The following is a 256,168-nucleotide window of genomic DNA, read 5'->3' on the forward strand; positions in this document are numbered from 1 at the left end:
TTTGGGGCACAAGTTTTATGTTTTTCCTGAACAAAACACTGGATCAAAATTATACATACAGGGTCAAAAATATACATACATCGATTTGGATTTTTAATTCAGTGGGGCTGAAAGTACCAAAATGTCTTTTAACTTGCCAATGCCATTAACCTCCTGTTAAGGATCATGATTGACTACAGCTGGTAGCTTCTCTGTGCCACTGCCAACATAAAAAGGGTTTGTTTGACAGCAATCATTGGACTGACAAACATATAGTACAATCTCTTGGAGCCATTACAATACAACTGCAGAGTCCAAGTTCATTAGTTCAAACAATTGTATGCAAGTACAAGTTATTGGCAGTTGTAGCCACTTTGCTGGAAGAAGACCCAAACTGTCACCCTTAACTGAAAGGAAATTGGTTCAGATGGTCAGGAACAACCTAGGAACCACCAAGGCACAGGCATGCTGTGAACCAGAAGCTGCCGGAACACCGTCTACAGTCAAGAGTTTTACATCGCCATGGACTGAGAGACTACCATCCAAAAAGAAAACCCCTGCTCCAAAAGCAATACCTTTAATTGTGACTAAAGTTTACGGCCTATCACATGGACAAAGAAAAAGCCTTCTGGAAGGAAGTTTTATGATCAGATGAGACAAAGATTGAGTTATTTGGCCACAATTACCAGAGTTACAGAAGAACACTGTACCAACTGTTAAGCATAGTGATGGTAGCATCATGCTCCGAGGTTGGTTTGCTGCCAGTGGAACTGGTACATTGAACGAAGTGGATGGAATAATGGAGGAGGACTGCCTCAGAATTCTTCAGCATAACCTCAAATCATCAGAAATGTTTCACAATTGGGTGTTCAAACAGGACAATGACCCCAAATACACATTAATTTGAAGGTCAGAATGAAAATGTAAGGAGTAAAAAATATGTTTTTTTGGAAAATTACTTGAGTAAAAGTACAAGTACTTATTTTCAATAATATTTGAGTAAAGTACAAATGTTTCAAACTACCAGTTCGAAAATATAATTACAGTGTCTTGCAAAAGTATTCATTCCCCTTGGTGTTTGTCCTGTTTTGTTGCATTACAAGATGGAATTAAAATTGATTTTTGGGGGGTTAGCATGATTTGATTGACACAACATGCCTACCACTTTAAAATTCTCATCTCATTATCTCTAGCTGCTTTAACCTGTTCTACAGGGTCGCAGGCAAGCTGGAGCCTATCCCAGCTGGCTACGGGCGAAAGGCGGGGTACACCCTGGACAAGTGGCCAGGTCATCACAGGGCTGACACATAGACACAGACAACCATTCACACTCACATTCACACCTACGGTCAATTTAGAGTCACCAGTTAACCTAACCTGCATGTCTTTGGACTGTGGGGGAAACCGGAGCACCCGGAGGAAACCCACGCGGACACGGGGAGAACATGCAAACTCCACACAGAAAGGCCCTCGCCGGCCACGGGGCTCGAACCCGGACCTTCTTGCTGTGAGGCGACAGCGCTAACCACTACACCACCGTGCCGCCCCACGTAGCAAGATAGAGGACAGAAATGCAGGGTCAGGTTACCAGGGCAGAAGAGTAGGGCTCCAGGCAGAGCTGCTCACACCAGGCAGATGGAGAAGCAGGCGAGCAGCAGGGCTGGGCGAGCTGGAGATCAGGCGAAGGTACAGGAGAGGCAGGCAAGAGGCAGAGTCGACAGGACAGAAGACAGATCAGGTTACCGGGGCTGGAGAGCAGACAGAGTCAGATGGAACAGAATATCTTCAGGAGTCAGAGTAATAGGAACACAGAGCAGGTTATGACGCTGAGAGTTGCAGACGATCTGACACAGAAGCTTGGGAGGACTGCAGTATAAATACACACAGGGGGAAAGCAGGTGATCGGCAACAGCCAATGACAGTCACTGAAAGTGAATAAGAGGAAGTGAGTGCGGGCGTGGCTGGTAATGCTGAGTGGAGATGTTACCTGAGGAGAGAAGCCCACAGGTAGGACCATGACAGAACCCCCCCCTCAAGGGACGGCTCCAGAAGTCCCTAGCCACAGATCCACAAAGACGGGCGGGAGGAGGGGGAATACCGGTGGAGGGTCAGAACTCCTCTGACCGGTCAGTGTCCAAGGCCTCAGGATCTGGTTCAGAATCAGACTCGGGGACAGTAGCGGTTGGCGCATCGTCCTTCCGATAAGGACCCTTTGGTCGACCCCTCCGGTTGGCCAGCTGGTCCGGATGCAGGCAATGAAAGGTGCTGATGAGGGTACGGTCTATGATTCTTCCAGCAGGGACCCACATCCTCTCCTCAGGACCATAGCCCTCCCAATCCACCAGGTATTGGAGGCCCCTGCGCCGTGACTTCAGCAGTCGCCAGATGGAGTAGACCGGGCCACCATCGATGAGATGAGGAGGAGGAAGAGAAGGTGCAGCTGGGACCAGCGGGCTCTCGTGCACTGGCTTAATCTTAGAGACGTGGAAGGTGGGGTGCACTCTCATTGACTTGGGCAGTCGGAGCCAGACAGCAGACTGGCTGATTATCCTCTGGATCGGGAATGGTCCGACGAACCGAGGTGCCAGCTTACGAGACTCCACCTGGAGGGGCAGGTCCTTGGCTGATAACCACACCTTCTGGCCCACCCGGTAGGTGGGCGCAGGCGTCCTCCGCCGGTTGGCTCCAGTAGAGTAGCTGGTGACTGACTCGAGGAGTGCAGCGCGGGCTTGAGACCAGGTGCGGCGGCATCAGCGTGCATAGGTGAGGGCAGCCGGGCAGGTGACCTCTCCCTCCTGGCTGGGGAACAGGGGTGGTTGGTAGCCATACACGCAGTGAAATGGGGACAGCCCAGTGGCTGAGCTGGTGAGGGAGTTGTGAGAGTATTCCACCCACAGCAGGTGCTCACACCAGGCCCTAGGGTTGCGTGATGCCATGCACTGAAGTGCCTTCTCCAACTCCTGGTTAGTCCGCTCTGACTGGCCGTTGGACTGGGGTCGGAATCCGGAGGTGAGGCTGGCGGTGGCCCCGAGTAGGTGACAGAACTCCTTCCAGAAAGAGGAGGCGAATTGCGGCCCCCGGTCCGAAACGATGTCCTTGAGCAGCCCATGAATGCGGAAGACATGCTGCAGGACGATCTGGGCGGTCTCTTTGGCCGATGGTAGTTTTGGGAGGGGAACAAAGTGTGCCATCTTGCTAAAGCGGTCCACAATGGTGAGTATGACCGTCATCCCGTTAGAAGGGGCAGCCCCGTAACAAAATCCAGGGAAATGTGGGACCAGGGTCGCATTGGCATGGGCAGAGGCTGGAGCAAACCGGCAGGGGGCCGGCTGGAGGACTTATTTTGATTACAGGTAGGGCAGGCTCGGACGAAGTCTCACACATCCCTGCTCATAGTAGGCCACCAGAACCATTGGGCGAGCAGGTGGTAGGTGCGAGTGGAACCAGGGTGGCAGGCTAGACGGGAGTCGTGTCCCCATTGTATAACCTGGGATCGCAGGTCTTCAGGAACAAAGAGGCGACTAGCGGGGCATGCGCTGGGGCTGGGTTGGTCACGGAGGGCTTCCCGCACTCGTTCTTCGATGTCCCAGGTCAAAGCAGCAACGATACAGGGGTCAGGTAGGATGGGAGCCAGATCCTTGGAGGGGGCATCATCCTTCTGGAACTGGCGGGAGTGCACGTCAGACTTGGTGTTGCAAGATTCGGGCCAGTACGAAAGGGTGAAATTGAATCGGATGAAAAAGAGACCCCAGCGGGCCTGTCTGGGGTTGAGTCGTTTGGCGGTGCGGATGTATTCCAGATTCTTATGGTCTGTCCAGACCAGGAATGGGACTACGCACCCCTCCAGCCAGTGACGCCATTCCTCCAGGGCGAGCTTGACCGCCAGCAGTTCCCGGTTGCCTATGTCGTAATTGCGTTCGGCCGGCAATAGCCGGCGGGAGAAGAACGCACAGGGGTGGAGTTATGTTGTCATCTGCTGACCTCTGTGAGAGCACTGCCCCGACTCCCACATCCGAGGCGTCCACCTCTACAATGAATTGCCGCTCCGCATCTGGCATCCGGAGGACGGGAGCCATGGTGAACCGAGCCTTGAGGGTGGCAAAGGCTTCATTGGCAGCCGGAGTCCAGGCGAAGGGCTGTTTGGTGCTGGTCAAGGCGGTGAGGGGTGACGCAATGGTGCTGTAATTACGAATGAATTTCCTGTAGAAATTTGCGAAGCCCAGGAACTGCTGAAGCTTCTTCCTGCTCTCTGGTACTGGCCATGAAGTCACTGCTGAGACTTTGGCAGGGTCCATCTGGATGCTCCCCTCTGCCACGATGTACCCCAGGAACTCCACAGACTTGGCATGAAACTCACACTTCTCAGCCTTGACGAAGAGAGAGTTTTCAAGGAGACGACGGAGCACTTGCTGGACATGCTGGATGTGTTCGGACAGGGTTTGGGAGAAGATCAGGATGTCATCGAGGAAAACGAACACGAACTTGTTCAACATATCTCGCAGGACATCATTCACCAGAGCCTGGAATACCGCTGGCGCGTTGGTAAGGCCAAACGGCATCACCTGGTATTCATAATGACCGGTGGGGGTGTTGAACGCGGTCTTCCACTCGTCTCCCTCCCTTATCCGAACCAGGTGGTAGGCATTCCGGAGATCGAGTTTGGTGAAGACCGTGGCTCCCTGGAGCAGCTCGAAGGCGGAGGTGAGCAGTGGGAGAGGGTATCGGTTCTTGACGGTGATGTCGTTGAGACCCCTGTAATCGATGCAGGGGTGCAGGGATCCATCCTTCTTTCCCACGAAGAAGAACCCAGCGCCGGCGGGAGAGGAGGATGGACGGATGAGGCCGGCAACCAGAGAGTCACCGACGTAGTCCTCCATCGCCTTCCTTTCCGGGGCGGACAGAGAGTAGAGACGGCCCTTGGGTGGTGCAGTGCCTGGGAGGAGATCAATGGCGCAGTCGTAGGGCCGGTGAGGAGGCAAGGAAGTGGCCTTGGCTTTGCTGAATACCTCCCGAAGGCTGTGATAACACACTGGGACATTAGTGAGGTCGGGGGCAGAGCTGGCAGGTGGAGTACGGGGGTGTAGAGTGGCGGCTCGTAAGCAGGTCCAGTGGCAGTCCTTGCCCCATTCTCTTATCGCTCCAGTGGCCCAGTCGAGATGAGGACTGTGCTGGCAGAGCCATGGATAGCCCAGGATGAAAGGTTGGCCGGGGGAATGGAGCAGGTGAAACTGGATGGTTTCGTGGTGGTTGCCTGACAGAGTCATCGGAACAGGGGCAGTGAGGTGGGTGACGGTGCCAAGGAGATGGCCATCCAGCGCCCTGGCTGGAACGGGAGAGGATAAGTGATAGCTTTGCAGACCCAACTGGCGCGCAAGCTCGGTGTCCATGATGTTAGCCTCGGCACCAGAGTCAACCAGGGCGGCCAGGGTGTGGGTGGAATCCAACAGACGAAGACAAACTTGGAGCATAGGTTTCTGTCTGGTGGAGGAATGGATGGTCATTGAGCTCAGCCGGACCCCTCCTATGTCTGGTGAGCTCGGGCTTTTACTGGGCAAGAGGCAGCACGGTGACCGTCACCCCCACAGTACAGGCACAGATTGGAGGTGATCCGACGCTGGCGCTCTGTCGGGCTGAGGGAAGCACAGCCGATCTCCATGAGCTCTGACTGGTCCAGAAGGCTCGGCAGAAAAACAGCAGGAGACGTAGAAGGTTCTGGGCTGCAGGTCGAACAGCAACCGGCAGCTGGTCAGGAAAGCATGGACTTGGGAGGGATCACTGTCAAAACGCTCCGGACTGCCGACCTTGGGTTCCGGGGCATCGAGTGCAGCAGGAGCACCTCCCGGAGCTGGTACGTCAGCGGCGGGTATGACAGGGGCTGAGGTGGTTGACTCGGAGGAGCAGGAGGTGCTAGGGCATTGAGCAGCTGGAGTGCTTGGTCCAGTCGTTGTTGCTGGAGCTGTTGCTGCTGACCAAGCTGGATCAGGGCTGCAATGTCGGCAGACATCTGACTGACATCTCCTTCGGTGCGCTGCAGCCGGTCTAGGGCGCTGACTCCATGTTGTTCAGATCGTTCTGTCAAGGACCAAACAGGAGAGGAGATCAAATGCACTCAAACCACAGTTTATTAATAACAGGGGAAAAGGGAGTTGGGAGAATGTGTGTGTGAAGTTCAGTGGCAGGAGGACTGAGAGGCAGGGATGGCTGGTGGGAGCGTGGTGGTGATGTCTGAGGTCTCCCATCCAAGTACTGACCAGGCCCGACCCTGCTTAGCAGCTGAGATCAGACGTAGTCAGAGAGGTGTGGCTGTAGGCTGATAGCTCTTGGGTTTCAGGCAGTCCCTCAGCAGGCAGGAGATAGAGAGCAGGCTGGAACACAAAGTCACAAATCAGGTAGCAAGATAGAGGACAGAAATGCAGGGTCAGGTTACCAGGGCAGAAGAGTAGGGCTCCAGGCAGGGCTGCTCACACCAGGCAGATGGAGAGGCAGGCGAGCAGCAGGGCTGGGCGAGCTGGAGATCAGGCGAAGGTACAGGAGAGGCAGGCAAGAGGCAGAGTCGACAGGACAGAAGGCAGATCAGGTTACCGGGGCTGGAGAGCAGATGGAGTCAGACGGAACAGAATATCTTCAGGAGTCAGAGTAATAGGAACACAGAGCAGGTTATGACGCTGAGAGTTGCAGACGATCTGACACAGAAGCTTGGGAGGACTGCAGTATAAATACACAGGGGGAAAGCAGGTGATCGGCAACAGCCAATGACAGTCACTGAAAGTGAATAAGAGGAAGTGAGTGCAGGTGTGGCTGGTAATGCTGAGTGGAGATGTTACCTGAAGAGAGAAGCCCACAGGTAGGACCATGACACAATTCACTTCATAAGTCACATAAATAGTTGATTAAGATCCACCTGTGTGCAATCAAAGTGTCACATGATCTGTCACATGATGTCTGTATAAATCAACCTGTTCTGGAAGGACCCTGACTCTGCAACACTACTAAGCAAGCAACATGAAAACCAAGGAGCCTCCAAACAGGCCAAAGTTATGGAGAAGTATAGATCAGGGATGGGTTATAAAAAATATCCCAAACTTTGAATATCCCACAGAGCACCATTAAATCCATTATAGCAAAATGGAAAGAATATGGCACCACTATAAACCTGACAAGAGAAGGCCGCCCACCAAAACTCACAGACCAGGCAAGGAGGGCATTCATCAGAGATGCAACAAAGACACCAAAGATAGCACTGAAGGATCTGCAAACCTCCACAGCGGAGATGGGAGTATCTGTCCATAGGACAACTTTAAGCTGTACACTCCACAGAACGAGGCTTTATGAAGAGTCGTCTTGCTGAAGGAAACACATTTGGAGTTTGCCCAACAGTATGTGGCAGACTCCCCAAATACATGGAAGAAGATTCTCTGGTCAACTGAGACTAAAATTGAACTTTTTGGCCATCATGGGAAACACCATGTGTGGCACAAACGCAACACCCTGAGAACATCATTCCTACAGTGAAGCATGGTGGTGGCAACATCATGCTGTGGGGATATTTTTCATCTGCAGGAACAGGAAAGCTGCTCAGGACTGAAGGAAAGATGGATGGCACTAAATACAGGGCAATTCTGGAGGAAAACTTGTTTGAGTCAGCCAGAGGTTTGAGACTGGGTCATGGTCTAGCAGGACAATGACCCCAAACATACTGCTAAAGCGACACTGGAGTGGTTTAAAGATAAACATTTAAATGTCTTGAAATGGCCTAATCAAAGCCCAAACCTCAATCCAATTGAGAATCTGTGGCATAACTTGAAGATTGCTGTACACCAAAGCAACCCATCTAACTTCAAGGAGTTGGAGCAGTTTTGCCTTAAGAAATGGGCAAAAATCCCAGTGGCTAGGTGTGCTAAGCTAATAGAGACATACCCCAAGAGACTTGCAGCTGTAATTGCAGCAAAAGGTGGCTCTACAAAGTATTGACTTTGGGGGAGTAAATACCTATGCACATTCCAGATTTCTGTTTTTTCATCTTTATTGTTTGCAAGACACTGTACTCAAGTATTTTCCACCCCTAGAAATCAACCCTACACCTATAGTCATTACCTCTAAAATCTACCTGAATTTCCTGTAGTCTCTGCACTTTTAATGTGTTTCTAATGAGTTAGGTATTCAGAATGAAGGTCCAACAGGATTTTGCCTCGGAAAATATGATTTGCTTTTACTGTATGGTGTCTTATTTGTCAACTTTTCAGCCATCCTGGCTTACATTCATCATACTGTCTGCTTGTTGTTGATCATCGGTCTTGCTTTGGGCCCTGCCTTCATAAGAAATTGGACTGGTTTAGAAATGTAAAAATGTGTTTGTTGCTTACTACATTCCCAATGTGTTCTAATTAGATGCCACTTCAGGCCCTGTATAACGAGTGCGTGAGGAGTTGCTGTTGGTGTTTTATTGTTTCGAAGTAATTCACTGAAAATTGCCTTGTGTCTAAGTTTTAAATATGAAACATTTACTTGGGGGCGGCACGGTGGTGTAGTGGTTAGCGCTGTCGCCTCACAGCAAGAAGGTTCTGGGTTCGAGCCCCGGGGCCGGCGAGGGCCTTTCTGTGCGGAGTTTGCATGTTCTCCCCGTGTCCGCGTGGGTTTCCTCCGGGTGCTCCGGTTTCCCCCACAGTCCAAAGACATGCAGGTTAGGTTAACTGGTGACTCTAAATTGACCGTAGGTGTGAATGTGAGTGTGAATGTTGTCTGTGTCTATGTGTCAGCCCTGTGATGACCTGGCGACTTGTCCAGGGTGTACCCCGCCTTTCGCCCGTAGTCAGCTGGGATAGGCTCCAGCTTGCCTGCGACCCTGTAGAAGGATAAAGCGGCTAGAGATAATGAGATGAGATGAGACTTTCAGCAGGTTGAAGATTCTCCACAAGGGGGAGCGCTTACTCAAGTAGCTTATTTGTGCATTATTACTGAATATGAGAAAAGTGGACAGAACTCACATCAGCAGGATCCAATGAATAATGTTTTCACTCAGACTATGCATGTAAATGAGGGAAAATTATAAAAACATCCTTTATTAGTGCAGGCTGAATGTAATTCTAGTGCCCTTGATTTTTTAAATTAATATTGGAAACAATTACTCAGCCACCTAGCTACTTATAGAAGAGTATTTTGGGCCTAAGTACAGAAAGAAAGAAAGAAAGAAAGAAAGAAAGAAATTATTCTTAAGTGAACATATGGATAATGTGAGGCACATTTTCATGAGAAAATGAAGTTTTTATTTAAAATTGTTAGATGATGATTTTCATTTCAAAGCAACTATGCCATTTTGCCTCAAAACATCATTCTCTCTGTAGGTTTGCTGGTTATATGCATGACTAACACTACATAGTTTTCTTATTAATTAAACAGAAGTAAAATATCCTGTAAATAAGCAATATTTACTATCAATTTCGCTTGGCTGCCTAGCTAGTTTTTGTTAGCTACTTTGCTAGTCTAACCTGGCATTAGCAAAGAAAACAGTAGAACTTAGTTAAATATAGACAGCTGGTATTAGCAAATTAACAAAACTTACCTCAACATCCATCCATCCATCCAGAACAACCACCATTCACACACGGGGAATTTAAAGTATCCAGTTGACCTAATCTGATGTCTTTGGACAGTGGGAGGAAACTGGAGCACCTGGAGGAAACTCATGTTGCAATTGGGAGAACATGCAAACTCCATACAGAAAGGCCCCAAATCAGCCATGCAGTTCAAACCCAGAACCGTCTTGCTGTGAGGCAACAGTACTAAGCACTGCACCACTGTTCCTACCCACATACTTCAACATGCTTTTGCAAATTAGATGGAGTTCATGCCTTCTAGGAAGGCAAAGGAGATGGCCCGTTTTATGAGTCTTTCCTTACACTATATATGTATATTGTATGTATGTATATTGAAACATTTTATGGAATTAGGATCAGGGGGGTGGCACGGTGGTGCAGTATTGCCTCACAGCAAGAAGGTTCTAGAGTCAAGCCCAGTGGCCAACAGGGGTCTTTCTGTGTGGAGTTTGCATGTTCTCCCTGTGTCTGCATGGGAGTCCCCCTCACAGTCCAAGAGTCCACAGTGCTCTGGTTTCCCCCACAGTCCAAAGACATGCGGTTTGGTTAACTGGCTACTCTAAATTTCCCATAGGTGTGAATTTGTGTGTGAATGGTTGAGAGGAGAAAACCTCTATAATAATCCAGTAGAAGGCAACAGGAAACCACGACTGTAATTGTCCTTAGAAACTCTGATGGAAGTCAGACTGTAATGACATGCCAAATAGAGAGAGGATCAGTGGTGCTCATGCTCAATTCCCATGCTGCAGCTTATCCATGTTCAGATGTACACAAATAGCTGTAGCATTATTTACACTGTGTAGCATGACAAGGCTACATTCAGATGAAATGGCCTTGGATGAACTTGAGTGGATGCTGAACTGAGTTGATTTTGATTGTACAGTTTACAGGCTGGATGAGAGAAGAGACCTTTCTTATTTGTAATGAGTACTTTGATGGTCTGAATAACTATATAAGGAGTAATTTCATAACCTACTGTATAAGTATTAGTATAAGTATTAAATATGTTGACTATTCAATTTCATTAATATGCAAAAAAAAAAGTATAAATACGGCAAAATCTTTGAAAGGAATCGAGACTTTGCAGGGGGACCCTATCCTCCTATACTGTGAATCATGAATCATTCTTTTATCAGTCAGCCTAAGAATTTCAGAGTAGTTTTGAGAGTATGTTCAACAGTAGTTAATCAAAGGAGTGGTAATAGGGGCTTGTGGTCCCCAGGAGAACAACATCGAAGGTCTACAGATGGCAAAAAGTACAATTGGGAAGAATAGGATCTATTTAGAAAAATGGTGATGTCTTTAAGCCTTTAATGGACACCAGGGATTCTCCATCCAGTTCAGGAGGCCAGCACTCGGTTCACATTTTCTCCTCATTCCAGTCCCTAATGTACTTGAAATGGATAAACATCTCTGATTACCTGCTGCACGTACCGTATGATGGAAGCTGGAGCAGAGCAAAAACAGCAAATGTTGATGTAACTGGAGGGAGAATCTCTGTTGCTTCTCATATTCAAAGACAATATAATGGAATACAGAAAGGCATAACAGACACTTATGATTAATGTGGTTTAAAATATATTTAGTGGATACCAACAATAGAGCAAGGGATTTTTCCTACTGGAAGGTGTAAGAAATCAAGGCCAGCACCCAAAAAAAAGCAGCCTTTCATCATGGACTTTGGCTTCAAGACTGCATGCGTGCCCGTAGTGATTTGGGCCACAGTCTCCAAAACACAAAATCTGAAGTGCAATCATCATAACCACCACAGTTATTTCAGAGAAGCCAGAACCTCCCGTCACCTTTCATCAACTCCAGCAGCACTGTTCCCATTAAAAAACCCAATGTTTACTTCCTCTCATAGTTCCACTGTGTTCAGCACTGGACAAGAACAAGTTCTGAATCCAGAAATTCACCCCGAAATACACGGGCTGCAGTTTCAGGCTGTATGCCAACTGATTGAAGCCATTCACGGACTGCATGCTTCCTTAGAGAAAATCTTTTCCTGCTAAGGCACACCCTCGGCCAAAAGCCGAGGAACACATTGAGTTAGGCAACCCTGATTGTCAGTATTTACAAAAAGAAAATACTTTATTGATTTGTGAGGATTCAAACTGCGAGAGTAAAACCAAGCACAAAATGGTAATGAAGAATTATTAGGTGTTTATTTCAAGCTGCTGACTGAGTGCCCTCAGGTCTTTGCTGCTTCTTCCTCTTCATCTTCTCGCTGCATTTGCTCGATGAGCTTCTGTCGCTCTGCTGCCTGCCTCATGCGCATTAACACCAGGCTCTCATAATCCCGTTCACTGCTCAGAGAGGTCTGCAAAAAAAAAAATGCACAAACACAATGTAAGTGCCTGTAATGACTAGCAAAAGTTGTTATATACAGCACCTGATATCTGAGGCTTTCAGCATATAACTTTCTAGCCACTTTATATTTGAAATGCACGGAATCAAAAGTTGCATACAGTACAACTGCAGTTACAATTATGAGACGAGCTACTAATCTCAATTATTTGAGAACATGGGGATATTAATTGGTTTTCAGACAAAAGCAGCTGTACTCGAAAGGAGTCAGTTGAGGTGGTTTGGGCACCTTGTTAGGATGACCCCTGGCCGCCTCCCAAGGGAGGTTCTTTGGGCATGCCCCACCGGGAGGAGACCCCAGGGCAGACCCAGGACATGCTGGAGAGATTACATCTCTCAGCTGGCCTGGGAATGCCTCGGTATTCCCCCGGAAGAGCTGGTGGAGGTGGCCGGGGAGAGGGAAGTATGGGCTGCTCTGCTTAGGCTGCTACCCCCGCAACCCGGATCTAGATAAGCGGTAGAAAATGGATGGATGGATGTTTTTCCTGGTGGCGGCGGCGGGGGGTGGGGGGGTTAATCCCCCATTTTCTCCCCAATTTGTTCACCTGCTGATTCCAACCCACCAGCCAGCTCTCCCCTATCATATAACAGCTACCAACCAGTAAAGGTGAAAACTAACGTTTTTCCTCGGAGACATGAAGCCAGCCAACTGCATCATTTCAAACTTCTGTGCCACAGAACAGCGTTACACACTCAGAGGACTCTAATGCTATCGACCCTTTTCTGCATACATGAGTTCACAGATGCCCATAATCGGCTAGTGTCACTGTGATTGACAGGAGACGCTGAGTATACCGTTCCTTCCCTTGGCTTGTAGCCATGAATGGGAACAACATTCGTTTAATCAATTATAACACCATAATTTATCATAATTCAATTATAACTCCATAATTTAAATATTAATTCTCAATATCTGTGAAGACCCCAAAGCCTCAAACAGACAACGCTATTCATATTACTACAAAGAAGAAAATATGAATTCTCATGTTTCCACTTTCAATTTAAACTTATTCAATCCAGTAAATCTGCCAAATCGCATCGTCTCCAAAATCTCTTCATGCAGTGCCCTCTAGAATCATTAGCACCCTTCATGAACACAATCATCTATAAAAAAAATAATAAAATACGTGCAAAAACAGTAATTATTATACATACAGGACACTTTTTCGATGGAATAAAAACATGTATTCTATTCCCTTCTAGCAAGTTTCATTCATTTGGTTTGATAGAATGCAATATTGTTCGCATATCGCTAATCCTACATGTATTACGTCACTCTACCCAGTGAAGAATGAGCATTGGATGGGGCTTACAATATTGCATGGTTGTCAAGACAACATGACATCACACGTTGGAGCTAATGCAAATATTCAATGAGAAAAGTTTTCTGCTGCGCATGCGCAGAAGCATTTCTTTGTTCACCAGCGGCGCCCGCAGTAAACTGTCGCAATGAACTGAAAACGCCATAAGATACGTATTGCACGTAAAACTTCAGCGCTAGCGAGCGTCTGTGACAATTTGTAAACAAACATGGCTGCCAGGTTTGCTTCGTTAAATACGGAAGATTTTGAAAGAATTTTGAAAGAGAAAGACGCGTTGAACACCCGAAAGGAATGTATTATAATAATAATAATAATAATAATAATAATAATAGACTGGCTTTTTTTTCTTGGTATATGAGATATATTCCATTCAGCTAGCATGATATTGAACTTGTCTTCGACTTGTTCACTATCATGCTAGCTGAATGGAATATATCTGACAGACTGCTCAACGCTAGCCAATATTATTTAATTATTTGTGCTTATGCATTTGGCGATGCTGTGTAGTTTTATTTAAACGCAACAATTTTTCAAACCACAAATTATTTTCCCAAGTAATAATCGCTCACTAAAATTATTGGCACCCTTACACTTTGGCAAAACCTCTCTTAGAAAGAAAAACACCACGGAGTCTCTTGGAAACTATTTTTATATTTAAAAAAAAAAAGGGGGAGCAAGGGGAAGGGGAGTGGGGGCTTTGAACTCCCCTTAATGCAGAACATTTCAAGCTCCTTCATGTTGATAGATTTGTGCATATGGAACACCCTTTTCAATTCAGACCATTATTAACGTATAAATCCGGGCAGTGAGAAACACTGTATTTATGATATAGCAACCATTTCTGTGTTGATTTGAATGGATGTTTAGGGTGATTATCTTCATTATCATCATTTATGGCCCAGTCTTGACCTCGTGACAGACTGAAGCAGATTTTGAGCTGAAATACTATAGTACTTATCCAAATTTATGATGCTATCAGTCTTCACACAAGCTCCTGGATCACCAGCTACAAAACTCAAAGCATCAGTGATCTACAGTATATGTTACAGTGGTGTAAAAACATACAGCTTTTGAATGCAGTACTCAAATATCCTGATGTCAAATATGCTCAGCCAAAATGTCTGATTTTGTTCTCGTTAGACCAAAACACATAACTGCAATGACACTTGAAGCTAAACACTGTGTATTTTTTGGATCTAATCACAGACTTGTGAAAATCAGCAGCCATCTCCTTTATGTTAAACATTCCCTGCGCAGGATAAAGTGTATAATGTTTATTTTGAAATACACATTTTTGCCCTTTTTAATGAAAGCCACCAGTAACTCAGAAGGGCGCTGTATCATATCATATCATATGATCGGGAGAGACGAAAAGAGAGAAAGCACGGAAGGATTTCAAAATGTGTTTTAAAAGTTATTGATGGAGAAAGACCAAAGACATGTCCAGTTAACAACACAAGGAGGTTGTAGTGCATGGATTTAGCTTTGTTCATGTGTCTGTATGCATGTCTGTGTTTGTGTGTGTGTTTGGAAAAAAAGCATGACAGTAAGTGATGTGTTGTAAGGTAAGCCATCTGTAAGATGTGGTTGTGGTCACCAGTATTTACCCAAGTGATGTGCAATTGGAGGGGGGAAATAATGCTGTGAGTGCAGGCAGGAGAGAACAGCTATTAGCATTCCTCTAGTGTGAGCTCAAGCCTCATGTCCACCTCCTAACCACCAAACATCACGCAAGCTCAATTAAGTACATAAACAAATGCTGCATCTTCAATTAAACCAAACAAAAACAACCATGCCAGGTTAGATTTCGAATCTCCAGTTCTTCAAACCAAGGCTCCACTGCACCCTCTTATGGAGAAAGAAGCAGCTGGACACAGCTGCAGCTTCTTAATACAGTGTACATACCGTACTGCAGGTGTGTATGTGTGATTGGGGTTACACCAAGGGCTTGAGATACCTTCCTGTGTGTTGACCAAGCTTGAACGGACCAAGATGAAGAACACGAGAATGTGAACCCCAGCAGCGGCATCATGAAAATATAAACACAGCAGCCCAATAAGTGAAACACAAGACAGTCACATACGCTTCCTATCCGCTGGATGAGAAACACCTGGACACCTGCACATTCATGCAATTTTCCAATCAGCCAATAATGCGGCAGCAGTGCAATGCATAAAATGATGCGGTTACAGGACTCTGAGGCTAGAGTGGGCACAAGCTCACTGAAACTGGATAACTAAAAACAGGAAAAAGACGGTGTGATATTTTTCCAATCTTCAGATGTCCAGTTTCGGTGAGTCTGCGCCTACTGCAGACTCGGATTCCAGTTCTTGGCTGACAGGAGTCGAACCTGATGTGGTCTTCTGCTGGTTCAAACCATCGCCTCAAGGTTCCTGTCAAGTTGAAACAGTCTGGGCATTCTCCTCTGACCTCACTCATCAACAAGGCAGGTCCCCCACAGAGGGTCTCCTGGCGTTTCCACCCACAGCACTGTCGCTCACTCAATGTTTATTGTTTTTCGCACCATTCTGTATAAACTCAGAGACTGTTGGGAATGAAAATCGGAGGAGATCAGCAGCTTCTGAAATACTTCAACCAGTCCCATGCCACGTACATTGAGATTATTTTTTCCCTGTTCTGATGTTTGACATGAACATTAACGGAGGCTCTTGACCTGCATCTGCATGATTTTACACACTGTGCCACTGCCATATGATTGGTTGATTGGATAATTGCATGAACGACCAGGTGTACATGTGTTCCTAATAAAGCGTCCAGTGTACACTAAGGTGCTGTAAGAAATCTTCAGGAACAATACGAGTTAACACTTGTGAATGGCATGGCTGATCTCATCGGTTCATGTGATTCAGCAACCCCCCCCCCAGGCTTTGGCCTGTGATATACCAGATGGCTGGCTGAATTCGAGATGAGCTGGAAGACTGCTCTTACTCATAATACGAGACCGAGCGCTGTCACAGGTGTGAGGAGTGCGTTTGGCTCCGGGGTGTCTGTGCGTGTATACGTCCTAATAGTACATAAACTGAGCAGTCTTGAGTTGCTGCATATGGAGAAGGTTGTGTCATAGGTTTTACGTCAGAGAAAACACCCACTAAGCGTGCTTCATTGAGTGTCCTGTCTCACAGGCTGAGTCACAGGTTGTTTAGATTAATGGCAAAGCACGGTATGACGTCTTCTCACACTAAAATATACATAAACACATACTATTATCTCCGATTCTTATTTCCAGACAGCAGCACAAGTCATACTTGGATTAGGCGTTGTCCTCTATAGAGAATGGACTGGAACCAATCAGTCCAGTGCTCTTCTGCCTTAAATTTGTGTATTGTGTGGGCATGTTTTAATATCTTGGAGACAAAATATCCCAGACGGACAGGAACATGTGACAGATTTGACACTGTAGGGACATTTGGCTGGTCTCCAATAGGAAAACTCCTTTAGAAGAAGTTACTTAAATAAGCAAAAGTAGAACGTTAAAAGCCCCAGAAACCATGATTTCCGGTGACCAGATCACTCTCAACCCTTTCAACATAGTTTATCATTTTTGCATCAATGGAGTGAGAAAAGGCCAAACGCTCCATAGTGAAGTGGCGTATTTTGCTTCTCATCTCATCTCATTATCTCTAGCCGCTTTATCCTGTTCTACAGGGTCGCAGGCAAGCTGGAGCCTATCCCAGCTGACTACGGGCGAAAGGCGGGGTACACCCTGGACAAGTGGCCAGGTCATCACAGGGCTGACACATAGACACAGACAACCATTCACACTCACATTCACACCTACGGTCAATTTAGAGTCACCAGTTAACCTAACCTGCATGTCTTTGGACTGTGGGGGAAACCAGAGCACCCGGAGGAAACCCACGCGGACACGGGGAGAACATGCAAACTCCGCACAGAAAGGCCCTCGCCGGCCACAGGGCTCAAACCCAGGACCTTCTTGCTGTGAAGCAACAGCGCTAACCACTACACCACCGTGCCGCCTCATATTTTGCTTCTCTCAAATAACTACAGTATATAGTAGCAGACATCTTTCCAGATATTGTGCTCTTGAAATAATGTCACGTAACATCATGGGTCTTTTGAAAGATGAAATTATAGCCATTTATATTTTGGACACCACTTGTATAAAAATGGCTAAGATGACCAGAAGCACTTTTGATATCATAATGTACTCCAAGAAAGTACAGATGTACACCAGTGGGGAAGCACAGCATAATACATACAGAGCACAGTGGTCACAGTACTTCCTGTATACACAGTACTGTCTTCTGACAAAGACTGGTGCTCCATGAACAACTTGGCACTCAACATCTCCAAAACCAAGGAGATGATCATTGATTTCAGGAGACCACGTGAAGGCCCTGCTCCCCTATACTGTACATTAGGGGTGATGCAGTTGAGGGAGTGTCCTCATTTGGGGCCTTTCTAGGCATACACATCACACAAGACCTCACATGGACTACAAATATCACTGCCCTGGTGAAGAAAGCACAACAGCGACTGTATTTCCTTCGGACATTGAAAAGACTGGACATATCGCATCAGCTGCTTCTTTATGCACTTTATTTACTGTTCTTGTGATTGTCCCCTATTTATGGCTTTACCTCACTTTTTACTGTCTTATGGTGTTTTATTATTATCCTTTTATGTTTTTATGTCTTTGTTTTTTATGACCTATTTATGTTTTTATGTCTTTTTATATTACCCACTAGAGGAATAGAATTTTGTTGTATATTGTGCAATGACAGTAAAAGGAAATTGAATTGAACTGAAAGATTAATAAAACCCAAAAAATAAACTCCTTTATACTGACAAATAATATCCATACAAGACATTCCCAAGTGCTCACTTATTCATATTTGGACCTGTATATTGTGCACAGATTTTATTTTTAAAAAAGAAAAAAAAAACCCCACAATGTCTCTGGGCGCTGACATCTTACTCTCCCCGAGGTTCTAATATCGCACTCGGAGTACAAATTATACGAGAAAATCCGAGATTGTGGCGTCACTTATATGCCACATGACTTTCCGAGGCTGAGGTCTAGTGGAGAGAAATAGGAAGAGGCAGAAAGGCGTGTGGACCTTAGCCAGTGTAGACAGAGGCGTTTGAATTTGTGTAGGTCTTGAATAGTAGAATGTCAATGACAAAAACGTCACACCCCTGTCTTGCTGTTCCGGCTGTCCCTTTTACACAGCCATCGATTCCGACTCTTACTACCAATTGTTCCGGCTCAGAGGTAGAACACCACAGATTCCCATTCCACATTTGGACCTTTGATACAGAACGCGAGGCAGAATAAATAAAAGCATAAGCTTCCCGCCTTGAACAGGCCGTGTAAAAGGGGTCAGTGAAAATATGACAAAAGAAAAAGGTATACATCATGGAATGCTGCCATGCCTGAAGTCTAGCAAATGGCAAAAATATGTACTGTGTAAAAGTCTTAGGCATCCAATTTTTTAGTACAAACTCTGTTTTTAGTTTTATCACTTTTTTGAGTTCATATGACTTTATTTATGACTTCTACAATATCAAGTCAATACAAAAACATTTTAGATTTCCAAATATTAGTTTTCCAGCACAAAATTAAATGTTACAGAAAAATTTTCGGATGTCAGCAGAGATGTCCACAAGCACCAGCGACTGGCGGTTTTCTCCGCCTACACAGGCAGTCTACGCTGGCTACTCCATCCCAGAAAAAAATTAAAACTTGCCTTTCGATGTTTAAGCGATTTATATCCTCTCCACTATCCCATTCCACCACGAAATTGTCTTCGAGTCGCGTCATGACTGGAAGCGACGCCATATTTGTTGATCGATTCTCACGCTTTGACTGGCTGAGCCGAACCACATGACCACGCTGTAGCGTATGTAGTTATGTTACAGAGCCAGGCAGCGTACTACAGAGGGTAACTGAGAAAGCCAAGCACACATACATCTGGAGGGAAATTTCATACATATTTTGCAAGTGTTTTACAGGGAAATTATTATAAATAATTTATTACCTGAGAATGCACCAGAAGGCATGTACATTTCAAAATTTTCCAGGGTGCCATGCCCCCAGACCCCACCAGCATTAGCATGCCTTTGGAGCGCTGTGGTGGCATTGCCTCTGCAAATTCCAGAACCACCTACTAAGAGACTAGTTTTCAGACCAAAAAAAAAAAAGAAAACATAATGAAGGCTGCTGGGTTTTGTTGCAAAATTAAGGAGCAAGTGTGACAATCAAAGTGTGCAGAAGAACTGTGGCTGGTTCTGCAAGACGCTCAGTAAAACCTACAGCTCACTTCCTTATAAAACTGCACTCATTGTACTTGAGACTGCTTTTTTTTTTTAAAGCAAAGGGTCGTCTCACACCAAATAGTGGCTTTGTTTCATTTATGATTGTTTATTGCTCTTTATAGCATTTTTGTAAACATGGAAATAATTTCAGTATTTTAGGAGCCATCTTTGCTCTAAAGAATTTCTTTACATGTGTCAAAGACTTTTTTTTCTGCATGACTTAAAATAGAAAACATTCATTTTTCATAAGAATATTTTACTAAAACAACCTGGACATGATTTTATTTATTTTATAATCTTGCCAAAGTTTTATGCAAAGATCGTGCTGGTTACGGAATTCATTTCATCTAACGCAGCAGTAAAAACAGTTTTTTTTATTTTAGTTCTTCCCATTCTTTTCGTGTTGGTGGGATATGTCTGACTTGAGTCATGACAGCTAAAGAACTTGATCACTAAAGGAGATTGATAATGTATACAAGAAATATGTGCCAAGCCTCTTCAATAAGTCAAACAAACACCAGATCCAAGCTGCCATGTGCCTGTGAACAGAACATTCCCTGCAGAAATGAAGACTTTATAAAAGGAGAAAGGGCAAGAGTACAGAGCAGGGGTCGAACAACTTATATGTAGTGGTGCTCATCACTGGTGCAAAAATGCAGCTTCCTAATATTGTTTGCTTTCTGTCCATTTGCAGAACAACTACTTCCTTCACTTTGTTGAAGAACAAAGCCAGAGACCAAAGCAGCGAGGCAGCGATAACCACCAGCATGTGAACCATCTGTTGATTCCGATAAAAAGCCCAGGCTGAGAAAGGACTTCGAATGCTGTATGTATACAATATACACTGTGATCATTAATGCTGAAGCTAGAATGTCTAATAGCTGAGCAGCCGTGTCCCATCTTATCTGTAAAGGGTCAGTGTGGCTTTATTCCAACCTACCAAGCTGAATAAACATGTCGAGACAGGTGTGATTTCCTGAATAAAAAAAAAAACCTGCAGCCACATCAACCTTTTACCAATAAGATTGGACACCCTGCATTAGGAAGATACTTTTTCCACATCTTAAATGTAATGAAGAAATGTTGCTCCTTTAGTTTTTCCTTCGAGGTACACGGATAACAGTGAACACTCCTCCTTTCCTTCAACAATAATCCTATGTATTTAAGTAAATGTATCTGAAGTGCCTATCAACCCACAAATTTTGAAATAAGACAACAGTCAGTTTCTTTTGTGCTGCCTATTTCAGAAAACATGTGCTTCAACAAACCGTTCAGATTTGGCTCCTCTTTCTATGTCACAAGTGGAGCTCATTAGAATTATCCCGCCCCCTCATCTGAGTATCTCCATTCATAGCTTGAGAACTGCCTTTGCAAATGAATATTCACGAGGAAAGTGCTACCTGATTGGCTGGCGGAAGAGGGAGGTGTTGTGAGCAGCGGCTCTATCATTTAAAGGAACGGGTGCTCAAATCGGTCGTGTTGAACAGGGCTGTTTAAACAGCGTGAGAAGGGAGCGGTGGTGTTTTATCCTTGTGTTTTGACCAGAGCATGTCTCAGACATTTCATTAAAACCTCAGGGAACTGGGTCAACTTCTGGAAAAGGAGTATAATATGTTACCTTTAAAGCATCTTGCAAACCGCATAGCAAAATCACACTTACTGATACCTCAAATAATATGATTTGCAAAGTGATTTTTTTTTAATGCTAGCCTAATAAATGAGAGATTAGTGAATAGTGAAAGAATGTAATGGTGCTCTGCAAATTCCTGAACAAATATTTTAAAGCCAAGGAGCACAAGACTAATCGATTCAGCATGATTACTGAATCAGCAGGGAAACCACTTTCACGCTGAGCTGGAAAGTCTGTAATGAAATATGGACCAATAACACTTTTTAGATTTTCAATACAATACCTATATCAAAATATATACTGTCAAAATCCTCTTTGGGATTAAGGCCCAAATGTGTGAACTGACTATTCCTTGAAGTGCAACTATGCCTGCACTTGAATCCAAAGTGTTTGCCCGGACCATATCCATAATCTCGAGTAGCTGCACGGTCCAAACTGTTGGAGTGGTTGCTTTATTAGCAGTACAGTGCTCATCGTATTATAGCACTCCCAAGTGAAGGTGTAATAAAAACGCCATTAAATGCGAACGTACAGACTATAGAATAACGTCATCCTCAGTACCTATTATTAAAAAAAAAAGTCCTAGCAACTTCATAACAACACAAAAAATCACAATGGACATGCACAGGTTAAAGATATAACATCAGTGTTTTGAAAAGCACATCTTTTTCCTGCTGATACAAAAACTGTGAAAACGGTTTTGAGTTTTTAAAATGTATCCACCTTGGAGGGCTTTTTTAAAGCCTTCCTATTTAGTGACCCAACATTTCGTCATTTTATGAGGGAAAAATAAAACGTTTTCTAAAACTATCCGAATACTTGTGGACTGCCCGAGACAATCTGTGCACTTCTGTTGGCGTATTGGATTAGTACATCCCTACTTAATAATAATAATAATAATTATTATTATTATTATTATTATTAAATAATTATTATTATTATTATTATTCACAGTCAGAGCTGCTTGGGTAAGATCTGACAAGAGAAAAAGAAAACCTTAAAACTCTAAAGTGACAAAGTCAAAGTCAAGAAGCACTGTCTTATAACAGGTGAAGGAATAGTTGATAGATGTGGGTTGTTCCTTGCTCAACAGTTAAAGTAATTTATTACTTCTCTAATCACGTACAGTACCAGTCAAAAGATTGGACACACCATTTAATTAAATGTTTTTCTTTATTTTTATGAATTAAAAGATGCATCATGTCTTAAAGTAAAGTAATGATAGACTGTTGTTTCTCTTTACTTCAATGAGCGGTTCTTGACATAAGGATTACTATAGTTGTGCAATAGGGCTATTTACTGTATTATTATTATTGTTATTATTATTATTAGATCTGAAACGCATTAAGGCGGCATGAAATTGCACTAATTACCTTTTGACGAGGCACACCTGTTAATTGAAAAGCATTCCAGGTTACTCCCTCATGAAGCTGGTTAAGATAATGCCAATAGTTTCAATGACAAAGCATCATTAAGGTAAACACTGGCTACACTGAAGAATCTGAAATATGAAACATATTTTGTTTTTATTTATTTATTTTTAAAGATTTTTGGGGGGCTTTTTTCACCTTTATTGGATAGGACAGTGTAGAGACAGGAAATGAGCAGGAGAGAGACGGGGAGGGATCGGGAAATGACCTCGGGTCGGAATTGAACCCAGATCCCCGGATTTATGGTATGGCGCCTTATCCACCTGAGCCACAACGCCCCCCATATTTTGTTTTTTAACACTTTTCATAGTTTTGATGTCTTCAGTATTGTTCTACAACATAGAAAATAGTCAAAATACAGAAAAACCTATGAAGGAGTAAGGGTGTCCAAACTTTTGACTGGTACTGTAGCTTGATAGTGAGTGATATTAACTCACTCACTAACTAACTTACCTTTGTGAAATTTGTAGCTATGATCACCCACTTTCTTGTTTTAGCATGCTAGCTGCAGAGCTATTTTGTTAACATTGTGCTTTTCTCTATAATTTTTATACTTCAAACTGAAGTCATTTACTCACGAGTGAGATAAACAAAATTACTTCAGCTTTGGTGTGTGTATTTCATATATGTATTTTTCCATGTCTTTAATCATCTACTCTGTGTTTTACCTAGCAAGCTAACGAAAACCAACTAGCTCACTAACCATATGTACAAATTCAGATTATTATATGCTTCTCCGTGCTTCTTTATAACACGCTGTTGGTACAGTGCCTTCCCATATGGCTAACCACGCTGCCAGTTACTGAGTTACTAATCTCTAAAATTATTCACACAGAACCAGATACCCACATTTCACATCCATGTGCGCAGTCAATCTTTAGAACACTTGTGTAATACTGAGGAGACTGCTCTTGAATAGAGGAATACAAAACAAATCTATTTCCAGCACTGGGTCTAACAATACCATGGTGAGGCAATCCCAGACCAAACCAAAAGAATGTAGCTGAAAATTTCTGTTCAAACAATGAACGTGGTGTTTGCCATCAAGGTAGGAGGCATTTAGTGCTCAGCATTATTGCTGGCATATAGAGAAATACATTGTCCAAATCTGTCACAAAAAGTGCAAACAGTCTCTTAGCTCATCAGTGTGATGAACAAATCCTGCTTGGAATGCAGATTCGCAAGCAATGTTTACTTCGGTCTCCCAAAGCTCCAAGCACGCTCAAAATTAGAAATGCCATCTGATAACGAGAAACAATTCTTTGCCAAGAGCCACAAGTAAGTAAATATTTTCACTCAGGCAGATTTTGTAGCATGAACTTGCTCCTCAAAAAGAGTAATAAGCATTCGCAAACTTTTATGGATTTTACTTTTGACTGTCAAGTAAAAATCCAGGTTGAGCTGCCTACTCTCAGGATATATAAGTTTATAAAGGCTATAAATTTTGCTTTACATCATACCGACATGTCTGGCAATGACATGTATATTTGAACTGTGATAAATACGGTACTCTTCAGTCTTTGTGGAGCCAGGTGTTATTTCTCAATTTTACTTCCCAACTCCAGAATGTGCAAAGGTTCGTATATTTAACATTCAACTGGGACCAATACGCCATTAAATTTGACAATAATCCATGATATTACAGATGGCAAAAGAAATCCAAGATCCATTCAAGCAAAATCATGAACAAATCGAAGGGAATGCAGAGAAGGCATATGTACACAGACAAAGCAGTAATTGTTTTGCTCATGTTTATGGACTAAACTATTAGAAACAAATCCACAAAAAGCACACAAATGAATACACACACACACACACACACACACACACACACACACACACACACGCAAAAAAAAAAGAAAAAAAGCCAGTTTAAAACTCAAAGCCGGATCTGGAAATACTTTTCTCAAGCAACGAAGATTACGCATCCCAGGGTTTGAGAAAAAGCCGTACCAAACACTACAGAAACCAATGATGACCTGAACTTGGCTAAAATTTCACTCAGCAATCCATCCTCCTCATAAGTAAAAGCCAGAATAATCAAGTCTGACTCCGAGAGACATACCAAGCAGAACATAAAAACAGTTCTAATTTGACTTCTCATGAAACACAAAGCTTGTATTACCGAGACTTCAGACAGCACAAAACTTCATCAGCGTCTTGATTATTTTTTGCGTGAATCTCAAAAGGAAGGGAATGAAAGTGCGAGTGCTACTAAAACGTGCAGTTGCACTTGTGGCTCAATGTTGTAGCGAGAGCTGAAATTGTTTTGGTTGTATGAGTGATTGCATCTGTGGAGAAAGACTTGATTCGTTTGATGGAGACAAGGCAAGCATAAATGTTTACTGCACAAGCATGAAAGCACTTGTAGAACGAAAGAGAAAGGCATTTCAGCTTTCGCACTCCAGAAGGCACCAGTCAAGAAAACTTGGACTATGTTCTGGAACAGCATGTATTCAATGGAAGGACTACTTCCTGTCAAGTTCAAGTCTTGATATGAACCACTTTGGTCTTCTTCACAATGCAGTATCTGTCCCAGGCACAGGTCAACCCAGAGTCATTAAACTGAGCAGAAGCATAAGCAGTGTTTGACAAGGAACCAATATGTCTGGCTCAGTATTAATGACGGAACATGTTCCCCTAATAATAAGAACCATTGCTTATTTTCACTGGTCCTTATTGAATTTTTACAGGAATTTCATATTTCATAGTCAGTACTCTCAACCAGAAAGTCCTCTAATCTATCACATTAAAATATCTGCAACCATTTCCTTAATTACATTGAAATAAATCAGAGTACACCTACAAATAACCTCCAGATATTATCCGGTATGGTAGATTTCCAAGGTTGTTCTGCAGTGCAAAGTTATTAGAAAATATGTCCTTTCAATTTGTGTCTGAATGAACCGTGCAAGGAAGATTATAGGAAAAACCTAGAACTAGGCTGAAGTACTCTCCCTAGAGCGGAGAAATCAATGAAGACGGTTCCAGATCAAGTTACTACATGTTCCTACACTATGTTCTAAGTGTTCTACAAGTTACTACACTGGGCCACATAAAAATGGTACCAACTGCCATCTGGTGAGGCATGTCACAATGCAGATGTGAGCAGGGAGTCAAACTGTTGTGGTTACCAGAGGACCAGTCCCCCACTGTAACCGTAGCTATGTAATAGGCGAGAGGCCGAGGGCTACTGAAACGGAAATCGGCGCCACCCAATGTACCTTAAGGGCCTGGTTAGTACATGGATGGGAGGCTGACTGCCTGGGAAGACTAGGTGCTGGCACAGCAAGGACTTTGACTTATATACTGTATATAATGGACATGAGTGTTTTGCTGGGAAATACACCACTCATTTTTCATACGAGCTACATCCGGGACATTGAGAACTACAACTGTGACACATTTTTCAATATTCCCACCTCATGAGGAAATCAATTTTTGTTTGGATAAATTTGGTACTTTTTGTTTGTGAATGTGTCTATATAATAAGAACATCACACGTTAGTTTGAAGATATGAAGTATCTTCTTGTGTTGAAAAAGTTGTATTTTCATACGAAATGCATCACGGATCTGAGTGAGATTTAAATAATATTGGCTGGCCATGAGTGGTCCATCAGATATATTCCATTCAGCTAGCATGATACTGAACTCGTCTTCGACTCGCTCACTATCATGCTAGCTGAATGGAATATACAGTTGTGGTCAGAAGTTTACATACAGTGACATGAATGTCATCTTGGATATGAATGTCATGGCAATATTTGGGCTTTCAGTAATTTCTTCGAACTGTTCTTTTTCTGTGGCAGAATGATTGTACAGCATACATCTTTAATTAAAAAAAACATTAGAATTTGGTGCACAAGTTTTAATTTTCTTTGGGTTTTCTGAAATCAACACAGGGTCAAAATTATGCATACAGGGTCAAAAAATATACATATTTACATATGCTCACTTAGATTATTAATTCAGAGGTGCTGAAACTTCCAAAATGTCTCTTATCTTGCCAAGGTCAAGGTCTCTTAACTTCCTGTTAGCGATCATGATTGACTACAGCTGGTAGCTTCTCTGTGCCTTCATAAAAAGGGTTTGTTTACAGCACTCACTGCATTGACCAATACACAGTAAAATGGGAAAGTCCAAGGAGCTCAGTGCAGATCTGAGAAAGAGGATTGCAGATCTGAGAAAGAGGATTGCAGATATACACAACTCCGGAATGTCTCTTGGAGCCATTTCTAAACAACTGCAAATTCCAAGATCAATTCAAACAATTGTATCCAAGTTATTGTGAGGTGCAGTCACTTTGCCAATCCACTTTGCTTCAAGAAAACCCAAACTGTCACCCTCAGCTGAAAGGAAATTGGTTTGGACGGTCAGGAACAACCTGGGAACCACCACGGCACAGCCCTGCCATGAACTGGAAGCTGATGGATCACTGTCTACAGTTCAGATCACCATGGACTAAGAGGCTGCTATCCAAGAAATAAGCCCCTGCTCCAAAATTGACAGCTTCAAGCTTAACTAAAGTTTGAAGCTGACCACACAGACAAAGAAAAAGCCTTCTGGAGGATAGCTGTATAGTCAGATGAAACAAAGATTGAGTTGTTTGGCCACAATGACCACCATGTACAGAGGGACACTGTACCAGCTGGTGGTGGTAGGATCATCATGCTCTGGGGCTGTTTTGCTGCCAGTGGAACTGGTTCAAATGTCGTGAGAAGATGTTTGGTCAAGGTAAATCTTACGAAGAGACATTTTACCCAAATATTAAGTGTGCTGTATGTATATTTTTGACCCTGTATGTATAATTTTGACCCTGTGCTGATTTCAGAAAACCCAAAGAAAATTAGAACTTGTGCACCAAATTCTAGTGTTTTTTAAAGATGTATGCTGTACATTCTGCCACAGAAAAAGAACAGTTCAAAGAAATTACTGAAAGTGGATGGAATAATAAAGGAGGACTACCTCAGAATTATTCAACATAAACCATCAGAAACTTGAAGACGACTTGGGACTTGGGAATTACAACAGGACAATGAACCCAAACACGCATCAGAGCTGGTTGTGGACGATAAAGCAGGCTAATATTAAGCTTAAAACAAGTCCTGACTTCAACCCTATTGAAAATATATGGACCATGCTTATAAGTCGAGTCCATGCCAAAAAAAAAAGTAATTTAACTCTACCAATTCTACCATAAAGAGTCATGAAATATCCAACCAGAATTCCGCCAGAAGCTTGTTCGTGGTAAATAAAAATGTTTGGTCAAGGTAAATCTTACGAAGAGACATTTTACCCAAATATTAAGTGTGCTGTATGTATATTTTTGACCCTGTATGTATAATTTTGACCCTGTGCTGATTTCAGAAAACCCAAAGAAAATTAGAACTTGTGCACCAAATTCTAGTGTTTTTTAAAGATGTATGCTGTACATTCTGCCACAGAAAAAGAACAGTTCAAAGAAATTACTGAAAGCCCAAATATTGCCATGACATTCATATCCAAGATGACATTCATGTCACTGTATGTAAACTTCTGACCACAACTGTATCTGATAGACCATGAAAAAAGCCATTATTATTATTATTATTATTATTATTCATACACACACACTTCATATCAGCATTCTCGAAGGCCAACGCTAGCTTGCCCACGACTCGGTGCTGTTAGCATGGCAGTCCAGTTACCTTCCAGCCAGTGTAGCATCGAGCAGTAATGTTAATGAAGGCCAATGCTAGCTTACCCGCAACTTGGTGCTGTTAGCACGGCAGTCCAGTTACTTTCCAGCCGGTGTAGTGTTAGCAAAGTAGTGTTATAGTGTTAGCAAAGGCCAACGCTAGCGCAGTCAAGCCAATTATTATTATTTTCCCTGTGTAATTTACTTAGTAACTTTTAAAATCAACATCGACAGCTACACACAACGGAGCAACCTGGCAGCCAAAATTCTCTCAAAATCTTCCGTTTTTAATGAAGCAAACCTGTCGGCCATATTTGTTTACAAACTGTCACTATTGCTCACTAGCGCGGAACTTTTACGTCTCCAACGTGTGGTGATATGTTGTCTTGACAATGTGCAATATTGTAACAATATTCCACTCTCATTCTCCATTGGGTAGAGTGGCATAATACACGTAGGATAAGCAATATGCTAATAATATTGCATGCTATCAAACCAAATGAATGACACCTGCTAGACGGGAAGAGAATGTGTGTTTTTATTCCATGGGAAAAAGTGGCCTGTATGTATAATAATCACAGATATTTCACTCCGATGACGTCACTCCCAGTGTTTTCCCACTGAGTAGACATGCACTGTTAAAATGGCAAACCAGTTCAAAACTAAAGTTATTTTGTTTAACTTAATAATAATAATAATAATAATAATAATAACTTTAATACTTATTAAGCGCAAAATTCATACAAATATGATCTAACTTGCATGTTTTTTTGTGGATGTGTCTCTATAATATAAAGAACATCACACACACATACATTTTATATATGAGAGAAAGGACGTTTCTACACTGGGTTATACATTTTGAGATTCGGACTCAAATCACACTGACCCCTGATGAGTTTCCGAATCATTTTTAGGCTCTGGTGTGATGTGCTCCAACTGATAATGTCCAAGAAAACTTGGAAAACTTGGAAAAGCAAGGACCAAAGCGCGAGTTTCCATTACTGCTATAATACGAGTCAGTTATGCATTGCGGTAAAGTACAGACAGAAGATGTGAATATAAAGTGAATGTGGGTGTGGGAGCTGAAACAGGTTCTTCTTTGCAAAAGCTTCTTGTGAAACTGCAGCCAGCCTAAACATGTCCGGGACCTACAGTATGAAGGCCTTTATTCCAAACTTGTGTTCACACCTTTTCAATCATCCAGAAACTATTGAAGCTTGGGATGAAGAGAGCTTTAGGAAAGCAACCACAATTACAGGAAATCAGCAGAGATGCATGGCACAGACATTACTAATCATTTCATTCTTATTGCTTCTTAACTCAGCCAAATGGAGTGAGTCAAATATCCCAAGTTTTACAAAGTGTATGAACGGGAAGAGGACAAATTAGCAAAAAGGGAAGGGGGTAATGGAGCACTAAGTTAACTATGAGAAGGGTACAATTTATAGGCTTTACAGGCTTGTACTTCAAAGTGATAACAACAGAGATGAAAAATATTCTGACATGGTACGTCCGGGAAAAAAAAAAAAAATCACTCAGACACGCCTTCTATTCAAACCTCACCTGCGTAACTGTAATACAATGCTATCACCCGTCACACCTGAAGCTGGACCTTAGCACTCGCAAGCTAGAAAGGACTATGAACTGTAGAGGTTCTCTATTGGTCTGAATTTTCAGCCAAAGATATAAACCTGCTCTATTGAAAAGATTTAGAACAAGGTAAGGAAACATGTTTTTACTCTTAATGCACTCTGGGGCTGCTATTTTACTTGCATTGGTGAGCTTGAACTAAATGATCTACTTAAAAAAGCAGAGTTGTGTTAATGTTTTTTTGATGGGTTAATGTGTATATCTGGAAAAAATGACACTTGGATTCAATGGGTAGAAAAGGCATTTGTTAAAGTCAGTTCATCGACAATAGACTATATTTATAATAAATCAGAATTCATAATTCTTTTCAAAATACATTTTAAAGCACTGATATTGGCTCGTCATAATAATAACAGGATTTGTTCTCTGTTTCCCAGAACTTTAGAGTTGAACAAGCCATCATGTAACCCAAAACGCCTCTAGTATGTGCTTCATCCTGGTAAACTGACAATCACATGTGAGTAGGTGTTGAGGAAAGGACCTAGCTTATGAAAACCTTTCAAAGTGAAGGTCAGCTTGAGTTATCTGCTATAAACAGTGACTAGGGCTGACTGATGCTCATGTGGTTAATTTAAAAAAAAAAAACCATCCTGGAGCACTGAACGTACAGTATAATATAAACCAGTATTTCTCAAAACTGATTAATGAGAAGCTACAGGAAAGAAGTGGAAGAGCGGGAACAGGAGGTGTATTTTCATATGGGTTGCGAGGTGTCTTGGCAAAGTTTTGTTGGTTCAGGCCCACATTAATTTTGACTTGGCAGATGAACTCTCTAAAGCTTCCTTAAAATGGGCCACTCCTCTCCCTCCCTTATTCTTACATGGTTAAAAAGGAATGCTGTTATGTCCATGTTCCCTCATCTCCTGCTGCTAATAAAGTGACAATAAAACCTTTATTGGCCAAGAAAACATGTTCTCTCTCGTACTATACACATTAATGCAGTGAGTGTTTTAAGTCACGAGAACGGATCTAAAGTGTGTGAATCTGCAGGGGGTCTTTAACGCACAAAATCTCAAGTCCATAAGACTGTCGACTGGCCAATCAATGCAAAATATTTGCCTGTGTGCCTGTGACTTAATTGACAAGAGTCTTCCTTTTTGTAGCTTCCTGAACACCCCCCCCCCCCAAAAAAAAACTACTAGCTTTCAGAACATTTAACAGAAATGTCTGTAGAAGGGAATTGATTCATATTGTGAAGTATTTGATCTGAAAGCCAGACAAGTAGCATCTATTACTGATGTGAAATTGAGCTAAACACACACACACACACACACACACACACACACGACATTAAAATGCTTAGAAAATCTTAGAATGATGATTAAGAGTAAAGAGTGCAGATTTTCACAAATGACTTCTTTATATTTGCTGATCCTAGTACTGTATAAATGCGTGTTTACATGTTTAGAACAATGCCTGTTGTCCTATCAAATCTTATGGCCTTGTTAAAGGCAAAGCCCTATGTAAGATTTCCACGAAAAGCAAATATACATTTCTGAGAATAATTGGCTTTCATCAGTTAAATGTACCAATGTTCATTGACATGACTATGCTGAATTTGTTTTTGCTTTACACATTTTTTCTTTTAGAACCCAGTACTCCATGATGCACCATCCATAAAAATCCCTACATCAAATTATACCAACCTTCAAAAAAAGGAGCCAATATTTTTTTGCATTTGACCAAATTCAGTGGGATGCCCTTAAGGGCAACATTACAAGCCAAGCCTCCTTCAGGGAGGTGGCCAAGGAGATCTTCAAAGCGGAAGTCTCTGTCCATCAATATGATCAGTCTTCCACTGGCCGATTTCCGACACCTCGCCCACGTCGACTCGGACATAAACGGGGACAGCTTTGGAGACCTCTCATTCCTGAAGCAGGGTCACAGGTTGTTGCTGCAAAGCTCTCAGAGTGAGCAGAACCTGCTCCATGCCGGTTTGTTCCCTCCAAAGCCTCCTCGCCTCAACCTGAATGAAACAGAGCTGGGCCAGGACAGTGAGGACTGGGAGTTCCAAGACCAGCGTTCAACTGAAAGACGCAAAAAATGTAGTTCTCTGCCACTTCTGGACACTGAAGACACGGAGAAAGAAGCTTATGAACTACATCAAAAAGAGACCTCTATCAGTAAAAGCACTGGCTGGGGGAGCCTCAGCTCAGGTAGGGATTCAACACAGACTGGTCCTGAGGAACTCCAGCCAGATGAAATTGACACAACTTTCACTTTTAATCTAGACTTGGGGCCATCTATATTGGATGACGTACTGCAGGTTATGGACAAACTCCATCAGTAAAAGAAAAACTGTCATGTGATACATCATATATTAATGGAAAACCGATGTATGGACTTCCTGACCTCACTGGAAGAATACTAGTTAATGAGTGATGAGGACGTCTCTAATTTGGACAATAATAAACAAAGGTTGTTAATGACTTTGTGGTTCAAACGTTCAACCATTGTTAGGATAATGCAGATTATTAACAAACATACAGTACAAGTCAAAAGTCTGGACACCCCTACTCATTCATAGGTTTTTCTGTATTTGGACTATTTTCTACATTCTAGAACAATACTGAAAACATCAAAAATATGAAATAACATATGGAACATATATGGAATTATGTGGTAAAAAAAAAAAAGTGTTAGTTTTTAATTCTTCACTGTAGCCAGCATTTACCTTGATGACGCTTTGCACACTATTGGTATTATCTTAACCAGCTTCATGAGGTAGTCACCTGGAATGCTTTTCAATTAACAGGCATGCCTCGTCAAAGGTTAATTAGTGCAAATTCTTGCCGCCTTAATGTGTTTATCAAACAGTAAATAGTAAATAATAAAAGTACAGTAAATAACCCTACTCCACGGCTGTAATAATCCTTATTATGTCGAGAAACACTCAACTAAGTAAAGAGAAACAACATCCATCATTACTTTAAAACATGAAGTGTCTTTTAACTCATAAAAATAAAGAATAACCACTAAATTAGAAGGTGTGTCCTAACTTTTGACTGGTACTATATGTTTAATATATTAAACAGAGGACTGATACAATTATTTTTAAGATTTAATATTAATATTCTGGGTCCTCTTTCATACACACTTATAAATCTTGTGAAAGTACACTGATATTTAATGGTTTTAAAACTTTCAAACTTTTATTTCAGAAGGCTATCATGATATTTCAAATGTTCAGGAATATGGTACTCATCAAGCAACTTAGCACTTATATCTTTTATTATGTTCTATAATTATTATATTACATTTCAATTCTATAAGACATAAAACATGAGACTTTCTGATTTTGTATTTCCATAATAAGACTGTGAATCGGTTTTAGGCATATTTTTTATGTTTTTCCTCAGAGTTCATGCATGATATGGTCCTGATTTGATTATCTAAGGTAAAAGACTATCTTTAGTAAAACTAAATCAATAAATACATTATTCAATTCATAATTGTAAGAATGCTGAACCTGTTTGTTTTTAATAATTAGGAGGTTTATTGATGCGTTCTGAAAAAAATAACAAAATGATCAAGTTTAATGGGTTTCAGTGTTTTAGAGAAGCATTCTCAAGAATCCTACCAAAATCAGTAGTGCATAAAATCACTTGTCAATGGGAAATGGCATCCATCTGATCCAGAATTAAAGCTCTATCACCTAAACACAACAGACATCTAAGTGTTGTTTTCCAAAACTAGTTACGTCGTTACCTCCTTTTGTAGCGAACACATTTAACAATTAGGCCTGGCTAAAGTACAAAAACACAGCTATTAAGCATTTACACCATTCATTACCTACCAAGTTTAAAAAAAACCAAGCAAGCTGACTTTTCAAGCCCTTTAAAATCTCAGGTCTGCCATCACTGCAAAGCCACTCTTTCTCGGTCTCGTTTCTTACTGGATGCTCCCTTCTGCTCTTCACTTTCTTAATCTGATTAATCATGAGGGCACCAGTAGCTAAACTATTGGTCCAGTGTATTTTCCATTGCATCCATAAAATACATCAATAATTCTACCATAATGCTCGACATCATGCTTTATTGTTGGAAGTTCACAGCACCTGTACAGATTGAGATAAACCACATTTAATTGCTATAAGTGTTTTTATTTCTGAAGAACACTCTGATCTTTACATCCTGATACCACTCACTAAACTTTTATATTTATTAATTTACAGCACTGTATAAATAAATGTCTGTGAATCTCCTGGAGTCTACAATCAACAACTAAATTTCAGTACATATTCTACAGCGAACAGGAGTCACAGGGACATTTATTAATATATGGTTTTAAATGAGTAAAATATAAAACTTTATTGAGCGCTCTCAGGACGGAAAGATCAGAGCCTTTTTAAGAAGGAAAAAAAGCCCTTACAGCAATTTTAAGTGGTTTATCTCAAGCCAATATATCCGCATGATTTCACTATTTGAGAACAATAATCTGCTCAAACTCCATTTGTTCAACAAAAGACTCAAAAATTCATTCAATGATTGTCCAGCTGCCTCATTCAATGGCACTCCTTACTTACAATAGCTGATAAAGCGCAGTCAGGTACTAATTAACAATTATCTGCCTCAGGCTCAGTGAATATCGGTGAGTAACAACCGAGCCATTATTATTAAGTCGAGTTTATTATTCATTGATATTCACTGAGCCTGAGGTAGATAATTGTTTTAGTATAAATATGCAGGGGATTATTTTTTAAAAATCGTATTTAAAAAAATTTATTTCAAACTTCAAAAGCAGCATGTAAATGTAATAACGGCATGGCACATACTTGTGCCACTTATCTATGCCGAGTCACATAAAATAATTTGGAAATAGATTAAATAAATCCCAATTCCACCTTACCTTTGAATAGTTTTAGACCTAATTTCAAGGCATCTTTAGTGCTTTTACTGTAGGAACAGCATTTTCTTGCATAATTTCTAATTCTTCCTCACTTATGGTGACGAAGCGATTGGCCGCCATTTTGCTGAGTCACTTGAGGCGATTATCGAGAAATAGTCTGAATCTCTCGACCAATCAGCAAGCACAATTTTCTATAATCACCTCCGTATTTATACAAATATCTGTTGTTCGGCAAAAAATTTTCACCTCTATTCTCTCAAAAGCAGTGTGCTGGAATGCTGTGGTGGCTAAAAGGGCTGTCCATTAGCAGCAGTCCTCCTAACAAGGACGTGTATTTTTCACTGAATCTCCATTGGTTTGTCCTGCACGTAGGGGAATGAGAAAAGAAAAGTACTGAAGCTCCTTACAAAGTAGTAAAGAAGAAAACAGTATGGGTGAAATGCAACATCATTATCTGTATCTGTTTAGTGCTTCAAATATTTGTACCTGTAGCCAGATTAACACAAAGTGGGCAGTTGTCTTTATAAATCTCCATCAGTTATCTGGGATACTTTTGTCTCTGCAGACCCCAGATAACTTGAAGTTTGGTGCTTGGACCAGTAGTTTATTATTTAATCTGCCGGTTTCTTTAACATTAATCTCTTTGGAAAATTTGTTCTTCTAGAAGGTAAAAATAGAACTTTAGAAAGATCAATCTGAAAAGTAAATTTCCTTAAGATCTCTTACATTGAGCTTCATCATTATCTTTTAGTAAAAGTTGTGCGTAAATCTTTATATAAACCAATTAAAACTTGGCGGCACGGTGGTGTAGTGGTTAGCGCTGTCGCCTCACAGCAAGAAGGTTTGGGTTCGAGCCCCGTGGCCGGCGAGGGCCTTTCTGTGCGGAGTTTGCATGTTCTCCCCGTGTCCGCGTGGGTTTCCTCCGGGTGCTCCGGTTTCCCCAACAGTCCAAAGACATGCAGGTTAGGTTAACTGGTGACTCTAAATTGACCGTAGGTGTGAATGTGAGTGTGAATGGTTGTCTGTGTCTATGTATCAGCCCTGTGATGACCTGGCGACTTGTCCAGGGTGTACCCCGCCTTTTGCCCGTAGTCAGTTGGGATAGGCTCCAGCTTGCCTGCGACCCTGTAGAACAGGATAAAGCGGCTAGAGATAATGAGATGAGATGAGAAATTAAAACTTCCAACGGGTTTACAGTTTTGGAAACGCGGATTTTGATGGCATATGAATGAATGCCAATCATCAGTAAATTACCAAGCATGTGCATGGGATAGTTCATTTGCATGCAGTGATGCCCACTAAACTCCATAAAGGTTCAAGAAAGCTTTGAGCACAAAACAATCAATCAATCAAGGTAAAGCCTGAAAAACAGAAGTGGAATTTTTTGACTCATTACACTGCCAGTAAAACTTAATAATATACACTCACCGGCCACTTTATTAGGAACACCCATCCACCTGCTGTTTTATGCCGTTATCTAATCAGCCAATCGCTTGACAGCAGCGCGATGCACAAAATCATGCAGATACAAATCAAAAGCTTCAGTTCACGTTCACTGCAAACATCAGAATGGGAAAAAATTGTGATCTCTGTGACTTTCACTGTGTGTGGTATGGGTGTTGGTGCCAGATAGACTGGTTTGAGTATTTCACAAACTGCTGATCTCCTGGGGTTTTCACACACAGCAGTCTCTAAAGTTTACACAGAATGGTGCGTAAAACAAAAAACACTGAGTGAGCGACAGTTCTGTGGGTGGAAATGCCTTGTTGATAAGAGAGGTCAGAGGAAAATGGCCAGATTGGTTCGAGCTGCCAGCAAGGACATAGCAACTCTTTACAACCGTGATGAGCAGAAAAGCATCTCAGCATGCAACAGCAGAAAAGCACATTGGGTTCCACTCTTGCCAGCCAAGAACAGGAATCTTAGAATCAAGAACAAGTTCCTATTAAAGTGGCCAGTGAGCGTATATTGTTAACAATAAGAAGTGAGCACTACATTTTCTGTCAGCTGAGGCATTTGCTTACAGCATATAGCTATGCACAGGCAGACCGGACCGTCCTCCGTTTATACGGCGCCATTTCTTTTGCCATAGTTTTATTCGTCTTCATTAAATGGGTATGCGCTGGCTCATTTAATTTATTCATATTCTTTAACAAAACGCCAATAAAATAAAATGACTCATTTTCACACAATGTTCTTGATGGTACTCTTAATGCCTGACCGAGGGAACTGGCATGAGGATGTGTTTTTAATAGAGACTCCAAAGCATTTCTTTAAGTCGCTCTGGATATGTGTGTCTGCTAAATGCTTTAAACGTAATAAAAATAAACAAGTTAAACTGGACAGTATATTCCATATATAAAAGTGCAGTAATCCATGCTAATTATATGATTTGAAGTCGCATGAGTCAAGGTTTATATTAAATAGTCTTCTTATGCATAAATTTACACACAGTCCGTAGCATGAGTAGGATATGAACTTTTTTAAATTTACAAGTACTTCATGAACACCAAATTTACAGTGTAAGGGCCCGGTCCCACAACACCAATAACTATAACTATACCTATAACTACAACTATGACTATACCTCTGCCTGAATTTAGCTCTAGTCTGGAGCAGTCACACCACAACTATAATCCCAACTATAATATTGCTCTGTCCTGACACTCAGGGAAATAAATGCAAGCAACTTAGGAACAGTCATGAAAGCTTTTCCCAAGTAGTGGCACATTATTCCGGGTCATACTGTACAGCTTGGACTTCAAAACAACCCATGCACATACTCCAGTGGTTGATATAATACGGTTAGGTCATGGACTACAGAAATATAATAAAAAGGGATACAAAATACGGAGTGGTTACGGATTTTAATCTGGATGCATCATGTACACGAATTTACGGATTGGTCACGGACATTTCAGTATATTACAGACTGGTTACGGATTTCATACAGATGATCCATCACAGATTTAAAAAAAAAAAAAAAAGAAGTCTAAAACAATTAAAATGCTCGGACTGCCGAAGTTCATAATTAAAATATCTTACCTGCATTTGTATGTTTATTAATTTACTATTGATATTTCACAGAAAATCACATATCCGTGAATAAACGATCTGTGCTTTGTATTATAGTTTTCATTTTCTGTGAATCCACCTTCCATGACTTCATGATGCAACAAGGATATACAAAGCTGCCCGAGAAAAATAGCATGTGCTCAGACAACATCACATGTAAACAATTACCTGATTGGTCAGATGTTTTATGGGATCAGGTTCAGGTCCGGGAAGAAGCAAAAGCATCACTGCTTAAACCCAGTCCTGGGCTACAGGTATCGTTATTGGTCTGGTGTGACCACCAACCACATAAACTGCAGGGGACCGATTTATAGTTATCGTCAGGGCAGGAATTTCAGGAGGGCCATGGCCCTCGTGCCCTCTCATTTTGGCCTTGTGCCCTTGGAAAAAAATATCTGCTGTAAGGCCACAGTGGCCTTGATGCCCTGCGGTTTTGCGGTTTTGTAGTCTGCCTCATGACTGCCAATAGGCTTTAACATCACCTGCGTCTATTGAGGAAAAAAAATACATCTTTTGATGACATTCTGGATTCTTATTGGGCAACTCATCAGTGGTGGATCGGACTCTAGCCTGGCATGAACCGCTCTGACGTGCTATAATGACACCAATCTATCACCAGCCAACCAGGAGACTTAATCAAACGCATCCCCCGCCCACTTGTGTCCGCGTCTGAAACGTTGAATTTTCACAGAAGGGGGGAAGAAGTTGACTGAGGTAAGATTGTGTGATAAATTAACGAACGAATAAGATAGGAATTTCAACATATAGGGCTTAAGTTTGTTACCATTAAATAAGCATTGTTTATACAGTAATGTTATGTCGTTACAACGTTGACCCACTTTTAACGTGCCGAGTACCGACTGTAGCCGGTAACAAATGCTAATTAGCTTGCTGTCAAAAGTGCAAAGACCTTAAATTGCTCTGTGTAAATTAGAAAATGGCGCAACTTCCTCTGTAGCTGTCAGCGGACAAGCACAGACTTGTCTTGAGTTTTGAGCCAATCACAGCAGGGCAGCACTGTGGCCTGAGGTAAAACATGATAGTTTAAGTTTGTTAAAATTACAAAAATGAGTACACCCAATGACCGTCTCATATACTCTTCATATACTCATACTGTTTAAGTAACGCAATAAAACTAATCTTTAAAAGCGGTATTTACTCAAACTGTTTGCATAGAATGAACTTTGGGGTTAACAGTGTAATAGTGTTGCAGTGCTCTGCAAATTTGCAATTTAATATTTCAGATCTTGAGACATGAAAGTGCTATTTTAAAAAATAAAAGGTCAGAAATTTTTTCTTTGTCGTCTATTTAGTTCATTTTATTTCCTCAATAATTTTCCTTGATTGAGAAATCGGTCTGGGCTCTTATGGGTTAATCAGTAGCCTGCATGCTAGCATATGTTCCATTCACAGTCGAACATTTTGATGAACTCCAGGCTCAATTTTGATTAATCAAAAATCTGCGTAGTAGTACAGTCTGAAGATGCTCTTGCACATTCGGTGTAAATTGAACAAAAATTATGGGAGGATATAGGTTTAATAAGTTTTACAATTTTTGAAGTGAGTGATGGATTGATAAGTTTAGATGTGTTCAATATTTTCTTATCTTCAGACATAATAGTGTAGGAGATGTTTCTTTACCTGCTTGATAGTTTTGACTGAGACTCCAATCTTCCTCAGAAGAGTCATTAGTCCTTAAATTAAATTCATTATAGGCGTGAACTTAAAATCATTGTTTTATTTTATGGCCTTGGTGCCCTGGCTTTTGGCCTTCGTGCCCTCAAAAAATTGACAGCACAAAAGGCCAAGTGGCCTTGCCCCTAAAATGACGAAATTCCAGGCCTGGTTATCGTTATAGTTGTAGTTATAGTTATCAGTATTGTGGGACCGGGCCTTAACTGCTCACACTAACGATTTATACATGCATCTGTTCCTTTCCAGCTTCATAACTGAGGCCTATTGTTAGCATTTATTACATTGTAGTAATAAAATGAAAGAAAGAAATGCGTACAAAAGTGAATTTAATCAGTATTTTGAGTTAACCGTCCAATCATACAATGTGACTAGTAACTTCTGGTATGAATTTATTAAAAATCCATCACCCTGTTGAACATTTATGACAGAAGTGATGCTCTTCTAACAAAACCATTGTCCAACCAAATCCAAACTGTCTAGATTAATACAGTACTGAATGTTGTGTGAAACACTATAAAGTCAGCAAATTACTGTTGGAAAAGCTTTTTTTATTGGAAGGAAGGCTAACAACCTTATTCTGAAGTGTTCTTGTAAATCATTGTTACAACCACACAACAGAAGAGAAAGGAGAGAAAGTACTACATGCACAGTGGTGCTTGAAAGTTTGTAGACCCTTTAGAATTTTCTATATTTCTGCATAAATATGACCTAAAACATCAGATTTTCACACAAGTCCTAAAAGTAGATAAAGAGAACCCAGTTAAACAAATGAGACAAAAATAGTATACTTGGTCATTTATTTATTGAGGAAAATGATCCAATATTACATATCTTTGAGTGGCAAAAGTATGTGAACCTTTGCTTTCAGTATCTGGTGTGACCCCCTTGTGCAGCAATAACTGCAACTAAACATTTCCGGTAACTGTTGATCAGTCCTGCACACCGGCTTGGAGGAATTTTAGCCCATTCCTCCGTACAGAACAGCTTCAACTCTGGGATGTTGGTGGGTTTCCTCACATGAACTGCTCGCTTCAGGTACTTCCACAACATTTCGACTGGATTAAGGTCAGGACTTTGACTTGGCCATTCCAAAACATTAACTTTATTCTTCTTTAACCATTCTTTGGTAGAACGACTTGTGTGCTTAGGGTCGTTGTCTTGCTGCATGACCCACCTTCTCTTGAGATTCAGTTCATGGACAGATGTCCTGACATTTTCCTTTAGAATTCGCTGGTATAATTCATTGTTCCATCAATGATGGCAAGCCGTCCTGGCCCAGATGCAGCAAAACAGGCCCAAACCATGATACTACCACCACCATATTTCACAGATGGCATAAGGTTTCTTATGCTGGAATGCAGTGTTTTCCTTTCTCATAACAACACTTCCCATTTAAACCAAAAAGTTCTATTTTGGTCTCATCCGTCCACAAAACATTTTTCCAATAGCCTTCTGGCTTGTCCACGTGATCTTTAGCAAACTGCAGACGAGGAGCAATGTTCTTTTTGGAGAGCAGTGGCTTTCTCCTTGCAACCCTGCCATGCACACCATTGTTGTTCAGTGTTCTCCTGATGGTGGACTCATGAACATTAACATTAGCCAATGTGAGAGAGGACTTCAGTTGTTTAGAAGTTACACTGGGGTCCTTCGTGACCTCACCGACTATCACACGCCTTGCTCTTGGAATGATCTTTGTTGGTCGACCAGTCCTGTGGAGGGTAACAATGGTCTTGAATCTCCTCCATTTGTACACAATAGGGTGGTCCCAAAGTTTTTTTTTAGGATTTTGTTACGACCACCTTACCTTTTTTTTTTACATTGCCTAAAAGAAGTTATTGTGCGAAATTTGGTTAGGATTGAACAATGTTTAGAGGTGCCACAAAGCCATTAAAGTTTCCACTCAAGACACAATATAAAATAATGTGGCTTATTAACTGTTTCATATTAATACAAACAATACAGTAATATAACTTCCTGTGTTCAAAGTAACAATAGCTATTACTTGTCTGTGATTTTCTAAACCCTTCGGTATTATGATATCTTGGAGATAAAAGAACACACTAAGGACTTCCCTAGCAGAAGGAAGCTTTCTCCCAGACAGTTCCTTGGAAGTGGGACCAATTAAACAAACATAATTGTCCTTTCTGGTTTTGTGCTTTGCACCACCGGTACTACTTGTATTACTGTTGCTAGCCATCTGAAAAACATAGAAAGAAAAACATTCACAACTTCATCAGCATATTACGATCAGTGCTCATTGTTTAAGAACCACTTAGTGCATGAAAGTTAACCTTCTATCAGTCTATAAACTCTTCCTGCCTCTTCTTTTTCATAGAAGTGGCATATTCCCTCTAGAACTGTGACCTTTTGGGGGTTTGAGATCTTCTCTGCAACAGTCTACGCACCAACTAATGTTAATGGCTTAACCCGATTTGCAACCTCGTGTGGCATCTCTAAATATTAACCAATTTTTCTGAAATTTTGCTTGTTGCCTTCTTTTAGCCTATATAAAAAAATGGTAGGGTGGTCGGAATGTTTTGGTAAAAAAAAAAAAAATTTCCCATACATTTCGGGACCACCCTAGTACACAATCTGTCTGACTATGGATTGGTGGAGTCCAAACTCTTTAGAGATGGTTTTGTAACCTTTTCCAGCCTGATGAGCATCAACAACGCTTTTTCTGAGGTCCTCAGTAATCTCATTTGTTCGTGCCATGATACACTTCCACAAACATGTGTTGTGAAAATCAGACTTTGATAGATCCCTGTTCTTTAAATAAAACAGGGTGCCCACTTACACCTGATTGTCATCCCATTGATTGAAAACACCTGACTCTAATTTCACCTTCAAATTAACTGCTAATCCTAGAGGTTCACATACAACCCCAATTCCAAAAAAGTTGGGAAAAAGTACAAATTGTAAAAAAAACCCGGAATGCAATAATTTACAAAATCTCAAAAACTGATATTGTATTCACAATAGAACATAGACAACATATCAAATGTCGAAAATGAGACATTTTGAAATTTCATGCCAAATATTGGCTCATTTGAAATTTCATGACAGCAACACATCTCAAAAAAGTTGGGACAGGGGCAATAAGAGGCTGGAAAAGTTAAAGGTACAAAAAAGGAACAGCTGGAGGACCAAATTGCAACTCATTAGGTCAATTGGCAATAGGTCATTAACATGACTGGGTATAAAAAGAGCATCTTGGAGTGGCAGCAGCTCTCAGAAGTAAAGATGGGAAGAGGATCACCAATCCCCCTAATTCTGTGCCGACAAATAGTGGAGCAATATCAGAAAGGAGTTCGACAGTGTAAAATTGCAAAGAGTTTGAACATATCATCATCTACAGTGCATAATATCATCAAATGATTCAGAGAATCTGGAAGAATCTCTGTGCGTAAGGGTCAAGGGCGGAAAACCATACTGGGTGCCCGTGATCTTCGGGCCCTTAGACGGCACTGCATCACATACAGGCATGCTTCTGTATTGGAAATCACTAAATGGGCTCAGGAATATTTCCAGAGAACATTATCTGTGAACACAATTCACCGTGCCATCCGTCGTTGCCAGCTAAAACTCTATAGTTCAAAGAAGAAGCCGTATCTAAACATGATCCAGAAGCGCAGATGTCTTCTCTGGGCCAAGGCTCATTTAAAATGGACCGTGGCAAAGTGGAAAACTGTTCTGTGGTCAGATGAATCAAAATTTGAAGTTCTTTATGGAAATCAGGGACGCCGTGTCATTCGGACTAAAGAGGAGAAGGACGACCCAAGTTGTTATCAGCGCTCAGTTCAGAAGCCTGCATCTCTGATGGTATGGGGTTGCATTAGTGCGTGTGGCATGGGCAGCTTACACATCTGGAAAGACACCATCAATGCTGAAAGGTATATCCAGGTTCTAGAGCAACATATGCTCCCATCCAGACGACGTCTCTTTCAGGGAAGACCTTGCATTTTCCAACATGACAATGACAAACCACATACTGCATCAATTACAGCATCATGGCTGCGTAGAAGAAGGGTCCAGGTACTGAACTGGCCAGTCTGCAGTCCAGATCTTTCACCCATAGAAAACATTTGGCGCATCATAAAACGGAAGATACGACAAAAAAGACCTAAGACAGTTGAGCAACTAGAATCCTACATTAGACAAGAATGGGTTTACATTCCTATCCCTAAACTTGAGCAACTTGTCTCCTCAGTCCCCAGACGTTTACAGACTGTTGTAAAAAGAAAAGGGGATGTCTCACAGTGGTAAACATGGCCTTGTCCCAACTCTTTTGAGATGTGTTGTTGTCATGAAATTTAAAATCGCCTAATTTGTCTCTTTAAATGATACATTTTCTCAGTTTAAACATTTGATATGTCATCTATGTTCTATTCTGAATAAAATATGGAATTTTGAAATTTCCACATCATTGCATTCCGTTTTTATTTACAATTTGTACTTTGTCCCAACTTTTTTGGAATCGGGGTTGTACTTTTCCCACTCACAGATATGCAATATTGGATCATTTTCCTCAATAAATACATTTATTTATTGAGGAAAATGATCCAATATTGCAGTATAATACTTTTGTCTCATTTGTTTAAATGGGTTCTCTTTATCTACTTTAAAGACTTGTGTAAAAATCTGATGATGTTTTAGGTCATATTTATGCAGAAATATAGAAAATTCTAAAGGGTTCACAAACTTTCAAGCACCACTGTAAGAGAGTGTGTTCCTCTCATTAACATTTAAAAAAAAAAAAAGAGTTTAAGGTAGATGCGCTATGCTTAGGATGATGTCTTGGCTCATAGAAAAGGACTCAAAATCCATCAATGTGCAAAAAGTGGAAGAGAACAGCTGAAAAACAGACCTCATTATACACTGATGTACTGAATGCCAAAAAAGCTTAGAACCTTGATATGAGAATTACCTCCACAGAAGTCAGATATCATCACACCTATACCGTATTTTCTAGACTATAGAGCGCACCTGTATATAAGCCGCATCCGCTCTATTTTTAAAAAAAAAATTTAAAAAAAGATATACAAGCCGCACCGGGCTATAAGCCGCAGATAGCCATGTTGAAAAATTAGATATTTACTGCATGTACAGAACGATTTTGTACTGTAAATGTACATGTATGTACCTGAACAGATTCTTTCCAAACAGTGCCTTTTAACACGGCAGCAAGTTTGCTGATTAAAACGGAACAGAACCAAGAGAAAATAACCGGTATTTATTTACCTTCATTTCTCCTGTGTTTGAAACCACAAGTCACTTTAATCATCTTCGCTGGATTTGAAAATAATTACCAGTTAGTAATTTGTCGTGCGTGTTCTATCTGCTAAAGATCTGCTAATTCTTCTTTGCATTGATTTTTCGTCTATCTTATTTTTGATTCTACTTCCGGTTAGAGCGCCCCTAGCGGTGGAAGAAAAATCCACAGAATAGCCGCACCTTTGTATAAGCCGCATGGTTCAAAACCTAGGAAAAAAGTAGCGGCTTATAGTCCAGAAAATACGGTAATATGTAACAGCATATCATATACCATGCAATATATATTTTTTTAAATCTGATTGTGAACTCGCATGAAGCTTAAGTGCCCAAATCTCACACGGCTGATTTAAGAAGAAAGGGGAAATAATTACCCCTCCTAGAACTGCCACCTTATTGTGGTGGAGGGGTTTGTGTGCTTGAATGATCCTAGGAGCTATGTTGTCGAGGGCATTACGCCCCTGTTAGGGTCTCCCAAGGCAGACAGGTCCTAGGTGACAGGCCAGACCAAGAGCAGTTCACCAAAACCCTTATGGAGAATCGATCAAGGACTGTGACGTCGCCCGGTATGGTGCAGCCGGGGCCCCAACCTGGAGCCAGGCCTGGGGTTGGGGCTCGTATGCGAGCGCTTGGTGGCCGGGCCTTTGCCCATGGGACCCGGCCAGGCTCAGCCCGAAGCGGTGATGTGGGCCCGACCTCCTGTGGGTTCACCACCCACAGAGGTAGCTGTAGGGGGCCGGTGCAGTGTGGATTGGGCGGCAGTCGAAGGCAGGGGCCTCGACGACCTGATCCCCGAACACAGTGGCTAGCTGTTGGGACATGGAATGTCATCTCGTTGGGGGGGAAAGAGCCTGAGCTTGTGTGGGAGGTTGAGAGGTACTGGCTAGAGATAGTCGGGCTCACCTCCATGCACAGCTTGGGCTCTGGAACCCAGCTCCTCGAGAGGGGCTGGACTCTCCACTTCTCTGGAGTCGCCCATGGTGAGCAGCGACGGGATGGTGTGGGCTTGCTTATAGCTCCCCAGCTCAGCCGCCATGTGTTGGAGTTTACCCCAGTGAACGAGAGGGTCGCCTCTCTGTGCCTTCGGATTGGGGAGAGGGCTCTTGCTGTTGTTTGTGCCTACGGGCCGAATAGCAGTATAGAGTATCCAGCCTTCTTGGAGTCCCTGGGAGAGGTACTGAGAGGTGCTCAGACTGGGGACCCCATTGTTCTACTGGGGGACTTCAATGCTCATGTGGGCGACAACAGTGACACCTGGAGGGGCGTGGTTGGGAGGAACGGCCTCCCCAATCTGAACCCGAGTGGTGTTTTGTTATTGGACTTCTGTGCTAGTCACAGTTTGTCCATAACAAAAACACCATGTTCGAGCATAGGGGTGTCCATAAGTGCACGTGGCACCAGGACACCTTAGGTCAGAAGTCGACGATCGACTTTGTTGTCATTTCATCTGATCTCCGGCCCTGTGTCTTGGACACTCGGGTGAAGAGAGGGGCTGAGCTGTCAACTGATCACCACCTGGTGGTGAGTTGGATCTGCTGGCGGAGGAGGAAGCCGGACAGACCTGGCAGGCCCAAATGTATGGTGAGGGTCTGCTGGGAACGTCTGGCCGAGCACTCTGTCGGGGAGGTCTTTAACTCCCACCTCTAGGAGAGCTTCTCCCAGCTTCCGAGGGAGGCGGGGGACATTGAGTCTGAGTGGACCATGTTCTCTACCTCCATTGTAGACGCAGCTGTTCGGGGCTGTGGCCGCAAGGTCTCCGGTGCCTGTCGTGGCGGCAATCCCCGAACCCGGTGGTGGACACCGGAAGTAAGGGATGCCGTCAAGCTGAAGAAGGAGTCCTATCAGGCCATGTTGACCTCCAGGACTCCTGAGGCAGCTGACGGGTATCGGCAGGCCAGGCGTGCCGCCGCTCGGGCAGTTGCGGAGGCAAAAACTCAGAACTGGGAGGAGTTCGGGGAGGCCATGGAGAAGGACTATCGGTCGGCCTCAAAAAAATTCTGGCAAACCGTCCGGCGCCTCAGGAGGGGGAAGCAGTACTCTGCCAACACTGTTTACAGTGCGGGTGGGGAGCTGTTGACCTCGACTGGGGATATTGTCAGGCGGTGGAAGGAATACTTTGAGGATCTCCTCAATCCCACCGTCATGTTTTCCATAGAGGAGACGGAGGCTGATGACTCAGAGGTGGACTCGTCCATTACCCAAGCCGAAGTCACTGAGGTGGTTTGCAAGCTCCTCGGTGGCAAGGCACCGGGGGTGGATGAGATCCGCCCTGAGTATCTCAAGTCTCTGGATGTTGTGGGGCTGTCTTGGCTGACACGCCTCTGCAACATCGCGTGGCGGTCGGGGACAGTACCTCTGGAGTGCCAGACTGGGGTGGTGGTCCCTCTTTTTAAGAAAGGGGACCGGATGAAGCGGCTGGGATGAGAATCAGCACCTCCAAGTCCGAGGCCATGGTTCTCGACCGGAAAAGGGTGGCTTGCCCTCTCCAGGTTGGTGAAGTCCTGCCTCAAGTGGAGGAGTTTAAGTATCTCGGGATCTTGTTCATGAGTGAGGGAAGGATAGAGCGTGAGGTCGACAGACAGATCGGTGCAGCCTCCGCAGTGATGTGGTTGCTTTACCGGTCCGTTGTGGTGAAGAAGGAGCTGAGCCAAAAGGCAAAGCTCTCGATTTACCGGTCGATCTACGTTCCGACTCTCACCTATGGTCATGAGCTTTGGGTAATGACCAAAAGAACAAGATCGCGGATACAAGCAGCCAAAATGAGTTTCCTTCGCAGGGTGGCTGGGCGCTCCCTTAGAGATAGGGTGAGAAGCACAGTCACTTGGGAGGAGCTCGGGGTAGAGCCGCTGCTCCTCCACATTGAGAGGAATCAGCTGAGGTGGCTCGGGCGTCTCTTTCGGATGCCTCCTGGACGCCTCCTTGGGGAGGTGTTCCAGGCATGTCCCCCCGGGAGGAGGCCCTGGGGAAGACCCAGGACACGCTGGAGGGACTATGTCTCTCGGCTGGCCTGGGAACGCCTCGGTGTTCTTCCCGAGGAGCTGGCCGAGGTGTCTGGGGAAAGGGAAGTTTGGGCTTCCATGCTCAGACTGCTGCCTCTGCGACCCGGCCCCAGATAAGCGGAAGAAGACGAGACGGGGAAATAATTGGAAGACAAATTATCTTGGGGCTGCAGAACAAGCCAGACATCTGCAAGATACCCCAACATCATCTGGTACCACTTTCCTGTCCAAATTTCAGTTTGCTATCACCAGGAATACCAGAAACCTGCCATCTCGCAGCATAATGAAAAAAATATACATTTCTTTCCTTGAATTTGCACAAAACCTTGCCCAAAGTACTGTCTGGATAATGGAGACATTCCTTTCCTTGTTGTAACTGCAGCTGGCAGTGTCAAATAATGCTCCTGAAAGCATGCAACATCATTTCACTAAGTTGCTTTGGGGCTTTTTTTCCCTGTGTAAATAATCCATTCTGAACCTGATACCATTTAGAAAGAGGTAAGCTATAACAAAGAGCAGTACAATTCTGATGCACTAACTACCTCACTGTAATCTATTTAATCCTGATAACGAAGACAAAACTCATTTCAATATTACGACCGAAATGATCACTACAGCCCAGGCAAACTGCAGCCATAAATTACATCATTAACTCATGATCATATCAATGTCCAAGTTACTACACAAGATGTTTCTCAGAAACCTGATTCCGTTTAGATGACTTTCTAGGAATACTGGGCCTAACTACTGCTGCCAACACAAGCCCCAAAGCGGACAAATTTAACAACAGAATAATGTACTTCTTTCAGTCATGGCTTATAGATACAGCTGGAAAATAAGGAAAAGTCCGTATAGTAGACACATCTGGTTAATGTTGGATCTGGTGGGAACTATAATACCTCTGGACAGGAAAAAAAAAAAGTTCCAAAATGTTCCAGGCTAAAACTTATAGCAGTGATGGATGCAATACTGAGAGGATTTAGCTGAATGAATTATTTCAGTGGGAATCTTCCTTTTTAATCAGCAGATTTTGTTGAAAACTTAAAGATTTCAGAAAAAGCTTAGTTCCTACATGATGATGATGATGATGGACTGAGCCGCTATCACAGACGGATCTCCTTTCTCTCTGAGCTCAAGTTTACTAGCAATGATTGACATGTTCTTCAGTGGCTTATCAGTTCAATTCTTGATTGACATCCATGTTGACAGTCCAGGCAAACAAAGTCATCGCCAGGATGTCTTGGATCTTGCATGACATGCTGCTTGGCGCTGCTGAAGCTGGTGGATGCGGTGCCGTTCAAAGCTTGTAACACCATCAAAGCTGACTGAGTGCCACTTGGAGCAGTTGAGTGCGAGCATCTCCTAGGCATTAGTGGGGTTATTGCATGCTTTGAGGTTGGATTTCAGATCATCCTAATACCTCTTATACTGCCCACTTTGTCTTTAATGGCTTTGTACTAACTCTCCATAGAATAGAGCCTTGGGTATACAGTACGGGTGTCGGGTTCCTACAACCCCGATTCCAAAAAAGTTGGGACAAAGTACAAATTGTAAATAAAAACGGAATGCAATGATGTGGAAGTTTCAAAATTCCATATTTTATTCAGAATAGAACATAGATGACATATCAAATGTTTAAACTGAGAAAATCTATCATTTAAAGAGGAAAATTAGGTGATTTTAAATTTCATGACAACAAATCTCAAAAAAGTTGGGACAAGGCCATGTTTACCACTGTGAGACATCCCCTTTTCTCTTTACAACAGTCTGTAAACATCTGGGGACTGAGGAGACAAAGTTGCTCAAGTTTAGGGATAGGAATGTTAACCCATTCTTGTCTAATGTAGGATTGTAGTTGCTCAATTGTCTTAGGTCTTTTTTGTCGTATCTTCCGTTTTATGATGCGCCAAATGTTTTCTATGGGTGAAAGATCTGGACTGCAGGCTGGCCAGTTCAGTACCCGGACCCTTCTTCTATGCAGCCATGATGCTGTAATTGATGCAGTATGTGGTTTGGCATTGTCATGTTGGAAAATGCAAGGTCTTCCCTGAAAGAGATGTCGTCTGGATGGGAGCATATGTTGCTCTAGAACCTGGATATACCTTTCAGCATTGATGGTGTCTTTCCAGATGTGCAAGCTGCCCATGCCACACGCACTAATGCAACCCCATACCATCAGAGATGCAGGCTTCTGAACTGAGCGCCGATAACAACTTGGGTCGTCCTTCTCCTCTTTAGTCCGAATGACACGGCGTCCCTGATTTCCATAAAGAACTTCAAATTTTGATTCGTCTGACCACAGAACAGTTTTCCACTTTACCACAGTCCATTTTAAATGAGCCTTGGCCCAGAGAAGACGTCTGCGCTTCTGGATCATGTTTAGATGCGGCTTCTTCTTTGAACTATAGAGTTTTAGCTGGCAACGGCGGATGGCACGGTGAATTGTGTTCACAGATAATGTTCTCTGGAAATATTCCTGAGCCCATTTTGTGATTTCCAATACAGAAGCATGCCTGTATGTGATGCAGTGCCGTCTAAGGGCCCGGAGATCACGGACACCCAGTATGGTTTTCTGGCCTTGACCCTTACGCACAGAGATTCTTCCAGATTCTCTGAATCTTTTGATGATATTATGCACTGTAGATGATGATCTGTTCAAACTCTTTGCAATTTTACACTGTCAAACTCCTTTCTGATATTGCTCCACTATTTGTCGGCGCAGAATTAGGGGGATTGGTGATCCTCTTCCCATCTTTACTTCTGAGAGCTGCTGCCACTCCAAGATGCTCTTTTTATACCCAGTCATGTTAATGACCTATTGCCAATTGACCTAATGAGTTGCAATTTGGTCCTCCAGCTGTTCCTTTTTTGTACCTTTAACTTTTCCAGCCTCTTATTGCCCCGTCCCAACTTTTTTGAGATGTGTTGCTATCATGAAATTTCAAAATGTCTTACTTTCGATTGTGAATACAATATCAGTTTTTGAGATTTGTAAATTATTGCATTCCGTTTTTATTTACAATTTGTACTTTGTCCCAACTTTTTTGGAATCGGGGTTGTACATACCATATCACTCATCTCACACTGTGGTTACTCAGTCCAAAAGTATCACTGCAGATGTCTGGAATTTGACACTAGGAGGCTACTTGAAATTAATCGCTGGCTGTTGGAGAGAGGAAAATGATGCATGCCAGACCGACTATAAACCTAACCCTTCATTAATACCAGCAATTTTTCTTCTTCTCTTTGTACAAAAACATGCCATTATATCTACAACCTTATGAGTGAAAGCGTAACTCTTAAAAATAAATTATTCAGCACATATTTCACAGGCTGTCTAATACCAGCACATTCACTTCTAATGAAACAGTCGTGGCATTTTCCAGAAAAACAATAATGAAAGAAACAACCTACGCAAGAATTACATGACTAGCTGTGGAGAGCAGGCCTCGTATTGAATCGTTGCTTTTGCAACACTGATAACTCAAAAAAAAAAGAAAGAAAGAAAAATCCCACCATAAGTGTACTGTGAAATGTAGATCATCAATTTTATTGGAACGAAAAAACCTGGAGGTGGGCTACCTCATGGAGCTCTAGCATAACTGAGAAACAGTAAATTAGTATTAAGTGTACAGATTAGTACATATCCATATCACAGGTCAGTGTTACCCTTTGTGCTCAACTACACTGCACCAGTCTACAACAGTGCTAAAACTTTTAATAATGAAAAATAATAAATAGCAACTTACAGTCCACAAGAGAGTACAAACCTTGGTACCAAAACCAGAAAATAGCAGCAAAAGAGCTTTTTAAAAAATGCCAAGGTCTCTATGCATTAATGGGAAAATTATGAGTTTAAAAAAAAAAAACACCTCCAAAACCTCTCCTCTACAATTACAGATGGCGTGAGGAGGCGAGGGAACACAGGCATTGTGGGATACTCAGCAGCTCCGGCAAACCTCCAAGACTGTCAAGGATAACCTTGATCCAGATGCTTGACAGCATTAGTAATGTTCACCTCCACAATTGCAGGCTAGCATGAAAATTGCTGCATTATAATGATGTTTTCCTTTACTAGCATCTGGGAACCCTGCAACAATGAAGTAACTGGTTTTTAATACTATCATCATAATAGCAATAGTGAATATTATTCCAGAAAATCCAATGAAAAACAATTCTACAAATAAATTTCTGAGGCTCATGAGAATTAATAGGAAGATGTGACATCTTCCAAAAAGTTAAAAAAAAAAAAGTGAGAATTGTATGAATGATGTGTTACAGGATACAATTTCATCACTGCTTTAGCAACATACCAGAGGTGGACAGTAACAAAGTACATTTACTTGAGTACTGTACTTAAGTACACTTTGAATATCTGTACTTTACTTGAGTATTTTTTTTTGGGGGAAACTTATGACTTGGGCGGCACAGTAGTATAGTGGTTAGCACTGTTGCCTCACAGCAAGAAGGTCCGGGTTTGAGCCCTGTGGCCAGCGAGGGCCTTTCTGTGCGGAGTTTGCATGTTCTCCCTGTGTCCGCGTGGGTTTCCTCCGGGTGCTCCGGTTTCCCCCACAGTCCAAAGACATGCAGGTTAGGTTAACTGGTGACTCTAAATTGACCGTAGGTGTGAATGTGAGTGTGAATGGTTGTCTGTGTCTACGGTATGTGTCAGCCCTGTGATGACCTGGCGACTTGTCCAGGGTGTACCCCGCCTTTCGCCCGTAGTCAGCTGGGATAGGCTCCCGCTTGCCTGCGACCCTGTAGAACAGGATAAAGCGGCTACAGATAATGAGATGAGATGAAACTCATGACTTTAACTTCACTACATTTGAAAGACAGTTTGTCAGGAATGGTGAGCTGAGGTGAAGTGAAGACTCAAGAGCAGACTCAGAAAACAGGCAGCGTAAAGAGAAAACTTCTTTAATGAAGTAGATGGAAGAAAGACAAAGGTACAGTAGGGCTCAGGCAAAAATCGGTAGTCAAAAAACAGGCCAGGAGGTCAAAAACACAGAGGAGCAGGTAGACACGATCAGGGACAAAAAACAGGACAGAACAATCTTCAAGAAAAGTGATGCACACAGGGACAAGGGAAATCCAAGCAGAGGTAGCAAGGGACACAATTCAAAAGAACAGGTGGGCAAAAACAGGGACAAAAAACTGGACAGAAAAACTTGACAAAAAACAAGGAAAAATTCAGGCAGGGAGAATCAAGAAGACACAATACCAATGAGCTGTAGCGAGGCGAGGAAAGTCTACAAGAGACAGTCCGGCAAATGGAGTAGCGCCAAACAGTTCTTAAAAAGCCCTGGCTGATGGGAGAGGAGTGGTAGCAGGTGTGGGAGTGCCACTTTAGGAAATGGCCTACAGCAAGGCAGGACTCAATTCCTGTCCTGGATCCGTCATGGAAGTCCCACAATCTAAGGCATGGATGGACCGGACCGGACTGTGACACAAATATCGTACTTTTCACTCCACTACATTTCTGTCAAGGTCCTTGTTACTCATTACTATGAAGCAGTTTTGAAAGTGAATGTTTTTTGTTTTCTTTTCTAAAACATGATTGGTTTTTTCACAGGTGACACTGAGACAGCCGATCAGTAATCACTAGGGTCACGTCACGTCCATAGACTGTATAAAATCAAGTTCAATGATTTCTCAGCAGTGTTATTTGAACACGATCAGTCAATGGCAGAATAGAAGTAGGAATGAACACACCCGTGACCCATGAACACATGTTTCAGTTTTCTGAATGGATTAAAGATGAGTTTCGTTTTAAATGTTTGTCGAAAATGAACCACATCACAGCCTACAAAAACTTGCCGTCTAACCTGCAGAAGCATATTGAGGGATGTAAACGTTTTATTCCAAGAGAAAGCTTGCAGTGAAGTTGTCTGTGCTTTTAGAGCTAGCGATAACATTGCAATAGCTATGCAGTCTGGTTAGTCAAATGACTTTCTATGGATTTGCCCACCAAGTTGCCATCGCCTTGTCCATGACTAACGTTAACACATAGCTAGTTAACTTGGACACTGTTAGTTAGCATGTAAAAACAGAGTTACGCCAACATGAATAATGTTAACTTATCTGAAGTCCTTTCAGAAAATGTTTTAGCATAATCTTGCCAAATAAACAGAATGTAGAAATCTTTCTTTTCTAGTAACATTAGCTACCCAATATGATTTTGAGTTTGAAAAGTGTTTGCTAGCATGTCAGGTGGAGCTTCAGTGACTAGCTAGCTTAATGTTAAACCACCATGATGCACAGCATGTGTTCATTTTGTGAATTCACATTTCTGTCTTTGGTAACAGCATTAGGTTTTGTAAACATTGTGGCAATAATGCAATAATGTGTTGACGGAAAATGCACTTTTAATACTTAAGTATTTTTAAAAGTAAGTACTTCAGTACTTTAACTTAAGTAAAAAAATTGACTGGAGAACTTTCACTTGTATCAGACTAACATTTGACCAGTGGGATCTGTACTTTGACTTAAGTAATGAAGTTGGGTATTTTGTCCACCTCTGCAACATACATAGATAAGTCAAGAGGGGAAGATGATGTATAGTAGGAAGAATGGACAGTGAAAAATGGACAACACCAAATCAGAAAAAGTTGGGAGATAGTATGAACCCAAAATCTCTAGTCATGAGGTGAAACAATTAAATGATGTAATTTGAAAGAGGTGATGTCAACAGGTGATGGTCATGATTATTTGGTATAAAATCAGTACCCAGGAAAGGCCTAGTCCTTGAGGGGCAAAGATGAGCAGTTTGTCAACAGATGCATGAGAACATTTCTGAAATGTTTTAAATCAATGTTCCTCAAAGAAAGATAAGAAGGGATTTGGATATTTCACCCTCTATGGTGCATAATATCATAAAATGATTCAAGGAATCTGGAGGAATTTTAGTGTATAAAGGGCACAAGCCTAAGCTGAACACCCGTGATCTCAGATCCCTCAGACGGCACTGCATCAAGAACCGTTATTCATCTATAGCCGATATAACCACATGGGCTCAGGATTACTTTAGCAAACCTTTGCCAAGCTCTAATATCAGGGATGAGAGTGGCTTGTGATGAAAAAATCAGAAAAATTAGCCGGGGGTCTGAAAAAATAGTGGGGTCCAGGGGGCGAAGCCCCTGGGAGCTCATGGATTTTAGAAATTTTTTTACCCTAAAAACCATTTATTTTATCATCAAAATTTTACAAATGTTGTTGAAATGCCATACCCTGTTTGCTTACAAAATTGACACTTATACAAAAGTAGAACTCTCTTTCAAGTACATACATTACTTAAACTTTCATTTGATAAAGATCAACTACACCTATGTAAAGGAAACATTGACATAGGCCTTTTGTGATAAATTTTGCATATACATTCCAGGTGAGCACCAACATGATACTTCAAATTTGCTGCTCTAAATCCAAACTAAGGTAACACATTCACTGCTATATTAAATAATGGTTTATCACTAGTATTTATATAAAATGTGCAAATTTGATAGAAGCTATAGATTCTTACCTCATACATGTACAAGTCCCAAACTGTTTATATGATTTATGAATGCATTTTTCCTTTGGTTCTATAAAGTGTTTGTCTATTTACAATATATACAACTATTTACAGTTTCATGGTGCAGAAAAGTTATTTCTTCTTTATTTTGAGCTTTTTAGCAAGAGCTAAAAGCTTGTTGGTCCTCTCCCTCTTTTTAGCCAACTCCTCTTGATTTTTCACATGCTCCAGCCTTGCTTTCTTTTGCTCCCTGTCTAACTCCTCCTTGGCCTTTCTCTTACTCTGCATGCTTCCATCGAAACTTGTTTTTCAGATCCGCATCTATCTCACGCACTTTAGCTTCGTCGCGAGTCTCGATAACATTCGGCATTTTGATTGATACAAAACTGCATACACGAGTACTCCACACATGTACTGCTGCAGTACTCCACACGTGCAAAGAACCAATCATGTAGCGCGGGAAGGTGGTTTAAGAAGGTGAATACGGATTGGTTGTCATTCAGCAAATGCTGATACAGGGGCCAATCACAACACGAGACATTGGTTATACACCAAATACAAACTAACGGCAAACTAACATCTTACGAGAAAGTACGATATTCAAAATGGATGCCTACATTTCTGTGAATTGTAAACATTACGCGAGTCCTGATATATGAGTCAGCTGACAGCGAGTCAGTCCAGCCGCCCAGAAATAGTACCAGACCCTACCCTACCCCCCTAAAATTCTCTCAACGGATTTGCAACAATATAAAAAAAGGTCCATTTTGACTGAAAAAAAGCGGAATTCCGACAAAAAGCGGAAAACTCTCATCCCTGCAATATGGAATTGCATCCACAAATGCCAGTTAAAACTTTACTGTGCAAAAAGGAAGCCTTATATTAACTGGATCATCATTCACCGGGCTCTGAGACATCTGGGATGGACCATCAGATCTTTTTTTGGAAGAAATGGACGCCATGTGCTCCAGACCAATGATGAAAAGAACCATCCAGACTGTTATCAGAAGCAAGTCCAAAACCCAGGGTCTGTCATGGTATGGGGTTGTGTCCATGCCTTTGGCAAAGGAAACTTACACTTCTGTGATGGCAGCATTAATGCAGAAAAGTACATTGGAATTTTGGAGAAACAAATTCTGCCTTCAAGATGACATCTTTTCCAGTGAAATTTCAACAAGACAATACAAAACCACATTCTGCACACATTACAAAGGCATGGCTGTGGAAGAAGAGGGTGCCTGTCCCCTCTGTCCCCAACAGAGAATGTGTGGTGAATTCTGAAATGAAAAATATGGCAATAACGACCCCGTACTGTTGCACACCTTAAGGCCCGTTTGCAGGAAGAATGGGACAAAATAACGCCCGAAACGCTTCATCGCTTGATGTCTTTAGTCTTTAAACATCTTTTAAGTGTGAGAAGGAATAGCAACATTACAAATTGGTAACTGTTTTACTGTGCCAACCTTTTTTGAAATGTGCTGCAAGAAATAAAAAAAGAAGTTTATCTTGAAAAAAAAACAATAAAGTTCATGAGGTAAAACATCAAATAATGTGCTGTTGTATTGTTTTGAGTGCAATACAGGTCAAAGATTATTTACACATCATTATTTTCAGTTTTAATTTCAACATTCCGTCCCAACTTTTTCTGCTTTGGAGTTGTAGATGATGGATAGAGGTGGTTTCAAAACAGGAACAAAGGAGGAATGTTTAGGGTTAAGTCTCTCCTTGAAGGGGGTAGGAGTAAAGCAGCCTCTCGTGCCAGTCGTCCATTACATCTACAGCGAGCTAGTTCTGGACTTCTCACGTTCCGCCTGCTGGGTCAGGCCTTAATGAGCGACAGCCCAGGGGGCTGCCAAAGCTGCTAGACATGCACAAAGATTGCCTTCCAAAGGAAACAAACCCAAACCCCCTTTCTCTAAACACATTGTCTGGGAGCCCCACGATGAGCACGCGAAACATATTTGCCCACTGATGCGTACATAAAATGTCAACTGTTTACATATTTCTCTTCAAGAAGTAGGAACAGCGTTTAGAACATGTTATTTGGATGGGAGGCTGAACCTGAAATACAGGGTGTCCATAAAGTCTCTTTACAATTTAAAAAAATTATTACAAAGGCAGTTGTTGAGATATTGTAACTAGATTTATTTTATTTTAATCAGTGTTTATTAAATTTTTTCAACTGCAGTTAATAGACTTCTATATGGGCACCATTAGTTGCACGAAGCACATCAAGACGGTACTCAAACCAGGATACACATTGTGCCTTTTCTTGAGGAATAGCCATTTTATAGGGGTTCGGTTTCCATCAACACAGTACCTGAAACACAAAATTGTAATCTGAATCAGACCCGGCGCCAGACACGGACTGACGGACGGGCCTTGAATTGCTTGGGGGGGGGGGGGGGGGGGGGGCACACATTTTATACGCCAAGCCAGGGCAACACAACTGTTTCTAGCAACCCAGGAGAACAGCACAGACGTGACGAGTTAAATATTCTAAGAAACCTATAAAGCAACCAAAACAACTTTCCAAAATGTATCAAACATTGCTCAGCATATTAAAAGGGGTTTTTTTTGCTCCGCTGGCCTCACAACGCACAAAGCTGATTTCGGGTATCTACCAGAAGATGTCGTGATATGATCCCGTCCAGCAATAAAATGTGATTGGCTGAGACAGCTGCTGATTTACCCAGATACCATTTGAAGAAAAAATGCGACTGGTCGGTTGGTTCATTCCATTACATTAACACATTGGTTCCCAAGAAATATTAGTCCACGTTCTAGTGTTTCTGTACTCACGGATAATAATGAATGAACCGATCAGCTGATTTCGAATAGTTTCAATACATTTTAAATTGAGCACATTTTTCTTTATTATTGTTATACTGAAAAACTTTGACTTGTAGTTTATGGGGTTTTTTTTGAGGGGGAAAAAAACAAAGAAGAAGAAGCTGTGACGGGCTCCTATCAGGCCAAGTGCGGTCACTCGCCGGCCACTTTCAGGTATCTTTTTCGGATTAGTGAGACTAGACCCTCTGAACATGAATGGGAAGATATCAATACTGGACTCTGTGAAAACTAACGGTCGCGAAGAGCATATGATTGAAATCACCATGAAAAGTTGATTATACTTGAGTGTTAGGTTGGTTCTCATGACTCAGAAAAAGCTTTAAAATCCACTTTTCTTGTGGATTATTTTGACACTGCGCAGGCGCAGTACTTCTATAACGGCAGGAGCGGGACAGCGGAGCACGAAGCTGCAAGATGATTGGAAAGCTGTTGGTTCAGATCGACATATGATTGGTTGTTGGCAGCGGAACAGGCGGGATATTTGCAGACCCGTACTGCCGTCAGAGACGGTTGATTAGAATGTTTGCTGCCGTTACGAACTGTCCCCATTCATTTCTATGGACGATTTCTTCAGTGACCTGTCTCCTATGAAAAAAAGTCTCTGCTCTGGGTTCCAGCAGGGTGGGCCCACATGAGTCTCAGGGTGGGCACGGCCCCCTAAGGCCCGCCCATGGCGCCGGGCATGATCTGAATAACAACTTGAATCAACACTGATTAAAATAAAATAAATCTAGTTACAACTCAACAACTGCCTTTGTAATAATTTTTTTAAATTGTAAAGAGACTTTATGGACACTCTGTATGTCCATTTTGAGTTTTTAGGAATGGTAAGCATCTATGGAGCAGATAGAAGCAGACTCAATTATTCAGGAAAAAGCAGAGAAAAATGCAAGAAACTGATTATAGTCAGTATACCTGTGAAGAAGTAAATGTTCCAGCTGTAGATTTATTGGGTGCCATTGGAGCAGTGCTCTCAGGTTGTCCCTCCAGCCATACAATTTTTAAAGGGGTTGTTGTCAAACCGCTCTCATTTTTGAAAGCCAGTTCCTGAATGGGAGGACAAAAAAAAAAAAAAGAGCACAAAAATGTTAAGACTCTCATTATAAATGAGTCTTAAATGATAAGATATAACTGGGAAGGGGAGAAATAATAACTACGCAGGGCAGTGAGTCCCAGGACTGGACAGGAGTACTCTTACATTTTATAATGAACACATGTTCATCTTTAAAACACTGCAAAATGTTGTCTCTTTTTCCTCTTTAAAATCCCCTACGCCCTTCCGAGCACCAATTGCGGTAATCTCAGAGCAGTTAAAGGGGAAAAAAAAAAAAAATCAATGCCTTGGATTTAAATTATTATAATTAAGGTTATGGTGTCCAAGATTTCTTTGTAATGAAATTCCGAGTTGACTTGGGTTTTTTTATTTATTTATTTATTTATTTTTATTTCTTTCATTAACATGGTGGCCTGTTTTCACTTTGGCGAACAGTTCCCTACATTACTCACAATACTCCTTGGTCCTTTCGTGTGTCCAGCCCTCTCACCTCCTCATCTGTACACTCTGCTCAAACAGATAGACTTCTAAAGCCTCAAAAGCCACGCTAACACTGCCTTCAAAGACATCGTGCTCATCATTTCATAAATCACTAAGTAGCCGAGTCGAGTCTCTGCCATGACTCATTCGAACTGTGATATAAAACACCAAAATCACAAAGCACATCAGAAATATTTAATCATAATCATATTATTGTGTAGTAAACCGAAGCTTTCCTTTAAACCTTAAACAAACATTCAAGAAAACACAAAATAATTACTTTCATCACTGTTAAAGTAAGCATAAGCTAAAGAAAAAGCCTACTGTAATTTGTATTGTCATCACTGTCAAAGATACAGCACAGTAATTTACTCTCTATGTGCACGCTACAGAAAGTGTGTGGTGTGTTGAACTTGAGCTAGCCCCAGGCCTCCAGTCTGCCCTGGGACCATTAAACGCCACACACAAAGAGCCTGTTCTTAAAGTGTGGCGGCCATGTTCTCTGGGGAAGCAACCACACAAGCAGGCAGAGCCCACAACAGTCCAAGTTGCAGCATGCAGCCAGACAGATCATGACAGTAAGTAAAACTCTGGTTTCCATTAAACATGCTAGACTTCTCCTTCACAACCGCAGTCACACAATCTATACACACAAACTATAAATCCATAAAGCTGTAAATGCCACCTTCAGGCACACAAATGTGCGTAGGAAACTTTGGTACAATGATGATAGAAGAGGGTAGCCAACAATAAATCTTTCTAATAATGTTTTGCCGTTAAACAACAATTTAGTTGCGAGGGAACACGAATTGGAACATGTTGAAAAAGATTTGAATTTTCTTTCTTGTTTGTTTCACTCAGATGATGCCCAAGTGTGTTACAAATCCAACCATGTGACACACAGGTTTTCGCTATTTTAACCAATTGACAATTCATATATATATGTAGCTCATTCTATAAGTGCACGTACATTCCAAGTGTTGAAAGAAAACAAAAAATTAGTCATCGTCAACTCCGTTAACTTCAAACTGGGCAGACTTGACGATAACAGAGTTGACATTTTGTGTCTCAACTCCACATGCTAACCTCAAACTAGCTACCACATGGCATGTATAAAAACAGAATTTTAGGGATTTTAATCTTTTTTTTTTAAACGAATGACAGATTCATTCCAATATCACAATAACAGATTTGACGAATCTACTGTTGGTGTAGCCTCAAAATTCTGTTCAAATTAACGAGAGAAGAAACATAATATACCTCACTGCCTTTCTGAAGTTTCCCACCAGAGGAAGTGACATCTCTCAGTGCAGGCGTAATGCATATTATTAAAAGTCTTTGTGGATTTTATGTGGTTTTATAACAGAGTTGACAAGAATATTGGAACGGATATTTTTTTTTTTAATTACTGAAATTTCACATCTCATCTCATTATCTCTAGCCGCTTTATCCTGTTCTACAGGGTCGCAGGCAAGCTGGAGCCTATCCCAGCTGACTACGAGCGAAAGGTGGGGTACACCCTGGACAAGTCGCCAGGTCATCACAGGGCCGACACATAGACACAGACAACCATTCACACTCACATTCACACCTACGGTCAATTTAGAGTCACCAGTTAACCTAACCTGCATGTCTTTGGACTGTGGGGGAAACCGGAGCACCCGGAGGAAACCCACGCTGACACAGGGAGAACATGCAAACTCCACACAGAAAGGCCCTCGCCAGCCACTGGGCTCGAACCCAGAACCTTCTTGCTGTGAGGCGACAGTACTAACCACTACGCCACCATTTAGTTAATGTTTTATGGATAAATTGGGTCTAAAATGTACATCAAACATTGCTATTGGTGAAAGTTTGTCATAATTTGCATTACTGTTTAAAACTGATTCAATAAAGATTTATTTTGTGGAAAATAACGAAAGGTTTATCTCAGAGACGCGAAATGGACCCTGAATTCTAGAATGACCCATGTGTGCAATGCAAAAGTAAACGAAACGGACCTAATAGGTTGCACACTAACAGTATAATGTTATCAACAATAAGCAAAGAGAAATTATAAAGAACAATTATAAATCATGTCACTAGTCAAACTGGTCTTATCCATATGAAAATCGTTCTGGAACTACGAGTCAGTCTGAAAGTACTCACCGCTGCTCTTACAGTCGCAAACTCGACCACAGCACTGCCTTTCTTCTTACTCGATACTATAATGTTCAAGACGTCACCATACTGCAAACAGAAATTGAGAAATTGCATTTTTTTAAAAATGCCTCAATCAAACTAACTGTGAATTATTAAAGATTATAGGTTGTGATAGCTTGGTTTTATGCCAACAGTAAAAATAATGGACACAGTGGATGCAAGTTGAGATGGGATGTATTTATTAATTTCACATCCTGGCTCAGTAACCCTTATTAGAGCTTAGATATTTCATCAGGACAACATTAAATCACAATATAATTTTCTATTTATGTTCTGTCCATGAAGAATGGTGAAATGGTAAAAGGTCCATCTTCTGAGAAACCATTTATATTTTGCCCTTTTGTAACCTTTCTGCTTTTTTGGGGAGTTTTTTTTTTTTGGTGCGGGGGTTGAAATGATCATGGCTCAGCTCCCAAGGCCTGCCAGTAAGATTTAGACTGGAGAGTAATAGGTTTGGCTTGGTTCACTCAGTAACCTCTGACCTTTAGAAAGGATTGAAGGATTGGTTTGGATGGAGTATTAGCTTTGTGTGAAGTCCATGTTCACTTGCAGTCATTAAAAAGGCTCCACTAATCGTAGCTGAAGGAAAGAACAAGCACTTAAACAGCGCTGCATCAACAGGTCACCTGTCATGGACAAGAGCTTATTGAGTTATTACCAGAGACTTTATGTTGAGCAAGGAGAAATGGTTTCTGAGAATGTAAGACTGCTGGGAATCGATGTTCTTTCGCTGGGAAAAGAGAAGTCAGGAACGCAATTGGACACTAAGGACCAGAATCATGCCAACAGTGACAAAGAAGAAGGCTCCCAAAGGATTCATATTTCATATATGTAACTTTTCCAAAGTTGTTTTTGGGGGTGAGGTAGAGCTGGTGTGATTGCAGTGAGAACATCCAGTTCCAAAACATACACAGACCCTTGCCAAATGAAGACTAGAGTCCATCAGGTTTTTGCCAGTAATACCTGGCTGGTATCCTATCAAAACTCATTACTTAATTCCTTTTGCTTTCAGAGTTCTTATAATCCTTCAAGTCAGCTTCAGAATGTGACTTCTATTAAAGATATAAAAGGAAAGTAATCATCTGTAATCTGGGATCTGTCTGACTTTTTCAGTTAACGTTGCTCCATTGATACAGGACGACACTTTTGAGGGTCAGTGAATTGAAGGGGTTCAGACTAACATTAAGTAATCAGTATGAGCTCTTTTCCTGACTGTAATCCGGAATGCTAACAAACCTGTACCTCTGCCAGAAGGTCTCAAAGTCAGTTGCGTGCTTCACCATGGTGGTACGTGTGCTGCTGTGTTGCATGAGAAGAGCACATTTCCCAGCAACTCCCCTGATAGCTCTAAACACACCAGCAAAGACGGCTAGCGAGAGTGGCGTGCAGCTCTTTAAGAGGGCACTTGCAGTGCCCTAGGCACTTTTCACTGCTACAAAAATTTAATGGCGCTTGCATAAGGGGGATACGTAAAAGTATTTAAACAGTTGATGTCATGCAGGCCTGAAAACCTGGGGAGCTGGACACCAGGCCTCGCTCATTAGGAAGAGAAACAGCTTGTTCGTGTGTGAGGACATTTTCTCACACTTGTTAAAATATGCTGTAGAGCTTGAACCAGACTGCAGTGTTTGTTTAAGTCAAACGGGTCAAGACAGAAAAGTGAAATGGGTATATAGATGACGGCAAGGTCATTTTCTCACGCAAGCGTGTTGCATTTGGAGATAAATCAGTGTGTCACCTTCTGAAGGAGGCCTTGAAGAACTTCCTGAGAATATCCACCGTTCGTGTCGTCATCTTTTTTACACTTCCACTTTAGCTGAGAGAGAGAGAGAGAGAGGTGCAAAATCATGTCCAAAAATGTTCTTCAAATCTAATTTAGTATACAATTACAGAGTGAGTTACAAATGATATTCATTTCAAATTTTCAGAAACACAAAACAAAAACCCTGAAGAACAGCTATCGTATTTACTGTATTTGTAATGGCTCCGGGTAAGGAGGTTAACGTGGCTGTGCTTAAAAATCTGCGGGAAGTTAAATTAGGTGTCTCGTTCTGATGCCCCACAGAGCTAAAATGTGGAACAAGAAAATGAAGGTCAAGGAGCAGGTTTTTTTTTTTTTAAAAGAAATCAGACTTTTTTTTTTTATTAGACAGACGCTCAACAGGCCCAAGCATTCATGATAAACCGTTATTCTCATTTTCTAATGAAGAGAAAGGAAGGGAATTGATTAAACTAACATGGAAGCCTGGGGTATTCACAGCAGTGACTCACCTGCTAACCACTAGATATTTTAACGAAGCGCTAACAGTCACCAGACTCCTTTGCAGATCTGAGTGGTGCCAGTGAGATTTTTTTTTTTGAAAGGAAGTGTGGATAGCAGCTGGAGAAATCCTTTATAGAGTGTCATGCTAGTAACTGTGGTGAAGTATATGAATGTGAAAGGGTCACTCAGTGTGTTTGTGGTAACTCTGTGTTTTATGTCCTAACATTAACTTCAAGCTCGGCATTTTCACAGTTCTAATTAATACACACATACAGCTCATCGTTCATTAACACACTGAACTCAGGGACCGCACATCTCACTTTACCTCACTCATTTGCACTATTCCGCACTACCTCATCTTAACAGCAGCTAGTTTGTTTATACTGCTTATTTCATGTTTACCTGCTATACCTCAAGTGCCCTTGACTGTTTGGTTATTTGAACCAATTTTTTTTTGTGTGTGTGTGTGGGTATATATATATATATATATATATATATATATATATATATATATATATATATATATATATAATATATGAGTGTTTAGTCTACGTCTAGTTCATATCTAGAGTGTTTATACTGTTTATATTGTCTGAGTGTTTAGTCTGTGTAGTTCTTATCTAGTGTTTACACTGTTTATATTGTCTGAGTATTTAGTCTATGTCTTGTTCTTATCTAGTGTTTATACTGTTTATTTATACTGTTTATATTGTTTGAGTGTTTAGTCTATGTCTAGTTCCTATCTAGAGTGTTTATACTGGTTATATTGTTGTTTGGTTTTTTTTCAATTATTCTATTTTTATTTATTGCACTGCCTGTTTGCACCGTGGGTCAGAGAGGACTGAAATTTCATCTGTGCTGTATGTCGAGCATGTATAGCATATTTGACAAAGCTGACTTGACTAATCAGCCTTCAGAGATAGCCTGAAATGTGTCCTACTATTTACATGTATACATGTGTAGTACAGAATTTACATGCTTTCACAAGCTGTAATTTCTCCTAATGATTAACTAGAGCATTCAAAACTGCTTTCATTTCATTTCATTTCCTTTCGAAACTGCTTCTGGGAATCACACATTTATGTTTTTGATGATCAGAGTTTTAAAAGGCAGCAGACTTTAAATGATGCTCCAATTTTGAAAGGAGGACATTTTCCAGGTTAAACAACACTCAAAGCATTTTTCAGTCACATGCTGGGATTCTCTGGCAACTTCTTCGGTACATTTCAGACAACCCAACCATATAGCTACAAATAAAAGCAATATTTTTTTTCCCCCTTCCAGAACAAAAGCAAACTCCCTCACATGAAAAATAACACTGCCTCACGTGAGATGGCTGGGATCTGGGGGTTTTTAGCTCCTTTTTCTTAGTCTTGGCGAATGATGGTTTTCATCAGAATTGCCCACAACCCACCAGAAAGACACTAATCGGTGAAGCTCCCAAGCAAACCGAGTAAAACGCATAAGGATTCCTGGCTTCATATAAAAGATACGTACAGTGGATATAAATAATCTCCACATTCTTGTTAAAATTGCAGGTTTATGTGATTAAAAAAATTAAACCAAGAAAATTCACATCAATCCTTTAAATGTGACATAACAACCAAAAAAATTCAAGTGAAAAATGAATAGAAATGCTTTAGGGAAACAAAAACACTAATACAGCACTCGGTCCTTTTGGGTAAATGCCTACCAACTTAGCACATCATCTCATCTCATTATCTCTAGCTGCTTTATCCTTCTACAGGGTCGCAGGCAAGCTGGAGCCTATCCCAGCTGACTGTGGGCGAAAGGCGGGGTACACCCTGGACAAGTCGCCAGGTCATCACAGGGACTTAGCACATCTTGATTTATCAATTTTATTCCACTCTTCCTTGCAAAAATGCTCCACATCTATCAAGTTGCAAGAGGATTTCCTGTACACAGCCCTCTTCAAATCGTTCCACGGGTTTTCAGGAGGATTTAGATCTGGATTTTGGTGTTGATCCGCTTCTTTTTAAGCCATTCCTTTGTTGACTTGGATTTGCATTTTGGGTCGTTATTGTGCTGGTAGTTGAATTTTTTCTTCATTTTCAGCTGTCTAATAACAGCCTCGACTATAGCCAGTCCCAGCTGAAGAAAAACAGCTCCATAACATGATGCTCCCACCACCATGCTTCACCATGTATATAGTTTTTGCACCAAACATATCTTTTAGAATTACACTACAATTCAAAGGTTTGGGTCACCCAGACAATTTTGTGTTTTCCATGAAAAGTCACACTTTTATTTACCACCATAAGTTGTAAAATGAATAGGAAAATATAGTCAAGACATCTTTCTGGCCATTTTGAGCATTTAATTGACCCCACAAATGTGATGCTCCAGAAACTCAATCTGCTCAAAGGAAGGTCAGTTTTATAGCTTCTCTAAAGAGCTCAACTGTTTTCAGCTGTGCTAACATGATTGTACAAGGGTTTTCTAATCATCCATTAGCCTTCTGAGGCAATGAGCAAACACATTGTACCATTAGAACACTGGAGTGAGAGTTGCTGGAAATGGGCCTCTATACACCTATGGAGATATTGCACCAAAAACCACACATTTGCAGCTAGAATAGTCATTTACCACATTAGCAATGTATAGAGTGGATTTTTGATTAGTTTAAAGTGATCTTCATTGAAAAGAACAGGGCTTTTCTTTCAAAAATAAGGACATTTCAAAGTGACCCCAAACTTTTGAACGGTAGTGTATGCCCAAAAAGTTCCACCTTGGCCTCAACAAACCATAACACATTTTGCAACATGGTTTTTGAGCATTTAAGCACATTTGAATATATTTTTTGTGAGAAAGGACTTTCGTCAACCCCCCACACCCCAGACACGTGAAGAATATAAGAGATTGTTGTGACATGTACGTAAAAAGTGACTAGCACTTGCCAGATATTCCTGCAGCTCCTTTAACATTGGTGTAGGTCTCTTATCAGCCTCCTTAATAAGTTTTCATCTTGACTATTAGTTTATTTCAGCAGGACATCCTGTTCTTGGTAATGGGCAATTCCATGTAAATGTCAACCTCACCATGCAAAAATAAAGCAGCATGTAATACATCAAAATCACTCCCAGAGATATCACCTAGGCCTGTATTTTACAGATGTGAATAATTTGAACCAATTTGTAACCAACCTAATATGTCACTGTCAGTCTTTCTTTCTTATAATGTAAAACCCAAGCTAAAATCAACTTTGATCATGTACAATTCTGTATTATTGCCACAAGCCACAGAAATGTATGCTAAAATCCACAAAACAGCAAAACAATAGCCATCCTAAATATTATTTAAGAACTTTGATAGTTTTAGCTGATATTTAGAGAGTTTTTCAAAGGGTTATGGTGGTTAAATTGCTGATTTTCTAAACATATGCCATGTCTATTTCAGACGCATCACATCCATAACGGAATTTCGTCGCATCCATAACGCTGACTTTTCCTTCCGAAACTCTGCATGAAATACAAAATATTTTAAACAAAGATTTTTTAATATTCACCTTGGACCCCTCTATCAAATGGATATCTCCATTTCGACATTAGGTTTACAATTTCACAGAGTTTGATAAAAATGTACAGTCACCCAAGAAAAGTGATACTTTTTCTGTCACATCCATAACGCATCTTTTATTGGCATTTTCTGGCATGCCCTAGATGTACTATGGGAATTGTTCTTGTTCTATCACTTCTCCAGTATGGTACAGCCTTAAAATATGCAACACCTGTTTAAATACTGGGAGACGATAAAACATGCACTGGGTCATTTGTTGCCATTTTGAGTTCAAGTGTCACGTCCATAACGCTGGAATTGCTCTAATGTCACTGTTCTGCCCCATTTTCTCCACTTGTTGATGCTGGCCTTCACAGTGTTCCATGGTACAGCTAAAGTTTTGGAAATTCGTTTGCATCCATTTCCTGATTAATACCTCTCAACAGCGAGATCCTGTACATGCTTTGTTTTTGAGGACCATGGATTCAGCAGTCAGATGAAACCAAGAAGATAAAAATCCTCTAGAAATAGCGTCTTTATTTGGGGTTAATCAGAATCACTTTATTGATCACAGCTGTATGATAATTACTTTTAAACAGGAGTTTGAATGTGACCGGTTCATTCTGGGCACGCTCACATCCCCCATTATGAAAGGATATGCACACTTGTACAACCAGGATACTGCAAGTTTTTTTTTCCCTTTTTCTTGTTTTTTTCCCCCTAAAACTTAATTTTGTTGAATACTATATCACAGTAAAGATTTTAAAAGATCTGACATGATTTATCTTGGTTTCTGCAACTTTAACAGGCGTGTGCAGACTTTTTATATCCAGAGTAAGTGTTTGTATTCAAGGCACTTCCTTTGAATAAACTTTAAATAACAGCGATGATGTGCTATGAAAGAACATCCGAGCAGTTCCTTAAAGGAAAACGAGTCTAACTTCTTCTACAAAAAATAATTATACAGAAATACTTCAATGGCTATAAGAGGTAAAGACTTCCCTTAAAGATAACTAGGAATTATATCTAGCAGATCACTTACTCAGTTTATTAGAGGATAGAGTTGGGACCAGTAAGAAGTGAACTGATGTGATAAATAACACTAAGCCATTAGCTAATACTGAACTGCGTCCACTAATAAGACAAGCTTAAGCCTTTCCAAAGGCAACAGAATAGCGCTCACATTACGTAGCTATAATTCCTCTGACAAGTATTGGATGCAGGGTGAAGCTTTGTGTGAAGGGAATTTGGGAGAAATAGAAAAAAGGGTTATAGGGTCATATACAGCCTGACTAGGAAAGTTTGGTTTCCATAATAAACACATGACCTATTTCAAACGTTCTGACTTATTTGGTTTCACTGCAGGACCCCATGTTTAATCCCATCCACTGAATCAGCATTCATCTTGTGTAAAACAACCTGAAAGAGCCCTTTGCCTGGTTCGAGCATGAGTTAAATTAATAAGAGTCTTTTAATCGATTTAACAAGATCAACTGTGAGCTACTGCTCATTTACGTATCCCCCCCGCTCTCACTTATATCAGAATGCAAGCAATCGAAGGAATAGGACACTTATTATGAATGTTGACTTCAACAAATAATTAACCTTGAAACGAGTAAGTAAAGAACAGTGTTCTGCCCAGGGATTTCAAACAGCATCCTGGTAAACTGGCATTCTGAAATAGCATCTTGCTTCTTGAAATAGTGTCAAAATCCACCCTATATGTTTTGTAAATACATTCAGTCGGTAAACAGGAAGTCGATGTGCAACAGACCTGAAAACGGTATACATGGTATAGAACCCCAAGCTGAAGTTTGGTACCAAGTGGCTATGATTTGTGGTTGCTGAGAAAAAGGGTGTTTCGGACAGATGGCTGCACGGAGATACGGACAGACGGACGGACAGAGGTAAACCAGTACACCCCCCCTCCTTCGAAGCAGGGGTATTATAATAATCTCATCTCATCTCATTATCTGTAGCCGCTTTATCCTGTTCTACAGGGTTGCAGGCAAGCTGGAGCCTATCCCAGCTGACCACGGGCGAGAGGCGGGGTACACCCTGGACAAGTCGCCAGGTCATCACAGGGCTGACACATAGACACAGACAACCATTCACACTCACATTCACACCTACGGTCAATTTAGAGTCACCAGTTAACCTAACCTGCATGTCTTTGGACTGTGGGGGAAACCGGAGCACCCGGAGGAAACCCATGCAGACACGGGGAGAACATGCAAACTCCGCACAGAAAGGCCCTCGCCGGCCACGGGGCTCGAACCCGGACCTTCTTGCTGTGAGGCGACAGCGCTAACCACTACACCACCGTGCCGCCCTATTATAATAATAATAATAATAATAAAGACATGAGCATGCCAACTCTTTGCAAAAAGACATCAAATATCCAATAATGGCAAAAGTACCTTTAATTTAGGGGTGACCTTTCTGTTATCTTGCTGCACTGAAGAAAAATCTGTCAAGGGAGAAAACAGGTTGGGAGGATGGCGGTAGAGAGACAGAGTTAAGCCAGTGTCATTGTTCAAAACTGAACAATTCTATATCACCATTTGAACATGGATTTAAGTTAAGAACAAAGTGGGATCATGTATCACACTGCAAGTGGCTCATTTCTGTAAAGTGCTGCTGTGTTTTATCCTCAGTCTTCATCATACTTCATCTACCTAACCCCTTCTGTATTTTCATTCTATTCGCTACGTTTAGGCCTTTGCATTGTCCTAATTCTATCATCATGTTCGTGTTTGTTTTTAATATTCTCAGTTGAATAGAACAATCTTTTCGTAGCAAATAACACTTTATGATGCCACAAATGTATAATAGGCTCTGTATCAAGATTAAAAAAACAAACAAAAAAACAACAATGCAGTGCAATTTTTTTTTTAGAAAGGGTAAATTGGTTTGGTTTATTGATAGCATGTGTACAAAATGTCTTGCATGTGAGTTGGATATCGCATAAGCTCCAAATAATAATAACACCTAAGTACCTGCATGTGTGGACTGAGCATTGAGCCTCCACTCCCTCTCTTTCTGGATCTGCTCTCGAATCAGTCTCTGCTCTTCTTGCAGCTGTCTGGAGCCTTCTTCTCTCAAGCGGGCAATCTACACACACACACACACACACACACACACACACACACACACACACACACACAAAAGACAGAACCCAGTCAACAGACTTAGCTTACTGCAAAGACATATACCATGTTAGCATGCACCAGCACACAAATTATGCTTACATAACACATCAACACATACTCAGTGCTATAGGAATTTCTTAAATCTGACCAAAACCACAGTTCACTACGTACTATGACCTGCAGTAACCCTAAACCTAGTCTCTAATAATATGGAACACTGCCACCTACTGTCTGTCATCAAATTAGACCTCCAAATATCTAAATTCAAACCATGCTCATGCCACAGAAGAACCCATGTCACTCTGCAGGCATGTGAAGAATTTCATTCATTATTCCCTTTATGAGTATAAGGCGAAGTATTCTGCACTTTAACCACAGTTAGTGTTCATGAAAGATGAGCAAGTGAAGAGCGGATACCCATGTGGCACCCATGATTTTCATTTAGCCATTAAGAGAAATAAAAAAAAAAAAAGATTTGAGCCAACAGACAGAGACTGAATGAGTCAAAAGGTAGAGAACTGAATTTTCTTTAGCCGATGGTGGGACGATTTCGAGGGAATTAGATACACCGATCTGCAGCAGTGACTTACTCCTTTTGCCTGAAACCAGATTTGTTATTAGGAAAACCATGAGGCATTAGTCTCATTCCATTCTAATGATTTTAACCAGTATCAGAGCAAATGAAAGAAAGAATTCATTCATTATTTGAACAATGACACTACTATGTAGGCAACTGGGTATGAGTACACTTTCATCCATCAATTAAATAGATACATTTATGTGAAGAGGTGCCATATATCATATCATCCATCCATCATCTGTATCCACTTTATCCTGTCCTACAGGGTCGCAGGCAAGCTGGAGCCTATCCCAGCTGACTACGGGCGAAAGGCGGGGTACACCCTGGACAAGTCGCCAGGTCATCACAGGGCTGACACATAGACACAGACAACCATTCACACTCACATTCACACCTACGGTCAATTTAGAGTCACCAGTTAGCCTAACCTGCATGTCTTTGGACTGTGGGGGAAACCGGAGCACCCGGAGGAAACCCACGCAGACACGGGGAGAACATGCAAACTCCACACAGAAAGGCCCTCGCCAGCCACAGGGCTCGAACCCAGGACCTTCTTGCTGTGAGGCGACAGTGCTAACCACTAGACCACCATGCCGCCCCATATCATATCATATCCCAATATAATTATATAATATACAATATGCATCATGATACATAGGTTTGCTATGCCAGCAAAAACAATATGTTTAAAACAGTAGGTTTTCGCATTTTTAAAAATTCTTAGTTTGATACTTTAATGATCAGAATAAAAGCGGTGTATAAGTATTATTACCCTAACTTTATGATTATTTAGTACTAATAAAGAGAAAAAATAAAAAGAAATGCTGAAAAAATTTGAACAAATTTTACAACTGTAAAGATAGTAAAAACTGTAACATTAAATCAGATACTGATTGATTAAAAATAGTCATAAAATTATAAAATGATAAGTGATATAGCAGAAAAGTGCATGGTGACATCTACTGAATGTGTGATACACACACACACACACACACACACACACACACACACACGCAGGCCACTTTACTAGTAACACCCATACACCTGCTGTTTTATGCCATTATCTAATCAGCCGATCCCTTGACAGCAGCACAATGCATAAAATCATGCAGATACAAATCAAGAGCTTCAGTTAATGTTCACTTCAAACATCAGAACGAGAAAAATTGTGTGTGGCATGGGAGTTGGTGCCAGATGGACTGGTTTGAGTATTTCAGAAACTGTTTTCACACACAACAGTCTCTAGAGTTTATACAGAATGGTGTGAAAAACAAAAAACATTGAGTGAGTGACAGTTCTGTTGGTGGAAACGTCTTCTTGATAAGAGAGGTCAGAGGGAAATGACCAGATTGGTTCGAGCTGCCAGGAAGGACAGAGTAACTCATATAACTGCTCTTTACAACCGTGGTGAGCAGAAAAGCATCTCAGCATGCAACAGCAGAAGACCACACTAGGTTCCACTGCTGCAGCCAAGAACAGGAATCTTAGAATCAAGAACAAGTTCCTATTAAAGTGGCCAGTGAGTGTATGTTTATTATATGGACACGAGCGTTTTACTGAAAAATATGCCACTCATATTTTTCATATGAACTGCATCTGGGACATGGAGTAAAATAATTTTCCAATATCTTCACTCATGAGGAAATCGATGAATTGTTTTTGATAAATTTGGGCACTTTTTGTTTGTGAATGTGTCTCTATAATAATTTTTTTTTTAAATGAAAAAAAAATTAAAAATAATTTAAAAAAAAAATTCACACGTTGGCTTGAAGACATGAAGTTTATCTTCTCATGTTGAAAAACTCGCATTTTTCATATGAAATACATTGCGGATCTGAGTGACATATTTCCCAACATATCACTCCGATAACGTCACTCCCAGTGTTTTCCTGCTGACGAGAAGTGTGTGGTTAAAATGGCAAACCGGTTCAAAATTAAAATTCTTTTGATTAATTTGCAAATTTTTTGTAGATGTGTCTATAATAATAATAATAATAATAATAATAATAATAATAATAAGTTAAATTTATATTGCGCCTTTCAAGAAACCCAAGGACACTTTACAATAATAGACAAAGAAAGAAAAAAAAAAAAAAAAATATATATATATATATATATATATATATATATATATATATGATTGATTCCACACTTATGGGTACTGAAATGGGGACATGAACTTATTCACCTAAAACCATTTCTTTTTTTACCATCAGGTCACAAAACATGTAATCTTTAATGAATGATATGTTAAAAGATAACTTTAATTTTATGAGATGTAATAAAAACATTTATATGCCAAAGTCAAGCCTATGAGTTCCAAAATGATGTCTGTTACATTACTTCTGTTACGATTGTCCATCTCGCGTCTGTTACAAATTAATTACAATCTAGCTCTATACCATGTTAATCTTATTGAAAGAATGTGTATGTTTATTCTACTACACATGTTTATTAATTATATTTGCTAAAACATCACCTTCCTATGTTTCAAAAAGTAATTCTACATTGTTAAAATTGAGAATATATATGTCCACAACACTTCTGTTACGTTCTGACTTTGGCATATAAATATGTTTTTATTACATCTCAGAAAATTAAAGTTATCTTTTAACATATCATTCATTAAAGATTACATGTTTTGTGACCTGATGGTAAAAAAAAGAAATGGTTTTAGGTGAATTTTTAAAAATAAGTTCATGTCCCCATTTCAGTGCCCATAAGCGTGGAATCACTCATATATATAATAAAAAATAAATAAATAAAAAATAAAAAGTCCACCAAGTAGGGGTCAGGATGTAATTCCCATGGTGTAGCAGCCACAGTCCCACCAAAAGGCGCACAAAAACAGGTCCCACATCTCCAGCACCGCCGCCAGCAACATCGCTCAAACACCACGCCATGAATCCACAAAGCGAGCAGAGAAGCTCCGCCACGCAGAGCGCTGGTGTGTCCCAAACCGCCTGCACAGCCGCCGCGACACCACCGAGCAACATCGCTCGGAACATCACACCAAGCGTTAAAGCACAGAGCGCTGGACAACCACGATGTAAAATGAGCAGCGAGCTCACTGCAGTCCACAGCTGGGAGCACAGGCATCACCCACAGCGAACCAAGGCCTGGAGGGAACTGACGCCCAAAACTGGGTCCGGAGCTACACCACCACCAGCGGACAAAACACTCAAACATCAAACCACACAAACACACAGAAAAAAAAATAGAAAAAGAAATAAAATAAAACAAAAAAGCTCCGGTGAGAAGCGGCAGCCAGGCGCACGACATACTCTCAACCGGAAACGGAAACGATCTATATAATATAAAGAACATTACATGGTGGTGCGAAGATATGAAGTTACACACACACACACACACACACACACACACACACACACACACACACACACACACACACAGTACCAGTCAAAACTTAAAATTCACTGTTTTTTCTTTAATTTTATTCATTAAAAGACACTTCATGTCTTAAAGTAATGATGGATGTTGTTTCTCTTTACTTAGTCGAGCGGTTCTTGACATAATATGGATTACTACAGTTGTGGAATAGGGCAATTTACTGCATTATTATTATTATTTACTATTTGATCTGAAACACATTAAGAAGGCAAGAAATTGCACTAATTAACTTTTGACGAGGCACCTGTTAATTGAAAAGCATTCCAGGTGACGGCCTCATGAAGCTGGTTAAGATAATGCCAATAGTGTACAAAGTGTCATCAAGGTAAACACTGGCTACTCTGAAGAATCTAAAATATCAAACTTTTTTTTTTTTTTACACTTTTTTTGTTTACCACATAATTCCATTTTTTTTTTTTTTGTGGTCCAATTTCCATCAAATCACGCGCTCTGATTGGCTCACGAGCAGTCCAGAATCCTACGATCTGGACCCCGGTTACGGACCTTTGGTGACTCGTTCGTTCATAACAACAACAAACATATTAGCAATTTTTTGTTAACATTTTTGTTGCCTAGGTCAGGGAAGTGATCTAGATCAAGGTGTTTTTTTTTGGAAAATTCTGAGGTGACATAGCTTGTCAAACAGGTTTTTGACAAGCTTGTAACAGGTTTGTTCTAAATATGGTTTTCCCTTTTGGGCGCTCTCATTTTCTGTTAGAATTTGGTAAATATATATATATATATATATATATATATATATATATATATATATATATATATATATATATATAAATATAAATATATATATATATATATATATAAAATTTACCAGCTTAAGGTCGGTCCGTATCGTGAAATACCGTGACCTCAGCCTTGAAAATAATGACCTCGGCCCAGAGGCCTCGGTCAGTATTTTCAAGACCTCGGTCATGGTATTTCACGATACGGACCGACCTTAAGCTGGTAAATTTTATATATGTTCCATCTGTTCCTCCATAGTTTTGATGTCTTCAGTATTGTTCTACAATGTAGAAAATACAAAAAACAGAAAAACCTATGAATGAGTATGGGTGTTCAAATTTTTGATTGGTACTGTAAATGTAGAGTATATATACAATTTTTCAATGACTGTAACATAAGAAACACCAATTTTTTTTGTTCCAAGTCCCAGTTCTTACTTCTTCTTGTAATGTTCTGGTGATTTTGAAGTCTGCCTCTGCCTCTGCCTCTGCTTGTTGCTCACGAGCCTCTAAGTCTGCAGGCCAATGTACCCAAAAAATAAATAAATAAATAAATTTAAAAAGACAATTAAACATAACCTGAAAGCATCCAAACAGCAGAGCACAAAATGACTGAACTCTGTAAGGCACTCTTGGCAAATTGTATTTGATAACGGAATCAGACAAGATCAGAAAAAAGGGTGAAGAATGCCAACACGCGGAAGAGAGAAAGATGTGTTACCTAATTTGATCTTTTTTCGCCTCTCATCTAGTCTCCTGTTTCGCTCCTCGGCTTTTTGCTTGGCAGCACGGACCTTGTCGTAGGCAGCCTGGATATAATACATTCATGATGGAGAAACTACATCAAAGATGGGTTTAAAATAAACCCTGAAAACTCTCTGCTTTATGTTCAGGCAATTTTAAGGCATTTTGAAGCAAGCACTCATAACAGAACTGTTTTCAATTATTGGTGTATGATCCTCTTAAAAACAACCTCGTGACTATTAATGCTGCAGTTCCTGCATGTTTAAGAAGAAAAGCGCATGGTAGAATGCTGCCTTGTACAAGTTTCAGTGTGAGTGCTGGATGAGTAGTAGTTCATTTTGTGTTGTTTAGACAATTTTCTTACCCTTGCCGCAGCATCAGTCAGCACCTCGAGGGCCTGGGAGAGCTGGTGGAAGAGCTCAGCTGTGTACGACAGACAACAATGAACAATCAAGTACAATTAAACACAGGCCCAGTTTATGGTTAAGTTTAAGGACAGTTGTGCCTGTGTGTCTTCTTCGCACGAAAGACAAAACCATGAAATCACCATTCAAAACATATGTTTGACTGACGGTTACCGCGCAAAAGGCTGGGGGGAGAGAAATGCTTAAAAAGGAAAAAAAAAATAAATGGAAACATTCTGTGTGGTGAGAATATGGTAACTTGACCACGGTTCGCACGTGCATGTTCACAGCTAAACGAGGGATCTTAAATAATTATAATGATCGGGTAGGCAATTTGCGAGTGGTTCATGTTAACCCACATTTGCAGAATTAAAAGAGGGCGCTCAGTCTCACGAAAGCTGTTTCCTCTAATGATGCCCTGCCGCTTTTCTCACGTAAACCTGGAGGCCCCCTGCCGCAATTCCTATTAAGCCCTGTGGAGGGGCTGACAAGAAAGGGGTCCCCCCCAATCCCAGAGCCCACTCTCCTGCAGCACTTTAATGACTCTCTTCTGGCATAACTGCCTTTCTGTTTCTCACTAACAAATGATGGAGATGGAGCACGCACATAAGCCTGGAGACTGCCCTGAGCATTAAACTGACTGTTCATTTTAAACAATCATTAAATCGCTCAATCATACACATCATAACACCAAAAAAAAAAAGAATTCAATGTGCTACCTCCAATTGGATTGAGGCAAAAAGAAAATGGGAAAAAAAGATCTTGGCTAAAGAACTTGCTACCGTTGATCAAGTACTTTTGTTAATCTTGATACTGTATTTACATTGAAAAGTCTCCTCTGTGTGGGACAAAGTGTTCTGTCCTCGGAGTCAAATTATACTGTGTAAATTCAGATTAGAATCGTTGCAACGTTCTCTTGATTATGTATCGTTTTATTCCTTCGTCACTGGAGAATGACCGTGAAACACATCATTACATTACGATGATGGCATTTAGCAGTTCTCTTATCCAGAGCGATGTACAACACACCCAGAGCAACCTGGGGAGAAGCTGAGGGTTAGGGGTCTTGCTCAAGGACACTTCCGCCATTCCTGCTGGTCCAGGGAATCGAACCAGCAACCTTATGGTTCCAAAGCTGCTTCTCTAACTATTAAGCTGTGACTTCCCCAATCAGCAAGAAACAGTCATTCCCTCACCAGCCTCTTTTTTTAATTCTCTCTAGTAGCTAAAGAAGCCAAAGAATGCATCTTGTTACAGCAAAAATCATATTCCTCTACGCTGAATAATTCCTCATGTCAGAAAACTTGAAGTATCGACCTTACCGCTAACTGCTACAAAGCGCTGACACAGAAAACTTCTTCCAAAAACCCTAAATAAATGTCTTCGCATAGAGAACTTCACCATGCCAAAGTTTACTTTTTTTTTTTAATCTTAAAATCTACTTATTCTTTAAAGTTACGTGGCTTGTCCTACAAGAAGTCCTTGTGTAAGTTCTTAGGATACAAATATTCATGTAGTCGAACGAGCGCATGAATATAAATCTGTGATTTCCTTTACAGCTGGATATACTTTCAGAGCGGCTCTTACAGAAGATGAATCAAAGCCTTCTGAATTATCAGAAGTAAACAGTGCTGTAGTATTAAAAAAAAAAAGTAAGGCTCGAAATTCATATTTTTTTTTCACCAGCCAGCCGGACTAGTTACCTTCCAAAGTAACTAGCCAAACAGAAAATCAACTAGCCAAAATTTGTTCATGTATGAATTTTACTTCTGTCAAAAATAACACAAAAGAGAGTAGTTACCGGGGCGGCACGGTGGTGTAATGGTTAGCACTGTCGCCTCACAGCAAGAAGGTCCGGGTTCGAGCCCAGTGGCCGGCGAGGGCCTTTCTGTGCGGAGTTTGCATGTTCTCCCCGTGTCCGCGTGGGTTTCCTCCGGGTGCTCCGGTTTCCCCCACAGTCCAAAGACATGCAGGTTAGGTTAACTGGTGACTCTAAATTGAGCGTAGGTGTGAATGTGAGTGTGAATGGTTGTCTGTGTCTATGTGTCAGCCCTGTGATGACCTGGCGACTTGTCCAGGGTGTACCCCGCCTTTCGCCCGTAGTCAGCTGGGATAGGCTCCAGCTTGCCTGCGACCCTGTAGAAGGATAAAGTGGCTAGAGATAATGAGATGAGATGAGAGTAGTTACCATTGTTCATGACTAATGTGCGTTTATTTCAAGACCCGAGTATTTTGTTACTGTTGTTAAATACATAAATGAGAACAACACAGAGCACCATAATATAATATCAACAAATAATAATATATTGGAAAACTTGGCAACTTGGTGTATGAGTATTGAAAACAAATATACTTACTATCATGACTATAGCACCCAAAATATGTCCAACATGCTTTCTGTATTTAACCATTTATGAGAAAGCGTTAGGAGCTTCATATTGACTAGGAATCAACTTGAAAAAAATTAAAACATAATTTTTCTCTTTGCACACTTTTGAACTGAATGTTTTCTGGCTCTGCCTCTCAGATGTGTATAATTCCGGTATTGCCTTCTCTGTAAAATGTCTGCGACCAGGCAACTCATATTTGGGATCGAGTGTGTTTAGTAATTTTTGGAAGCCTGGTTTTTCCACTATACTAATCGGGATCATGTCTTCGGCAATGAAGTTAGTGATTGCATCCGTTATAGCTCTCCATCTCTGACTCGTTTTCTCATATGGGGTGGCTTTGGAGAACGAGGCTGCTATGGTCATTTGTTTAGCTTGTGTGTGTGTGTGTGTGTGGGGGGGGGGGGGGGGGGGTCTAGCTCGTGGGCAAGTAGTTCGGAGTTTAAGAGACTCTTCGTACTGTACCGGGTGAGTTTTCAGGTGATGGAACATATTTGTTGTGCTGCTACCTTTCATGATGACAAGTTTTTTTTTTGCACACTTTACAAATTGGCATTTGCTGTTCCACGTCCTCCTCGCGATATCCAAAAAAAAATGCCAGATGACTGACCCCTTACTAGTTCTTTTAGGAACCAATTCGTCCGCTTCCATTTTTAATTTGTCGCTGAAATTGACAGAGCTTACACGGTAGCCTATGCAACACCAGCGATTGCACGAACTGAGTCAGCGCTGTAAATCAAAACTAGAAAATCTTCCCGCAAGTTCCTTTCAGATGTCACCCAGGATTGGTTGGCGAGTGTGTGACGTTATTGTTTTTTTTACCTCTCACGTTACTGCCTGAGGGACAGGGAGAAAACCACCGGAAAAGGTTTTAAACAAACGCTACAAACACGAAACAAACGCAAGTCGGCAGATGACCATAAAATACTCGATAGTTACGATATAATAATTTTATGTATCTCACACAGAATTTTCGGAGATATATCGTGTATATTCGATATATTGCACAGCCCTAGTCTGAATTTTCGCTTCATATATATTTTTTATTTTCAACTAGCCAGCCGGGCTGGCTAGTGACAGGAATTACCCGCCAAATGACAAATTAAGTTGCCTCGGGCGACCAGACCACCACGAATGAAATGCAATAGTCTTTAAAAATAAATAAAATAATTATGCAAGCATACATACACCGATCAGCCATAACATGACCAATCAGACCAGGCCACCTTCTTCCATTGCTCCATGGTCCAGTTCTGATGCCCATTGTAGGTGCTTTCAGCAGTGGACAGGGGTCAGCATGAGCACTCTGACCAGTCTGTAGTTACGCAGCCCAGTACCCAGCAAGCTGCAAAGCATTGTGTGTTCTGACACCTTTCTATCATAGCCAGCATTAACTTTTTCAGTCATATGTGCTACAGTAGCTCTTCTGTGGGATCAGACAAGACAGGCTAGCCTTCACGCCACATATGCATCAGTGAGCCTTGGGTGTTCGTGACCTTGTCGCTGGTTCACCAGTTGTCCTTCCTTGGACCATATTTGGGAGGTACTAACCACTGCATGCCGGGAACACCCCACAAGACCTGCCATGTTGGAGATGCTCTGACTCTGTCATCGAGCCATCACAATTTGGCCCTTGTCAGATCCTCTGCTCAGATCCTCACGCTTGCCCATTTTTCCTGCTTCCAATTAGGGTTGCAAAGGGGTGGAAAACTCCCGGAAAATTTCCGGAAAGTTTCCGTGGAAACTTTGGTACGGGAATTTTGGGAATTTTCAAAAAAAAAAAAAAGCACTGGAATTACGGTAATTTAGGGGAATTATTTAATTATTTTATTAATTATTTATATTTTACACATGCGTGGCATTTTTCTGTGAAATAAGATGACAAAACATTTACACAGTTAACATTTTAGCACATCTGATGTCCCATTAAACTAGCACTAACACATTCTGCTGTAGCTAGCTAGCATGAGAATTTATTCAATGAAATGTTCTAATTATCTTACATTTACATTTATTTTTACCAGTAAGCTAGCATTAAATTTAGTTTTCTTACATGAAATGTTCATAGGAAGCTTTCATTTAGCTTATCTGGTTTCCCATTAAGCTAGCACAATTTGCTGTAACTAGCATCACAAGCTAACTACTTCAATGAAATGGCACAATTCTAATTTGCAAGTAAATTAGCACTAGATTTATTCTACTATACCTTTTCATTTTTACTTAAATACCATAATCGATAAAAAAATCATCCTCAAAACTTACTTGATGGCATGTAGTCCTTTGTCTGTAATGTGTGATCTCGGCAGTTTGTATTTAAAACAGTTCTAGCTCTTCAGAATTCTAGAAGTTATTGTGCATGTGATAGAGGGATGCAAAATGCATGTAAGGGGTGTGGCTTCAATGGCTCCTGAGAAAATAACATGTTTTGTCCATGTGAGTGAGTAACAGCGTGCTATGCACAACTTTATTCCCATAAATCTGCCTCTTTTAACCAAGATTATGCTACAATATTTTTTTACACTTACTTAATTGATGTCCACTTTCAAAATTCCCAGTCTTTTCCCAAAAATTCCCGTTAATTCCCGAAAATTCCCATGGAAAGTTTCCACCTTTGAAAATTCCCGGAATTTTGCAACTCTACTTCCAATACATCAACTTCAAGAACTGACTGTTCATTTGCTGCCTAATAGATCCCACCCCTTGACAGGTGCCTTTCTACCAAGATAAATGTTGTTCTTTTCACCTGCCAATGATTTTAATGTTATGGCTGATCGCCTGGTATATAGCTCCCTAACAGCCCCCCAATTCACTAACAAAATTTGTCCGAAGTTGTTCGGAAATATTATCTGGTCAGTGATGCTTGGAAACATCTAGAGGATTTGTCAGACTTTGTTAAAATTCGGAAAACATTCACCTGTGTATACTTTCAGCTAGACATATTTCTCATCATTTGGTGTGACTACTCATCATGTGGTATAACAAATAATAATTGTGGCGTAACCAATATGATCCGTGGCTGAAATATTATTCATTAATACATTATGCTCAAGGGGATATTGATCTTGCTTTCTTTCTCAGGTTTATGGATTGAAAGCAGACTGAAAACAAAGTCTGGAATGTGTATGAACAGGGAGAGAGTGCAGTTATGGGACATAAATATCAGTTCATGACTTACAGAAATGCATAAATAATGCATGTTTTCTGCACTGTGGGACCGCTGTATACGCTCATTCAGTAACAGCGGGTTCACTTATCTGCGCTTTACCCTGGGAACTGAAAATATTTAGCAAAAACGTCAGAATCTCAATCGTGAGAGAGAGCAAGAGAGAGAGAGCGCACACAAGAGACTACATTTACATAACTTTTATTACAACCCCAATTCCAAAAAAGTTGGGAGAAAGTACAAATTGTAAATAAAAACGGAATGCAATGATGTGGAAGTTTCAAAATTCCATATTTTATTCAGAATAGAACATAGATGACATATCAAATGTTTAAACTGAGAAAATGTATCATTTAAAGAGAAAAATTAGGTGATTTTAAATTTCATGACAACATCACATCTCAAAAAAGTTGGGACAAGGCCATGTTTACCACTGTGAGACATCCCCTTTTCTCTTTACAACAGTCTGTAAACGTCTGGGGACTGAGGAGACAAGTTGCTCAAGTTTAGGGATAGGAATGTTAACCCATTCTTGTCTAATGTAGGATTCTAGTTGCTCAACTGTCTTAGGTCTTTTTTGTCATATCTTCCGTTTTATGATGCGCCAAATGTTTTCTATGGGTGAAAGATCTGGACTGCAGGCTGGCCAGTTCAGTACCCGGACCCTTCTTCTACGCAGCCATGATGCTGTAATTGATGCAGTATGTGGTTTGGCATTGTCATGTTGGAAAATGCAAGGTCTTCCCTGAAAGAGACGTCGTCTAGATGGGAGCATATGTTGCTCTAGAACCTGGATATACCTTTCAGCATTGATGGTGTCTTTCCAGATGTGTAAGCTGCCCATGCCACACGCACTAATGCAACCCTATACCATCAGAGATGCAGGCTTCTGAACTGAGCGCCGATAACAACTTGGGTCGTCCTTCTCCTCTTTAGTCCGAATGGCACGGCGTCCCTGATTTCCATAAAGAACTTCAAATTTTGATTCGTCTGACCACAGAACAGTTTTCCACTTTGCCACAGTCCATTTTAAATGAGCCTTGGCCCAGAGAAGACGTCTGCGCTTCTGGATCATGTTTAGATATGGCTTCTTCTTTGAACTATAGAGTTTTAGCTGGCAACGGCGGATGGCACAGTGAATTGTGTTCACAGATAATGTTCTCTGGAAATATTCCTGAGCCCATTTTGTGATTTCCAATACAGAAGCATGCCTGTATGTGATGCAGTGCCGTCTAAGGGCCCAAAGATCACGGGCACCCAGTATGGTTTTCTGGCCTTGACCCTCACGCACAGAGATTCTTCCAGATTCTCTGAATCGTTTGATGATATTATGTACTGTAGATGATGATATGTTCAAACTCTTTGCAATTTTACACTGTCGAACTCCTTTCTGATATTGCTCCACTATTTGTCGGCGCAGAATTAGGGGGATTGGTGATCCTCTTCCCATCTTTACTTCTGAGAGCCGCTGCCACTCCAAGATGCTCTTTTTATACCCAGTCATGTTAATGACCTATTGCCAATTGACCTAATGAGTTGCAGTTTGGTCCTCCAGCTGTTCCTTTTTTGTACCTTTAACTTTTCCAGCCTCTTATTGCCCCTGTCCCTACTTTTTTGAGATGTGTTGCTGTCATGAAATTTCAAATGAGCCAATATTTGGCATGAAATTTCTAAATGTCTCACTTTCGACATTTGATATGTTGTCTATGTTCTATTGTGAATACAATATCAGTTTTTGAGGTTTGTAAATTATTGCATTCCGTTTTTACTTACAATTTGTACTTTGTCCCAACTTTTTTGGAATCGGGGTTGTAAAATATACTATTATAATTGTTTTATTATTAGTTACTGTTGTTGACATCATATTGTGTATAATTTAAATAGTTGAACTTTATCATCGGGCTGTATGTACACATGCTTTATATATGCTTCATTACTACTGACAGTTTCGGCTTTCCCTGTTAGATTTTGGAACGCGTCCCCCACGGATATGGCAGTCAAGTCAAGTCTATTTGTATAGCGGTTTTAACAAGAAACATTGTCACAAAGCAGCTTTACAGAATTTGAACGACTTAAAACATGAGCTAATTTTATCCCTAATCTATCCCCAATGAGCAAGCCTGTGGCGACGGTGGCAAGGAAAAACTCCCTCAGATGACATGAGGAAGAAACCTCGAGAGGAGCCAGACTCAAAAGGGAACCCATCCACCCATTTAAATTTTTGGCAAAGTATTACAAGTCCCACTGTACTTGTAATACTTTGCCAAAAATTTAAAGGTAGACTGCCTTTCAGATTTTTCAAGTGTAGGTGATAAAAATAATTTTCCCTGACACCCAATTATTTTTGTTCAGTGGACCGAAAGCTACTGAATTCAAATCACAGACTTCCGATTTTATTGTTTGGTTGTTGTTTTTTTTTTTTTAAATAGAACAATTAATGAATAAATTATCCGCTATTTTTTCCTGCTTCACCGTGACCCAATTCAAGATATTACGTCATGCATGACGTGATGGACTTTCCCCGTTCGCGCAAGGCATTGTGGGATACAAATTTGAAACAGGAGAGGAAAATGGAGAACGCGAATGAAACATGAAAGACCGACTACAGCAACAGAAAGCAAGAAGAAAAGACGTTATGTTGCGAAGGAAAGGCAGCGTAAGACCAACCAAACTAATAAATATCGGTGGTCAGCGAGCACCTCGGTGTGATCAGCTGTTCGTTTAGTGACAGAATGATGGAACTGTCAGTGCCCGGTCAAGATAAACCTGTAGATGGCAGTAATGCAACACTGTGGATGCCAATTGCTGTAAAACCCAAAAGAAGACGGAAAAGAAGAAGAAAAAGGCAAACCTGCACACGTGCATACGGACTTCCTCTGTCTGCTTGACTGCAGGAAGTGAGTGATTTCATGCACATTATTTGCTCAGGAATCCCCTCAAATTAAATAACTTCCCAGCCACAGAATGGCCTGGGGTTTTTTTTTGCTTGTTTTTTAGGTATTGCAGAAATAAACATACATCACAATGACCAAATTTCAGAGTGAACTAAATTTCACCGGTTTTATGAAATCGAAAGGCCGTCTAGCTTTAAGCATATCAAGCAAATGTTTGGAGAGTCAATCACCATCACATTACATGATTGTCTTGAAGACCATGTCCAATTAATGTTGATGAAAACTGCATATTAAATGTGAAAATTTAACAAAATTAAATGTTACTGAAAAATGTTTGTCAGTAAAAAAAAAAAAAAAAAGCAATATATTACCTAATAGACCACTCAGACCAAAAAATAAATAAATAAATAAATAAATAAATAAAAGGAATAATGAAGTCTGCTAGGTTTTGTTGCACAAAAACAAGCAAATGCGCCGGTCGAAGTGTCCAGAAGACCTGTGGCTGGTTCTGCAAGATACTCAGGAAAACTTACAGCTTATTTCCTTATAAAACCTTGAATAGTATTTCCTTATGTAGAAAAGTTTAGCTTCATTATTTTTGAAGACATCTTTGCTTTACAGCATTTCCTTGCATCTGCCTAAGACTTTTGCCAATTTCTATGTCATTTTAAATTTGCCCTTTTAAAATTCTTAGGTCATCAATGACCCGTTTCATAGTTTAATCACGTCTGAGTTTGGACAGTTCAACCTGTGACAGTCATGAACTAGAGGCAGGTCTTATTTGTTTTGACAAGCTGTCAAAATGCATTTTTGTTCTCATCTATCTGATACTAACCCAGTCTCTAACAATAAGAGAACTGTAAAAACAGCATTCTCGGTATCTCGGTAACAGCATTCTCGGTGATTCCTTTGGATATTGCATTAGCAGGTTTTGGCCAATGATCAATTCAATCTACCACACAGTTCATTGTGTTTGCGTGTGTAATAACTGACTGTAGCCAGTCCGTAACTCGGAATGAGTAGAAAGGGACCACCATAGGACCAACGTCGACCAGATACCAACCTGGAGGGTGGTGAATTGTTCTTAGCACAGCAATGGTAGGAAGGGTGTGTATGTTGTGTGTACGAGTGTATAAGGAGCAGCTATGCTGCAGGGATTTTAACATTTGGTGTCAACTTTTTTTTTTCATACACCTACATTATGGGTGTACGTTTAGAGACTACACTTGGAACTGTTACACACACCGGCACCATGTCATTGTCACGGTTGTGTTAAGAATAATCCACCACGCTAATATCTGGTCTGCAGCAGCAGTGGTCCTGTGGTGATTTCTTTCCACTGATGGAGGACACAGATGGAGCTGACAAATTGTGCAGAGCAAGTAATGCGCTATATTTGGTAAAAATGCACTAATATGGTCTTCAAGGTCTGCTTGCACTAGCAAAGTAAAATATAATATTAATAAAAATTGCCTCGGTGAATTTTGAGAATCCACAAGACATTGGGTATCCACAAGAGAACCTCGTCTCTCCCCCTTTTTCTGCCCCTTTCATGTCTTCCCCTTGTCGTGTGAGAACGTAAATGACATGCATCTGAGGCTGCATTCTCTGCAGCCTTCTCGGTTTTCGTTTCTGGGAAAACCAGACCCATCTCGTTGGCTCTGAACCTCCATTACCCCCTCGTTTGCTGGCTTAATCAGGATTCAGCCACGGCGTCCAGAGACCGCATGAGCCTCAATTGAAACCATGCCGTGCAACTTCCTTGTCCAAGGTGCAGATTCACGTTTTCGAACATTGAATTACAATTCCAAGCCTGTTGAGTTATGTCCTCTGGACTGTCCCAAGGGACCCGTGGTGTGGAGATATAAGAAAAAACTGCCTGGATCTGTCTGAACCACTAACCACATTAGCCACAGGCCTTTGTGAGAATGATGCCTGGGTTAAAGGCAAGATTAACTCAACCTAAATATGCTGGAATGGCTCCATATGCTTTAAAATAGTACAATACTGAAAGCACAAGGCTTTTAAAAAAAGAGACACACGTCTTCCATTGTAAGTGATCAAACATAGTTTCTAGTTTGGGGTGCCAACAAGCTTCATTGCTCTCCAGCTTGGAAGGCAGTGGCGGCTTAGCAGTTAGAGCTCTGAACTACTGGGGTTATGAGTTTGAATCCCAGTACTACCAAACTGTCAGTGTTGCTCAGCCCTGAACTCTAACCTGTGCAGTTTGACTGCAAGTCAAGTCTTCCAAATGAAAAAATGGAAATGGAAAAAGGATGCACAATATATTGTTCACTCACCATCCTGGGGGACCAGAACACCACACAGTCTAGTGTGGATCAGATGCATCAGCTAATGACAACCCTTAAACCATTCCTCCATTTTATGTACATTTTATCATCCCATCCATATACAATTTTACAGTGGCGATTACGGTGTGACAATGTCAGACAAGCATGAATGCAAGACAGGGGAAGCCACTGTCTGGTTGGCCTACTGGTTAGAAAAGCTGCTTTGGGACCAAAATGTTGCTGGTTCAATTCCCTGGACCACCAGGAATGGCTGAAGTGCCCTTGAGCAAGGCACCTAACCCCTAACTGCTCCCCAGGCTGCTCTGGGTATGTTGTGCGTCGCTCTGGTAGATGAGCGTCTGCTAAATGCCGTTAATGTAATGTAATAAGTATAGATAAGTACACAGCAAGCAATAGCTACACTGAAAATGTGCAGCATCAGAATAATAACAGCATCAGTCACATGACAAATTCCGTTCTGCTTTATACTGACAGGGGAAAAAGAATAATCCACTTTAATGACAATAATGAAACTGTACATCAATGTTAATGTATAAATAATGACACTTTATACTGACAGGGAAAGAAGAAAGTCTTTGTGCTCTCAATGACCTGGAGCAATTGAGGCATTTTAGCAAGTGGAACTACTTTGAATATTGTCAAATTTAACTATTTCCTATTATAAGAGTACAATAAACCAAATTAAAGACGATTAAAAATGAAATTAGTTCTTACTAATTTCAAGGCTGTTCCATCGGCAGGCAATTTTGTGCTTTTTTTTTTAAATCAAGAAAGAAACAAAATTATCTGTCAATAGAATAAGAATTTAAATCTTGAAACGTGTAAAAATATTTAGAAATAGGTTGAATACTACTATATTTGATTTACTGGAATCTTAAAATAGGAAGTACTTCGGCATGTAAGGATATATGGTGCAACTATAAATTCTGATACAAATTTATGATGATTCAAATTGATCAAATAAAAAAATTAATCATGATTATTACTTAATCAATCAGGCTGCGTAATCTCTTAGTTCTTCGTAGCTGTAATTGCGATGTTTGGACAGAAGAGGGTTGTATAATTACAACACAGCTCTAATGCCATGAAAAAAAAAAAAACCAGATCTAAAATGGGAAAGAGCTGTTGCGTGATTGATTGGACAACTAGAATTAACAAGAAATCTGAGCTCTCTTTTTATAAATTGCTGAAAGATAAAGAAAGGGAAGAAAAATGGAGATAGTAAATGTTCATAAAAGTTTATTAAGAAAAGGCCTATTTATTATTAACTTTTTTCATTTTTAATAAAACAAACATTTTAGTTCATAAGCTATTATATCTTACTCTAACCTTTACAAATGTGGGTAAATTGTTGGTTATTAAGAAAATTAAACAAAGTAATTTTTTATTAAACAAAAGGAATAATTTTTTAAATAAAGAATAGGAAAATAAACGTTGCTTTTTTTGGTAATAAAATTTTCATTTAATATTTTTTCAAAAATATTGTACAAAAATCTAATTGTGAACCCATTTTCGTGAATTGAATCAAATCATGAATTGGGTGAATCATTACATGCCTAGAAATACTAAATGAATCTGACTATATTCAGGAAATTTTCACTTGCTACTATGTTTTTGGTTTGTTTTTTTTTTCTTTTTGGTACTGACTGATCTCCCCTCTGTACTTGTAAAATAGTGCTTTAACCACTAAAGCTAATCAGAGACATGAGAGCTACTCAATGAGGTGATAATGTAAGAGAAATAAAGTATTTAGGTTCCAGTCTAATTGGTGGCATTAGTTTGTTTCCACTATCGGACACCAAAACATGATAAATCGTTCAGTCTGTCTAATAATCTGACAAGTAGTTGCCACACTAAGATTACTCTTAAAACCATGCTCATACATAATAATAATAATAATAGTAATAATAATAATAATAATAATAATAATGGCTTCGTGTGAAATAACTTATTAAAACCCCAAGCCCACTGTTCACGCTTTATGCAGGGTTCCAATAAATAAACAAGCTGTGCAACTTCTGCACTGCCCTAGGAACATCTGGCCTAAGCTTGTTCCTTCTACCTTGTGTCTGTAGAATGCATCCAAAACTTTTCTCCCATGAACATGGCAAATGCATCACAGCAAATGAGATCATGATAAGGTATTAAGTTGTTGTTAGTCATGCTGTTACTGGCAAGAAAATCACAAAATTAAAATGGCACAGCTGAGTTTTTCTATAAACAGTACAATACAACAGAGACTTCCTGTTAAAAAGGCATTTCTGTTTAAAATGTATATAAACTATGTAGTGGTTCTGATCCCATGAGCACCACAGAGCCACTGTTGGGCTACAGAGGAAAATGATTAACCCTTAAAGTGCACAGTTTCGTGCAACAATTAGATTCTTCCGCATTGCTAAATTGTTTTGGGTAAAAGAATGCCACATGAGTAAAAGTTTAAAAAAATATATACAATCACTGGTCACTTTAATAGGCTCACCGGTATCCCTGGTCATTCATGCAATTATCTAGTCAAGTCAAGTTTATGGGCGGCACGGTGGTGTAGTGGTTAGCGCTGTCGCCTCACAGCAAGAAGGTCCTGGGTTCGAGCCCCGGGGCCGGCGAGGGCCTTTCTGTGTGGAGTTTGCATGTTCTCCCCGTGTCCGCGTGGGTTTCCTCCGGGTGCTCCGGTTTCCCCCACAGTCCAAAGACATGCAGGTTAGGTTAACTGGTGACTCTAAATTGACCGTAGGTGTGAATGTGAGTGTGAATGGTTGTCTGTGTCTATGTGTCAGCCCTGTGATGACCTGGCGACTTGTCCAGGGTGTACCCCGCCTTTCGCCCGTAGTCAGCTGGGATAGGCTCCAGCTTGCCTGCGACCCTGTAGAACAGGATAAAGCGGCTACAGATAATGAGATGAGATGAGAAGTCAAGTTTATTTGTATAGCGCTTTAAACAATAAACATTGTCGCAAAGGAGCTTTACAGAATTTGAACGACTTAAAACACGAGCTAAGTTTGTGTTTTAGATGCTTTTCTGTTCGCTATGGTTGTAAAGAGTGGTTCAGCTCGAGATAGCATGACCATCTTCCTCTGACCTCTTTCATCATCTTTTTTTCTGGTTGTTTTCCACACCATTCTATTTAAATGCTAGTGTGACTGTGGAGCGAGCAAATCCCAGGAGATCAGCAGTTTCTGAAACACTCAAACCAGGCCATCTGGCACCAACAACCACGCCACAGTCAAATTCACAAAGAGCACTTTTTTCCCCCATTCTGACGTTTGATGTGAATATGAACGGAAGCTCTTAACCTGTATCTGCATGATTTTTGGCTCTGCACTGCTGCCACGTGATTGGCTGATTTGGAGAATTGCACAAAAGCGCAGGTGTATCGCTGTGCCTATTAAAGTGGCCAGTGGTGAGTGTATATGTATAAATACAAAACCAACTCACCAGCCTTAGGATTGTCTGGGTTCTTGTCTGGATGGCAGGTTAAAGCTTTCTGTCTGTATGCTTTCTTGATCTAAATAAGAAAAACATGATGAAATAAAAATCATTTTTCAGGTCCTAATTGTGGTCACAAAAATACACTATACTCGGTGTGATTCAAACAGAACACCAAATACAAATTTCACCCCACATCTTTGGACTCTGAATAGTATGTTCATGCGTTGCTGCGTTTCTGAAAACTAAGGGACTGCTTTTTTTGAGACCTGTCCAAGCCACTGTATGCTTCTTGGCAAACAAGATCATGATAAAATTTTAGACTCTATTGTTATTCGTGCCGTTACTGGCAAGAACAGCACACAACTAAAACGTGCAAGGAGGAGGAATCACGGAAAGGGGCGACAGTCACAGGAAAACACAATATGAAATGTTCTAGAAATTAAGAGAGAGAAATAAAAGGTGGTAATAACGGTTCACCACAAGTTTATAATGGCATGAGCCTGCTGAATGTTACTACTGAGTGTTTTATGCACTTCATATTTAATCTCAAATGGGTTTGACAAAACATTATTATACTCACACACGCACGTTTCTCTTACTGTCTGTGTGGACTTTCCATTATCCTAATCATCAATGCAGCTAATTAACTGCTATGCCTACACCTAAATCTAACCCTAACCTTAACCCTAGTCGCCAAAAGGAAAGCTTTTTAAATAAAAGCTTCATTCTGCACAATTTTTTTCCTCATGGGAACCAGCCAGATGTCCCCACAAAGTCAAAACTGTCAGATATTTCTTTCCTTGTGGGAACATTTGGCCCCTAACAAGATATAAACACAAGTATAAACCATTCTTATTAATAATTTACTGTAGGCTCTTTGCCAAGATTTTAAATAAACCAGACTGAGTATTGAGAACATGCACATGAGAAGAACATTTTTCCACACGTTATGAACGTGAAGCTGCAATCAACCTTTCAAAGTCAAAAAGCCGTTACACTAAATAGCAGGTCAAACTCTGCAATAATTTTAAACAATTTAGGTGGGGTTTACATTAGACCGTATCAGCGGATCATCAGATTAACGTTTTTAAAAACGATTAGCGTGCACACAGCAACACCAATACATGATTCGCGTGCACACAGCAACGCCAATACACGGATACGCTAATCACATGACTAATTCGGCACGCAAGTTGAAATGTGTCAGTGCGGCTCATCGCTTCCTCCTCAGCGGCTGCGCTCCAAATCACTCCGCCCTGAACAGCAAGTGCCCTCTGGAGGGTGCGCACTCCGGCCCTGCGCAGCTCACAGAGCGTGCGAGTGAAGCGCACGAGCAGTGATTCGGGACTGAGCCGCTGTGCGCAAGTCACTTACCACTTGCAAGTGGAAGGATGGCAAGCCTAAAGACAATCATAACTACACAATGGGCAGTATTTGCATCAGTATTTGCAGTATTTTCATACTCTTATACTCTTTAATGAAAGGTGATACGAGGCGGAAGTCCGCGCCGTTTTTCAGCAGTCGCGTCACATGACCAACGCCAGCGAATCAGGAAGGTGGATGTCACAGTGATATTGTCCAATGACAACGCCAGCTAGAGCTCAGCACAGCGTATCCGCGTATTCTCAATGTTTACACAGCACCGGACCAGACACGATCTGGATTGAATACGTGGACCCTGGCGGATTCCCGTTTCCCGGCGTTTTAAGGTAAACGGACAGTGCATCCGCGAAGAAAACGAGACAGATACGGTCTAATGTAAACTTGGCCTTAGACTGCACATATTACCCAAATGTTTGAGACATTAATGACAATATGCTTTTGATTAATCAATTTTACTGCTAGGGAGAAGAGGGCAAAGCCAGCGAAGAGCTAAAATAAGAGATTCAGAGTGACACAAAAATTCAGAAAGGCTCTTCAATTAGCTATGACTGAACGGCACGATGACCGAAAGATGCATGGCGTCTTTCGGTCATATTTAATCTCAAATGGGTTTGACAAAACATTATTATACTCACACACGCACATTTCTCTTACTGTCCTTATGCCATTATAAGAGAAATGTGCGTGTGTGAGTATAATAATGTTTTGTCAAACCCATTTGGGATTAAATATGAAGTGCATAAAACACTCAGTAGTAACATTCAGCAGGCTCATGCCATTATAAACATGTGGGTAAATCAAACAAAATCCGAACATGCTACCTAATGTTATCCTAAGACCAAAAAAAAAAAATCTGACAACACAGGACCATCACTTCCTGTAATCACTCTGAAAAACAGCTCCACTGCTGTTTCCTTAAATGCTGTTGGATTTGGTTTGTTTTTTGGTTTGGGGTTTTTTGGTGATAATATTCTATGTTTGGATGCGTGTTATTCATCTCCGTAAACAAGGGAGACGTAATGGTAGCATGTGATATGGATCGGTGTTCAGTGGTACACTGATTTAAAGGTAGACTGACTTTCAGATTTTTCAAGTCTAGATCATAAAAAGAATTTTCCCTGACACCCAGTTTTTGTTTAGTGGACCGAAAGCTACTGAATTTGAATCACAGACTTCCAATTTTATTAGTTTTTTTTTTAAAAATAGAACAATTAATGAAGTTAGGGCCATGTGGCCCTAAATTCTCTATTTTTTCCTGCTTCACTGTGACCCAATTCAAGATACTACATCATGTATCACATGGTGGGCTTTGCCCATTTGCGCAAGGCATTGTGGGATACAAATTTGAAACAGGAGAGAAAAACGGAGAATGCGAATGAAATGTGAAAGACCGACTACAGTAACGGAAAGCGAGAAGAAAAGACATTATGTTGCGAAAGAAAGGAAACACAGGACCAAACTAATAAATATCGGCGGTCAGCGAGCACCTCGGTGTGATCAGCTGTTCATTTAGTGACAGAATGATGGAACTGTCAGTGCACGGTCAAAGGTAAATCTGTAGATGGCAGTAATGCAACACTGGATGCCAGCTGCTGTAAAACCCAAAAGAAGAAGGAAAAGAAGAAGGTAAACCTGTGCATGCATAGATTTACATAGAAGACTAGATGCCTCGTCCCCGTTGCCCGTCAACGAAGTCGAACGTCCGCACATGGCGGCCATCTTACCTCAGACAGCTGGCTTACCCATTACATTGTGTTGGTAGCGATATGTACTTTTCAGATGACCGTAACTTCCTCAAATTTCAATCGATATTCAAACAGTTTGGTTTTTTATATAAAAAAACAAACAGAAGTATGTATTTATGATATTAATGATGAATAATCATTTTAAAAAAATACGCATAGCTTGGCGAAAATATTTCAGTATACTACAGACTGTAAGACAGGATGCATGCTGAAATTCCTATGCTGTGAGAAGCCTAACACTGCATACTTATGGATAACTGCGGCCTTAGGACAAATAACCATACAATTTATTTACAATTTTTAGTGAAAATATTTTTACATGTGATAGGGCCGTAGGGGAAGCTAAAGTTAAATAAACAGCTTACTCACTTCTGAAACTTCAGAAATACTTCATCCACCTCAAAAACCTAATGCACTCACAGCATAGCATAATAACAAATGCACTGCCCGAGTAAGTAATAGTATAAAACAGTGACAGCGACTCACGGTAGTTTGTGAGAAAAAAAGCATTTAATTAATCGCATGTGGTTATACTTCCAAGGATAAAAATATTTACAAAAATTTACAAAAAGAACATTCAAAGCTGATTATCATGTCAAAGTCAATATATGTTAGCACTAGGGCTGTAACGATACACCCAACTCACGATTCGAATCGCGATTTTTGACCCACGATTCGATACGCCCACGATTTTTTTTTAAATGTTTTTTTAAAGTAGTAAATTTGACTTATTAACATTTACTTACTTACATTAACTATTTAATAACAAATAATTCAGACCACTGCAGAGAATGAGTAATATGTATGCAAAAATGAACAAATGTATATCCAAAGATTGTTTTATTTCTCAAAATAATACTGTTGAGCCGGAAGCTCTGGTTTTTTCGGTTCTGAAAAAGTCATTTTTCCAAATCGTGTAAATCCGTTAAGATTTTTTTTTTTTTTTTTTGGGGGGGGGGGGGTGGTGGCTCTCTCACTGTCTCACTCTCATAGGGCCAATGATTTTCTGTGATCGCGGAAAACAGATGGAAATTACGGAATTTTTATGGTGAAACATTGCTCGCGTGTCAAAATGTAACTGCCGCAGAAGGCTTCCGCCCAAGCAGACATGCCTTCAGTGTTGCCAGATATTGCTAACGTTTTCCACCCCAAAATATGTTCAAAACCAGCCAAAAAGCACCTAAACCTGCCCAATCTGGCAACACTGCATGCCTTTCCGGTCAAGTGATTGTGATTGGCTTGTGGCACACCTAGCCAGCCAATGAGCTGCTTGTTTACAGATTCGCTCCCCGCGTCGCAACCAGAATGGCGACCGCTTAAAAGAAATGAATGCTCTGCCAGTGGCGAGTGTGGACGTTGCGTGACTCGCAGAAGATTGTCGCAGGTCGGCGAAAAAACGACTTACTAATAGATATAAAAAATAAAAGTAATTTAAGTAAGTTTAAAATGTAATTTAAATAAAAAGTAAAGTATTCATAAATTGAAGTTTGGAAGCGCCTCTGTTTTTGGGCTGAGGAGAAGTTTGAAAGGGTGTACCGTAGGGCTTTGACTTCGAACTTCGATATTCGAATACAATTCGAATGTTGTGAAAAAAAGAGATGTTCGAACGAATATTAGGCAGCTCTAAATATTCGAACCTGTATATGGTATCATTAGGCATAATTCTTTTATTTTTGTGAATGTGGTTGTAAACGTTTTCAGTTCAGGTCGCAGGTTTTTTTTTTTAAACGTCTGTGGAATTTATGTGAATCGCGAAGGTCATTGTCTTTTGTCTTATCTGGGCACCTGTAGACGTTAGCGTCAAGCTGACTATGCGACACTGCGCAGTAATGCTTTCATGCGCTGTTATTTTTGTCAACTTGGGATAGTTGCTAAAAAAAAAAAAAAAACTATTAGCTTACTTGCGCAAGTAGCCTATAGGCCTAAATTAATTTAGCCTACACATGGTGGAATTTACATACCATGAAGTTCATAAGTTAACGAAGTGAGCACGTAAAACTAATCTGTGATCTTATAACATATCGTGTCCGTGTTGGTTTGAATTGTGAATCAGAGACGCGAGCAGGAAACAGTGACATGACAGCGGACACCGGTCTCATTCAAAACAAACATTCTCAAAAGCCAACACGAATGGGCTCGGAACGGCAGTGTTATAAACTCACAGATTAGGTGTAGGCCTAGCAGTACCTGCTCATTTTGTAAACGTTCCCCTTTGATTGTCAGTGAGGCTACAGTTTAGAGGCTTTCATCAGTACAAGCAACCAGGAAACCGAAGGAACAGCGTTTCACACAAAAAAGGCAACGGACAAACGACGAAGTTTGTGGATTATGTAACGTTAAAAGTGTCAGCCGGTATAATGCCAATCACTACGACACTGCACGTTTCATTAGTAGTGGTTGTAAAAACACGCCTGAATATTTCGTATTTCCTGCACGTAATCTTATTGACATTGACTGAACACTGCCCCCTGGTGGACTGAATATCATATTTAATTTTGATGCCGAGGTGTTAGTGAGGCATTTAAGAATAATATAATTAATAAAAGTTCGAATACTATTCGAATGTCTAGATTAATTTCCAAACGAACTTCGAATATGATTTTTGGGCCAAGGTCAAAGCCCTAGTGTACCGCGATTCTGCCTTCTTGTATCGCGATACGGATCGTGGCTCTGCGTATCGCGATTTCGATTCGCATATCGTTACAGCCCTAGTTAGCACAGAAGATTGAAATTTCATTTGACTAGGCTCCAATGTACAGTTAAAATAAAACTAAACATACTGATATAAACATCTACAATTAAAACACACACAGACACACACATCATCTTGTCATCAAAGTCAGTACTTTGATTTCCTGTAAATCATAATGCGAGTGCTGGGCTTGTGTAAGTCTTCATACCCCTTGTCTGTGGTAAGATGGCCGCCCTGTGCGGACGTTCTGGAATACGCGGTGAGGAATCCAGTCTTCTATGTAAATCTATGTGTGCATGTGCACATGGACTTCCTGTCTGCTTGACTGCACGAAACAAGCAATTTCATGCACATTATTTGCTAGGGAATCCCTTCAAATTAAATAACTTCCCAGCCACGGAATGGCCTGTTTTTGGTTTGGTTTTGTTTTTTTGAGATATTACAGAAATAAACATATATCACAGTAACCAAATTTCAGAGGGAACTAAATTTCACTGATTTTATGAAATCGAAAGGCCGTCTAGCTTTAAACAGTAAGGAATGAGCTAAATGTGTTTAAAAAGTGTTTTGTATACAGCAGTCATCCGCTTGTTTTTTATTAGCGCACACATGCCTCCAGCAATGAAGTGTTACGAAGAGTTGTGAAATAGCGAATGTATTAAAAACATTTTGCAGTTGGAATAATAGAGAGAGATGCACCAATCTGATACTGAGAATCTTTACTGAACTTACATTTCAATCAGTATCATATTGAACATATTACTGTACATCATGTAACTGATTATCAGCACAGACCTGGGGTGGCACGGCAGTGTAAGTGGTTAGCACTGTCACCGCACAGCAAGAAGGTTCTGGGTTTGAGCCCAGTGGCCAACGGGGGCCTTTCTGTGTGGAGTTTGCATGTTTTGTGTCTGTGTGGGTTTCCTCTGGGTGCGCCGGTTTCCCCCGCAGTTCGGTTAAGTGGCTACTCCAAATTGTCCATAGGTGTGAACGTGTGTGTGAATGGTTGAGAGGAGAAAACCTCTAATAATAATCCAGGAGAAGGCAATGGGAAACCACTACTGTAATTCTTCCTGAGAAACTTTGATGTCAGAAGCTGTCAGAGCGGACCTGCCATCAGGCAGAACACTAAAGAAGAAGCAGCACAGACCCACAGGCTTTATGCTGTGGGTTTCCTTTCTGTGTAGCACTGAAACACCCCACACCCACTCACCCACACCACCCCACCTTACCTCACTCCTGGAGTCTGGCAAGAGCAAACACACATGTGCCTTTATCCTAATAATCCAACAAGTCATGGTTCAGTTTGTTGGCTTTCCAAAAATAAACATCATTATCGTTTGTTGGCCTTGACCTGGGAATTTAGACGCTTCCAGCAGAGGCAAGTCGAGACACACTTCCCTTTCTTCTCTGCTTACACTCTTCACCTTTTCTCTAATCCACCACTTTGTTGCGCTCTCCTGGGTAAAAAAAAAAATAGCCAAGGAAAAAAGAGCTTTTCCCATGAGGTATGATTCATATCGGAGTTTAAGATCTCTCACTTTTTAGATAAGGTTCAAAAAGAGCACAGCTGATAAGTTTACCCTGGGTTCAAATTAAAACCCCTAAGACGGGAAGGCTAATTTAATTTCCTGTCAGCTCGAGCCTCCAACATTGAGTTTCTGAGTACTTGCTGAGGGATCGACACACTGCTCGAGTTGGAGAAAAAGGTGCAATAAGGGCAAATGTCTTCAAGATTGTTGCCAAGATACAAGATATGCACCAGCTGTTCTTGGATAGAGATGAGAATCTTCCAGGAGAACAGGTTTACAGTTTGCCCCAACTGCAAACCTGTTAACATGCCCATACAAATTTGTAAGGTGTGTTTTAGCACAGCATAATAAGGGTTAGGGTTAGTTCTTGTACTGATGAACAAACCGACAGAGCAAGTGCTAGCTAGTAACATTACCCCAGAGGCACACTCATCTTGCACCATATTCCTCAGTACTATCTAAATATAACGTAACAGTATTTTGAGATATCCATAAAAGTTACTGATCGATATTCAATATGAACACAGTGCAATACAGACTAAGTGCACTTATACTATGGCACTGTTCTTGATTCTGATTGGTCAGATGGTTTTGATTCATTTTCTAGAATGGCACAGCTCTGAGAAATGCTGGTTGCAATGCACTTGTTTTAATGCATTTGCATTCTCGAACATTTAATTCACAGGGACTTGTTTGGCAAATATCCTGCATTGTTTGAAGTAGCCGAGAAACACGTACGTTTTTGAAAGAAATATGATGAGACTTTATTTTCAGAAGGTTAATAACCAGTTTTGCTCATGCTAATCTTACACTGGGCCTTCTATCTATCTGGGCTTGGGACCGGCACTAAGGCTACATCCACACGACAACGGCAACGAGATTTTTTTTTTTTAAATATCGCGTCCACATGGGCAACGGATCAGTAAAATATCAGGTTCATATGGCAACGCAACGCTTGCTGAAAACGATGCAATACACATGCCACACCTCTACGTGCGCTGTAAGACGGTCCCATCGAAGACACTGAAACTACTACTACTATGGGGGCCGCCATTGTTGTTGTTATGAATGACGTGCGCGAGAGTGCTGCTTGTTCTAGTCATGTGGTTGTGACGTCATCGTAAACAAATCCGTTCTACTGCTCGTTTTTTGAATGGAGACGCGGAAAGAGGAATGAATGGGGGTAGATGGAAGCCGGTACGCCAACATTCTGATATCCTCCAGAATTCTTTAATGGTCCGGAATAAATTGAATGCTACACGTTGATGGATTACTTTGTTCTTCTACGCCCTTTTTGAGGAATGTATTGTCGGACTTAAACCAACATCTGAAGAGGTGAGACCGCTCCTTTTTTTTCCTTTTTATTTGTTGACAACTCGCATCGAGTTCGTTACACTTCTACCCGGCGTGAAGCACTCACAGTCATGTGGTTGTGACGTCATCGTAAACAAATCCGTTCTACTCATCCAGACGACTTCGCAATGGCGCCGTTGCCAGATTTTTCCACTCTGGAACCCGTTCTCAAAAGATTTCGTTTTGGGGCACCCAAAACGCCGGTGCCGTGTGGACGCCAGGCCGAAACGATAAACAATTTTATCAGATTCACCTGAATCCGTTGCCGTGTGGACAGGGCCTAAGTATGCACTGTCATGTACAACCCTAGTGGCTGGGTATTTTACCTAATCCGCATGTCTTTGAACTGTGGTGGAAACTGGAGCACCCAGAGGAAACCCACGCAGACACAAGGAGAATATGCAAACTCCACACAGAAAGGTTCCCGTCAGCTGTAGGGTTCAAACCTGGAACCTCCTCGCTGTGAGGCGACAGTGCTAACCACTACACCATCGTGCCGCCCTAATATGTTGTTGTGTAATATAATGCATAGGCTTAATGGTTAACAAGCTGCTGTGGTCAAGATTCTTGTAGAACTAGAGACATCATGGGCAATTCTTGCATTGGAAGACAAGGCCTAGGAACATCACATAAGATATCTCCAGCAGTGGTCCATGATATCTCCAACAGTGGTCCATGTTCACTTCTAAGGAAAAGAGAACGCTGATCCAGGATGAAGTCCGACATCTAGAGGAGGAAGGGAGAAAAGCTAAAGCCATGGAGCTTGGTAGGAACTGCCTAAAAGGACAAACCACACGGGCTGAAATGTGGCGGATGGAGCCATTTTGCATTTCCTTTCTGCTCAAAGCAGTATATGACACCCTTGCAACCCCGGTAAACTTACACAGGTGGGGATTGAGGGAAGCCCCCTTGTGTGGTCTGTGTGGTACGAGAGGAACCATGACACACATTCTATCAGGGTGTAAAACTGCTCTGACCCAGGGGAGATACAGGTGGCATCACAAAGTGCTGGCAATGCTCACTGACACCTTGGAGCAGGAAAGGAGAAAGAAAACACCCTGCCTTAAAACTGCTTCAAAGTACCATCAACTTGGTAAAGGAGAGCCAGAAGCCCACCATCCCAAGCAGAGCAAAACAAAACCTTTTGCAGTCCACCCAGGGATGGAAAATGAAGGCAGACCTTGGGAGGAAACTTTAATTCCCAGAGGAGATGATATCCACAACTCAGACCAGATATTGTCATGTGGTTGCAGGAGGAGAGGAAAGTTATCCTGGTGGAACTAACAATCCCATGGGAGGAGGACTGTGAGGAAGCACCAGAAAGAAAAAGCCCAAGTGCCAACAGCTGGTCCAGGACTGTCAGGACAAAGGATGGAAGACGTGGCTGATGGCTGCCGAGGATTCCCAGTTCATTCAGTCTGGAATCTGCTATCAAAAGCCGGAGTAAGAAGGCAGAAAAGGAAAACTGCTGTGTGAAGGTTGGGAGAAGTGGCAGAGAGAGCCTACTGCTGGCTCTGGCATAAGAGGGAAGACACTGGCTGGAAGCCTGGAGGAGAGGGACAGTGACCTGGCCACCACTGCCGACCCACCAACTGGAGAGTGTTGTAGTCAAGGGTTGAAACACTCAATGAAGGTTGTGTACCACCTGATGAACTCTCTTCCAGGCCAAGGCTAAATCCATTGGAAATGGATGCAATAAGGCATCTTTGATGTAATATACAATTTAGAAAAATATTTGTTTCATATTTACTCACTTTTTCCTTTGAGTTTTTGAGAGAGAAAATGAAAAAAAAGAATGAGGATAACTGTTTAAATTTGCTGTATTGTTCAGACGCGTGAATCTAAACACCAACATGAAGTGTCTTCGCGAGGTGTTGGGCTATCGCCGGCCACGGGAAGAGCTTCATTGCACCTTGACATTAGCCTGGGAAATCCCATGCTGCTTTGCACAATCGTTCCGATCTGAAAAGACAGCATGGAAACTATGGTCTAAAGGCTCGCCTGAGTTAGGGAGCCAATCAGAGAGTGGGGAGGGGTGGAAAGACGGTGACGCATACTACTCGACAAACGGAAGCTTGTAGTTTATTTGGGACTGTTTACGGATCACATTTAACATGGCGGCGAGCGATATGAACCAAACTAACTAAACCAACTTCTCTCATATTTGTCTTGCACAAACGGCAGTAATCGTTCAGTGCCATTGTTTTCCTATTTTTGTTTTGCCTTCTCTTTCTCTTTCCTTCTCTTCTTTGCCCCTTTAACTACGTCACCAGGTACAACTGCCATGATTGGCCATGGACTACGTATACGCCAAATGATAGACATTCGCAACGTCCAATAAACGGCCGTTGACAATCGTAAACCACACCTCCCCTACGAGAAATTCAATAGGCGGACTCCAGACCATTGTTCACTTGTGATATGGTCTGGTGTTAACCAGACTACCTTGACATAGATGCCACAAGAAATTGCTTGGATTAATGTTCTGGTAATGGTGATAGAGAGAGCTCCAAAAAATCTCCATAGGTGCTGAATTGTTTCAATTGGCAACATATTCATGCGCATCAAACCATTCAGCGAGACCTTGTGTACTGTGGATGGGGAGATGGACATCCTGAGAGAGACCATCATAATCAGGGTAGAAATCAACATGGGGTAAAGGTACAGATGTCCAGAAAGGCCATGGCCGTGTTCGCAACAGAAGGTTCCGACCTTGTTTCCGTAATAGCCAGGTGTCTTATAATGCAAGACTTTCGACTGAAGGCATCTTCTAAGGATGTTTGTTTCAAACTACCTTCTAGGATCGCATTTATAGTAGCATGTGAGGTCAGCACGTCGTGTAACTAAACCAAAGAGTTAGCTAGTTGGCTAACAGATGCCTCACAAATCATATCAAACAAATTTAGTTAAAAAGAGTTATATCATAATGTTTGTTTCTTGGTAACTTCTCAAAAATCTAAGGGGGAAAAAAAAGCCCAAAAATGTATATTTGTATACAAAATCACTTTTCTGTGAATTTCAGTCTGCCATCTTTTTTTTTCCCCTTTGCTTGAGGGAGCTGGTGCACAGATTTATGGGTACTCAGCAGCATCAAGGATACACTGATGTCGCCTTCAACTGGGTGCAGTTTGAAGGCATCTTAAAAGGTGCTGACTGTAAAGTTGAATTCTGGGCAACATGTTCTATGTCTATAGCTGTTGGAGTTTCGAGATGTTCTGCTGCTGCACACACCGCGTATCCTCTGTGTAAATGTTTTGCCGAGATAAAATGCATCCCACATTTTATGATTCCCCAAGCAAGTGAGCAACAGTATCATGTGACCACCGTGGGGCGCGTTTGGCCTACTTTTAACCAAAACAAGTTGATGTGCACAAACATGACAGACTCGGCTCTCCCGCCAGCTATAAGCCAGCGGAAAAGAAAAGGAAAACCTGCCTAGCGAATGCAACTGCAAGACAGAGCAAGGTTCGATGACGTCATTTTTCTGGACAGATAACTAAGTCATTCTAGCGAGTGCTCAGCTATCTTACCTTTAGAACTTATGGGCTCGACTCCATGGTAGCGAGTATGGAGTTATACACCTCATGTTTTGATCTTACAGAGAAAGACACGATAACACAAATGCAGTAACAGAAAACAGATATATTTGTCTTTTGTTTCACGGATCTATTCACGAACGTCAACCACAAATTACATCTCTGCGACTCAAAATTCTCTGAAGTCGATGCAGAGTCACGATGTTTTCTACGCGTCGCCATCTTGGTGTGACGCAGTTCCACAGTTATACTAATTAGTTAAAGCTCCTCGTGTTTGGCTGTTTCCGTAGGGCCATACGGTTTACCTCAAGAGGGAGGAAAACGGCCCCAAAACAGAGGAAAGTGACCCTCAGCACATCAAAATGATCACATCTCGTCCGCATGATATTGTTCTTGCGAGACATAGGAAAATACCATTCACAATAAAAAATTTAAAAAAAATTCAGATGATATAATAGTCAGCACCCTTAAAAGACATGAAATGAGAGCTTGAGCAGTTTCAAACATTTCCTTTTTTCTCACAATTTCAAGCAAACAAAGATTGTTTTCTTGAGATCATGACTTACTTTTCTCATATGTAAAAATGCATTAGTATACCTAATAAGTTCCATTCTAATGCCCAGTTTTTGTTTTGTCATACGCTGCTATAAGACTGAATGGATCATTCAAATACTGTCAAAATTAAGTTTTAAATTATTTCACTTTCATCATGTTGCCATTACACCCCTACTTTTTATTTACTGTACAGACCAGGGTTTTTTCTAGAAAAATTTAGTATGAGGGTGCTCACCATGGCGAGGGAGCGAAGCGACGGGGGGGATGGTGCCGGTTGTCCGTCCCCCCCTCTGCCTTGCGAAGCCTTTGAAAAATTGAGGCTACAATGGGACATTCTGAGGCTATCTGAGAGGGAAATTGTAACAAATTGTCTGTCAACATTGAAAAAGAAAGAAGTAATCTTCTTCTGCCCCGGACAGTCTTTGGCTTTCTTCCGTTTCGTGCCGCTGGATGACATCTTTAAATGCCCAAGTGTCAACAAAAACAACTCGCGAACTACTTCTGTCAAAAACTCCCGTGCCGGTGGGTGAAAGGTCATTCAGTCTCGAGAAATCTCGCTCTACAAGTCAGCTGACCTTGTATGTAACCCATGTCAAATCTCGCGAGAACAGCCGCGACAAGTAAACAACTAAACAACATGGCGCCTCAGTCTGGAAAACGCCAATTCGGATTGTTTTCGCACCGTCTGGCGGTGTATCTACTATGATTGGAATATTTTGGGAGTAATTATAACGTATTTGATGATCAGACACATTGTCACGTGGTGTTGCTGGGATGTTTTCACAGAGAAAAGATCATTTTGAGAAAGCTTGCATGTTGTGTAGTAGCATATAAGTGCATAGCCTAAGTGTGATTTGGGGTTCAATCGGCATTTCGGTAAGGGGGCGCACGCCGAGAGTAAGAGGGCGCAGCACCCCTGTGCCCCGGTTTAGACGAAAGCCTGCAGACCATTACATAACAAATGATCAGAGTTGGATTGGGCATTCTGAAATTATGTTCTATATCCTTACCATGTAAAGCTATTTAACTCAAGCTCGTCGTACAAGGCTTATAACCAACTCAGTGCTACATGCCTCGTCGGCTATAAACCATGTATGATGAGATTGACTGGAGTAACTGTTTTATTCTATCCACATTCACTGGATTTTGAGAAACAGAACATTTTTATTTTTTGCAAATTCGATAAATAAAAACTTTAAACAAAACGTCCGACAAAATAATTTCCGCTTAGAATGTAAACAAACCAGCGAAATGACAGTAGCAATTTGTGAAAAAAATGCTATAATAATAATAATAATAATAATAATAATAATTCTTGAAAAAAAAATGTTCTTACCATCAAATACTTTTATTCCATATTTTGTTGCTTTTTTTTTGTATTTTTTGGGGTTTTGTTTTCGAGTAGAGTTTTTATTTCCTCCTTGGTTGGTTCAGCAACACGCTCCGCCATTTTGTTTTTCTCTACTCACGGTATACGAGCTGATAGCCTAGTAGTAGAGTAGCCAATCAGAGCTCATATCCAGTGAATGTGGATAGAATAAATGATAATAGCACACATGACATTGGCATTAGACAGTCTACATCAGTGTTTCTCAAATGGAGGTACATGGCGGTAGCACAAAAGGGACTTAACAGAAGAGGAACACTGGCACTTCTAGCGATATGTTTCTGAGCACCAGAACCAGCTGTATTTGGCAGAAATGGGTAGTAACCATAGACATTAGAAAGGGGGGGCAGCCCCCCTCCCAAGACAGCCCCCATAACCGAGAGCTTCCCTTTACTGCACCAACCTTTTTCAAAATAAAGTGCTGAACTAGTGTTTAAATTTGTCTGACTTTCATTTCTGTCTTTCATGTTTAATTTCAACATAAAGAATACATGCTTTCAGAGCCTAGTGGTGTAACTGTCAAAAATGATAAGCCTCACGCAGAATCGGCCTACGGCGCAGTCAGTGAGGAAAATCCCACTTTTTATGCGATGCATGATCAAAATGCATGAAAACCAGAAATGTCCCCCCTTTTTATTACAAAGATGAAAACATCAGAGGTTTTAATGATATTTTCACCACCGAGCCAAAAATGTCTCCCGTTCTCTTCTCAGAAATCTGGTCACCTCATCCCACGCTTATATAAAGTCATTAAAATTTGCTCAACTTTTAACATGTACAGCGGTAAAATGCAACATGCGCATTACTGCAGCAGTAATATTCATTCACAAACATCATATAGAAGCAAAACACTCACAGGGAACATTTTACTGCACAATGACTACTTTTACTTTTGATACTTGAAGTAAATTTAGTTAAGTAAGGTTTTAAATGTACTTTTACTCGTAACGGAGTATATTCATGGTGTGGTACTTCTGAATACTTCTTCCACCACAAGTGGACTGAGAGTCTCTTCTTGAAAAAGAAAGGCTTTATACTTCTCAAATCATCAAGGATTTTTATTGTCATTGTGATTCACAACGAAATTCAGTTTGGCACTCTCCTAGCAGCAATTAAAAGGGAAATAAATAAATAAATAAATAAATAAATAAAGGGAAATCAATATGGCACACACACACACAAAAATAAAACCCACCCACACACAAGTGATAAGACAAGGACCGGTGATAAAAATAGTTACAATTATAAATAATAAGAAAAGGTAAATACATATAGGCAGGATCATGTAAAGTGCATGTAGTTCTAAGTGGAGGCCTAACGGCCTCTGCATGCTCTTGCGACAAGGCTTTCGCAGATAGCTTTTCGCAGACAGTTGTAATTTATCGTTGAGCGGGGAGTAATAGGCGTGCGCGATGTTATTCACCGCCACAACGCAAGGGGGCGCAAAGTCGCGAAATCGCTAGGAGTAGTTGGTGGGTGTGGTTAGTGGAGTGTTTATCCTCCGGTTACTTATAATGACTAGAACTGGAGTCGTATAGATGTACGTACTTCCTCACTTCCTCGATCAACCGCTCTTCGTGCTGCTCCATCTTCGCTCGTGTTTTTAAAAATGGCGGTTGTGAAAACAAACCAAACCGGGAAAGTAGGGAAGCGGAAGTGCGTGTACAGCGGATGTAGAGTGGACCAATCAGAGCCCTCTTGTCTGCGACGCTGTCTGCGAGGCTTCTGCGGTGGTCACAATTTTTGGGAGGTGCGCGCAGAGTGTCTGCGAAGGGGGGGGGGCTACGCAGACGCTGTCTGCGACGCCATCTGCGAGGACTGGGTTGTCAGCATAAATTGGCCTTAAGTAGAGGCCGCAGCAGTAGGCTGTAAAATGCACTGGTGCTAATAAAGTGCAATAATGAAAGCAACACATCTCGCTCTCATTCACCCACGCACACTGACACACAAACACATACCACTACCACCTATACATGAGTCCATATCAAGTCCATGCTGTCGTGTGTGTGGGAGGGACAGTGGTTCGGGGCAGGGGTTGTGGGTAATGGAGGCTGCAGCTCTAAAGCTGCTCCCTAGTTCTATATGGGTGGAAGGGTGGGAGGGAGGAAGGGGGGGGAAGTGATGAGAGCTACAGCTCTTGTTCTAAGTGGAGGCCTAAAATCATTTGATATTTAAAATTAGTATAAATATGGAGGTGATTATAGGAAATCGTGACTGTTGATTGGTCGAGAAATTTGGACTATTTCTCAATAATCACCTCAAGCGACTCGGCAAAAATGGCGGCTGGTCACTTCGTCACCGTAAGTGAGGAAGAATTACAAATTATGAAAGAAAATGCTGTTCCTAAAAGCACTAAAAATGCTATGAAGTTTGGTCTAAAACTATTCAAAGGTAAGGGGGAATTGTGATTTATTTTATCGATTTCAAAACAAAGTATTTTACGCGACTTGGTATAGATAAGTGACAAGTCTACCCCACATTTTTATTACACTTGCATGCTGCTTTTGAAGGTTAAGTGATTTTTTTTTTTAAATAATGACTTGTGCATTTATACTAAAACAATTATCCTCCTCAGACTCGGTGAATATTGGTGAATAATAACCTCGACTTCGTCTTGATTATTATTCACCGATGTTCACTGCTGTGTTGGGCGGCATGACAAAAGTGATAACGGTGCGATGGGTGAAGTAGTCCATGCCCCATCTACAGCACCCCTTCCTACAAAAAAAAGTTCCAAAGTCCCTGGTGTTATGTTTATTCCACTGCATGTACTTAAACTGTACTTATAGGTGTAGTTTTAATGCATAATGCTTTTCATTCTTACTCGAGTACATTTACTATTCAAAATATGTACTTGGGCGGCATGGTGGTGTAGTGGTTAGCGCTGTCGCCTCACAGCAAGAAGGTCCTGGGTTCAAGCCCCGGGGCCGGCGAGGGCCTTTCTGTGTGGAGTTTGCATGTTCTCCCCGTGTCCGCGTGGGTTTCCTCCGGGTGCTCCGGTTTCCCCCACAGTCCAAAGACATGCAGGTTAGGTTAACTGGTGACTCTAAATTGACCGTAGGTGTGAATGTGAGTGTGAATGGTTGTCTGTGTCTATGTGTCAGCCCTGTGATGACCTGGCGACTTGTCCAGGGTGTACCCCGCCTTTCGCCCGTAGTCAGCTGGGATAGGCTCCAGCTTGCCTGCGACCCTGTAGAAGGATAAAACGGCTAGAGATAATGAGATATGTACTTATGCTCTTACATTAGACGACACACTTCTCACTACTTTATTACATGTATTAAATTATTTTTATTCACACATGTACAGCTTCGATGAAGTCGATGGCTTTGATGCACACAGAGTTTGGGCACACAAATGGTCAAACATAAATAAAGACCAGGACTGGGTGAAGTTGTAAGAGATGAAACAGTGTTGTGACTTTGGTACTGGTTTCAAAAAATGTGCACTTTATTTTAATTCACTTTTGCTTTTCAGTGATTTTAGTTTATTCAGCATACGTGTGCACGTGCACGGCTCTGTGCTGCTCAGTGCTCTCTCTCTCTCTCTCTCCTCTTTATTCTGGGAGATCTATAAAACTAACCTGTGGCAGAATTGCCTTAATTTATGTTATCTGATGTTGTTTTAATTAGGAATAGTACTTGAATTAGCAGATATTATGTTGTGTTTATTAAACAAGCACTTTTTTGGGGCATACGTGATATTCTGATACATTTGAATGCAATACATTTTAGATGGAACAAATAGAGGATATTACACAGTTGCATGAAGATCTGAAGTTTATCTTTGAGTGATGAACATATTCACAAGTGATCAAAGTGAACGAGTTAAATATTTTTCAACACGAGAAGATAAACTTCATATCTTTGCACCACCACGTAATATTCTTTATTTTATATTGACACATCCAGATGAGTTGCAGGATCCAGGGGGTACAAAGGTGTAACATGGGTAATTCTGCCCCAAATCACCAGATTTAGAAAAATGTTCACCACTGACCATCTCAGATTTGCTTCATACGTTCTGGAAAAATTGTCAGTGTGCCCAATAAATAGTGTACAAAATTTTAGGCAATTTCACTGTTGAAACGCGTGCTACAGAAAACGGACCTAGCTTTCATAAGTCATTACTTTTAAACTATTCATGCAAGATACATGAAATTTTCAAGGATTGTTCTTCAATGCCAGATACCTTTAAATACTAAAATAGAAAGTTCACAGTTCAATATTTGCCAAGTTATGGCTTGCTGAAAATCATAAAAAAATGTCTTCTATCGTGCTTTGGAGCAACTTTGACCCCCCCCCCCCCCCCCCCATATCTCCATATTAAAGCACACCAGATCTTTCAAATTTTCTTATTTATTACTCATGTTATAGTACTCTTTAGGCAACTAGGTATGTGTTCAAAAGAAATCAAACTTTATTAGGCTTAAAAAAAAAACCATTTTGCACCTATAATTCAAATGCATATTACAAATGTATGACAAGGTCTACCATAAAAACAATTATACCACTTGAAAGAGCTTGTTTTAATTAGTAAATGCACAAAATATGAAGTTGGTACCCTAAACCAAACTATAAATATTAAGGTATCAAGTACGGCATGTTTTACGATAGACGAAAATGCTGTTTTATTGAAACACTAACTGAAAAAGCAGACAAACTAGCAGAACATCATTTCATTGCCAAACACCAGAGTGGATATTTGAAGAATTTGAAGGAAAATCTGTCCGAGGATGAATGTATTATGCTTTTGGATTTTGCCGAAAACTATTCATTCTGCGTACAGGATTCTGCCCAGGGATACCACTGGGACAACAGCCAATGCACTCTTCATCCATTTGCAGTGTACATTAGAGCAAAGAATGAAGATGGTACAAAAGTAACAAAATGCATCTCTATCTGCATAATAAGCGACTGCCTTAAGCATGATACAGTGGCCATGCATGCATTCTTAAAAAAGGTTTTACCATATGTATGCCATTTACATCCCAAGCTGAAAAAGGTCATATATGGCCCTTTTCCACTACCCTTTTTCAGCTCACTTCAGCCCGACACGGCTCGCGTTTCGACTACCTCAGAGCGGCGTGACTCAGCTCGCTTCAGCCCTGCTTAGCACCCAAAACTCGCACGGTTTTGGAGTGGGGCTGAAGCGAGCCAAACCGAGCCGAGTGGGGCTAGGGGCGTGAGCAGACACTCCCCTGTGCACTGATTGGTGAGGAGGAGTGTCCTCACATGCCCACACACGCCCCGCGAGCACGCTGGGATCTGTAAACACCGTAAACTCAGAAGAAGAATAATTATGAATTACGAGAATTTCTGAAGCCTTATGCGCCTCGCCTCATCTATACGCTCTTGCCAGTATCTGTTGGCGTTGTCGGTGACAACAAGCCATAGCACCAAGACCAGCAACACTAACGACTCCATGTCCTCCATGTTTATTGTTTACTATCCGGGTCATGAGACTACCGCTTAAAAGGTCACTGATGTCACTGTTTGCGCCGCCTAACAACATCACATGACGTCCACCCACTTTCGCTAACTCCACCCAATGTGTCCACCCACTTCCAGCCAGCACGGTTCAGCGCAGTTGTAGTCGAAATGCAACTCCAACAGCCCCACTCAGGTCGACTCAGTCCAACTCAGCACGGCACGGCTCAGCCCAACTCAGCTGCGTTTGTAGTGGAAAAGCGGCATTACTTCAGTGATGGATCAGCAGCCCAATACAAAAACTATAAAAATTTCACAAATCTAATAAAGCATGCAGACGATTTTGGACTTTTGGCTGAATGGCATTTCTTTGCCACTTCTCATGGTAAATCACCCTGTGATGGCACTGGAGGCACTGTAAAGCGGTCAGCAGCTCGAGCTAGCGTACAGGCAGTCACGAGTGATCACATACTAACCCCATCTGATCTGTTTTTGTGGACATAACATATCAAGAACATCCATTTCATATGGGTTGGTACCGGGGAAGTTATGGAGAGTGGAAAAGCATTGGAGACAAGATTTTCAAGGTCAGCTCCTATTCCTGGAACAGGAGACAACCACTCATTCGTTCCAATCATGTCCAACCAGCTGCAGGTCAGCAGGGTGTCAGGTGGTCCTCGCTTCATTGTGGATATGAGTGGGAATCGGCCACAAGTAATGCATAAAACCCCTGTTAAATCAGCAGTCTCTCTGGCAGATACAATTCCTGGTAAATATGTTGTATGTTTGTATGGCAGACAGTGGTGGATAGACAACATTCGTGCATTATCAGAGGAGGAACAAGATGTACAAGTAACATTTACGCATCCTCATGATCCCTCTCAGACTTACAGCTGGCCCAGGAGAGAGGATAACTGTTGGGTCCCTCTGGTGTATGTCATGAAAATCATTGATGCCCCACTTACATCAACTGGCAGGCAGTATAAACTTCCATCTGATGTGGAAAAGCAAATCAATACTCTGTTTAAGCTCTTCAAATAAAAGTATTTTTAAGGTTATTTTTCCTACACTGTAGGTTTGTAATTGTATTGTAATATGCCTTAAAACAGCATTTCCGTCTATCGTAAAACATGCCGTACTTGATACCTTAATATTTATAGGTTGGTTTAGGGTACTGTGGCGGTGGGGGCGTGGTCAAGCGTCGGTCTGTGACCGGAGGGCGGAGTCAGGGAAGGTAAGTGGCAGAATCACTACACCTGATGTGAATTAACCTGTTTGTGTGTCTTCCCAGCAACCACGCCCTATATAAGGAGCGAGAGAGCAGAGGAAGGGAGCGAGAGAGCAGAGGAAGGGAGCTCTCTCCTGCACTAGAAGACTTGTGTGTGTGTGTGTGTGCGTGCGACTGGGAGAGTGTGTGAAGTTAAAGCTGAAAAGCAAAAATAAAAGAGTTTTGGAACTCAGTTCTGGCCTGCCGTACTTCTGTGCTCCACCCACCCACTCTGACATCTACAGTGATGCTGAAACCCGGGACTGAGCACAGAAGAGAACAGTCCCATGGAGTCCTCCCCCTTCGCAGACCTGATACACGCCGGCTGGTCTACGCGGACCTGCGCCGGGCCGTCCTCCAGCGTGTGGGGCGCACCCCCGAACAACATCGTCAGCGCTTCCGCGCTCTGTGCCTAGAGGAGGTCGGCCGCCCGTTCGCGTTTGGCCAGCAACTCCGGGACGCCTGCAGGCGGTGGCTGAGGGCTGACAACCATGATGCCGAGGGAGTCGTCGACCTGGTGGCACTGGAGCAGTTCATCGCACAACTTCCCAAAGGGAACAGCGGAGTGGGTCCAGTGCCATCGCCCGGCGTCGCTGGATCAGGCCATCGAGTTGGCGGAGGATCATTTGGCAGCTGTTCCCGCAGCAGGATCACAGATCCCCTCTTTGCTTCTCTCCTCTCTCTCCCCTTCCCCTTCTGTGTCTCGTCCTCGCCCCATTCCCCCACCGCGGAGGCCAGCTCCCTCACAGCCGGTCCGCCGCACCCGCGGTGTCCTCCCGTTTCCCACTTCCGTGTCTGTCTCTCCCCCCCCTCAGGTGAGTGAGCCCCAGAGTACCGGTGCAGAGAGAAAGCCCGGGCCGGTTTGCTGGTGCTGCGGGGAGCCGGGCCACCTCCAACAGCAGTGCTCGGTGATGGAAGTGGCGCGGTGGTTCGGATCCCTGACGCGCCAGGAGCCGCCCTCGATCGGGCCGGAGCGTATCGCATACCGGTGAGTATCCAAGGGGATACATATCAGGCTTTGGTGGACTCTGGCTGCAATCAGACCTAAATTCACCAAAGCCTGGTGCAAGACGAGGCATTGGGGGGAGCACAGGGGGTGAAGGTGTTGTGTGTGCATGGGGATGTTCACAGCTACCCTTTAGTGTCAGTCCACATTTTTTTCAGAAAAATTTAGAGTAAAGGCGGCGGTTAATCCTCGCCTCACTCACTCGATAATTTTGGGGACTGATTGGCCGGGATTCGGGGCATTAATGAGTCATTTAGTAAAGAGTGGGTCCTGCCGTAGTTCAGCAAGGGGAGGTCCCGGTGTCGCTTTAGCAGGAGCAGCTGTCACAGAGCAGTCTACGTCATCTCTGCGTCAGAGTGAGGAGCTGCCGGCTCCTCCTCCCTCTCTCGGGGAATCCCTCGCGGATTTCCCATTAGAGCAGTCGCGAGACGAGACTCTGTGGTATGCGTTTGACCAAGTGAGAGTAATCGATGGTCAAACGCTCCAGCCAAACGCCACCCTGTCCTTCCCTTATTTTTCTATTATGAAGGATAGATTATACCGAGTGACGCAGGACACTCAGACTAAAGAACAAATCACGCAGCTCTTGATTCCAAAAAGCCGTCGGGAATTGGTATTCCAGGCGGCTCACTTTAATCCCATGGCTGGACACTTAGGGCAGGATAAGACACTAGCCCGAATAATGGCCCGGTTCTATTGACCAGGGATTCGCGGCGATGTCCATAGGTGGTGTATGGTGTGCCGCGAATGCCAGTTAGTAAATCCAGCGGCCATTCCAAAAGCGCCTTTGCGCCCTCTACCATTAATCGAGACCCCGTTCGAAAGAATTGGGATGGATCTCGTCGGGCCATTAGATCGGTCGACACGAGGGTACCGCTTTATATTAGTTCTGGTGGACTATGCAACGCGATACCCGGAAGCAGTGCCTCTTCGCAATATCTCAGCACGCAGTATTGCGGAAGCGCTCTTCCGCGTCATCTCCCAAGTTGGAATCCCGAAAGAGATTCTGACTGATCAAGGCACCTCATTTATGTCACGAACACTGAACGAACTGTATGGGTTATTAGGTATTAAGCCGACCCGCACCAGCGTTTATCACCCACAAACGGACGGTTTAGTTGAACGATTCAATCGCACCCTCAAAAATATAATTAAGAAATTCGTAAGCGAGGACGCACGTAATTGGGATAAATGGCTCAAACCCTTGTTGTTTGCAGTGCGAGAGGTCCCACAAGCCTCCATGGGGTTCTCCCCGTTCGAATTATTATATGGGCGTAAGCCGTGTGGCATTTTAGACGTGCTGCGAGAAAATTGGGAGGAGGGACCTTCACCAAGTAAAAATGAAATTCAATACGTTATTGACCTGTGCGCAAAACTCCACAGACTCACGCACCTAACCCAGGAGAATTTGCGGCAGACCCAAGAACGGCAAACCCGCCTGTATGACAAGGGTACGCGCCTTAGGGAGTTCGCACCGGGAGATAAAGTACTCGTACTGTTGCCCACATCGAGCTCCAAATTAATCGCCAAGTGGCAAGGACCCTTTGAGGTCACACAGTGAGTCAGGGACATTGACTACGAGGTGAGGCGAATGGACAGGGGTGGGGCGCTACAGATTTACCACCTCAATCTACTCAAACTCTGGAACGAGGAGGTCCCCGTGGCGTTGGTGTCGGTGGTTCCGGAGAAGGCAGAGCTGGGGCCGGAGGTTCAAAAGGGAGTATTGGCATCGTGTACCTCTCCGGTCCCCTGTGGAGACCACCTCTCCCCAACACAGCTCGCGGAGGTTGCCCAGTTGCAGACCGAATTTTCGGACGTGTTCTCGCCCCTGCAAAATGGTTTTTTTTTTTTAAAGCCTAATAAAGTTTGATTTCTTTTGAACACATACCTAGTTGCCTAAAGAGTACTATAACATGAGTAATAAATAAGAAAATTTGAAAGATCTGGTGTGCTTTAATATGGAGATATGGGGGGGGGTCAAAGTTGCTCCAAAGCACGATAGAAGACATTTTTTTTATTTTCAGCAAGCCATAACTTGGCAAATATTGAACTGTGAACTTTCTATTATAGTATTTAAAGGCGTCTGGCATTGAAGAACAGTCCTTGACAATTTCATGCATCTTGCATGGATAGTTCTGTAGCACGCGTTTTAACAGTGAAATTGGGGCCACGCCCCTTTTTTAAGCCCCTATATCTCAGAAACTAATGAAGGTACAAGTCTAAAATTTTGTACACTATTTATTGGGCACACTGACAATATTTCCAGAAAGTATGAAGCAAATCTGAGATGGTCAGTGGCGAGGCCTCTGGTGATTTCACATGGATTGACCCACATGAGAAAAATTAACAAAGTCACTTATCTGTCATCAGAATATTGATTATTTATTAGATTTGACCATAAGAAATATTTTAGTCATTTTGAGAGATTATCTATTATATTATTCATTTTAACTAATACCCAGAATGCATTGTGGGTGTGGTCTTTTTTGATATATTCACATTAGGGCTGTAACAATATGCGTATCGAAATACGCAGAGCCACGATCCGTGTCGCGATACAAGAAGGTAGAATCGCGGTACACCCTTTCAAACTTCTCCTCAGCCCAAAAACAGAGGCGCTTCCAAACTTCAATTTATGAATACTTTACTTTTTATTTAAATTACATTTTAAACTTACTTAAATTACTTTTATTTTTTATATCTATTAGCAAGTCGTTTTTTCGCCGACCTGCGACAATCTTCTGCGAGTCACGCAACGTCCACACTCGCCACTGGCAGAGCATTCATTTCTTTTAAGCGGTCGCCATTCTGGTTGTGACGCGGGGAGCGAATCTGTAAACAAGCAGCTCATTGGCTGGCTAGGTGTGCCACAAGCCAATCACAATCACTTGACCGGAAAGGCATGCAGTGTTGCCAGATTGGGCGGGTTTAGGTGCTTTTTGACTGGTTTTGAACATATTTTGGGGTGGAAAACGTTAGCAATATCTGGCAACACTGAAGGCATGTCTGCTTGGGCGGAAGCCTTCTGTGGCAGTTACATTTTGACACGCGAGCAATGTTTCACCATAAAAATTCCATAATTTCCATCTGTTTTCCGCGATCACAGAAAATCATTGGCCCTATGAGAGTGAGACAGTGAGAGAGCCACCCCCCCCAAAAAAAAATCTTAACGGATTTACACGATTTGGAAAAATGACTTTTTCAGAACCGAAAAAAACCAGAGCTTCCGGCTCAACAGTATTATTTTGAGAAATAAAACAATCTTTGGATATACATTTGTTCATTTTTGCATACATATTACTCATTCTCTGCAGTGGTCTGAATTATTTGTTATTAAATAGTTAATGTAAGTAAGTAAATGTTAATAAGTCAAATTTACTACTTTAAAAATACATTTAAAAAAATTGTGGGTGTATCAAATCATGGGTCAAAAATCGCGATACGAATCGAATCGTGAGTTGGGTGTATTGTTACAGCCCTAATTCACATGTACTGTCTAAGATTTGCATTCTTCCCCTTGCTTTTTCAGCCAGCACCTCCCGTTTTTTCTCGTAATACTCTTTTCTTCGAGTTCTTTTTTCCTTAGTTTTTTTTCTCCAAATTGTTATTGAATTCGTAGAATCTTCCATTGTGATATTGTTGTTTCGCAAGTGAAGTGTAAAAAGTCACGCTATCTTCACTAGTCACACAACGTTTAGCAAGGCTGTTCGTCATATCTATTATTAGGGGTACTATTATATTAGCCCCCCTCTAACAGTTCATCGAAGACCTTCACGCGAAGAAGAAATGGCCGTGAAGTGAGCAGAGAAGTAGTAAGTTCGAACCTTTTTGTTTACCACGCTTGCTTGCTTTGTAAACTGATACTGCCAAAGCAATTCTTAGACATCGTTGATCAAAATATGTGTTCGGGGTTTCAGAAAATGTGTAATTTTGGGAGCTGTTTACGATGGAATCAAGAAGATTTGGTACCAAAAGAACATTTGGGATATGAGAATGACAGTTCAAGCCTTGCTGTTGTTAAGACGCATTGTACACGATCCCAAGAAAGCATTTTTCAAAGCAAAATGGTTGAGTTTTCCTGCAATTTATATCTGCATAAATGTGTTCGGGGTTGAGAATTCAGTGTAATTTTGGAATCGTTATGAGAAGTAGAAAGCTGAAAATTCGCAAACAGTAAGTAAATTGTATGAGAACTCTTCTGTATTTTTTGGAAGAGAACTTTAGCTTGTATGAAGTTAAAACTTAGTGATTTATTTTACATATGAGTGTAATTAAAAACAGCGTTACATAATGCATATTTTGTTATTTTGCTTGAAATCTTTCATTCTCAAGTTCCATATTCTCCAGTTTGGGTCTATATTGTTAGCGTAATAGTCAGAGTGTAAAATTCATTCAAAAATTGAAGAAAATTTATGCATTTTTTAAAAAAATAGCAAGTAAACGTTCTGTTAGTGAGCGGCTTTCACGTTACATCGGAATTTAGCTCAAATTTCCAAATACTAAAATCGCTAAAAAAAAAAATACGCATTGGTTGTATTCTATGACTTTTGGTGTGGAAGTAGTTTTCCCTTCTAGTAACCTGTTTGAGCAATACCGATTTTATTGCCCTCTTTGTTGTTGCATATTTTAACAATATATACACGGGATACATCTTGTACCCCTGGATCCTGCAACTGATATCCACAAAAAAAACAAGTTAAGCAAAAGAATTTTAATTTCGAACTGGTTTGCTATTTTGAAAACACATGTCAAGTCAGTGGGAAAACACTGGGGGTGACGTCACCTGCGTGAAATATCAGGAATTATATATATATATATATATATATATATATATATATATATATATATATATATATATATATGGGCCACTTTTTCCCTGGAATAAAAACATGTATTCTCTTCCCTTCTAGTGGGTTTATTGATGGCATGCAATATTATATCGCTTATCCTCCATGTATTACGTCACTGTCCCCAGTGAAGAATGAGCGTGCAATATTGTTATAATATTGCACGTTGTCAAGACAACACATCACACTTCGGAGCTCACGTGAAGATCCAGTGACAAAACTTTTGTTGCGCATTCGCACAATCATTTCTTTGTCGGCCAGAAGAGAGAGAAGACGGGGTTAATTCAGTGCTCGGTTTAAGCACTAAATAAATAAACTGAAACTAAAGACGCTCTGAACACCCGAAAGGCTACCAAAACTTCATTATATATTTTTCATGCATATTTACAAGAGAAAAACATACCAACAGACATCGAAAAACTGGAAAAGGCACGTCAGAAGTGTAAAACTTCTGCGCTAGTGAGTGACCGTGACAGTTTGTACACAAACATGGCCACAAGGTTTGCTTCTTTAAAAGCAGAAGATTTAGAGAGAATTTTGAAAGAGAAAGACGCGCTGAACACCCGAAAGGCTACCAAAACTTCACTGGATATTCTTCACGCATACTTACAAGAGAAAAAAACATACCAACAGACATTGAAAAACTGGAAAAGGGAGCAATAGCGGAAATATAGTTCTACTTGGAGATGAGGAAAAGTGATGGAGACTTTTACAAGAGGACTTCATTCAGCAAAGCCCTTTTGTTTTGAAAAACTGCAATGTAACGATTAACTACGACCAAAAGTAACTGTGAACTTGAACTGTTAACCTGTATATAGCTTGTATACAAGTTGGGTTGTTGTTCAGGCTTTTTGGACTTGTACCATTTTTATTGTTAGAACTTTGACTTTGTACATTGGATTGACAGAACATTGAATTACATTCGATCAAAATCAGCGTTCAATATTGGTAAATTACCCCCCTGTTCTTAACTTTTTGTAAAATCTATAATTGTTCCATTGAATGTGTACGTATTATAATAATACTGGCTGGCTTTTTTTGTGGTACTGTATATCAGATATATTCCATTCAGCAAGCATGATATTGAACTCGTCTTCGACTCGTTCAATATCATGCTAGCTGAATGGAATATATCTGATATACCACTCAAAGCCAGCCAATATTATTTAAATACGTCACTCAGATCCGAGATGTATTTCGTATGAAAAATGCAAGTCAACTTAAGATAAACTTCATATCTTCAAGCTAACGTGATTTTCTTTTTATTATATCGACACATGCACAAACAAAAAGTAGCCAAATTTATCAAAACAATTCATCGATTTCCTCACAAGTGACATACAGAGATTTATGTCATGGTTTTGGTTCTCCATCTCCCGGATGTAGCTCGTATGAAAAATACAAGTGACGTATTTCCCAGTAAAACACTTGTGTCCATATATCATCATATAAAGTTACTCACGACTCAAGTAGCCATTTTATGAGCTTCTTTTTTACTCATCCCCAAGTCGTTATTTTTTTTCAACTTCGATTTGAGTCATTATTATTATTAAAATGTAACAATACTTGAGTACAGTTTTCACTTACTCCACCCACCTCTGGTACTTTGTTGTCATAGGGTTGAACCTAATCATGAAACAGACTTAAAAAGTTTTTCAAAATGGAAATACAACCCCAATTCCAAAAAAGTTGGGACAAAGTACAAATTGTAAATAAAAATGGAATGCAATGATGTGGAAGTTTCAAAATTCCATATTTTATTCAGAATAGAACATAGATGACATATCAAATGTTTAAACTGAGAAAATGGATCATTTAAAGAGAAAAATTAGGTGATTTTAAATTCCATGACAACAACACATCTCAAAAAAGTTGGGACAAGGCCATGTTTACCACTGTGAGACATCCCCTTTTCTCTTTACAACAGTCTGTAAACGTCTGGGGACCGAGGAGACAAGTTGCTCAAGTTTAGGGATAGGAATGTTAACCCATTCTTGTCTAATGTAGGATTCTAGTTGCTCAACTGCCTTAGGTCTTTTTTGTCATATCTTCCATTTTATGATGCGCCAAATGTTTTCTATGGGTGAAAGATCTGGACTGCAGGCTGGCCAGTTCAGTACCCGGACCCTTCTTCTACGCAGCCATGATGCTGTAATTGATGCAGTATGTGGTTTGGCATTGGCATGTTGGAAAATGCAAGGTCTTCCCTGAAAGAGACGTCGTCTGGATGGGAGCATATGTTGCTCTAGAACCTGGATATACCTTTCAGCATTGATGGTGTCTTTCCAGATGTGTAAGCTGCCCATGCCACACGCACTAATGCAACTCCATACCATCAGAGATGCAGGCTTCTGACCTGAGCGCTGATAACAACTTGGGTCGTCCTTCTCCTCTTTAGTCCGAATGACATGGCGTCTCTGATTTCCATAAAGAACTTCAAATTTTGATTCATCTGACCACAGAACAGTTTTCCACTTTGCCACAGTCCATTTTAAATGAGCCTTGGCCCAGAGAAGACGTCTGTGCTTCTGGATCATGTTTAGATACGGCTTCTTCTTTGAACTATAGAGTTTTAGCTGGCAACGGCGGATGGCACGGTGAATTGTGTTCACAGATAATGTTCTCTGGAAATATTCCTGAGCCCATTTTGTGATTTCCAATACAGAAGCATGCCTGTATGTGATGCAGTGCCGTCTAAGGGCCCGAAGATCACGGGCACCCAGTATGGTTTTCCGGCCTTGACCCTTACGCACAGAGATTCTTCCAGATTCTCTGAATCTTTTGATGATATTATGCACTGTAGATGATGATATGTTCAAACTTTTTGCAATTTTACACTGTCGAACTCCTTTCTGATATTGCTCCGCTATTTGTCGGCGCAGAATTAGGGGCTCTGCATGCTCTTGCGACAAGGCTTTCGCAGATAGCTTTTCACAGACAGTTGTAATTTATCGGTGAGCGGGGAGTAATAGGCGTGCGCGATGTTATTCACTCCCACAACACAAGGGGGCGCGAAGTCGCGAAATCGCTAGGAGTAGTTGGTGGGTGTGGTTAGTGGAGTGTTTATCCTCCGGTTACTTATAATGACTAGAACTGGAGTCGTATAGATGTACGTACTTCCTCACTTCCTCGATCAACCGCTCTTCGTGCTGCTCCATCTTCGCTCGTGTTTTTAAAAATGGCGGTCGTGAAAACAAACCAAACCGGGAAAGTAGGGAAGCGGAAGTGCGTGTACAGCGGATGTAGAGTGGACCAATCAGAGCCCTCTTGTCTGCGACGCTGTCTGCGGTGGTCACAATTTTTGGGAGGTGCGCGCAGAGCGTCTGCGAAGGGGGGCGGGCTTCGCAGACGCCATCCGCGACGCTATCTGCGAGGACTGGGTTGTCAGCATAAATTGGCCTTTAGGGGGATTGGTGATCCTCTTCCCATCTTTACTTCTGAGAGCCGCTGCCACTCCAAGATGCTCTTTTTATACCCAGTCATGTTAATGACCTATTGCCAATTGACCTAATGAGTTGCAATTTGGTCCTCCAGCTGTTCCTTTTTTGTACCTTTAACTTTTCCAGCCTCTTATTGCCCCTGTCCCAACTTTTTTGAGATGTGTTGCTGTCATGAAATTTCAAATGAGCCAATATTTAGCATGAAATTTCAAAATGTCTCACTTTTGACATTTGATATGTTGTCTATGTTCTATTGTGAATACAGTATCAGTTTTTGAGATTTGTAAATTATTGCATTCAGTTTTTATTTACAATTTGTACTTTGTCCCAACTTTTTTAGAATCGGGGTTGTATATGAAATGGGATTTGCACCAAACTGTCTCACTATCTATAATGAAATCGTTCATTTCTATCCATTGTGATGTGCAATAAATGGTTAGTTGCTGAAAAGAATGCCCTTTTTATAGTGTCAAGGATATTTCCAGTAAAGTGTTACAGTACTTGGCTTATATGATCACTGAAAGGGGTACTGGAGCCAAAAACCGTTTGAGAACCACTGCTCTACATCATTCTGAACATGCGCCGAGCACGCAAGCACCGCAAATGTGGACTTTCCATAGTCAAAGTTATACAAGAGCGCCACCTAGGGACCGAGCAGTAAACAAGCACTGATCTGACCACCTGGTGGATTTTGGGCAGTAAACATGGCTGAGCCTGACTGATAGAACAGTTCTTGCTTTGAACATACTGTAAAACAAACACTCTTAAAGCCACCTCCGTCCCACCTTTGATGGTTCATCTAACAAGCTCTCGGCTGATTTAGCTACTAGGAGGATCTCAGGACCACATCGGTATCAGGTTCGGGTCTTGAAAAAGGGAAACGTGTGATTGGTATATACTGATTTATCATCCATGATTTTAACAAGGCCTTAAGTTGAATTTAAAGCTTACTTTAATTAGTAAGCATCTTTTTTTTCTTTAAACACATTTTAATAGGCATTTGCCCCAAGAGCACAAAGTGCTCATCTAGAAGGCTCACGCCAAGATATTTACATCAATTATGGAGTGCAAGTGACTGAGTGCAAGGTGTTGGTGCTTTTCAAATGACAGATTGGACCCTTTGATCAGTTAAAAACCTACCAGGATTCTTCATAAAGTATTGGGTTGCTTGAAATAAAATACAGATTTGTTCATGTGTCAGAATTAGAACTGAAAAGAATCATAACATAGTCAGCCTCTTCTTTATTATGTCTACTTGCTACTCATATACAGTATTATGCCTACTTGCTATTTATGCGTAGGCCAATTTACCTAAATACGTACATCTCTGGAAGGAAAGAAAAAAACTAGATAGAGACTGTGACTAAAGTCACAGTAATTTGCACTGGCTGTTATAAACCAGGACGTCTGGTCACCGTACCTTATAGATCCGGAACAGTAAAAGATAGAGAATGACACTTAGTGAGGAGAAGTTGCATCCTGCCGCCCTGAACAAAATAAAACGAGTGCTCTGAGAGCACAATATCCCCCGCTACAGTATATTACAAATGAAATTGCAATATGCGTATTACTGTCCTATAACAAAGCCTTTTGCCAAGTTTCATGAAATTCCTCTAAAAATTATAAGAGGAGTTGATTTTCAGAAGGCGAGAACCCTTTCTGGGACGGACGGACAGACGGACTTCACCAAGACATAATCCCCCTTTGGGTCTTTCAGCCAGCGAGGGATAAAAAACTGATTGAAAAAAATCATGAAAATTGACTGCCAGTGGCACTGGGTCACTAGTATTTATTGATGATGTGACACAGGACAGAAGCAGCCGGATGAATTCTGAGGTATTCAGAGACGTACTGTGTGCTCAAATCCAGCCAAACTGATTGGTCGGCGTTTCATAATACAGATGGACAATGACCCAAAACATAAAGCCAAAGCAACCCAGGAGTTTATTAAAGCAAAGAAGTGGAATATTCTTGAATGACCAAGTCAGTCACCTGATCTCAACCCAATTGAGCATGCATTTCACTTGATAAAGACTAAACTTCAGACAGAAAGGCCCACAAACAAACAGCAACTGAAAACCGCTGCAGTAAAGGCCTGGCAGAGCATTAAAAAGGAGGAAACACAGCGTCTGGTGATGTCCATGAGTTCAAGACTTCAGGCAGCCATTGCCAACAAAGGGTTTTCAACCAAGTATTAGAAATGAACATTTTATTTACAATTATTTAATTTGTCCAATTACTTTTGAGCCCCTGAAATGAAGGGATTATGTTTTAAAAAATGCTTTAGTTCCTCACATTTTTATGGAATCATTTTGTTCAACCCACTGAATTAAAGCTGAAAGTCTGAACTTCAACTGCATCTGAATTGTTTTGTTCAAAATTCATTGTGGGAATGTACAGAACCAAAATTAGAAAAATGTTGCCTCTGTCCAAATATTTATGGACCTAACTGTATCGATCTGTTAATCAACTTCAAATATGGCACCTGTTGTTTGAGCCCAACAACTTTCGAGCGATCAAAAATATTGGAACAGCTGACTCTTGTTTACTTAGTCTTGTTTAATAGTTTCCCAGGTTTACTTTTATGAGCCGATGACTCTGATATTAGCAGAAAAATGGATTGATGTTGGCAATGACCGCCACAGAAAAGACCATTTTGAAAGGATGGTTTCAACCAAATATTTACTTGTCATCTGTCTGGCATTTCTACATCTTACATATTTTAATTTTGGACAGCTACAGCCAGATTTCATAAGCGAACATCTCGAACAATCAACAATTGGTTAGCTGCGAAAACTTTTTTAAAAATGTAATAATCTAATGACCTAAGCACAGTGGTGCTCTGTCACTTCACAGCAAGAAGGTTCTGGGTTCAAACTTCGCAGCCAACTGGCACCTTTCTGCGTGGAAACCCAGTGCCTTCATGGGTTTCCTCCTACAGTCCAAAGACCTGCAACTATTCTCTATTTGGCATATCACTCCAGTGACGTGGCCGCTCTGACAGCTTTTCCTCCAGAGAAGAATCCCGTTGCCTTCTACTGGATTATTATGGAAGTTTTCACACCTATGGGCAATTTCGTAGTTAACATAACTGCATGTCTTTGAACTGTGGAAGAAACTGGAGTACCCAGAGGAAACCCACGCACACACTGGAGAGAACATGCAAACTCCACACAGAAAGGCTCCCATCAGCCATGAGGTTTGAACCAGAAACCTTCTTGCTGTGAGGCGACAGTGCTAACCACTCCACCACTGTACCACCCTTAGGTCGACTGGCTACTCGAAATTACCCAGAGGTGTGAATGAGTGTGAATGGTTGTTCTCCCCGTGATAGATTGTTGACCTGCCCAGACTGGACCCTGCCTGAAGGCAGTTAGGATTGGCTCCAGCTTCCCTCACAACCTTGACTGATAAGCAGTGTAGATAATGGATGGATGGATGGATGGATGGATGGATGGATGGATCTAAGGCTACGTTTACACTAGACCGTATCTGTCTCGTTTTCTTCGCGGATGCACTGTCCGTTTACATTAACCCCCCTGAAAAAGCGGGGAAACGGGAATCCGCCAGCGTCCACGTATTCAATCTAGATCGTATCAGCTCCGGTGCTGTGTAAACATTGAGAATACGCGAATACGCTGTGCTGAGCTCTAGCTGGCGTCTCATTGGACAACGTCACTGTAAGGTATTAGGCAGAGACCCGTCCACCCGTAAATTTGACGGGTGATTGCCGATTTCAACGGGCAAGTATACACACAGACGGATACTGAAACGGACGATAATGCCGAAAATTTTCGCACATGAATACTCCCACATGTCGTCCGATAAATCCAGTTATGTTCCGCCCACACACGGACTGGCCATCGGGAGTAGCGGGAGTTTTCCCGGTGGGCTGGTGGTTCAGCGTGGGCCGGCGGAGAAAAAAAAAAAAAAAACAGTTGCGCGCTGGCCTTTAATATGATAAGCAATGTTAACAGTTTCTTTAACAAACTGTTAACATTGCTTATTACAGTTGCGCGCTGGCCTTTAATATGATAAGCAATGTTAACAGTTTGTTAAAGAAACTGTTAACATTGCTTATCATATTAAAGGCCAGCGCGCAACTGTTTTTTTTTTTTTTTTTCTCCGCTGGCCCACACTGAACCACCGGCCCACCGGGAAAACTCCCGCTACTCCCGATGGCCAGTCCGTGTGTGGTTCCGCCATCATTTACAAATCGTAAGAAACACAGTTTAATACGAAAAATACTGAAAACTTGAAATGAAAAATCAGAATATTTCATCGTTTCCGCCATTTTGGCCCGCACTGAATCTTGTAACATGCGGACTGAATAAATCGCGAATTCTGATTGGTCGAAAATTGCCAAACACCCTGCGTTGTAGTTTCCTCTTTCTTGGCGGGAGAACCGCATTTTTTTTTGCTGACTCACTCTTCTGGATCAAGATGAATCCCAACAAACGCCCCAAATTGAATGTGACAAAAACTGATTCGTTTTTCCACAAAAAGACAGAAAAGGTATGTGTGATACATTGATTAACAAGGGGGTTTCATTGGGGTATGGTAAAATAGAATACTGTTGGTTTTTTTTTTTTATTAAATACTGTAACTAGATCAAAAGATTATATACAATTCATTGTTGTTTATTTTCTTTTCACTTTTGTTACCAAATCAAACACCATACATACATCTGATACATTCAGGAGTGAAACTGAAAAAAATACAAAGTAAAAATATGCAATATTTCTGATCAAAAATTACACGCCATTTCACCCTGAAAATGTCCTAGAATGCAGGAAATGAAGTCTAAATTTCAAAAATTTTCTGGGGGGGCATGCCCCCAGACCCCCCTAGAGGGACTTCGCGCCTGCAGCGCTCGTCTTCGCACCTGCGGCGCTTATCAGGATTATATAAAATATTATTTTTGACTGGTAAATTTCTTTTTCTGCCTAATACCCTACGTCACTGTGACATCCACCTTCCTGATTCGCTGGCGTTGGTCATGTGATGCGACTGCTGAAAAACGGTGCAGACTTCCGCCTTGTATCACCTTTCATTAAAGAGTATAAAAGTATGAAAATACTGCAAATACTGATGCAAATACTGCCCATTGTGTAGTTATGATTGTCTTTAGGCTTGCCATCCTTCCACTTGCAAGTAATAAGTGATATGCGCTGGGATCTCACACACAGCGGCTCAGTCCCGAATCGTGGCTTGTTCACTTCACTCGCGCGCTCTGTGAGCTGCGCAGGGCCGGAGTGCGCACCCTCCAGAGGGCACTCGCTGTTCAGGGCGGAGTGATTTGGAGCGCAGGATGCCTGCGGAGCCGAGCGTATCCGCGTATTGGTGTTGCTGTGTGCACGGCTAACGGTTTTAGTGTAAACGCGAATCGTTTTAAGAACGTTAATCTGATGATCCGCTGATTCGACGTAATGTAAACGTAGCCTAAGTCATGCGCAATGTGTAAAACTGATGACTTGCTATGTGTTAGGTGCTTCTTTTTACTTCATTCCCAAAGCATTGCTGTTGTTTGTCTGTCTTGTTCAAAACTGAATCAATAAAAAGTAATGAAGAAAAAAAAGACTGCAATTACTTCCATTGACTATTATTTCTATCTACTTAATTTTACCAGCAATTTTGTTTCACGATTTAAAAGTATTAACAATATACGACATTAAAAAATTACAGATTAGTCTTTTTGTTCACAAAATCATCTATGGAAGTTCATGTTTACCAGCACATTACAGAGATATCCACAAACACAACACAAGACAGTGCAATAACTTAAGACCGATTCTAACCAAACTGAATCAGCGATAGTTTACTTTAATGTATAGAGGATCCTTTATATGGAAAAGTCTAAAAAAATAATTACAAAACAGTACGTCTCTGCCCCTTTTCAAGAAGCAACCGATAAAGGAAATCTTGAATAATCTGACTACTAAATTACACTGATCTATCTTTCCAAATCCTTGTGATCAAAAATTGTTCATAATTGACCATGTTTTCATGTTTAATATTAGACTTGCTCAGTAAGTCGATCTTCAGCTTAGCCCTATCATCCATCCATCATCTGTAGACGCTTATCCTGTTCTACAGGGTTGAGGGCAAGCTGGAGCCTACCCCAGCTGACTACGGGCGAAAGGCGGGGTACACCCTGGACAAGTCGCCAGGTCATCGCAGGGCTGACACATAGACACAGACAACCATTCACACTCTCACATTCACACCTACGCTCAATTTAGAGTCACCAATTAGCCTAACCTGCATGTCTTTGGACTGTGGTGGAAACCCACGCAGACACGGGGAGAACATGCAAACTCCACACAGAAAGGCCCTCGCCGGCCGCTGGGCTCGAACCCAGGACCTTCTTGGTGTGAGGCGACAGCGCTAACCACTACACGACTGTGCCTTATTATTTTTATTCAGCAAATCGATGTCATTATTGTTATTTTACTATGTGTTCTCTCTCTTTACTATGTAGCTCTCAATTTACTAGTCCATCTACGTGCCCACTCTCTCCTATGGTCACGAGCTATGGGTAGTGACCGAAAGAATGAGATCGCGGATACAAGCGGTAGAAATGAGTTTCCTCCGCAGGGTGGCTGGGCTCTCCCTTAGAGACAGGGTGAGAAGCTTGGTCATTCGGGAGAGACTCGGAGTAGAACCACTGCTCCTCCACATCGAAAGGAGTCAGTTGAGGTGGCTTTCAGCATATAACTTTCTGGCCACTTTATATTTGAAATGCACTGAATCAAAAGTTGCATACAGTACAACTGCAGTTACAATTATGAGACGAGCTACTAATCTCAATTATTTGAGAACATGGGGATATTAATTGGTTTTCATACAAAAGCAGTTGTACTCGAAAGGAGTCAGTTGAGGTGGTTTGGGCACCTTGTTAGGATGACCCCTGGATGCCTCCCAAGGGAGGTTCTTTGGGCATGCCCCACCGGGAGGAGACCCCAGGGCAGACCCAGGACACGCTGGAGAGATTACATCTCTCGGCTGGCCTGGGAACGCCTCGGTATTCCACCGGAAGAGCTGGTGGAGGTGGCCAGGGAGAAGGGGGTCTGGGCTGCTCTGCTTAGGCTGCTACTCCCACAACCTGGATCCAGATAAGCGGTAGAAGATGGATGGATGGATGGATGGATGGATACTATATATTCATATATTTGCTTGTAGCAAATTGTATGTTTGTTTTTCCTGGCTATCTAGTTGATCATTTACTTTAATTATTAAAGGTTTTTTTGTTTTTTAACTTTATGCTGGGCGGCACGGTGGTGTAGTGGTTAGCGCTGTCGCCTCACAGCAAGAAGGTCCGGGTTCGAGCCCCGTGGCCGGCGAGGGCCTTTCTGTGTGGAGTTTGCATGTTCTCCCCGTGTCCGCGTGGGTTTCCTCCAGGTACTCCGGTTTCCCCCACAGTCCAAAGACATGCAGGTTAGGTTAACTGGTGACTCTAAATTGACCGTAGGTGTGAATGTGAGTGTGAATGGTTGTCTGTGTCTATGTGTCAGCCCTGTGATGACCTGGCGACTTGTCCAGGGTGTACCCCGCCTTTCGCCCATAGTCAGCTGGGATAGGCTCCAGCTTGCCTGCGACCCTGTAGAACAGGATAAAGCGGCTACAGATAGTGAGATGAGATGAACTTTATGCTTTATATACAACCCCAATTCCAAAAAAGTTGGGACGCTGTGTAAACTGTACATAAAAACACAATGTGAAGATTTGTAAATCATGGAAACCCTATATTTCATTGAAAATAGTACAAGAACAACATATCAAATGTTGAAACTGAGAAATTTTATTGGTTTTGAAAAATATATGCTCATTTTGAATTTGATGTCAGCAACATGTTTCAGAAAAGCTGGGACAGGGGCAACAGATGACTGAAAAAGTTGTGTAATGCAAAAAAAACCTAATTTGGTTAATTGGCAACAGGTCAGTAACATGATTGGGTATAAACAGAGCATCCCAGAGAGGCGGAGTCTCTCAGAAGTAAAGATGGGGAGGGGTTCACCGCTCTGTGAAAGACTGCGTGGGCAAACAGTGCAACAATTTAAGAATAGCGTTCCTCAATGTAAAATTGCAAAGAATTTGGGGATCACATCATCTATGGTCCATAATATCATTAAAGGATTCAGAGAATCTGGAGAAATCTCTGTATGCAAGAGACAAGGCTGAAAACTGACATTGGATGCCTGTGATCTTCAGGCCCTCAGGCGACACTGCATTAAAAGCAGACAGGTGTCTGTAGTGGAAATCATTGTATGGGCTCAGGAACACTACAGAAAACCATTGTCTGTGAAAACAGTTTATTACTGCGTCCAGTTAAAACCAGATATAAACAATATTCAGAAACACTGGCGCCTTCTCTGGGCCCGAGCTCTTTTACGATGGACTGAGGCGAAGTGGAAAATTGTCCCGAGGTCTGACGAATCAAAAGTAGAAATTCTTTTTAGAAATCATGGACACCACGTCTTCCAGGCTAAAGAGGAGAGGGACCATCCGGCTTGTTTCATTGCACAGTTCAAAATCCAGCATCTGCGATGGTATGAGGGTGCATCAAATTCAAAATGAGCATATATATTTCAAAAAACAATGAAATTTCTCAGTTTCAACATGTGAAAAGTTGTCTTTGTACTACGTTCAATGAAAAATAGGGTTTCCATGTTTTGCAAATTATCACATTCTGACTTTATCTACAGTTTACACAGCGTCCCAACTTTTTTGGAATTGGGGTTGTAAGTTGACCCTAATATTGTCATTTTTATTTTAACAAAGGGAGACCCTCGAAAAACCATCAGGTTTCAGGCCTCCCCTGCATGTCTTGTATTTGTTATGTTTTGTTATTTTGTTCTTGTATGTGCAATAAATGATAAAACAAAAGACATAAACATAAATACATGCAAGATGAAGAATCTATCAGCCCCCATAACTCAAGAGCAGTGATCCAGTGTGTCACAGCCCTGAGCTCCTCACCGAACACAACTCTCTAATATTCATGTATTAATTCACTGTAACATAACGTGACCAGACGTCCCGATTTGACCGGTGTTCTGATAAACTGTCCTACACGTCAATGCATCCTACAAAGCCCCACTGCGCATGCGCAGAGCACAAAATGTCATTTCTTGGCATTTGAACAGATCTTTGTCCTACATCAGCTGTGCTATGGACCCTTTTCACGTGACGTCACGACAAACGCGGCCGCCATTTTGGACGTGTACTACCAGTAGTTTACCACAGCCAACACTGAGGAACGGCAGCAAAGAAAGTGTTTATTTTCAGCAAGACTTCCATCATGCCACTATATTGTTGTGCACCTGGATGTAGTAACCATCAGCAAACAAGGCAAGGGTTATCATTTTATCGGATCCCGGTAGATGCTGACCGACGGAGAAGATGGATAGCGGCATACCAACGCTTGTGTAGTGACCACTTTGTTGGAGGTAAGACGAATAAAATTAGCCAGAAAAGGCATTACATTGCTGTTAACATTCCATTCTAGTTTACTGTAATTATGATCTGGCAGCTATTTACACCGGATCCAGTGTAAATAGCTCCCGGAGCCAACGTCCGAGGTTCCGGAGCGCGCTAGCTCGCGGCCGGCCGGAGCGCGCTCCGGCAAGCTCGGACGTTGGCTCCGGCAGCTATTTACACTGGATCCGGTGTAAATAGCTGCCAGATCATAATTACAGTAAACTAGTAAATACAGTTTTCTGCATCTCGCTCCTTTTTCTTTTATGTTTGTCGCCTTCCTCGCATTCAAACCGATTCGAGCCGAAGTCCACTACATGTCCAAAATGGCGGTCGCGTTTACGAAGGTCACGTGACTGAAAAGGGTCTATAAACGGTGCAGAATAAACGGTGCAGATTAACGGCGTGCATTCAGTCTTTACTACTTAATCCGTAAACCTGTTCAAAACAAATAGTTGGCCATCTTGAAGTGTTCCAATAAAGTGAAATCATTCAAAATTAGTTGTGGAAGTTTGTTTTCTGTGTGCTGTCGCGTCGCCAGACAAGGAGAACGGCTGGATGAATAGGAGAAAGGTAAAACTCAGTTATTTAACTCGAGTGGAGGTGGAGAAAATGAGTTTAATTCCAGAAATGGTGGACTGACACTTTAAGTGGAATGTTATGCTTCTCCGGGCTGGATGTGTTAAATGAAAGCAAGCTTTAAAAAAGTTATTGACTGAATGAAAACTGTATTGATGCTCCAATATGTTATGCCGTTTTATGTCTTGCAATAAAAATAACATAACATTTAATTACATTACATTGTGTAAGTGAGACATTAGGTACCCATTACACAGCTGAAAGTAAGAGAAACCCATTTAACACCAGTAAACACAACTTTGCTCCAAGTAACCTTTACTAGCTGGTATGAAGTAAACATTACTAGTTGGTTTTAAGCAACCTCAACATTCAAGTTCCAAGGAAGGATAACAAATATTTTCAGTGGAGATTACTTTTAAACGTAAAGTCAAGATAACTTGAAAGAGAACAAGTTAGATTACTTCATTTACAGTGGTGCTTGAAAGTTTGTGAACCCTTTAGAATTTTCTATATTTCTGCATAAATATGACCTAAAACAACATCAGATTTTCACACAAGTCCTAAAAGTAGATAAAGAGAACCCAGTTAAACAAATGAGACAAAAATATTATACTTGGTCATTTATTTATTGAGGAAAATGATCCAATATTATATATCTGTGAGTGGCAAAAGTATGTGAACGTTTGCTTTCAGTATCTACTGTGACCCCCTTGTGCAGCAATAACTGCAACTAAACGTTTGCGGTAACTGTTGATCAGTCCTGCACACCGGCTTGGAGGAATTTTAGCCCATTCCTCCGTACAGAACAGCTTCAACTCTGGGATGTTGGTGGGTTTTCTCACATGAACTGCTCGCTTCAGGTCCTTCCACAACATTTCGATTGGATTAAGGTCAGGACTTTGACTTGGCCATTCCAAAACATTAACTTTATTCTTCTTTAACCATTCTTTGGTAGAACGACTTGTGTGCTTAGGATTGTTGTCTTGCTGCATGACCCGGCTTATCTTGAAACTCAGTTCATGGACAGATGTCCTGACATTTTCCTTTAGAATTCGCTGGTATAATTCAGAATTCATTGTTCCATCAATGATGGCAAGCCATCCTGGCCCAGATGCAGCAAAACAGGCCCAAACCACGATACTACCACCACCATGTTTCACAGATGGGATAAGGTTCTTATGCTGGAATGCAGTGTTTTCCTTTCTCCAAACATAACGCTTCTCATTTAAACCAAAAATTCTATTTTGGTCTCATCCGTCCACAAAACATTTTCCAATAGCCTTCTGGCTTGTCCACGTGATCTTTAGCAAACTGCAAACGTGCAGCAATGTTCTTTTTGGAGAGCAGTGGCTTTCTCCTTGCAACCCTGCCATGCACACCATTGTTGTTCAGTGTTCTCCTGATGGTGGACTCATGAACATTAACATTAGCCAATGTGAGAGAGGCCTTCAGTTGCTTAGAAGTACCCCAGGGGTCCTTTGTGACCTCGCCGATGATTACACGCCTTGCTCTTGGAGTGATCTTTGTTGGTCGACCACTCCTGGGGAGGGTAACAATGGGCTTGAATTTTCTCCATTTGTACACAATCTGTCTGACTGTGGATTGGTGGAGTCCAAACTCTTTAGAGATGGTTTTGTAACGTTTTCCAGCCTGATGAGCAACAACGCTTTTTCTGAGGTCCTCAGAAATCTCCTTTGTTCGTGCCATGATACACTTCCACAAACATGTGTTGTGAAGATCAGACTTTGATAGATCCCTGTTCTTTAAATAAAACAGGGTGCCCACTCACACCTGATTGTCATTCCATTGATTGAAAACACCTGACTCTAATTTCACCTTCAAATTAACTGCTAATCCGAGAGGTTCACATACTTTTGCCACTCACAGATATGTAATATTGGATCATTTTCCTCAATAAATAAATGACCAAGTATAATATTTTTGTCTCATTTGTTTAACTGGGTTCTCTTTATCTACTTTTAGGACTTGTGTGAAAATCTGATGATGTACTGTATTAGGTCATATTTATGCAGAAATATAGAAAATTCTAAAGGGTTCACAAACTTTCAAGCACCACTGTATTTGAGGCAACGAGTTTCCACCTTTTTTTCAAGTAAGCTTAACTTATTCTTTTTTACAGTGAGTGTAGTATATTCTGGTGGGGTCATTTGAATTGTCAAAACTTCCTACATTCATATGTTAATGTAAAGGCATATTCTGATGGTCATCGAGTTGTCAGAAAGTCCTGCATTCATATATTAAAGTAAAAGAATATTCTGACGAGGTCGTTTGAACTGTCAGAACGTCCTACACTCCTATTTTAATGTAGAAGCATATGTCAGAACACCCTACATTCATATTGTAAAAACATATTCCGATGGTCATTTGAATAGTCAGAACGTCCTAGAAGCATATTCTGACATGGTCACATGAGTTGTCAGAACGTCCTGCGGCGTCATTTGAATTGTAAGAACGTCCTACACTCATATTTTAATGTAGAAGCATATTCTGATGGGGTCATATGAGTTGTGAGAACGTCCTGCGGCGTCATTTGAATTGTCAGAACATCCTACATTCATTTATTAATGTAGAACAGTGGCGGCTGCTGGTTTTTAAAACAGGGGAAGCCCATTTTACGTATTCATCGTAAAACCTGTAGGCCGGATATCAAAGCATAGAAAGGTGTGCCCCATTAGCACAGTGAACTAGACAACCCTACCTAGTGGCAGAAAGTATTTTTGCTTGTACATTTCATGTTATAGTCTGGCTTGCCAGGCTAGTGCCTCATATCCTTAATCAAAAATATCAAACATCCAAAAATCACTGGCTATTCAACGAAGAGCCTTGAACATCATACCCTGATATGCAACACAGAGTCTTTAACACAACACCCAGCTGTGCAACACATCCTTGAACATCTGCAACACAGTCTGGAAATTCATAACCAGGTAGGCTATGCAACACACAGAACCTTGAATATTATACCCAGGTATAACCTATAACACAGAGCCCACCATTCTCTTAACATTACTGAACAATATACACACTTCAGATTCATGAACATGAACACTATTTATACACAAATTCTGCCCTCCGCTCCTTTTCCAGAAAATGGTCTGTGACCCTGTCATACCAGCTGGTTGTGCTTTCCAGAGACTTCACCAATTTCTGTTAGCAGCTAGCACTGCAGATCCCAATAAGGCTCAAGCTAGCCTACAACCAGATTGAACTACAAATGAAATAAGCGAGTGAATTCGCGAATGATCAAACTGATAGAATGGATGAAAGTTAACAGAGCACAAGGAGTAATATTTACATTTATTTACAGAGTAATGTACAGAGACATCAATGAGAAGAACCGTTTATATGAAAAGAAATTCGGACAGCACTTTGGCACACGACTACACTTTCTCGACATCCGCTAGGGACTGACTGATCATGCTTCCGTGTTCCTCGCCGACGCCGAAGTACAGAGCCCGCCCTCCTCACTACCTCCAATAATCCTTCATCAGCCCGACTTCTTGTCCCTCCCACAGTGCGTTTACATGCACATAGAGAAAATCGAATTTCTGCCGTAGCTCGTCTGAAATCGAAGCTCTAAATGGCATGTAAACACCTTAGCTAGGCTGAAATTGAATCGCACTTGATTTCTCGCAATCGAGCTACACGACCTAGATTATGCGATTTTTGCCGAGCTACTTAGTGCATGTCAACCCTATCGAGCCACGCAGTCCAGCCACTTACTTCAGCACTGCCCCTTCCAGAAGTGACGAGACCACAAGCGGGAAACACAACAGCCTCGGTCGAAAAAAAAAAAAAAAAAACAGCCTTGGTTGGCATGACACGTCACCTTAGCCGCCCACTTTATTAGGAACACTTCTGTTCGTACATACAAACTACAAACACTCTTCTTAGAGTTTATTTTATTTTTAAAAGGGACAGTGTACAAATTAAACATTATCCTTGTGGTAAGGACAGATGTCTGTACCAGGTTATAGGAGTACATGCTAATTCCCACCTGTAGTCACTTTATAGTTCTTCTTCATGACGACAACCAGAAGTGTACCAACACGATGGGGCGTGTAGCGCCACCTGTGGCTCGGGTGCACAATGCACCTCATAATAGAGGGCTGCAACGGGACGGGACTCCCACGGGACCCGCGGGATGCGGCGCAAAAGCATGCGGCGCGGGTCATTATTTGACAGCCTCCTGCGGGAGCGGGCGGGAATGGAGAGGTGTAGTCGCGGGAGCGGGCATAAGCATGTTCTCTGGAGTCCCGCAATGTAAATACATTTCACAAAATTATTTACTGTGTATTTGAAAAGTGTTTTTTTTTTAACTGGGGAAGATATGTAGGAATTAGGTGATGAGCTAACTTCGGGTGTTTGAGCTACAAGGGGTAGTTCACACGCCACTCGGAGATACCACTGGACACAGAGATACAGGACTATTTAAAAGTCAAGCTGCATGGACGGCGAAGGATCACACGGCCCAAAAGATGTTCTACTCTGGTGGAAGAAGCATTGCCACGAATTTCCTACTCTAAGCAAATTGGCACGTCACGTGCTTTGCGTTCCAGCATCAAGCGCACCATCGGAACGCGCTTTCAGTATCTGTGGCCGCATTCTGGAGCAGCGACGCAGTCTACTGAAGCCCACATCGGTGAACAACATTCTTTTCCTCCATGGGCATGTGTAGAAGCACAAGACACCCTCGGGAATATCAGGTGCAATTATTTTTGTTTTATTAAAATGATAGGCAAGCTGTTAAAAGATGTAAACTTCTTTTGAAATTCCCTTTTCAATTCATCATGGGCATGTTTAGTAGCCAACACAGCCCCGCATAGTTTATACCTGCATTTTCGTTATTTTTCCATACTTATTTTTAATTTATTTAAGCACCTTCATTTATTAGGCTACTGATTTTTTTTCAGTTTGTATTTTAAGGCTGTTGGCCAAGCTTTTCTAAATGACTCAAGCTGAGTCTACATCATGTAAACGTGTTTTGAGTGAGAATAAATGCACATTAAACAAATTGCAGTTGCTGTTTATTTTACTGGTTTTACTTTCTATAAATGCATTGTGCAATCAGTGCACATATTGTGAGGGAATCTCTGGCAGGCTAGAACGGAAGCACAACGAGCGTTTCGGGGAAATTACGGGATTTTAGCGGGGCGGGAGAAACCATAATATATGCGGGCGGGAGCGGGACGAAATATTAAATATTTCTGCGGGTGCGGGCGGGAGCGGGAAACAAACTAGCGGGAGTAAGCGGGAGCGGGAGGGAAAATCAGTCCCGCGCAGACCTCTACCTCATAACAATAGCTCGATTTAAACACTCACTACGTTTCCATGCACGTCCAAATCGAGCTGCTGTCGGTAATCGAGCAAAGGGTCCCAGCAGGGGTGCCAGAGAAATCCAATCCTACATGCACAAGTGAAATCGGGCTATTGTGCAAGGTGCATTGTGCACCCGAGCCACACGTGGCGCTACACGCCCCATCGTGTTGGTACACTTCCGGTTTTCGTCATGAAGAAGAGCTATAGTGTTGCCAGATACTGCTGACGTTTTCCAGCCCAAAACATGTTCAAATCCGCCAAAATGCACTTAAAACCCCCAATCTGGCAACACCAGCAGGTCCGTGTTCAAGCTGTTAGGCTTGCTCTAACAGACTGTATGGCTACAAACTGTCCGGCGCAGACCACTGTTTTGTAAGACAACTTATTTTGCACAATAATATTTTTCTAAAGTCCATTTTTTGCTTACAAAAAAATATTTTTTTTTGCTTACAATTTAACGTATGTCTTAATAAACACACAAAAAGTTCAATTGTTTTGTTTTTATTGACATTCTTCAGATGTTGGACATATACACACACATTATATATATATATATATATATATATACACACACACACAAATACAATGACTTATGTACACAATTCACAGCTATGCAACAGCTGTACAGATGTATTTGGTGATACAGTAAGCGAGCTAAATTTTAACAGTGCAAACAATGCCACAAAAAGAAAAGATTCATGCCGTTGTCATGCCGACCGAGGCTGTTGTGTTTCCCTCTTGTGGTCTCGTCACTTCCGGAAGTAGCTCGAATACGTAGCTCGATAGGGTATACATGCACAAAGTAGCTCGGCAGAAATCGCATAAACTAGGTCGTGTAGCTCGATTCCGAGAAATCAAGTTCAGTTCAATTTCAGCCGAATTAAGGTGTATACATAGCATTTTGAACTTCGATTTCAGTCGAGCAACGGCAGAAATTCAATTCTCTCTATGTGCATGTAAACGTATGTAGGATTGGATTTCTCTGGCACCCTTTGCTCGATTACTGACAGTAGCTCGATTTGGATGTGCATGTAAACATAGTGAGTCTCGTTTAGTCCCAGAGAAGCCCGGCTTCCCTGGAAGTGACGATTTTAACCAATAACAACTAGCCGAAATTGGCTGTTCAGAGCCCTCTCATAGACTGCAATGGAAACCCGGCTGCCAGCCATAGAGCCCATTGAAATAAGAAAGGTTACAGCGTGTTGCCAGATTGGGCTGTTTTAAGTGCATTTTAGCGGGTTTTGAACATATTTTGGCTGGAAAACGTCAGCAGTATCTGGCAACGCTGGTTACAGCCTGGCAGCAAAGGTGATTCTCGTAGCGAACTGCAAGTTCGTCAGACATCACTCAAATAAGTTACAGGATAGTTATGAACGTAAATACAATCTTGGGCATATATTATGTTATGCAAGTTATTGTTTTAATGAGAATTCAACGTCATAGATGCCGCAGTTTGGGGAGAGAATTTTAGGGGAAGCTCGGCTTCCCTTGTTGTCTCTGAGAAATCGCCCCTGATGTAGAAGCATATTCTGACGGGGTCATATGAGTTGTCAGAACGTCCTGCGGCGTCATTTGAATTGTAAGAACGTCCTACACTCATTTTAATAGAGCAAATGGTACTTGTGAATAGTGACAAAAAAAAACTATTAATTCTACATATTCTGACAGGGTCCATTGAAGAGTCAGAGCGTCCTACATTCATATGAATTCTGACAGGGTTGGTGGACGTTGTATCAGTGTAGAAGCTGTTCTGTGCAGAGGGAAAAACCGCCAACTATGACTAAAAGTTAAAGTTGAATCACACTGTAGGATTTCCTGCAATGTAGGACTGCTCGACAGACACGTCTGACATCCCCTCCTACCGTAGGACGCTTCGCGGATGGAGGACCGTTTATCAGAACACCCTGCTGCTAGCTCACTCTAACTCTAGTGCTGCTAGCTCACTCTAATCTTAATCATTTTAACTTCCGGTTTTTTTTACTGCACCTCTTTCTCTGTCGCTGCTCCTTCCACTCCTAGTAAACCGTACAGGTCCAGCTGTAATATTTCTTTTGCCATTTCTTCCTGTCCGCAACTGAAACGTTATTAAACGTGAACCTATTTTGAAAATATCGCAGAATAAGTGCTTCCGGTTTACGAACATACAAAATAAAAGTCCTTTGAAGCCGAAAGTAGATCAGTTTATTCGTACAACATCCTATATGTATGCATGCATATCACGTGATAAGGTGACAATTATCTTTTCATTTAGAGCGTAAATGTAAAATGGAACTGCAGTTGTTTTTGTTGGTATACAAATAAATGCACTAGAGATGACGCAACGTGACGTGCATTATTATTATTATTATTATTATTATTATGCAAATCGAGCAATACTCATGGCCTTAAAATTGCAGTGACAGGAAGTGTCCAGCAGATGGGAGTATATGATAAAACTGGCCTGATTCACAGTCAGCTCGGCTCTGTTCAGACAGGGATGTGTGTTTCGAATTTCAACTCAAAACCTCATTATCTGTAGCCGCTTTATCCTGTTCTACAGGGTCGCAGGCAAGCTGGAGCCTATCCCAGCTGACTACGGGTGAAAGGCGGGGTACACCCTGGACAAGTCGCCAGGTCATCACAGGGCTGACACAGAGACACAGACAACCATTCACACTCACATTCACACCTACGGTCAATTTAGAGTCACCAGTTAACCTAACCTGCATGTCTTTGGACTGTGGGGGAAACCGGAGCACCCGGAGGAAACCCACGCGGACACGGGGAGAACATGCAAACCCCACACAGAAAGGCCCTCGCCGGCCACAGGGCTTGAACCCGGACCTTTTTGCTGTGAGGCGACAGCGCTAACCACTACACCACCATGCCGCCCTCAGCTCAAAACCTGTGTAACCATATTGTAATTCTAAACAACTGACTATCATGATTCAATAGGATTCAGCAATTTCCCTCCACTCAGGTCACTCAGGTGTTCTTTCAGTCCCTTGTCCATCTCAAGATTGGATGACAGCACAGATTCCCAGTCCTGATCCTGGACTGGGGTGGCACGGTGGTGTAGTGGTTTGCACTGTCGCCTCACAGCAAGAAGGTTCTGGGTTCAAGCCCAGTGGCCGGCAGGGGCCTTTCTGTGTGGAGTTTGCATGTTCTGCCCGTGTCTGTGTGGGTTTCCTCCGGGTGCTCCAGTTTCCCCAACAGTCCAAAAACATGCAGGTTAGGTTAATTGGTGGCTCTAAATCGACCGTAGGTGTGAATGTGAATGGTTGTTTGTCTCTATGTGTCAGCCCTTTGATGATTTGGCGACTTGTCCAGGGTGTACCCCACCTCTCACCCATAGTCAGCTGGGATAGGATCCAGCTTGCCCCCGACCCTGTACAGGATAAGTGGTTACGGATAATGGATGGTCCTGGAGTACCCCTGTCCAGCACATTTCAGTGTTTTTCCTGCTCCTAATACACCTAATTCATTTCATGGTAATGAGGACCAGCTTTGGACTATTGTAAAATCACTTCTGGCAGCTCGTCCCAGTGTGCAATCAGACCCCTGCAACTAATTCAGAATGTACCCAAAGTACTTCTACATAGACCTATTTTTTATTCACTTCAATTAGTTTAGTTTAGCTGCTCACCTCAGATTGAAAACACTGATTTAGGCCTCTTTTCTGCATGCGCACAAAGGTGGTGGGATGGGGTTGTGTAAGCATTCACTCCCCCACCCCCCATGGATTTGAACCCTGAACCCGTTCTGGTGCAACTACCATCAAAGGTCACAAAGGTGAACAGAATTGACTTTTGTGCACTTAAAGTGTCACATGATCTCAATATACAGTAGATACACTTGTTCCGGGGATGCTCCAGAGTTTGTGAGAGAACATACTTGAAGAAAAAGCATCATGAAGAGACCAAGGAGCTCTCAAGCCAGGCCCAGGACAAACTTTTCAAAAAAAGTAGAACATCTCAAATGTTAAATATACATGGAACATTATATCCATCATTAAGAAATGGAAATAATATGGAAGAATTGAAATTCTACCTAGACGAGGCCGTCCACCAAAAGTCAATGATGTGGTAAAGAGGAGATTAGTTATGCAAGGCTGACACTTGCACGACTTTTGGCCACGATTTTGTCGTGGCAAGTCGTGCCATTTTGGGGCACGAACTGGGAGGCTCCCGCACTGTTCACGACTAGTTCACGCATAGTTCACGACGAGTTCACGAATGCGTGCCTGTCCACATTCACGAACTGGCACGACGAGTTCATGCATAGTTTGCGCATAGTTTACACACTTCCCGCATTGGCACGACGAGTTTGCGCAATTCGGACGGTGTCGTGCCGACTTGGGCACGCCATATAAAAAGGGGGCCTCCCCAACCCCTGGTCATTTTTGAATTGGCTGTGGAAGAGACAACATGCTGAATACCAGAGACACAATCATTGCAGAGAAGAGAAGATGCTTTGTTTTTTTAGGCATGTTGTCTCTGTGATATAAGTTGTCTCCTTGCTGGTGATCTCTGGAATGGCGAGAAGTGTCCGGGAAGCCCTATATATACCCCCGCACCGACGCGAGCGCCCCTGTCGCGCAGTAGTCGTGAACTGCTCGTGAACTCGTCGTGAACTGCTCGTGCCATGCGCAAACTGTTCGTGAAGTGCGTAAACTAGACGTGAACTGCGTGTGCCATCAATGCGTGACCGTGTCAGTGGGAAGGCACGGCCACGCTGCGACGCGCACCAATTCGTGAACATGTCGTGAACTACTCATGAACTCGACGTGAGCTGTTCGTGAACTATTCGTGGCAGTTCGTGACAGTTGTGGCATGGCGCGCACTTCCACGCACTGGCACGCATCCTCCCGCATCGTCCCGACGAGTTCACGACGAGATCACGAACAGTTTGCGCATAGTTCACGACCCGGTCACGAAATTTTGTCGTGACCAAAATTTTGAACATTTCAAAATTCTCGTCCAGACATGGCATGCAGTCACGACGGGTTTACGCACACTTCACGCCAGTTTACGACTAGTTTGCGCACTGGCACGACTCGAGTCGTGCCAATGCGTGCCACAGAATCATGCAAGTGTCAGCCTTGCATTAGAGAAGCAAACAACATATAATATATAGTCCCAAGTAAATCCATTGCATTTCTAGGTTACAACATTAACACTACAACATGGAAATATTCAAGGGGGTGAATACTTATGGACTGTATATGTACTGTTCTTTCATATAGTTAGTAGCTTTTCCACTTATATTATACCCCTTTTTTGGCACTTTATTCTGCATTTTGCTGCTCCTGTAGTTGTATTCTGTTCTGTCGATGTGGTGTTTCTTCTGCTGTTTGATAATGATGGTTGAAGGTTTGATGATGATGCAAAGCAAGCAGATACTCCCTGGGGGAAAAAATAAAGTTTATTCCATTTAAATCACTTTTACTCCATTTGTGTGCCAGTGATCAGGTAACGTTATTGGCTGTGTGCCTTCACACATACATTTACCATCTTGATTGGATAAAAAAGCTGTAAAAAAAATTACATTACAGACATTTAGGAGACGCACTTATCCAGAGTGACATACAACGAGCAGACACACACACAGAGCACCTGGGGAGCAGTTGGGGGTTAGGTGCCTTGCTCAAGGACACTTCAGCCATGGATTTTTCCTGCTGGTCTAGTGAATCAAACCAGCAACCTTTTGGACCTAAGGCTGCTTCTCTAACCTTTAGGCCATGGCTGTCCCAGTGAATGAATGAATGAATGAATGAATTCATTAATGAAACAGTTTAAAAAGGTATGGACATAAGCTGCATTTAAGACACTGTCAGACTCAGGGAAAAACATTGATTTTTTTAAAATTATGCTAACATCCTTTTATCATAATCAGGGTTCAGTCTCGAACCATTTCAATTCTTCAGCTGTGACTCTGGAGAAAATCTTTAAAGGTAGATTTTAAAGGTAGAATTAAGTCTTCCTCCAGAACGGGTTCCAAACATATTCTTAGGTTTTGTTTCCCCCTAAGATTGTATTATAAACACACACGTCTTGTAATTACAATACTTACTCACCATGCTGTGTAACCTCTTCACATTTCTTTGTACATATATACAGCACATATTATATTTAACATAACAGGAACATTGCAAATCCGGTTAATCTTAATTCAAACTTTTATCTCATTCACATTCTAGACACTATTTTTCAAAGAAGCTCAAAGGATGTTGTATACACTGTATAGCCAAAAGTATGTGGACACCTGATCATCATACCCATATGTGGTTCTTCCCCAACCTGTTGTCACCACCAAAGTTGGAGGCACACGATTGTATAGAATGTCTTTGCATGCTGTAGCTTTATAATTTCACTTCAGTGGAACTAAGTAGCCCAAATATGTTCCAGCATGACAATGCTCCTGCGCAAAAAGTGAAGTCCATGAAGACATTTACCAAGGTTGGAGTGGAAGAATTCAAGTGGCCTGGATAAAGCCCTGACTTCAACCTCAATGGACACCTTAGGGATGAACTGGAATGCAGACTGTGTCCCAGGCCTTCTCGTTTGACATGAGTTCCTGACCTCACTAATGCTCTTGAGGCTGAATGGAAAAATCTCTACATCATACAGACAGCCTTCTTGGAAGAGTGGGGTTAATATAACAGCTCAAAGGGAGACTAAATCTGGAATGGCTTGTTGAAAAAGCACATAAGGATGTGATCTATCTATCTATCTATCTATCTATCTATCTATCTATCTATCTATCTATCTATCTATCTATCTATCTATCTATCTATCTATCTATCTATCTATCTATCTATCTACAACCTCAATTCCAAAAAAGATGGGATGCTGTGTAAAATGTAAATAAACTGGACTGCAGGCAGGCCAGTTTAGCACCCAGACTCTTTTACTACAGAGGCATGCATCTGTCTGTCTGTCGTCCTGAATTTTTTTGTTTCACAACATTTATGGTCAAGGTAAATTTCTTATAAGTGATATTTTATTTGGCCAATAAAACCAATTCTGTTTCAAAACTCATAGTTTAACATTAAATAGAAATGATATATGTCATTTTGACATGGTATTTACTGTTTGTGAGGCATTAAAATTAATTGGTTTCAAATATACAGTATTTGTTTATTTAGGCTTCTTCATGAACTTCCCTCACACAAAGCTTTTGCAAAGTACGAAGCTTTGTCCTGAAGTCAGAAATACCTTTCATGCCTTTCACCAGCATGCCATTTAAAACATGCCCCACTTCTGCTCAAATTCTTTCTCTGCTCCTGCATTGACTTGAGGTACATTTTTGTTTTAGGTGTGATCAGATTTCAAAAAAACATCCCTGCATGTAACAATGGAATAAAATGCAGAAATGTTGCAAGAGCAGAATGTTGGGTTTGTGTGTCCAGCACTATCTTCTCTCTCTGCTGAACACACCCTGTTAAAACCAAAATATGCTTTTATATGCATGTTATCCATTTATCATCCAGTGGACTTTAACAAGAATATCTGTATGCTTGCCTCTTCATGCATGCACTTTATTCAAATCAGCAGTGTAATTCATAATATGATGCAGATATAGGTCAAGAGCTTCAGTTCGCATCAAACATCAGAAAAAGAAAGGTATTGGAATTAAGAAATGCTGTATTGAACATGTTTTTTTATTTCATCACCACCACCACCACCAGAAAATGCTATGTGTGCATTAGTAAATGTGCACTAGGTCTAATAGTTATTCACAATCAAAGCCAATTTTCTTTATAACTCTTTTGTTTTCAGGTTAGTCTTATGGTTTAAAAAAGGTAGTACATCATGATAAGTGGTCCGTGAGGGTGGACACGACCACACTGTGTGTATAAGTGAACATGAACACTTATGCCGCTTTTCCACTACAAACGCGGCTGAGCCGTGCCGTGCTGAGTCGAGCTGAGTCGAGCTGAGCGGGGCTGTTGGAGTTGCATTTCGACTACAACCGCGCTGAACCGTGCTGGCTGGAAGTGGGTGGACACATTGGGTGGAGTTAGCGAAAGTGGGTGGACGTCACGTGATGTCGTTAAGCAGCGCAAACAGTGACATCAGTGACAGTGGCGGAACAAGTCAGAGCCGGGCCGGGGGCGGGGCAAATGACCGGGCCCTTTATTAAAGCTTATCATAACATCATTTTAGGCTACAAAATGTCCGCAACTGCGGTGTTTACCAATTTCAACACTACCGGGTGCAACTATGTTATTTAGTACATCAAGTCCTTCAAACGAACATGTAACTCAGAAACAAAAAACATTAGGATACTGTACATGGCTCATAATAAAACATCAATAGCCTATACTGCGCACATTATTTGAAGGGCATACGAATGAGCGCTCAGAGGTTGCAACGGTGACAGGAAGAGCCATGTACAGTATCCTAGTAGTCTTTTCAGCGGTAGTCTCACGACCCGAATAGTAAACAATAAACATGGAGGACATGGAGTCGTTAGTGTTGCTGGTCTTGGTGCTGTGGCTTGTTGTCACCGACAACGCCAACAGATACTGGCAAGAGCGTATAGATGAGGCGAGGCGCATAAGGCTTCAGAAATTCTCGTAATTCGTAATTATTCTTCTTCCGGGTTTGCGGTGTTTACAGATCCCAGCGCGCTCGCGGGGCGTGTGGGCATGTGAGGACACTCCTCCTCACCAATCAGTGCACAGGGGAGTGTCTGCTCACGCCCCCAACCTCACTCGGCACGGCTTGGCTCGCTTCAGCCCCACTCCAAAACGGTGCGAGTTTTAGGGGCTAAGCAGGGCTGAAACGAGCTGAGTCGTGCTGGTTTTTGGTAGTCGAAACGCGAGCCGTGTCGGGCTGAAGTGAGCTGAAGCGAGCTGAAGTGAGCTGAAAAAGGGTAGTGGAAAAGGGCCATTACAGTGCCGAAAGAACTCACTGGAATGTTTAAAATGTAGCATGAATACCAATGTTGTTGAATTAAATTCTCATAGAACTGAATGATAGCATTGCAGTCTGACAGCACTGCGGTCCCTGTTTGATCCTGAGCTCCAGTTCCTGTCTGTGAGGCGTTTCTCTGCATGTCCTCTCCATGTCCGTGTGGGTCTTCTGTAGCTTGTCCGATTTCCTCCAACCTCCCAAAAACTCAAATTCTGCCCACAAACTAAATATTTGTGAAGATCCACTTGTATGAAGTTATTTATCTATTTTCAGAAAGACCAGATGGCAAGAATGCTTAAACAGATGAGACATTTATTTTGAATTTGTTTTGACAAGAACAACAAATGCATACATCTCTGTCCAGCTATTTTTACATTGTTTTTGTGTAGATAGATAGATAGATAGATAGATAGATAGATAGATAGATAGATAGATAGATAGATAGATAGATAGATAGATAGATAGATAGGCCTTTTTAGATTTTTTTTAACTTATTTAACATATTCTGTTGATTAACACCAATAAGCTAGGCTCTAAAACTAGGATAAGATGTCGCAAAGAAAAAGAACGGCTCGCAGAATCTAGTAAAGTGTATGTACTGAGAAGTACTTAATTAAGTACTTACTAATTAATTAAGTACTTAATAACATTTATTATACTGATTATAATAAAAAAGAATGCATTCATTTGTTTAATCACATTTTAACCAGCTACTGTGATGAGAACCAGGATTAGCCATCAGTGATGAAGCATTTTTCCTGTTTCTTTGCTTCTAGCCAGATATAGCTACACTATAAGCAATACATAAAGTACCAGTCAAAAGTTTGAACACACCTTCTACTTCAATGTTTTTTCTTTATTTTTATTAATTAAAAGACACGTCATGTCTTAAAGTAATGATGGATGTCGTTTCTCTTTACTTAGTTGAGCGGTTCTTAACATAATATGGATTACTACAGTTGTGGAATAGGGCTATTTACTGCATTATTATTATTTACTATTTACTGTTTGAACTCAAACACATTAAGAAGGCAAGAAATTGCACTAATTAGCTTTTGACAAGGCAGAGCTGTTAATTGAAAAGCATTCCAGGTGACTACCTCATGAAGCTGGTTAAGATAATGCCAATAGTGCGCAAAGCGTCATCAAGGGAAACAGTGGCTATGCTGAAGAATCTAAAATATGAAACATATTTTGTTTTGTTTTTTTAAACACTTCTGTTTACCACATAATTCCATACATGTTCCATCAGTTACAAATACAGAAAATAGTCAAAATACAGAAAAACCTATCAATGAGTGGGGGTGTCCAAACTTTTGACTGGGAATATATATAAAAGTGAGAGCAGTTAAAGTAGTTTGCTAGAGTTTACTACAAAAGAAAAGTACATCAGGATTTATAAAATGTAACTTATCTCTACTATTATCCGGTTATTTTAAACTTTTTCACTGTAACTGTCATAAAGGTATTTTACTGTAATATTATGTATTATATGGAAAGATTGTTTGATGATAACTTGTGCGTTAAAAACAGCAATTAAATAAAAAATTAGTATCATCAACGCTCCGACTGTGGTCTGACATCCACCTGAAAAGCACGAGTGTGTCACACTTACCAATATAATAGTACACATCAGGAAAACAACAGTAATTTTATTTTGTATAACTGTATTTCCTTATCTTAATGAGATTAATTTCTGCACAATGTGTTTCTGAATCATTTTAATCGCAAGTGTGACTTGCATCAAGTGCAGAACACAGGCATTGATTTAAACCCACGTTTCAGCACTGTGAGAGTGTGGGACTGTGAGATTGTGAGTGTGTGAACCTGCACAATGTACAGTGGCATTCACTACACTACAGATCAGCTGTGAATTCTGCATAGTGTTGAGCAGTCGTGCACTATGAATGAAATAAATCTTCGCCCACAGGCCTTGTATTTTCCCTTCCCCCATAAACTAGCACCTTCAGTACCGTGCATATGAATTCAGTACATTTTTATCAGTGGAGCATTTTCTCCCTCTCGCTATGTGTCTGTCTGTCTGCCTGTCTCTCTCTCTCTCTCTCTCTCTCTCTCTCTGCATGCCTGTCTGCCTCTCTCTATCTGTACATGTCTGCCTCTATCTCTCTCTCTCTGTACGTGTCTGCCTCTCTCTCTGTATGTGTCTGCCTCTCTCTGTGTATGTGTCGACCTCTCTCTCTCTGTATGTGTCTGCCTCTCTCTACCTCTCTCTCTCTGTATGTGTCTGCCTCTCTCTCTCTCTGTATGTGTCTGCCTCTCTCTCTCTGTATGTGTCTGCCTCTCTCTCTCTGTATGTGTCTGCCTCTCTCTCTCTCTGTATGTGTCTGCCTCTCTTTCTGTATGTGTCAACCTCTCTCTCTCTCTCTGTATGTGTCTGCCTCTCTCTCTCTGTATGTGTCTGCCTCTCTCTCTGTATGTGTCAACCTCTCTCTCTCTCTGTATGTGTCTGCCTCTCTCTCTCTCTGTATGTGTCTGCCTCTCTCTCTCTGTATGTGTCTGCCTCTCTCTCTGTATGTGTCAACCTCTCTCTCTCTCTCTGTATGTGTCTGCCTCTCTCTCTCTGTATGTGTCTGCCTCTCTCTCTGTATGTGTCTACCTCTCTCTCTGTGTCGGCCTCTCTCTCTCTCTCTCTCTGTATGTGTCTGCCTCTCTCTCTGTATGTCTGCCTCTCTCTCTCGCTCTCTCTCTCTCTGTGTACGTATCTGCCTCTCTCTCTCTCTGTATGTGTCTGCCTCTCTGCCTCTCTCTGTATGTGTCTGCCTCTCTCTCTCTCTCTGTATGTCTGCCTCTCTCTCTGTATGTGTCTGCCTCTCTCTCTCTCTGTATGCGTCTGCCCCTCTCTCTCTCTCTCTCTCTCTCTCTCTGTATGTCTGCCTCTCTCTGTATGTGTCTGCCTCTCTCTCTCTGTATGCGTCTGCCCCTCTCTCTCTCTCTCTCTCTCTGTATGTCTGCCTCTCTCTCTGTATGTGTCTGCCTCTCTCTCTCTGTATGTGTCTGCCCCTTTCTCTCTCTCTGTATGTGTCTGCCTCTCTCTCTGTATGTGTCGACCTCTCTCTCTCTCTCTCTGTATGTGTCTGCCTCTCTCTCTGTATGTGTCTACCTCTCTCTCTGTGTCGGCCTCTCTCTCTCTCTCTCTCTGTATGTGTCTGCCTCTCTCTCTGTATGTCTGCCTCTCTCTCTCTCTCTCTCTCTGTACGTATCTGCCTCTCTCTCTCTCTCTGTATGTGTCTGCCTCTCTGCCTCTCTCTGTATGTGTCTGCCTCTCTCTCTCTCTCTCTCTGTATGTCTGCCTCTCTCTCTGTATGTGTCTGCCTCTCTCTCTCTCTCTGTATGCGTCTGCCCCTCTCTCTCTCTCTCTCTCTCTCTCTCTCTGTATGTCTGCCTCTCTCTCTGTATGTGTCTGCCTCTCTCTCTCTGTATGCGTCTGCCCCTCTCTCTCTCTCTCTCTGTATGTCTGCCTCTCTCTCTGTATGTGTCTGCCTCTCTCTCTCTCTGTATGTGTCTGCCCCTTTCTCTCTCTCTGTATGTGTCTGCCTCTCTCTCTGTATGTGTCGACCTCTCTCTCTCTCTCTCTCTGTATGTGTCTGCCTCTCTCTCTGTATGTGTCTACCTCTCTCTCTGTGTCGGCCTCTCTCTCTCTCTCTCTCTCTCTCTCTGTATGTGTCTGCCTCTCTCTCTCTCTGTATGTGTCTGCCCCTCTCTCTCTCTCTCTGTATGTCTGCCTCTCTCTCTGTATGTGTCTGCCTCTCTCTCTCTGTATGTGTCTGCCCCTTTCTCTCTCTCTGTATGTGTCGACCTCTCTCTCTGTATATGTCTGCCTCTCTCTCTGTATGTGTCTACCTCTCTCTCTGTCGGCCTCTCTCTCTCTCTCTCTCTCTCTGTATGTGTCTGCCTCTCTCTCTCTCTGTATGTGTCTGCCTCTCTGCCCCTCTCTCTCTCTCTCTCTCTCTCTGTATGTCTGCCTCTCTCTCTGTATGTGTCTGCCTCTCTCTCTCTGTATGTGTCTGCCTCTCTCTCTCTGTATGTGTCTGCCTCTCTCTCTCTCTCTGTATGTGTCTGCCTCTCTCTCTCTCTCTCTCTCTGTATGTCTCCCCGGCCCCTGCCCACTGCTCTGGGTATGTGTGTGTGCTCATTGCTTACTTGTGTGTGCATGTGTGTGTGTTCACTGCTTCAGATGGGTTAAATGCAGAGATTAAATTTCACTGTGTTTAAGTCTGTGCTTGAGTGTACGTACTAATAAAGGCTTCTTGGCAAATTATTAATGCAGTTAATTAATTATATGCCTGCACTTAAAATGAACCCTAACTTCTTTTTTTTTAAACAAATACAACAACAACAACAACACACTCCTTGTGTCAGATTTGACATTTGATCCTACACACAGAATACAGCAGTGGCTGGGACGTGGCTCTGGCAGTGAGGGTGGAGTGACCGAAAGTGTGTGTGTGTGTGAGTGTGTGTGTGGTATGAATCATGGGCTCACATCTCTACTCCATCCCAGCAGCAGCTCTCCTGCCTGTAATGTGGCTGTAGAGGGGAAGACGGGACTGAAACAGAGGTAAGTCTGCGGTTTATTCTCTCCTTCATCTCTCTGTCGCAAACAAACCGATTGATTCCTAGTGAAGTCGCTTCCTGAAGTGAGCCAGTTTATTAAAGTGGAGCCTAACATTCGGAAAATTCGCCATATTTTTCAACTTACAGTCATGAAATGTGCCATTTCCACAGCTCACCGTTATGTTATTCCTCCTTTAGAATAAAAGCCTCCTGTACAGAATTCAGCGCGTCTGGAAATAGTAGGTTACAGCAATAGCGAGAATATCATCACAACGACTTTGACCTAAATGACTATCCATATAAACACAAACAACAGACTTTTACATTTATGTTTACATATACAAACATCTACTGCACTTCTTTAGGTTTCTCTCTGCATCCTCGTGTCGGATCTCATGTGTTTGATGGCTTCCTCAGGATCTGGACCTCGGTTTTATCTCCTATCTCTGTCTTGAATCTGAAACAAAACGACAACTCAGTGTTGATTATCTGGGCAGAGTCTTCTGACTGGGAGCGCATGCTCAGAAATGTACACATTCTTCATGTACAGCGCCTCCATCTCCATGCTGGTTTGGTTTATTCCCAGATTAGAAAACTGTCCATTACCTGTAGCCGCTTTATCCTGTCCTACAGGGTCACGGGCAAGCTGGAGCCTATCCCAGCTTGCCTACGGGCGAAAGGCAGGGTACACCCTGGACAAGTCGCCAGGTCATCACAGGGCTGACACATAGACACAGACAACCATTCACACTCACATTCACACCTACAGTCAATTTAGAGTCACCAGTTAACCTAACCTGCATGTCTTTGGACTGTGGGGGAAACCGGAGCACCCGGAGGAAACCCACGCAGACACAGGAGAACATGCAAACTCCACACAGAAAGGCCCACGCCGGCCGCTGGGCTCGAACCCAGGACCTTCTTGCTGTGAGGCAACAGTGCTAACCACTACACCACTGTGCCGCCTGACTGCAACAACAGTTACTCTTTAACGTGTAAACACTAATGATTAGATCATTAACATAATCAGATTAAGAAATCTAAACTGTGCGGTGCAGTGGTTAGTGCTGTCACCTCACAGCAAGCAGGTTCTGGGTTCGAACCTGCCGGTTGACCAGAATCTTTCAGTTACCCTTTTTCAACCAACAGGGAACGGGTTCTTGAACCGGTTCCATTCAGGATTTTGTGAACCAGCCTACGTTTTCACCAGTTTTGAGCAAAACTGATGTAATCAAGAATGTGTCATGAGCAGCAGGTGTTGCATAATTCACAACGGAAGTAAAAAGTAGGAGCAAGATGACGGAGCACGTCGATTACCAATGAGCCAATGATTACCAATCACTGCCAATGATTACCAATGATTCTGTTATTGCAGATATTTGTTTTGGGTCCATTTTTTTCTGACTATGTATCCTTTTCCGTTGCGTGCTCCACTGCTACGTCTGCTTTCTCTACAAACTAATGACATGCCCACTAATGTCATTACAGTTCGCACTGGAAAAACCAGCTATATTTTGGTTCCATCTAGAAACCAACTTTTCAGGTTCCGAACCAATTATTTTTGGTTGAAATACTCTGAACACTTCAAAATTTGGTGTGAACCAGAACAGAATCTGTTTCCTGTTGGTTGAAAAGTGGTATGTGTGAAGTTCACGTGTTCTCCCTGTGGCTGCATGGGTTTCCTCTGGGTGCTCTGGTTTCCTCCCACAGTCCAAAAGCATATGGAGTAGGTCAACCGGCTACTCTAAATTGCCTCTGAGTGTGAATGGCTGTCTGTCTCTCTGTGTTAGCTCTGCCATAGATTAGTGACCTGTCCAGGTTATATCCCACCTCTTGTCAGCTGAGATTGGTTCCAGCCCACCCACAACCCGCAATGAATAAGGTCATATTTTGTTTATTACTGCCATTTCATGTTACCACTTTTGACTAGTGCCTAGAACTCTGAACAAATTGGATTCATTTTGAATTGATACAGGGACAATAAACACATATTTATCTGTCCAGTTGGTTTTAAATTTACAGCATTTGGCAGATGCCAATACCTGAACCACTGAGCTACCACTGTCCTTACACTATGTGTTTCCAATGGCTTGTTTTTAAACAGGCCATGTCATTGGTTCTCTTACCAGAAGGGAGTCAGTAAATAAAATGAAAAATGTATAAAAGTCTGTGAAAACTCTCCACTTTCTGACCTAATGTCTGTAGGTCTAATGTCCAATGAACTGCCTTCAGCTAAGTTCCCGTCACTGGTCCTTGACCCCTATGCTGCGTATTTTAATGTTTTCCATGCAACTAACACAGCTGATCCAACTAATCAGCTTCCTTAATTGAAGTGGGTGTGTTAGAGAAGGATAATCGCTTAAATGTGAAGGGTTGTGCAGGACCAGGATTGGGAACCTGTGAGCTAAACACAGTACATACATAGGTGCATGTGATTGGATAAACCACAACATATACTAAAAAAGTACAGAAAAGTAAAGTTGCTGATCCATGGCCTGTTGTTTATATGTTGATCAGCTGTGCTACAGGATTTTTCTTATGTGTTCAGCCTGATCCAGTCAAATGCATCGCTCCCTCCAGATGACCCCTGCTCTAGAGTTCACATTTAAAGAAATCGCTCTAATAATTAGGATTAAGGTCACTATGAAGGCCTTTACTGTTGGATGTGTACAATTATTAAAAGGAAAATACATTTTTTGCAATATACTTTATCAAGTAATTTGTTGATAATGTGATACCGAGTATAGGTATCAGAGTTTGGTCTGAAATTGGTATCAGGCCAGATTAGACATATTTTTCCAGTCCTATCATTGATGTCCCTAATGTTGTGAACGTATGGTATGTCAACACCACCAAGATCTCGCACATGGTTATGACTTGTCTTAGAGCCATTGCGCCATTCACATAACAGAAACTTCCTCAGATCTCAGAGGACTTCCCGGGAAGAGACATTGCCTTGGTTAATACGTCTCTCTAAAATCCCAATATATCAATGGTACCTTCATACGCATGCAGCTCACCCATGCCGTGAGCACTGATGCACCCCCATACCATCACAGACGCTGGCTTTTGCACCTTTCTCTAATAACAAACCGGATGGTTGTGTTCACCTTTAGCACTGAGAACTTGACATCTGATTTTCCCCAAAAACAAGCTGAAATGTGGACTCAGCTGACCACAGCACACGTTTCCACGGTCTTTCAGTCCAGCTGAGATGAGTTCAGGCCCAGAGAAATCTGTGTTGTTTCTGCATAGAACTGATGAATGGCTTCCTCCTTGTGCAATACAGTTTCAGGTTGCATTTCTGGATGGGGCAGCGGACTGTATTAAGTGACAACGGTTTTTCGAAGTACTCCCGAACCCATGTGGCTATATTTGTCACATTAGCATGACAGTTTCTCAGGCAGTGCCACCTGAGGGCTCAAAGGTCACACACATTTAACAGTGGTTTCCAACTTTGCCCTTTACACACTGAAGTGTCTTTGAATTCCCTGAATCTTTTCACAATATTATGTACTGTAGATTTTGAAATACCAAAAATATTGCTGTAAAACTCTCTGGAATGGGGTGGAACACTGAAGCACTTTGGCAGGCAGGTTAATTGTAGGGCAATCTTTTTTTTATTTAAGGTTTTCAGCATCAACACTTTCCTCTCATACAGTGGTGTCATGCTCTGCTCCGGACATCCACTCCGGAGATTACAAATCTCTCACGCCAGCGCCGATCCGAATCCGGAACGGGAATTCCTTCATGCCTGCATTCACTTCCTGGTTTTCTCTGCTGTTATAAAAACGCCATTCTCAGACAGGAATTTTGCCAGAACGTCTCGCTTTGCTTCTAGCCGTTTCTGTGCCTCTGTTATGTTTCATGGTTGTTTGCTCAAGCTCATTTTTCTATTTCATGGTTTTTGCACTAAGGGTTTATTTTAGTTCATGTTTTTTTTGCACTAGGTTTTTTTTCTTGTTTTTGGTTTTTTGTCCTAGCATTTTTTTGTCCTTGCCTGTTTCGTGTTTTTGTCTAGTTTTCTGTCTCTGGTTATCTGGATTATTTTTGCCATTTGTTTTTGTCCCGTTTGTTTACCCTTGTGCCACGCCCTTTTCCCTAGATTAAATCTCTATTTATTTGATTACTGTCTGTGTTCTGCTTGTGGATCCTTATCTCACCACATCTCCACGACCCCTAACAGTACGTTCTGGCCAACATGGATCCAGCGGAACTCACCCGTCTGAGAACGGCCATCCAGCAGCAAGGGACTCTCCTCGGGACCCATCAGCAAGACCTCCAACAGACTACACAGAACCTCGCCACCCTGTCCAACTCACTCAACCTCCTCACCACACAAATGCAGCACTATCAAGCCGTACCTACCTCTGCCCAGCAGTCTCCAACTTCAGCTCCTGCCACTGCCTTTTCCCGCGAGCCGAGACTCCCAACACCTCAGCCCTATGATGGAGAGCCAGGTACTTGTAGATTGTTCTTGTCTCAATGCTCATTGATCATGGAGCTGCAACCTCTGGCCTTCCCCACAGAATGCTCCCGGGTGGCATATATCATCACGCTCCTCACTGGCAAGGCCAGGGAGTGGGGAACAGTGGTCTGGGACACTGACGCTCCCTTCTGCTCCTGTTTCAAAGATTTCTCTGAAGAGATGAGGCGAACTTTCGACTGCTCTCTGTCCGGCCAGGAGGCTGCTAGTGAACTTATGGAGCTGCGGCAGGGGTCCCGGTCTGCCTCGGACTATGCCATCGAGTTCTGGACATTGGCGGCATCGTGCGGTTGGAACGAGAATGCCCAGGTCAACGTGTTCCTGCATGGCTTGTCTGATGTCATTAAGGATGAGCTGGTATCACGGGAACTGCCGTTGGACCTCTCCAGTCTCATGGTCTTCGCCAACCGCATGGACGCCCGGATCCAACAATGGAGGAGAGAGAAGACCCACCCCAACTTCACCTCCTCTCCACCTCCCGCCTTGTCCGTCGAACCTATGCAGGTAAACCGTGTACAGGTGTCAGTGGAGGAATGAACACGCTGGCGGAGCACAGGATCCTGTTTCTACTGCGGTCAGCGAGGACACACCTGCTGAGCCTGCCCGCTAAAAGGACGAGCCCCACCAGTGACTCGAGGGGACCTGGTGGGCAACACTCGGAACCAGCCCCCCGCTGATCGACCGTTACTCCCTGTCATCATTATCCACAACAACCAGCATCATCATCTCCAGGCCCTCATCGACTCAGGGGCAGACAGGAACCTAATCTGCTCCGCCACTGCCATGCATCTGGGAATCTCGATACTCGCCCTCGACGCCCCTCTCACTGTCCTGACACTCGGTGGCACCGGCTTGACCACCATCACCCACCTTACCGCCCCGCTCACCCTGAGGATTTCTGGTAACCACTCAGAAACCATCCAGCTCCATGTCATGAACAACCCCCACGTACCCATCATCCTAGGATTACCCTGGTTAACGCTGCACAACCCTCACCTAAAGTGGGCCAATAACACCATCCTAGGCTGGAGCCATTCCTGCCTAGCTTCCTGCCTGAACTCCATTCTGCCTCCCGCCAGACCACCGCAGCCGCCGGCCGGCGAGTTTCCCGACCTCTCTCATGTGCCTCCGGAATACCTGGACTTGTTTTCAGCAAGACCCAAGCAGTGTCCCTCCTTCCTCACAGACCCTATGATTGCGGAATCGACCTCCTGCCAGGGACAGCACCACCCAAAGGGTGACTCTACTCTGTCTCCCATCAAAAGGCAAGCTATGGAGAAGTACATTTCCGAGTCTCTGGCAGCTGGGATCATCCGCCCTTCCTCCCCAGCAGGGGTGGGATTCTTCATGGATAAGGACAAGTCGCTCCGCCCATGCATTGATTATCGAGGTCTCAACGCCATCGGTCAAGAACCACTACCGCTCATGACTATGGCCTTTGAACTACTCCAGGGAGCCAAGATATTCACCAAGTTGGACTTGCGCAATGCCTACCATCTCGTCAGGATCAGGGAGGAGGATGAGTGGAAGATGGCCTTCAACACCACCACTGGCCACTACGAGTACCTCGTGGTCCCTTTCGGCCTGACCAGCGTGCCCACAGTCTTCCAGGCACTCGTCAACAACATCCTGAGGGACTTTCTCAACATCTTCGTTTTCATGTACCTGGATGACATCCTGATCTTCTCTTCCTCCCTGGAGGAACATCGGGGCCACGTCCGGCAGGTCCTTCAGCGCCTGCTAGAAAATATGTCAAGGCGGAGAAAAGCGAATTTCACCAAAGCTCTGTCTCGTTTCTGGGGTTCATCATTTCCCTGGCTAGGATCCAGATGGACCCCCTCAAGCTTGAGGCAGTCGCTGACTGACCCACCCCATCCTCGCGACGAGAGCTCCAGCATTTCTTGGGATTCGCCAATTTCTACAGGCGCTTTATCCGCAACTTCAGCACAGTGGCTGGACCTCTCACAGCTTTAACCTCGACTAAGACCTCATTCAAGTGGGGGGAGGAAGTGGAGAGAGCCTTCTCCATGCTCAAGCACAAGTTCACCACAGCACCCATTCTCACCATACCCGATCCCACAAAACAGTTTATCGTGGAGGTCGACGCTTCCGAGTCTGGGGTCGGAGCCATCCTCTCCCAGAGGGCCAATGATAACAAGGTCCATTCCTGCTCCTTCTTCTCTCACCAGCTGTCCCTTGCTGAACGAAATTACGACATCGGCGACAGAGAGCTGTTAGCCATCAAGCTAGCCTTAGAAGAGTGGAGGCACTGGCTCGAGGGGTCGGATCTCCCCTTCCTTGTCTGGACCGACCACAAGAATCTGGAATACTTCAAATCTGCCAAACGCCTTAACTCACGGCAAGCCTGATGGTCTATCTTCTTCTCCCGTTTCCAATTCATGCTCTCCTACCGCCCAGGCTCCAAGAACAGCAAACCCGACGCCCTGTCCAGGATATTCTCTGTCTGCCAGGAGGAGTCTAGTATGCCTGAAACCATCCTCCCTCCACGCTGTCTGGTGGGGGCCGCCCTACTTGAGGTAGAGACATTGGTGCAGAAGGCCCTGGAGCAGGACCCCGGAGAAGGTAGCTCAAGCAACATACCACCTAACCATCTGCTTGTTCCCTGTTCTGTGCGAACCCAGGTGCTGCAATGGGGTCATGGCTCCAAGTTGGCTTGTCATCTGGGAGCTGCTTGAACCCTGGCACTCATCCAACAGCACTTCTGGTAGCCATCCATCAAGGAAGATGTCCAGGAGTTCGTGGCAGCCTGCAACACATGTGCCTGGAACAAGACAGCCAATCGATCCCCTGCCGGCCTGCTAAGACCCCTCCCGATTCCTCATCGACCCACATCGCCCTGGACTTCGTCACAGGACTCCCCAACTCAGGTGGCAACACATGCGTCCTCACAGTTATTGACCAGTTCTCCAAGACAGTCTATTTCATCCCTCTGCCCAAGCTTCCCACAGCTAAAGAAACCACTGAATTACTCATCCTTCACGTTTTCCGCCTACACAGACTCCCCACTGACATCGTTTCCGACTGGGGTCCTCAGTTCACTGTGCAATTCTGGAGGGCCTTCTGCAAACTCATCGGGGCCTCCTGTAGCCTCTCCTCAGGGTTCCATCCTCAAGCCAACGGCCAGGTGGAACGGGCAAATCAAGCTTTGGAGGTGGCACTCGGGTGCATGACGTCCAGGGATGCCGCTTCTTGGAGTAAGTACTTACCTTGGGTTGAGTACGCTCACAACACTCTCCCTTCATCTGCCACAGGCCTCTCACCATTCCAGTGCTCCCTAGGTTACCAACCACCACTTCTCCCCAACCAAGAGGAGGAGGTCGCCGTACCCTCAGCCCAGACCTTCATACGCCGCTGCAGGAGAACGTGGGCATCGGCTCGGAAAGGCTCATTCGCTCCACCCTAGCATCCAAGAGGCAGGCCGACAAACACCGCTCTAAGGCACCCAGTTACCAGGTGGGGCAGCGAGTCATGCTCTCCACGCGCCATCTGCCGCTCAGAACTGTCTCACACAAGCTGGTGCCCAGATACCTAGGACCGTTCCTCATCAGCAAGGTAATCAATCCATGTTCCATCAGACTGGCATTACCACTCACCATGCGACGTATTCACCCCACTTTCCATGTGTCACAGCTTAAACCTCTGGTCTCTAGTTCTTTGTTCCCACCCTCCAAACCCCCTCCTCTTCCCAGGCTCATTGATGGCGGCAAAGCCTACATGGTAAAAAAGCTGCTGAAGGCGCGGTGGCGAGGCAGAGGACTCCAGTATCTGGTGGACTGGGAGGGTTATGGTCCCGAGGAGAGAAGTTGGGTCCCCGCCAGGTTCATCTAAAGGGTTCACAAACTTTCAAGCACCACTGTACACGTGCACACACACCTTCCCCGGCCTCGCCCTCCATTCACAAACTCTTGCTCGACCACGCCCCTGCTGCCACACTTGCATTGTGAAATGTTCTTTTTGAATTTGCTAACAATTCTCATGAATTTTGGCACAAAGCAGTGAGTCACAAGCCATCCTTGCTTGCAAAGAATGAGCCTTTGGTGCATGCTCCTTTTACACCCAATCATAATAGCAATTAACCTGCTTATTGTGGAATCTTCCAAAATGGTGTTACATGAATATCCTATAAACTTTTCAGTCTTATTTTGCCTCTGTCCCAACTTTTGAGTGTGTTACAGGTATCAAATCCTAACTTCGTTTATATGTACAAAATACAAATAAGTTGGTCAGTAAAATGATTGAAAATCTTTGCTTTGTACTTTTGTCAGTTAAATAAAGGCTCACGTGAATTAACAAATGAAAGATTTTTGTTTTAATTGCATTTTGGAAGATATCCCAACTTCTTCTTTAAGCTTAAAGCTTCTTTAAGCTTCTAAGTTAGGGGTCGCCACAGCAGATCTATTCTCAATAGAAGCACCCAGAGGAAATGCACGCAGACATGGGGAGAACATGCAAACTCCACACAAAAAGGTCCCCTTCAGCCATGAGGTTCGAATCCAGAACCTTCTTGCTGTGAGGCAACAGTGCTAACTGCTGCACCACCCAACAGATTATGGGAAAATATACCAACAATTTCTGGAAATGGATTTAGGAGTCGCTTGTCAGAGATTCGTTTCAACATGTCTAGCATAACGATTATTCTCAACTCTTGGCATTTGTTTAACAAACTATTAACAACCAAACATGTTGTATAATTGTGTCTGTGGAATATGGGGAATGGGTTCGTTCAGGTTTGGGCTTGCTGAATTTAGAGTACGCATCACTCAAAAACATTTCAGTATTTGCCAGTACAAGCTGCAGAATCATGACATTATTCATTCATTCATTCATTCATTCATTTTCAAACTGCTTTATCTTGGTCAGGCTTGTGATGGACCTGGAGCCTATCCCAGAAACACTGGGTGTTCAGAAAGACAGGGATGCACCCTTAATAGGGCACCAGTCCATCACATGTTTACCATGCACGCATGTTCAGTTTAGAGTAGCCAGTCCATCTACTGGCATGTTCTTTGGTGATGGGAGGAATCTGGATTGAACCTGATGGCAACAACGCTAACCAGCACAATACCACCGACATCGTATAGAAAATAAAACTGCAGCACTTTAATGTATCATGACGGTCTTAGAGACCCAGAGTAAAACAAATGCAACAGGGTGTGTATGCTCGCAAAAAAGTCAATACAGAAAGAGCTGCTGGTAAGAATGTACTGAGTCAGTAAAACAGATGTGTATTGTGTACTGGCAGTATGATTCAGTAGAACTGTTTACTTTATCTGAAATGCTTTTGCATGTTTGTGGTTTCGACAGAGAAACTGCTGTCATTTGTCCTTTGAGATTGTGCTATCAAGACAAGACAGTAATTCACAGAGGAAGGATGACAAATTTCCATGATCTCCTTAATCCAGTGCACCAGCAGTGAAGAAAAAAATAAACAAACAAACTAGGAATGTTAACTCCAAGCACCAAGATTTCCTGACTGGAACAATATAACACAAAGGCTGTCCTTGTGACTGTCGTAGGTTTTCACATTGGAATGACCTGACTTGATATTTGATGTGACAAACAGTTTATCTTCTGGAGCATATTAGATATCCAAGTTTATTCTGTCCACATTCACTGGATATGAGCAATCGCGTGTTGTGATTGGCTACTCTACTACTAGGCTATCAGCTCATATACCGTGAGTAGAGAAAAACAAAATGGCGGAGCGTGTTGCTGAACCAACTGAGGACGAAATAAAAACTCTACTTGAAAACAAAACCCCAAAAAATACAAAAAAGCAACAAAATATGAAATAAAAGTATTTGATGGTAAGAAAACGTGTCTTTTTTATTTTTCAAGAATTATTATTATTGCATTTTTCACAAATTGCTACTGTTATTTCGCCCGTTTGTTTACATCCATCCATTCATTATCTGTAACCGCTTATCCCGTGCAGGGACGCGGGCAAGCTGGAGCCTATCCCAGCTGACTATGGGCAAGAGATGGGGTCCACCCTGGACAAGTCGGCAGATCATCGCAGGGCTGACACATAGAGACAAACAACCATTCACACTCACATTCACACCTACGGTCAATTTAGAGCCACCAATTAGCCTAACCTGCATGTCTTTGGACTGTGGGGGAAACCGGAGCACCCGGAGGAAACCCACGCAGACTCTACACAGAAAGATCCCCATCAGCCACTGGGCTCAAACCCAGAACCTTCTTACTGTGAGGCAACAGTGCTAACCACTATACCACCGTGCCGCCGGTTTGTTTACATTCGAAGCGGGAATGATTTTGTCGGATGTTTTGTAGAAAGTTTTTATGTACCAAATTTGCAAAAAATAAAAATGCTCTGTTTCTCAAAATCTAGTGAATGTGGATAGAATAAAACAGTTATTACACTCAATCTTGTCATACATGGCTTATAGCCGACTCAGCACTATGCGCTTCATCGGCTATCAGCTCATGTACGACTCAATTTTGTGGAATAACTGTTAAATATCTGGCTTCTTTTAGCTCAGGAAGACTTCCAAATTGACTGATCTCTTTATAATAACCAAACATGGCTGGAAAAGATTTGATCAGACTAACGTAGGCTAACACCCAAGAGAGTATCCATCCTCACACACTGCTGCAGTGTCAGCTTCACCATGCATGATATATTTAACTTGTGATCTGAGAAGTGACTTGATTAAAAATGCAACGAATAGCATTTTTTCCTCATCTGGTTATATGTCAGTGGAGGAATGTGTAAGAATCACATGAGATATGGAGTCAAAAAAAGGAGAAACTATACAACTTTGTTAACATTTCCTTTTTCAGCATTGTCCACTCATTACAAAAGGAAGCACTCAACACTGCATGGAAATCCTTACATCCTGTAGAAATGAAACTGTATGAGTAAGTAATACCTCTTGAAAGTAGAGTACATGCTGAGAAAAAATGAGTCCTAAAATGGACCCGCTCTTGTCACTGGGGTGGTGCCCTCAAGTCCAGCTTTTTTATCTTTAATGTGTAAAGGATCTTTGTACCATATGTGTCAATTAAATTCAAAATTTTCTCTTAATTATCTGGTTAAAAGCCAGTTAGTCTAATCTAATCTCACAAACAGTCTTAAATACAGTAAGTGATTGAAACCAAAGTGAATGCTTTCTGCTTTGTGTATTTCAGTGTCAGTCCAGCAGATAAGAAACAAGCTTAATTCCTTTTGTTCGGCTACTAATTAACTTTGTATTATAAAGGTGGTTCTTAACTCCTTTTTCATTCGGAGCAATTGGAAACACATGCCAGACTTGATTAAATGCGTGACTTTGCTATTGCTCTTGGTGTGTATTTGAAGAAAGCTTGAACTGGCAACATCCAAAACCAGAACCAGAACCAGCACCCAAACACATGATTTGAACCAGGACATTGATTGATTGATTGATTGATTGATTGATTGATTGATTGATTGATTTTATTTCGTAAATTCAATGTAAATGCATACAAACTATTGTAAACACATTAAAAATACATGGATGACACAAGAAAGTGAAAACACTTATTTCCATTGTGGTCCATAAAATCAAGTGACAAAATGAAGGGAAAATATAGAATGTAAAATTAAAATAAAGAAAAATAAGGTATATATATGTTGATAAACAAACAACATGAGTAGCATAAATAAATATAAATAAATATGATAATAATATAAATATAAAAAGATAATACTGTACAAAAATACTTAGTGCAAAATACGAGTAAACAAATACCTGTATCAAAATTAACAGGACAAAGACAATATAATAACAGAGGACTAGTTAGATTATCAGCCCTGCGATAACCTGGCGACTTGTCCAGGGTGTACCCCGCCTCTTGCCCATAGTCAGCTGGGATAGACTCCAGCTTGCCTGCGACCCTGTAGAACAGGATAAGCTGCTACAGATAATGGATGGATGGATAGTTAGTTTATGACATAATAAAAGGGTTGAGTTCTTCCTCTAAAAGCTGTTGAGATTAAAAGGCTCGGACTAGATGTTTGAAAGCACTTTTGGAAGACAGACCATATATATATTTTTTTTAAAGATTTTTTTTGGGCTTTTTTCACCTTTTATTATTGGATAGGACAGTGTAGAGACAGGAAATGAGCGGGAGAGAGAGACGGGGAGGGATCGGGAAATGACCTCGGGCCGGAATCGAACCCAGGTCCCCGGATTTATGGTATGGCGCCTTATCCACCTGAGTCACGACGCCCCCTGACTGAGACCATATATGACTAGGTAAACCATTCCAAAGGCAAACACCAGTATATATGAAAGATGACTGTCCAAAAGATCTAACAGAAGGGATAAGCAGAGAGAGGGGGCCTGAATGGGTACTATGGCGGGAAGAGTTTGGAATAAAGGCAGATGTTAGATATTGTGGAGCGTTACAATGAATAATGTTGTGCATGTGATTTAATTTAAGCTGTTTGACTTGTAGGCTCACTGGCAACAGCTTGACCTGCTCAAACTCAACATGACCTATATGGGTCCTAGGAGAGGCACTGAGTAGATATCAGACTATTTTGTTCGGAGTTGTCTGCAGACGATCTTGCTTTTTCTTGGTAAGACCAGAGTACCAAGAAGCACTGGCATAGGCAAAATGACACTGTATTAGAGCTGACACTAAAAAGCTTTTTGGTAGCCTTGTCAAATTGTCTGGCTTGTCTATACAGGAATTTAAGTTTAGTGTTGGATTTGCTAATGACAGTGTCAGCGATTTGGCTCCCTGATAGTGACTGGTCAAGAACAACTCCTAAATATTTAACACAGGTTTTACTGACAAGGGTTTGACCATCACATGTGACGTCTATAGACTCAGAACTATGGAGTCTCTGTTTGGAGCCAAAGAGTATGGATTCTGTCTTCCCAAGATGGAGGGATAGCTTGTTATCAATAAGCCATTCACGGACAGATTGAAGTTCGGAAGACAGCTGCTGTTGTATGTCAACAGTATTCTTTCCAGCTACCAAGAGGGCAGAATCGTCTGTGTACAATAGCAGTTTATTATTTACTGTGGAGGGCATATCATTAACATAGATAAGGAAAAGCAAAGGGCCCAATATTGAGCCCTGTGGGATACCACAGATCACATTAGCAGGTGTAGACAGTACGCCACCAACTTCCATACGCTGCTGCCTATTACTTAGGTAGGCATGGAACCAGTTAACAGCAGGTTTCTGAAGCCCCATGGCTTCAAGCTTCATAAGAAGAATACTATGATCCACAGTATCAAAGGCTTTTTGTAGATCTAGAAGTACCATACCTGTGTAATTGCCTTTGTCTTGTTCAGACTTAATATAGTCAGTGAGATGAATTAAATAAGTATCTGTGGAGTAAGAGGACCAGAAACCTGACTGGTACTCGTATAAGAGTTTATGATCTGTGAGGTACTGATTGAGTTGGTCATAGACAACCTTCTCAATCAGTTTGCTTACAATGCTGAGAATAGACACAGGCTGATAATTACCAGCTTCGGTTTTGCTGTTTTTCTCGTGTATAGGAGTGATCTTAGCAGACTTAAGTTCAGAAGGGATCACCCCAGTGGATGGGATAAATTTTGAACATATGTGAGTGGGATTGTTATGAACTTGGCTCCGTCCTTAAGAAAACGTGCAGATAATAGGCCTAAACCAGTAGCTTTATTCAAATTTAGAGGGAGGAGGATCCTATGGACAGAGTCCTCAGTGATTTGTTGGAAATTGAACGAAATATTTGAAGTATGAAGATAACTGTAAAAGTCATGCACATGATCAGAACCGTATTTGCCAGTACCAGATGGAAGTTTACTGAGTAACGAAGAGGCAATGGTGGAGAAATACTGATTGAAGTTTTCGGCAACCTTGGATTTGTCGAAACAAATTTCATCATCAATTTTGAGGCCGATAATGCCACTGTTGGCTTTGGATTTTGAAGAAGTACCAAGGCTTTTTAAATGTCTGCCATAACTTTTTGGGCTGGTTTTTATTTTCCTCCACCTTGTTCACAAAGTAGCTTGACTTGGCTTCAATCTTTTTACACTGTACAGAATTTCTAAGTTGGACATATTTATGATACCAGTCTTGGTTATTTGTTTTCTTAAATTGCTTGAGAGCATAATTTCTCTGGTGAATAAGGTGGAGTACTTCCCCTGTCATCCAGGGTGCTGTGCCCTGCTTAATACAAGACAGTCTTCCATCTCATCTCATTATCTGTAGCCGCTTTATCCTGTTCTACAGGGTCGCAGGCAAGCTGGAGCCTATCCCAGCTGACTACAGGCGAAAGGCGGGGTACACCCTGGACAAGTCGCCAGGTCATCACAGGGCTGACACATAGACACAGACAACCATTCACACTCACATTCACACCTACAGTCAATTTAGAGTCACCAGTTAACCTAACCTGCATGTCTTTGGACTGTGGGGGAAACTAGAGCACCCGGAGGAAACCCACACGGACACGGGGAGAACATGCAAACTCCACACAGAAAGGCCCTCGCTGGCCACGGGGCTCGAACCCGGACCTTCTTGCTGTGAGGTGACAGCGCTAACCACTGTGCCACCGCAGACAGTCTTAAGTGGGGCCATTTTGTTCAAAACACTCAGAAATTTGTTCTTGAAAATTACCCACGCCTCTTCGACATCAGTACAATTGGTGACATCTTGCCAATCGATAACTGCAAGTAATGCTTCAAAAGAGTCTTTGGAATAATTCTTTAGAGACCTTAACTTGACATTATTATGTTTGTTAGCAGGATTCTTTTAAACTTTACGAGTACAAAATGTCACCATGTGGTCACTAAGACCGATGTTGAGAACACCACTGTTGCTTATTTTGGTAGAATCAGACGCTAAAATTAAATCATTGCTAGTTTTCACTGTAAAGAGGTTGCAGTTACTCTTTACATGATCATCACCAAGCACTTACTGGCAGCAACAGAGAAGCAGGCTTAATAAAAGTGCCAACTGGCATGCGTCCATTTTTCCGTAAAGGCACAAAAATGCTTTTTGCACAAGCTTAGAGAAAAAAAAATGCTTTCAGAGTACAGTGAAGTGCATACTCATGTATTTATATCCATATATGATCAAACACATTTGTTTTATGCTGTTATTCAGTTTTTGTTCAAATTGCATTGCATAAGTTTTATTTCAGAGAATAATCAAGCACACTTGTTTACATGACGTTAAATATATTTGTGTGTGCTCTGTACTGTTGCTTATATTCCATGCTTTTTGGTCAACCCGTGGTTCTGTAGGCCTTAAGAAGATACTAACAGACTTGAATTTTCAGCTTTTCCTTTTTAAGAAGAAGTGGTCGAAGTTTGGTGTAAGGATCAGCTAAGGTTTATTTATTGGCACCTCTGACAGACCTGGAACTCCATTAGATGAATTCTAGGAAGAGGGTGGCTCGGTGGTGGTGTGGTGGATACCGTTGCTACTTCAGTCCACTGTTCAATCCTGAGCTCGGGTTACTGTGGTCTGTCTGGAGTTGAGCATGTTTTCTGCATGACTTCTCTGGTTTTCTGACAAAACATACAAGTAGGTGGACTGGTTACTTGAAAGTGTCCCAGGTGTGAATGTGTATGTGCATGATGCCCTGCAACGGACTGGCATCCCATCCAAGGTGTCTTCCCACCTCATGGCCTGTGTTCCTGGGATTCTCTGGATCCACTGTGACTCTGATCAGGATATAGCAGTTAATGAATATCTGAGAAAAAAAAAATCACAGTAGAAGTTTTGGTGTATTATCTACTGAAGGAAAAAGAAAAAGAAAGCACAACTTTATTCATCACACACTTGTGAAATTTCCTCTCTGCATTTAACCCATCTGAAGCAGTGAACATACACATGCACACACCCAGAGCAGTGGGCAGTTATGCTAACAGCGCCCGGGGAGCAGTTGGGAGTTAGGTGCCTCACTCAAGGGCAGCTCAGCCCAAGGCCGTCCCATATTAACCTAACCTGCATGTCTTTGGACTGTGGAGGAAACCGGAGCACCCGGAGGAAACCCACGCAGACACGGAGAGAACATGCAAACTCCACACAGAAAGGCCCTCGCCGGCCGCTGGGTTCGAACTCAGAACCTTCTTGCTGTGAGGCGACCGTGCTAACCACTACACCACCGTGGATTAAACTGAAGAGAAAACAGGAGTGGTGGTGGTGACCTGGAGTCAACTCATATTGAATTTTAAACAGATGGCATTCATTCTGACATAAGTGGCTCATTGTCCAGAGTAAATCCTTCGGTGCTAAAGTGCTCGTATATTCCATTGCAGGCTGGACTTTTGTGCTCGCTGCTTAGCTTGTTCCCATTACTCAGCATCATAGATGCAGAATGAGTACCGTATTCACTTGTTTACACGATGTTCACTATATTGTGTGCTCTGTGCTGTTGCCTTGTTGCTTACAACATGCTTTTTGTTATCTTATGCTTATCTTTTGTTATCATGCTTATCTTTCTGGTCAATTTCTACTACTGTAGGCCTTATACTGATTGATGTCTTTAGTTTTTCCTTTCAAAGAAGTGTTAGAAGGTTTGGTGTGTTTGGTTCAATCAGATCCCTGTAGAAGACTGTAGTCATGTTTATTTATTTTAAAAAAAAAGTGCTGCTGCCTTACAGTTCTGGTTCCTGGGGTTGATCCTGATCCAGGTTACTATCCGTGGAGTTTCTGTGCATGTTCTTCTCATGTCCATGTAGGTTTCCTATGGATCCACTGGTTTCTTCCTCCCCTCAAAAACATGGCAGTAGGCGGATTAGCTATTAGTGTCGCATTCAAAGTACCAGTACCTCACACCCAGTGCTCCCGGCCTTGGATCCAGATCCACCAAGATGCTAACCAGGATAAAGCAGTTACTTAAGATGAATAAATGAATTTGCAAAAAAGTGTTGTAGATTAGGGTTAACTTTATTTGATCTAGAGATGAAAGTGGAGCAAAGAAAAAAACCTTGAACTTTTGAAAGTCAAACTAAGAGCAACGTCCCCCGAAAATATTTTAATAACACGCAAAACCCTGCATTCTAGTGCATTTCAGTACTTATTTTCACTAAAACAAGTTATAACTTTTAAGCCTTTTTCTTTCACGTACATTAATGATTAACATGTCAAAAATATCAAAATTTAATTCCCCTAGTTAATGAGTAATTTTCAGGAGTGCATTTAGAAAACGCGGTGATTTTCCTGCTACACAGTTCATTACTTTGAAAAAAATCAGACAGTTGAAGGTAAACTCAGCAAAATCCCAAAACAGTCCTGTTAAAAAGTAAAGGTCTGTTAGAGTTTCTAAAGCTTTCAGGTTTCAATGTTGGGGACATTGAGCCTCGTTTATCAATCTTTTAGTAGAGTTGTGCGTTTGCAGAAGCTAAAGTGAACTAAACATTTCCAATTCATATTTATGCGAGTTGAAGCCAATTGTTTACATTAGTTCGTATTGTCTGTAAATTTAAACACACCAATGAAGACCAAATTTCTCATGTAAATCAGGGGCGTAGCTAGGATTTTTCGGGGGGGGGGGGGGGGGGGGGGTGGTGTCACTGGCAGCCTGAGTGCATTACGTAACAAAAAATAATTACCACTGCTAGTTTTAGGTAGCTTAGAAACCGGCTCTTCCATTATTGCTGTTTCTTCGAAACCACAAAATGCAACTTTGATGGAAAAAATATATATAATAAACTGCGTACCTCTCTTCACGTCGAAAGAAGGAGGAAAGTTTTGCTTGTTTTGACATGGCGAATTATTAGCACGAGGAAATATTTGTAATTTGCAACTAAAAAGACTGCAGCTACACTGGCAGCTTGGCCATGCTTTCTAGTGTGATTGTGTTGTGCTTGCGCAGAACGGTGTCAGTCCTGCGCGCCTTAGGCCCTGTCCACACGGCAACGGATTCAGGTGAATCTGATAAAATTGTTTATCGTTTCGGCCTGGCGTCCACACGGCACCGGCGTTTTGAGTGCCTCAAAACGAAATCTTTTGAGAACGGGTTCCAGAGTGGAAAGATCTGGCAACGGCGCTGTTGCGAAGTCGTCTGGATGAGTAGAACGGATTTGTTTACGATGACGTCACAACCACATGACTGCGAGTGCTTCACGCCGGGCATAGACATATAAACATAGACGCCGCCTTCCGCGTAGAATCATACGTCATCCTCGCCGCCATCTTGGATGGGGCAAAGCGGAGAATAAAGATGCCTCATTCATGTGCTGCATTTAACTGTACCAACAGGTTTACCGTCCAAACGAGATCACATGGGATTACCTTTCACAGGTGAGACTGGAAAAATACGTTTCATTGTATTTGGTCATTATAACGTAATTTTACAAACAGATTTTTCTGACTTTGTGGCTAATATGAAGTCTCGCGCATAACAGCCGCTCGGTGAAACCTGTCTCCAAACAATTTATAATTTACAAATACATTTATAATTTATTTCATAGCCCACCCAACCAATTTCACCACCAGCTGTCAGATGGTGATGGCACACTCAAAAATAGAAGAGATTGGAAGCATGTCAGACTGTGAAGCAATCACATGGAGCAATCCCATTGTAATATGGTTTAATTGAATTTTTTCCATATAGAACTGTATATTGCAAAAATTGTTTTTGGAGACATTTTATAGCCTATCTGCACGGCATTTAATGAAAGTGATGCGGAGACAGCACGGCACGGCTTCAGCAGCGTAAGCACAGCACATTATTCTACACGATCCCCGCTGAGCTCCAAAACATGCCTTGATGTGTAGATATCGTTAGTAGCCTACGATAGTAGCAGCGGAATAAAAAAAAAACAAGTTTCCGATAGCTTGATTCCGGTATAGGCCTGCTGCATGTTGAGAAAATTTAGGTCACAGCTCCCACGGAATATTGACTGGTATTTCGCACACTATTTATAACCATCACATTAAAAGTTGTATATGTTGTTTTGATGCCTGTTTGTTTCCCAAATATATACGTGTGTGTCTTAATGGGTGAATAAAAGACATCGAGTTAAACATTATTGTAGAAAGGGGCTTTATGAAGTTCAGTCCATTTACTTGCATTGGTTTACGGGGAAGATTTGCCACATCCAATATGGCGGACACTCTGACGTATCCCAGCAACGGGCCACCAGGCTCAATGCGGCGTCTATGCTTATATGTCTATGATGCCAGGTAGAAGAAGGGGTTTATGCGCATGCGTCATACTTCTTCTATTGTTCTGGTGTCTCTGATGGGACAGTCTTACAGCGCACGTAGAGGTGTGGCATGTGTATTGCATCGTTTTCAGCAAGCGTTGCATTGCCATATGTACAGTGGTGCTTGAAAGTTTGTGAACCCTTTAGAATTTTCTATATTTCTGCATAAATATGACCTAAAACATCATCAGATTTTCACACAAGTCCTAAAAGTAGATAAAGAGAACCCAGTTAAACAAATGAGACAAAAAATATTATACTTGGTCATTTATTTATTGAGGAAAATGATCCAATATTGCATATCTGTGAGTGGCAAAAGTATGTGAACCTCTAGGATTAGCAGTTCATTTGAAGGTGAAATTAGAGTCAGGTGTTTTCAATCAATGGGATGACAATCAGGTGTGAGTGGGCACCCTGTTTTATTTAAAGAACAGGGGTCTATCAAAGTCTGATATTCACAACACATGTTTGTGGAAGTGTATCATGGCACGAACAAAGGAGATTTCTGAGGACCTCAGAAAACTCGTTGTTGATGCTCATCAGGCTGGAAAAGGTTACAAAACCATCTCTAAAAAGTTTGGACTCCACCAATCCACAGTCAGACAGATTGTGTACAAATGGAGAAAATTCAAGACCATTGTTACCCTCCCCAGGAGTGGTTGACCAACAAAGATCACTCCAAGAGCAAGGCATGTAATAGTCAGCAAGGTCACAAAGGACCCCAGGGTAACTTCTAAGCAACTGAAGGCCTCTCTCACATTGGTTAATGTTAATGTTCATGAGTCCACCATCAGGAGAACACTGAACAACAATGGTGTGCATGGCAGGGTTGCAAGGAGAAAGCCACTGCTCTCCAAAAAGAACATTGCTGCTCGTCTGCAGTTTGCTGAAGATCACATGGACAAGCCAGAAGGCTATTGTAAGAATGTTTTGTGGACGGATGAGACCAAAATAGAACTTTTTGGTTGAAATGATAAGCGTTATGTTTGGAGAAAGGAAAACACTGCTTTCCAGCATAAGAACCTTATCCCATCTGTGAAACATGGTGGTGGTAGTATCATGGTTTGGGCCTGTTTTGCTGCATCTGGGCCAGGACGGCTTGCCATCATTGATGGAACAATGAATTCTGAATTATACCAGTGAATTCTACAGGAAAATGTCAGGACATCTGTCCATGAACTGAATCTCAAGAGAAGGTGGGTCATGCAGCAAGACAACGACGCTAAGCACACAAGTCGTTCTACCAAAGAATGGTTAAAGAAGAATAAAGTTAATGTTTTGGAATGGCCAAGTCAAAGTCCTGACCTTAATCCAATGGAAATGTTGTGGAAGGACCTGAAGCGAGCAGTTCATGTGAGGAAACCCACCAACATCCCAGAGTTGAAGCTGTTCTGTACGGAGGAATGGGCTAAAATTCCTCCAAGCCGGTGTGCAGGACTGATCAACAGTTACCGGAAACATTTAGTTGCAGTTATTGCTGCACAAGGGGGTCACACCAGATACCGAAAGCAAAGGTTCACATACTTTTGCCACTCACAGATCTGTAATATTGGATCATTTTCCTCAATAAATAAATGACCAAGTATAATATTTTTGTCTCATTTGTTTAACTGGGTTCTCTTTATCTACTTTTAGGACTTGTGTGAAAATCTGATCATGTTTTAGGTCATATTTATGCAGAAATATAGAAAATTCTAAAGGGTTCACAAACTTTCAAGCACCACTGTACCTGATATTTTACTGATCCGTTGCCCATTTGGATGCGATATTTAAAAAAAAAAATCGCGTTGCCGTTGTCGTGTGGATGTAGCCTGAGCACGTGCACCTGAAGGCGCGCCTTACACGCGCCGTTAACAAAGAACACCTGTCTTTAATCAATGAACTATGTTTGGGCTATTTAAGGACCGCGCCCATGCAAGGACGATGTGAAGTATTACGCTGCGACTAGGAACGCGAAAAATCCGAAAAATAAATTTCTCCATTTGGAAAACCGGAGATTTTCAAGAGTTTTGTCAAATATCTGGATTTCTGGGTAAATCCAGAAGACTTTCATCCCTGTTGATCTAAGAATACGAGGGGCATCAATATAGCAAATAAAATAAATGCAGCATAACCACCATATACAAGAAAAGATAGACTATGAAAAGAGTAAAATGCAGTAAATGGCAGGATGCAAGAAAAATAAATGCTCAGAATGCTAAGAACAGTATACACTGGGTATCTATGTGGCTTAATCAGGACTTGTGGGCCAAGAAAATAAAATATTTAAAAGACATCAACCGTGGGAGTAGACCAAACTTTTTTTTTTTAAAGTGTGCTTTATTCCTGGTGTTAAGTAAAAAAAAGCACACTTTGGGACAGTGGAGAAAACAAAGTGTATTTTTGTCTAGAATTGGACTTGAACCAAGTGAAACAAGGAGAAATTTTCTCTCTTTCAAGCGTTAGTTAGAAGTCTAGCATCTGTTATGTCAGCTCAAAAAGCTGCAGTAGAGTGTTGCTTCACTGTGGATAAATGTGCTATTACAGTTCAGTGTTTCCAGGCTTATGAAATTTCCAGCATGACCACATCTGTCCCAAAATAGCAGAATAACTTTACACCAAAACTCTCATTTTGTAACATTCTGGGGTTCCTCCCAGCCGTTGCAGTGCCTATGGATATACAGTACCCCAGCAAACACAAAAACGTTTATATAACGTTGTATAAACGTTTGGCTAACGTTTCAGAAACGTTACAAAATAACATTTATAAAACGAAAATTTGTGGACAATTTTTTCGTTTTATAAACGTTTGAAAAAACGTTATATAAACGTTTGAAAAACATTCTGGAAACCATCATACAACATTCTGGAAACGTTTCAGAAACGTTTTTTAAAACATTGTATAAACGTTTCTTAAAACCATTTAAAAACAATAGTAAAATGTTTCTTTAATGTTTTAGAAACATGTTCTCATTTCATTATCTCTAGCCGCTTTATCCTGTTCTACAGGGTCGCAGGAGCCTATCCCAGCTGACTACAGGCGGGGTACACCCTGGACAAGTCACCAGATCATCACAGGGCTGACACATAGACAACCATTCACACCTACGGTCAATTTAGAGTCACCAGTTAACCTAACCTGCATGTCTTTGGATTGTGGGGGAAACCGGAGCACACCCACGCAGACAACATGCAAACCCCACACAGAAAGGCCCTCGCCGGCCACGGGGCTTGAACCCGGACCTTCTTGCTGTGAGGCGACAGCGCTAACCACTACACCACCGTGCCGCCAGAAGCATGTTAATACCTGTTAAACTTATAATATAACAACACATTTTTGTTATTGCACTTAAGTTTATTTCATTCCTCTTTGCAAGTTCAACAAAACCGATTTGAGAGCAGAGTTTTTTTACATAGACAATATTCACATTTACATATAAAGCCCTCATGAACAGCAAAAATGATAAAGATACTAGTATTAAAAATTTATCTAAATTTATTAAAGAAGCCTTGCTACTAAGAACCAAAACATTAAAGTTAACGTAATCATAGCAAATGCGCAAAATCAGTTAAAAGTTGAAATAAACAACAACAGCAACACGCTCAAAATGGCGCTACTTCCGGTCCCTGCGCCTGCGCAAAGACGTAGGTCGCGCAGGCGTAGGGAACCAGTAAACAAAATACCAGGGCCAAAAGGGCGTGTATTTTAGCAAATATAAAACGACGAATGGTCGTCTATCCAAATTATTCAAACCATACTTGATAATTACGAGACTAGAGCCACACATTTAATGATTTATCTATCTATCTAGATCTACATCTAAAAAATATTTAGCTAGATCAAAGGTTTTTTTTCAACGTTTATTAAACGTTTATACAACCACTTATTTTCCATAAAATTATTCCCATGTTTTTTGATACTTTTTAAAAACATGTCATCATGTAGTGTTTATAATCACACAATTAATTGTAGAAATTTTAATATTATCTGTTTTAGCCAGAAGTCTCTGAATATGGGGGTGTCGTGGCTCAGGTGGATAAGGTGCCATACCATAAATCCGGGGACCTGGGTTCGATTCCGACCCGAGGTCATTTCCCGATCCCTCCCTGTCTCTCTTTCCCGCTCATTTCCTGTCTCTACACTGTCCTATCCAATAAAGGTGCAAAAAGCCCAAAAAAAATCTTTAAAAAAAGAAGTCTCTGAATATGTATAACGTTTCATAAACGTTGTGAATGGAACGTTTATAAAACGTCAATAAAACGTTACTCATTTACTGATTATTTTGATAATTGTAATACAATCATTATGACATCTTAATATCTAAAAATACCAAGAGATGATAAAAAATGTGCCACGGGTCAGCAAATATGACTTTATTAAATTTTCACCAACGTTTCATAAACGTTTCATAAACGTTTAATAAAACCTAACCTTAATGCAACCCAAATGAAACGTTTTATAAACGTTTTGTGTTTGCTGGGACATGCATTGTTTTGCACCACATTCCATTAATTCTCATTTCCTATCCTAGTAGGGTTCAGTATTGTTTCCGAATTTATAAACAACTGCACAAGTCATGTTTTTAATGCTGAGACAGGAACAAAAATTGTAGTCATGAGCTGATGCTCGGTCACATGAGACTGTGACCTTAAGGGGAAAAATGTTGCTCATCTGCAGTTATACAAGTTTGGATACTGATATGCGGTTATAAATATTTTATATTCATATTTAGTGTGAATAAAATATTAAAGTTTAGGATGGGTAAATAATAGAGACGTTTGCTGAATAGGAGTCTAGTGCATTGCATTCTGGGTAAAAGCCTGTGTTTGAAGGGAGTAAATGACGAAGAACTTGAGTTGAAGAGATGCTGTGAAATGAACCATGAAATTACTCCCATCTACTCCAGCCACAGATGTTCTGTGAGATCAACTCATACAGTATATTAAGCTTGGCCATGTTTCATGGGGGTAGATTAGGGATAAAATTAGCTCATGTTTTAAGTCGTTCAAATTCTGTAAAGCTGCTTTGCGACCATGTTTATTGTTAAAAGCACTATACAAATAAACTTGACTTGAGTTTCACTGCGCACACAGTATTTTTGTCAGTTTACAGGATTAGCCATATTTAGGACTACTCACATGCTCTTATCAACCCAAAAAGGCAATATATAAAGGATTAGTCCTATAAGAGTCTTTGTGTTTTGATAGCGATCGCATAAGGATGTAGCATAATTGAATGCACTTATAATAACAAACCTACAAACATAATGGTGTGTGACAGCAGGTTAAAAAAAAAAGCAGCGGCTTTGAAGAGTGTAAAACAGTATCACGTTCCTATCTGCAAACCAGTAGAACGTGACTGCAAAACTGTGGTCATTTTGTATTAGCAGAGGTTTCATTTACATTTCTCGCCCCAAACAAATCTAGAACTGCTTTTCTCTATTAGGTGCATTTTTACAGACCTACACCCCCCCCCCCCCCCCCCCCAAGACACAGTTTGGTCAAAACATATAAGAAAACAATATTGTTACTATATACAAGGAATAAGGATAAACAAAATTAATTCATTCAATTTCTATACCGCTTATCCATTGCTGGTCATGGGGGAGCTGGAGCCAATCCCAGCAGACACTGGCAGAGAGGGACCTTGGACATGTCGCCAGTCTGTCTCAGGGCTAACACAGAGAGACACACAGCTGTTCTCACTCACATTCATTCATACCTTTGGGCAATTTAGAGTAGCCAGTTGACCTGATCTACATGTCTTTGGACTGTGGGAGGAAACTGGAGAAAGCCCACACAGGCATGGGGTTAGAACTCTCGAATCCTGATGACGTCACAGTCATCTGTGGCCAGGAGCCTAAAATTGGCCTTTTCTCTCAGGAAGGGAGTGGTGGCTTACTCTCTGGCCCTGTTAATTACAGCAGTGCTAGTCAATCACAGGCATTTGTGAGCTCATGCATACAGAAGTGGGTGGATAGCACTTTCCTCTGATACCCCTTTTCCACCAAATCAGTTCCAGGGCTGGTTCGGGGCCGGTGCTGGTGCTGGTTCACAACTCGTTCAACTTGCGAGCCAGCTGAGAACCAGTTTGCTTTTCCATAGCTCGGGGTGCTAAGGGGAGCCATGTCATTACGTCGCTGTATACATCAGTTACGTCGCTGTATACGTCAGTTACGTCGCTGCGTTTGCATAAACCTTGGCGCGAACATCGAAGCAACAATACGGAGAAGAAGAAGCAGCAACAACAACAACGACAACAATAATGGATGACTTCGCGTTTGTACAGCTGCTGCTTCTTGTCGCTTAAAAATGGCGACCTTTCGTGGTCTTGCTATTGTTGTCAGTCTTAACAACTCCGCCCCCCGCCCCCCCCCCGCTGATGTAAGCGGTTCTTTCCTCTGGCCCAGCAAAGAGTTGGTGCTAGCCTGGAACCGGTTTTTCTGGCCCCAGAGCCAGTTCTTTGTCAGTGGAAACAGAAAACCCGGTTCCAAACTAAGCACTGGCCCCGAACCAGCCCTGGAACTGCTTTGGTGGAAAAGGGGCATGAGTGTGTTACGCCACCCCCTAAAATTGCTTCGGTGGAAGTTCGAAAAGATGCGGTCTGCTGGCATCATGTGCCTTGAAGAAAGCATGTGATGATCCTCACCCTCCCTGGTTGGTAGCCGTTGTGAGATAGAGGAGACTTGTCTTTTAGATGGGACTTGGCCATGACTAAATTAGAGAGAGAGATAGAGATAAATAAATAAATAAATAAATATAACCAGAACATGCAAACTCCATACAAGCTAGTTTTTTCTTTTCTTTTTTTTTTTTTACCAACAGGGAACGGGTTTTTAAACTGGTTTCATTCAGGATTCTTTGAAACTTGGTGCCAGCTAGTGAACCAGCGTATATTTTCACCCGTTTTGAACGGAACCGTTGTAATCAAGGATGTCACATGAATGGAGGGTGTTACACAATGCACAACAGGAGCAAATAGTAGTAGCAAGATGGCGGAGCACATTGATTACCTGCAAACTTTTTTCTGTTACGACAAATTTTGTTTTCCTTCCATTTTCTCTGAAGCTGTATCCTTTTCTGTTGCGTTCTTCATTGCTGTGCTGTGCTTCCTCTCCAAACTAATGACACGCCCACTGATGTCCTCACAGTTCATGCTGGAAAAGCCAGCTATATTTTGGTTCCAGCTAGGAATCAACTTTTCAGCTTCCAAACCAATTTATTTTTGGTCGAAATGCTCTGAACAGTTCAAAATTTGGTACGTGAACAAGAACAGAACCCATTCACTGTTGGTGAAAAAGGGATAACAGAAAGGCCCTGGTTGACCAGCAGGTTCAAATGTAGAACCTTCTTGCTGTGAGAAATGATCAAAGAAATAAACAAAATCAACTATTATCTTGTATTGATTATTCGTAGTGTTAGCTCTTTTGGTCAAACAGCTGGAATATAAGATTTACATCCAGGTTGTTCTTCAAACCTTTAGACACTAACAAACCTCAACAGAAATGCATTCTTTATCTGATCCTAAAGGCCAAGATATGGGAACTGTTGCCCGGTTTAACTTTGTGAGTTTGCACATATCTCCACCGACTCCACCATTAAGTCGCTGTCATTTTATTGTAAAATCTGTTCGCTCAGACAAGGCGGACACTCAACAATGACAGTGACTGACAAACAAGAAACACTTTAATCATGTGAACCAAAAGCATTATGACGGGATAATTTTAGATCAAGGCATAGTCCTTTCACATGGTCAAAACCAACATAACAGGTTATGTCAAATGTGAAATCAGCCAGTCTGGTACTTTTGTTCAAACCACAGAAGAGGGAAGGGATCTTAGGCCCTGTCCACACGGCAACGGATTCAGGTGACTCCGATACAATTGCTTATCGTTTAGGCCTGGCGTCCACATGGCACCGGCGTTTTGGGTGCCCAAAACGCAATCTTTTTGAGAACGGGTTCCAGAGTGGAAAGATCTGGCAACGTTACCGTTGTGAAGTCGTCTGGATGAGTAGAACGGATTTGTTTACGATGACGTCACAACCACATGACTGAGTGCTTCACGCTGGGTAGAAGTGTAACGAACTCGATGCGAGTTGTCAACAAATCCTATAACTTGGTTCATGAAACGCGCTTACAAAATATTTTCACTGTGAATATTTATTGTGGCGGCACGGTGGTGTAGTGGTTAGCGCTGTCGCCTCACAGCAAGAAGGTCCTGGGTTCGAGCCCCGGGGCCGGCGAGGGCCTTTCTGTGTGGAGTTTGCATGTTCTCCCCGTGTCCGCGTGGGTTTCCTCCGGGTGCTCCGGTTTCCCCCACAGTCCAAAGACATGCAGGTTAGGTTAACTGGTGACTCTAAATTGACCGTAGGTGTGAATGTGAGTGTGAATGGTTGTCTGTGTCTATGTGTCAGCCCTGTGATGACCTGGCGACTTGTCCAGGGTGTACCCCGCCTTTCGCCCGTAGTCAGCTGGGATAGGCTCCAGCTTGCCTGCGACCCTGTAGAAGGATAAAGCGGCTAGAGATAATGAGATAAGATGAGATATTTATTGTGTAATGGTGCAAAGTGAGAGAGAGAGAGTTAGGGCAGAGTCAATCCCGCCAGCAAAAATAGGGAAAAAAAGGAGCGATCTCACCTCTTCAGATGTTGGTTTTAGTCCTACAATACATTCCTCAAAAAGGGCGTAGAAGAGCAAATTACGTGTAGCATTCAATTTATTCCGGACCATTAAAGACGCCGCCTTCCGCGTAGAATCATACGTCATCCTTGCCGCCATATTGGATAGGTCAAAGCGGAGAATAAAGATTCATGTGCTGCGTTTAACTGTACCAACAGGTTTACCGTCCAAACGAGATCACATGGGATTACCTTTCACAGGTGAGAAACAACAAATTAATCCATCAACGTGTAGCATTCAATTTATTCCGGACCATTAAAGACGCCGCCTTCCGTGTAGAATCATACGTCATCCTTGCCGCCATATTGGATAGGTCAAAGCGGAGAATAAAGATTAGCTGCGTTTAACTGTACCAACAGGTTTGCCGTCCAAACGAGATCACATGGGATTACCTTTCACAGGTGAGACTGGAAAAATACTTTTCATTGTATTTAGTCATTATAATGTAATTTTACGAACAGATTTTCCTGACTTTGTGGCTAATATGAAGTCTCGCGCATAATAGTTTATGCGCATGCATACTTACTTCTTCTATTGTTCTGATGTCTCCGAAGGGACCGTCTTACAGCACCCCTAGAGGTGTGGCATGTGTATTGCATCGTTTTCAGCAAGCGTTGCGTTGCCATATGGACCTGATATTTTACTGATCGTTGCCCATTTGGACGCGATATATTTTTAAATAACATCTCGTTGCCGTTGTCGTGTGGATGTAGCCTTAGTATCCATTTCAGCATAATAACATTAGGTACATAGTAAGTAGAGCTAATACCTTAACATCCAGCCTTTCTGTAATTCCACTTAACGATTGTCAGGATAAGGATCATTCAGTTACATGTCAGGATAAGGATCATTCAGTTATATGAATTTCTATAGCCACATTCTCAGAAAACAAAGTACATCATTGGACCTTTAGGGGTACAACGGCTGGTCGTCAAGTTTATTTTTACAGTGCTTTTAACAATAGACATTGTTGCAAAGCAGCTTTACAGAAAATTAAAGACTTTAAACATGAGCTAATTTCATCCCTAATCTATCCCCAATGAGCAAGCGTGTGGTGACAGTGGCAAGGAAAAACTCCCTCAGACAACATGAGGAAGAAACCTCGAGAGGAATCAGACTCAAAAGGGAACCCATCCTCATTTGGGTGATAACAGATAACGTGATTATAAATAACTTTCTTCTATAACCATGTCCTATATAGTCACAAAGTATAACTGTGAAACCAGGAAATTCGTTGTAGTTTTAACATGAAGTCTGCTTTGTTGAAGTTATAAACTGTTCATTGATGGAAACTGAAGTGCAAAACTGTTCATGACAACTGCAGTCCTAGAGTTGGCAAGTCAACTGTAGTCCTCAGCCATAAAAGCATTAGTGTAAGTGTCCAGAGCCGTCTTCCAAGTGCGACTTTCGACTGTCCATATGGGGCCGTCCTCCACAGGAGCAATGTGATGAGACTCCAGCCAGACGTAGGGCATCAGGATGGATCAGGCAAGTCCGAGGAGCAGAAGAGGTCAGCACCTTACTGGTCTCTCAGGGTTGACATGTAACTCAGAGGGACATGTAACTCATATGGCTTGTCACTGGGCCAGTACCCTGTCAGGTACTTATTTGTACCATTTATATACAACCCCGATTCCAAAAAAGTTGGGACAAAGTACAAATTGTACATAAAAACAGAATGCAATGATGTGGAAGTTTCAAAATTCCATATTTTATTCAGAATAGAACATAGATGACATATCAAATGTTTAAACTGAGAAAATGTATCATTTAAAGAGAAAAATTAGGTGATTTTAAATTTCATGACAACAACACATCTCAAAAAAGTTGGGACAAGGCCGTGTTTACCACTGTGAGACATCCCCTTTTCCACGGATGGCACGGTGAATTGTGTTCACAGATAATGTTCTCTGGAAATATTCCTGAGCCCATTTTGTGATTTCCAATACAGAAGCATGCCTGTATGTGATGCAGTGCCGTCTAAGGGCCCGAAGATCACGGGCACCCAGTATGGTTTTCCGGCCTTGACCCTTACGCACAGAGATTCTTCCAGATTCTCTGAATCTTTTGATGATATTATGCACTGTAGATGGTGATATGTTCAAACTCTTTGCAATTTTACGCTGTCGAACTCCTTTCTGATATTGCTCCACTATTTGTCGGCGCAGAATTAGGGGGATTGGTGATCCTCTTCCCATCTTTACTTCTGAGAGCCGCTGCCACTCCAAGATGCTCTTTTTATACCCAGTCATGTTAATGACCTATTGCCAATTGACCTAATGAGTTGCAATTTGGTCCTCCAGCTGTTCCTTTTTTGTACCTTTAACTTTTCCAGCCTCTTATGGAGCACTTGCATGTGACGTCACAGCCGATCCAGATTGTGACAGATGCCATTTTGTCGGACAAACACCATATTTCCGCCTTCTACTTCTACTTCTGGTTCTACTTCTGCTTTTACTTCTACCTTTTCTTCTGGAAAACCCTACTATATACAATTCTACTATAACGGCTGCGGCTACAAGCTCTCCCTACCTGTGCACGTTTTTTATGTTTTTTGTGTGTATTTTTGCGTGTTGTTCGTCTGTATCGGACTTCAATATCCACTACAACCGTATGGACTTACTGGACATTGGTTTCCAGCAGAAAATGACGGTTTGTAGCGATTTCCATCGCATGCACAACATTCCGGACGAGATAGCGAGACCAGTGGGGTCTCCGTGGATTGTTAACGGAAGCAAAGCGAAGGAGGCGGTGTCGGGAGCGGAAGCAAAAGCAAGGCTGCAGGCAGAGCCGGCCTGTTGACTAAGCTCAGAAAACAGCCACTCAAATCTCCACTGCTAAGCCTCTATCTCTCCAACGCCAGATCCATGGTAAACAAGACGGACAATTTGGAATTACAGCTGGAATTACCTTATTCTATTCTATAATCAGCTGGTCAGTGCTATCAGTACTAGTAATACTTAAGTGACTTACCGTCCAATGAGGATTGTTATTTTCTTGTTTACAAGATGCCACATCTGAGTCGCTGACAAATCCTGAATTTCTGTAGAGATAACTGTCCAGAGAGTTATAAGCACGCAGTGCTTCACCACTGAACAGCGAGGGAAAATTGATGAGGTAATTATACACGTCCGGGTATTCCACCTCTGGCAGTTCAACATCCACTGACACGGTCGTGAAAACTACATCCGGTAAGCCATAAGGGCCACTAATCTGTAGATCATTTATTTTAGACATATATCTAGTTATCTGTTCATTAGAAAAATGAGCCGTGTAGTCCGTCGGTTGAAATTGATCCATTCTGTACACGAGTGCAGCAGTATTCAGGTGTGTTTGTGTTTTTTACCGACAAGATGGTGGCTGTTAACTTTCCGGTCACATGACTGCAAGTTCTCTATTGCCCCGTCCCAACTTTTTTGAGATGTGTTGCTGTCATGAAATTTCAAATGAGCCAATATTTGGCATGAAGTTTCAAAATGTCTCACTTTCGACCTTTGATATATTGTTTATGTTCTATTGTGAATACAATATCAGTTTTTGAGATTTGTAAATTATTGCATTCCATTTTTATTTACAATTTGTACTTTGTCCCAACTTTTTTGGAATCGGGGTTGTACTACTTGAGAACATATATGTACCTTTTTGACCCTAAAAAGGTACACATAGTTACCTTGAAGTCCAGTAATGAGCCCGAAGGGGTGCAATAGTGTAGCTTCTACCTTGGGGGCCAGAAATGAACTCCGACTGTACCCCTATTTCCGACAGTGCACTCATTGTGTATAATGTGGTATTGATATCGTGTTGACTGTCAGAAGTCTCTCCTGCAGGTCTCAGGCTTTAAAGTCAGAGGAATGATGTCATACAGAATCTTTTTATCATATGGCATATTTTTGCTCGCCCTACAAAGTATGAAGAAGTTGCAAGTAATTCATGTGTATCATGATTTTTTTTCTCCTTTCGCAAATATTCAGGGTAAATGCATTAATCAAGTCAATCATCATCCTCCTCTTCTTGTAAAAGATTATTCACAGACACAGGAAAACACACCATCACCCTGACTAAGTGGGAACATGTCACTCCACATAGACATGCCATTGCCAGGAATGTTCCCGGATACTTTCTACATTAAATCATTAGACAAGAAATTAGAGCCAGGTACAACTTGTCCAGAATAAAATCAAGTAGAGACAAGTAGAGGAGAAACTTTATCTGCCTGTTGGAGAAAGTAAGGCAGAAAGATAAGGGTAGACTTTACTGGAATCTGTAAACTGGGTGGTGCAGACAGGCCTAAGCCACATTGCTATGTGCCAGCTTCTTTCATACGACTGTCTCTGAAACGTATTCCCTTACATACAGTACAAACAGTTAGTTTTGTGTAAGCAGAGGTTACCAAAAGGTTCGTTCTTTCCTCGGAGACTCTTTGATCCTGCTCAGATCTAATGCTGTTTGCTTAACTGCATTGTTGCACTTATGGAATGTTCTGCTATAACACCAGTCAGTCTGGATTGAAATCATCTTATATTTAAACTTAATAAAACGCAAATGGCAGCATGTATGCACAGTAGCTGTAACTAAACAAAATTATACCTAACTGTTAGGTTTTCTTCACCTCTGGCCCTCACCATCTCGAGATTAGTCCCCCCGTGTCACCCAGAGCTCTGGGGGTGAGTCGCAGAAAAAAGACAGGAACCCCATGAGTTCACGATCTTTTATTCGCAAGTCCCCCAATTAGACAAGAATACAGAGGGTTATAATATGTGGGTGTTATCTGTGTGGATATGCAGCTGTGGGTGTGTGTGGGTGTGTCTGTGAATGTGTGTGTGTTTGACTTCCATGCAAGTGAGCAGGCGATGGTATACAATAATAGATGTTCTTATGATATGATAGCACAGGGCTGTCCCTGACGCACAGCCGGTTATGATACATGATAGCAATGTTCAGACAGAATGGAATTTCTTACACTAACCCTAAACCAGAGGAGTAAAGAAGAGCAGAAGAACAAAAATATCAGCATGACCCTATCATAACCTTTTAGGATAGACATTCACCTAGATGCAACCTGCAAATCAATTCATGGTAATTCTGGAACAGCAGACTTGATCTAACACTGAATTTGGTCAAATATAATAAGTAGTGTGAAATGCATTCCCTCTGTTTGTATTGTGTGTTGAACCCCATGTCTTCTGCAGCTGACCAGTACACCCTGCAGAGATTTGCAGGAGGAGTTGCCAAACCACTCTATCGCTGGGGAAATGTGCACAGCTGTCACGTCCTCCAACTGCACCACAGTTCAATTTTGTTTCAATCCTCAGTGCATCCTGAACAGAAAGTCACTCACTCATATCAGTGGTGCAGCAGCCATTTGAAAAAAGTGACTATATTTGCTTACGTATAGTATGTGAACAGATATTAGCAAAACTTAAAGGTAACATATTAAACCCATTTTCCACAAGTTGACACAGTCCCCCGTCTTAATGAAATGTCTGGGACATGCTTTGGTCAAAATATCACAAGGATAAAACACCACAGCTCCCTTCTCACCCTGTTCAAAACAGCCGATTTGATTTCATCCATCCATTCAGCCATCCATCCATCCATTATCTGTAGCCGCTTATCCTGTTCTACAGGGTCGCAGGCAAGCTGGAGCCTATCCCAGCTGACTACGGGCGAAAGGCGGGGTACACCCTGGACAAGTCGCCAGGTCATCACAGGGCTGACACATAGACACAGACAACCATTCACACTCACATTCACACCTACGGTCAATTTAGAGTCACCAGTTAACCTAACCTGCATGTCTTTGGACTGTGGGGGAAACCGGAGCACCCGGAGGAAACCCACGCGGACACGGGGAGAGCATGCAAACTCCACACAGAAAGGCCCTCGCTGGCCACTGGGCTCGAACCCAGATCCTTCTTGCTGTGAAGCGACAGCGCTAACCACTACACCACCGTGCCGCTATATATATATATTTTTTTAAACTTGTATGGCTTGATATGTCCTCTTCTGCTGCTATCCACTGTGCTGCTGCAAACAGGAAATTTCCCCATTGTGGGATAATAAAGGTCTTCTGTTCTTATCTTATCTTATTGTCCGTTCTTTTAAATGATAATGAGTCACTGCTTACCCCACCCCCTTCTTCCACTGGCCAATCAGGTAGCACTTTCCTCATGAATATTCATTCACAATAGCTATTCTCAAGCCATGAGTTGGAGATACTCAAATGTTTTAAAATAAAGTTGCAAATGGAAAATTTAAATCAGTTAAGCCCCAAAGAAGAAAAATATGTTTCCATTTTCCACTTCCTGAACTCTTTGGGTTAGTTTTAGGTTTTCTGTGTGGTTTTAGAGATGTAGTTGCAATACACAATTAGACCTATGGTAGCAGCCCTTTAAACCAGCAAAAGGTTGGCCAGAGAGCTAATGTTTAATTAGCGACATTCTAATGAACAGCTATTGTTTCGTTATATGCTGCGAAGACTCTGGATGGATGAAACAAACACTTTGCAAACAAACACTGTCATTATTACGTTTCAATTACTGTGCTGTATTTTAGAATGTTGAATGTGTAATCAGTTCAGGGAATTTTTTAATTCTGTATTGAAAATGTATATCATATCCAATTTTAATTCTGTGTATTGTTACATCCCTATTTATTCTATCCACATTCACTGGCAATCGCACGCTCTGATTGGCTACTCTGTTACTACGATATCAGCTCATATACCATGAGTAGAGAAAACAAAATGGCAGAGCGTGTTGCTGAACCAGCTGAGGACGAAATAAAAACTACTCGAGAACAAAACCCCAAAAATACAACAAACAAAAAAAGCAGCAAAATATGGAATGAAAGTATTTGATGAACGTCTTTTTTATTTTTCAACAATTATTATTATAGCATTTTTCACAAATTGCTACTGTCATTTCGCCAGTTTGTTTACATTCTAAGCGGAAATGATTTCGTCAGACGTTTTGTATAAAGTTTTTATTTACCGGATTTGTAAAAAATAAAAATAAAAATGCCCAGTTTCTCAAAATCCAGTGACCTTGGATAGAATAAAACAGGTATTCCACTCAGTCTTGTCTTACATGGCTTATAGCCAACTTGGCGCTACGCGCTTCATTGGCTAGCAGCTCATGTACGACTCGATTTCGTAGAATAACTTAAGTGTAACATATACAAAGTGAAGAAAAGAGAGTTATTAATAACCACACCAACAAAATATAGTCAAGACATACTGTACATTTTAAAATGGATTCATAGTTGAACATGTCTGTGAAGATTCTCAATCATCCAGGTCATAGTAAACTGTGAGTGGTAGAAAAGGGCAACTGGACTTGCGGTTATCCCAACTGGGCTTTCCTAAAGAGCATAAAAAGGAACATAACTGACAAGGATGAGAACAGGAACAAACACAAGAACATTGTCATTCCCTACATTTCTGGTCTATCTGAGAAACTCAGGAGGATCTTCTACAAACACAACATTCCGGTACATTTCAGACCCAGTAACACCCTGAAGCAGAAACTGGTCCACCCTAAGGACAGAATACCCAGACACAAACAGGACAACGTAGTGTATGCAATTCAGTGCAGTGAGGATTACGCGGACTCATATATTGGGGAAACGAAAACAACCGCTATACAGGCGCTTGGCTCAACACAGGAGAGCCAGCTCCTCAGGCCAGGACTCGACTGTCTACATTCATCTTAACAACAAAGGACACTCATTTCAGGATTGTAACGTACGCATTTTAGCCAGAGAGGATCGTTGGTATGAGCGAGGAGTTAAAGAAGCCATTTTTGTCAACCTGGAACAGCCATCACTGAACAGAGGTGGGGGTCTAAAGGCCTCTGCATGCTCTTGCGACAAGGATTTCGCAGATAGCTTTTCGCAGACAGTTGTAATTTATCGTTGAGCGGGGAGTAATAGGCGTGCGTGATGTTATTCACCGGCACAACGCAAGGGGGCGCGAAGTCGCTAGGAGTAGTTGGTGGGTGTGGTTAGTGGAGTGTTTATCCTCCGGTTACTTATAATGACTAGAACTGGAGTCGTATAGATGTCCGTACTTCCTCACTTCCTCGATCAACCGCTCTTCGTGCTGCTCCATCTTCGCTCGTGTTTTTAAAAATGCCGGTCGTGAAAACAAAACAAACCGGGAAAGTAGGGAAGCGGAAGTGCGTGTACAGCGGATGTAGAGTGAACCAATCAGAGCCCTCTTGTCTGCGACGCTGTCTGCGAGGCTTCTGCGGTGGTCACAATTTTTGGGAGGTGCGCGCAGAGCGTCTGCGAAGGTGGGGGGGCTACGCAGACGCTATCTGCGACACCGTCTGCAAGGACTGGGTTGTCAGCATAAATTGGCCTTAAGGCCAAGTTTACATTAGACCGTATCTGTCTCGTTTTCTTCGCGGATGCACTGTCCGTTTACATTAAAACGCCTGGAAACGCCGGGAAACGGGAATCCGCCAGAGTCCACATATTCAATCTAGATCGTGTCTGGTCCGGTGCTGTGTAAACATTGAGAATACGCGGATACGCTGTGCTGAGCTCTAGCTGGCGTCGTCATTGGACAACATCACTGTGACATCCACCTTCCTGATTCGCTGGCGTTGGTCATGTGACGCGACTGCTGAAAAATGGCGCGGACTTCCGCCTTGTATCACCTTTCATTAAAGAGTATAAAAGTATGAAAATACTGCAAATACTGACGCAAATACTGCCCATTGTGTAGTTATGATTGTCTTTAGGCTTGCCATCCTTCCACTTGCAAGTGGTAAGTGATATGCACTGGGATCACACACACAGCGGCTCAGTCCCGAATCACAGCTCGTGCGCTATACTCGCGCGCTCTGTGAGCTGCGCAGGGCCGGAGTGCGCACCCTCCAGAGGGCACTCGCTGTTCAGGGCGGAGTGATTTGGAGCGCAGGATGCCTGCGGAGCCGAGCGTATCCGTGTATTGGTGTTGCTGTGTGCACGCGAATCGTGTATTGGCGTTGCTGTGTGCACGCTAATCGTTTTAAAAACGTTAATCTGATGATCCGCTGATACGGTCTAATGTAAACCCCACCTAAGACATCATTTATCAACCATCTACAATGCGGTCTTGGACACTCTTCCCAGACGGCTGGGTGTACGCCAGGACCCAGCTGTTTTCAGTGATCACAGGAGGACAGAGAGAGTCAGATTTCCATTGATCACTCTAACGGGCAATCCTTTGATCACCCTAATGACTCGCCGTTCACACCCAGCCTCCAGTGACCCACACCAACATGATGCCTCAATGACACCTTAGATGAGCTGGTCATCAGAATTCTGATTCTGATTCTGATCCAGGAGAGGATAAATATCTGATACTCCCTATTAGTCAGACAGAACTGAGGAAGCCTTTCAGACTAGACGTGAAACGTTTTCAAGAATCTTCAGGCAAGTCCAGTTGTCCTTTTCTACCACTCACATTCATAGTTGAACCATAACCAATATAAATCTCTATAAAGAAGTATTTTTGATTCTTAAAATCTTATCAATCAGATTTATAACTTGCCTCAATTCATTCAGCTCAGGAAGTTGATCTGATCTGTTTGTGTGGGTTTTTTTTTTGTTTGTTTTTTTGACAGTCCTTCATTATCATCTGAAATCACCTTCATCATGTCAGTGAAAGACAGAATGCAGAAGAAATGGGCGGTAGTGAAAAGTCACCTGGGGTCATCTCAGGACTCTGACTCAAGCACACAGGAAGCCAACCTCGAGAATGCTGAACCTGAGCTGTGCATCCGCCTGCTGCAGGTGCCCACCGTGGTCAACTATTCTGGCCTGAAAAAGCGTCTGGAGGGCAGCGATCAGACATGGATGGTACAGTTTCTCGAACTGTCAGGCCTCGACCTGCTGTTGGAGGCCCTGGACCGTCTCTCAGGTCGCGGCTGTTCGCGCATCACCGACGCACTGCTCCAGCTCACCTGCGTCAACTGTGTCAAGGCTGTCATGAACTCATCCATAGGGATCCATTTCATCATGGAACATGAGGGTTATGTGCGTAAGCTCTCACAAGGTACAACATGTTTAGTATTGTATGTACAGTATTGGAAAAAATGTATTTTTAGTACTGCTGTACTTTTGATAAAAATTGCTGGAACCACACTACTATTTATATGGAGCCATCAATCCACAGAAAGCCAAGTTGATTGCTTTATATTGCTCTACATAACTTTGTTACAAAACTCTGCATCTAAGGCAAGACGAATTTGGAAGCAATAAAAAGAAAACGTAATTATGAGGCTGTCAAATTCCACTGCAACAGAAGTACCCCATTTGATGTATTCTGTAGCACACATATTTTATGATTACAGAAGCCCATATTTAAGCAATATTGCATTAACAAGAGTAGTTATTCTGAATAGCGTCAGAGAGAACATGTAAAACTCTACACATTATGTTACAGGCATTTAGGAGACGCTCTTATCCAGAGTGACGTACAACATACCCAGAGCAGCCTGGGGAGCAGTTGGGGGTTAGGTGCCCTGCTCAAGGGCAGTTCAGCCATTCCTGCTGATCCAGGGGATCAACCCAGTGACCTTTTGGGTCCAAACCTACTTCTCTAACCATTAGGCCATGGCTTCCCCAATCACTTACAGTGGTGCTTGAAAGTTTGTGAACCCTTTAGAATTTTCTATATTTCTGCATAAATATGACCTAAAACATCAGATTTTCACACAAGTCCTACAAGTAGATAAAGAGAACCCAGTTAAACAAATGAGACAAAAATATTATTGGTCATTTATTTATTGAGGAAAATGATCCAATATTACACATCTATGAGTGGCAAAAAAGTATGTGAACCTTTGCTTTCAGTATCTGGTGTGACACCCTTGTGCAGCAATAACTGCAGCTAAACGTTTCCGTTAACTGTTGATCAGTCCTGCACACCGGCTTGGAGGAATTTTAGCCCATTCCTCCGTACAGAACAGCTTCAACTCTGGGATGTTGGTGGGTTTCCTCACATGAACTGCTCGCTTCAGGTCCTTCCACAACATTTCGATTGGATTAAGGTCAGGACTTTGACTTGGCCATTCCAAAACATTAACTTTATTCTTCTTTAACCATTCTTTGGTAGAACGACTTGTGTGCTTAGGGTCGTTGTCTTGCTGCATGACCCACCTTCTCTTGAGATTCAGTACATGGACAGATGTCCTGACATTTTCCTTTAGAATTCGCTGGTATAATTCAGAATTCATTGTTCCATCATCTATTTTGGTCTCATCTGTCCACAAAACATTTTTCCAATAGCCTTCTGGCTTGTCCACATGATCTTTAGCAAACTGCAGATGAGCAGCACCGTTCTTTTTGGAGAGCAGTGGCTTTCTCCTTGCAACCCTGCCATGCATGCCATTGTTGTTCAGTGTTCTCTTGATGGTGGACTCATGAACATTAGCCAATGTGAGAGAGGCCTTCAGTTGGTGAGAAGTTACCCTGGTGTCCTTTGTGACCTCGCCGACTATTACACGCCTTGCTCTTGGAGTGATCTTTGTTGGTCGACCACTCCTGGGGAGGGTAACAATGGTCTTGTATTTCCTCCATTTGTACACAATCTGTCTGACTGTGGATTGGTGGAGTCCAAACTCTTTAGAGATGGTTTTGTAACCTTTTCCAGCCTGATGAGCATCAACAACACTTTTTCTGAGGTCCTCAGAAATCTCCTTTGTTTGTGCCATGATGCACTTCAACAAACATGTGTTGTGAAGATCAGACTTTGATAGATCCCTGTTCTTTAAATAAAACAGGGTGCCCACTCACACCTGACTGTCATCCCACTGATTGAAAACACCTGACTCTAATTTCACCTTCAAATTAACTGCTAATCCTAGAGGTTCACGTACTTTTGCCACTCACGGATATGTAAGATTGGATCATTTTCCTCAATAAATAAATGACCAAGTATAATATTTTTGTCTCATTTGTTTAACTGGGTTCTCTTTATCTACTTTTAGGCCTTGTGTGAAAATCTGATGATGTTTTAGGTCATATTTATGCAGAAATGTAGAAAATTCTAAAGGGTTCACAAACTTTCAAGCACCACTGTACATTATAACAGCTAGAAACAGTTCCCTCACCAGCCTCTTTTTTTAATTCTCTCTAGAAGCTAAAAAAGCCTCTGTTAGTTGTTATACAGACTGTAATCAAGCCCAGGATGAAACAGAAGGATTTTAGAGCTGTGAGGCAGCAACACTATCTGTAGCGCCACCGTGTTGCCAAGAAAATACATTGTAACGTATTTTCAAATTCATCCAAATATACTATTCCATGAAGAGTGGATGAGGGAACATACATGCCCTGTGTCCAAAATTGCTCCCTACTCACTATATAGTGGGGACGCCATTTTGTAGTGCTGTCCAAAACCTTAGTGAGGATTATTTACACCCTATATAGTGCACTCAAAGTATCCCACAATGCATCACGAAAAGTACTGTACAACCGATGGTCACTAACCAAAGCAATATATCCCATCATGCATTGCGATCACGCTGAAAGAAATCAAATTAAAAGTCTCAAATTTGATTTAATAAAAGGCAGCGGCAAAGAAGAAAAGTATTCAGCCTTAATTTAAAAGAACTGAAAGACGCAGCAGACACAAAGTACTTTGTATTTATTAATGTGTGAAATACACTCAGTATAATATGTATTTATCACAAAAATACGAGCATGTATTTATTATTTTGAAAACTCACCAGCCGACTGATCTGGCACATTTTAATTGTGCAACAGTAATGACGTAAATACCAGCGCGATGGAAAAGTGTTCGAAAGCGTTTATTCATTTTACCAATGAGCTCACTATATAGTCCTCTATATCAGCCTTTCTCAACCAGGGTGCCGTGGCACCCTGGGGTGCTGTCTGGCTTTGTTAGAGGTGCCGTCAAAAAATTATATATGCTAACATTGAAATAAATAAAATGAATTAAAATTCCAAAAAACGATAGTTACACTAATGCAGATCATCGCTGCCTCATGCATCATCAAAATTTGTCTCACAGCCCTCTTTCCCATGTCACAACATCACTGCCGGGGTCAGCATATGGTCAGCGTGACTGCTTATATTTTATATGGGGGTGCCTTGAGAATTTGCATACTTCTGAAGGGTGCTGTGACTGAAAAAAGGTTGAGAAACGCTGCTCTATATAATAATTCGCTATATAGGGAATAGTGAACGAGTGAGCGATTTTGGACACAAGGATGGTCTCATATAATGGCCTGGATTTAAGAGCAGTCACATATTTAGCTGTTGTGGGTTTTTTTTCCCCCCATAGGTTCCAGGTTAGATTTGCAAACAGATTAACCAGTCAGTCACAACAGAAAGATGGCAAAAAAGAGAAATGTGGAATGAATATACAAAAGTATGATGTAAAGGTTAAAATGGCTACTTTTTTTGTGGTTTGATCCCTCCAGCTCTGGATACGTCCAATATCATGGTGAAGAAGCAGGTGTTTGAGCTGCTGGCTGCCCTCAGCATGTTTGCTGCAGAAGGATACAGATTAGCCCTGGATGCTCTGGACCACTATAAGGCGAGTATCAATTATCAGGATTTTATAACGCACAGTCAGTGTCTTTGTCAACCAGTTAATTTTGTTATTCTACTCCAAATGCAGTTGAGCCAGACAAAAAAAAAAAGACTGGAAACATTTGTCATTAAGAGTGTGAGGAACTGGAACTAAATAAAAATGTGAAGTCGTTCTTGAGTCCTCAAGGAATGGGTTGAGATCCACTTCTCCAAAATGTCCGCATGTATACAGTACCAGTCAAAAGTTTGGACACACTTTCTAATCCAGTGGTTTTTCTGTATTTTTATTCATTAAAAGACACTTCATGTCTTAAAGTAATGATGGATGTCGTTTCTCTTTACTTAGTTGAGCGGTTCTTGACATAATATGGATTATTACATTTGTGGAATAGGGATATTTACTGTATTATTTACTATTTTCTGTTTGACCTCAAACGCATTAAGAAGGCAAGAAATTGCACTAATTAGCTTTTGACGAGGCACCTGTTCATTGAAAAGCATTCCAGGTGACTACCTCATGAAGCCGGTTAAGAGAATGCCAATAGTGCGCAAAGGGTCATCAAGGGAAACGGTGGATAGTTTGACGGCTCTAAAATATGAAACATATTTTTAACACTTTTTTGTTTACCACATAATTCCATACATGTTCCATATGTTATTTCAAAGTATTGATGTCTTCAGTATTGTTCTACAATGTAGAAATTAGTCCAAATACAGAAAAACTTATGAATGAGTAGGGGTGTCCAAACGTTTGACTAGTACTGTATGTACGTATATTGATAAAGTGCAAGCAGTTACACAGGTATAATTTTACTGTTTAACACCCATGAATGAATAGTGAAAAAGAAGAAGAACTTTATTCATCACACACTTGTGAAATTCCTCTCTGCATTTAACCCATCTGAAGCAGTGAACACACACACATACCCAGAGCAGTGGGCAGCCATGCTAACAGCACCCGGGAAACAGTTGGGAGTTAGATGCCTCACTCAAGGGCACCTCAGCCCAAGGCTGTCCCATATTAACCTAACCTGCATGTCTTTGGACTGTGGGGGAAACCGGAGCACCCGGAGGAAACCCACGCGGACACGGGGAGAACATGCAAACTCCACACAGAAAGTCCCTCGCTGGCCGCTGGGCTCGAACCCAGAACCTTCTTGCTGTGAGGCGACCGTGCTAACCATTACACCACCGTGTGAATGTTTATTGCGAGTGAATAGCCTCTTCAACATGCCGTAATTTAATTTAACACATAGCCCTATGTGTGCATCTGAACTTGGAAAAAAAAGACCTCGTTGCTAATAAAATATTGAATTATTACATGTCATGTACTTTTGGCATAATAATATGACACATGACCAAAAATATCTTCTCTCTATCACCTGAAAGAATATGCCTATTCCTGAGAATCCTTAAACATACTGGCTAGCACAGCAGAAAAAAAAAAAAGTGTTCATTATCATCTGATCATGAGTATAATACCACAACCATCCATGGGGGATTACAGGAATTTAGCAGACACCCTTATCCAGAGCGATGTACAACATACCCAGAGCAGCCTGGGGAGCAGTTGGGGTTAGCTGCCTTGCTCAAGGGCACTTCAACCATTCCTGCTGGTCCAGGGAATTGGACCAGCAACCTTTTGGTCCCAAACCTGCTTCTCTAACCATTAGGCCATTCCCTCTGGCCCCTGTTACCCAGCAAACACAAAAACGTTTATATAACGTTGTATAAACGTTTGGCTAACGTTTCAGAAACGTTACAAAATAACGTTTATAAAACGAAAATTTGTGGACAATTTTTTTCATTTTATAAACGTTTGAAAAAACGTTATATAAACGTTTGAAAAACATTCTGGAAACTATTATACAACATTCTGGAAACGTTTCAGAAACGTTTTTTAAAACATTGTATAAACGTTTCTTAAAATAATTTAAAAACAATAGTAAAAAGTTTCTTTAATGTTTTAGAAACGTTATTAGAAACATGTTCAATCAATCAAAATCAAAGTCCTTCCCACGCCGCTTACAGTACCTGGTATTCCTAGGCAGTCTCCCACTCAAGTACTAACCAGGCCCAACCTGTATGTGGCGCATCGGGCGGTGCCGATCTCCGTTTCCATAGCCCTCTGCCTCTCGTCTATTACATAGCTAGGGTTACAGTGGGGGGCTAGTCCTCTGGTAACCACGAGAGTTTAACTCCCCATGCACATCTGTATTGCAGCGTGCCTTGCCAGATGATAGTAGGTACCATTTTTATGATGGTCTTTGGTATGACCCAACCGTGAATAGAACTCACGATCTCCCGATCGAGAGGCGGACACGCTACCACTAGGCCACTAGTCGGTATTAGAAACATGTTAATACCTGTTAAACTTATAATATAACAACACATTTTTGTTATTGCACTTAAGTTTATTTCATTCCTCTTTGCAAGTTCAACAAAACCGATTTGAGAGCAGAGTTTTTTTACATAGACAATATTCACATTTACATATAAAGCCCTCATGAACAGCAAAAATGATAAAGATACTAGTATTAAAAATTTATCTAAATTTATTAAAGAAGCCTTGCTACTAAGAACCAAAACATTAAAGTCAACGTAATCATAGCAAATGCGCAAAATCAGTTAAAAGTTGAAATAAAAAAGCAAATTAAATCAAATAAGTTGTTTGGCCTTCGAGCGAAGCCTTCGATGAAGGAGATTTTCTAAGATAACTTCTAAGTGGACCCGGCCTTCTCGATCTTGTCCCAACAGCAACACGCTCAAAATGGCGCTACTTCCGGTCCCTGCGCCTGCGCAAAGACGTAGGTCGCGCAGGCGCAGGGAACCAGCGAACAAAATGCCAGGGCCAAAAGGGCGTGTATTTTAGCAAATATAAAACGACGAATGGTCGTCTATCCAAATTATTCAAACCATACTTGATAATTACGAGACTAGAGCCACACATTTAATGATTTATCTATCTATCTAGATCTACATCTAAAAAATATTTAGCTAGATCGAAGGTTTTTTTTCAACGTTTATTAAACGTTTATACAACCACTTATTTTCCATAAAATTATTCCCATGTTTTTTGATACTTTTTAAAAACGTCATCATGTAGTGTTTATAATCACACAATTAATTGTAGAAATTTTAATGTTATCTGTTTTAGCCAGAAGTCTCCGAATATGTATAACGTTTTATAAACGTTTCATAAACGTTGTGAATGAAATGTTTTAAAGAGAACGTTTATAAAACGTCAATAAAACGTTACTCATTTACTGATTATTTTGATAATTGTAATACAATCATTATGACATCTTAATATCTAAAAATACCAAGAGATGATAAAAAATGTGCCACGGGTCAGCAAATATGACTTTATTAAATTTTCACCAACGTTTCATAAACGTTTCATAAACGTTTAATAAAACCTAACCTTAATGCAACCCAAATGAAACGTTTTATAAACGTTTTGTGTTTGCTAGGTACACACGGCAACTCTAGCCAATCATGTTAGCTCACACATGCATGCAGAAGAAGGCAGATAGCACCTTCCTCCAAGTGTGTGATGCTGCATGAACAGCAGATGGAAAAAGATGCAGGTGCTGCCTTCATGTGTCTTCACATGTCACTCTGCTTGGTCTCAGTGGGGAGTCCTGGCTGGTGGAAATTTACCAAGAATAGGGAGAGAAAAAAGTTTGATGCAAATCTCTACAGCAGGCTTCTCAGAAAATGTCCAACAATTGAGCATTCAAAGGGCCTATGAAGAACCCTTTTGTCTCAGAGGGTTGTGTATAGTACAGGATGTCCCAAAAGTCTCAATACATAGGGGAAAGTAACACTTTTTAGCAAAATGTCTTCCAAGATTTTCATACTTAGTTTATATTAGATATAGATATTTTTTTCGGCTAGCCTTTAAGAGCGCCTTTTTCAAAAGAAGAACGTATTGAAATCATTCTCATGGCTACAACACAAAGATCATTTAAAGGAATGTGTTCAAAGTGCAGTTACATGTGTAACACCAGATATGTAAACATGAGTTCATCATGAGTGGGAGAGACGACTCCGTCTCCATGCGTGTCAAAGAAATGTAATCATCTCGAGGAGATTTTGTAAATAAAGTTTAAAAAAAAAGTGTTAATTTCTCCTATGTATGGAGATTTTTGGGACACCCTGTATGTAGTGGGATCCTATTACCGAATGTTATTTAGTATGGTAATGAGCAGTTTCAGTCATAGATTTTATCTATTTATCTGTGAAGCTATGCAAGGCTTTCATCTTACCACATTTTGAATACTGTAGTCCGTTACTACTGGGTATTACTAATGGTCGCCGTGATAAACTTGAGAAAGCCAATTGTTTTAGTCTTCGATCTATTTTCAGACTGCCTTATGACTGTTCATATAAAAGATGCCAATCTACAGACACTTGAACACTGACAGTCATGCCATTCCTTGTTCTTGGTTCATCAAGCCTTATGCCGCTTTTCCACTACCAACGCGGCTGAGTTGGGCTGAGCCGTGCCGTGCTGAGTTGGGCTGAGTCGAGCTGAGTGGGGCTGTTGGAGTTGCATTTCGACTACAACCACGCTGAACCATGCTGGCTGGAAGTGGGTGGACACATTGGGTGAAGTTACCGAAAGTGGGTGGACCTCACGTGATGTCGTTAGGCGGCGCAAACAGTGACATCAGTGATCTTTTAAGCGGTAGTCTCACGACCCGGATAGTAAACAATAAACATGGAGGACATGGAGTCGTTAGTGTGGCTGGTCTTGGTGCTGTGGCTTGTTGTCACCGACAACGGCAACAGATACTGGCAAGAGCGTATAGATGAGGCGAGGCGCATAAGGCTTCAGAAATTCTCGTAATTTGTAATTCTTCTTCTTCCGGGTTTACGGTGTTTACAGATCCCAGCGTGCTCGCGGGGCGTGTGTGGGCATGTGAGGACACTCCTCCTCACCAATCAGTGCACAGGGGAGTGTCTCCTCACGCCCCTAGCCCCACTCGGCTCGGTTTGGCTCGCTTCAGCCCCACTCCAAAACCGTACGAGTTTTGGGTGCTGAGTAAGGCTGAAGCGAGCTGAGTCGTGCTGCTCCGAGGTAGTCGAAACGCGAGCCGTGTCGGGCTGAAGTGAGCTGAAAAAGGGTAGTGGAAAAGGGCCATTTGTCTCTACCTGTGGCCCAAACTACATAAAGGAACTCTTTCAGATACAACAAAGCCATTATAATTTAAGAGGGGGCAACCTCAGACTAGCACGACCAACAAATGGACTCACAGATCATTTACCTATCTGGTGACTCGTATGTACCGCTCGAACCAAGACCATGGAGAAACTCATCCTTGAAGCCCTCTTTGCGGATGACTGTGCCCTCCTGGCACACAAGGAGAATCACCTGCAGACCATCGTCAACTGCTTTGCTGAAGCATCCAGGCTGTTCGGACGAACAATCAGTCCAGAAAAGACAGAGTTCAAACTGTCCCAAATACATCACCACTGATGGAGACAAACTGAAATGTGTGGAGAGCTTCAAGTACCTGGGCAGCACAATCTCTACAGACGGATCATTGGATAAGGAGATCACGTCTAGGATCCAGAAAGCTAGCCAAGCACTCGGAAGACTGAGAGTGAAGGTTCTCCAGCAGAAGGACATAAGACTGTCCACCAAGCTCAGAATCTATAAGACAGTAGTCCTTTCTTCACTCCTGTATGGGTGTGAAACGTGGACCCTCTACCGATGACACATTAAGCAACTGGAACAGTTTCACACAAGGTCACTGTGCACGATCATGGGCATACGCTGGCAAGACAGAGTTACAAACCAAGAGGTGCTGGACAGAGCTGACTCAATAAGCATCGAGTCAATGTTAGCGAAGGCTCAGCTACGTTGGATTGGTCACGTCATCAGAATGAATGACAACTGCATCCCCCGACAGCTGATGTACGGGGAGCTCAAGGAGGGCTCACGCAGACAAGGAAGGCCCATACTGCGGTACAAAGACATCCTGAAGAGCAACCTGAAATGGTGGGACATCCAACCACGAGAGCTTGAAGCTTTTGCCACAGAAAGGCAAGCCTGGAGGTCGCTCACTTCCAGAGCAACAGCTGCCTTCGAAGAGGACCGACGACAGTGTCTTGCTGCTACAAGGGACAGACGTCACAGACCTGCGTCCACATCAGTCCAAACTTCAGAACGCCATTGTGACACCTATGGGCGCATGTGTGCTTCTAGCTCCGGGCTGCGGAGCCACATGCACTCTCATCACTGAATGCACAGACTACGTCATCCTCGGACCGACAGACTACCAAGAGACTTGTATGTGGAACAATCTAACTGAGACATCTTGATTCTTTAATCAAGTTTAAAAGTGCTATAAAAAACTAATCATACTAGTGGCACATTGTGCAAATGTAATATTTGTGATCAGTAGTTAAATTGCATTTAGTTATATTCTCGATTTAATGACATTTTGATGTTTAATTTTAATATATGTCATATATAAGACCTTCTTGATATAATTATATATATTTGATATTTACTTATTATAGTACAACCCCGATTCCAAAGAAGTTGGGACAAAGTACAAATTGTAAATAAAAATGGAATGCAGTAATTTACAAATCTCAAAAGCTGATATTGTATTCACAATAGAACATAGACAACATATCAAATGTCGAAAGTGAGACATTTTGAAATTTCATGCCAAATATTGGCTCATTTGAAATTTCATGACAGCAACACATCTCAAAAAAGTTGGGACGGGGCAATAAGAGGCTGGAAAAGTTAAAGGTAGAAAAAAGGAACAGCTGGAGGACCAAACTGCAACTCATTAGGTCAATTGGCAATAGGTCATTAACATAACTGGGTATAAAAAGAGCATCTTGGAGTGGCAGCGGCTCTCAGAAGTAAAGATGGGAAGAGGATCACCAATCCCCCTAATTCTGCACCAACAAATAGTGGAGCAATATCTGAAAGGAGTTCGACAGTGTAAAATTGCAAAGAGTTTGAACATATCATCATCTACAGTGCATAATATCATCAAAAGATTCAGAGAATCTGGAAGAATCTCTGTGCGTAAGGGTCAAGGCCGGAAAACCATACTGGGTACCCGTGATCTTCGGGCCCTTAGACGGCACTGCATCACATACAGGCATGCTTCTGTATTGGAAATCACAAAATGGGCTCAGGAATATTTCCAGAGAACATTATCTGTGAACACAATTCACCGTGCCATCCGCCATTGCCAGCTAAAACCCCATAGTTTAAAGAAGAAGCCGTATCTAAACATGATCCAGAAGCGCAGACGTCTTCCCTGGGCCAAGGCTCATTTAAAATGGACTGTGGCAAAGTGGAAAACTGTTCCGTGGTCAGATGAATCAAAATTTGAAGTTCTTTATGGAAATCAGGGACGCCGTGTCATTCGAACTAAAGAGGAGAAGGACGACCCAAGTTGTTATCAGCGCTCAGTTCAGAAGCCTGCATCTCTGATGGTATGGGGTTGCATTAGTGCATGTGGCATGGGCAGCTTACACATCTGGAAAGACACCATCAATGCTGAAAGGTATATCCAGGTTCTAGAGCAACATATGCTCCCATCCAGACGACGTCTCTTTCAGGGAAGACCTTGCATTTTCCAACATGACAATGCCAAACCACATACTGCATCAATTACAGCATCATGGCTGCATAGAAGAAGGGTCCGGGTACTGAACCGGCCAGCCTGCAGTCCAGATCTTTCACCCATAGAAAACATTTGGCGCATCATAAAACGGAAGATACGACAAAAAAGACCTAAGACAGTTGAGCAACTAGAATCCTACATTAGACAAGAATGGGTTAACATTCCTCTCCCTAAACTTGAGCAACTTGTCTCCTCAGTCCCCAGACGTTTACAGACTGTTGTAAAGAGAAAAGGGGATGTCTCACAGTGGGAAACATGACCTTATCCCAACTTTTTTGAGATGTGTTGTTGTCATGAAATTTAAAATCACCTAATTTTTCTCTTTAAATGATACATTTTCTCAGTTTAAACATTTGATATGTCATCTATGTTCTATTCTGAATAAAATATGGAATTTTGAAACTTCCACATCATTGCATTCCATTTTTATTTACAATTTGTACTTTGTCCCAACTTTTTTGGAATCGGGGTTGTAGTTTAATGCTTGTTTTTATATTTTTAATTTAGATCTTTTATTAGTTCAAATGTATTTGTTATGAGTCTTTGACTCATTGTATATATCGATGATAAATAAAGCTATATCGAAATTATTTTATCTTATTAACTATATCGCACACTAACACAATGTTTTGCCCGTTTGTAGCCATGTTCTAAAGCATAGTGGAGTAATATCTATTGTACTTATTACATCATACAATGCATTGGTTAGTCTACAAATAGAGGTCAGGGAGTAGGACACCGTTTCAGATAAAAGGAGATGGTTGTGAAGGATGAAACCTGGTGAGAAAGAAGGATGTCGGTAGGATTGTTTTGTTAAAGATTTACACGAGCACAGCATATGGTGTTCAAAAAATGACTTTTTTTTGTTTGTCCTATAGTCAAGTACAAAAGTTTCTTGGTGAAAAAGGAGCATTTGTAGAGAAATTACAAAATGGCACATATAAAATGGGTATTTCCTGCCATCCAAAATAACATAAGGCAAACGATTTGACGGAGAATTCACATCTGGCAGAGCTAAAAACAGATGTCACAGGGGAATGGAGGACTGAACAAAATGAGAACATACATAAAAGGATCCAAAAGCTGTTCAGAGGATGTAAATATAAATTATAAGTGCATTTACACTAATCTTTTTCAATTGACTGCACTTCCGTAATAGCACACCAAATTACATTTCTAATTCTATCCTAAAATGCAGGCTGTGGTCTGTGGTTTCAGCAGCTGCATGTTAGATAGTGAGCATTATTTTTCTCTTACAGGCTGTGAAGATGCAGCAGTACCGCTTCAGCGTGATCATGAATGAACTGCAGAGCACAGATAATGTGCACTACATGGTGACGCTGCTGAGCTTCATTAACGCGCTCATCTTCAGCACCGAAGACCTGCGCCAAAGGGACAAGATGCGCAAAGAATTCATCGGTATGCAATATACTACGAAAAGGATGTGTAAAATTTTTTTTGAAAGTTTATGGTGCACATGAGAAACTACCTCAGAGAAGCCTGAACTCTATAAATATGATGAAGTGTCTCTGACAGAAGAATGGCCAGACAGAAGGGTATATGTAAGAACATGAAATGTACCAGAAGAGATCATAAATCGATTAAGAGACGACATGCGCACCATATACTTTCAAAAAAAAATTTTTTTTTTTAAAAACACATGTCCCTTTAGGGGCTCTGCAATATACTGTACATGGGACAGAGGGATGATGGGCCAAAAATTAAATTACGTTACAAAAAAACAACAACAAAAAAAAAACACCTGTGTGATCAACTAGAAACAAGTCCAGGTTACTGTGAAATATTTAAATAATATTGGCTGGCTTTGAGTGGTATATCAGATATATTCCATTCAGCTAGCATTATATTGAACAAGTCGAAGACGAATTCAATATCATGCTAGCTGAATGGAATATTTCTAATACACCATGAAAAAAAGCCAGCCAATATCTCATCTCATCTCATTATCTCTAGCCGCTTTATCCTTCTACAGGGTCGCAGGCAAGCTGGAGCCTATCCCAGCTGACTACGGGCGAAAGGCGGGGTACACCCTGGACAAGTCGCCAGGTCATCACAGGGCTGACACATAGACACAGACAACCATTCACACTCACATTCACACCTACAGTCAATTTAGAGTCACCAGTTAACCTAACCTGCATGTCTTTGGACTGTGGGGGAAACCGGAGCACCCGGAGGAAACCCACGCAGACACGGGGAGAACATGCAAACTCCACACAGAAAGGCCCTCGCCGGCCCCGGGGCTCGAACCCAGGACCTTCTTGCTGTGAGGCGACAGCGCTAACCACTACACCACCGTGCCGCCCCCAGCCAATATTATTATTATTATATACACATTCCTTTTGGGTGTTCAAAACGTCTTTCTCTTTCAAAAGTCTCTCACAATCTTCCGCTTTTAATGAAGCAAACCTCGTGGCCATGTTTGTTTACAAACTGTCACAGTCGCTCACTAGCGCGGAAGTTTTACGTCTCCGATGTGTCTTTTTTCCAGTTTTCCGATGTCCGTTGGTCTGTTTTTCTCTTGTAAATATGCATGAAGAATATCTAATGAAGTTTTGGTAGCCTTTCGGGTGTTCCCGGCGAACAAACAAATGCTTGTGCGCATGCGCAGCAGAAAACTCTCTCATTGGATATTCGCATCAGCTCCAACGTGTGACATCATGTTGTCTTGACAACCATGCAATATCGTAAACCATATTCAACGCTCATTCTCCACTGGGTAGAGTGACGTAATACACGTAGAATAAGCGATATGCGAACAATATTGCATGCTATCAAACCAAATGAATGAAACCCGCTAGAAGGGAATAGAAACCATGTTTTTATTCCATCAAAAAAGTGTCCTGTATGTATAATAATTATGTTTACTCAACTGTATCAAGCCCATTTTACAGAAAAGATACACTTATGTTGACACCAATATGTTACTATGACTAAAGTTGTTTTCCTTCTGGAATTTGTGGACACTCTACCGGAGTCCTGTTTCCTAGCTAAGTACTAATAGCAGAGTCAGTATGTAGTTACCATGACCTCATGGGTGCATTCGAAATGGGGAAAATGCTGTCTCAGGAGGGTGTCTAACATCTCAGGAAGGAGTCAAGGACCGTTGGAAACTGATCAAACTCTTGATTCTGGTCTTCTAAGCTGCCTTTAAACTGCCCCCAATTGAAGTCATCGTGGGTGTATCCTCGATGTTGCCTATCACCCATAAATCTGTGTGGCAGCTCCATAAAGGAATGGAATTTTAAAAATGGCAGATGAAGCTTTACAGAAAAGCGAATCCATGTACAAATGTAATTTTTGGACTTTTTTTTTTCTTATTTTTTTTTTAAGATACAGAGAAATAAACATGTGTCAGCCCTGTGATGACCTGGCGACTTGTCCAGGGTGTACCCCGCCTTTCGCCCGTAGTCAGCTGGGATAGGCTCCAGCTTGCCTGCGACCCTGTAGAAGGATAAAGCGGCTAGAGCTGATGAGATGAGATGAGATAAATTTTTGTGAGGCATCTGTTAGCCAACCAGCTAATGTTTTCTAAAGCCTAGGTCACAACCGGCCATACGTGCTCCTACGGCCGGTCTACATGCAAAAAACGCAAGAAACGCACGGAGGGCGCACGTGTGACGTGCTGATTTTCGAGCCGTAGACTGGCCGCAGACCGGCCGCAGAGGTTCTTTGTCATGTCAAACAAACTCTACGGGCGCTTACGTTTTTTTCAGGTTGCAAGACAAACTTACGGCCAACGTGCGTCTTTCTCCACGAACAAAAAAAAAAACGCAGCGATTTGGGAAACGCCAAAAATCGCACGGCCAAAAAATCGTACGTCCGGTTGTGACCTAGGCTTAACTCATGCAAAACAAACAAGTTTAGTTCTGGCAATGTGATGTCACTCGTTACTATAAATGCTATCTTAAAATATCGTTCAAAATGAACGTGCTTCAGCTGAAAGTCATGCCTTTTGCTACACCTGTCTGTTACGGCAGCATGGCAGCAAGGCAGAAACCACTCGTTTTGAACACACCCCGTATGCGTAGCCTATAAAATGCCCCTGCTATTTCCTGTTTGTCTTCTGGACATCCTCATCAACTCAAGTTACCCAGAAATGCATTGCATTTCGCACATGAAGCCCCGTACTTATAGAAATGCATCAACCTGATTTTTGATGGCTTGACCGTATGACATCCGTATGTACGAATGCATACCGCCACAGGGAACCCAATCATAAATGCAAGGCAGCATATTTCATAAACTCAACCACCGGACAATGAAATTTGTATCTTTATTAACATAAAATAGATGGATTTTTATCCAGCAGTTATTTTACTTTTTTTTTAAATAATGTGGGATTATTTACTAACACATTTTACGGAAAATATTCATGACAGTTTCATATAAAACTACTTAAAACAGTTTTATTAGTCTGGTAACTTGTTGGAACAGTTGACAGTTTCTGTCATGTAAGGGCGATAGACGGATGTAAGTTCAGAAAGAATTTTATTGAAAGCATGCTAGTGAACAGATCTAAGACAGAGACAAAAGCAGAGCTGAAAAGCAGGCAGTGGTCAAGCGAGGCACAAACACGACATAAGAGGTTTTTATTTATTTTTTATTTGTCCTTTATTTTACCAGGTGATATCCCATTGAGATATTAAATCTCTTTTGCAAGGGAGCCCTGGGAGTATATATAAACAATATAAACACATACTGTTTAAAAAAAGTATACAATACAGAACAACATCAAAACAAACAGAAGAAGTAAAAAGAGCTACAAATAGTAGACAGTGCAAACAAGGAACAAAACAAACAGAGAAAAGTAAAACACATTGAATTGATTAGAAATCTGATGGGGAAAGGGGACATAGGTAAAAGTCATTGGAAACATGTGCAACAGTCTGATTTCAAGTTTTTTAGTAGCTGTTTAAAGTGCTCTAGTGAAATAAATACACTAAGCTGTATGTCTTTTTGGAGAAGGTTCCAATATGAAGGAGCAGAATAATTGAAAGCCATTTTACCAAGCTCAGTATTTGAGCGTGGAACTGTGAACAGCAGAGTGTCATTTGAACGCAGACTGTATGTGCTATTTTTCCAGGTCAGAAGATTAATAAGGTAACTGGGCAATTTACCAATAATTGCTTTGTAGATGAAGACGTGCCAGTGAATCCATCTGCGCAGAGCCAGAGAGCTAAAACCAGCCATCTCATAAAGACGGCAATGATGTATACGTGATTTGGCATTTAAAATGAAACGCAGTGCACCATGGTACACTGTGTGAAGTGTTTTTAACGTGGATGAGGCAGTGTGCATATATGACATCCCCATAATCCAGTACTGGGAGGAAGGTAGCATTGACCAGTTTCTTCCTAGCTTGAAGAATAAAGCAAGACTTGTTTCTAAAATAAAATCCAAGTTTTACTTTCAGTTTCCGCACCAGATTCTCAATGTGGACTTTAAAAGTGAGCTTCTCATCAAACCAAATACCTAGATATTTATAGGCAAAGACTTTCTCAATACACTTCCCTTCCAGAGTGGAGATGTTTAGTAAAGTGGGGGTGGGAAGAAAGCGAGATTTTGTAAAATGCATAACCTTAGTTTTGTTAGCATTTAAGACTAATCTCAGACTGGAAAAAGGTAATACAATACTCGCAATCCAAGAGCACAAACGGGGTCAAAACCAGAAGAGCGATAGAAAATACAAAGCTTTCGCAAAATCTATGCGTTACTGAGAATCCTTATATGTATGTGCTGCGATTGTGCTCTAGTCAGGAACAGGTGCATGTGCTTTGGAATCTGTGGCTGTGCGCTCCATGCTCCAACGCATGTGGACATGAAAGATGTAACCAGACAACTGACACATTAGGTTTAATCTTCGATGGTAACTATATAATAATTATGTAAAGTGAAAGCGCTGGTTCACTGCTGTCCACCAGGCACCCAGCAGAGTCACACCATAATAAACATCGTGGTGTTGTTTCTGGCGCATAGAATGCCGTGCCAGAGAAAGGAATAAATATGTATTCATAACTGTGATGCGTATCTCATTATTGGTATCACTGGCACAAGAAAATGTAGCAATTTATTGATATGAAATACACTACACTACACAATTCGATGGGTCATATGCTATAATATTATTATTCAGTTCAGGTTGATTTTGTGCCCTTGCAAATACATTCATCAGGAGCTCCGCTTTCAGGCACTGCCTAAATATCTATATTAGAACCACATTTACATACGTAAACCACCGTCCTTACGTTCCACACAGCCAGGGTGGTTTCTTTTCAGAACTAACGGAGCCCACTTATCAAAATAATCCAGAGAGTTCATAACATTTCCTGATGCATTTCCCAGATAGTGTATTCCTTGGACAGCACTTCCCTTTTTCTCTGGGGAATGATGACAGCTCGAAGCATCAGTATTTCTCACTCTTAAGGATCTCATCTCATTATCTCTAGCCGCTTTATCCTGTTCTACAGGGTCGCAGGCAAGCTGGAGCCTATCCCAGCTGACTACGGGCGAAAGGCGGGGTACACCCTGGACAAGTCGCCAGGTCATCACAGGGCTGACACATAGACACAGACAACCATTCACACTCACATTCACACCTACGGTCAATTTAGAGTCACCAGTTAACCTAACCTGCATGTCTTTGGACTGTGGGGGAAACCGGAGCACCCGGAGGAAACCCACGCGGACATGGGGAGAACATGCAAACTCCGCACAGAAAGGCCCTCATCGGCCGCGGGGCTCAAACCCGGACCTTCTTGCTGTGAGGCGACAGCGCTAACCACTACACCACCGTGCCGCCCACTCTTAAGGATGACACTCAGTTATGATGCTGATCCTTACTGAGGATGACCTCCAGTAGAGTACTGGTACTGATTTTCTTTAAAAATACAAATAAGAAAAATAAGTTTCTCATCTCATTATCTCTAGCCGCTTTATCCTGTTCTACAGGGTCGCAGGCAAGCTGGAGCCTATCCCAGCTGACTACGGGCGAAAGGCGGGGTACACCCTGGACAAGTCGCCAGGTCATCACAGGGTCGACACATAGACAACCATTCACACCTACGGTCAATTTAGAGTCACCAGTTAACCTAACCTGCATGTCTTTGGACTGTGGGGGAAACCGGAGCACCCGGAGGAAACCCACGCGGACACGGGGAGAACATGCAAACTCCACACAGAAAGGCCCTCGCCGGTCACGGGGCTCGAACCCGGACCTTCTTGCTGTGAGGCGACAGTGCTAACCACTACACCACCGTGCCGCCCCAGAATAAGTTTCTATTGAGCATAAAAGTCATTGACGTTGACATTGCTCTTTATAGGTGATGAGAATCACTCAGTCTTTTGTACTCTGTTGGGTCTACTGAGACTTTGCGACTACGTTCTAGGTGAGGTGAAGTGAGAATCACTCAAGTGATGATTCAGATCTCAATGGAGGAAGAGACTCGCTCGAAGATCCATAAGTGTACTCTATTGGATATGAGAATCCCTCAGAGCACCAATGCTCCTTCTGTTTGAGGATGACACAGACTCACTACAGACCATATACCGTGTAATGACAACCCTTCACAATGACAACAGCAGTCTGTAGAATCTGGTGAAGGTGAACACCACGCTCACAAATGTCCACCAATGACACTCCTCTTCCTGCTACCCAGGAGGTGTGTCAAATGTCAAACATCAATATATAGATTTTTTAAAGGATTTTTGAGCACTTCCACTCCTCTAGACCTGCCTTTTTTTAAGCCAAATATGTGAGATCACAGTCACAAGACGATGCTAGTTACAGATGTAACAGTGTGTTTTAACTCAGTTGTATGAAGTTTTTACACTTCCAGTACTCACAAAATGTTGGACGCTTTGGAAGACTTTTTAGATTTCACGAACATATTCATTATAAAGGGTGAGTATCATAAGTATCACACACACATATTCGTTTGTACATCTGTGGTGATAAAAAATGATGAGGCGTACAGTGTGTTCAAATCGAAATTACAAATCAGTTTACTCCAAGACAGAAAAAAAGCTCACAGAAGCAACAGACAGAGGATTTATTCTGGCTCTCCTTTGTGATTCTATGTTGTTATATATGTGACTAAACAGAGCAAAATTATTATCCAAGATGAATTATCATCTCATCTCATTATCTCTAGCCGCTTTATCCTTCTACAGGGTCGCAGGCAAGCTGGAGCCTATCCCAGCTGACTACGGGCGAAAGGCGGGGTACACCCTGGACAAGTCGCCAGGTCATCACAGGGCTGACACATAGACACAGACAACCATTCACACTCACATTCACACCTACGGTCAATTTAGAGTCACCAGTTAACCTAACCTGCATGTCTTTGGACTGTGGGGGAAACCGGAGCACCCGGAGGAAACCCACGCGGACACGGGGAGAACATGCAAACTCCGCACAGAAAGGCCCTCGCCGGCCCCGGGGCTCGAACCCAGGACCTTCTTGCTGTGAGGCGACAGCGCTAACCACTACACCACCGTGCTGCCCTGAATTATCATATATTATTAATCATTTAATTATTGGTAAGCCTATTATACCATTATCAATATTCATAAAGGGTGGCACGGTGGTGTAGTGGTTAGCACTGTTGCCTCACAGCAAGAAGGTCCAGGTTCGAGCCCAGTGGCCGACGAGGGCCTTTCTGTGCGGAGTTTGCATGTTCTCCCCGTGTCCGCGTGGGTTTCCTCCGGGTGCTCCGGTTTCTCCCACAGTCCAAAGACATGCAGGTTAGGTTAACTGGTGACTCTAAATTGACCGTAGGTGTGAATGTGAGTGTGAATGGTTGTCTGTGTCTATGTGTCAGCCCTGTGATGACCTGGTGACTTGTCCAGGGTGTACCCCGCCTTTCGCCCGTAGTCAGCTGGGATAGGCTCCAGCTTGCCTGCGACCCTGTAGAACAGGATAAAGCGGCTAGAGATAATGGATGGATGGATGGAATATTCATAAAATCATCACCTGACTACAAGAGGATGACAAGAATGGAAAACAAAACTGGTTCAAACCAGAACCTTTGGGATCTGTCCTTTAAGACTAGGTGTTTGGGTTTTAATACATAAATACTGTACACACCATGCTCATCATCCTACTAGGTTCATGGTTTACATACATTTAAAGCAAAAACAAGGTAATTACGACAAAAATAAAAGGGTTTGTCCCAAGCTGACCTCAAATACAAATCCATCAGTGTGTATGACTTTTAAATGTATATGTTTTCAAGTGTATACACATACCACAAACACACAGCTAGTTACAGTAGACGCCTTTAGCAACTTTAATTCAAAAAAGAGCCTAGCAACAAATCTAGAGACTTTTTCAGCATGTTAGTGAAAGTCTTGAGCTCGATACGGCTCTCCAACTCACATCACAGTCAATGTTAAGAGTTTAGAAAGCAGGTTCGCTCGACTTACGATCAATGTGTAACGCCTGACTTGCGCTTGTGACAAATCACTGATAACCATGGTCCCCCAACAGCCAATCACTGATTACCACTGTTTGTTCCACCCTCTCACCCACATTGTTCTTCATTTTAAATGCTCATTTTTTGGAGATATTACATTTTATAAACACTAAAAGTGAGTAAACATTTTCCTTCATGGCAACTCAGTCACTGCTTCTTTGTAGTCTATGTCTGGATAGAAATTTTAGTATCCTGGAAATGGGTAAAAATTTCGCTCATGGTGCAACGATCAAAGATGACGTCTTTGTATAAGACAACCGTAGTCAAGGACGAACTCAGAGGACAAAACAGTCGCAGTTTAATGGAGAGCCTAAAGCGTTTAACTTGGAAATATGGTCAATTTTTGTGTGGCTTACGAGTGTTCAAATTGCTCAAATAGGGACAAAGTAAGTTTTTACTGTTTACCTTCAGGTCCTACTGAAAAATATAATTTAAAAAAATGGAGAGATTTATACAAGAAATGTGGTTACATCACACACGTAGAGAAGACCTCGAGCGATGTTTACTCAAAATGTTACCTTATACAAGTCTACAGTGAATATCTCATTATCTCTAGCTGCTTTATCCTGTTCTACAGGGTCGCAGGCAAGCTGGAGCCTATCCCAGCTGACTACGGGCGAAAGGCGGGGTACACCCTGGACAAGTCGCCAGGTCATCACAGGGCTGACACATAGACACATACAACCATTCACACTCACATTCACACCTACGGTCAATTTAGAGTCACCAGTTAACTTAACCTGCATGTCTTTGGGGGAAACCGGAGCACCCGGAGGAAACCCACACGGACACGGGGAGAACATGCAAACTCCACACAGAAAGGCCCTCGCCCGCCACGGGGCTCAAACCCGGACCTTCTTGCTGTGAGGCAACAGCGCTAACCACTACACCACTGTGCCGCCCTACAGCAAATATATCAAGTTAATTAATCATTTGTATTTTTACATAACATTCACATCTATATTGCAGAAATTCATGAATGAGAAGTCAATGTTCTGGGTAAAAATGGTTGAAATAGAGTTTGTGTTTCTCAATAAGGCTGCCAGGAGTACTTCGCTTCACTGTAAGTTTTGATTGCACTATACTCGGCAAACCAGCTGGACTTTATGAAGAAGACAACCCAGATTGGGCTCCATCTCAAAATACTGGACACAAATACAGTTAAGACTAACACTGTAGAAAGATATCAAATTATTCATTGACCTGAGATAAAATGGTCGCTGCAGACTTGTATAAGGTTAACATTTTTTGAATCACCGTTGTTCAAGAGGTCTTCTCTACATGTGACGTAATCACATTTCTCGCCAGGTTTTATTATATTTTTCAGCAGGAACTGAAGGCGAGCAGTAAAAACTTCCGTCCATCCATCCACTAGCTGTAGCTGCTTATCCTGTACAGGGTTGTAGGCAAGCTGGAGCCTATCCCAGCTGACTATGGGGGAGAGGCGGGGTACACCCTGGACAAGTTGCCAGGTCATCGCAGGGCTGACACAGAGACAAACAACCATTCACACTCTCATTCACACCTACGGTCAATTTAGAGCCACCAATTAGCCTAACTCACGATCTCCCAATCAAGAGGCGGACACGCTAAACACTAGGCCACTTGGGTCATACCAAAGACCATCATAAAAATGGTGCCTACTGCCATGACATGCTGCAATACAGATGCAAGTGGGGAGTCAAAGTCTCGCGGTTACCAGAAGACTAGACCCCCACTGTAACCCCAGCTATGGAATATAGGTGAGAGGCTGAGGGCTACGAAACGGAGATTGGCACCACCAAAAGCACCTTGAATGGTGTGGGAAGGACTTTGAATTAGCCTAACATGTCTTTGGACTGTGGGGGAAACCAGAGCACCCAGAGGAAACCCATGCAGACATGTGGAGAACATGCAAACTCCACACAGAAAGGCCCTCGTCAGCCGCTGGGCTCGAACTCAGGACCTTCTTGCTCTGAGGCAACAGTGCTAACCACTACACCATTGTGCCACCCAATAAAAACTTTGTTTATTCCTATTTAAGTACTGGTGCCAGATTTTGACCCTTGAAAATGTGAAGGACCTGGCTTAAGTACTTTTCTAGATCCAGCTATCTCAAAGTGGCTCCCCAAAAAACTCTGCTCAAAACGGGTCCGAGGTTAGTTGCAAAAATATTTTTTTATGACAAAACTATAAGGAGTTGGGAACTAAAATTTGGGACTTTTCCTATTGGGAAGTGTGTGAACCTCCTGGAATTTTTTCAGCCAAATCTTAGATGGCTGAATGGGAGCATTCGGAGATTTGACATGGAATGACCCATTTTTAGGCGCTAGCTGCTGAAGCTAAACATGTTCACACACATAATAGTAGCTCATTTAGTTTGGTAGGAGTCAGAAAGCTGATCAGTAAGTAAACTTTTAATTTAGCTAGCATGTCCTCACTGAAAACATTTCTTTGTGGTATGTTTAGCCCGTATTCTCTAATCTCTGTCAAAAACTCGGCAGTTTCATTTACCAGGTTTGTATTATTATTAATTATTATTCACTTCGATAAGGGTTGTTTTACAATCAGGATACAAAGTTTGTGTCACAGGGGTCCAAAATTCAACTTGATTCAAACTGGTTCTTGTACCAGTTTTTAAGTGAAGGACAAGTTAAAGAACAGATAGGCATGTGTAATAGTTTGTATTATAACAAGATTAAGTGTAGCTTTAAGCAGGGCTGGGAGAAACAAATGAAGTGATTCTCGGAGAGGACATTTTTTTTTTTTTGACAATTCAGAATCCACTACTTCCGTAGTGCTTTTAAATATAAGGCTGTAAGCTTTGTGTTAGTTGTCTCTAATATTTATGTCCCAATATCTTGGCCACATTTTAGGATGAAAATAATCATTTTAGATATGTTATTTTATATTGAAAAATTAGCTGTCTCAGAGAGGACATTTTTTTGACACAATTACATACTCATCTCATTATCTCCAGCCGCTTTATCCTTCTACAGGGTCGCAGGCAAGCTGGAGCCTATCCCAGCTGACTACGGGCGAAAGGCGGGGTACACCCTGGACAAGTCGCCAGGTCATCACAGGGCTGACACATAGACACAGACAACCATTCACACTCACATTCACACCTACGCTCAATTTAGAGTCACCAGTTAACCTAACCTGCATGTCTTTGGACTGTGGGGGAAACCGGAGCACCCGGAGGAAACCCACGCGGACACGGGGAGAACATGCAAACTCCGCACAGAAAGGCCCTCGCTGGCCCCGGGGCTCGAACCCAGGACCTTCTTGCTGTGAGGCGACAGCGCTAACCACTACACCACCGTGCCGCCCACAATTCCATACTAATTTGATCAAAATAGTCTGAAAACTTACTGGCATTCAACATTAAAACTTAACTCTGTTTCCAATGATATGGAACCAAATATTTGTTTTATGGTATAAAGAATGATTTAAGTGCATCCCTTTTGGAGCTACCTGTGGTAAAAAAAAAAAGCACTTTTTCTAAATGACACGAGTAATTTTGCTAAATATGACATACACTACCGTTCAAAAGTTTGGGGTCCGTTTGAAACGTCCTTATTTTTGAAAGAAAAGCACTGTTCTTTTCAATGAAGATCACTTTAAACTAATCAGAAATACACTCTATACATTGCTAATGTGGTAAATGACTATTCTAGCTGCAAATGTCTGGTTTTTGGTGCAATATCTCCATAGGTGTATAGAGGCCCATTTCCAGCAACTCTCACTCCAGTGTTCTAATGGTACAATGTGTTTGCTCATTGCCTCAGAAGGCTAATGGATGATTAGAAAACCCTTGTACAATCATGTTAGCACAGCTGAAAACAGTTGAGCTCTTTAGAGAAGCTATAAAACTGACCTTCCTTTGAGCAGATTGAGTTTCTGGAGCATCACATTATGCTCAAAATGGCCAGAAAAATGTCTTGACTATATTTTCTATTCATTTTACAACTTATGGTGGTAAATAAAAGTGTGACTTTTCATGGAAAACACAAAATTGTCTGGGTGACCCCAAACTTTTGAACGGTAGTGTATATTGCCATACATTCACCAAAAATAACGTTATCACCACATTTTTTTTGCATGGTAAATAGAGCTATCACAGGGCTACAATAAACAACCAAGTTTATTTAGTCAAGCCTTTTGATATTGAAGATAATAAGTGTTAAATGTGTTTTTTAGCTTGCGTACCCTGATTGTAAAACAACCCATAAAGGCGAGGAGGGATAAACACTGTGTACCACCGATGAAATGTTACATTAAAATACTTAAACCACATTCATATTTAGACTGTTTTTTGTGCTGTGTATCAATCCTCTTTTTAAAAAAAATCCCTCTAAGGATTAGTGTATAATAAGCTAAACACTTTAATCTAATTTTCGGCATAGTAGCCTAAATGTAAGCTGCCTTAATTTACCCAGAAAAATGAACCAAAACGAAGCGCTGCTGCGTTCAAACGACTACCCTAGTATACTACCTAGCAAGTGAACTAGCACACGAAGTTAGTGTACTACGCTGGTAGGGTAGCATGCGGTTTGGAACGCAGCCGATTGGTTTAATGAGGCCTCGCGCTGACGTTAATTGCTCTCACCTTGGCTTTGTGTCCGTCCTGAATGTCGTCCGGAGGGAAAAATAAACCTCTTCGCCTCTCGGGTTCCACTCACTGAAGTACAGGAATGTGTCCGAAGTCACGACCTCGTGAAAGACTTTTAAAACTGGTTTTCTCTTTCACTCTTTATCTTCTAGGCTTGCAGCTCCTTGACCTTCTCCCCAAGCTGAGGTAAGCTTCATATCGATTTGCTGCATGGATCTCATATCCTTCCCACGTGTCCAGAAATGAGAACAAAGATTCTCGCGATCACAGACTTTTTCTGTGCCTGTTTGTATGGATGCCTGGTTTTTTTTCTCCCCCAGAGAGGAGGAGGATGAAGACTTGATCATCCAGTGTGAGGCTTTTGAGGACGCCATGGCTGAGGATGAGGAGGAACTGATGAAGCTTTACGGGGGCATTGATATGAGTAATCACCAGGAAGTCTTCATCACTCTCTTTAACAAAGTGAGTTTGAACAGATGTCCTGGGATCTGTTGCTTAAATGTTTTGACGTGTTCATAAATCCATAAATGATAACAGTACTGCACAAAAATACTAGTCTTCTTTATCAGCTTTGGCATGAGGTAATCTGATCTGAGTTTACAGTTGCTATTAAAAATTGGTATGCCAGTTTCTAAAATTGAAGGTTTTTATTTTTCTAGAGTTTCCCTGATTTTTCTCCCTAATTTAGAAAATAACTTTTTATTCATCACACACTTGTGAAATTTCCTCTCTGTATTTAACCCATCTGAAGCAGTGAACACACATACATACCCAGAACAGTGGGCAGCCATGCTAACAGCGCCCGGGGAGCAGTTGGGAGTTAGGTGCCTCGCTCACCTAACCGCATGTCTTTAAACTGTGGGTGAAATCCACGCAGACACGGGGAGAACATGCAAACTCCACATCCAAAAGGCCCTCGTCGGCTGCTGGTTTCGAACCCAGAACCTTCTTGCTGTGAGGCGACCGTGCTGCCCAATAGTCACAGCCAATTCCTACACAGCCCTCACCATCACACAACAGCTACTAACCAGGGAGGGTGAAGGTTATCGCATGCTTCCTCTGAGGCAACTGCATCTTTTCTAACCGCTGCTCATACATCACTTGGAGGAAAGTGCTATCCGCACACCTTCACAGGTGCCCGTGACTGGTTAGTGTCCCTGTTAATAGGCCATTTGCAGGAATTGGCAGAGGCTCCAACTCTCCCACCATGGGCGGGAGATCTCCCGCTTTAGGGAACATTTAGAAAATCCTCCTGCTGACAACACAACAATCTCCTGCCCACCCTTACTACACATGATTAGTTTAAAAAATATATATAACTTGATATGTTTATGTTGACAAATTAATAGTTGACTTTCTACTTTTCGTGTGTCTGACATTGTATGGGTGAACTCAAGTGTGTACCCCGCAGTATACGCCGATTCCCCGGTCGGTACACCGATCAGCGTAACGGTTGGGATTGGAGTGAATTTCGGGGGGATTAGAGTGAATGCCAGAGGCATGCGTGCGCAGATCAAGCGCACATATGAATCGAACGGAATTCGGTATGCCACGGGGTCACACTGAGCCACCCAATGTCTTAGCAGTTACCGATAAAGCATAAAGATGGCGCTATTAATGACGCGCGCAAGAGAACGAGAAAACCCGTGACACTCAACCATTTTGTTTGTTTTTTTGCGTCTGCATTTCTCGCCTGCTCGTCTTTAACTTTGTTCTCTTGAATGAGATAATGAAACAAAGTTCAGTTGGTGGAAATGGCGAAAGCCAAACTACGAAGAAAAAAATATCAGAAAATCACCAAGATAAAGTTCGGATCGCCTGTCACGATGGTCGCCAGGGACGAATGGTGGACTATTTTGGACGGCAGCAAGACGACCCTATATCCGACAGGGTTAGATCACCAGACCAGACGTTAGATTCTAACGAACTTGTCTGACTTTTACTAACTTAGAATATTATTAGAAGAACATTATCATCAGAGGGTCTACCATTGGCAATTTATAATAGTCATTATTGACATTAACATTGACTTTAGGCATATTAAAGTTTGGTCTATAGTCACTGGATTTATCTAGATCTGTTACTATTAGTAAGATTTAATTGACACGAAATGTGGTGAATCATTCTCATGTATACCTTCATGCCTACGGCGCTCAAACTTGTCTCCCTCCGAGCTACTCGCAGAGAGGGAGAATCTCCCTCTTTGCAATTTCCCAAGTTGGAGCCTCTGAATTGGTCACGTGTCAATTTTCCCCATAGCAACAAGCCCGTGGTGGGCAAGCTAACTTGACATTCCTTGACGACCATAAGAGTTTGACTGGCGATGCGAAGCAATCCATTTCTATAATAGTTGTTTTTACCTTTTCTACTGTCTTTTTTGACCCGAATTTTCATGTGTACTTGGAAAAGGTTTGTGGTTTTAACTTCTATCGTAAGTTAAAGCGAATCATTGGCCGTAAAAGAGTTTTTTGGACTAAAGTTGGTCGCGGCCAAAAGAAATTGATTATTGAAGAAGTACCAAAGGAAAAAAAAATCTAAAATCTGATGGTGTACCTTCTGTTTTTAACTAGAGTGGTACTGTAAAGCAAAGAAGAAAAATCGTACGACATGTCGACAAGTAAGAAACTGATTCAGATACATAAGCAATGCTATGTTTGCAAAAGAAAGTGCAAAAGGGGTTTCAAGCGAATGATAAAGGTAGAAAAGGAGAAATTATAAGTTATAAACATACCTGAGAAATCTGCCATTTCGCACATGAATTTCTTTCAGCGGCGACCAACTTCAGTCCAAAAAACTCTCTCTTACGGCCAATGATTCGCTTTAACTTACGACAGAAGTTAAAACACAAACTTATTTTCCAAGTACACATGAAAATTCGGGTCAAAAAAGACAGTAGAAAAGGTAAAATCAGCTATTATAGAAACGGATTGCTTCGCATCGCCAGTCAAACTCTTATGATTGTCAAGGAATGTCAAGTTAGCTTGCCCACCACGGGCTTGTTGCTATGAGGAAAATTGACACGTGACCAATTCCTGCAAATGGCCTATTGACATGAAAAAGAGAGTGAGTTCGTTCCACCCTTCCCTTCCTGAGAGCATGGCCAATTTTGCTCTCGAGTGCCCGGCCATGGATATCCATGGCAATATCGGGATTCGAACTTGCAAATGCTTTTTTTTTTTTTTTTTTTGCACCACTCAGGAGCTAAATTAAAAGTTATTTTATGCTAAACAAGGTTGCGAGTCCTTACCAAAACCATGGTTCATGGTGTGCAACATGCTGTGTAATGGTGTATGAAAATCACAAGGTTATTATGCAATTCTGTGTAGGGGTACTGTTCTAAACCTAATGGTCTGTTTTTAAACTCTCATCCCTGTAGGTGAGTAGCTCCCCTGCATCATTGCAGCTGCTGTCCATCATGCAGACTCTGTTGTTGTTGGGACCAGAGCGAGCAGACATCTGGCAGGCCCTGGAGGCTCTAACAAACCGTGCTGTCCTCCTGGCCCAGAACTGTGAGCCTTTTCTCTGTCCAACATTGTTTCAAAGTCATTTAGGTCTTTTAACACTCTGGATTGTCCTTTATATTTAGTTCCAGTGACAGAAATCACAACCCACTATTTTTCAAGGGGGTGGGTGTTAATTTTATTTTAAGTTCATGTTGGTAATGGTCTATTTGACTGTTCTCTTGAATTGAATGTGTTTTTAATAGATAACTCAAAATAACAAAATCAGTAATAGAAAGCTCTACAGTTCTAATAAATAGACAAAATATTACTGTACACACTTCAATAACATGACATTACAAATAACATTTTAAATACTAGATTTGTGCTGAATATAATTTTCCTTTAACTAGGTTCTATTTTTCATGTGCGTTTGGTGTTTTAGTTTAAAGCTGGGAAGAAAATACCTTTCTTAGGTTAAAGATTGTGTGTAAATGAAAAATAATAACTTAAATGATTTGTGTGATTTCTGGATTGCAGCTGAAATGGACTCCTGTGAGGCAATCATGCAGCGGCTTGTCTTTTCCAAAGAATCAGCCACCGGTTCTCATCATGTCGATGCTCCGCCTCCAAAGAAAGCCGATAAGGCAGTTCAGACTGAGCCGAAGGTTGGGGAGGAAGAATCTTTAAAGAGTACACCCATGACCAACCAGTCAGTGCCCCTTAGTTCCACAGAGAAGCCCTGCACCACCCAACCGCCGCCTCCTCCTCCTCCTCCCCCACCTCCTCCACCCAGTTTGGCTGCACCGCCGCCTCCGCCCCCTTTGCCAGGCATGGGTGGCGGTCCTCCTCCACCGCCGCCTCCGCCCCCTTTGCCAGGCATGGGTGGCGGTCCTCCTCCACCGCCGCCTCCGCCCCCTTTGCCAGGCATGGGTGGCGTTCCGCCTCCGCCCCCTTTGCCAGGCATGGGTGGCGTTCCGCCTCCGCCCCCTTTGCCAGGCATGGGTGGCGTTCCGCCTCCGCCCCCTTTGCCAGGCATGGGTGGCGTTCCGCCTCCGCCCCCTTTGCCAGGCATGCCTTGCCCACCTCCTATGGGAGGAGATATAATAATGGCCCACGATGTTCAGGTTCTGGGGAGAGCTTACAGCATTCCAGTGAAAACTGGTCCATATCCCACACTTAGGATGAAGAAGCTCAACTGGCAGAAGCTAAACTCTCAAGCAGTCACTGGTGAGCGTGCCATATTTTGATTAGAGCGGTATTAAGGTTTGAAAAAATATATATATTATTTATTTATTTATTTATTACTAGTTGACCAATGTGCGGGGAAAGGTAGTTAACTAGCCACCTTTTCCATGGATAAAACAAAAATTCAGGCCACTGCTCTTTAAGGTTATATAATTGGTGCACTTGCATGCTGATAAACAACAGCAAGAATTCATGGAGTGTGTGGGAGTCATATTAAAAGCAGTCCTGGGCGCACCTCTACATTTTTATACAAAGGGAAATCAAAGTGATAACAATCCATTACAGCAAAGGAAAATATTTTTTTCATAGCATTGTTCTACACAATGCACCGTTGGCTTCCTCTTGTCTGAAATATTTCCGACGAACAATACATCTTAGCCTGATTTCTTTGCTGTCTGCCTTCCTGTGTCGTCCCCCCATTGCTTCAACTAGTCAACAGCTCCCTGGGGCAGGAACTACTCAATGTATTCGCCAACTAGTCGACATAAACTGTAGTTATAATGCACCATTGTCCCCCACCACCACACTGTGTCTCAAATGCAGCAAATGTTTTGTCTCTTGTAATTGGTAGTTTTTAAACGAGTGCTTGACCTTCCCAAGAATAGAATGAAAAATGTTTAGAGTGTATCTCCAGTGTTCTCTCCTGTCTTCTGTAGATGGCTGCAATATATGGGCCTCAGAGCAGACGGATTCCCCTCTGGAACCGGACTACACCAGCATCGAGCAGCTCTTCAGTCTCCCAGTGACTGAGCCCAAAGAGAAAGGCACAGCACCTCCTGCAAAGAAAGAACCCAAAGAAGTATGCGATTATATATTTTTTTTTGTATCTGTATCACAGATATCCCTCTCACTGTAGTTTGTGATAAATGATCTCATAATAACTACTTTCCTGTCCTGTAGATTTCCTTTATTGATCCTAAGAAGAACCTGAATCTGAATATATTTCTCAAACAGTTCAAATGGTAAGCTTACGAGTACATGCAGACTTCTGTCTGTCGAAACATATTCTTCATTCGTCATCAGATTATTTTTGTTCTCTTCACCTTTTTGAACAGCTCTAATGAGGTGTTTGTGGACATGATTCAGAAAGGGGATCGTTCCAAGTTTGATGTTGAGGTGTTAAAACAGCTACTGAAGCTCCTTCCAGAGAAGCACGAGGTTGGTCAGTCACCACTGAACTTATTTTCTACAAATGAATGATGTTACCTAAAGTTTCACCCTACCATCAGCAAATTATGAGTTGGAAACCCAAAGATGCCACGGTTATGTTGTGATTTGTTTGGTTATTAGTGGGAGACTAGCCAATAAGCAGTGCTTCTGTATGTTTTTAGATAAAACCAACTGGTCTGTTAGAACTCTTCACCAAGCATGTTGACGTCTATTACTGCATTAAAGGGGAACTAAAGGCAATTTTTTTTTTTAAATCAAAATTCTATTTCTCATTTTATTAAATATAGGAATGCATTTCTGACAGCTGTTTTGTCACTGCTATAGCAAGTTATGAGTGTTTGAAATATGCTCTGTAATATATCAGTCCATATGTCAAAGCAACGGCCGTAAACAAGATTCGCTGAGACCTGTGCGAGACATCGTAGGACGGAAGTAAAACGTACAGCGGAAATCAAAGTGACCAACATCTGCCAATGTTGTCAAAAGACGCGCGCGCCCTCTTTCGAATGCTGACATAATCAAGCTGGAAGTTTTCCCTGTGTCCGAAATCGCTCCCTACATAGGGCACTTTGTAGTGGGGACGCCATTTTGTAGTGCTGTCCGAAACCTTAGTGAGGATTATGTGGGAAATGTGCTCAGTATAATATGTATTTATCACAAAAATACATGCATGTATTTATTATTTTGAAAACCCACCCGCCGCCTGATCTGGCACGTTTTAATTGCGCAACAGTAATGACGTACATACCAGTGCGATGGACTCGTCCTTATCCTGTCGTCTTTCCAACTCCTCTCTACTCCACGTTGGTTTGAAGTCGTATGGAATAATCTTCACTGATGAAGCTGGCAAATCTCGAAATTAATCTAAATTGGAATGATGTGGCGGTCTGGCCGCTGTGCAAACAGTTTTCAAAATGGCAGTGCTGACGCTTCACTTTTGAAGTCTCGCACAAGTCTCGTGAAAATTGCACGGATAAGCGACGCTTGCCGTGGACCAAACGAATTAGATTCAACATGGCTAAAAAACAAAAAGGCGATAAGTGTAATATAATATGCCGATACGAGTCGCTATATAAGGTTAATAAAACCAAAAACGTAATTGAATAACACGCTAATTAAGAAATAAAGCAAGTTTAAAAATGACTTCAGTTCCCCTTTAATGTTTGTTGGAGAAAACGTGTTGGCCCTCATCACTCTGATTAGTAGCTGGCCTGCAAACAGTGCCCTGCCCACTTTTATATGGAAATATATACAGTACCAGTCAAAAGTTTGGACACGCCTTCTAAGTCAATGAGTTTTTTTAAGTAAGTCATTTCATGTCTTAAAGTAATGATTGGTGTCGTTTCTCTTTACTTGGTTGAGCAGCAGGGCCATAGCCAGCATTTTAAAATCACCGAGGTCCGTGATGCACAAAGCGCGCGGCGAAAAATTTGCCATATTTAAATGAGAGGGGTGAATTACACATCACACGAGATCTATTCCTGAAATTACTTTTAATGGTGTTTGAACTGAATATCATCAGTTTTGAAAAAAAAAAATCATGTATGTGGCAAGAGTAAGAATAATTTAAGCTTGTTTAATGGTTTGATCTGGCCCAAGCAATGAGGACAAAAGATACCCTAACCATGTAGCCTATGGAACTAAGATGCATTAACAATCTGGCATCCGTTACACCTACACAAAAAAAAAAAAAAACATTCTGGGGGGTAAAAAAAAAAAATCAGTATACACCACCATGTTTTAGGCAAAGTTATCCAAGGCAAACATAAGTTTAAACTTTCCCCTCTATTGCTTTGGCTTATCGAATGATTTATTTTTAAAATCACAAACAAGGCAGGCTACAACTGCACTGCTTCGAAAATGTAAATTTAACAGCTTCATAAAAGTGCGCTGATAGTTACCATGAAAAAAAAAACGTGTCTACTGCACTGCGTTCCTCCCCCGAATCGCGTACTCATTCGTTTGTGTTCTTGGTCTCAGAGCCGTGCGCATGAAACACACTCACAAGACAGATTCAACGTTTAACATAATTAACAATGCACTTTTTACGGAGACGTTTTAATGTTATTTATTTATTTATTTTATCCAGTTGAATATTTAGCGTACAAATGTATTTTCAGCTCTTAAAAATGACCGAGGTCCGGACCGCGGTGGCCTCATAGCTGGCTGCGGCCATGTTGAGCAGTTTTTGACATGGATTGCTACAGCTGTGGAACAGGGCTATTTACTGTGTTTTTATTTACTGTTTAATCTCAAGTGCATTAAGAAGGCAAGAAAGTGCACTACCTAACAACTCTGCCTCGTCAAAAGTTAATTGAAAAGCATTCCAGGTGACTACCCATGAAGCTGGTTAAGATACAGTAATGCCAACAGTGTGCAAAGGATCATCAAGGTAAGCGGTGGCTACGCTGAAGAGTATAAAGTATGAAACGTGTTTGTTTTAAAGATATTTTTGGGCTTTTTTCACCTTTATTGGATAGGACAGTGTAGAGACAGGAAATGAGTGGGAGAGAGAGACAGGAAGGGATGGGGAAATGACCGCGGGTCGGAATCGAACACGGGTCCCCGGATTTATGGTATGGTGCCTTATCCACCTGAGCCACGACGCCCCAACCAAAACGTGTTTGTTTTTAACTTGTTTGTTTTACCAAACACAATTCCACAGGTTCTATATTTGTTTCATAGAGTTGATGTCTTCGGTATTGTTCTACAATGCAGAAAATGGTCGAAATACAGATAAACCTATGAGTGAATAGGCATGTCCAAACTTTAGCTGGTACTGTGTGTGTGTGTGTGTGTGTGTGTGTGTGTGTGTGTGTGTAGAAGCTTTTCAAAAATATCCTCAAAAGGAGGAGACATTTTAAAATGTCTCTGTTTTTTGGAAAATGCTGACATTGCACCATTTAACCTGTGCCTGCTCGTTGCAGTTCTGCATACGTTAACGAATCTGCTAGGACTCATTACCTCGGAGCAGATACTCCTTGTCTGCAGTTTGATCTTTTTTTTTTTTAAATTTGGTTGTGTTTTACACCCTTGTACAAGAGGTGCCAGAATCTGAAATGCCTTGTAGCCACAACAGAAATTGTGACTGAAGAGTGTCAGGAGAACTTTGGTGTTTTTCCTCATGTCACCTTCTGTACAGCTCGATCTCACAAGCTTTTAAACACCTTTTTAACAACTCTAGCAAGAACACTTTCTAGTTTTGACCTTTTTTTTTTTTTCTTTCCCTGTTTTCATTGTAGATTGAAAACCTGAACTCTTTCCAAGGAGAACGAGACAAGCTCGCTAATGTCGACAAGTTTTACCTATCGCTCCTCGCTGTTCCCTGGTAACAGCTTTCTTCCTGCTTGCCATAATAATAAGCCATAATAATAAGTCATCCAGTCCACATTGTATTAAAGTGAGTTTGGTTTAAAAAAAAAAAAAAAAGTGTCTCTTAATCATGACCCTTAGATTCACCACACTTTTATTCCTGCCCATGCATTACCTCTCTCTTCTTTAGCTATCAACTGAGGATTGACTGCATGTTGTTGTGTGAAGAGACTGCATCTGTGCTGGAGATCCTGAAACCCAAAGCACAGCTGGTGGAGGCGGCTTGTAAGAGTGAGTGAGCTGCGCTGTTGCGTGGGAGACTGTTTTGTTTCTTTCTTTTTCTTTTTCCCCCAGAAGCAAGCCTATGCTGATTCATCGTCACTCAGTTAGTAACAGGAGTGCTCTGAAGGCACAATATCCCCCGCTACAGTATATTGCAAATGAAATTGCAATATACTAGGGCTGTAACAATATGCGTATCGAAATCGCGATACGCAGAGCCACGATCCGTATCGCGATACAAGAAGGCAGAATGGCGGTACACCCTTTCAAACTTCTCCTCAGCCCAAAAACAGAGGCGCTTCCAAACTTCAATTTATGAATACTTTACTTTTTATTTAAATTACATTTTAAACTTACTTAAATTACTTTTATTTTTTTATATCTATTAGTAAGTCGTTTTTTCGCCGACCTGCGACAATCTTCTGCGAGTCACGCAACGTCCACACTCGCCACTGGCAGAGCATTCATTTCTTTTAAGCGGTCGCCATTCTGGTTGCGACGCGGGGAGCGAATCTGTAAACAAGCAGCTCATTGGCTGGCTAGGTGTGCCACAAGCCAATTACTTGACCGGAAAGGCATGCAGTGTTGCCAGATTGGGCAGGTTTAGGTGCTTTTTGGCTGGTTTTGAACATATTTTGGGGTGGAAAACGTTAGCAATATGTGGCAACACTGAAGGCATGTCTGCTTGGGCGGAAGCCTTCTGCGGCAGTTACATTTTGACACGCGAGCAATGTTTCACTATAAAAATTCCGTAATTTCCATCTGTTTTCCGCGATCACAGAAAATCATTGGCCCTATGAGAGTGAGACAGTGAGAGAGACACCCCCCCAAAAAAAATCTTAACGGATTTACACGATTTGGAAAAATGACTTTTTCAGAACCGAAAAAACCAGAGCTTCCGGCTCAACAGTATTATTTTGAGAAATAAAACAATCTTTGGATATACATTTGTTCATTTTTGCATACATATTACTCATTCTCTGCAGTGGTCTGAATTATTTGTTATTAAATAGTTAATGTAAGTAAGTAAATGTTAATAAGTCAAATTTACTACTTTAAAAAAACATTTTAAAAAAAATCGTGGGCGTATCGAATCGTGGGTCAAAAATCGCGATTCGAATCGTGAGTTGGGTGTATCGTTACAGCCCTACAATATACGTATTTGCCAAGTTTCATGAAGTTCCTCCAAAAATTATGAGGAGTTGATTTCAGAAGGCGAGAACCCTTTCCTGGACGGACGGATGGACTGACTTCGCCACGATGATATCCCCATTCAGGCCTTTCGGCCAGTGAGGGATAAAAACTTCTCAGGCTGCTTGTTTTAAAAAAAAAAAAACCTTATTTGTCTAATTTCATATAAAGAATGCAGTTTGTCTCTAAGAGTAAAACTTATTTTCCACTGGGCTTTCAGAGGGTTTTGACAGATCTGAGCTGCTCAGTATAATGATTATCTGCTGCGCTCAGCTTGGTCTCGCTTGCTCAAGAACATGTTTACAAACCACATTGCGAAAGAACGTACATTCTTAATGGATTGTTGGACCAAGTGATGTCATCAATTTTAGCAGTGTCTGGTACTGATGAAAAGATACAGCTGTGTGTGTGTTCAGTAAATACTAGTTTATTCGGTGACCTTTAGGCGGCGCGGCACTGTTTTACTCTTCTTATAGCACGTTTTATGGGATATGTCAAACCTAAAGACAATGTTTGTGGAACGTCCTCGGTCATTGTGGCACAGTATTAAACACAACCTTTTTTTTTTTTTTGAACTCCCTTACGTCAATATATTGACTTAACAGGATCATCACGCCCTTGGTGACACGTTTTGTGTTAACACGCTGGACGAAATATATGTAGCCGTCTGCCAAACAGATGCTTTAGATGCATCCTGTTACTCACACCTGGGTGGTTCCTGCACAAACAGCAGTACCATCATAAAATCATATTTATAAATGTTGACACAAGAATTAACTACAAATGTGGGTACTTGTAATGTGTCGTGATCTTGTAGATGAAGCCTAGTCTATATAGTGGTGTTCTGTATGTTATTACTCTTGTACAAATGTAGCCCCAGCATTTGAGTTTGTTTTGAGCAGCTTTTGGTATGTGTCGCCCCCTGTAGGTCTCAAAGTTAGCACACTGCTACCCAGCTTCTGCAGGTTAATCCTTCGAGTAGGAAACTTCCTCAACTACGTAAGTACGTTTTGTCCAAAAGTGTAAACCCACATTAACGTGGCTTAAAAGAAATGTCATTCACTTGAAATGACGCCACTGAATTCTGTTTTGTTTCGTTTTTAAAGAAAAATGTTATACTAAACTGCAACGGAATTATTAGATCCAAGTCATTTTAAAGTAAATCTGGACCATAAGTTGCTGTACAAACATCTGTGATGTTTTCTCTGCTAGGGAAGTCATACAGGAAACGCTGAAGGATTCAAGATTAGCTCCTTGCTTAAGCTGACGGAAACCAAAGCCAACAAGGGCCGTATCACACTGTTGCACCACATCCTCGAGGTACTGTAAAGTAACGCTTCTGACTACAAGTAACACACGTGAGCATGATCGTTTTAATTGAGGAAAGCAGAAGCACTTTGATGTAAGTAGATGTGATGATGGTACTAGGGCTGGGCGATAAATTTCTCAGCTAGATCACGATAAAATTTCATTTCAGTCGAAATTGGTCATCTTTTAAGACCTATTTTTAATAACACTATTTTGAATTAAACACCTTACTTTTATCAACACTTTCTTCATTGTCTGTCTGCAGTGTTTCCTACACGTGGACTTTTCCTGGGTGGCCTGTCCAAGTATATTTAATGTAAATTTGGCGACCCGTTTTAACAAAAGTATGACGAACGAGAGTGTTATGAGCGTTGGATAAATAATGAAGTGTATAGTTAAAGGAACCGTGCTGTGCTGGAATGATTGAATGGAGAGCTTTCACACTGTCGACAATCTTAATCCGTATACACTTTACATGTTATTGTCAGTGTTACCATGACAACATGGAGCACTTGAATCCAGTCAGCACGTTCAGCTTTTTGATGGTATACTTTTTTTTTTTTCCCCCCTTTCCTCCTGGCCTATTTAACTAATCATTAAAAGGGCATTAATGGTCCGTGTGTGTGTGTGTGTGTTTTATTTCTTTGCAAGTAAAAATAAAAGTAATGTCAATGAAATGAAAAGAATCCATTTTTCTGAAGCTGGTGGTTATCGCTGATTGCATATGCTATTTACTGAGCCTCTGGAGCAGCGCTCATTCCAGCGTGCATGAGTGGAGTTGATTCCAGTCCACACAAATGATGATACTAATGCAATCCAAAATCGCATACAGTAGACATTTTTGTGGCAGCAGGAAATGCAGGCCCTTTCTGCTGGCTGCCACCAAAAGTATCTTTAAAGGAACAGTCCACCGTATTTCCATAATGAAATATGCTCTTATCTGAATTGAGACGAGCTGCTCCGTACTTCTCCGAGCTTTGCGCGACCTCCCAGTCAGTCAGACGCGCTGTCACTCCTGTTAGCAATGTAGCTAGGCTCAGCATGGCCAATGGTATTTTTTGGGGCTGTAGTTAGATGCGACCAAACTCTTCCACGTTTTTCCTGTTTACATAGGTTTATATGACTGGTGATATGAAACAAGTTCAGTTACACAAATTGAAACGTAGCGATTTTCTATGCTATGGAAAGTGCGCACTATAATGACAGGCGTACTAACACCTTCTGCGCGCTTCGGCAGCACATTGATATCTGAGCTCCGTATCAATGCGCTGTCGAAGCGTGCAGAAGGTGTTAGTACGCCTGTCATTATAGTGCGGACTTTCCATAGCATAGAAAATCGCCACGTTTCAATTTGTGTAACTGAACTTGTTTCATATCACTGGTCATATAAACCTATGTAAACAGGAAAAACGCGGAAGAGTTTGGTCGCATCTAACTACAGCCCCAAAAAATACCATTGGCCATACTGAGCCTAGCTACATTGCTAACAGGAGTGACAGCGCGTCTGACTGACTGGGAGGTCGCGCAAAGCTCGGAGAGGTACGGAGCAGCTCGTCTCAATTCAGATAAGAGCATATTTCATTATGGAAGTACGGTGGACTGTTCCTTTAAGACCTGGAGGAAACACTGCTCATTTGCTCACACCATGCTGTTTCATGTAATGCGTTTTTAGGTGAAATTATCAAACATTCTATCAACAGTTTTCTGATTGCTATTGAAGGGTTTTGACTTGATGCATATAAACGTAGCAATATCGTGTGATGAATCGTGATACAAATTTATTATGAATTGATGAAATAAAAAATAGATTGGGATTATCATCAGGCTGTGTAATCTTAGTTTTTCCTAGATGTAATTGTATTGTTTTAGACAACACAGGGTACAATACCAGGAATGCACCTGACTTCACCATAGGTGCAAGCAAACAAAAAAACAAATCTAAAATGAGGGCTGTTGTGCGATTTGACCGTACAAATACCTTTAACAAGAAGTTGAAGCTGTCTTTTTTTTTTTTTTTTTTTTTTTAGAAACTGCTGAAAGCTAAAGAAAAGAAACAAAATGGAGGTGGTGAATGTTTATGAAGAAAATGCCTATTTTTACTCGCGTTTCCTTTTTAGTAAAATGAATATTGTAATTAATGGGTTATTATATTCAGGCTACACCTTTACAAGTGTGGATAAATTATTGTTGGTTTTTAAGAAATTGAAACGGAAGGGGTTTTTATTTTTTTAATTTAACAAAAGGAATATTCAAGTTGAAGAATAAGGAGAGAGGAAATAGTGGGGAAAATCCAGTTGTGAGTTGTTACATGCCTATACACATTGCTATCGTCATCACCCAGGCCTAGATGGTAGTCTTGAGTTGGGAATAATTATTGTCCATAGAAAAAATTAATTCAGATATTAGAGATGTTTTATATGGTGAAATATTGAAACCTAGTTTATTCTTCCAGGAAGCAGAATTGAACCACCCTGAGCTTCTGAGCCTTCCTGATGACATTGAAAGCTGTGAAAAAGCAGCAGGGTGAATACAAACCCTTCTATTTATTTCAGTGTGCTGTTGCTGAGACAGATAATGAGTTAATTGCCTGGTTTGTATGAATTTTTTTTTTTAAATGCATGATCAGTTTAGTCTCTCTGGTTCAAATGTACTGTTTTGATCTGCTTCTGTCCCAGAATAAGCCTAGATTGCATTCAAGCTGAAGCAAGTGCACTGTCCAAGCGTTTAAGGAACACCGAGAAAAAAGTCTCTTCATCAGTTCAAGATATAAAAGATCAATTTTTGAGTGTTATTCAGGTGAGTGAAATATTGTATACTATGGGGATATTTTTTTTTTTTTTTTTTTTTTATTCATACAATAATAAGGTGTTTTGTTTTTTTTTTGTTTTTTTTTAAATGGATCATTAGTGATCTCATCAGCCTCTGTGCTTATATCCTGGGGTTAATCGGAGGTGTTCCTTAAAGCATATACGCACAACCATGGCCTCACTTTGTTTATAAATGCCTTGAGACCTCAAGAATGGCACAGGAATAGTTTTAAGCATTAACAATAAATCTAATATAGTAATTTTTACGATTAAAGTGATTCATATAGGTAGCGGTCTGAGTGAATGACCTTGACGTCCGTAACGTCACTGCAGGAAGTCTATCGGTCTCATCGCCATTTCCGCTATGCTAAAACACAGCTGACTGCAACTCCGATCCTCCATTTTGAGCTAATTTATCGCCATGCCACGTAGATGTGTTGCTGGCGGGTACAGCAACACGACAGAAGGTGGATTTACGTTGCATTCACGGCCCAAGAATGTTCAAACTACAAAGATTTGGACGTGTTTTGCGAGAAGTTCACGGGCACATTGGGCACCTACGAAGTGGTCTGTCCTCTGCTCTGCACATTTTACTGAAGACTCGTACGAGACCTCTGATCTGTTGAGGAGTGTTGGCTATAAGCCCGTATTGAAAGAGGGTGCAGTACCAACAATTAAAAGAGTACTACAAGAAAAGGAAAGGGGTTGTGGGTGTGGTTTTTTTTAAAAAAATAAATAAATAAAGGAAAGCAAGTTCAGTTGCACCAGTTCTCCTGGAGTGTGAGCCGAGGGTTGTTGGTAAAACCCGGGACGTGACATATCACTCAGGCAGTGACCTCCCTACGGTTGTTGCTAAAACTGGAGACGTCCTGTTCCGGGTTTTAGTAATTGCCTGAGCCGAGCAGTAATGGCGGAGTACTCCGTATGGAGAAAATGGAGAATGAGTGGACCAGCTGTCTGATTTCTCCACTGGATATACTTGCCTCAGCAGCAATATCTTGCCCTTACGTGGAAGAAGCGAATAAACGCAAGAAAACGTAAAAGCAACATTCCGTCTATTGCGGCCAGTCCCTATACCCTGGGAGGTCACGTCTTGACAGTTGTGCCTTCCCAGAAGGACCTTGGGGTCACAATCTTGTGCAAGCTTACTTGGAGCTTGCACATTTCCATCATTGTCGCAAAGGCTAATCGCATGCTTGGTTTTTTGCGTCGTCATTGTAATAGTTTTATAGGGGCTGACCCCAAGAAACTGCTCTACCTGTGTTTTTGTGCATAGTAGTCTTTGCTATGCTAGCGAAGTCTGGGAGCCCCAGTCATCTATTACTGATCTTAACTTACTGGAGAGCGTCCAGAGGCACGCAACCCGCTTCATCCTGGGGTGCCATCCCTACCATCAATTAAGGCCGGATTATAAAACGCGCTTACTTAAGCTGAATATGCTGCCAATTTCTTACTGGTTAGAATGCAGAGATTTTAGGTTTTTTTTTTTTTCTTTAAATGTCTAAACAATCTAGTGAGTTTTCATAATAATAACCATGATCAAGCGGCCGAACCAGAAGTGCACCTACAAATTTAGATCTCAAGCCTATGCCTTTTCGCACCTCACTGTTTAGAGACTCCTATTTTAACAGAATTGTACCAATCTGGAATAATCTCCCTCTCCCAATTAGACAGTCTGGAAGCTACCCTCTTTTTAAAGACCGTGTTAGAGTTCACTATCTTGAAAAATTAAAATCTGTTTTTGACCCCCAGCGTGTACGCTCCTGGAAAACCGTATGCCCATACTGCAGATCAACACATAGAATGAATTGCTGCACGTGAGTCGCGCTGTTATGTTGTATTTTTTGTAGTGTATATAATTTTTTTTTTTTTTTTTTTGAGGGGGGGCAAGGTTTTTTTTTTTTTTCTTTTTTTTTTCTTTTTGTGTTTTGTAAATGGGGCTTACCTTATGGGACCTCGAGTCCGTTAGTTCGCCCCTCATCTACGCGCATATTTAAGTTTTGTTAGTTATTTATTTTATGTCTCTGTCTTTTATTTTTATTATTGTACTGTGTAAAGTGAGTAGATGAAATCCAATAAAAAAAAAAAACGGAGAACTGAACAAACAACTGAAAGTCAGATTGTTTCAAAACAATTGGCCACAAGGTCGGCCTTCAAGAAGCGAGAACACAGACGGGTAAGCTCCGACTGTCATTTGGATACAAAACACTCGTTGTTTACCTGCATTTAGATTAATACATGTAACTTGTATTGTGTGTTTAAGTTACCGGTATAAGATTATTTAATTTGCTTCAGAATGTGATTGTCTCAGTTCATCTGATTATTTAATTAGCCTTTTACGTTTTATCAGTGAAAAATGCATGCATGTTGCATAAGTTATAACACCTCTCCTGTTTTAATGAGTCAACACACAATGAAGTCAAATCAGTCTTAGTTGAGCAAGTCGGTGACGGTATTTCTTACTTTCACCATAAATTTTTATTGATATGACTTTGGTCTATAGCCGTAAAAGGCCTCGGCCTTAAAGCCGGTTACCGCTGTGACGTCACACACTCAGGGCTGGCTGGCTCAGCTCGAATACCAACTTTTTTTTTTGTTTGTTTTTTTTAACTCATCTCATTATCTGTAGCCGCTTTATCCTGTTCTACAGGGTCGCAGGCAAGCTGGAGCCTATCCCAGCTGACTACGGGCGAAAGGCGGGGTACACCCTGGACAAGTCGCCAGGTCATCACAGGGCTGACACATAGACACAGACAACCATTCACACCTACGGTCAATTTAGAGTCACCAGTTAACCTAACCTGCATGTCTTTGGACTGTGGGGGAAACCGGAGCACCCGGAGGAAACCCATGCGGACACGGGGAGAACATGCAAACTCCACACAGAAGGGCCCTCGCCGGCCACGGGGCTCGAACCCAGATCCTTCTTGCTGTGAGGCGACAGCGCTAACCACTACACCACCGTGCTGCCCCTTTTTTAACTCAATTTTATATATATATATATATATATATATATATATATATAATTTTTTAATTCCCATTTATGCAGCATACAAGAGTCAAGGATGGAGATACTATCCACTCAAATGTACTTAAAGGTTCTGCATATCTCCTTTAAAGGAAAACTCCACCCTGGAGCACATTTAAATGTTTAAATTTTGCAATATTTGTGATATGCTGTGGTGGCTCAGCAGTTAAGGCTCTGGGATACTGATCTGAAGGTCAGGGGTTCTAGCCCCAGCACTGCCAAGCTGCCACAGTTGGGCCCTTAACCCTCTCTGCTCTAGGGGTGCTGCATCATTGCTGACCCTGTGCTTGGACACCCATGTCCTAACAAGCTGGGATATACAATTACAGCATAGTGAAATTCTTTTCTTAATGTATGTGATCAAGTGGTGGTGTTCCTGATGACGGTTGCATGCTGTGAAGTCACAATGGTGTTTAATACTAGAAAAGAATTTGCTGATCTGAAACAAGTGATGTCAGGTTTCACTGTTTGCTCCTAAAAGCAAAAGATCAAGCTTCTTTTCAAATTCGCCATCTTCCACTGACATTCAAGGTCCTATTAATGAGCCAGAGTAAAAGTAAGAGACGGCAAATGTTGGAGTCCAGAATGGACTGCAGTTATAGGTCGCGGTTTATGTTGAATTATAGCCAAGGCTCTGCTTGGCTGGCTAGCAGTCTGTGAGATGACAACCTGATCGTAGTCAATGGCAATATTGGCATGGAAAGTCTTCAGCAGGGAGCTGAATGGCATTATGGGCAATGTAGGAAGGCATTAAGTGAAAAAATATTTTAATGAAATAGGCTGAAACTTAAAGGTAATTCAGGTTAATTACAAATTAAATCTTGGTAACATGGTTCAGGGAGGTTCAATATAGTCCTTTATATGAAAGATGGAGCTTTTCTTGGGGTTCTTGTCACCCATCTGTAGGAGAACCTTCGTGCATGTGAAGATTTGGAGGACCGCTTTGCTGACATTGAGGAGAAGAAGGGAGATCTGGCTCAGTACCTGTGTGAGGATTCTGCTAAGTTGTCACTAGAGGAACTCTTCAGCACTATCAAGACCTTCCGAGGGCTTTTTCTCAAAGCATTAAAGGTAATCTCTCTGGTCTGTTCAGAGCAAACCTGCGCATTGAAAGATTTAGGAGGAAAACTATTTAAATCGTGTAAAAACCCTTCTGGATGCTGCTATCTTGGGATTGTTGTATACTGTTGCACTTGTGACTGAAAATAGCCTGCTCTCTTCTCTCATACTGACCTTCTGCTGGTCCTGTTTGTTTCTGCTGTAGGAGAACAAGATCCGCAAGGAGCAAGCTGCCAAAGCAGAGAAGAGGAAAAAGCAGCTGGCAGAGGAGGAGTCCAAGCGACAGAAAGGAGAGAACGGCAAGATCAGTAAGTATATTCTAAACCTGTCTCAAGTCTGGCAGGACTTCCCCTCTGTTTGACCTTTTAATTTGGATAATATGGTTTTCAGTGTCCTAGATAGGACCGCTCACTTGCTGCTCTTTTTTTTTTTCCATTCTCCAATGCATGACCTGGGGTTTTTTTTTTTTTTTTTTTAAATATATAAATATGGGCTTTTAAACAAATTTTTAGGCACATGTTGAACAAATTGTATGTGATGTATAAATGTACAGTACCAGTCAAAGGTTTGAACATAATTGTTCATAGTAATGTGTGTCCAAATACAGTAAATAGCCCGATTCCACAACTGTAGTAATCCATATTATGTCAAGAACCGCTCAACTAAATAAAGAGAAACAGCATCCATCATTACTTAAGACATGAAGTGGGTTTTTTTTGTTTTTTTTTAAATCACGTGCTTAGTTACTTAACCATGAGGGACTGAATCAAAGTCATGAAATCGTGAGTGTGAGCGAGAAGGAGAAATAGGCTGTTTTTATGATTCTTTTAATTTGCTCCTGTGATTTTGTTGAGCAGCTCACTTTAAGCGTCGGAATTGCTTTGCAAAAACTGTTAGCGTCATCCCAATAAAATAAGGCTGACCTAGTTTTGACTCCAGTCTATATTTGTTTTGTTTACAGTTAGAAAAGGTGGTGTGCCTCAGGAGGATGGCTGCATCATTGACAACCTGCTGGCTGACATCAGAAAAGGTTTCCAGCTTAGAAAGACCAGGCCCAGGTGCGAAACGGAAAGTGCCCCCTCTAGTGAAATGCATAGGGATACCGGTAAGGACAAGACAACTCGGACCTCTCCACAACTGCTCCAGTCCAAATGCCTGAAATCACTTTTTCCCTTTTCATCTCCTTTACTTTATGATCACTGTTGATGAATGAATGGCAGCGATCGTGCCAACCTATACAGTGTTTTCTCCCCCTAATGATAAAAGGAGATAAAGAGAGAAGAGGTAATCAGGCTCTTGGTCATGGAGTACTAGCATTCGGAGTACTCGCAGCGTTCTACACCACCAATAGCCTGCAGCTGCTGCTTCATCTCCCTGCTTTTCCCTGGTGGCTTACTGCACATACAGCTGCTTTTGTTGCATCGATATTTAAACGCTATGCTCGCATATATTAATCATTCAGTGATCATTTCAGAGAATTAACAGCATGCTGTCAATCTATGGTTTTATTTTTGTAGTTTTTAGAGAACTTCTCCCCTTGAGGCTTAAATGAAGAAATGTAACATGTCTGCCACAATTATACATGACAGTTTATATACTGACTTACACGTTTTAATATGGCTTGCGTATTAAACAACTGTGCGGTAGTTTTGTTCATTTATTTGCAATATGACCGGTGTCCAAGGCATACATGTCGGTGCATCATTTCAGTGATGGCTGCTTGTTCACAAAATGGCTACAGTTTTGCTGTGTTCACACTTGTACCGGTACGAAAGTGGTATAACTGTATCGATACAAAGTATACCGGTACAGTTTAGTGCATCTGTCCACACTAGCGAGAAATGTTTGCGGTTTTCTTTCACGGTAGTTGAAATGCGCGTGCGCGAAATGTTTCCATGGTTACCGAGTAACTTCCTTCCGAGAATATATGGCGGATGAAACCACGTGTGCGCTTTTTGTTGTCAATGTACAGTCTGTATTTCTGGTGGTCATTTATTCAGTTGAATTGTATAAAACGCGCGAGGCAGGGGGCGCCGTGGCTCAGTCGACTAAGGCGCCATACCATAAATCCGGGGACCCGGGTTTGATTCCGACCCGAGGTCATTTCCCGATCCCTCCCCGTCTCTCTCTCCAGCTCATTTCCTGTCTCTACACTGTCCTATCCAATAAAGGTGAAAAAAGCCCCCAAAAAAATCTTTTTAAAAAAAAACGCGCGAGGCAGTTGAGGAAAAAAAAAAAACGAATCTCCGTTCTTCACCATTCTATTCAGCGAAGACATCGATTGAGGTGTGTGACTTTGTGCATGCGCATTATATTTGTATCGATACAGAGCCGCTTCATCTATCCACACTACGCGAAGCGCTGCTGTACCGGTACGAAACCCATACGTTTGTGGGTTTCGTACCGATACAGTTATACCGCTACAGTACCGGTATAGTTGCTAGTGTGGACAGGTGTTGCAGTATGAAAGTAGTTTCGTATCGGTACAAAATCACTAGTGTGGACAGGGTATATGTTGCTTGGATGCAATGGCTAAGATCCTCCCCTCCCCCCACATGCTATTCAAGTAACTTTTAAAAAATAATACCATTGGTTTCCTTAATGGTATGTTGGATGTCTTTGGGACGTCCAACAAATTAATGCTAAGATATTATGAATCCTAAGCACTGAACATAAACTTGCCACATCTGACCAAAAACTCATAAGACAGAAAAACTAACCACAGACAGACAAAGCTTGCATGTAGAAATTTGTGCATGCCTGCCCTGCAGCTTTATTTACATTCAGCCCAAATTTAAAAATTTTTTTTAAAAATTCACCCATGCTATTCTTTCATCTTAATCAAATGGCTTCTCACTCTCTTTTTCTTTAGCATCAAATGTCAAATGTGCAGAAGGAGAAGTTTCGTCAGGTGTAGCTCCGTACCTTGGTCCTCAGCCAGAGGAGACAAGCATCAAAGATCCGGTCAGCGCTTCCTCCATCAGCCTCGGAGGAGAAACAGCAGCAACTGGTAATGAAGCACCACTCACACATCAGGAGACCCAGTCAGGCCTCTCCACAGAGAACGCCCTGTCTAACCATACAGCTACACTGCTCAAGCCTTCAGCAGAGCTTCCTCCAGCTAACCTAGAAACGCAAACCCTTCCGACTGAAATCCTTAATGAGAGAAACTCTTCCACAGAGACTCCACTAACACAAAAGACCTCTGTGGACACATCATTCTCTACAGTGCCTCCAGTTACTGTGACCCCATCTTCAGCAAAAGATGGGACACAACAAAACTGTAACTCGAATAATAGCCAAGTCAAAGATGACCAAGTTTCTATTGATACCACACTGAAAAACGTGACCAACGTTAACTCTGGTGCTCATACTGACTCGAATGAGAGAGTACATGGCGTGGTCCCTGATGAAATAATGCCAGAAAGCCAAGAACAGAATGCAAAGAGACACTCGAACAAACCTCAAGTAGACTCCCACAGCACCATGGAGCCATCTCTGGCCGGTAAGAGTAATATTGAGATGCCACGTGAGCCTGATGTACCTGACGGAGCGCGTGCTGTGGATGACTCTGCCCCCTCTAATCCTCCCACCTCTCAGTCGAAATCGAGCAAGTTCTTCCGAGGAAGGAAGAAAAGCAATAAAGAAGGTAACCGTGCGCGTGCATGTTGTCTGAGATTAAACATGTACATCACAACGTTATGTGGTTTTACAAAGCAGTACGGCTGTTTTGGGGGTGCAAAAAGTAAAGAGGAGTGGCCGATTTTATTGGTGGTGCTTTTTTTTTTTTTTTTTTTTTTTTTTTTTTTTTTGTTATTTTTAATTTTGGTTCCCTAAAATATTGGTGAATCCAGTGCCAGTTTTAGGGTTTTGCTTATTTTATTAAAGTCACTTTTAGATTAATTGAAATATTAAGTCTTGATCTGCTGTGAACCAGGTGTTGATCAGGACACCAATAAATGTCATTCAGTCCTTTAGTGTGTCTCTCTCTCTTTGCCACTCTTAAGCTGAGGGTAACCGCAAAGGAGGCATTAAGCGTAGAAAGATCTGTGTGGTGCAGTAAGGTAGGTCACATCGCTGGATGTGTAACTAACTGGGCTCAAAGGGAGGAGTGTCCAAACCGTGTCTACTATAACCAAATCTGTGTGCGTGTTTTAACACAATTGTCCTTCATTAACCTTTGCTCTGTGGAAATAAGGGTAATCAACTTGTTCTAACCTTTTTCAAAGCCTCTCTGGCCCTTTTGTGTGCTAATATCTTAAGGAGCTACAGGACATGCACATATTTTGCATTATTAAATCAAATCTAGTCTAATATTGAAATTAGTAACCGTCTAACATTTTATAAAAACTGATTATACCACTTGCGGGGAGCTAATTTACTTTCATCAACTAAATCCTTTATTGGCTTGGGCAATATTTCATATCAAAAGGGGTGTTCACACGGCAACTTTTACTCCGGTGTAGCACCGGGGCTGCCCCGGTAGAGCGTTCACACAGTACAAAGTTATACCGGTGTAGCCCCCTGAAAGCTGCTTAAACCGGTGCAAATCTAACCCTGCTCGAGAGGTGGTTTAAGAAATTTACTCTGGAGCAAATGCTAGTTTGGGGGGGCAGCACCGATTATAAAATGGGACGTCTGAACGCTACAGGGGTAGACTCGCTATGCATGAGGAGAGTTGATTACATACGGGCATTGCATAATTTGCATCCTGGTATTTTGCGCTTCCAAAATGGCGAATATCAACAACAACAGAACTGCATGTCTTCCGGTGTTGCCAGATTGGGCGGTTTTAAGTGCATTTTGGCGGATTTGAACATATTTTGGGCTGGAAAACGTCAGCAGTATCTGGCAACACTGGTGTCTTCATCCACGTTGTTTTCCTGGCGCTTGGTGATGCCATGACAACCGGGAAAAGGAAGTACATTTTCACGCATGCGCATATTTCATTTCCACATTATTATTATCGTATAGCACGGTCGCAAAAACTGCCGTGTGAACGCAAGTGGGGCTGCACCGGTGCTAACACGCTTCTCTCTAGTAAGCAGGTTTGTGATGTGTGAACGCGCCACAAAATTTACACCGGTGTAAGATATATCGCAACAAAATACATCGGTGCAGCATCGATGCAAATATGTGCCGTGTGAACACCCCTAAACTAATAATGGAATAAAACCTGGTGTCTGAGATGAGTAAATTTTTTAAAATTATGATTCTGGGATTTATTCAGTTATAATAACTTCAGCTTGTATATAAGTCTGAAAAACCAATATGGTTCATATCAATGAGGGTATTAATACATTTCACCTGAATCATGTAACTGCTTTTGCATGTTTTATTTCAGATTAATCACAAGAATTAAACTCCTAGATTTGTATACATTCTGATCAAAGGACCAAAATGAAATGGAATACTGATGATGATGCTAATTTATTTATTACCATTGCAGGGAGACCCCGGAAAGGGAAACAGCGGGGGAAGAGATGAAGCTTTAATTGTCTAGGTGTATTCATGATCAACTTTTAAAGCTCCCTGTAACTGCTCTCTCACACAACACTCGGAAACACAGGGCTGAGCGCGCACAGCAGATTCAAAACTTTTTTTTTTCATGTGCACCGGTGGACCACGTGCTGATGTTTTACAGACGAAAAAGTATTATTTTTGAAAATTTACTTTTTCTCTCTTTAGGATTGAGTGTGAACAAATATTTCAGTAGTTTCTGCACTATATTATGATAAACCAAATCTTTGTTTACATATAGATATATCTGGGAGCAATGGACAAAAAAAAAAAAAGTCAGTTTTGTGTATATTGGAGTTATGTATTTACCTGTAATAGTTTAAGATGGCCCAGTGTTCCAGATCTGAATCAGGATTACACTGGAAAGTATTAGGTTAATGGAATTTCCTGTTTTGCTGCAATGAATTGCAAGTTAAATAACCCATTCAAGATCGAATCGTCAGAGTGAATATCTGTTTAAGGGAATAGAAAGTATTCTATGATGTGGTTTACTATAGCAATATAAGCACATCTAGGAGCCCAAAATAATCTTGAATGTGGGTTTTTGGAGTAAATCAAGTTGACAGCTTCACCTTTAAGTCACTTTTAATCTTGTGTAAACCTGTCTGGAAAACTGGTCCCATATTATATTCAGCTGTCTTGGTGATGAGATATTTATGACCTGACTACTTAGGATATTGTATGATTTTGATCTTGGTAACTAAATTGTTTTTCAATCTGTTATAAAGTAGTTATTGAAATAAATACAGCAGTTGATGTATGCTGTGGTTGGTGTAGCTTGCATAAACTGTTCTGGATGGACTCTTAATGTAACCAACTAACGGTCAACATAAGCTATTGCACTGTGGTTGAGTACAAGGTTTTTGTTTGTATTGTGGTTTTTTTTAATATTAACGCTAAAAGACAATAGATAAACTTTTTTTTTTTTTTTTTTTAATGGATTCATATGCTAAACTGGTAAGGAAAAAAATTTCATCCAGTTATAGACTATTCTGTGAGGTGCAACTACAAGGCCCTCCATGATTATTGGCACCCCTTGTAAAGATCAGTAAAAAGGGCTAGAAAACAAAATCCACCTTTTTGGTGAATTTTTCACTTCATCTCACAGTGGGGGGAGACGTGAAAAATCCAATCTTTCTCTGAATAAATTTTTCAATTATAAACAAATCCCTCATCAAGAAATAATCATTTTCAACAAAAGCGTGCCACTATGTTTGTTTGGTACCCCTGCATTTAATGTTTTTGTATAATCTCCCTTTGCTAGTAAAACAGCACGGATTCTCTCCAATAACATTTTATAAGGTTGGAGATGCAGGGCAGTGGAGACCATTTTCCTCTTTACACAATGTGTCTCTCCATCATCCAGGGTCCTCAGCACGCTCTTCAGCTCACCCCACAGGTTTTCAATGGGGTTCAGCTCAGGGGACTGACATGACCAGAGCAGAAGCTTGATTCTGTGCTCAGTTAACCATTTTTGTGTTGATTTGAACATGTGCTTCAGATCATTGTCCTGTTGGAAGAGCCAACAACTGCCCAGTTTTACTTTCCTGGCAGAGGTGGCCAGATCTTCATTGAAAATGTTCTGGTATTTCATGGAGCCTATGATGCCATGTACGCCAACAAGGTTTCCAGGGCCTTTGGAGGAAAAATGGCCCCAAAACATCACAGAACTTCCACCATATTTTATAGTTGGGATCGGGTTCTTTTCATTATAGCCATCCTTCTTTTTACACCAAACCCACCTTGAGTGCTTATTGCGCAAAAAAAAACCCTCAATTTTTCATGGATTCAAAACAACCTCCATTTTCATCATACCATAGAATATGGCTCCCAGTCAAAGTTGTAGGAGTGTTTCACAAAATTCAGGTGCTTATGTTTGTGGTTAACTGACAAAATGCTTTTCTCTGGCAATCCTTCCAAATAATCTGTTGGCATGGAGGTGGCATCTGCTGGTGGTTTTGGAGACTTAAAACCCCCAAGATTTTACTTTTTCTTGTAATTCACCAACGGTGATCAGTGGGGTGGGGGTATTTTATTTTTTAACACAAGTCAGGAAATGAAGGTCAACGCACTCTCCTCACTTTGGGTTTTTTTTTCTCTTTCCCATGTTGATGGATGACCAAAGGGAGTTTGGCCTCTGTGTGACCTCATATTTCTACCCCAGTTAATCAGGAAGTCAAGGATTATAGCTTGAATGTTCCTACCAACTTCAATCAACTCAAAAACGTACACTCTTTAAATGGGAAACATGCTTCAGTTACACTGTGTTCATGGTCATTTTGTTAATTTTCTTGAGGGATTTGTCTCTCTGAATAAATTTCAATTAAAGGTTGGGCTTTTCTTTTCAGTCCAAGATGGAGCAACTTCACCAAAAAGTGGATTTTTTTTTTTTAACATAACCTTTTTTACTAATCTTTTACAAGGTGTGCCAATTGAATGGTCTATTACTATAATTTCAAGAAGTACTTTTAATTGACACATTAAATGTATATCACCACCTTGGATATGCTTGTGTATTTTTATATATTTTTTTATTTTACCATTTTGATAAAGCTGTCATCAATGTGTTGTTCAGGTCTTTTGTGTTCCTTATAATGTAACTAATAATGTTTGGCTTCATGACACTACATGGCCAAAAAAAAAAAAAAGTTGTGCACGCTAATATTTCATTGGGTTGCCTTTAGCGTTACACCATGGCTTTGTTTCAACAAACTTATGCAGTGTCACAATTTTTATTTCCATCCAGCATTGCATTAATTTTTCTCCCTGAGATCGTGTCTTGATGTTGGGAGAGTTGATCCACTCTAAACACACTTCTCTGGTACATCTCAAAGACTTTCAATGGTCTCAGGACTCTGTAGTGGCCAATTCATGTGTGAAAATGAGTCTTCATGCTCCCTGAACCATTCTTTCATAATCTGAGCCTGAGGAATCCTATGATTATCAGTCTGGAATATGCCTGTGCCATCAGCAAAGAAAAAAAATCCATTGATATGATAACCTGGTAATTTAGTACATTTTCAGGTAATCAACTGCCTTCATTTTATTGCCACAATGTTGTTGAGCCCAAAATTGACCAACTGAAGTAACCCCAGATCACAACGCTGCTTCCAGTGGCCAGTATGCATGATGGGCGCATTGCTTAATTCGCTTCTCTTCTTACCCTGTTCCTGAGTGATGGGGCATCAGGGTAAATCTGGACTCATCAGGCCATGTGACTGTTTCCCATTGCTTTAGAGTCCGAGCTTTATGCTTCCTAGCAAGTTGAAGCCTATTCTTTTGCCTCACAAGTGGATTTCTTATGGCCATGAAGCTGTTTAGTCCCACTCCTGTGAGTTCTCGTCGCATTCTGCTGATGGCAATGCGCTTACTTTCACTATTAAACATAGCCATGAGTTGTGCCTTTTTTTTTTTTTTTTGCTTTTTTTTTAATTAATAAATAATTCACTTGCACTTGGTCAAGGTTTGCTGTTGGGTCCCCTCATCAAATTTCTTCCATAAAGTTGATAGTTCACCACCATCCTTCCAGGTTTTAATGTGTTGGACAATTCTTAACCCAAGTCCAGTAATTTCAGCAATTGCTTGATGCAGGCCAATAAATTGACCCTTCTGAAACATAGTAACATCTTTCCACTACCACAGGATACTCAGTTGTTTAGGAAATGAGAAGCTACTCACTGCATCAATTAGGATTAAAAGAATTGTTGCTGGCTGAAACACAATTACTGCAGTAATTATCTAATCAAAGTCTTTAAGTATTTGCTTATTTAAATCAAAAATTTTTTGGCCAGGCACTGTAGGAGACTTAAGAACTGAATATTTTTCATGGCGAGTCAAAAGAACTATAATGTATGTATCTGTGGTTTTCTGAACTCTATAATTGTCAAGGGCTATATATAGCACCTGACTTGCCCCTTGCATAGGTCATGTAATGATGTGTGCCGCATTATTCAGGAAGAAAAAATTGCTGTCTTACAACAATAACCTCTTTAGAAACTTACTGAACCAGTTCAGGTTTCAGGTGACTGTTATATGGGGGCCACAGAACTACAATTACATAAGTAACCAGCATTCTGTTTCAAAGGATTCATCCTAAGACTGCATTGAAAGGTGCTCAGAGATGACTGCCACACTCGCACCACTAGGAGGGGCAATGTTAACCTTTTGAAATTTGGAGAAGGTGCATGGTGACACTCGGGCAGCAGCAGTACTGACTAAATAAGGCTCATCAGGATGAGACGCATTCTGTAGTGTGGTATATTCCTGTTGGGTCTGGGCATCCAGCTCATCTATTGATGATGACATCTCTTACCCAGTTGGCTAATGGTTGCTTAGACAATGGAGCATCCTGTGTCTTACTCCGTTACAAAAAAAAAAAAACCAGCTGATCTGCTAAAAACAGCAGAGTAACTAAACACTCTTGATATGATCTTGAGAAGAAAATCTGGATTCAGCCACAAGGTCTGTCTGGACACAAATGCATACAGTGCTAGCTTCGCACCAGATTATACACCCCAGCTCTCATAGCTTAAGGTAGATTGACCTACATAGATTGCAGATGACCGTTTTCAAAGACCTGCTTCAAGTTAGTTTCATGTCCAAGCTCATAAGGTGGATCATTATGAATTCCAGCATAAGACTGAGGTTCCATACCAGGCTCCTAGAGGACTGGCAAATGGTGGAGCCCTTTGAAAGACTGTCCTCTTTAAAAAGGAACACCTGAAACATGACATCCATGGTGCTGTGGTGCAGTATGATAGTTGCTGCATACATCATCATGGTAAATGGAGACTGGGGGGGTCAAGATCCTAGGAACTGAACCATCCACAGGGTTCAGCTGGTGAGCTGAACAACACCTGCAGAAAAATTTTCACTTAAGGATCTCCATGGGCTGTGCACTAGGGACCCTTGTATTTATAGATGTTTCTGATATTGATAGGTCAGTCCTCAGTTGGTGAATCTGTCCAAGTGGCCAAAATCGCAGATACAGTCTGTTACCTAGCTCCAAAATCCAGCACAAAGTGTGAAGAATTGCTGGTAGTGAAGGAAAAGCATACAATGAGTAACAGGGCCAGAGAATTCTGTTACAGGGGGATATAATTCTGCCAGGATGACCCACAACTAGCAAGTAGCTGACTTGGCACTGGTAAAAAGGTCCATGCACAGCTAGCCAAGCTTCTCTTAGGTCTACCAGCAATGAGTAGATACCATTTCCCCTTGTCATATACATAGTTTTGACAGTGCATAGCCCTAGCAGACAAATTGTGAGGCCATTTATGGTTTGGCCCACCTGAGGAGATTCTGTCAAGTATGAAAACAGCCACTCATCATCATGATGGTCTGATGATTGGTATAACTGTTTTACAACATTATTTGAGGATTTCAGAAGGGCATATGGGTTGCCTTCAAATCCAGCTAGTTGATGTATCTTACACCAAGGCCCTCGCGGTTACCAGAGGACTGTAACCCGAGCTGTATAGGTGAGAGGCCGAGGGCTATCGAAACGGAGATGGGCGCCACACCCATACGCCTCAAAGAGCTGGTTAGTACTAGGACAGGAGACCGCCTGTGAAGACCAGAGTCTGGCGTGAGAGGGACCTTGACTTGACACCAAAGCCCTGTACCCCCAGTACCCCTGTGGAAGACATGCAGCACCAGACAGCCCTCCAGATCTTTGCTCATTACCTCTCTCAGCTAGGGAACACCACCCAACCAGACTCCTTGTGCTAGAATTGCCCTGCAAAGCCAGTTGGCTCATGATTGGGCTACCTCTACTGAGGCAAGAACATTTCAGTCCATGATGTTTAGGGTCTTGTTACAGGCTCATGATCCATCTGTGGAATGTCTGCAGTGCTAGCATGCCAAGGGGAATGACTGATTGTAGCTGCCATCATCAGTCCAAGCATGACTGATACTCATTGGCAAGTGTAATAATGTATACTATATGCTAGAGTTCCTTGCATTATTAACGGAGTCCAGCTTCGTGCTGCTTCACTGTGTTATTTGCTTTGGGGTTAGGGAGCTCTTGTCTGAAATCAGTGTGACCCCAAATGCTGCAATGGGAGAACATACAGTTGACATTTTCTAGATTACCTGCTCCTAAGAAAATGTCTAAGCACTGCACTGGTGCATGGATGTGAACAAGTCCTGTGGTTGCATATGGCTGAACATCTGCCATAGCATACACATGTTAGATAGACTACCATGACCACACTTGGGCTTCAATGGACTTCTTGCAGTGCTCATCAGTTGTCACCAGGCCTGAGTCTCTGAGTCAGGATTCGTCTACCATTCAAGTGAGCAGGTGTGTCAGCACTGGCATTACCACACAGTCAGTGCAGTTAGTGTCTGAGTCAGAAACAACATTCTCTAGACACTCAGTGCTAAAGCAGTGGATGCATAGCTGATGCCCATCATTTTGAACGAGCGCAATTGTTTGCATGAGTACAAGCCTGGTAGCATAGTTAACAGTAGCTGCTTACTTCATACAGTGTGGACTACGGGGACAATCCAACCAAAGTGTAGAAAAGCAGATGTTGGTGTGGAGGTAATACCCACTCAAAATGAGGAGCTGTAAATTAGTGGGAATCCCAGCTAAAAATAAAAGTTTGAGGAGTAAACAATTAACTGTGAAATACTTAAGGAAGAATCCACAGAGAGGGCCACCTCAACAGGAAAAAGGGAATGGTATCTTTCAGCTCACTGAAGCTCATACAAAAGCAAACAAGGTATCTTTTCTGCAATGGACCGGTTTCCCATCCAGGGTGAATTCCCAGCTTGCTCAGTGTTCCCAGGATAGGCTCTGGATCACCCATAACCCTGATGAGGATACAACATTTACTGAAGATGAGTGAATGAATGAACGAACGAACATGGCTATCTGTGACCATAGTAGAGTTTGTCTGTAGCAATACTACTGTGCTGAGAATGTTTCACCATGCAAATAATATCTGGTTAGTGGTCTTACGGTGGTTTGTATCCATGAATAGAATTAATATCCATGGGGACTGAGAAAATGTACATTTGATAGATGATCTACCGTAAACAACTGATACACCTCAGTGTGCACCTATGTACCATATATGGCAGCTGTACAGTGGTGCTTGAGAGTTTGTGAACCCTTTAGAATCTTTTGTATTTCTGCATAAATATGACCTAAAACATCAGATTTTCACACAAGCCCTAAAAGTAAAGAGAACCCAGTTAAAAAAAATGAGACAAAAATATTATACTTGGTCATTTATTTATTGAGGAAAATGATCCAATATTACACATCTATGAGTGGCAAAAGTATGTGAACCTTTGCTTTCAGTATCTGGTGTGTGACATCCTTGTGCAGCAATAAGTGCAACTAAACATTTCCAGTAACTGTTGATCAGTCCTGCACACCGGCTTGGAGGAATTTTAGCCCATTCCTCCGTACAGAACAGCTTCAACTCTGGGATGTTGGTGGGTTTCCTCACATGAACTGCTCGCTTCAGGTCCTTCCACAACACTTCAATTGGATTAAGGTCAGGACTTTGACTTGTCCATTCCAAAAAATTAACATTATTCTTCTTTAACCATTCTTTGGTAGAACGACTTGTGTGCTTAGGGTCGTTGTCTTGCTGCATGACCCACCTTCTCTTGAGATTCAGTTCATGGACAGAGGTCCTGACATTTTCCTTTAGAATTCGCTAGTATAATTCAGAATTCATTGCTCCATCAATGATGGCAAGCCATCCTGACCCAGATGCAGAAAAACAGGCCCAAACCATGACACTACCACCACCATGTTTTACAGCTGGGATAAGGTTCTTATGCTGGAATGCAGTGTTTTCCTTTCTCCAAACATAACGCTTCTCATTTAAACAAAAAAGTTCTATTTTGGTCTCATCCGTCCACAAAACATTTTTCCAATAGCCTTCTGGCTTGTCTACGTGATCTTTAGCAAACTGCAGACGAGCAGCAATGTTCTTTTTGGAGAGCAGTGGCTTTCTCCTTGCAACCCTGCCATGCACACCATTGTTGTTCAGTGCTCTCCTGATGGTGGATTCATGAACATTAACATGAGCCAATGTGAGGGAGGCCTTCAGTTGCTGAGAAGTTACCCTGGGGTCCTTTGTGACCTCACCGACTATTACACGCCTTGCTCTTGGAGTGATCTTTGTTGGTCGACCACTCCTGGGGAGGGTAACAATGGTCTTGAATTTCCTCCATTTGTACACAATCTGTCTGACTGTGGATTGGTGGAGTCCAAACTCTTTACAGATGGTTTTGTAACCTTTTCCAGCCTGATGAGCATCAACAACGCTTTTTCTGAGGTCCTCAGAAATCTCCTTTGTTTGTGCCATGATACGCTTCCATAAACATGTGTTGTGAAGATCAAAATTTGATGTTTTCGGTCATATTTATGCAGAAATATAGAAAATTCTAAAGGGTTCACAAACTTTCAAGCACCACTGTAGCGAATATAATGGCCAAACTCAATGTTATAATACATACATAATGTATACACACACACACGTGTGTGTGTGTATATATATAGACATGTCGTGTTTATGTATTTAGTCATTCATTTATTAATATATTTTAATTCTGCTTGATTTTCTTTGTTACATTTTCAGTATTTCTTTTTCCAAATATGAAAGAAATCGGGTAAACTGGAGTATTTAATGTAGTTAACTTGGAATAATCACCACAACAAAATAATACTACCTCACAGACTCTCATTGACGAAGATCAGCTACCTCCTGTCTTAAATCCTGCATGAGCTGGAAAATGCACTTCCTGGTTATCTAATACTTAAAAACACTCTTAAGCAACTTGTCCCCCTGAAAGGACAAGTGTCCCAAAGAACATTATTAGCAAAAATTATATACAGCAGCGGCTACAATTATCGACAATTTAATGATCTTTTGGCCATTGCAGAAAAGACTTTCAATACATAAATTGTGCATGAATAATTACTCAAACTTCCACTGGAAAAAATGAGTTGATTCCCAATTACTTAGCATATCAGATCACGTGACACCATTCCACGGGTATTGACACCTTTGTCTACAGTTAGTTATCGACACCCAGATGATTATTTAAAAAAATAATCAGTTTGTGGTATTAAGTTAACAAAATATAGTCTTTAAAATTTTACATTGACATTTAGTACAAAATATATTTTATATAAATATATGGATGTTGGTGCTTACGTAAATGAAGTAATTCTAATGTTTGTAAACAAATGAACTGATAATGTTTAACCTGTCAAATCTTTTTGTTCCACTTTCTAAGTATTTTCGTAGATCACGTTTTGTTATTCATTCGTTGTTTGTATTAATTTCTAGTTTTGTAGTTTACCAATAAATGTCAACAGGCAATTGACGTTATAACCACATGAAAATCCACATCAAAGGTCGCATGTCATTCCTCAAACCAAAATATAAAATGTCTACTGATATTCCATAAAAAGGTTTTTAAAACGGGCGGCACGGTGGTGTAGTGGTTAGCGCTGTCGCCTCACAGCAAGAAGGTCCTGGGTTCGAGCCCCGGGGCCGGCGAGGGCCTTTCTGTGTGGAGTTTGCATGTTCTCCCCGTGTCCGCGTGGGTTTCCTCCGGGTGCTCCGGTTTCCCCCACAGTCCAAAGACATGCAGGTTAGGTTAACTGGTGACTCTAAATTGACCGTAGGTGTGAATGTGAGTGTGAATGGTTGTCTGTGTCTGTGTCAGCCCTGTGATGACCTGGCGACTTGTCCAGGGTGTACCCCGCCTTTCGCCCGTAGTCAGCTGGGATAGGCTCCAGCTTGCCTGCGACCCTGTAGAAGGATAAAGCGGCTAGAGATAATGAATGAATGAGATGAGGTTTTTAAAACTTTTTACTGCACAAAATTCTTGGCCATACCCAAGCTTTCAACTCCTTCAGGAGCCTTCATCAGGGATGGGAAGTGACGTCACTTCCCATCCCTGATGAAGGCTCCTGAAGGAGTTGAAAGCTTGGGTATAGCCAAGAATTTTGTGCAATAAAAAGTTTTAAAAACCTTTTTATGGAATTGATTGCTGTATAGATGAAAATCTTCAACGTAATCTACTGATATTGTTGTATGTGGTAGATATTTACAACAAGCTGCAAAAAAAAAAAAAATTTCTGAATGGAATAGAAAAATCTGAATATTTCAAGTATGTAATTTTTTATATGCTAGGAATTTAATTCTGGCCTAATTCTATTTATTGCAATAGGATTCCAAATACTCTAAGCATTCCATTCTGTTATGAATCAGAAAAAAATATATAAATCACAGCACTTTTTTTTTAAAAGTACTTCATCTTAATGTTACACAAAGATCGATACATAACAGTTGTAAATGTCACTTAATTCCACAGGGTGTCAATAATGGTGGACACTGGTGAAAGCAATCACCTCACGTGACTTCTCAAACATGACGACTGTCAAATGAAAGAGTAAGAAATAAAGTAGGTTTCAACAAGGATATCATGAAATATTGGTGAATTTGATAAGTAAAAACATGTCCATGATCTTTCCACCATGTTTACCTGCAATGATCATGTCTGGGTTTTCCTCAAATTGCTGATCATGCTGAAAAAAAAAATCCATCTCAGATAACGAGCTGTGTCATCAGACAACAAGATCAAAGGGCGAGGGGGGTCTTCCGGTTGATTGATTGATTAACCAACAATAACTATTATAACTGAAACTCACTTTTGTAAAATTGTTTTTTATTGGTAAATCTGAAAAGGTGTCCAATTATGGACTGTCGATAATTGTAGCCGCCACTCTAGTACATTCAAAGAGAATTCATGAATCATTTGTTGCAGAAGGCTTATGTTCAGAAGGATAGGGTAAAAGTAGAAGTAAATTTAGCATGTAATTGAACAGAACAGAAAAGGAACCAAGACCATGGGACGTCTACAGATGTCTAGCCTTTATCCAAAAGAAGCCTTAAGCTGGATGATGGAGTTGAGAATTCAGATAATTATTCAGATAACAATTATTCGCTGAAAGTGAAGTGAATATCAGTGAATAATAACCAGGATGAAGTCGAGATTATTATTTATCAATATTCACTGAGCCTGAGGTGAATAATTGTTTTAGTATAAGCAGAGGTGGACAAAGTACCCAACTTCATTACTTTGACTTAAAGGGGCCATGGCATGGTGGTTTGTTGATGCTTTAAACGGGCTCATGGAGGTTTCCGGATGTTATATCCGCAGCCTTTCTCGAAATGAATCCTCGGCAGGTAGATACAGTATAGCCTCCTGGGAGAAAGCCCCATTTCAGCCCTTTTCCCAGTGCATCGTTTTGCTAATGAGAAGCATGGAGGCGGGCCATGGGGGGAGGGGGCGGGGCTTGACCAAGCTGCGGGCATGCTACCTGGCTAACTGCAGGAAGCGGTTAGCTGCACAGCTAATGTAGCCATTGCTAGGCTAACGCACCGATTTTAAAACACGGCAAAACGACTTAACAGTTATACACTTACTTGTTCGGTGTTTGTGGCTGATGCGGCAGAGATGCAGCGCAATTTCCATGTTTCACTCACATAGGTGGTGTAAAGTTATCCTACCTCTTTGATTTGTCCTACCAAGCCTACTGCGCATGCGCGAAGCCTACGCGCGAAGCCTACTGCGCATGCGCAGAACACATGACGTCATTACAATTAGCAAGTTCTCATACAGACCGTTTTATTATACAAAACAAGTCATTACAAATTATTTGACTCGGCCAAAGACTCGACCAATATGCACAAAACATAAAAATCGGCACATGCGTGAAATACTCACCGATTTTCTATCAGCCCAGCTGATCAGTAGGACAAAACTACTGTTGAATTTTCCTACCCTCCTGGATTTCGCGCATGCTCAGTAGGCTTGGTAGGACGGGCAATCCATACAGTGGGTGGGTATCCAGAAGGGGGGCGTGGGGATCATCTCCCTTGCTGACGTAGTAAAGGGAAGAGCCTATCAACGCGTCATTTTGACGCGCCATTCTCAAATGTTGGGCATAGTTTGGTTTACACATTATGAAATTTCTAGCCACTGGGGTGACTTAAGAAGGTCAGAGGAACTCATTTTAACGTTAAAAAACCTCAGAAAGTGAAAATGTCATGCCATGGGACCTTTAAGTACAGATCCCACTGGTCAAATGTTACTCTGATACAAGTGAAAGTTGTCCAGTCAAATTTTTACTTAAAGTACTGAAGTACTTGTTTTTAAAAATACTTAAGTATTAAAAGTACATTTTCTGTCAACGCATCATTGTATTATTGCCACAGCGCTTACAAAACCTAATGCCATTACCAAAGACAGAAATGTGAATTACAAAATGAACACGTGCTGTGCATCATGGTGATTTAACGTTAAGCTCGCTAGTCAGTGAAGCTCCACCTGACATGCTAGCAAACACTTTTCAAACTCGAAATCATATTCGGTGGCTAACGTTACTAGAAAAGAAAGATTTCTACATTGTTTATTTGGCAAGATTATGCTAAAACATTTCTGAAATGACTTCAGATAAGTTAATGTTATTCACGTTAGCATAATTCCGTTTTTACATGCTAAATAACAGTGTCCAAGTTAACTAGCTATGTGTTAACGTTAGCTGTAGACCAGTGGCGGCTCCTGAATTTTTTTTCAGGGGGGGCAATTTTCCCCCGTTATGTCTACACGGACCGTAAATGTCCACAGGACTGAAGTAAATTGACCTAGGTAGCAAATCAATTGGCCGAACTTGTTTTTGCCTGGTAAATTCAGATATCAATATAGACAATATCTCTTCTCTCCACTAGGTGGCAACACTGAACAAGTTAAAGGTGGCAAACTAAGGTAGCCTAGTAAACTAGACCCACCCGCCTAGCGCCAAAAATATTTTTGCCTACGAGTGGCAAATATTCACATTTAGTCTGGCTTGCCAGGCTAACACTAAGGAAGATTCATTGTGAAGCCTTCAAAGCAAAACATTTGGCATCACAATCAATTAATATTCTCATCTCATCTCATTATCTCTAGCCGCTTTATCCTTCTACAGGGTCGCAGGCAAGCTGGAGCCTATCCCAGCGGACTACGGGCGAAAGGCGGGGTACACCCTGGACAAGTCGCCAGGTCATCACAGGGCTTCAATTAATATTACATTACTCATTTATTTTCTCATATTTTTCCAGTATTCTATAATAAGTAGACACAAATTCTTAATTATAAACATATTCTAATTTCTTCATTCTAAAGAATGCAATTAAAGTGGCAGGATATAAATCCAAAACAAGTGTTTATTTAAGTTTTGAAAAAGATGAAGAAAAGCATAACCATCAAACAAACATGTGCAGCTTAATTATGTGGTTTTTTTTAATATGGAATTGCACCATTTTAACAACAAATAATAATTCTAAATAAATTCTGCAGTTTTTTTCCCAAGAATTCCTCCAGAAAGCCATGCCTTAAAAGGAAATTTAAAGTATTACAAGCATGTCAATGAACACAAAAGGCTTTAGTTATTTAGCTATACACACAAGGTTACACAAGGTTTTGTAGTCAGTGCAACTTGGCTTAACAAGTTGGAAAAAAGGTAAGGTGCTGCTGGCTCCAATGAACACACATACTGTACAAAATATAAAAACTGAAAATATGCTTAATTTACACCAAGTCAGAGAGAACTTGAGGCTACTGAAATATTCCAAGCATGGCAATGTTAAACTGCCATTGGTAAAACAAAAACATGGCAATGTTAAACTGCCATTGGTAAAACACACACACACACACACACAAAAACAACTTTTGCCTAGTAAATTCAAATATCAGATATCGCTGTACCGTCTGCTGTGCTACTTCCAGGGTGGAAGAGAACGCAAGGGTAGCAAAAAAGAGCATTGACTACATCACAGCCAGCTAGCCAAGTTTTCCGGTGGCACCAGTTCTTGTTAAAACCTCTTGAGTAGGTCTTCTCCCCCTTCGTAGACACTTGCTTGATGTTTAAATTCGGTCTAGGAGGTCCTCGCTGTTTGATTGCCGTTTTCTCCTCATTGGTACGACGACTAAAGGGAACTTCTTTCAGAGACGCTATCATATTGTTGCACTCAACACTCGCCATCTTCTTCATAGAATGTTCACACATTTCCCGCGCAAGTTGCGTTTTCCAGCACAAAATTATGTTCATAACCCACCAAAAAGCACTTAAAACTGCCCAATCTGGCAACACTTGCGCGGCGCAACAGGCGTATGACGTAAGCACGCTGCTTGTGCGAGCACATAAAACCTAATAGAAAATGCATTGGGAGCAGGATTTTCGAAAAAAAAACGTACGTACCATTACTGTCAATGGGAGATTTGGGGGCAAATCTGAACCTGACAGAAATCGCCCCAAAAGGGCGTGGCTACACCAGGCGCGACGTTAGCCTAATTGGACAATGACATTACTGTTGCCGTGGTAGTAGGAGTAGATAAAAAAAAAATCTCCCTCCCTGTTTGGGAGTGCGTCGCCCAAATCGCCCCTATTAACGAGCCGCCAGTGCTGTAGACAAGGTGATGGCAACTTGGTGGGCAAATCCATAGAAAGTCATTTGACTAACCAGACTGTATAGCTATTGCAACATTATCGCTCGCTCTAAAAGCACAGACAACTTCGTTGCAAGCTTTCTCTTGGAATAAAACATTTATATACCTCAATATGCTTCCGCAAGTTGGACGGAAAATTTTTGTAGGCCGTGATGTGGTTTGTTTTCGGCAAACATTTAAAATGAAACGAATCTTTAATCCTTTCAGAAAACTGAAACATGGGTTCTAGCTATAGCCATGAGTGTGTGCATTCTCCAGGAGAACCGCCTCCTTCCATTCTGCCATCAACTGATCATGTTAAATGTGGACCCTAGTAATTACTGATCGGCTGTCTCAGTGTCACCTGCGAAGAAACCAAACACATTCTAGAAAATAAAAGAAAAAACATCCACTTTCAAAGCTGCTTCATATGGCCCTTTTCCACTACCAACGTGGCTGAGTCGAGCTGAGTGGGGCTGTTGGCGTTGCATTTCGACTACAACCGTGCTGAACCGTGCTGGCTGGAAGTGGGTGGACACATTGGGTGGAGTTAGCGAAAGTAGGTGGACGTCACGTGACAACAGATACTGGCAAGAGCGTATAGATGAGGCGAGGCGCATAATTTGTCGTAATTCTTCCGGGTTTACGGTGTTTACAGATGGTGGTTCCCAGCGTGCTCGCGGGGCATGTGTGGGCATGTGAGGACACTCCTCCTCACCAATCAGTGCACAGGGGAGTGTCTCCTCACGCCCCTAGCCCCACTCAGCTCGGTTTGGCTCAGTTCAGGCTCGCTGCAAAACGGTGCGAGATTTGGGTGCTGAGTGAGGCTGAAGTGAGCTGAGTCGTGCTGCTCTGAGGTAGTCGAAACGCGAGCTGTGTTGGGCTAAAGTGAGCTGAAGTGAGCTGAAGTGAGCTGAAAAAGGGTAGTGGAAAAGGGCCAATAGTAACGAGTAATGAGGACCTTGAAATGTAGTGGAGTAAAAAGTACGATATTTGCCTTTCAGTACTGGCTTCCAGTAAGCTACAGAATTGACTTTAAAGCATTGCTGCTGGTGTATAAATCTCTAAATGGTACAGGGCCCAATTACCTCTCTGATATGTTGCAGCGGCCTAACCCAATCAGATCTACCAGATCGCAACAGAAAAATTTACTATTAAAACCAGTTGTTAAAACAAAGTGTGGTGAAGCAGCTTTTAGCTACTATGCAGTACATCTATGGAACCAACTGCCAGAGGACATTAAAAATGCTCCTGCTGTTGGCAGCTTCAAATCTAGGTTAAAGACCAAGCTGTTTTCAGATGCTTTCTGTTAAATAATTAATATTTTTACATTTTTTATAATCTTTACTTTCTCTGCATGTTTTAAATTTACTTTAAATTTATTCTATTTTATTCCGCTGGTTTCTTTTTCTTCTTTTTTCTTTTTGGCATTTTATTATTTTATTTCTACTGTTGTTTAATTCTTATTATTTTCTTTTAATTAATTGTTTTAGATTAAAAATAAAATTATTTTATGTAATTTTATTTCTCTATTGTTTACTGTTTTTGTTTTTGCTTCTGTAAAGCACATTGAACTGCCATTGTGTATGAAATGTGCTATATAAATAAACTTGCCTTGCCTTGCCTTTCAAATGTAGTGAAGTTAAAGTCATAAATTTCTGAAAAAAAAATACTCAAAGTATAAATACTCAAAAAGCGTACTTAAGTACAGTACGCAAGTAAATGTAATTTGTTACTGTCCACCTCTGAGTATAAGTACACAGGTGTTTATTTTAAAAAATGTAAAAATCTTATTTTTAAAAATTATTTTTCAAACATCAAAATCAGCATACAAATGTAATAATGGCGCAGTACAGACTTGCCACTTATCTTTGCCAACTCACATAAAATACTTTTGTTTTGAATTCGATAAATCACAATTCCACCTTACATTTGAATAATTTTAGACCAAACTTCGTAGCACCTTTTAGTGCTTTTATAAACAGCTTATTCTTTCATAGTTTCTAGTTTTTCCTCACTGATGGTGATGAAGCGATTGGCCACCATTTTGCCGAGAAATGGTCTGAATCTCTCAACCAATCAGCGCGCACGATTTTCTATAATCACTTCCGTATTTACAAGTTGCATTAATTGCCTTTTTAAAACTGCTAATGCAAATGAATAATAAGACTAGTTAACAATGTGCTTATAACTATTGTATCCATCGCCAAAGTGCAAAACTGTGAATAGTTCCTATTGCCATTTTAAGTCACGTCAATTAAAACTTGTACGCTGAATAATTATGGAAATATTATCATTATAATTACTCTCATGAGTTGGTTAATAGATCAACTTAACTGATTAGTAACGCTTACTATTTTGAATATTTATGAATGTACCTTTATTACAAAATGTTATTGATATTGTGTATTCTTCAGTATCCTATGTACAACCCCGATTCCAAAAAAGTTGGGACAAAGTACAAACTGTAAATAAAAACGGAATGCAATAATTTACAAATCTCAAAAACTGATATTGTATTCACAATAGAACATGGACAACATATCAAATGTCGAAAGTGAGACATTTTGAAATTTCATGACAAATATTGGCTCATTTGAAATTTCATGACAGAAACACATCTCAAAAAAGTTGGGACAGGGGCAATAAGAGGCTGGAAAAGTTAAAGGTACAAAAACAGGAACAGCTGGAGGACCAAATTGCAACTCATTAGGTCAATTGGCAATAGGTCATTAACATGACTGGGTATAAAAAGAGCATCTTGGAGTGGCAGCGGCTCTCAGAAGTAAAGATGGGAAGAGGATCACCAATCCCCCTAATTCTGCGCCGACAAATAGTGGAGCAATATCAGAAAGGAGTTCAACAGTGTAAAATTGCAAAGAGTTTGAACATATCATCATCTACAGTGCATAAGATCATCAAAGATTCAGATAATCTGGAAGAATCTCTGTGCATAAGGGTCAAGGCCGGAAAACCATACTGGGTGCCCGTGATCTTTGGGCCCTTAGACGGCACTGCATCACATACAGGCATGCTCCTGTATTGGAAATCACAAAATGGGCTCAGGAATATTTCCAGAGAACATTATCTGTGAACACAATTCACCGTGCCATCCGCCGTTGCCAGCTAAAACTCTATAGTTCAAAGAAGAAGCCGTATCTAAACATGATCCAGAAGTGCAGACGTCTTCTCTGGGCCAAGGCTCATTTAAAATGTACTGTGGCAAAGTGGAAAACTGTTCTGTGGTCAGACGAATCAAAATTTGAAGTTCTTTATGGAAATCAGGGACGCCGTGCCATTCGGACTAAAGAGGAGAAGGACGACCCAAGTTGTTATCAGCGCTCAGTTCAGAAGCCTGCATCTCTGATGGTATGGGGTTGCATTAGTGCGTGTGGCATGGGCAGCTTACACATCTGGAAAGACACCATCAATGCTGAAAGGTATATCCAGGTTCTAGAGCAACATATGCTCCCATCCAGACGACGTCTCTTTCAGGGAAGACCTTGCATTTTCCAACATGACAATGCCAAACCACATACTGCATCAATTACAGCATCATGGCTGCGTAGAAGAAGGGTCCGGGTACTGAACTGGCCAGCCTGCAGTCCAGATCTTTCACCCATAGAAAACATTTGGCGCATCATAAAACGGAAGATACGACAAAAAAGACCTAAGACAGTTGAGCAACTA

The 256,168-nt window shown here is 41.7% G+C and overlaps 3 protein-coding genes across 11 annotated transcripts; 2 read left to right on the forward strand and 1 right to left on the reverse strand.

The window, feature by feature from the left end:
* Positions 1–11,715: 11,715 nt before the first annotated feature.
* dnajc17 (DnaJ (Hsp40) homolog, subfamily C, member 17) lies at positions 11,716–138,623 on the reverse strand. 3 transcript variants are annotated; one of them, XM_060933963.1, is made up of 11 exons: positions 138,489–138,623; positions 90,941–91,010; positions 76,713–76,771; positions 76,326–76,413; positions 76,043–76,119; positions 70,721–70,835; positions 70,142–70,191; positions 63,681–63,758; positions 61,889–61,969; positions 59,122–59,253; positions 11,716–11,892 (listed from the first exon to the last, which is right to left on the reverse strand). In XM_060933963.1, exons 1-11 carry the CDS (start codon positions 138,558–138,560, stop codon positions 11,764–11,766), a joined length of 951 nt encoding a protein of 316 aa, XP_060789946.1. In that variant the 5' UTR covers positions 138,561–138,623; the 3' UTR covers positions 11,716–11,763. The 3 variants fall into 3 exon arrangements, with proteins under 3 accessions (XP_060789946.1, XP_060789947.1, XP_060789948.1); XM_060933964.1 differs by lacking the exon at positions 11,716–11,892 and adding an exon at positions 50,690–51,930; XM_060933965.1 differs by lacking the exon at positions 11,716–11,892 and adding an exon at positions 57,496–57,673.
* LOC132894310 (cdc42 effector protein 3) lies at positions 29,563–33,617 on the forward strand. Of its 2 annotated transcripts, XM_060933967.1 has the most exons (3): positions 29,563–30,021; positions 30,330–30,409; positions 31,542–33,617. In XM_060933967.1, the coding sequence occupies exon 3, from the start codon at positions 31,649–31,651 to the stop codon at positions 32,240–32,242; it is 594 nt and encodes a 197-aa protein (XP_060789950.1). In that variant the 5' UTR covers positions 29,563–30,021; positions 30,330–30,409; positions 31,542–31,648; the 3' UTR covers positions 32,243–33,617. The 2 variants fall into 2 exon arrangements, with proteins under 2 accessions (XP_060789950.1, XP_060789949.1); XM_060933966.1 differs by lacking the exon at positions 30,330–30,409.
* An 11,230-nt stretch (positions 138,624–149,853) lies between the features above and the next one.
* Positions 149,854–240,476, forward strand: inf2 (inverted formin 2). 6 transcript variants are annotated; one of them, XM_060933968.1, is made up of 24 exons: positions 149,862–149,981; positions 161,292–161,369; positions 187,911–188,341; positions 191,733–191,848; positions 200,771–200,930; positions 213,755–213,788; positions 213,923–214,064; positions 216,979–217,111; positions 217,583–218,272; positions 218,947–219,089; positions 219,191–219,252; positions 219,346–219,448; positions 222,703–222,788; positions 222,963–223,063; positions 225,174–225,244; positions 225,458–225,565; positions 228,006–228,076; positions 228,229–228,349; positions 232,295–232,459; positions 232,653–232,755; positions 233,409–233,552; positions 235,320–236,096; positions 236,455–236,511; positions 237,897–240,476. In XM_060933968.1, exons 1-23 carry the CDS (start codon positions 149,890–149,892, stop codon positions 236,508–236,510), a joined length of 3,987 nt encoding a protein of 1,328 aa, XP_060789951.1. In that variant the 5' UTR covers positions 149,862–149,889; the 3' UTR covers position 236,511; positions 237,897–240,476. The 6 variants fall into 6 exon arrangements, 4 of the variants coding, with proteins under 4 accessions (XP_060789955.1, XP_060789951.1, XP_060789952.1 ...); XM_060933969.1 differs by lacking the exon at positions 236,455–236,511; XM_060933971.1 differs by lacking the exon at positions 161,292–161,369.
* The last annotated feature ends 15,692 nt before the right edge of the window (positions 240,477–256,168 follow it).

The sequence above is a fragment of the Neoarius graeffei genome, chromosome 11 (genome assembly GCF_027579695.1).
Source record: "Neoarius graeffei isolate fNeoGra1 chromosome 11, fNeoGra1.pri, whole genome shotgun sequence".
NCBI classification, from domain to species: domain Eukaryota; kingdom Metazoa; phylum Chordata; class Actinopteri; order Siluriformes; family Ariidae; genus Neoarius; species Neoarius graeffei.

Bases quoted from the DNA above. Each gene is read 5' to 3' on its own strand.
- LOC132894310 (XM_060933967.1), top strand. From the start codon at position 31,649: ATGCCCTTAAGGGCAACATTACAAGCCAAGCCTCCTTCAGGGAGGTGG.
- dnajc17 (XM_060933963.1), bottom strand. From the start codon at position 138,560: ATGGCAAAAGAAATATTACAGCTGGACCTGTACGGTTTACTAGGAGTG. The intron at 61,970-63,680 runs GTGACACACTGA...TTCTGTTTGCAG, and splicing joins TTCAAGGCCTCCTTCAGAAG to TATGGTGACGTCTTGAACAT. The intron at 11,893-59,121 runs GTATACTGACTA...TTTTTTTTGCAG, and splicing joins GAACATTTACTTCTTCACAG to ACCTCTCTGAGCAGTGAACG.
- inf2 (XM_060933968.1), top strand. From the start codon at position 149,890: ATGAATCATGGGCTCACATCTCTACTCCATCCCAGCAGCAGCTCTCCT. The intron at 225,566-228,005 runs GTACTGTAAAGT...TTATTCTTCCAG, and splicing joins TGTTGCACCACATCCTCGAG to GAAGCAGAATTGAACCACCC. The intron at 236,097-236,454 runs GTAACCGTGCGC...GCCACTCTTAAG, and splicing joins GAAGAAAAGCAATAAAGAAG to CTGAGGGTAACCGCAAAGGA.